Raw genomic sequence first — 288358 nt, 5'->3', positions numbered from 1 at the left:
CAATGGAGAGAATGGAAAAGGCCAATTAATTGGAAAGTGTGGAGGTCAAAATGTGAAAAGGGTTCCAAACCCTAAGTTGGGGACTAAAAACAAAACGTCACCCTCTTGCAGCCAATTTTTTTTAGCTCTCTCCTTCTCCTTCCTTCTATTTTTTAACTCTCTCCTTCTCCTTCCTTTGCACCCTAATGACTGAGAGCTAATTTTTCTCAACTCTCTCTCACACGGACCAGTTGAGTGGCTGAGACTTGTTTTTTTTCTTCTCTCTCTCACGTTGTCCAGCTGAGTGGCTGAGACTTGTTTTTTCTCTTATCTCTCTCACACGGACCAACTGAGTGGCTGAGCCCTTCTGAGAAGGTTGTGAAGCTATTTTCTTCTCTCTTTTAAAAATAAAAAATAAAAAAACCTAGACTCTGTTGCGTTAGCTGAGTGCTTGCTTAAGTTTGTTGAAGAAGCGATTGCTAAAATGCCTCTTGAGACACTTGCTGAAATGCTTGTTGAGACACTTGTTAAAGCATGGGCTGAGCTACACTATAGAAACAACAGGAAAGTGTTGTTTAAAAAATGCCACCTCACCACCAAATTTGAGAACTTCTTGAATACGTATAATTGCTCATCATGCTATATATCATTGGAAAGGTCTCAAAGAGTAGATTCTAAATGACTATACTTCGCTAATTTTTTAGTTAATTTACCAAAATTTTACCATGAGACCATTTTTGTAGAGAGAGAATGTGTACAAATCCTTAAAGGGCCCAATTTGAGTCCGAATTTTCCGTAATGCTAGAGTTTGCTAGTGTACGTTGTGCTGTAGTAGAGATGGCAACGAGCGATGTTTTTTTTTCTTTTATCGTTAGCTGCTCTCTCTGCAAAATGCCAAGGCCCAATAGTAGCACTGCCTGCAAGAGAACGATTAAGCGACATTGCTTTTTGCGTGGCGCAACTAGTGACATGGTGTCTACTCGTAACACAACCGGAGTGATCCATTGCTTGCGCTTGGTGAGACATTGTGCACTCGTTTTGCCAGATGATTTTGTGTACCTCCTAGTGCCAGTGCTGTTCAACAATTATGGTCCTCAGGGAGGAGTTGATGCAACAATAGCTATTGTTATCAACTGGCTAACTTTGAGAGACAAAGTTGCGCTTGTTGTGGTTTCTCTTGTATGTGCACGCAGCACTGTTATGAGCTGTTGGACTCACTACGTTGTAGCCTGAGCTAATAATGCACTGAGCGCACTAATGCTAATAGTGCTAACTGCCATTAATGGTTTTACTTTGTACTATATTAGGATGAGGACGAGGAAGAGACCTATGGTAGAATCTTACATTCAATGCCGCACCATTCATCTACAAGGATGGTTGAGGAGGGAATTTAGACTCTCCCAAAAGCATTTGGGTACTCATGTAGTGGGTGAGTGATGACCCTATGTGTACGTGGCCGGAAATGCCTCAGAGATTGGTTTTCTACTAATTCTTCTACCTCGTGTGTACTTACTTGGAAACATCCCTTGGGTATAGTCTCATGAAGGGGGAGTGTCCACACCAATGTTGTATTACATAGCATCTTTATGTGCTTGCTTGCTGCAAATTGAATTTGAGTGTTGTTTTCATGCTTGCCTAACCAATGTGAATTTCTGAGTAAGAGGATGCCTCTCCATGAAACCGTACATGTGAAACTATTTACTAATATGGTTATGTTGCATGTGGATAGGTTGTAAGTATTGGTCAAATTAGGTTAATTATCTCTTAGGCCTTAATGTTAATTTATAAGGGAGTGTATCACACTTTAGGTGGCTTTCCTAAGGTAATTAGTGTTTTCATAGAATCTCATAACTTCTTGATTTTTTGTTTTCATAGACAATTTGAATGCATAATATTTGCTATATCCTATTTACCATAGCCTATGGTGCCCCTACAAGGACACCCACTTAAACCTCCACATACACAACCCCTTTTTTTGCTTTAGGGTAAGGTGCCTTAGTTAAAGGTTCTTGTTTTTTTAAAAGAAATTTTGAGTACCTAAAAAGTTTTCATATCCTTTATGTCATAGGGTAAGGTGCTCCTAAAAGATATGTTCACAAAAAGATACCCATTTAAACCTCACCAAAAATGACTTTTTTGCTATAGGGTAAGCTACCTTTTGAAAAGAATACTAAGCAATATAATTCACAAATGACTTCCTAAGAGATTGCCTCTCAATTTTCCATTTCTAAAGTGCAATCAATATGGCCCAAATTTTAATTTCAATGAGGTGTCACACAAGGCAAGGGTTGTCCATAAGCTCACACACAACGAGTATAATTACATGCTTTGCAACCATGCAAGACTATTTAGATAGGCTTGAGAAAGAGGTTTTTCCCCTAAACTACAAGAATGACTATCTTAACCGCTTATAAACTTCTTGTTTTAGGGAAACCCTTGGGTTGAGACCCAAGGTTTAGAGAACCTTTGAGCTCACACACAACGAGTATAATTATGTGCTTTGCAACCATGTACGACTATTTGGATAGGCTTGAGAAACAAGTTTTGCCCCTAAACTACAAGAATGACTATCTTAACCACAACTTATAAACTTCTTGTTTTAGTGAAACCCTTGGGTTGAGACCCAAGGTTTAGAGAACCTCAAAATGTACACCCAACAAAGATAAGCTATTATTATGCAAAATAATGTGCATGGGATTCATTACCTTGTTATTAGAGGAAGGGACTAATTAAAAAACTTTCTAAAAGATTGACTCTAATTTTTTCGTTTCTATAGTGCATTTTCTACATGTGATAAATACGGCCCAAATTCATATTTTTAACATGTCTCCTACAAGGCTAGGGACCCAAGAAGTGAAATTGTATACTAAAATTTTCATGTTGAAATCACAATATCGTGCAATCACAATACCGTTCAATCGGCATGTTAAATAACAATATCGTGCCACTAAACTACAAGAATGCATCCTTGAGTAGTATGCTCATGCAACCTAACAATTTATTTATCCATTTTTCTTATACAATCATGCCATTAACTCAAATTGATTAAATCTTAAAAATCTAAAACATCTATTTCAACGAAAGTACTTGAATTTTTGCCTTAAAAATAAAATTGCAAAAAATATTTACCTCTTATGAACATCATTCTTTGAAATAATTTTGTTGATATTATTTTAACACACAACAATTGTTACGAGTATGAAATTTATTATATTTTTGATGCTCAATATTTGAGAAAGATATATGCTCAAGTAATATGTGTGCAAGAATCAACCCCTATGTCGAATGTGCGAGCAAATTATTTAAAGGTTGCACAAGGTGTAAGTGATAAATATGTGCACCAAGAGCACTATAATTTGATTAATTTATTTAAAGGTTATACAAGGTGCAAGTGGTGAGCAATGCAAGTGTGTTGCACATGGAGGATCCTACCTAGTGTCAGCTCAAAATATTATTTCGTATGGTTATTTTATGGCAGTGCACCATGATTTTAATTTAATATTTTATCTGCCCTTGTGTGTATGGGCATGGAAATTTAAATTTTATGTGCACATTAATAAAGTCTATGGTGGAAGGCACATCGGTGTGAATAGGATAAGTGCCTTGTCAATTCTATAAAAGGAAAAGTCCAATCTTATATGTGCACTCTATTTTTGGCTCAAGGAGTAAATTTTGGAATATGATTAAAATACCCATGTGGTGGAGAGAGCCTCACGCATAGGGGGAGCCTTGAACCTAGTGGTTTATCTTGTGTGGTTAAGTATTTTTCTGTTCAAGTGTTTACATTCATATCTTCTATGCTTTATATTATTTTCTCTATTTGATTTAATTAAGTTATTAAGAGTATATGTGGTTAAGTATCAGTTGTGTCTTGCACACTGGCCTTTAGGTTCTCTTTCAGGCTGGGCAAAGCCTTCTAGAGTCTTGGGCAAGAGAGGTGTGAAGATAGAGGGGTGATCAGAACTTTTAGGCTATTGTTCTCAGTCGGTTAAGCTTCTCTGGTGAACTACAGGCTCAGTCGAAGATTCTCTGGCTTCAAGAGTATTCTAGTGGATTTTTTAGAATCACCATCAATCAAAGTGTCAAATGAGCATAGGGAATATGTGAAAGAAATGTTCCTAAACCTCGTCACCCATCAGAACCATGTTCATGAGGAGGGAACAGGCATCTAACATCATGTCGACCCCATGTCACCCCAAAACCACTTCCACTTGTCCAAACACCACCAAACTTGACGGGAGAAATCTCTACCATCTGCACACTAAGTTTCAACTTTAATCTCCTTCAACAAGCCTTCCATCAGCCCTCTGAGATTGTTGCAAGCTAGCAGCTAGAGATGCTTTGGACCAGAAACTAACCCTTCTACTATGCACCTCCTCACTAGACCCATAAAGGATGAAACTTTGCAAATTTTTTCCTTGACTTGTGTAAGACCCACATATGAAGTTTTATGCCCAAATCCAAAGGAGAACCCCCCAACCGCGTGTAAGTCCCTCAAGTCCTTATGCAGAACTAAACTGGAGCAACTATTAGATAGGTACTTTTCATACCTGCAAACACCTTCCTCTTAGTGTCAAAATCTCATGAGATTTGGTATTCTTCAACTACAACATATGGGCATATGCCACACAAAACCTTGTACCCTAGTTCTCTTCCAACATGGAGAAAATAGGGCTGGAAGAGAGAACAAGGCACTTTGACTAGTTTGCATTTTTGAAACAAAGCAACACTGCTAGTCCCAATCTCCTACCTTCCACACTCCCACCAACTGCAAAACTTATACTTGCAAGGATTCCACTCTGCAAACCTTGTCCCCTACTATCTCTCACCTCAAGCTCCCCTCCTATCTACACAACCCTTAGAACTGCCTCTGCTACTGGACTACCTCTGCTACTGGACAGCCTACAACTGACAGCCTACAACTGACAGCCCATAAGAAAACACCAAGAAAGAGATAGGAAGAAGAAACACTAAGATTCAAGCTTGATGCATATAAGAAAAACCCATCATTTCATTTAGATCATCACTCCTCCATAGAGCATAGCCAGCATCAGAATCAAGGCTTACATCAACATTGGAGTATATCTTCATGGGCACAATGGACACAAAGGCACTTATTTGAATGTGTGTGTGTGTGTGTGTGTGTGTGTGTGTGTGTGTGTGTGTGTGTGTGTGTGTGTGTGTGTAAGTGAGAGAGAGAGAGAGAGAGAGAGAGAGAGAGAGATCAAAGTGTGAGCAATAATTTAAGTTATAAGAGTAGTGCAACTTACTGGTCATAGTTTATTATGTGGGAAAATCAATGCTTAATCAAATTAATTAATTTGCACAAGTTTATATTCAATGGCTAGACCTAAAACATTGACAAAGATGTCTTTGCAGAAAGCAATATGTCGTAGATCTTTTTGTGGCACACTAGACTCAAGATGACATCAATAAAGCATAAGAGAAGCTTTCAAAAGCAATCACTGAGTGGAGCCAGAATCGGCTTATCGATTCCACGCAAGAAACCATAGGTCGTAATAAGCTCATCAATTTAGTGCAGTGAGCTCAGCAAAATGTAGTTTAAGATTTAGGTGTAATGGACTTCTCATAATGGAGTTATCATGTACGTTTTCTAAAGTTTAATGGAACTATCGGGTTTATATCCATGATAGCTTTCTCATAATGTTAATGATGTTGTTGTTGCTAGTGGAGTTTAGAGATACATTATGTTGTTATTGTTGCCATTGGTGGCATTTGGAGTCATATTTGAATATGTTATATTTTATTGAGAATGTCACAATGGTAATTGTGTGCATGTGTTATCTTACATATATGTACAAGTGGATTGTTAGTGTATGCTTATAGGTTTAGGATCGATCTCCTTCATGCAAGTGTATAGCCTGTAACCATGGTAGACTTTGGGAAGGAAAGTCTCTTGTAGCCACCATCAAGAGATTATTGTGGACTCTTGGTTTGAGCAGGTCTGAGATAGAGGAGGACATGGCATAGTATTTTGTGTTGAGCAGCGTTGTGAGACGAGCTAAAGGTTATTGTCACTCCACTCTCTTGCTCCTTGTGGCATGTTGTCCCTTGCAAGGGCCCCTCTAAAGGAGGAGGATCTAGAGAAGGAGGGTCAAGAGCAGGAGGGTTAAGGTCAGCATGACATGGTGCTAAAGGATCAGGATCAAGAGTAGGACATGGAGCCAGAGGATCAGGATCAAGAGTAGGACATGGTGCCACACAAAGCCAAATCAATATGTATAATTTCTATAATTTGTCTCTTTTGAGCTATCATTTGTTTAAAAATTGCTATAATAGTTATATTTGGTCAATCATATAGGACAAAGAGGAGAGGTACACAGAGGCCTAGTTATGTCACCTGGGACTCTTAGCAGAGTCATCATCAACAAAGGTATGAAGTATGTTTTTTATGTTATACTAGTTATTTCAACGTCTAATAACTATGTGGTTAATTTCTTTATAGGAGTGATGAGCGGAGTATTCATAGATCCACCCAAGTAGCCAATCCCACCGCCATTGGTGTCACGATCTTGTCTAGGGGACATAGGTGTAGAGTGATCCATGGATGAGACACATTGTGGACCGAGCCAGAGGTAAGGTTTTCCATCATCAGCTTCGAGACATCATGGACCTCTATCTGCGCTTAAGGTCCACAAGCTATGGGGGTAAGAGATCTTTGATTGTAATACAAGATGGTTGTAAATTGTAATTAAATTTATTAATAAACATAGAGTTTTCTTTTAAATGCAGGGACCAAGACAAGGTGAGTAAGAAATTTGTCATCGCACAGTTAGAGCAAGAGTTCGGGGTTGGCTGGAGCCACAAGGGTGTTCTACAAGAGCGTGATACTGCTCATGCACTAGAGAGATGACGCACGATAATAATACGCAACCTAGTTTGAAATACTAAGGGATAAACATATGTGTGATGTTTGAAAGCTTTGAAAGTATGTGACACATTGAAGCTAGGGTAATTATTAGAGAAGTAGGATTATACTATAAGTTTCAAAGGACTAGTCTCGGAAAAAATGTCAATGTAAAAGAGTGGTTCATTATTCCCAAGACTAGTCTCGGAAAAAATGTCAATGTAAAAGGACTAGTCTTGGGAAAAATGTCAATGTAAAAGAGTGGTTCATTATTATCCTTGCTAGCTTCTTTTAGTTCCTCTTTTGTTAGGTCCAGCCTAGGTGGTATAGGTAAAGTTGACGTTAAAGGCTCTCTTACCTGCTCACTGCCAAACTCAAGGAGGTCTTCCTCCCCCTCATCCTTGTCTTCCTCCTCCGTCTCCTCATTCATATTAGATTGTCCTGGTATATCTCCTAAGCAATCACCATCACGCTAAGGTCAGGATGTGTACACTCCTCCTCGGCCCACTGATGTATCTACTATGGAGGCAAGTGTGCTATCAAAAATTCATCGACCTCGAGGATTGACTTACACAATTTGCCACCATGGACTACCATTTAGATTCTTGTAAAATAATACTTGTTCACAGTGTGCATTGGAAGAAGGTTAGGTTCTTTACATTGCTTGCTCATAGAGCAACTTGGAGGAGTCCATAGACCAAAAAAGTATGGACTCTCTTTTCACGGTAGTATCTGTGCCTCTATATTGTATACAAAACCAATGAATCTTCAAAATGACATGTAATAAACATGCTCTTAAGTTAGTACTAAATACACCAACATGTGAGAGACTGAATTAATTTCTAGGTTGATCTATACATGTTTCATAAAACAAATTAACTTCATATATTCTCTCTAGATCTCTAATGTAACCTAGCTCGTCTCATCGACAAGGTTCTTGTCATGCGCACTTACATGAGATTGTTGTTGAAATGATGCAATAATACATGAGTCTTGAGTAAGATGCATATCATCAATCCTTTTGACTCGAAGATGTTGTCCATAGGTCCACATGCTGCTATATGCCCAAACCTAAAATCACAAGTGTAGAGAATGTTAACATCACAAACACATGCACATAAAATAGTGGGCCATACCATGTGTTACCTCCTTGTTGAACCTGAGACTAAGCTCACTCACTTGCGCAACTTCTTCTTGCACCTTTTTTACTTGCTCTTATATCCATGTCATTGACATGGTGGGGGGGTCACCTATTGCCTCTTGGATGTTCTTCGTATATTTTGTTGCCATTCTTTGTCATTCTCTTCCATCCAAATTTGCATACATTCTGAATTACAGATCATGAAAAATACTTATATTAATGTCTCCAATCATTCTTGTACCATGTGCAACATTATAGCTTCACTTTAGACATAGTTACATCCAATGTAAAGTAAAACATTTTTCCAACTTTGTTTCCCTTTGCAACTGTTGGTGGGAGTCATCCCCAACACTTAACAAGGTTTACATATGAAATAAAGATAAAGCATAATACACAGAATAACACCAAGAAATAGCTGTTTAATTTTAGAAATATTTCGTATTACTATAGAATTCTAATCATATTCTCTCATAAAATGAGTGCCTTATACATATACATGTATATATAATGTTTATAATAATAAAGATCCAAATTAACACATGCCTTACTACATCTCCATGATTCATTAATGTGAATCCTTCTATTACTATTAGGGTTTGTTAGCCACCACCGCTAACACTTGGCACACCCGGGGAGGGGGGGGGGCATTCAAATGGACGAATAGAATCAGAGGCAGACTAGTCTTCTATAGAAGAAGAAGTGTAATATGGGTCCTCTCGATTGTCTCATTGTCTACTTCTATATTATCAATACCCTAATGATTCCATAGATTTCAATACTAAATTTCCACCACTTCAGCATTGGGATAAACTTCTTTGTAATCTGCATACAACTTTGTAGAACATGCGCCATGAATAGTCCACAATTATCTATAGGAGCTAGGCATGATAGTGCTCAAAGCCAATATTCATTATCCCAAGTGAAAGATCCATTTACTTCACCATGCCACCCTTTTAGTCATTTGATGGGTTTAAATAGCAAATCTAAATGATGACTTCTTGCCCTCTCTACAGATCTCCTCTCTTGATTGCGCCATGCCCGATCTTCTGTCAGCATTTTTCTTATCACTAGTAGAGCAAGCATATTGCAATAAAAATGCATTGATATCACTCTAGTTTTGAGGTAAGGGGACATAGGCTTTTGATAATGTATGGACCTTTTATGCAGATATTTTACCGCACTAAAACAATCTTCTTTAAAACTTGATAGTATGTCCTCTCTCTATAGCTTTAAGCTCCAATAGTTGCTCTTTCCTTGTCTAGATGCTCCACCAACAACTTCTCGGTTTGGAGTGTTAAATCTTTCCTTGTCCAATTGCTTTGCCAACTACTCAGTTTGCAATGTTAAATCTTCATTTATTTTCTTCATTTGCTACTATATTAACCATGTATGCCCAAAAGAAGCTCATGAGCACTTCTCGGTTTGGAGTGTTAAATCTTTCCTTGTCCAATTGCTTTACCAACTACTCAGTTTGCAATGTTAAATCTTCATTTATTTTCTTCATTTGCTACTATATTAACCATGTATGCCCAAAAGAAGCTCATGAGCACTTGTTGGACTTAATCTTGGTGCTTGGAGAGAAATCACTTGTTGGACTTAATCTTGGTGCTTGGAGAGAAATCACTTCTTTGCTCCTTTCATCATGTCAATTGCTCAAAACTTTTTTGAAACTTGGTTAGTTGGAGCTTTTGTTCCTCCTCATTCTTGATGTTTTACAACTTCCAATGCAACTTTATCTTTTGTGAGCTCCTTGATCTACTTGATATTTTATTTCTTCCAATGTAGCTTTCTCTTTTGTGAGCTCCTTGATCTACTTGATATTTTATTGCTTCTAATGCAGCTTTCTCTTTTGTGAGCTCCTTGCTGTGTTAGTATACACTCAATGCCCGCCTCTCAGCATGTATCTCACTTAGATGTATAATGCATATTTGTTAAACCCCCATTATGAGGAGTAGCCATGGTGCATATGTAGTAGTAACCTCGGCTTAGATGCTAATGGGGTCATTATTGTGACCATTGATAATGGTTAGGAGATGGTCAAGGGTATGAGCATTAGCTGGGGTCTGGGGTACAAGGCGACGGTATGAGGAATATTCCCTCCTCTCGGATACTATCATTAGTGGGCAATGGTCGGTGGTCGGTGGTCTCGGTGGGCCGCGTTCTTGATACGCAGGCAATGACCATGTCTATGCAGTGTAACCACCCTCGTTGTATACGCGTCTACCACACCAGCTATACAGTACTATATATGGACATGGTTGCCATGAGCTAAGGTATCCAATGCTTGTGAGTATCCACCTCCTTCTACACCTTGTACATACTCCCTCGTACATACTCCATCCATAGTCTGTCTAGATCGCCATCTAAGCTCTACTTGAGAGCGCATGGGTGGACAGCACCATCACTTGTACCTCTTTGGTATAATCAAAATTTTAAATTCTCTCCATTGTGTATCTATTGCATTGTCTATTGTGATTTGTCTTGCTATCTCTTTGCGATGTGCCATATTCTTATATGGTATCAAAGCTTAGGTGCTCTTAGCAAGAATAGTGCATAAAGTTTAGTCTTTACTTTGCGTAGAATCCTAGGAGTGATGACTTCTACCTTTGATGCTATTGTGCTGCCTGCTCTACTGCCCCAATCTTGCGCATTCGTCCACCTGCCTTTCTAGACTCTTATGAGCTCCTAGAAACTATTCTGGGAATGGATGAAGAACCAGTGGTGCGAAGTCCCAACCCCAACAACCCTACAAACATGCTTCTGCCAGATGCTACACTTCTTCAGACATGGAGAAGGCACAATGCTGACGCACTTTGTGCCATTGTCACCAGCGTAAGTGATTCTGTTCTCACTCTGATTCAACATACTGCCAAGGCTACAGAGGCTTGGATCATATTGAGAAATCAGTATGAGACTCACAATCAGACCAAGATTTAGAAACTGGAGAATCAACGTGTTGCTGAAAAGTTTGCTGAAGGAGAAGCTGCTGAAGCATTTATCTCGTGGATCAAAAATCTGTGAGATCAAATGGCTGCTGTAGGGATTACACACACTAGTGAGGAGTTGGCCTGGAGGTACATCCGAATTCTTCCACAGAAGTATGACGGCTTGGCTGCATCACTAAACACTCAGGTTAGAGTACCATCTTTATCATTTAAAGAATTTAGTGCTATGCTACTTAAGAAGGAGATGCGGCTGAAGACCCGCAATGGTAGTGATGCTGCATTTTCGCCAATGCTAAAGGCAAAGGCATGACATCTTTTGATGAGAAGAAGAAGAAGTTTCAAGGGAGCTGTTATTACTGTGACAAGAAGGGTCACGCTGTCAAAGACTGTAGAAAGAAGCAGGCTGACAAGAAGAACGGCACCTTGAAGTCTTCATGGAAGGGAAAGGAGTCAGTCTCATCAACAATGTCGAGACCGAGCTTGAACTTTGGGTTGCCATTGAACAGGTATGTTCATCTGCTCAGGCTCTAGTTCATGATTCATGGATTTTAGATAGTGGAGCATCCCGACACATAACCAGTAAGAAGGGCTAGTATAGTTCCTGGAAGCCTCTATAGGAACTAATCAGTGTTGTTGTTGGGAATAATGCTAAATGTCCAGCCGAAGGGTCTGGAACCATAACTTTTGTGGCAGCTAAGGTGAAGAGAAGAAGCTGTCAAATGTGCTCTATGTACCCCAGATAAAGAGAAATCTACTATCAGTTTGCTGCAATGACGGATTGTGGGCTTCAAGTACGCTTCAAGAAAACTGAAGCAGAAACTCTAGATGCTGTTGGCAAGGTAGTCAACAAAGGAGTAAGGTGCAACAATCTCTATGAGCTGAGTGCCTTTAGAGTGTCTGCTCTGCAGATAAGAGCACAAGCAAGCTTTGGCACGAGCGATTTGGTCACATTGGATTTGCCGTGCTAAAAGAGATGCAGAAAAAGTGTATGGTAGCTAATTTCCCTACATTTTTAGAATTGCAGGAACCATGTGAAGCTTGTATGATGGGCAAGCAACAACGCAAGGCATTTCCACAGGAAAGCAACGAACGGGCAAAGACTTCTCTAGAGCTGGTACATGCTAATCTTTGAGGTGAAATGTCTACTACTACATTAGGGGGATCTTCTTACTTTATGCTATTAGTCAACGATTACAGTAGGAAGATGTGGGTTTTATTTCCTTCGGGATATAAGGCTAAAGCTTTTGGCAAGCTTAAACAGTGGCATAAGCTTGTGGAAAATGAGGCATGAAAGAAGGTGAAGAAGTTTCGTACAGATCGAGGAGGAGAATTCCATTCAACAGAATTTGACAACTACTGCAAGGATAATGGCATCAAGCGCCAACTCACCACTGCTCACACACCTCAGCAAAATGGTGTTGTAGAACACCGCAATCAAACAATCATGGAGATGGCTCGGGGCAAAGGGTTTGCCCAATACATTTTGGGCTGAAGCAGTCAACACAGTAGTGTATATCCTCAATCGGAGCTACACAAAGGCACCTAAGGATGTTACACCTCAAAATGCCTACTCTGGTAAGAAACCTTTAGTTTCTCATTTCAAAACATTTGGCTGTGAATGTTGTGTGCATATTCCAGATGCATCCAGGACCAAGCTAGACGCCAAAAGCAATAAGTGTATCTTTCTTGGATATAGTCAAGAGTCGAAGGCATATCGGCTCTATGATACAAAGGCAAAGAAGATTGTGGCCAGCTGAGATGTGGTATTTGCAGAACAGCCACACTCAATGGAGGAAGGAGGTCCATCCACTCTATCATCAGCCAGAGAAATAGTCCACCAACCCACCAGTCAGATTGTGGTATTTGCAGAACAGCCACACTCAATGGAGGAAGGAGGTCCATCCACTCTATCATCAACCGGAGAAATAGTCCACCAACCCACTAGTCAGATTGTGGCCAGCAGCCCGAGATGTCGTATTTGCAGAACAACCACACTCAGTGTAGGAAGGAGGTCCATCCACTCTATCATCAACCAGAGAAATAGTCCACCATGAGCCCAACCCACCAGTCAGATTTCCTCTCAAGGAGGGGGAGTTTTCAGAGGATGAAGACTCTCACACATCACAATAGCCTACTGCTACACCACAAGGAAAGCCACTTCCAAAGTGGGCACAATAGCTCTTTGATGAGCGTAATCCAATACCTGAGAAGTCAGAATCTTTAGCAAATGGACCACGCAAATCAAGGAGAATAGAGAAGCAGAGAAGAGTATCTAATCTCATTGTTGTCAATATGGCCTTGATGGCTGAGATAATGGGAACAGTAAAGGAGCCAGCCACCTTGGATGAAGCCTTAGCAAATCCAAAGTGGAAAGCCGCAATGCAGTCTGAGTATGACAACATCATATAGAACAACACCTGGGAGCTAGTTAACCTACCACCAAACAGAAAGGTAATTGGTACCAAATGGGTTTGGAAAGCTAAGTATAAGGCTCATGGCTCACTTGAAAAATACAAAGTTAGGTTGGTTGCATAGGGATTTACATAGGTAGAGGGTTTTGACTTTGATGAAACCTTTGCTCTCACAGCTCGTATGACAACTATCAGGGCGTTACTTGCCTTGGCTGCTCACAAAAAGTGGCCAGTCTTTCACATGGATGTCAAATCAGCATTTCTAAAAGAACATCTCAAGGAGGAGGTATATGTAGCTCAACCACCAGGTTTTGAGATGCCCAGATCAAAAAACAAAGTTTGCATGTTGAAGAAGGCATTGTACAGGCTGAAACAGGCCCCAAGGGCATGGTATCACATGATAGACCAATTCTTCAAAAAGATTGGGTTTATAAGAAGTGCTTCTTATGCTAACATGTATGTTCTAAAAAGTTATGGCAAGATTGTTTTGGTTATCTTGTATGTAAATAACTTAAACATGTCAGGTGACAATGAAGAGATGATCCAGAAGACAATGGATATGCTAAGCCATAAGTTTGAGATGACAGACTTGGGTCTTATGCATTTATGTTTGGGGATTGAGGTCTGGCAAGAGTCAGGTAAAATCTTCATTTCGCAGCAAAAGTATGCTTGGGAGATTCTCAAAGCATTTGGGATGACAAACTGCAAGCCTGTGTCTACGCTAATGGAAGTGAACATGAAGCTTTCTGCATAGAGGATTCTCCATCACTTGTTAACATCAGGAAGTATAGGAAGTTGGTGGGGAGTTTGATTTTTCTCATCAACACTAGACCAGATATTAGCTTCACAGTTGGTTGTTGAGCAAGTTTTCCAACAAGCCACGAGAGAGTCATTGGAAGGAAGGGATGAGGGTACTTAGGTACATCAGAGGTACTCTTGAGTGTATGGCATCACTTACAGCATGGGTGTGACACTCTAACAGGTTATTGTGACTCGGATTGGGTAGGAGATTGTGATTCTAGGAAATCAGTTTCTGGATATTATTTTTCGCTTGGTTCTAGTGCTTTCTCTTAGACCAATAAAAAGCAACCTACAGTGGCACTTTCTTCCACAAAGGCTGAGTATAAGGTAGCTTGCTTTGCTGCATGTGAGGTAGTATGGCTTAGGAGAATCTTGGTTGACATGGGAGTTCAAATCAAGGAGACTATAGTCTTGAGGTGCGACAATCAAAGTTACATGGCTATCTCCAAGAACCCCGTGTTTCAGGCTCGCACGAAGCACATTGAGATTCAGTATCATTATGTGCGGGAGCTGATAGAGGATGAGATAGTGGAGCTGGAGTATTGCTCTACAGAGAAAAACTACGCTGACATCTTCACCAAGGCTCTTGGGAAGGACCAGCTCACTCGGCATCTTCATCGACTCAGCGTTGGGTCAAAAACCTTGTTCATCTTCGGATGGACATTGACGGATGGACATTGAGGGGGGTGTTAGTATACACTCAATGCCCACCTCTCAGCATGTATCTCACTTAGATGTATAATGCATCATTGTTAGGACCCCATTATGTGAGGAGTAGCCACATGGTGCATATGTCTTTAGTGGGAACCTTGGCTTAGATGCTAATGGGGTCATTATTGTGACCATTGATGATGGTTAGGAGATGGTCAGGGGTATGAGTGTTAGCTAGGGTCCGGGGCATTGCCCCAGCTGGGGGCTCCCAGGGGAGCTAGCAGCCCCCCTGGAGTAGGGGTTTAGGAGCGGGATCCCCCGAGGCGACGGTATGAGGAATATTCCTTAGAATATTCCCTTGAATACTAGGTCCATCATTAGTGGGCGGATGTCGGTGTCGGCCGCGTTCTTGATACGCAGCAGTGACCGTGTCTATGTAGTGTAACCACCCTCGTTGTGTATACACGTCTACCACACCGGCTACAATACTATATATGGACATGGTTGCCACATGCTAAGGTATCCAATGCTTTTGTGAGTATCCACCCCCTTCTACACCTCGTACATACTCCATCCAGAGTCTGTCTAGATCGCCATCTAAGCTCTACTTTTGAGAGCACATGGGTGGACAACACCATCACTTGTACCTCTTTGGTATAATCAGACTTTGAAATTCTCTCCATTGTGTATCTATTGCATTGTCTATTGTGCTTTGTCTTGCTAAAGCTCCAAAATCACTTTTTTGTGAGTTTGCCCACTCTCGACCAAGTTCTTCAGGCTATCTGTCTGTTCTGCCAGAGCTCTTCGATTTCATCGTCATACTTCTTAAGCTATAAAGAAAGACAATCCATCTCATCTTTTTTCATTTGAATTTCCTTCTACAAGGCAAGGAGATGCTCCCATAAGAAACGTGTCTAAAACTACCAAGGGATCATGGATGGCTACAATAAGCATATGGATATCCTTCATACTTGTCTCCTCCTCTATTAGTTATGTTGAAGTTGCAACAACCAGTGGTGGCAAGTTTTAACTCCTTTCTAGTAAAGCCACCTATTTCTATAGCCTTTTTGCAATCCATCAATAAAGGGATTTCGCTATTTGGGGTGTTCTTATGTATCTACATGTTGTGGACCTCTGCAAGCATTTGTTGTGCCTAGATGGATTTTCCTTCACCGCCTTTACCCTTATCACCATTTGGACCGAACTAAAATGGCTAATAAAGCACCATGGCTTTTCAAGTAGGTGACAAATTCTCGAGTGGCTCTAGTAGGGTTTTTCCACATTATCATAAAGTTGTGTTACATCCACTAGCCCCGAAGCTCCCAACTATCCCATTCCTCCTTCATTATACCATTAGAGTCTTAGCATCTTCATCTTCTGCTTTAATAGTGTATGGCTTGGGCATCACATCAAGGTTTATACATGAGTTTTTGTACTTTATCCACATCCAGCAACGCACGGATCTCTTGGAGGGTTTCAACGTGGGTTGTCACTCCCAATTTGACCCAATTCTCATCTTGAGTTCGAGGGTCAAAAGACTTTGTAATTCTTGCTCTGCTTGTGAAAATTACATGTCAATCATGCCATTCATCCACATTTTGACTTTCCTCTTGGATCTCTTAAGCTTAGCATCCTTGTTCTAAAGTTGTTCTTGTAAGTCAAAGATTTGAACAATTTTTTCTTAGCATTTTGCTAGAGTTGACCTAAGACTTTTGGCTATCTTGTCCTTCAGTCCTAGTATGTAACTCCCAGTGCGGCGCTTAGCTTCAATCCATGTGCTTCATGAAGCTACTGCTCAAGGGAAGTTTTTTGGGCCATTGTGTTTGTTAAGGTGAATTTGTAAAGTGGATTCCCTTTTCGACAGACTTTGCAATGCTTGGGATACATTTGCTAAATAATTTAACACTAGTTTGGCAGCTCAACATGACATAAATGTCTTTTCACAAGTTTGCTAATAAATTCATATCTTATGAATGGGAGCAGTATTTTAGCATTTCTCTTCTAAGGCATGTCTTCATAAATAAGGAAACCTTAGAAAATTATTAAAATGATAAAAATAATATTAAATAATTTATAAATCACCATTAGTAGAGGTATATATAACACTATAATCCAAACATGTTATGAATTTACAAAGCAGGTTCCTACATGCAAGAAAAAAATTATCTCAACTCATTATAAATTTATCCTAAACCTTACATAGTATTTAAGGGATGAGAGATAGATTTTTCATGATAAATGTTTTATTGCATTAATAATTAATTCAATTAAATTTACTTCTTAGAACCTCTTTTTAGTTGTTGAGTCTTTAAGACCCAAAATATGACAATAATGTGAGCTTATATGGTGATTTACTTTAGTTATACTAATAAATCAATGTCTCCACTAAAAAAGAATACATATCTAAACGTTTCATTTTAGTTAGAAGACAAGGTGATGGTCTCAACTTTCAAAACTACATTGATAACAAAATAGTGTATATGAACCCTTGCTTATATTTGGGTCATCTAGTGAGAAACTTATGAAAATAGTGTTTATTATTATATAAAATGACTAGATACTCCACTTAAAACCTTATGAGGTGTTTAAAAATGCATGAAGTTGTCTCTTATTCTATAGTAATAAATATAGTTCAAAATTTGTAACCTTTCATCTAAAACAAAGTGCCTAAAAGGATAGATATATGTGATTGGCTCTCACAAAATGTACCAACAAAGCATAACATTGTATAGAGCATGTGTACAAGATTTGGTCCTAGTCATGATTGTTTGATTAGCTATAAAACTCCTCAAATTTAAATTTTTTGAGATAGTTATATACCTTATAATTTTCATTAAGATCATTCTAATTGATTTTTTAGCCTAAGATGGATTGTATTACACCATATATATGTTTGTGAAGCAATGCATATCTAAGAACTTTGGAAAGCAATAAGAAATTGGCTAATTAAAGCCTTTGATTTAAATATAGTCCAAATAGCTCTACATTACTTGGCCTATGGATTCTTATGAAATTGAAAAGCCTAGAGGTAACCAATGTGCTCCCAAAAAATTCCAATTTTCCTTCACTATGTAGCTAATGATATGAAAAATGGAAAACTTTGATTTTTCATTATCCATATGTTCTAATTAATTCCATAAAGTTGGCCAATAAAGAGGACATAAATATGTCTACATACACTTTTTTATCCTATTACCAAACTAGTGTCAAAGACCATTCAACCCCTGGTTATCAAATTATATAAGGAAAATTGGGAGGACCAAGGTAATCATATGAGAACCTCTACTCTACCGACATCCCCTTTGGGTTGATTTGGGCTCTTGATCCTTGACATCCCTAGGGGTTAGAACTATATTTGTGATAGCCACATTCACTAAATCTATCGAGGGCATGCTAATGAGGGTAGGCTAGAGGGTTCAAATTGGGAGGATCGAGATAATCATATAAGAACCTATACTCCACTGACCTCCCCTATGATTTGGGCCCCTCCTTATCTTTGATATCCCTGCAGGTTAGAATTATCTCTGCCCACAACCACATTCACTAAATCTATCAGAGGTGGGCTAGAGGGGCCAATGTCCTAGGTGGAAGTGGGGCTGACCTACTTAGCTTCCACTACCCGCCTACTGCTTTGTTATTGTGATTTTTTGGTAAGGGGCAGTTGACTTCTCCCCTTCAGTAAACTTGACTGTTTTCAACTCTATATGTTTCTCAGCTTCTGAATTTTTTTCTACTTCAGCAGATGTTGCTTTTGCAAAGACATCTCTGCTTTTGCAGGCTTCTCTGCTTCTAAAGGAACCACCATTTACACGTGTAATCTTCCCTTTAGGCATGACTACCACAATTGACAAGCATTATATGTTTGCAGCCCGTCATTTGGCATCCATCCTTGGTGAGTAGAAGATAATAACTCTTATTGGTGGGCATGATAAAATTATAACTAAATTACCAAGTTTCCTACCAAATTAAATAGTACGTCAGTCAAAGTGACTTAATTATCCCACGATGGTGGCAAGTTCTGATGACCCTTTTACTTCCTTAATAGAAGGTGATTTTATTCCTTACACAAGATGATATTGTTATATGATGAGACCACACATTCTCATGATGTCGCATCACACAAATACTTTTTCTTATTCAGCTAGTTGTGATATACATATGTTATACTTTTTCTTATTCAGCTAGTTGTGATATACATATGTTATACTTTTTCTTATTCAGCTAGTTGTGATATACATATGTTATACTTTTTCTTATTCAGCTAGTTGTGATATACATATGTTATACTTTTTCTTATTCAGCTAGTTGTGATATACATATGTTATACTTTTTCTTATTCAGCTAGTTGTGATATACATATGTTATACTTTTTCTTATTCAGCTAGTTGTGATATACATATGTTATACTTTTTCTTATTTAGCTAGTTGTGATATGCATGTGTTACACTAGCTACATGTGCTCTCCCTCTTCAACTAATTCAACTAATGCAACCCTAACAAAAATATATATATAGTTTGGGAGAAACGCTAGTATCCATGCAAAGTTTCTCTAAGAAGAGAGAGCATGCATGTAGGCCCCCTATAATGTTCTATGTCTCTCATGTATACACACACACACACACACACACACACACACACACACATCAAGGAGAAGCAACCAAATTCGATATGAACTCTACCTTTAAAACAAATAAGAAGTGACCAGGCTACACATACACTCTAGTTTTAAAACAAAGTACACACACACATCAAGGAGAAGTGATTAGGCTCCACATGTACTCTACCTTTAAAAGAAATTACAAAGGGGAAATTACCAAGTTCCACATGCACTCTTACCTTTAAAACAAATTACAATATGAACTTAAAATTTTCTTGTTTAAAAAGAGAGGGAGAGAGGGGGGGGCGCTTTTAAGGGGGAAATTGAGAGGGAAGGCAAAAGAGAGGGTGAAAGAGAGAGGGAGAAATGGATGGCATGAGAGAGAGAGAGAGAGAGAGAGAGAGAGAGAGAGAGAGAGAGAGAGAGAGAGAGAGAGAGAGAGAGAGCGAGAGCAAGGAAGAGAGGAAGGCCGAGAGGGAAAAATAGAGAAGTGAGAGGGAGAGATGGAGGGAAATTTTGACAGGGAAAGAGGGAGGGAAAAAGAGAGAGGGAGCAATAGAGGGAGAAAGAGGAAGGCTGGGGGGAGAGAGAGAGAGAGAGAGAGAGAGAGAGAGAGAGAGAGAGAGAGAGAGAGAGAGAGAGAGAGAAGTTTTTTTTTTAAAGGAGAAAATTTTAAATTTACAATTGAAAAAAATCCCACCGCTTCCCTATCCCAAGTGGTAAGCTCACCACTTGGGATGGGTGACGATTGGGGTTTTTTTAATTTTTAATTTAAATTTTTTCCTAAATTTCTTTTTTTAACATAGAGAGTGAAGAGGAACCTATTTCCTTTGAGGAAGCATAAGAAAATGATATTTGGATACATGCCATATAGGATAAGTATGAATCAATTCTCAAAAATGACACTTAATATTTAGCAAATTTGCCATTAGTAAAAAGGCCATTGATACGAAGTGGGTTTATAAGCTTAAGCGTAGAGCTAATGGTAGCATTGCACTACAAGGCAAGGCTTATTGTTTTGCAAAGGGTTATGCTCAAGAGAAGGGCATAGATTATGATAAGACCTTTGTACCCACATCTCTTTTATGACTACAATCATGTGTATTATTGCATTGGCATCACATCATGGTTGGAATGTATGCAATAATTGGATATCAACTTTGCCTTCTTGAATGGTGACTTGCATGAGGAAGTTAATGTATCTTAGCCTCATGGTTTTGTTGGGAAGAAGGGACAAGAATCTAAAGTATGTAGGTTAAGAAAAGCTTTATATGGTCTTAAGCAGACTCCCATAGCATGGTTCGAGAAGATAAACACACATTTGGTTGCAAATGGTTTTTATAAGAGTCCAACTGAGAGATTGTTTTTTGGTTAATGTTTTGTACATTGATGACATGCTACACAAGCCCTAATGAGGAGAAGATTTCAGCCATCAAGGCTAAATTACATGTGTCATTTGTTGAGGTGAAAAATTTGGGCTTGTTGCATTATTATTTGGTCATATAGCCTATGCAATGTGATGATGGTATTATGATGTTGCAGTCAAAGTACATACAAAGGCTACTTACACAGTTTGGTCTTATGAAGACTGTAAGCCTATTGCTACACTAGTAAAGATAGGTGCTAGGCTTGATCTCCAAGATGTAGGTGATGAATCACTTTATCAGTAGGATGTTGGGTATCTCATCTACCTATGTACTAAGAGGCCATACATTCAATTTGGGGCCTCCCAGTTGAGCAAGTCTTTTGGTCAATATTTTATACATTGATGACATGTTGCTCACACACAGGCCCTGATGAGGAGAAGATTTTAGCCTTCAAGGCTGAATTATATGTGTCATTTGAGATAACGAATTTGGGCCCGTTGCATTATTATTTGGGTATATATATTATGCAGCATGATGATGGTATTGTGGTGTTACAAAGTCAAACATATAGAGGTTGCTTAACATGGTTTGGTCTTGTGAAGACTGTAAGCCTGCTAGGATTAGTAGGTAAACCATTTAATGTATCACTTTATCAGTAGGAGGCTACCCTCTCATCTATCTATGTAATACGAGGCCACACATTCAACTTGGGGTCCCCAGTTGAGCAGGTTTATTTATAGTCTCAGAAATAAGCATTGGTAGGTTTCCAAGCAAACATTCAGATACTTACAGGGCACTCAATCCCTTGGTTTTTTCTATGCTAAGGGGAATAATGTTTAGGTGCATGCTTTTAATGTTGAGAAATGTGGTGCCATTGAGAACAAGAAAAAGGTAGGGAGTGAGAATGAGTAGCCAAGCAAGTGCAAAGCCTAGCATGAAGCCACATAAGCAAAAGGAATTATCCCACATTGACGTACAAGCCCAAGGGTATAACTCATATAAAAGGGAGCCATTTCAAGCAATGAAACATGAAGCGAGCTCTTAAGCCTTTGTATGAGTACAAGTCTCAATCTTGTAACCTAATTGTGCTTAAGTCTCTTACTTAATTAGTTTAGCAATTAATCATCATGTTTATGCTTAGGTCTCACCCACCTTAGATTAGCTTAATCACTAGATTAGTGTATGATTAGTACTAATCACTATACCCATGCATATGGTACCCTTGTTTCTCAACATGGTATCAGAGCTCCTTGAGCTTCTCATTAGTATCTCTTTCTAGCTTCATTTTCACTAATCATGTCATTAAGGTACTAATTATAACCTTATCCTCTCATCTCCCTTGTGGCTGAAATTTGTCAAACTAGATTCTCACCGTGCAAGCCACCATTGGCTCTCATATTTTAGGAGCCTCTTACCCACTCCTAGGTGACCCTAGTCCCTGGAGGAATCACCTCGAAATGCTGCTTATAGCCTGAATTCGGTGAAAAACATGCAATTGGTCCTTTAATGCCATTCTCAGCATAGAGTTAAAATTGGCCTAAGCTCTCTTAGGGCAAAGCTTAGACATTGCTTAAGCTACCCAAAACTCAAACTTCAACTCAAACTCGTCAGTGGTGGTTGAGCCACAATCAGCGAATAACCAGTCGTTCGCTGAAAATTTCTTCGTTGCGTTGATTTGAGCCATAATTGAAGTGGCTTGTGAGCCTGGGGACTATCAATCTACCAAGGATAACACGCTTATGCAAAAATCCCCAATTATATTTTCCTCCACAAGCTCAATTGAAGCCTCCAAAATCAGAGCCTACTAATCATTGAAGTGGTTTGTGAGCTTGGAGACTATCAATCTACCACGAACAACAAGCTTATGCAAAAAGCCCCAATTACTTTGCCCTCCATAAGCTCAATTGAAGCCTCCAAAATCAAAGCTTGGTAATCATAATGTATAGCATTAATCTCTATAATTAAGGAGATAATTAACAAAAACTAGGCTAATTGAAGGTCAAATTGGATTCATTGGGGTATATTAGCCTTAGTTGAGCAGCATCAAATCACATCATTTGATATTAATGGAAATCATTTGAAGCTAGTACAAAACTGCTAAGAGTGTCCAAGAGTTAAGAGAATTTTGGATTAAGTATTGTTTCATCTCATTTCAAGCATCGAAATAAAAACTCTTTGCATTTTACATCATCCACACTGCATTAAGCCTGAAATCTGAGTCTATTTGCCAAAATGTATGAGAAGTAGACACTTCCCATTGATACTCAAATGACATCAATAGGTAAGACCTTTCTTAAAATTGCAAACACACACATGGCATTAAGCATTGAGAAGTTCATTAGGGAAGCGACATGCACATGGGCAGAGCACCTCATTAGCATGAATGGGTACACACATGTGCATAAGCAAAGCAAAGATGCACAAAACACTTTCTTAAGCATGCCAAGAGCACAAATGCATGGAGTGACCGCATTACAAAGCATGGCACTCACATATAAAGCATCAAAGCACCAAGCAAAAGCATCAAGTGGCATTAAAGACAAAGTCTATACCAAAGAAACAATGAAGAAGACAACACCAAAAAGTGGACATGAAGACAAGCAAGAACAAGCAGCCAAAGAGCCAAGAGTCAAGCCAAAGAGCAAAGACCAAGAGCCAAGAATCATTGCGAAGAAGGACACGACATCGACATGAAGAATGAAGGAAGCAATAAGGTATCTTCATCAAGTAAAAGCAAGGAGATCTCAAGCCAGCAAAACAGCACTAAGCAACATCGAGCAACCAACCACTACCCTGACCAAAATCATATGTTATAAAAGCCAGTAGGCAAATTGATATACAAATGTAAAACCCTCAACCACCACCCAGAGAGTAGCCCCAAAGTAGCACCCTAGGGGAGTGAAAATTACCCCAACCATCTCTAAGGTAACCTCTGAGCTAGACAGTAACCAAGACAAAGAGCCTCTGAGTTACCCAGCCAAGTTAGAAATGAGAGGGGTGAAAATATGTTGTAAAACTCGTATTTGACCACCTTGCAGTAGCCTAAGAAAATGGCACCAAGGGGGGCTGTTGAGAAATTTGGTGCCATTAAGCACAAGGAAAAGGTAGGGAGTGAGAATGAGTAGCCAAGCAAGTGCAAAACCTAGCATGAAGCCACGAGGAAGCCACATGAGCAAAGGGAGTTATCCCACATTGATGTACAAGCCCAAGGGTGTACCTCCTCATATAAAAGAGGGCCATTTCAAGTAATGAAACATGAAGCAAGCTCTTAAGCCTCTATATGAGTACAAGTCTCAATCTTGTAACCTAATTGTGCTTTAGCAATTAATCATCATGTTTATGCTTAGGCATCACCAACCTTAGATTAGCTTAATCACTAAATTAGTATAAGATTAGTACTAATCACCATCGCGATGCACATGGTACCCTTGTTTCTCAACATGGTTCCAAGTGGGCTGACACATGAGTGTCCACCACTAGTGGCTTGGTGGTTCATGTATATCATGGCTCAACAAGAAGATAGTGGCCATGTTGAGCTATGAAGCTAAGTATAGGGTAGCTTTTACAATGATTTGTTAAAATGTAGCATGGCTAAGGTGGCTCATAACACACGATTAAACTTATAGATATAGATTGGGATGATAAGGAGGCTTGAGATATAATTAAGCACGCTAAGCAAGACTAAAAGGGCTCATAATAACACAAGAAAACACAAATTCTCAAACATAATCAAGCTCCATATACCCATATTTATAGCCTTGGGAAGGGTTCCAATCCATGCTTTGTGTGCACCCTAATGCCAACCATGTGTCCATACACTCTCACACTACATGTGCTCCCTTGCACTTTCCATGTGTTATCTTTTTGACCTTTGGCTTCACCTTTTACAAATGACCATACAAATCAACCTTTGCCAATGTACCCTTAGTCTATTCCTCTTTTCAATGTGCATGCTTCTCCCCTTGCTCTATTCATGTTGCACCCTCACACATTGAATTTCTCAACATGATTGTGGAGTGTGTATGGCTCATACACCTTTTGGCAGATCTTGGTGTTAGACAGTAGTCTCCCACCTCCGTTCTTCACTGACATTTAGAGTGCATTAGCCATTGCTACACGAGGAACCCAATGTTTCATGCTTGCAAAGCATATTGAGGTGCATTATCAATATATTAGGGAGGCTCATTGTAGGAGAGATTAGACTGGCTTATCTACACATGATAATGTTCATGAAGACTCTCTCAAGAGAAGTTTGAAGCTTTTCACGAATCTTTAGGCTTATTGCCATTTGGGGATTGATCACAGCACCACAAGATTCTTATACATGTTCACATCATCACTACAAGGAGGATTTGTAGCCATTTAGATGGTAGTGATGTGTGGACATAGGTGCGAACATTGGGTACTAGTAATGGGAGGTTTTTCTCCCTGAGCGTATGTATGCACTCTTATGAGTCACTTCACTCATTCTCATCGATCTACTTTGAGTGTTATGCTTCCATCTATCTCTCCTTGCTTCACTTCTACTTCACTCAAAGTAGATTGGAGTGTTGGGCTTCCATCTATCTCTCCTTACTAACTACATCTATGTGTGTGTTGCTACATTGATCTCCACTTCAGCACATGAAGTATCATCATTACCAATTTGCCTTCTATGATTAACAAGCTCCACCCTAGATGGTCATGAACTCTTGCACACTACAAAAAGAAATAAAAACTATAAGGTGTTAGTTCCCCAAGGTAACAATGATAATTACTCATTACACTTTAATAGTTACCTTTTGATATACATAGCACACAAAGTCATCATTTTCCCGAGGTAATATATAAAAATAATCAACACTATTAATTATTATTGTTCTTCACAAAAGATTTAAAAAACCAATGTGCACTAATGCATACTGTGAGGTACAAGCTCCTCCAAAAACATAGACAGCTCGGCATCCCCAACTTGACTTCTCAATGTTGAATGGTCCTCTCCCAACTTGTCTTTCATCAAAGATCTCATTGTCAACTCCTTTGCAACAATCATTTGAATCTTCCCTAGTTGGGAATTTCTCTCAAAACTTATATCATTTGCAACAAGCTCCCTTGTTTTGTCTATATTGCTTCTCAAGGTTCTAGGCTAAACCTGATATTTATGGACTCCATATAATCAACCTTGTGAGGTTCTCATCAATGGGCAACAATACAATTCTTTCCATCATCTACAATCAATCCCAAGGCACACTTTCTTTGTATTATAGTTTGACGAAAGTATTGTGGTGTTGTACTATAAATATCCAACATAATAACTCACTCTTACAGTACGTGTAGCTGGTCTGCAAAGTCCATAAATGAAAATCATACTATTGTTTTCAATTCCATCCATGGAAATGTTGACTTTACCCACAATGGGAGGAAACTCATAATTTAGATTTTCATGTTACGAGGTATCTCTATACATCAATTGTCTACTTATATTGGTGAGGTTACACATTTTACATATGTTTCTTTTCTTATGATTCAGAAACAAAAGTTTGACACTTTGTAGCCTAGGATGTTCATTCTCAACATCCATCTAAAACTTTGGAGAACGAGTTACATGCCTAGGATGTTCATTCTTAGCATTGAGCCCTACAATCTACTTCTTTGGACCTAAATTGTTTTATTATAGTTAGTATAATATCGCTCTACGAGTTGGATGCATGACTGATCATTCCGTAGTGGGCACACCAATCTTTTCTTCCTAAAGGCTCTTTTCTTTGGCTGAGCTTTGAGATTTACTTAGTGAGCTCTACAATCTACTTCTTTAGTCCTTCCCTATTGAAGCTATCTTCACTCTCACTCTTCTTAGCTTTGACTTTGAGATTTGCTTTGGAAACTCTACAATCTACTTCAGTCATATCGTTGTTAAAGCTACCTTCACTCTCAATCTTCTTGGCTTTGACACCCCTTTTACTATAGTTCCCCATTTCTAAGGCCCTTTCAACTAACTCCGCAAGTGTCTTGGTCTTAGTGTAGCATTCATACTCCTTCATGTGTTGACTTTTCCAAACATTTACAAACCAAGAGTCCTATGACTTAGAGATGGTGGAGTCATCATTCTACCACATAGCTCTTTGATTTGCTACACAAATTCCATCACCATGCTTTTGCCTTACTTAATCTTGCTCCACTAGTATAGCAATTCTTCGTCGTGCCTTAAAGCTTGAAATCTTTTTATAAAACCCCACTTTATTAGCTTGTCAGTGGGGATTTTCTTGGGCAGGGAGAACCGGCTTATGTGCCTTAGACTTCAAAATAATATGTCAACTCATATTTTTTTTATTTTCTTTAAACTTTGTTATTTTCCCTCCTTTACAATGTTGATCACTGTACGTCGTGAGATTTACAAATTCCTCGTGCCCTTGTGCCTTACTTATGGCCTTGTATGGCTCAAGTTCAAGGCTTTGACCAAATGAAAGCCGAGCTTTTGCAAAAAGCAAGAATGTAGGCATGCATAGCTTTGATCTTCTATGGAATTCCTCAAGAGAAGCTTGTTATCATTGCCAATATCCTCGAAAACGTAGGATTAGGCAGGCAATACATGAGTTCGCCTTGGTTTTATATCGTTATTAAGTCCGGAGTTACTCAACCAATGAGATTTTGCAAGGTGTGCAAAGATGGTGGAGTTGAGGACATTGGTTCACCGTTCAACCATAGCCTCCATTGAAGCCGAGGATAGGATGTACACACACATGGGGGGCATGGGCAGAAGGTACGTGTGAACGGCGATCTGGGCGGCCGATGAGTGTGAATACGTAGGGAATCTTCATGGTGCAAGGTGGAGGAATACGTGGACGTTAATGACTGGCTGAGGGAAGCTTATCAAAAGGAGCCACCCCTGAAGGCTGTGTGCACTACGAGAGGCAGGCCGCCATCATCATCATCATCAAGGTATGCTATGCTCAATGTCTGGCATCGCCAACTTTACTGAATTCTGCATACGGGTTTCTTCTGAGACGAGGGTTTTGCTCTGAATTTCTGCAATGTAGGTTCGTCTGTGCTTAATTGGATTGATTGCAGACATGGCTATGGTGGCAGCTGTGGCGAGCTCTAGCCTGATGGCCCCTTCACCACTCAAGCCCAAATTAGGGTCTGGAATCAAGGGCCTCTCGGCTTCACGGCAGCCCACACAGTTTAGGGTTTACAATTCTCTGCAGGAGAAGCTTTCTTCATCTTCATTTACACGAGAAGAGGTTACCCTAGGGGGCAGTGCATTGGCCGGTGCAGTGTTTGCGGCTATGGCGTCTGCAGACTCAGCGTTGGCAGCACAGCAGGTTATGGAGCTTGCAGCGGCCGACAACCGTGGCGCGGCCATCCTGATCCCACTTGTGCCGGCCATTGGATGGGTCCTTTTCAACATCCTGCAGCCTGCCCTCAACCAGTTCAACAGAATGAAGAGCGCCAAGGGCTTGGCTATTGGCTTAGGGGTCGGTTCCATGGCCTCCCTCATGTGTGCTTCCCAAGCATCGGCTTTGCAGGAGATTGCCCTCATTGCTGACAATGACTCCAGGGGTCTCCTGCTGCTGGTGGTCCTCATCCCTGCTGTAGGCTGGGTTCTCTTCAACATCTTGCAGCCAGCGTTGAACCAGATCAACAAGATGACATCCTCCAAGGCCGTAGTAGGAGGCCTTGGCCTCGGAGCCATGTCCATGCTGCTCTCACCACATGCTGATGCTGCGGACGAAATCGCGACCCTTGCAGCAGACAGTGACTCCAGGGGTCTTTTGCTACTGGTTGTCCTCGTTCCTGCCATTGGATGGGTGCTCTTCAATATCCTCCAGCCGGCATTGAATCAGATTGACAAAATGAGGTCCAAGAAGTGAAGGTACAGACTACTCCAGGTGCATAATTCTTATCTTACGTTTCTTGGAGGCTCGATCGATCATTCGTGAACATTAATTATAACTCTTTGCGCTGGACATCCTTGTCTAGTTGATTTTATTAAAAAAACTGGAAATTGGGATGTCTCTTTTTCAATATAATATATATATGAGTGCTTTTTCATGTGCTGTCTTTGCATTGACTTGCCTTATTTCATAGCATCTCTACTATGTAGTAGCTAAGTCAATCCAATGCAATTATGATGTTTTGTTTTGGGACTCTTAAGCTTGGAAACTTTTAAAATTTTGATTCGTACATTGATACATATTTTGCATTTTCTTCCATGTTATATCTTTACCTGCAAAGAAAAACCCTCTAGAGAGATAGAGCTGCATTTTTGAACATGTGGCTCAGCAAGTGTCGGGTATGGGTGGCTTTACGTGGCATGCAGTCGGTCTATGTTAGGAAAATTGTAGTTGGAAGTGTCTACCTATATCTTGTTTTGCTCATAACATAGACAATCAGGGAAGCATTCATGCATTTGTACACTATTAAGTCAAATTATAGAAGCACCTCAAAATATGGTGATAAGGAAATGTGTGGAATTATCTTTCCATCCTTGAATTGAAAACATGACATCTTTGATTGAAAGCACTCTTGGGATGAGGGCCCTTGCTCTGTCTCAATGTGCACGTGAGGTACTTGCTCTTGAGGAAGGTTGCTACCCCTGAAGGTTGATAAAAGGAAGTTAAGAGGTAAGCCATCTTTGTAGCATATCTCCCTTGTAAGAATGGAGGGGTGTATTATCGGTTCCCATGCAGCTAAGTGCTGCTACAATCATGTGATTCTCTTCCAATTTTGGAAGGTGGTTTCCCCATTTCTCCCTTCCCATATCTCCAGGATTTTGTGAAAGAATTGTGGGAGTGTGTATAGAAGTCATCCAGGACTCCTGCAGGACTTGCTGTAGCAAAGTGTGGGTGGGGATGATCCAGACTACACCTACATGTCTTGCAAGGACTCTAAGTGGAGTCTGCTTCTGGACTAGCCAGTTTGCTTGGCTTTTGCCTGCTGCAAGAATGTCTATAGTTGTGCTTTTGGTTCTTTTATAAGCCTGCAGAAAGGAGGGACTGACATGTGGTTACAATCAATGAAACATAGCATACCAAAGGAAGCTTTCTTTAGTAGTACATTAGAATACAGGTGGTCTATTAAGGATTCTTCTACTTCGGGGAGGTGGCAAAATGGATGCTTCTAGGTTAGTTGGAATATCTGACAGTCGCTCATGTTAGTGGCCTAGTCAGTAAGTCTAGTTGGGCAGGGGTAACTTCTCCAAAGAACAGGATAATGGGCTCTTCTGTCAAATGCACAACGATCACCACCCCTCTTGAAGACATCCTGAAAATCTTCTAGCTGAGAACACCACCTTAAGCGCAAAAATTATTTCTGCTGATGAGGACCTTCGCTTGTCTTGCTGTTAGGCTGCGATCTTGCCAAAAGTCTGTAAAAAACTGCTCCAATATCTACTAGCTAAAGTTTTGGAGTCCACAGAGCTGATAATGCAGGCAATGCGTTTTCATGTTTAAAACATTGCACATAGTGGTCGTGTTGACATTTCAATATCTAATCAATGCATGAAGAGATCACATGAAACACTTCTAAGCTAGTAAATTCACTTTTTGCGGGGATGTGGATGTCGTAGTTACCAGTCCATACTATGCATGATGGAGTTAATGCATGAAGAGATCACATGAAACACTTCTAAGCTAGTAAATTCACTTTTTGCGGGGATGTGGATGTCGTAGTTACCAGTCCATACTATGCATGATGGAGTTAATGGTTTTTTGTCTTGTGGATGACTACCATGAGGTTATAAATTGCACATTCTGATAAGGTGAATTTGGGCATGTTCCTGGATTCATCTAGGTATATCACTTTTATGTAGTTCCGAGCAACATTAACTCTTCATTGAGTCCCATCATTGTACAACCAAGTGCATGTTAAAACAAAACCCTAAAACACAATTACATTCGAGTAACAACGACAAGGATGTGATAGGGTTTGGCTAGCATCTTGCCACCTAAATGTAGACTACACCCAACCCAAGTAAGCCACTCCCAAGGTGGAAACCAAGCAGCCCTATCTAGAACATCACCAACAAAGGCATGTGTGTCATGCCACGTACCCCCCAATCCCGGTAAGATTCTCATTAGGTGAACTTTGCTTGTGGACTATGTCAAGCTAGCTTCATGGGAGGTCCCACTTCATTGTCTTGTCATTCATGACATTTATTGATGCCTCTCCATCAATGTATGTATTAAAAATCAATTGTCCATCAATGATGCGATCAATCTTCGGGACATCATCTCTTACATCAATGTCTACCTTCGGAGCCATAGGTGTCCCTAAAGCCCTCTTCTTCTTCTTCTTTGTTTCCCTTGTGCTAGCCCCTTCCTAAGCTTTGGAGAAAGCATGAGAAGTTCACCAAATGTGATCTCTTTTCTCTCTCTAAAACCCATTAGGACATTATAACTAAGAGATCTATTCACTCATTCTGTACATGTGTTGAAATCCCCACCTCTAGCCTCGGAGTATTTCACTTTATGTATGGTCGTGGACCCAATGATGTAACAAAAGCCAACCATAAGCATTATACATATGGGTAGAGATAGGCAATGGGCATCCATCTTAAGTTGGGTGGCCATGCAAAGCCCACTTGTATATATGCAACTTTTGATACTATGAATGGGAGAATTCAGTCATTTCTGAAATGCAGAGCTATCTTCTTCTCTTGAGATCTTACCTTCTTTCTTGCTTGGTTGTAGGATGCATGCTTGTGTATGTGTTTGGATGGTGTTGAGTCTGCATGCTCACTAACTTGAGTGAGAGAGCAAGAGTGGAGAAGAGAGTGGTTCAAGCTTCTTAACCATTGCCTTTTGGAACACCTTTTGGTCTCCTTTGCCTCTCCAATTCGGACTTCCACGATCGAATACAAGAGGTCTAACCACTAACACTATGGTTCCTCAAGAGCAAGAAGGTTCTTGATATGAACAAAAGGCGTCGCTGCAGGAATCGAATTATTCTTGGATGAGGAAAGGTAGTAGAGCTATTATCTACTAAAAAATCTTCTATTTTTCTCACTCTATCTTGCCCTTGGATGCAAATCCTTGACTAAATGCTAGGGAGACATGTTCCAGAGTGGGATGATTTGAGTTATTTTGAGCGATTGTGTGTGCTATTTGGGTGTTCAGGAGTGGATTTGTGTGATTAGAATAGGCTTTCCTTTTGACCTTACTCTTTTCTCTCTTTTCCATCGATGATCTAAAATTTTAGATAATCTACCAATCATCTATCTTTTAGATCGTTGAATCCATGACCAAATCGTTGACCACAACTTAAAAGTGAATAATGAGGGACTGTCAATGGTAAATGATCCTCATTTTCACACATAATGGGATTGTTTCAAGGTATCAATCAACTATTCTCTTGTAAGAGGGTATAGTACATAGAAGTCAGTGCCAACTACCGTTATTAATACACAGTTGGATCAGCGATCCCAAGTTTTGATGGTCGACCAACTAACATCAGATTTTGATCACCGATCTTAGCTTAAGAGTCTGAATATCAATCCCACTCTAAGATCATCCTAGAATTCAGATCGTTCAGTAATCACATCGCCTTTCTTTTCAGATCATTACCTTTTCAGATCTAGATCGTAGTCTATTTCTAATCGTCGCCTACTACCTTACGATCGTCAATGATCCATATCACTGCAAGTACTCAAATTATTAATCCAATCCTTAGATCGTCAAAACATTAAGATCGTTTGTGACCAAATTGTCCATCAGATATCCAAATCGTTAATTGAAAAATCCAAGATTGTCAATCTAATTGGATTTCTAGAGTTGAAAAACAAGGAAAGATTTTTTTTTAAAATCATACTTGCATTGTCTCTATGCATCTTGCATGTCCTTTCTTTCTCTATGTAAGTTTGTTATTTCTTGTTAAAAAACCGTTGAAAAATACAAAAACATTATAAAAAGATTTTAAAAACCCATTAAAAAACTTGAAAAATCATAAAATCCTCATTAGTTGGATGGGTAAGCCCATGCCCTATGATGGACTGGGCAACTTCCTTACGCACCATGTGGAAGTGATCAGTCTAGGGGAGTGGAAGTTTGAGAGACACCATAACACTTACCCATGTAGAGAATATGTTGATTCTCCCATAGGCACTCCCCACCACATGAGAAACAAAGGTCAGACGTTCACCACTTGTAGAATCTATTGATTCTCCCATAGCCACTCCCCACCACATGAGGAAGGAAGGTCAGGTACTCACCAAAATTCAAGAAAGAGGCCATGTTAGCGCAAAGTTGTCCTCTACATTGCTTGAGGCGCACGCATGCAACTTCACATATTAGAGGCCAAGATCTTATATCCCTTTGCCAAGCTGTAGAGCAGGAGACGTTTCTCTTCCCTCTTTAGCCTATACCAAGATGAAGTAGGGGAGATCAACTTAGGATCCAAAAAGTGATCAAAGGACTAGAAGGAGTACTCAAAGCCACTCCAAGAGTGTTTAGCCATCCTCATTCAGCTCCTAGACAAGAAATGAGATACAACCATAGAGCTCATGAATGACCAATTGGAAGAGAATCAGTGGTGTGGGTATTGCAAGAGATACAAAAATCACAAATCAACCAACTACTTAGTACTACCACACCCACGAATGATGAGAATGACTGGTGTGCCAGCATTTCCAGCACCCCCACAACTATTAACTTTGCCAATGTCACCTCTTAGTGGTGCACATGCAACTTACTCCAGCAGAAACCCAATCATCATTAGAAATCTTTATCATCTGGACATAGAGACTCCACCTCCAATGTTACCTCCTCAACCAACCCTACCAAGAACCACTCCTATAAGGCTAATCGACACTTGTATGCTAGCATTGCAGCACCCCCACAACCATTAGCTTTGCCAATGCCACCTCCCAGTGGTGTAAATGTGGCGTACTCCAGAAGGAACCCAATCATCATTGGGAATCCTTATAGGTACACGAAGACTCCACCTCCAGTGATATTTCCTCAACCCCAACCTTGCCAAGAACCACTCTTGCAAGGCTAATCAAGATTGAGCCAATTATTGATGAACCTCATACCACGTACATGACTTCTATGTTGAATACCTAGACTCAACGACAGGTGAAAGTCCACTAATGGGTGAACACCACATGACCCAACCAGGACATTTGATGCTATAGACGTACCACAGCTAACCACATTAACGTAAATAGCATCAGTAGCTCACCAACCGGATATCAACACACCAAAGTGAGATCCCATAGCCTGCTTCAGATTTCAAGGCCCTCATAGAGTGGCCGACTGTGCAATGAGAGCTAACCCAGAAAGCAAAAACTGCTAACCCACCACCGTTGGGTAGATGGTGTACGAAGTGTGGCATTGATCATTTGATCATTGAGAGTGCCCTCTTAAGCCAATGAATCTAAATCCCCCCATGACTACATCGTCTCCTACTCCACAGGGTTGGGGATAGTCTGTGTATCTTGTCCGAAGTCTTCTTCTGACAACGAAAAATAAGTTTCATTAAAGATCGTGTGACAAGGGCCCAAGCCAATTACACTATCAGATAGCCATGTCTGCGACATCTTCTGCATCAAAACCTCCTAAAAGTAGAAAAGGAAAAAGAAAAAGTAGGGACCGCAATAAAGGGAAGGCACCGACCTTGCCAAATGAACCTATTATAGAACTACTCGAACCTAGGACTTCTCAAAGTTCTAAGGTGGTCAACAAAACCGAGGAAAAAGACCCAAGGGATCTACCAAGTTATTTTGAGATTGAGGATGTTCCAGATTCCTCCTCTCAAATTACGAGGAGCGAAAAATCCCAATGGGCCAATCCTCATAGACAAAGCAGAAGAACTTAGGGAAAGAGCCCAAAAAGCATCACAAGCCCATAGGGATGAGAGACGCAAACAAACCAAGAATCCAAGATACATTGAAATTGAAGATGTTCCAAAACCTCCTCCTCAAATCATGGGAAGCATTGATGGATCAATCATGATGGATAGGACAAATGAACTCTGGGAAATGGCTAAGAAAGCTACGGAAAGATGATACAAACCAAGATCAAAATATGAAGAATCCCTTCTTGAGGAACTACAAGAATACTCTAACTCGAGAGAGGAGATCTTGAGGTTGAGTGAAGCACTAAAAGAGCTTAAAATTAAAGAGGAAATGTGTGACAAGACTTTAGAACCTAAAGACATGCAGGAAACCTAAGAGCGCTACATGACCATATCCTAAGAGAACGGAGATTCTTCACAAGAGGCAGCTTGTGCTCAAAGAATCAATGCGAGTAGAAAACACAAAGGGAAATGAGTTCAAATGGGTGTAACAATAGTCAAAAGGAAACTCATTGTCGACACATCAGCTTAAAGGAAGAGTCAATGACCATAGCCAATAGCGTGCACCTTCAATAAGGCAAATCTCTGGCCAAGTACTTAAAAAAGGAAACCAGAAATCTAGGATGAAGTCCATCGACAATGGATGAAAAGCAACTCAAGCCATTGGGAGACACGAGTGAGATTGACTAGGAAAATGAGGAAAACCGAGTGAAAGTATACAAAGAGGTGCATGTCAACATAATGGATAAATACTTCAAAGGTGATGACATGAATGCCACCATTCCAATCAAGAGAGAGCGTGACCATAAGTGTGATCCTAGATGGAGGAGCAAGAGTGAGCATAGCCACCAAAAACATGTGGTGATGGTGGAGCAAGCCCCTAAAACCTTCCAAAGTTGTTGGTGGAGGAGCAAGCCCCTAGATGGAGGATCATGAGTGAGCATAGCCAAAGACATGTGGTGGGGCAAGCCCCTAAGACCTTCTAAAATTATCCTCAAATTAGCCATGCTCACACACTTGCAGAAATATTGAAAGAAGTGGAAGAAATGTTGTGTGGCCTAGCCTACAAATATATATTTGCTATTGTTGAATTTATAAAAATCATGAAAGAAGTTGAAGTAATGTCGTGTGGCCTAGATTACGAACATATGTTTGCTATTGTTGACTTTAGAAGGCCCACCTATTACAATGTGATTCTTAGACACTCGTTCATGTGCCAAATGATATTAATCCACAACTAGAGAAGAGATGACATCTACTTCTAATAATAAGATAGTATCATCAAGGTGAACCTAAAGAAAAACTCTCACAGAGATGTGACTAAGACACCTATGAGTCAAAGTCTAATATGATAGCACATTCGAAGAGCTTAAACTTATGTCATGTGAACAAGCATAGCTATAAAAGGTGTGAGCATGTTGATGAGGAAACTTATATTGCTCCCCAGTCAGACACTAAAGGAGAGGAAAATTGGATGCATCTATTGGCCATGTGAGCATGATGAGGAAACTTACATTGCGTCTAAGATTGCTTCTAAGTTGGACACTAAGAGGAGGAAAACTGGATGCGTCTATTGGCATAATGGACATGTGTCCTAGAACCATGAGAACTCAGTTATGTGACAAAGTCAGAAATGACTTGTTTCTATTAGAACCATATCTTACATACTCTTAGAACTAAAAGGGGTTGCGCTTGAAAATCACGAAAAAACAACTCCTAGGAAATGCAAAGTCATACCACTTAGAGGCTTTAGTGCAAGCTTCAAGCTAAGGTGTACCAATAAGACAAGGATGAAGAGGTGTACGACTGAGACGATTTAGTGCAATCTTTGAGCCAAGAAGTATCAGTAAGATAAGGATGAAGAGGACGAGGAGGTGTCAGAAGAGCACTAGGCACTCATTAGAGAATTCCTCGAAGTAGAGAATCTTCTTTTAAAAAGCTAATGCATGTTAGAATAAGATACCCACCTAGCGCCAATGAGGTGATAGCTCAAGTGGTGAAGGTGTTTGCCTAGGACCAAGAGGTCCTGGGTTCAAAACCCCCCTTGGTGCTTCCTCGGCGGCATTGCCTATGAGCGGATAAATAAGCGCCTACAAGCAGTGAAAAATTGATAACTATGGGAGGATCTTGGGCCAAAGGCCAGTTGGAAAAAAAAAAAGATACCCACCTAGCCTCAAGGATGAAGAATACTATTTGCGTTATGTCAAGGCCTTGAGAGCTATAGAGGAGTTATGTTCTAATTGGAAGAATCTAATAAAGAAGTCATACCTTTTATTTCTTGAAAATAGATCTTGAAACTGCTAAAACCTTAGCGAAAGATCATCCCATGGATTCAACCTTAGTTGACTCCAAAAAGACATCTGTCTAGATGGAGAAGGCGAAACAAAGTTATACATGAGGGACAAATTAGGGAAGAAGCCCAAGAGGTTCCGAAGAACCAAGAAGAGGATTGGAGACAAGTCCCTTCACATTTCAAGAACTATAAGTTTGAAAATAGGAAGGTGTGAAAGGAAACATGGGTGTCTTATGATGGATTTGAAGATGCCAAACAAATCTGCCTAGCACAACTAGGGGGAAGAGCACAAAAAGATCTTTAGATCTCTACTGACTTGACCCCTAAGGAGGAGATCAAATTGATGGAGTGTTACTCAAGGAATACTGAGATGTGTTATCTTTGAATCTATCAGATTCCACTAGTGGAGATGCAAGGCCAATCAAACAAAAGCGTCACACTTATACAATGAAACATATTCAAGAACCATCAAGTCAGTAGACCTATTTTGGGGCAGGTTTTATATATGAAATTAAGCACACTAATGAGGACCAGTGGTCATAGTACTAGAAGAATGGCAAGATCCTATATACATGAGCTTGAAAAAGGTAGATACAGCTATGGTGAGAGATCAGTACCCATTGCCTTATAATGAACGTGTGCTTGAAAGGGTAGCAGAAAAAGCTGCTTATATTTTCTTAGATGGATTTTCAAGATATAAGTAAGTATCCATAGATCCCAAAGACCAACATAAAATTGCATTTGCTATCTACAAAGGATGGGACATTCCCATACAAAGTCATGTCGTTTGGACTTACAAATGCACTAGCTACACCCCTTATAAGTATTTCTTACATAAATTCTTAGAGGTCTTCATGGATGACCTCTGTGTGAACTCAAAGTTGAGAAGAGAGAGTATCCCTCATCTACAACAAGTACTCAAAAGATGCCAGTACTATATAGGTTGAATCCAAAAACGTGTAAATTCATGGTTAGGTATGGTAGAATCCTAGGGCATGTAGTGTCTAAAAATGGGATCACAAACTAACGAAGGAAAGATCCAATAATTTAGAACTGAAAGCCCAAAGGCTATACAAAGGTTTATGGGGCATGCATGGTATTATAGTAGAAGATTCATATTCATGTCTATAGAATTGATAGACCTCTATATGCCATGTTGGTATGTTTCTTATGGATAGAGAAAACCAAGGAATATTTCCACAAGCTAAAGAAAGCTATGATCTCAACTCCAATTTTGAGAGCACCAAGATGGGATATTGTCTTTCATGTGTACATTAATGCATCAGCTTATACAAGAGGATAACTTAACTAGAAAAAAAGAACATGGATTTCCCAATTTGCTAAGCTAGTGATAGTTGAACGAGCTAGAGAAGAACTATACGACCATAAAGAGAAGGATTGTCAATGGTTTATGTTGTCAAGAAGTTTCACCATTACCTTTTGGCGAACAAGTTTATATTATATGTTGACCACCATCAAATCAAGCCTTACTCTATCTAGTGAACAAACCATGCACCATGAGATAGATCACAAAGTGGCTATTGCTTCTTCTCGAGTTGATTTCATTGTCTCAGTGAGAGGCAGGGGCCAACACATGTAAGAGCTAACCATATGTTGAGAATCTTGAGTGGAGAACCACCAAAACGAGAGTTGAGGATGATCTTTAACATGCTCCTTTATTCTAAATCAGCCTAGTGCCAAGATGGAACTATGAGACTGCTCAATTATTCAGCCCCATAGGAATGGGGTCTAATCGAACAGGTGCATAACGTGAAGCAGAAAGAAGGAGAATCCATATGGGACTATATCAAGTAGGTGAGATATCTTCACTCTTGTAGTAACGATAGGGACAAGTTCTCTAATAAAAGACTAATCGGTTGATTCCTAGAGGGACTTAAAGATGTAGCCCTGCATAACTCCCTATATGCTCTCAAGCATACCTCCTTTGAGTAATATTGTAGAAGTGCCATGGGTTTTGAGGACAATTTCAAGGGAACTCGTTCTTGAGAATTGCATGAGGGAACTTTGAAGCTTCCTTCAAAATCATAAGCACGAAATTGGAGGGAAAGGGAAAAGAATCCTCTTCAAAACAACATGTGGAGCAGTTAGCAGTTGCATTAATGCAACATATGACCCAACAATGGAGAGTAGACTAAAGCCGTGAGTAATATTGTAGAAGTGCCATGGGTTTTGAGGACAATTTCAAGGGAACTCGTTCTTGAGAATTGCATGAGGGAACTTTGAAGCTTCCTTCAAAATCATAAGCACGAAATTGGAGGGAAAGGGAAAAGAATCCTCTTCAAAACAACATGTGGAGCAGTTAGCAGTTGCATTAATGCAACATATGACCCAACAATGGAGAGTAGACTAAAGCCGTGACCAAGTTGAGCAACCTCATCTTTACCCCAAAAGAGAACTAGTGTGGTGCCCGATTTGTTAAGCAAACCACACTAGTATGGAATGTCCACACTAGTATGGAATGTCCACATCTACGACCCAAACCCACTCTCTATTGTGCTTACTGCCAAAGATTAGGCAATCATGAAACCTCAAACTGCTACCATCAAAGAACTACTCAAGCGAGGCCTCTACCGCACGCTTTGCTACCTAACTCGAGGCAGCCGTTGGCCTTGCCAGCCCCAGCACACAACACAATGCACCTCAACCTGGCCATGAAGTGGCCTCGTGCGAGGAATCCTCAAGGTATCCGAAGTACCCCTAATCCTCCCATCATAGCCACCATTACCTCAAGTGACCCCTGTTTACCAATTGACCATGATGGAAATATTTAAAGAAGGTGAGGAGAGAGAAGCCATTAGCAACACCATCTTCGAGCCTCCTAAGCCAAGTAGCCCACCCCCACAAATTCTTAGTCACTATGTGATGGAGGGTGAGCACATGTACCCTGTATACCTAATAGTCATAACACTACGAGGTTGAGACTTGAACAATATGTCTAAAGAACTGCCTATACAATGCTATCATTGTGCTAAGTCTCATCCAATAGCTAAGTGTCCAGTCAAGAAAGGGATGGTTAGTTCTCCTATAATAAGTACTCCCACCTTAACTCCCTTATGCACAGGTTGTGGGATAGACCATATGTACAAGGATTGCCCATTAAGGACAGGTGTAATAGGAAAGAAAAGTGAAGCTAAACCAAGTGCTTGCATTAACTTGAGCGTACGAGATGGTTTCATCCACATAGTGCCTTCAAAAGTAGTCACACGAATGCAAAGCAAGAGGAGAGCCACAACCCATGATGTTGCTGCCTAATGCGTCTCCTTCATAGAAACAAGAAGCCTCAAGACATGAAAGGATCTTGTCTTCGAAGGAGGTTCCTAAACAAGAATAAGCTACGAGGTGCTCTCGAAAGAAAAAGGCCACAAAGATCGGCAACAAGGGAGATAATCGTGTTATCACTCATAAAAAATGGGTCCAACGCATTAGGGGAATTTTGGACTCAACTTTGGGCCCTCTAAGAAGTTCCAACTAAGCTTAGAGAGAGATAATCCAAAAAGCCTAAAAAATAAGGTGAAATTGATTTTGGCATATTTTCTCTTGGCATTTTCATGAGATATAAAAGATATATTTCTGTTCTTAAATGTACATAAAAATGATAGAATATTGCTAGTTCTCGAAGTCTTCAATCCGTTCATGTACTATATTTACTACGTGAACAATGAATTGGTCGATTCTCCAAGTTTAATGACATATCTCAAAATCTCTATGTACAAGCCGAAATAGAATATTTCTTGAAATTTGAACCAAGGATCATCCAAAAATAGTTTGAGTTCCCTCCTTGCAAGAAACTTCACCTCAAATTTCGAAGGTTTTTGAGTTCCCTCCCTGTAAGAAACTTCACCTCAAATTTCGAAGGTTTTACATATCAAAGTTTGCAGGTATTGGTACCTTCAAAATCAAAGTTCTTCTCGCAAATTAGTTCGACTCTTTACTTCTTTTTATTATTTTGGCACCTTTCTCTTTCCATTCAAATTTTTCTACTGATCAAGAGAGCAAGGAGGAACATAGAGAGGATCAAGAGAGCAAGGAGGAACATAGAGAGGATCAAGAGGATGGCAGAGGGATCAAGAGGAAGGAGGAATACAGAGAAAAGAGACATCTACAACCTGCACATCGAGCTTGAACATGAATATGAACCTCTAAGTAAGAGAAATAAACCTAATACTTTGTGTACTGCTTCTAAAGAAATGTTGAGGATGCAAGGGAAGAAAAACATAGATTTATGGATTGATGGGAGGTTATATCCAAAATACCCTTTTACAAACTCCACACCCCCATTTAGGAATATGACATCTCTGCTTAACTTTGTTGGAGATGGCTATAATGGGCTCCTAGGATATACACATCATTAGGAAGCAACAAGCAATGTTCTTAAATTAGAAAGAGATTTTTTTGAGAAGAAGAACATTCATTTGAAGAAAACCATGAAGCATTATGTGCAGAAGTTATTAAGCAATAGATACAATAATATTTTCTACGACTTGGAGGCCTTACAATCATATGCTATTCAATTGTTTGAAGTTACTCCTGAAGAATGTGATAGTGTCCTCAAATTTGTGATAAAGCTTGATGAGTGTCAAATTATAAAGGAGAGAAAAAAAGAAAGGGTTACCATCACACTGATGAATAAGGCACTTGATACATCTATTCTAAAAGATGATCCAAGATAGTTTAGTGTTCAATCTAAAAAATTATATTATCTTTGGGATCGTTTAAGATAAAATTCATTAGACTCGGATATGTTTGTGATTAAAAAATTACATATAAAAAACACTAATGGTGGGTGTTGCATTCCTATGTTTCTTATGTATTGCAGGTAGAATCATAGAATTTTGATATTCTGCATTGGATCTTTCATAAGACATCAATACCCGAGATCATCAGCGAGACGACGACGAGTAGAGAGATGGCAAAATCTTGGATGTGGAAGGCATGGGACAATATAAGGTGGAGTGGCATATGGCGGGTGATCTTAAAACTCTGAAATGTATGCACAATGTGTCAAAGGGTGCCAATTAAAAAAGTCCCCTGTTTATAGTACATGTGCATTGCAAAGGTATTTGATAAAAGTATTGGAAGAAGGCACCGGCACTTAAAAGACCCAAACTTCAAGCCAATTCTCAATATTCCATTATCAAGTGTCCACATTTGTACAATGCATGCTCTTTGCAGAATCATTGAAAAACTCTTGTTTTTATACATATGTTTTGCATGGACTCTACAACCCAATACAGCAAAGGTTACATCCATCAAAGCACTAGAGAAAGTTCTATCAGACATTGGTTTACATGGTGGACATGCAAAAATTGAACAAGATGAAAAAAGGTCTAAGGATGGGAAGAATATACCTAAGAAACCTTCTATTGGGGGTGTTAAAGCAAGAAGGTTTCTATTTGAACCAACACCAGAAGGTCGTAGAAGAAGACGATCAGTGCAAATCGTAAAATACAACAGATGGAAGTTTGTTCACAATGCAGTAGTAGACCATGCAAACAATGGTCAAGAAAGAACACGGAAAGCCAAGGTGTGGAAATCTCTAGACACTATGTTTAAGTTCTGTGTGACAAGAAAGTGTGGACGAAGAAGGACCATGAGATATTTCAAATAGTGCTAGATGAGTTCAAGAGATCAATGATTGATGCGTGGATGGATCAACACATCACCCACTATATGGTATTAGATTGATTATGTACTGTATATTTATGAACTAGTTTTTATACTGTATATTGAAAAATATACTAATTAATGTACTCTTTTATTCTCTTGAAGGATATTATATACCATCATACCCCTTGGTTTGCAAAGAAGTATAGTAGTTTATCAATATGGTCAATCCAGGGAATGGAGAAAACACATTATCAAGCACGCTCCAGGTATTTCAATCATACAAGACATGGTGGAGGAGCAGAAAAAGCTAACAATTTAGAGGAATTACATCACTGGGGTGGACATATAGGAAGCTTGTACACAAAGCCAAAAAGAAGCAGCAGCAAAGCATCCGAAATTAAGCAAGCAGTAAAACTTGTGAATAAAGAAAGAAAACAAGATATATGGAGGAGATCTAATGCAAGTATTAAGCATGCAAAATGGTGAGGAAAAAAACAAAGAAATGGAAAGATTTGGATACCCATAGATCCATGATTAACATTTCAAATTCAGAAATGATCATATGCAAAACTGTCATGACATTACACGAGAGAGAATATTATTACAAGAGATAGGAATATACTACTACTCCTTAACCTACTCACTAACATCCTCGGGTGCATGAAACCTTGCCCTTTTTGAAGATGGCTCTGCAACATCTTGTAACTGTAAAACTAGAGGAACCCTCGGTTTTGTGAATCTAAGAAGCTCCCTTTTGCCATAATCACTTAATATATTGGGATCCTTTTTAATGCCACATGCCAATCCATAAGCAATATAGGCTAAGTAATATTTACTCCTTAGTACATAGACTCCAGGGCCCTACCCAAAGATTCGCAACGCCGCTAAGTACTTCTTCCAAAAGCATGATTTTGTCTGCATTCCACCTGACGGGATATGCCCCAAGGTATCTGGATAATATCTTGATTGCAAACAAAGGAAATTCTACATTTCCTTTCGAGAATTTTTTGTGGAATATAATGAATTGTGGAAACTTCAATCGGTTTATGTACTCTCCCAGTGCTGAGTCCATTCCGAGTCCTCCCACGCGTTTGCCTGCTCTGCGCCCGCCTGAGAAACTCATCCTCAAACACAACCAGCTACAAAACAATATTGTTGATGATGAGCCAACACAACAAATAGAATAAGTTACTCAACATGATAAAAGGTCATTAACAAGTAAACACACCTTCTGATTTTTGTCATTAACAAGTGAATCATATGTCCATATATTGATTGTTGAGTTGGTGTCCTGGACCACCGATGAGGACACCCCTTCCCTTCCCATGTGTGAAATATTAAGTCTTTCCTGAATAGCGTGAAATTCCCCTTCAGTGGGAAGGTTGGATTCATAGCTTTTTGCATCCTTGTACATCATCGATGATGTGTCGACGCGGCAAAATGGAACTCACTGTCCTTGACATTTAAATCCAATAAGAGATACTTATCTAAATCTGGATCGACAAAATCTTCATCTACCTCAAGATTCTGTGCAATGATGGCTAGACAATAGTCTTCCCTTATGTCAAACACAGCTTGAATATCTGTAGTTAACAAATATTCTTTGTCACCAATAGGAAATGTGGGGAGTAGTGGGGTTGGAATGTCCCCTGCTTCCTCTATTATAGACGGTTGCTCGTCACCTATAACCACTAAGGTGTCTTCTCTTCTGAGCACGTCAATATCCAACTGCTCACTTAAGTCCCTCTCAGCAGCCAAGTTCATCTCCTCCGCAATCTCTTGAACTTCATCTTCTGCTCTTGGAGGTTCCTCTGCCTTCACCTCAATTTCTTCATCTGTAACTTTTTCATCCTTCTGATTTTTGTCATTAACAAGTAAATCATATGTCCATATATTGATTGTTGAGTTGGTGTCCTGGACTGTCGATGAGGACGCCCCTTCCCTTCCCATGTGTGAAATATTAAGTCTTTCTTGAATAGCCCCTGAAATTCTCCTTCAGTGGGAAGGTTGGATTCATAGCTTTTTGCATCCTTGTACATCATAGATAATGTGTCGACAGCAAAATGGAACTCACTGTCCTTGACATTTGAATCCAATAAGAGATACTTATCTAAATCTGGATCAACAAAATCTTCATCTACCTCAAGATTCTGTACAATGATGGCCAGACAGTAGTCTTCCCTTATGTCAAACAACACAGCTTGGATATCTGTAGTTAACAAATATTCTTTGTCACCAATAGGAAATGTGGGGAGTAGTGGGTTGGAATGTCCCCTGATTCCTCTATCATAGAGGGTTGCTCGTCACCTGTAACCACTAAGGTGTCTTCTCTTCTTATGAGCGCATCAATATCCAACTGCTCATTTAAGTCCCTCTCCGCAGTCAAGTTTATCTCCTCCGCATTCTCTTGAACTTCATCTTCTGCTCTTGGAGGTTCCTCTGCCTTCACCTCAATTTCTTCATTTGTAACTTTTTCATCCTTCTGATTTTCATCATTAACAAGTAAATCATATGTCCATATATTGATTGTTGAGTTGGTGTCTTGGACCGCCGATGAGGACGCCCCTTTCCCTTCCCATGATGAAATATTAAGTCTTTCTTGAATAGCCTGAAATTTCCCTTCAGTGGGAAGGTTGGATTCATAGCTTTTTGCATCCTTGTACATCATAGATAATGTGTCGGCAGCAAAATGGAACTCACTGTCCTTGACATTTGAATCCAATAAGAGATGCTTATCTAAATCTGGATCGACAAAATCTTCATCTACCTCAAGATTCTGTACAATGATGGCCAGACAGTAGTCTTCCCTTATGTCAAACACAGCTTGAATATCTGTAGTTAACAAATATTCTTTGTCACCAATAGGAAATGTGGGGAGTAGTGGGGTTGGAATGTCCCTTGCTTCCTCTATCATCATACATAAAGGGTTGCTCGTCACCTGTAACCACTAAGGTGTCTTCTCTTCTGAGCGCATCAATATCCAACCGCTCACTTAAGTCCCTCTCCGCAGTCAAGTTTATCTCCTCCGCAATCTCTTGAACTTCATCTTCTGCTCTTGGAGGTTCCTCTGCCTTCACCTCAATTTCTTCATTTGTAACTTTTTCATCCTCAAGCAGCACATGCAGGTAGCAGATAAATCCATAGTGGTACGCAACGAGACGACACTTGCGATTGTGAATGGGACACTTACTGTGCGTCTTCTTCTTATCATCTACTGGCACCTTTAAAAAATCATGTTTAACTTTTGTCTTAGGGTTGTTGAAGGCTCAATATCATTCACGTGCACGTACTAGACAGCATCAAACATGACTGTACCACTTGAAGTGATCTACTGAAACTGCTGCTCTTTCTCCTCAAGATACGAACGAGCAGAAACGATCATGTCTTCAATGGATAAATTGAAATCAAACATGTGTGAGATTTATGCTGTCGAACTTTATAAAGGAAGTTGAACAACTTTTCATCTGGGGTTTCTTGAAGGCCAGCATCAGACTCAACCTCAATCCCGAAAGGTTCCATCTACAAGCCAAGAAATATGTCAGGATGACAAAAGTTCTGTGTAAGATAATAAAGGATTAGGCAAGTTCAGTATAACGCGATAAGCGTTGGAGAACTCTCACCGAGATCTCTAGTCTTGTTGTAGTGATTTGATGAAATATTAGTGAGAAAATAAAACTACAAAGAAAAATGTGCCAAAATCACTACAACGCGATATGTCTGGGAGAATTCCCACCAAGCCCTCTCTTCACGTTGTAGTGATTTGATGCAATATTTCAAAGGCAACAATGATGATTGTAAGAAAAATCACTACAAGAACAATAGTAGGACAAATCACTATAACGCGATATGGGTGGGAGAGTTCTCACTGAGTTCCCTCTTCGCGCTGTAGTAATTTGATCAAATATTTGTAAGAAACAAATCAATTTCTTAAAAATCTAAACGACAAAATCTTTGAAAAAGCAAAAAAAGAACAGCAGTAGGACAAATCACTATAACGCGATATGCTTGAGAGAGTTCGCATCGAGACATATTCTCGCGTTGTAATGATTTCAAGAAATTAATGCAAGCAAATTACGATTGTAAGCAAAATCACTACAATGCGATATGGGTACAGTAATTCTCACCGAGATCTCTCTTCGTGTTGTAGTGATTTGATGAAATATTTGTGAGAAATAAATTAAATTCTTAAAATCTAAAAGTAGAAATCTTTGATGAAATAGTTATAAAATAATTATACAATTTCGACCAAATTGAAACACGAAAATATTTGAAAACATAGCGTGAAATTCTCTAGGAGAGCAAGAAGCAACCAACGAAGTTGACTGTAGGAGAGCAAGAAGCAACGTGAAGGTCACGACTGCGATAAAAATTGCATGAGAGCAAGAAGCAACGAATAATGAATGTGGGTCACCTTTATCCACGGTCTGTACGTGTGAAGAAGAAGAAGAATTTTCAACCTCTCACCTTGTGTGTTCTCTTCTAGGGTTTGTGTGAGTGTGTGTGTGCTTGCAAGAGCTCAAGCTCTCTTCTCCCCTGCATCTTTTAAAAAAAGATTATTGCAAGAACAAGGGTACTACCAAGGAAATACCAAAGCTTGGATTCCCAAGCGCATCCAAAAGTTCCCTAAGGTTGCACAAAAAAAGAAACCTTAGCACCAAAAGGATCAGCCCCAATTTATAATGTTCATCAAAGATGGGTGCCTATGCATGTGCTTTAACAACAAAGGTATTATGATGGTAATCCCATCATATGGTTGCCAAAATCGAACACAGTGAAGACAACCTCACCACTGACTTTAACCCCAATAGCTTCACCTAAAGTTTGACAAGAATGGAGGCCCAAGAAACACCAACCAAACCACGCAATAAATATAGTGTTTTGGACATACTTTCTTGTCCTATACATTGTTCTGTGTCGTGTATGTTATCCATGACTTATTTTCATAACTTACTTTGTGAAATGAAACGCTCTGTGTAAGAAATCACTACAGCGTGAGGAGGGTATGCCGATTAGGTCTGATGTGCCTATATCATGTTGTAGTGATTTGAACCTATTTTATCGTCATAGGTATTGTTAGGTGTATTGTTCATGTGTTATTTTGTCAAATGAAAGGGTCTGTTTGAGAAATCACTACAATGCGAGGAGTTGATGTAGATTTTGTCTAATGTATCCATATTGCGTTGTAGTGATTTGAAGCTATTTCATTATCCAAGTTAACTTTCTCAGTAGCTTTTGTATTATTTTGTGTTTTGAAGCACTAAGCGTGATAAATCACTATAATGCGAGGATTGTGTTGTGATTGTATCTGATATGCCCAAATCGCATTGTAGTGATTTGTTGCTATTTTATTGTCCTATGTATTTATTGAGAAACTTATCATGTAACATTATGACTATTTTCAAATGGCACGTACAAAGAAGACCACAAGGCTCTCATCTACAAATGATCCTAAATTAGGTAAAGAAGCTAGTTCAGGAAAGAAAATGTTTGCACTACCCTCAATGAGAGGAGACGTAGATACGACCACATAGATCCGTCCTTCTTGAACTAAGGAAGATGGAGAAACATATGCATTGCGCGGTTCCAAAGTTGCCATTCCAGTGCGTAGTCTGGTCTACATGATGCAAAGATTTCGGCATTAATATGTGTTGGCAAGCCTCTTCCCTAGGATGTTTGCAAGAGGAGGTTGTGGAAGACTGGCTTGTTGAGTTTTTTCAGGATAGCTTCGTCCTTGTTGCGCATGCACACAGAATCATTGTGATGCCGAAAGACATGAACTCACTTTGTTTGCTCAGGTTCAGATATGACCGTACGCTGAAGCCCATCCTACTTAGTGACAAGAGAATGAAAGGAATTTTGGAAATCCCTCCTTTGACGAAGAAAGTTAAGATCACATAAGTGACAGAGGCTAGTCATTCTCGTGACACAAGGCTCAACGCATAAAGGATTGGAGATCAAGCCAGGATGCAGGAGCTCCAAGAATCGCGGTTGAAGAAAGCGGCTATTTGGGAAATGCATAAGTCAAATGTTAGAGCTTTGAGTTATTTTGTCCCCTCGTTTCACACTAGACTTCCGGTGCGAGGCACCGCACAATTTTTCCCTTTCGATGCGGAGGAGATTGATGTTTTATCCAATGTTTCAAGGGAGGTCAACGATAGAATTATCATAGTAGTTCTAAGGTTTGCTACATCCTTGTCATCATCTTGATTATAAAGAGGTTTGCTAATATAATGTAATTTTCTTGTGTAGCTTGATTATATCAAATCTCCCATTCGATGTTCAAAATAGTGTATATATTGTAGATTCCCTCCTTTCCTTGGTTCTTACTGCACAACATACTTCATTGTGGTTGATGTATGTCCATGGTTTAGTCCGATAAATTTCAATGTAGCTCAAATAATTCTAATGGCATACAATGAAGAGTAAGTGACATGCAATCTCATTTATAGTCTTAGTGTTGTGACCTAAATTTACTATATATTTTTTATGTTACTTCTGATACTCCTAATTGCATGTTGTAGTTCACACTAAAGTTTGATCCTTTACGATATGGAATCCAAGACTTGTTACTTGGCCAATTCAGGTGAAAAATTCCATGGCACCATGAGACAGTAAGTCCACACAATAATTATTTATATATCGTTAAACGAGTTGGAGAGAGAGAGAGAGAGAGAGAGAGAGAGAGAGAGAGAGAGAGAGAGAGAGAGAGAGAGAGAGAGAGAGAAGGAGAAGTAGTTACAGCAGAACTTTCAGTATTGACAACAGTATTGTTTCGTGTAGATTGGTTAGAAAGCTAATAACTGCTCTCGAGGCCATAATCCAAGACACACTACTAGAACACACAAGGACTGTGAGAGATGTAGAGTCCTGACGACAATGGGATGGCCATAGTTGCGGTTGGAGGGTGTGCTACAACGCAAAGTTGCTACTACACTTAGCTCTCTCATTGCCCGCAGAAAATGTAGGCATGCTCCTTTTTTTTAATAATATCTTACTTTCCTTCCTCATTCTTTGACGGCACATGTCTATGTTTTTAGCTTGTATTGCTAAAAAATGTTGACAAAGAACGTTATGAATCAATTGTTGCTACACTTAAAAATGTGCCCAACACTAAACTTCAAGATATAGAATCATTCCTACTTGAACAAGAATCCAAATTCAAAAATAAAGAGTCATACAAATCACATTCAAGTGAGCAAGCACTGTACACAAAGGGTGGGAGATTTCAAAGGACAAATCAATCAACATCTCAACTTCCAAGATGCTATCACTATGGAAAACTTGGTCATACCAAGAATGAATGTTGCAATAAAGATAAACCAAAGCTTATTTGTGAATATTGTGGAAACATTGGTCACCTAGAAGATTTCTATCACAAAAAGAAGTAGAAAAACTACATCGAGGTCAAAGATGCCCCAACTAAAGACGCACTCTTCTAGAGAAAGAACCATTGTACTTTTCACCCCTCTTATTTCTACAAAAAAGTGTGATGTAATCAGCCTCTAAGGCCATATAATGCACTCAAGCTAAAATTCATAGCCAAAGTAGCATAAAGGCCAAAGTAGCTTAGCACAAGGGGAGAGAGAGGAAGAGTGAAAGCCTAAAAATTGTATCCAATCTAGCATCAAGGGGGGGTGTTGAAATGAGTGATGCTAGAGTGCCAAGTCATCTAGCCAAGTTTATCCCACATGAGCTATCATAGCTTTGTTGTACTTTCCTCATATAAAAGGAGGACATTTGAAGCATTGGAATACAAGCACAACTTCTCAAGTATCATAGCTTTGTTGTACTTTCCTCATATAAAAGAAGGACATTTGAAGCATTGGAATACAAGCACAACTTCTCAAGTATTTCTATGAGTACAAGTTTCCATCTTGTAACTAACTGAACTTGAGTCTAAACTTAATTAGCACACACTCATCTTCACCATGAGTATTGCTCATTTTTATCCACCTTAGATTAGTGTTGTCACATTAGTGTAGGATTAGATTAGGATTAGAATCTAATTAGGTAGCTAATTAGGGAGCTTGATCCATGAATTTCATCAGGTTCAAAGTTACGAACTATGAACCAGCGAATGAATTGATCCATCTTGGCTTGCTCAGATAACCCTAAATGTTGGGCTAAAGTTATAACCTTTCCAGAAAACTGAAGCACTGGTGACCCGTTTTGTCTAGGTCCATAGAACTCATTTGCCAGGCTGGTCATATACTAGGGAGGGAGCAATATGGTCTTTAGGTCATGAACAAATGTATCCCAGCTAAAAGTTGTGACACCTGTGGTCTGGTCTCTGTATGAAGACTAGACCAATGCTGCCACCAAGTGACTGCCTCACCCATAAGGTGGGGAGCCACGTGGACTCTATTCTAAGGATCTGTAATCCTAGCTAATGAAAAATGAGCAGTAAATTGATGAATGAACTGATTAATTGCTAAATGATCACACTTATCATCATACTTACTAAAATTAGGTCAGTAGAAGTTGATGTCGCGGGTTGTTGGCTGGTGGCACCTAAGGTTCGGGAAACTGAAGAGAGGTGCTGATATCTCAGATTCATGGCCTCCTTTTCCCTTTGGTGCTCAAGTAACATACATTCTCGATTAAGCTCTTGTTGGTGCTCCTGAGTGGCAAGTTCAATCTGATGCCGGTCTTCTCAATCTTGCGTTAGGCTTCCTCATAGTCCCGTCTATCTGCTTTTTCTTGTTGCTTTCTTGCTTCAACTTTTGCTTTTTCTTCTCTTCGTCGAACCTCGTCTTCTCTTCTTTGTTGTTCCATCTGAAAGAAGAGGGAGATGTAGTTGGGGGTTGCTAGAGGCAGAGGAGGTCATGCTGCTGTTGCCTCCAAGAGTTGGAGACACTCCATGAGAAGCTAGTTCTGAGCTCTGAGTAGAGCTATGGTGTCTGCTGTTGGAAATAAAGGGCAATGTACCTGACCACTGGGCCCGCCCACCCGGCATTATACTCTATGTACTATATATATACCTATCCAAAAAACCAAAAAGAGGTACACTATTGTACCCACACACTATGTCATTGCCTCTCTCTCTCTCTCTCTCTCTCTCTCTCTCTCTCACATGCATAGCATCCACCATTGAAGCTCCGTTCTCTCTTCGATCCGCGCACTTCAAAAAACTAGTATCAGAGCTCAGGATTTAGGAGCAGGAGCTTGCACAGCAGGGGAGTAGCAGTCGGCTTGAAAGCTCACAGATATGGCAGCCATGGCAGCTCTTCATTGAGGTTTGTCTTTATCTCATTTGCTTTGGCATCTATCAGGGCACCTCTGAACCTCATCAGGGCGGCAGAGCTGGGGCATTATTGAGTGTGTCTTGAGCTCTTTTGGAAGAGCACTTCAAGCTGGAAATAGGACAGCCATGTCTCTTTGCTTCTTATGAAGCATAAGCATTACCATTGCCTTTGAGCTTCAAGAGGGAGCTTAAGAGGGTCATTTGGAACCTCCCCAAATTAGCATTGAGTCATTGTAGCCTTCCAACCCTCCCAAACCAGCCAGGCGCCATCACATCAGCAGCCATGAGTCTGTCTCAGTTCATGAGAGATTGACCATAGGTCTCTACTTTGCTCATAACTTGAGCTAGAAAACTCGGATTCAAAAACTTTTTTTATGAAAATGAAGCTCACTTTGAGCTCTACAACTTTGTAGAAGAGTTTGTGAGCTGATTTGAAGTGCAAGTATGTCTAAAATTGAAAACACAGAGGCTGTTTTTTGAGGATAGTGTATACAGATCTTGCAGATCAGCCCACTATCTTGATCATCTCCTTCATCATTGGCAACTCCAGGACCATCATTGGATACTTGAGAGCTCATTCTTGAGCTTGGCATTTGATTCGAGCTTGACATTGGCATTGGGAGTGTCTTACTCAGTTTCTTGGACTGTTCATAATAAAGGGCAGCATTAATAGTTCATGCATATGCTTGAATAGCATTGGTTGTTTGATGCTTATACATGCCCAAATGGATGCCTACTTATCATGGGATGTTATGCCTACCATTTGGTACTAATTTGGAGCTGACTTTGGCACTATCATTACCCATTTTGACAGTGAATTCACTGTTGTAATAGTAGGGGTGGAAAGCAATTTTGTCAGTGAATGACATGCCTATTGGTTGCAGGCACTATCTTAGGTACTCAAAGTGATGTCTAGATGCTTATCTTGGATGTCATATACCTGAGAATAATTTTCAGGATGCTTTGAGCTTGGTTTTGAGCTTGGGACATTTTGGCTTGGTTGGAAAATTACAGTTTGCAAGTACCATAACAGAGAGGGTATTTTGAACAGTTGGATGGTTCCCATTGAGGTCCTTATGTACTAATTTGGTACTGATATTGTTGACATATGCTTGGACATTGGGTGCACATGCTTTATGAATCATTTTTAGGCTGAAACATATCAGTCTATACATGCATTTTGGTGCTGTTTACAGTGAACAGCAGATCTTGCTGGTCAGTTTGTATCTCTTCTTGGTTTTTTTTGACAGATTTGGCTTGTCTTCTTGTCATTTGAGCTGCAATTATGGCTGGCAGCAATGACAGTAGTCATCTTATGCACATCAAGAAGCTTGAAGGGGCATATAACTTTGCAATTTGGCAAAATCAGTGCTACAATGTCTTGGTGCAAAAGAAACAGGTGAAGCCTATCAAGTTGAAAGGAGCATGACCAGCGGACATAGAGCAAGAGGATTGGGATGAGCTGAATGAGCTAGCTTGTTTGACCATTGATCTTTCAGTTTCCGATGCTTTGTTGTTCAACATAGAAGGGCTCGATTCTGCCTATGCCATTTGGAAGCGATTGGAGGAATTGTATGCTCAAAAGAATGCTACAAGTAACGTCTATTGGCTAAAGAAATTGATGGATTTACGTATGAAGGAGGGGACAGCCATGTCTATACACCTCAGTGAGTTTAATTCCCATTTCAGCCAGCTGGTTGCCTTGAAGTTCAATGCTGGGATACTTTCAGGACAGCCATGAGCAACTCGAATGCTATGTTGCTGTACTCTGATGTAGAGAGTTCTCTACTTATGGAAGAGATGAATCGGCAGAACAATGCATCTAACAAGTCGTCCAGTGCTTTGCATACTAGAGGCAGGTCTCAGCAGAGGGGGAAATCTGAAAGCAACGGACGCAGTAAATCTCGTGGGGGGAAAGATGTGGAGTGCCACCATTGTGGCAAGAAAGGACACTTTAAGCGGGAATGCTTTAAGTGGAAGAAAGAGAAAGGAAAGAGTAAGAAGACTAATGATAGCAAGGATGAGAAGAAGGACAGTCAGCCACCAGCTAAGAAGGACAGTCAGCCAGCTAAGAAGAGTAGTGTCAAGATTGAAGAAGTGAATGTAGTCAGCCCCATGAGAGCGACAGTGGTAATGATGTACTCCTTGTCTCTTCTTGCTTTAGTGCACATGCCTTGGTAGCATATACGGATGATGATATGCATACCTGGATCTTGGATTCACGTGCCTCATTTCATGTCACTCCTCATCGTGAGTGGTTCTCTCATACTACACTCGCGGGGTAGACATGGTGTTGTCCACTTGGGGGACAACTATGCATGTGACATTGCAAGCATTGGCAGTGTGTAGCTGTAGTTTTAGCATGGATCTGTCTTTACTCTTCAGAATGTACGGCATGTACCCCAGCTCAAGAAGAGCTTGATCAGTACTACTGGGCAGCTAGATGATGATGGTTTTCATACCACCTTTGTTGGTGATGGGAAATGGAAGATCTGTAAGGGATCTAGGGTTATTGCCAGAGGCTCAAAGAGTGATATTTTGTATCCGCTACATGTATCTAGTGTGCGTGACCATGTTGTTGCCGTGACTAAGCAACCAAGTGTTTCCTTGTGGCATGGTCAGTTGGGACACATGAGTCAGACTGGAATGAAAGAACTTACTCGTTTTGGGTTATTTGCCTTGTCTTCGATATGCTAATTTTGAGCACTGTGATCATTGTGTTTATGGTAAACATGCACAAACTTCACATAAAAAGTCTCTTTCATTGAAATCTTTGCCTTTAGAGTTAGTACATTCAGGTGTATGTAAGATGCCAGGGTTATCTCTAGGGGGAAAGAAATGCTTTGTCACCTTTGTCGATGATGCTACACGGAAAGTCTGGGTGTACCCTATTGGTAGTAAGACTGAGGTTCTTGACAAATTTAAGAAATTCCTGGCATTGGAACATGATTGGTAAGACATTTAAGTGTCTTCGCTCTAACAATGGTGGGGAATACGTGTCCAAAGCCTTTCAAGACTTTTGTGACAGCAAAGGGATAAAGAGGGAGCTCACTGCCCCTCATAATCCACCCCAGAATGGAGTTGCAGAGCGTATGAATCGGACCATTCAGGATAAGGTCCGTACTATGCTGTCTCATGCTGCATTACCCCCCATGGTTTTTGGGCAGAGGCTATTATGATAGCCATTCACTTGATTAATCGGTCACCGAACACGTCTTTGAGGGGGAGAGTCCCTCAGGAAGAATGGTCGGGCAAGCCACCTTCATATTCTCATCTGAGAGTGTTTTGGCTGCTGCGAGGCCTTTGTGCATGTCCGTAAGGAAGAAACGCAGCAAACTTCAGCCAAAGTCCTATAAATGCATTTTCCTAGGATATGGTGACGAGGGTGAAATGGGGTATAGGTTATGGGATCCCGAGAAAAGGAAAAAAGTACGCAGCAATGATGTAATCTTCCGTGAAGATCTCATGCAAGGGTTGTTTTCAGGGAAGATATACCTGTTGGACAATAGATTGTGCCCAATAGACAGTAGCGAATACCTACTATAAATGACCCTGAAAATGCAAGGAATGATGCTGAAAATGGTCGGCAAGGTATTGCCCATGATGCCCCACAGTCTCAGCATGTTGAAATTTTAGGACAGCAAGTTGTAAATGCAGTGCTCAGTATACTGCTGATTATGTCATGGTAACTGACTGTGGTGAGCCGTCATGCTTCAAGGAAGCAATGCCTAGATAGGATAGCAAGAAGTGGTTCAAAGCTATGCTGTCAGAGATGGAATCTCTTGAAAAGAATGGTACTTGGGATTTGGTGCATCTGCCTAAAGCGTAGAAGATTCTTCCATGCAAGTGGGTTTATAAGATGAAAGTCACTTCTGGTTCCTCGCCAAAGTACAAAGCACGGCTGGTTGCAAAGGGGTACAAGCAGGAACATGGGATTGACTTTGATGAGATCTTCTCTCTTGTAGTCAAGATGACTACTTTAAGAACCATCTTGGGCTTGGTTGCAGCCGAGGATATGGAACTCGACTGCATTCTTACATGGTGATTTGCATAAGGACATATATATGCAGCAGCCTGAGGGTTTTTTTGTGGCAAAGGGCAAAGGGCAAAGAGCAGATGGTATGTAAACTCAAGAGGAGTTTGTATGGGCTAAAATAGGCACCTCGAGAATGGTATCACAAGTTTGATACATTCATGCAGTCTCAGGGCTTTCACAGGAGTCAAGTGGATCACTGCTTATATACCAAGAAGATAGTAGATGGCAGCCTGATTATCTTGGTCTCGTATGTGGATGACATGCTGATTGCAGAGGCAAGGATGTTCATGCCTTGGACTCTCTGAAGCAAATTCTACATGATGGCAGCCTTGACATGAAGGATCTTGGTGATGCAAATCATATTCTTGGGATGCGGATACTCAGGGATAGACCAAAGGGGCTTCTCTATCTGTCCCAGCAGGTATCCAAGGTTTTGCAGCGTTTCAATATGGAGGGGGGGAAGCAATTGGGGTTCCATTGGCTCCATATGTGAAACTTAGTGCAGAGGACAGCCCTACATCTGATGATAAGAAGGCTGAAATGGCCAAGATTTCGTATGCTTCAGCTGTTGGTAGTTTGATGTATGCTATGGTTGCTACACATCCTGACATTGCCTTTGCAGTGGGAGTGGTTTAGCAGGTACATGGTAAACCCTGGCAAGAAGCACTGGGAAGCAGTGAAAGGTATTATGAGATACCTCAAAGGCACAAAGGATTGTGCATCTACTGTGTAAGCAGAAGGCATCTGTCGTCGTCGGCTTTACGGATGCAGACTATGCTGGACATGCGAACTGTAGGAAGTCCACCTCAGGGTATGTATTTACCTTCACAGGGGGATCAGTCTCTTGGATATCCAGGTGTTGCAGAAGTGTGTTGCACTATCTACTACAGAGGCAGAGTATGTGGCTACCACCATTGAGGTATGCAAAGAGGCCTTATGGTTGTCACGTTTGACTACTGAGCTTGGTATTACCGAGGTTCCTATCACCACTATGACAGTCAGAGTGCTATCATGTCAGCACGAAACCCTGTCTTTCATGCAAAGACAAAGCACATACAGGAGAAGTATCATTCCAGGGAGGTACTTGACAGCAAGAGCATTGAGCTGGTCAAGGTACACACTGATGATAACCCTGCAGACCTTCTCACACGAAGGGTCTTCCAGCAGAGCGATTTGCCCAACCATTGTCGACAGATGATGGGGATTGGATTATTATAGTCTCTTTCGCTTTGTACATACTTAGACTTAGCTGATTCTTTTTCTTCTACCTTTGGGCACATTGTCTTTAGGGGGAAGGTTGTTGGAAATAAAGGGCAATGTACCTGACCACTGGGCGTGCCCGCCCGGCATCGTACTCTATGTATTATATACCTATCCAGAAAACCAAAAAGAGGTGCACTATTGTACCCACACACTGTGTCATTGTCTCTCTCTCTCTCTCTCACTTGCATAGCATCCACCATTGAAGCTCCATTCTCTCTTCGATCCGCGCACTTCATCTGCGGGGCGGTAGTCAGAAGAGCAAGGTCTCCTTCGGGGGAGACTTCTTCCAGCTGATGTGTACTCTCCTCTGTAGACATGATGCTGAATCGGTGGTTGTGCTAGAACGCAATCTGACCATCCAAGGATGCCCACACGCTAGGATGCGTGTGGACAAGCTGAATCTGATACCAGTGTAACATGCAACACAAGTATTCGTAATCAAGGATCTTGTCACACAAGTCTCACACTGCCTTCTATATCCTGAGTTTCGCAAGTTTAACAATCCACTTTTATGACTTCAAACTTTCAAAGATTGAGAGAGAGAGAGACATAAACCGTACACCATATACTGACCTCCTCACAGAATTTCAGGATTGCTTTGCCTAGAAATATATGGATATGAGGGGTGTAACTCCTGAAGTGGTTAAACACACCATCCCCATGGCCAAAGGGGCAAGGCTAGCAAAGCAAAGAGCATACCCTATGAACCCCAAGTACTCTGTTAAAACCCTGAAGATCTCTCTAGCTAATAACCATGCATAAACATGCATGAACTAGGCATATACTCATCCACCCAACCACCCCCGAGCCCAAGGGTGCACACATAAATACAATGAAGTATCACATATCTTACCTTAGTGTCCCATACCACCAAGAGATATGACTTCACTCCAGTAGCACTTAGCTCTAGCTTGAAATGGCAAGAGAGTAGACACAATGCTCTACACAAGAGAACATCCCTTGAGTGTGCCCCATGTCCCTATTATATAGGAGGGCCCTCAAGTGACTCTTGACTCTCCATTTCCATGTGTGACCCTTGGTTGCCTGACCCTAACCTCAACCCAAGGTAAGACCTAGCTCTGGCCCCACTCGAGCATGTTCCCATGCTTCCATGTTCACATGCCTAGGGTAGGTTAGCCTCCTACTATATGCACATCTAACTTGCACATAATATACTTCCCCTCTCTTAAAACATACTCTTGCAAAATGAAAAGAAGGAAAACTACACTGAACGTTCTCAACTGACTCCCAAGTCGAATCCTCAATTTCCCTGTCTTTCCACTTAATTTTAACCTTAGGGATTAGGCAACTACGAAGTTTTTTTTCCCTGAATTCAAGTACCTTTTCAGGCTCATGTGGAACATAAGACAAATCTTCGACTTCAACGAGTTCTTGAGGAGTAACTATGTTATCCTCGCCTCCCAGCTTCTCTTTCAGTCTATTGACACATGAAAGACTAGATGAACTCTGACATGTGGAGGTAGTTTTAATTCATACGTAACTGTACCAATCCGACGTATAACTTAAAATGGACCACAATATCTAGGAGATAATTTTGAGCACTTTCCAGTTGAGAAAGTTTAAGAATCTTTAGGAACTTTCAAATAAACCAATGATCCTGGCTCAAAAGACCGAGGTGAGCATCCCCTATCAGCTTAAAACCGTGCTCTATCCTGAGCACTCCTGATAGAATCCTGAGCACTCCTGATCGAATCCTGAGCTTGGGTCAGCATTTCCTACATGTCACGCAAGAAATCCCTCGATGCATCAAGCTCAATATCCTTAAGACCGACATCAACAGGTGCCCTGGGTTGATACCCATACATAAGCATGAACGACTATAACCAATAGCTGAATGCTTAGAACTATTAGGCAAATTCCATCATTGGAAGATATTTTTCCCAACTTAATGGTTTTCCAGAGACATATGCACGAAGCATATCCTCTATAATCTGATTCACACGCTCTGTTTTCTCATCAGACTGCGGGTGATCAGAGGAACTCATACTCAAAGTAGTTTCCAATTTCTTGAAAACTTCCTACCAAAAATGAGCCATGAACTTAAAGTCCCGATCGCTCACAATATCAGAAGGTAGACCATACAGTATAAACAATTGCTCAACAAATTGGTAAGCCAATTTCGAACTTTAAATGTTATCTTTGTGGGTAAAAACCTAGCCATCTTTGTCAATCTATCCATGACTACCCAAACGGCATCGTGACCCCTACTGGTACGTGGAAGTCCGGTAATGGAATCCATGGAAATACTTTCCCACTTTTTCGAGATGAAATATCCAAAGGATGTAATAACCCATCAGATTTAAGCCGCTCTACCTTATTAATCTGACACTGCACTGATTACCTTTGACCACATAATTCTGAACAAAATCCTTCATTTTTTGCCAATAAAAAGTCCTAACCAAAGCCAAGGTACATTGTATGTGCATCATGACACTCATATAGGATCATCAGTTTAATTTCCGACACATCCGGTATGAAAACCTTATTATTTCGAAATAAAAGACAACTCTGAATAAAAAATTGGTTGGCTTTTCCTTGATTCACCGGTTTTGATCTACCTCAGATTTGGACCTTGATTTTGCCAAATTCTAATATTTTCCAAAGAAAATATATGTACTGCATTTTCCCCTGAGTGAATCATATAAGTTAGAGGTAATTTTTGTGAAGCTAAGTTGATTAACTTCACCAATTCGACTCAACGCATTAGCAATGCTATTCAAGCTACCTTTTATATATTTAATCATGAAATCAAAGTCCTGCATCAATTCAGCCCATCTGGTCTTTTTACCTTTCAAGTCCAGTTGATTAACTTCACCAATTTGACTCAACGCATTAGCAATGCTATTCAAGCTACCTTTTATATATTTAATCATGAAATCAAAGTCCTGCATCAATTTAGCCCATCTGGCCTTTTTACCTTTCAAGTCCAGTAGATCACAACTGCAAAGACTGATGATCTGTTAAGACCATAAATTGAGACCCATAGAGATACTGTCTCCATGCCTTTAAAGCATAAATAATTGCATACAACTCTTTCTCCTAAAACATGGTACCTAGTCTGTGCATCGTTTAGTTTCTTACTCTCAAAAGACACAGGCTTCCCATCCTAGAACAAAGATGCACCTACCGTAAAATCACTAGCATTAGTCTCTACAATGTAAGGCCTACTAGGATCTGGTAAGGCTAACACAAGAGCATCTCAAACTTTATATTTCAAAGTATCGAAAGTTTCATGTAGCTTCTCATTCAACTCAATCGGAGAATTAGACTTCTTATTTTTACCCTTAAGAAGGTTGGTAAAAGGCACTGTCAACTTCAAATAATCCTTGATAGGTTTTTGAAGAAATACCACAAAACCTAAGAAAGATCTTAACTGCTTAACCATATGCAAAACTGGCCATGCCAAAACCTTTTGGATGCGATCCAAATCTATACTTAAGCCATCTCAAGAGATCTTATGGCCCAAGTATAACAATTCCTTTTTAAAGAAACCACACTTAGATAATTTACAATACAATTTCTCCTTCCTGAGCCTTCCTAAAACTTCTTTAAGATGATTCTAATGCTCAGCCAAAGTTTTATTTTATATTAAAATATCATCTAAGAAAACCACCACACATTTTCCTAACAGATCCCGAAATATATCATTCATTATCTGTTGTTGCTGGTGCATTAGTGAGACCAAAGGGTAACTGGCAAAAATTCATAATGGCATAACGTGTCCTAAAAGCAATTTTAGGAACATCTTCCTCAATACGGATCTAATGATAAACGGTTTGCAAATAAAGCTTTGTGAAATACTTAGCTCCTTGCAATCTATCAATAAGATCGTCTAATCTAGGCAATGGGTATTTGTTTTTAATTGTAACTTTGTTAAGACGTTTGTAATCAATACACATCCGCCAGATACCTTGATCTTTTTTCTTAACCAGGAGAACTGGTGTACCCCAAGGAGACTTACTTGGTCTAATTTGACCCATTCTCAAGTATTCAGCTTGTTGCCTTGCTACCTTGTCTTCCACAGTCTGGCTAAGCCTATATGGAGGAATACTAACAGGTTCTGCACCCGGAACTAGCTCAATTTTATGGTCCACCTCTCATTTAGGAGGTAATCCATGAGGTAACTCATCAGGAAATACATCCTAAAATTTGCTCTTAATGGAATTTAACACTTTACTTTCCCAAACATCCATAGAAACAGTGTTTACATCAAAATGAACACATCCATAGAAACAGTGTTTATATCAAAATGAACACATGAAAACATTGGATCCATAACCAATTGAAAAAGTTCATAGTTAAAAGATTTTCTATTAACTCAAGCTCATTAATTAAAGTTTCCTTGGGTACAATAATGTTTCCCTTAAGAGTAAGAAGGTTTCCATTGTGATGGAAAGATATCAAATGTTTGACCCAATCAATAGAAAAATCCTTATTTTTTTAATGAAACCATTCCATCCCTAGAATTATGTCTACATAACCCAAGCTCATGACATGAAAATCAAGTCTATCTGAGTACAATTAGATGTCTAACGGTAGTTTTGACAAATTAGACTTGTCCTCTAGCCATCCTGACCTTGTCGTCCAGCCATCCTGCCCTTGTACATGTGATCATTCTATGTGGTTTCTAGCTTCATCCTCTGTACCACAATGTTGTCAATAAAATTGTGAGCACTACCAAGATCAAACAAAACATGAACCTAATGTCCATTTAATGATCCATAAATACGAAATAATTCATTTAGACCAAAAACATCTTTAACTAAAAGTATAATCTGAACATTGGCTTCCTTCAAGATGCGTAATATTTACTTCAGAAAATTTACCTTAAAGTTCTGTAATGTGTACATATTTTTTTGGTATAAACTTCTTCGGTGCCGCCTTTTGTCCAAGCGCTGAAGGTGTTGTAGCTCCATTCAAAGGACAGAATTTCTTCATGTGTCCCTTTCCCTTGCATTTGAAACATGTGATATTATCCTTGCTAACAAATTTCTGCTTCTTGTTGGCATTGTCAAAATTTTTGGTTTTGGTGTGAAAACCAACTTTCTTTTTTGTCCGCTATTTGAAAAAGGGAACATGGATTTCTTTTCATTAGACAATGGTTTTGAAGTGTTGGCACCGACCATAGTATTATGAAAAACCTGAGCTGCCTAAATAGCATCCTAAGCCGTTTTGACCTTGCATTTCTTTACCTCGTAACTAATAATCTTGAGATAGACCATTGATGAAAATCCCACACAAGGTATGATCATCAGATTTGGCTTTGGCAACAAATTGTCTAAATTTCTGCACATAATTATCAAAAGACCGATTTCCCATGCTATTTTTAACAAATTGTCTAAATTTCTGTACATAATTGTCAAAAGATCGATTTCCCATGCTATTTTTAACAAGCTGGGCAATAATTTCAAATTCATCCTCTGGTTAGACAAACTCTTTTTTAAAAGCTTCCTCAAAACTTTGCTAAGTGGTAGGAATGGAATCATCTTTGAGATCCTTCCACCAAGTTAATGCCTTTCCTTTCAATAAACCCTGCGCCATCTGTTGCTTTCGCTCATCTGTGAATGGATAAAAGGCAAAATGTGTAGTCCACCTATTGAGCCACCCAGGCATCTACACATTCTTGAGTCTTCTCCTTTTTCTCACCGTCGTATACTTTTTGTGCAAACGACGGAGCAACCGCTTTGGTAGGAGTAGGAGGTCCCACCAAAAGAGCTTTTTGCAAAGTCAAAATCTGCATCTTTAGTGACTCCATGTTGTCATGATATTTGGCAATAGTTGCCTCAAGACGCTTTGTCACTTCCAAAACTTCACTCTTTCCAACAGCCTCCTCTTCTTCAACTTGAAATTTCATATCTTCCCCATCCAAGTTGAGATGATCACTCATCTCATCGACATTATCATTGACTAAGAAGTCAATATGAGCCATGGTAATAAAGTTCTTCAAAAATCACAAAATTCACTCGAATTCAACTTCACTTGCCCTATTTTGACCAAAATGATCTAGCAAATCGATTCTCTAGAACTGACTACACATAAGAAAAAATTCTTTAATTACCATTTGGTGGCTAAACAATGGTAAAAAATCATAAAAACACCGTCTAGAATTAACCAAATGAAAATAACTACAAATACGAGGCACACTCGCATTAATTATGTGTGAATAATCCGCATCTATCTAATGTCAGCATGTAAAAAATGTACTTCAACACTATATAACCCCCAAAAATATTCAATTCTCAATTAAAAAAAGAATTATCATATTTTTTTCTATTTTTTTCTATTTTTCTAGGACCTCAAAATTTACTAATTTTGAAATCCACCAAATTCTATATTATGGCACTCCAAATCTAAATTTTTCTAGAAAATTTTAGTAATAAAATTTACCAAAATACAATTGATATTTCAAAGATACCAATTTTTAAGATTTTTAAAATAATTTCTAGAATTTTTCTAATTTTTTGGTAATTAAAAAAACTACTTTGAGAATCCCATCAAACACAAAATTTTCCAATTCCGCTCGACAATTCTCAAATCCAATTAAAATTTGTAATTTTAATGAATTTACTAAATTTTAGGGCAAATAAAATATTTTTTAAAGGAATTTGAATGGTCACGGGCACCCGAACAGACACACCACATGCCAGTCACCAAACCCAGATATTCCAAAATTTAACCTTTGATTAAAAGCTATTAAAGATTTAAATAAGATTTTTTAAAAGCTTAATAAAAAAAATTTTGAAGAAAAATAGGGGGGCTCTGTGTCCTACCGGCCTTTACCCCCCCCCCCCCCCCCCCCCCTCTGTCATGCGCAAAATCGCCATGGAGAGAGGGGAGGGTTGAGAGCCAAACTCCTCCCCAAATCTTCCTCTTCTCCATCCCCTCCTTCTTCCCATTCCTCTCTCTTTCTCCGTGAGCTTTTTTTCTATTTTATTATTATTATAAATAATAATAATATCCTCATAAGAGGTTGTTCCCACGTAGAAAAGAGAAAAAAGAAGAAAATCTCGACAGAGGAGAGAAAAAGAAGCCCGCACACACAGGAGAGAACCTAATGGTGTGTACATACATTAGAGAAAATTAATTCTCTAATTTCCAACATGAAATTATATTTTCTAGTCCATACGCTTATGGAAGAAACCCGTAAATGTATTAAAAATGCCTAAAATTACCATATAATGCTCAAACAATGTCCTAAAAATTAGGAAGAAATTCCTAAATTTATTTGCAATGTAGGCAAATCCCTTTTTATCAAAATATCCACATTATCATGTGTGGTATTGTGGTTAAAAAATCCATAAATGCATATTTTAACCATAAAAATAAAGAAAAATAGCATTTTCACTCACAGAATTTCCCCACAACATCAATACATCATCCAAATTGAGAAGCACTGCATTCCAACTGCCATATTGACATTCCCAATGTATAGACCACCAAAACAAACCAAAAAATAATATTTTTTTATTTAGTAATGTTAAAATTTACTTTTAAAAATGCTAAAATTTGTGGAATAATGAGATAAAAATAAGAGGAGAAAAACATCAAAAATTAACTAGAGACCGCTGCAATACCATTATTAAAACCCTAAAGATCTCTCTAGCTAAAATAAACCATGCATATACTCATTCACCCAACCACCCATGAGCCCAAGGATGCACACATAAATACAATGAAGTATCACATATCTTACCTTAGTGTCCCATACCACCAAGAGATATGACTTCACTCCAGTAGCACTTAGCTCTAGCTTGAAATGGCAAGAGAGTAGACACAATGCTCTACACAAGAGAACATCCCTTGAGTGTGCCCCATGCCCCTATTATATAGGAGGGCCCTCAAGTGACTCTTGACTCTCCATTTCCATGTGTGACCCTTGGTTGCCTGACCCTAATCTCAACCCAAGGTTAGACCTAACCCTTGCCCCCCACTAGAGCATGTTCCCATGCTCCCATGCCTAGCATGGGTTAGCCTCCTAGTATATGCACATATAATGTGCATATAACATACTCCAAGATGATCCAGGAAGAAATTGATCGACTCATAGATGCCAAATTCATCTACGAGATAGAGCACCCCGAATGGGTCTCACCCATCGTTATAGTACCCAAAAAGAATAAAAAAGTGAGAGTGTGCGTAGACCTCAAAAAGGTCAATGATGCCGCAATGATATGAGATCACAATCTGTTTCCCTTGACTAAATGCGGCACATATGCATATCGTGTCATGCCGTTTGGATTGACCAATGCCCCAGGCACCTTCCAATGCTTGATGCGCATAATCTACAAGGAGTAAAAAAATTCCTTGAAGTCTTTATAGATGATCTTTATGTCAATTCTACATGGAAAGCACATTTGTGGTGTCCAAGAAAAGTGCTAGAGAGATGCCGGCTCTACAAAATCTCTCTTAACCCTTTGAAATGTCAGTTTTAGGTCCGGCATGTAGTAAATCATGGGACATATTGTCTCAGAACACAGTATCTCCACAAATGACAGCAAGATGTGACTCATTCTTAAGCTGCCACCTCCAACCAAATTTAAAGGAGTCCAACAATTTATGGGGCATGTAGGTTATCATCTGCATTTCATCTTTATGTATGCCGACATAGCTCATCCCATTTATGGACTCCTTGTGATTTTTGAATGGACAAAGGAATGCCAACAAGCATATGATACCCTCAAAAAAGCATTGCCAAAAGTGCTCCCATTTTAAGATCCCCTAATTGGGAAATCATATTCCATGTCCACGTAGATGCCTCTACTTTTGATTGGTTGCGTGCTGGCTCAACCTGGAGAACACAATAGGTACTTCCATGTTAGCTTTGAAAGTCGCCAATTAAACAAAGCAAAATAACATTATACCACCACGGAAAGAGAAGGGTTGGCCATGGTCTATACAGTTAAAAAGTTTCATCTCATTACCTTTTAGGGTGACCAAATTTGTTTTCTTTGTAGACCATCCAGATCTTCTTTATCTGGTAAATAAGCCTTGCACCACGAGTAAGATCACCAAATGGCTCTTAATTCTGCTAGAATTTGATTTTACCATCACTGTACGTAAAGGCTCCCAACATGTCTTGGCCGACCATATGTTGTGTATTCCTAATAGAGAGCCACCGATGGGTGTTGATGATGACTTGCCAAATGCCCCCCTATTCCAACTATGCCTAATTCTTGAATGGGGTCCATAGGAAGTTGCACATTTCCTAGCTAATAGCCTACCCATCGTAGCGCTAATCCACAAGGATCAGGCAAGACACCTCATCAAAAAGGCAGCCCCCTATCAATTGATTACAGGAAAACTTTACAAACAAGAGAAAGAATAAATAATGAGACACGGTGTCCATGAGGACGAATGCATCTCTATTTTAGAACAAGCTCACTCCAGAGTACACATTGAAACTCTCAATGGTATCGAGATGGCAGGTTATTTCAATGGTGGCAAATTGTGACGCTACTATGGACCGCTCACGTAGAACACCTTAAAGGAAATTTGCCTCAAAAAGGAGGAGAAACAAAAACAAAACGAGAGGAAAAAAACAACACAATGAGAAGCCAAGGAACAATAAAACTTAGAGGCCACCAAACCACCATAAACATGGCTCAGGTAATAGACCTTGAGGAAGAGGACTGGGAAGTGAAACATGCCCGTTTGTGGTTAGGAATGACCACTCCAACAAGTTTCACACAAATGGTAGCACTGGTTGATATGGGTGATAACCATAATTTAATGTCCTATGACACATTAGACTCTCTATGTAGACCAACCTTACGCCACACACTGGCCACCGTCACTACCATAGCTTCGCATCTATTAACTGCTTAGGTGTTGTTACAATTATATTTCACATTAGAAAATAACCCCTTAGAAGGAATATCATTCCTCCAGGGACGATGCAAGAAGAAATCATTTTGGGAAGAGGATGGATGGGCCACAACCAGTGTCATATTGATTGGGATGCAAGAGCGGAAACACTACAACTAGCCTCCGAGCAAGTTAATGTCCTCATGAAAGATGAAGACTCAGAGTCACAAATCTCGCCTCCACAAGACCAACCACAACTCCCCTGATTACCAAAATAGATAGAACTATGCCACCCAAAAAGAGGTCTCTCCTTTACCAGGATCCCCCACCCAACAAAGCCTTCTCCACGATAAACTGTGTGACATGTCAAACCTCGTCCCACAACAATGCCTACTAACCTTCCTAACACTGCTAACACCACTAACTCGCCCCTGTTCCACCCAAACAACCCATACTTATTGTTGGGTACCCAAGAACATCCTTGTCACACAAGGTTACCATGAGGGTGCTACCACCCTGTGGATCCCCCAAAGATCCAACCTTTCCCCTCAAACCTTGACAACCCCGAAGGTTCCAACACATCGACATACTACTAAAACCTCATGTCGACCTCTACCAAGGCAACCGCAAACTCGCAAGGTCCGAGAGAACATTTCGACGAAGGCCCCCACCAAAGAAAAACCATCAAAATAGCCCACCTCATCCCCACACCACTACTTACAGGTGGGTACCTAAAAATCTTCTCAAAGCCCAAAAGTTCTATGAAGGCAATAGGAAAATATGGCTACCCAAGCTACCTCGCCCAACGTCTTTTCCCACTAGCTCACCATGCTATGACACCTCCCGATTGGTCGCCCATCGTGCAAATTGGGCAAGGAGTAAGTACAAAACCTACAATGGGGTGCTGACCACATAATCCAAAGTACAAAACCTTTTTTAACAGGGTGCCTTTTAAAAAAACTCTAAGGGCAAGCAAACGGTCGTTCACTCATGCAAAGCCATGACCTTTACTCCTGCAAAGCCACGGTCACTCGATCTTGCCAAGCCACGATCGTTCCCTTCCCCGAATCCATGGTGACCGTTCATCTCTCAGGCCATGCCCGTTTCCACGATTCCATGGCGTTCACTCCACAGAGGTACGACCATACCTTCCCTAACCACACGATCATTCCCTCTCGTGAATCCACGGTCATTCCTCTATAAAGCCACCGTCAACTTCCTACCCACCTACCACCCTGCCACTCCCATGACTATGGCCGAGTACTCCGACTCCTCTCTCGAGGTTGTCTCTCACACTTCTCAGAAGAAAAAATAGCATCATGCAGGCCACCGCTTCGAGGAGTATGGCAAAAGCACCCGACCCAAGTCTCCCATTTGGCTGACACCTTGATGAAGTAGGTCGATGACCATGCCATCCACAGCCTAATGAAGAACACACATAAAGTAGAGCGAAAGTTGCTCTACTATAAGGCGAGCCCTGCTACCGAGCCATCATCGACCTAGTTGTCTCATCACCCACCTAGAGCAGATTGTGCTAGGAGACCTGACCTCCTCAACTACCTTTATTTCATTGAGATGTACAGCGCCACCCATGCCACATGGCTGGTACTAGACTCAAAAGGCACTCCCCATACAGTACACCTCAACCTCGACCTAGTCTGGGATGCCCTTCAACTCCCCCGACTGGAGCAACCTTACGTGCACTATGTGCGTGATGCCTTCCAAGGTCCCACAACTAAGATGGTGTGGAATGGCACAATATCACATGCTAGGAATCGGTGACGCCCACTTGTGCCCTCTCCTTCCTCCTCACAGCTCGCCCTGTCACGTTCGATCTTATGGGTGAGCAGTCTTTGGTGGCATCCCTTTCTCCTCATATCCCCTTCTGGACCAACTATAAAGCTTTCCATCAATCCCCCCAATACCCCAAATCGCGATACAATTTTGTTCGCACGTCCTCCCTCTACTACTGTTGAGCTTTCTTCCCAGTTCTAATAAGGACAAACTTGAATTAGGGAGGGGGATATGTTAACCACAATGGCTAACATTATTCTAAGCATGGTTACGCTCCATGTAACTTATTTTTATGTACAACCGTGCACTAAGTGTTTCGTGTAAAAAGATATGGGATGACCGAGTTTACGATATGTGTAACGCCGGCGGCCGTGAGCAACAAGCCTAGATGTATATAGAGGTAGAGAACCAATTTGGGCCACCAATTGTTAAATGGGCGGCCAACCACTGTAAAAAGAGAGCTCATGTATATAAGTAAATTATGTAATATGAAAAGGATACAATCCCATTATCACAACTGAGTCTTCTTCTTTTCCTGTCTTTCTCTCTTGTGGCTATGGTGGTGGGCTTGGATGTTGATGCATGCTTGCTTGCTTGATTGTATGTAGGTGTTGCTCCCCTCCTTCTCCCTTCTTCTTCTTCTTCTTCTTCTTCTTCTTCTTCTTCTTCTTCTTCTCTCTCTCTCTCTCTCTCTCTCTCTCTCTCTCTCTCTCTCTCTCGCACACATGATGGCATTGAGATAGGAGTAGAGCTCTCCATAGCTCCTTCTCTCATTTCTCCCTACACCTAGCTCAAGGAAAGCTCCACTTTGGGTGACATAAGTGGTGGTGGAGTGAGCCCCTAACAACTCCACATCGAGGAGTTGACCCTCTTAGGGTTGGCTAAGTGCATGTTCCCAAACTGACCCTTGCATCTTTCCTCTTCTCTTCTCTTCTTCCTCTCTTATGCAAGGAGAATGCTCATTTAGGTGAACATGGTCTTGCTCTATAACCTCAAGAAAAACAAAAGAAAACTCAAACTAAGAGGATTGGGTTCTTTTAGGATCTATGAAACAACTTCAAGAGGAGCTTTTTTCTTTAAAACATTGGATGGAGTCCAAATGGAAGGATTCCTTAACCTGAGTAAACTAGAATAACTCAAAGCCATCCACTTGGCAGAGGAAACAAGAAAAAGGGAAGTCAAAGGGAAGTCAAAGGGAAGAAACAAGCTCGATGAAAAACAAGGCTCACGACAAGGAAAAAGCTAAACAGACGAGGGGCATTTGGTATGTCCACATGGCTATAATAGACAATGATGATGGAGAAGAAGAAGTAAACCATAAGGCTTTGGTTAGACTTCCCAACAAGTGACCAAATTATAGCCAAACTTGCTCTGGTATATATAGGAGCAAGACAAAACTTAATGTCCTGGATCTCATTAGGTAAACTAATCCTTAAGCCTACCCAACATGACTGCAGCATTGACTCCAGGAGCCATGACCTGCAAATTCAAGCAACGAATCATGAATGTTCTTGTGAAAGGAGAACTAGCACGTCTCCTCAAAGATCCACAACCTTGTCACTTTCATTACAAGCAATTCTGGTCAAGCTGGTAAGTTTGATTGTCCGCAAGATCCAAGCTTCATCAAAACAACCACAACCCTTTCCAACTCTATCATGAGCAGGGGCCCTCAAGCTAAAAGCCAAACCTAAGGTGGTGCAGCCCAAGACAAAATGAAGGAGGAACCACAAGAGAAATAGCACCCAAGGCTCCCTCAAATCCCAAGGATACTACCAACAAGGATAAAGCTTGATTTGGGTGCCAAAAGATAAAGCCAATGCAAGATTGCCACTAATAACAAAGCATGGGAACTAGAGCACACCATGCTAAAATCTAATACACCAATTAACCAAGCCAAAACAAGTATAGGTACCTAAATGGACTAATGGCAAGGCAAAGGTAGAGGGACTATGGACCGAGGTGAAAGATAACAACTCCAAAGACAAATTCAAGACCTCCCTTCAACCTGTAGCTCAAAGAAGACTCCTCATACCCTAACAAAAGTGATCGGTGATAAGCAAACCTTGCCTCTCAGAATGGCCTCAAGGCCCTTAATTCTCTAATCCTTACATGGGCAAAAAACTTGTTCATAAAGAGAATGTTGTCGACTCATAGGACAAAAGAAGTTGTTACCCACCAATAGCGACACAAAGCAAAAAGAAAAGGCTAATGCATAACTCGTTTGGAATGTCAATTTATCAGAGACCAATGCCAAATTCACTCTAAATTAATATTCTACATTCATTTGTTGTGTTGCACTAATTCTCATAGTCATGATTTTTCCAAGAATCACGCTCATGATTCCTCATAATCACGCCAATAAATCTTCATCCATATGGCTCAAGTGCATGGTATTTTTACATTCTCTCCTCATGTCTACACTCTTAAAGTCATCTCCTCTCAAAATATAGGCACATTTATCACTGTGATTCTTCCAAGAATCACGCCCATAATTTTATCTTTGAATAAGCACACTTATTTAATCATATCAAAATACATGTAAACCATGTTTAATAGGTGTCTCCACTCATGGGGTCAATGCATATAAATCATCATTAAGTGCAAGCACATGTTTTCAATCGTCGTCGTGATTCTTTCACAATCATGGCCGTGATTTCTAACACCTGTAAAATCACAGAGGCTAAAACTCATTCAACTGTGCAACCACATAGCCACAGTGTTTTCTCATCATGTTTCTACTCTTAGAAACCATTCCTCTACAATTTCATAGAAGTGTCACCACCGTGATTCTCAGAATCATGCCTTTGGTTCATTTCTTAAGAAGAAAATGTCATGCGGATAAGTCACATGGATGGTTTGAATAGTGGCTCTAGTAGAGCATGATCACTGCCATCCGTTTCAACCACAAAAGGTTTACTTGGATGCACAATTTAGAGTATAGGGGTTGCTAGTAGCCTCATTCTTCAACTCATTGAAAAATTTATCTAACTCGTTTGTCCATTCTATAGGCTTTATACTTATTGTGCTTACCTTTTTCCACCCCCTTTTGAAAGATTCTAAAGTGGTAATTAATTTTTGCATACTTCTACATAAAGATCTAAAAAAAATCACAAACCCCAAAAAGGATTTAACGTCTGTGATGGTTCTAAGAACTGACCACTCACACACCTTTATGGTTTTTTTATAATAAATGTATACACCATTAATAACGTTTCCTAGGTACATTATAGCTCTTGCTTAAAAAAATCATATTTGTTTTCTTTAGCATATAAGACTTTATTTTTGAGAATATATAATATAGTTCTTAGATGATGAGCATGTTCCTCAAGGGTCCTACTATACACAAGGATATCATCTAACAACAACTATCATAGACTTTCCCGGTTATGGATAAAAGATATCAATCATCATCCACTGAAAAGTTGATGGTGTGTTTTGTGAGTATAAATGATAATACCAAGAAGTCATAATGCCTAGTCTTAAAGAAGTCACCCTCAAATATCATAATCTTATGAAAACTTGATGGTGTGTTTATGAGTACAAATAGTAATACCAAGAAGTCATAATGCCCATACCTAGTCTTAAAGACATCACCATAAATATCATAATATTTGATAATAACATGTTCTTGGATCAACCTTTATGAACTATCGTGCTATTGGAGTGGAGATCAAGGTAGAAATACACGTATAGATGCAGCAAGCAAGGAGAGATAGATAGAAGCACAACACTCAAAGTAGATTGATGAGAATGAGTGAAGTATAATGAAGTGACATGATAAGGTCACTTACATACCCGCATAAGACTATGTATATATGCTCGGGGAAAAAATCTTCCAAAGAGGTAAAAAGTGCCGTGGCCCATTATTAGCTCCACACATCACTACCATCATATAAATGGCTACAAATCTCCCTTGAAGTGATGATGTGAACATGTATAGAGATCATGTGGTAGATCAATTCCTGAATGGCAATAAGCAAGAAAAGCTTCAAACTTCTTTCATGAGAGAGCCTCCGTGAATATATCTCAATGTGAGCAAAAGATATTGGCACATAGTGCATGTGAACCCTTGTGATTGATGTATTTTTTATGGTATAAGAGTGTGCTCTGACGATCACTGGCATCTATACATCATGGATAGAAGGATCATAACTGCAGTGCACAATGAATGCCTAATCATTTTGTGCATAGTTCATTGACTCCTCCTTTTTAGCACTTGGGTGCTGATGCACTAGCCATAGCCAAGTCTGACTCTTTGTTCTTCTTCTCCAGCCTTTTTTTACATCATTAATATAATGGCATGACTTTCGATGATAATAGCTACATCCATTCTTCTGAGGCTTATCAACCCCCTTCTTAGCATCCTTTCCAAAAGAATGGGTTGATTCTACCTTTGATTTATAGCTGCCATTGAGAAAAAGCTTTACCTTTATCAGTAGGAAAGTAAGTGTCGACGACCGACTAGCATATATGAAGGTTGAAAGTTGTTGTCCATAACAAAATCACTATAGACAATACCACCAACATCAATGTAATTGTTATACCAGCTTATTGAACAACAAATTAAGGCTTAAGTGAGGTGTGGGCTGAGATGGTACAACAAGTACAAGAAGGTGAGGTGAGGTGTGAGCTTCTGACTATAGCCAATACTTATATTCTTGACATGCTTTACCCATTTCACTATGATAAGGTATAAACCAATTACAAGAAAATATTGCACCAAAAAGCTCAACAACACATTATTAAATCTATTTCAGGTTCTACATATAGCCAATATATATAACTATTCTTGACATGCTGAAACAATTCACTACACTAAAGTATGAATTAAATTCATGCAACAATAATGTGTTATGCATGATCATTCATACGCATCAATGTATATGGAACACTATCAAAACACTTAAGACTATCAATTCTACTTTGGATCACTCACAATTGCCTGGAAGCTTTTGGCAGTCCAATGTCCTGTGTACTAACACCTGTGTTGCATGCAACAAGACCTTTAAGGGTGCAAAGAGGTAGGTATGTTAATGAAGAGTATGCTGATGTAGAAACAAAAGAAAGCGTCCACGTGAGATAAAAGCTTCTACTGCATATATGAACAGACACCTAAATCATTATTGCCTTCCTTGCCTATCATCCTGTAAAGGTAACCCTTCCACCTCAAGAGTCCTGGAATGAAGTTGAAGCATACATAAGAGAGCTTGCATCAAACCTTAAACACCGATTTATTTCTATAAAATCTTCAACTCTTTTACGCATCCGCAAAGCGCAACTGCTCACATTAAATGAGAAATTTCATTGTGTCACCAATGACACCTAGAGTTGCCACCAAGTAGCAAATAGTGTCTACCATCATCCAAAAGTAAAAAGATTTACCTTAATAGGCAAGGTGAAGAAGATCAAATGAATTGATAAGTATATTTCAAAACTCCATAGAAGCTAAATCTCTCTTGGGACAAGTTTCACAATCTTGACACTATTGGAATCCATTTTCCATATCTTCAATGCGTTCCAAAACACAATTCTTAGCAAGACTGGTATTGTTACACAAGTAGAAACTTGATTATTTGTATAATTCAAAGCGCATATATTCACTGCATTGGAATGCAAGATCCCTAGTTCCTCAAATTTGCTATTAAAAGCAATCGAACCATCATTGTTCCTCTCTGTAGAAAATGATCAGCCTTAACAGTATGTTCCATGTGCAGGACCACTTCTTTGCATATACATTCTTCAACTTTGACTAGAAGAGGAGGATAGGTAGCATTAGAGTGTATATGAGATTGTGCAACAATTCAAAAGAATTCAGGTTGCTGATTAGAATTTACACATTTGGTTTGAGTTGGAGATCTTTCTCGAGGACAGAGCTTCCTTTAGAGTTTTTCAGGAGTCTAATGGCTCAAGCTTGTAAATCAGATCATGTCTACATGTCATCTCTTTGAATTTCTCTTTGCAAGAGTTTTTGAAGAGTTCATTGGGTTCATTTGAAGTGTGAGTGTAGATGCTGCTGCTACATATCCTCATGAGCTTTGTTGATCTCCTATGCATCTACTTGATTAGTTCTTTTCATGTGATATTACTTGGGCTTTGCAAGTGGTGAAGAGAGCTTTTGAACCAAAAGAAATTGAGATTACACCAGATCAAAGAGCTAGGAATACCGTTGATTTGTCCCCAAACCCTACCCACATAGAGAGAGAGAGAGAGAGAGAGAGAGAGAGAGAGAGAGAGATGGATGGAAAAGAAAAAGCACTTGCAACACAAATGCAGTTGGCCTCCCATCCCAACTTTTTTTAACACAACATATGTGGAAATTGCAAAGCCTACTTGAGAATCCTCCAAAAAGAAAGAAGAACAATTTAAAAAAACACACAAAGAAAATAAGAAAGTGACATTGCATATTAAGTCTGATTTCTCATCAACAAGCTAGAAACGCTTGGGCATACAAGGCACGGGATCGCTTAAACCAGACAGGTGATAGCTATTTTATTGTACTTACCATCATTCATTAAAACGTAAGTATCCGTATAACTGTTTACAAACTCAGAAGGGTGAATATTTGCAACAAAATCTATTCGAGGGTTGGAGCATGGAGAAAAAGATGGGTCTATGAGTTGCAGTGAGAGAAGACCAACAAAACGATTTGATACTGGAGGTTTCATAAAAAGATTACTTAATCCTTTGATGAGAGATGTAATCAAAACCAGCCTCCACCAAATAAAGAAGCTGTGAAAGGGATGTAAAGAAGGAATTACTTCCTGAAGAGCATTCAATGCTAGTTGTACTCAAAAGCAGCCGCCGCCCAAATAGAAAAAATCTGATAAAGGCATGCAAGCATGGAATCCCTTCATAATATACATTCTGCTGATGCAGTAGCCTTTGCTACACGGTACCTTTTCTCAACATGTCAAAATTGATTGCAGCTGGTTCTTTCCACGTAAGTGACTGTCACAGTGTCCATCCTCCTTTACCCCTGCTCTCATGCGCACGTGACCTAATACCTTGGGCTACCTGTGGCGCCTTTCTTTAGGAAAGTAGCATCACCTACCGCTCGTCTGTCAAGTGAAAGCTTTTTGTCTAAGCCACTTTGTAGCTGACCATTTCTCTCCTTCAACCACTGTGCAGCTTCCGTGAGATGTGGCGGGATCTACACTTCCATCAAGCTTCTGTAGAGGCAATACATGTGTAGCTTGACAATGTTAAAAAGATCACATCCAAAACTCATAGAGTAATGCAAGCATTCTCCACAAATTTGTGTGTTGAAATTTCAAATATAAGTCAATTGTTGCATGCCATAATATCCAGGCAGAGCCAATCATTAATGCACTTAATATGAATGACTCACTTGACTCCAAAAAAGAAGAGCATCTCCCTTTCTCGGTTCCACACAAGTTCCCTTTTTCTCCTCCCCTCCACAGCTGCATGTTCTGTCACCAACCTGGAAGCAAACACAAGAACAAAACCACAACAACACGAGTACAACATTACCCTTAGGTTTTAGCAGCCAAACAACCGATCATGAACTGGTTCTTTCGTTTCCAGCATCATGTCAATAATTCAAATACAAAATGTCTTTAACGGAGCTATCAAGCATCCGTTTCAGCTAGATGCTGGCATGTTACTATACCCAAGGAAAGAAGGTTTCTCCTCCCTGCATGCCCTCAGTGAGATACATCAAAAAAGTTGCAACCCGTTGTCCACCACGTTTGATGTTGAACTGCGAAGGCAAAAACCAGAACTCTCTCTCTCTCTCTCTCTCTCTCTCTCTCTCTCTCTCTCCATGATACAGATACAGTTACTGTGTGAATACATTAACACTTTTAGTCTCATAGGTCATTTGGTCTTTTGCAAATTTTTATAAAACTACTTGAAGGGTTTTAGATCCAAGTGTTCATTGTGCTTTGGCAAGATATCAATACCCACCTGACATCCCAAATATCTGACATACATACTCACGTAAGTGTGTTCACACATACATATAAGGGATGTCCACACAGACATAAACAGGGGTACACATACACGATGGATACACACACACAGGCTCCGAAATACCCCTTCTCCCTTCGGACTTAGGGTGATGTTATGAGGAATAGCCTTCATACTTAAGGTGATTGGGGCTCATTGGCACCATGTGATGCAAAAGATCACAGTGGCCCATAGTTGCACCCGGTTCGTGCACCGCCCCCCAAGTTTGATATGGACGGTTCGGTACGGTTTGAAACTGACGGTGCACTGGCGGTTCGATACGGATCTTAGGCGACCATTTTTTTTATGCCCGTTTTTTGGCCGTTCAGTTTGCCGTTTTTTGACTGTTTGGAGAGCCGTTTGTTGGGCGTTTTTTGGGGCTATTCATTGCTTAGCTTTTGCTTTCTTGCCTTGGAGGCTTGGCCCTTTGGTTGCCAACTTGCCTTTGCTTGAGCCTTGAGCCTCTCCCTATTATCTATATAATAGGCCCTCCCCCAACCCCATCCTCACAAGTGCTCATTGCTCAACAAGTGCTCATTGCTCAGGTCTATCCTCTCCCATGAGTCCCCTCTAGGCTCTCTCCCTCTTCCTCAACTTTCAAGCCTCTCCCTCTTGAGTCTTCCTCAAGCCTCTCCCTCCCTCTCCCTTTCCTTCTCCCGGGACCCTTCTCTCCTCTTTCACCATGAGAGAAAAGCACGAAGCCTTTACTTTGCATGCCATTACCCATGAGAAGAACGAGGGGAAGTCGGGGGCATGGAACTGGACTTGCAAGTATTGTGGCAAGGCCTACACTAGTAGTGCCACTAGGCTTCTTGCACATCTCTCGAAGATTGTGGGTCAAATTGCACCTTGCAAGATGATCCCTTGACATTTCCGATGGCATTGTGAAGAAGTACTCCTTGCTTGGCAAAGCAAGTGATAGTGGAAGAGTCCCCTCCGCTGTTGCCGCCGCTCAAGAGACGAAGTCATCCCGCCGGCAAGGGATACATCCTCCTTACCCTTCTCCGCATCCTTCCCCCCCTTCACCAACTCCAACCCCTCATCAAAGAGAAAAAGTGAGTTTGAGGTTCCACAGAAGAGGCAAGCCACTCTTGGAGGCTCCATTGGAGCAAATGTGGCCTCTCTCTCTCTTGGGTCTGAGCAAAGCAACAAGACGCAAATGTGGAGATTGCATGCACGGTTATTGAGTGCAATCTCGCATTTCATATCCTTAAAACTCCTCAATGGCAAAGGATGGTGAGGGCCATTGCCGAAGTAGGACCATGCCATGGCCCTTGGCATGGTATCACCTACAATGACATGCGCACGAAGGCACTTGAAGAAAAGGAGAGAATCAATAAGACCCTCGAGCCCGTCCGAGCGGGATAGGTGAAGTATGGGTGTTCCATTCTCTCCGACGGATGGACCAACATAAAGAAGAGGGGCATCCTCAACATTCTAGTCATAGTCACATGGGACGGGGAACGGAGACGGGGGGACGGGAACGGCATATGGAATATGCAATTTATTGACTACAAAGCACACTAAATAAAATAACATTTATGTTTTTACACTTTGAACTTTCAAGGCATCCCTTTAAATGTACAATACGTGGCGCAAACACCGAACAGGCGCTAATAAGTACACCGACAAAGTTCAAACCAATATATAAGCATGGAATGATGATCACTATCAAATAACAAAAGACTAGTGTCTACAATGCACATAAAGTGCTGAGTCAAGACTCAAAAGAAAAAACAATGAAACATAGCTAAATGATAAATCATAGAGCCTGCAATGCTCAATCGGAGGGTGAGCGTGAGAAGTACTGGCGTCATGATCATGGTTGCCTACATGACCAGTCTGAAAGGTAGTGGCATCGTCATCTAGGCTCGGTTGTGTCTCTCCTGCTCATTTTTCTCCTCCTGCTCCATCTCCCACTGAGTAAAGGGATCTACCTTTGCAGTCGCACCCTTGCAAAGCATTCGCAAGTTTGCGCTTACAAATACAAGATCATTGGCCTTTTCTACACCAAGGCGGTTCATTTTCTTTGATGCAATATGACTGTAAGAACTCCAAAGCTGCTTCAAACAAGAGGAGCTTACAGCTTTGCTAAGAATGCGGATAGCCAGGTGTTGCAGCTCAGGCCCATCTGAACCATAGTTTTCCCACCACAAAGCAGCCCCAATCTTCAACCTATCCTCCTGTGCATCTACAGGACCAAAAGCACCACGAAAGGACCTGTATGCAACAAGCTGGTCTTTGATTTTGCGCCTAATGTCTCCATGTGGCACTAGACGATCCAAGATGCGCCTCCGACCATCACTGCTCTCTCTGTCACTCTCCTGTCCATTACTCTGAAACTTAGGGTCCACCATATATGCAGCTAGGGAGAGGCATAGGAGGTCCACCTCATCACACATAAGGAACGAATCTCCTCGTATCCGTCCTCACCGGGCTCTAACTCTTGCAACTTCTCTATCATTCTATCCATCGCCTCATACACCTTCTCGATGCATGGCTGCATAGCATCTACAAGCCTCAACAAGTGGACAATAGGCCTCACCATAGCATCAATGCGTTTCACATCCTCCCAAAAGGAAGTGCTCTCTGCATAATATGCCTATGGCCGTTGAAGCCAATGTAGAAGTGGTGAACTCGTCGTTGATGAAGAGCTGCCTCAATGCACCACTGCACTCCCTAAAGCAGGCCAACATCAAGAAGTTGAAGGCAAATCAAGTGTCTGAGTATTTGAGAAGTGAGAGCCTTGATTTCTTGGAGAACTCATGGCAGAGAAACTGGTGGTTCAAGACAAATGTTACCATTTGATTGGCCTCCTGAATGATAAGCTCATTCCATGACATCTTTCCAATATCCTTTAAAAGATTGTGAAGCAATAAAGTACATCTCACCACGGGAATATGCAACGAGACCATGGATGGACCGCTTTCGTGTGTCACTCCATCGATCTGCAATGAGTGACACTCCATTCTTTGCCCATAGCCACTTTGTGTTTCTGCAGCTTGCTCGACAAGGCGCTTCTCCTTGTCGAGCAATGTGGTGTGCAAGGGCTCCGATGATGGGGGTGTAGTTTGGACCATACTCCCCAATCCTCTTCACCATAGCCTTGAAGTACTCGGATCTGATTACAAAAAGAAACAAGTGAACTTTCAAGAATGAAACTTGGAAAAATCATGTCAAGAGGGAAGAGTCAAGGCTTACCTAGCAGTATGGAAAGCAATATGGTCATGGAAGAAGAAACGAGCCACAGCTGTATCAACCTCTTCCTTCTTCTTAGGATCCCAACTTCCCTCAAGTGTACTCTGTCGCCGCGCGGGTGTGGGCATCGTAAAGGAACCTACACCATGTGGCCGTGGTGTAGATGTGGTAGATGCACCTCTTGACCCTGGAACAGACCCCTCGGGTGGTGTCACAAATGCTGCAGGATCCCCAGCCACACATGCTGGCCTTGCAGCCCTCAAAGCCTCATGCCCGGCAATGCGCTCAAGATGCTCCCTTCTCTTCTCCAATGTGATTCCCGTGCAAAATCAAACCTCGTGCCCGGACTCATGCATAAGGTGGGCTCTCACTTTGTCTAACCCACTCGTCCGCCTATAGGGGCAAAGCTTGCAAGACCACGGGCGTGAACCTCCTCCACTTCCAGGGCGGTTGGCATTAACCTCTTCCCACCATGACCAACCGTCGGTTCTTCTAGCAGCACCACAACGTGCGGAGCCGAAGGTTTCTTGTGAAGATGCCAGGAGAGAGGGTGAAAGTTGAGAGAGAGAGAGAGAGAGAGAGAGAGAGAGAGAGAGAGAAAGCTCTTAAGGCTTAAGGCTTAAAAGTTAAGAGGCTAGAGCCTAGAGAGAGCTTGTGGGTTGAGAGAGAGAGAGAGTGAGAGAGTGAGGGAGTGGCAGAAGAAGAAGAAGAAGAAGAAGAAAGCTGTATTAACGTCTACTAGAGGCCGAACTCGACCTATGAGACAAATCAATGTACAACTGTCAATGACTTCTAGATGTCCACAAAAAAAAGGACAAAATGAACATGAAATAAACTATGAAAGTACTGAGCTAGTGGGGGGGTGTGATGGATGGAGCACTACTGCTAGACGCTCAGTATGCAACCTATATGCATAGGGTATACAAGAATGCAATGCAGATCTCTCTAGCTCCAACCAGTACCATAATGGGGGTGTAATATGTGATACATAGGCGATGGCGAGGCAAAAATACCTCGGAGCATGATCTTCGGGTGTGAGCGTAAGTGAGCTAGCCGCTCCTGGATATAGTGCTGATGTCAAGCCCGTATCTCTGTGATCTCCCTCTGATGTAGTCTGGGAGTTTGGTAGCCTAGTGCTCTCAGTCTCCATCTGGCTTGGAGATCCGTAGCGCGCTGAAGTGTAACCCCCTCCTGTGTCAAGGTAGGCACTGGGATAGATCTCTCGAAGAAATCAGTGAGCTGGAGCTGTCGCCCACCTCTCCCTGTGGCATGAGTCCGTATCAGTGTCTCTCTGTGGCGCTGTCTCTAACAAGAACTGGCCAAATCTGCGCTGGTCTGCCGACTCCATGATCTGGCAAAGTGAGGGATGTCCACTGAAGATGGTGGTGTATCTCTCTCTAATGATACTATATGCTATGCATCTGCATACATAATGTTCCTCACTCTCAACCTCCTCCTCGCATAGTCTGCATATCCTCTCTGCTTTGGGGATCCGTGCTGCCCTACCTGCCTCAATCTCAAGTTGGTGTGATGACACTCTAAGCTAGCCAATCGCCACTCGGACACTGTGAGGCATGTACACATCCATGTATCCAGGTCTCTGTATGAATCCATCCACTGAGATACGCATAAACTGATCTCTGTAGTATAGCATCTTTGGCGGTAGAGGCTGACCGGGTGTAATCCAAGTCTCTTGAGTGTATCGCTACCATAAATCCTGCCGAAGGACTCTATTCCTCTCACTGTGGGAGAGCAAGATGTTTGGTGCATGTATATCATACTGGAAAGGTGGCAGGTGATCTATGTCGAAACCATGCTGAGTGAGCCACTGTATCATCTGTGAATACCATGATCTTCTATCTCCACTCTCTGCGAGTTGCCTAGATGCCTCAAAAGCTCTATGTGAGAGTCGATCTGATGGCATATCTCTGATCCTCTGTGTATGAAGCAGATCGTCTGGAAGAGGGCCTCTACTAGCATAGGAGGTGCAGCAAACTCCGTCCGGACAATGTCATGTGGGACGGAGGGTTTGCTGCAGATCATTCGTGAGAGCATGAGAATCTGAGGCCTCTCTATCTGAGACCATGTGGAGGTAGGTGCCCATACTGCTGCTTAAGCTCAAGAGTGGGGAGAGGGAGTGGGGTGGCTGGCCAAGAGTGGGAGAGTGGGAGTGTGGGAGAGTGGGGAGAGGGAGTGGGGTGGCTGGCCGAGAGTGAGAGAGTGTGAGAGAGAGAGAGAGAGAGGAGAGCTCAAGCCTTATAGGTGGCTCCAAGCATGGTGCGGGTCATGGTAGGCCACAGTGCCAACGGGAGAAAACGGGTGCAGCTGCTAGCCACCAACGGGAGAAAACGGGCAAAAGCAACGGCCATAAACGGCGGGAAAAAAAAGCGAAAAAAAAAACAGCAAAAAAACAAACGAAAAAAAAGGGTGAAAAAATAGCCAAAAAATCACACGTCGCGGCCGTCCCATTCCAGACCCGTCCCCGACAAGCTATTCCCGTTCCGCTGTTCCCGAGACGCCGTCCCCTAGTGACGCAGATGCCTGAGGCGTCCCCCCCGTTCCAAATCCGTGTCGGAGCGCCATGTCATTTCGGGACGACGTTTCCGCATCCCGGCCCTCCGTCCCCTCTGTCCCCTGTGACTATGATTCTAGTATCTTACCCTCTTGGCACTTACTTCTTGCGGGCCGTGTATGCGGCGGGGAAGAAAACCTCGTGCGATGTCATCTATCACCACATTTGACAAGCCATAATCGAGGTGAGATACAATTTTAATTTTTGAGTTTGAAGCTTGAAAGTTTAACCTTTGCCTTTTACTCAACTTTCAAGTCTTATTTATTTTCCTTTTTCATGCATCCATCATCCTTGTAGGTTGGCCCCGAAAATGTGGTTCAAGTGGTTACGGACAATACGTCCAATTGCCGCAAGATGGGCCACTTGCTTGAGGAGGAGTTTAAGTCCATAGTATGGACTCCTTGTGCCTCTCACTGCCTTGACTGGCTTATGGAGGACATAGGCAAGTTAGAATGGGTGAAGACTGTGGTGACACAAGCCACTCAAATTGTCACCTTTTTCAGTCAAAAAGTCAAGGCCCTTGTTGCTATCTTCCGCCATCACAGCGACTTAGAGATGAAGAAGCCATCTCGACGCGCTTTGCCTACATGTGGCTTCTTCTAGAGTGCCATTATGATGCCATGCCTAAGCTCCAAGTAACAGTGTTTTCACCGGAGTGGCAGGAATGGATACAAGGTGAGATACCTTCGCGTGTCGATGAGGCACGAGCCATTCAACGACTATGCTTGAGAGAGGAGTTTTGGCACTAGGTCTGCGCCCTAGTCATTGTGGTTACTTCCTTGTATAGGGTTTTACGCATGATAGACATGGAGGGGACTACTATGGGACTCCTCCCTAACTTTATGAGAGAGGCCATTGCCGAGATTACCTGCACCACAGTCCTCGATGAGCTTGATCCAGAGTATATGCTAACAAGGTAAATAAGATTCAAGAATAAGTAATAAACTAAAATAGAATGTTGAATCTAAATACTTGTTCTTTCGTTTTTCTCATATAAGATATTCTTTCTTTATTTTAAAATTCACAGTGATCCCCTTGAGGCTACTCCTCGACGCGATGCTATCTTGGCACTCGTGGAGAAGAGATGGAAGTGGATGAAGAGGCCTATCCATGGCCTTGTTGCTTTGTTGCATCCTGCCTACAAAGCACTCTCACTTTTCACTGACCAAGAGTTACTTTCAGCTAGGGATGCTTTCTTACCGAAAGCATTACCCGATGATGAGAATTGGCAATGTCAGTTCTTACAGAAGCTCATCAACTATAATGATCAGAGGAGCCCCGCATTCGCCAATGCGGTATGTTGGAGGAGGGATTCTATGGTGAAGCCTCTCTTTTGGTGGGAGTCATTTGCTTACCAACAACCTCACCTACAAAGAGTGGCTTTGAGGATTCTAGCGCAGGTAACCACTAACTACTTGGCACCAAGTTACAAAATTATGTGTAGATACTAGAATCCTGAACATCCTTTATTTTTATTGTGGATTAGGATCGCTCTTCGGGTGCATGTGAGAGGAACTGGAGTTCCTACTCACTTAAACACACGAAGTTATGCAATCAATTGAGTACGAGACATTCAGAGCGGCTGGTCTATTGCCGCAATAACTTGCGCATGGTGCATGCAATGCACGATATGAGTCAAGCTAGACAAGTATATTGTTATGTAACATGTTAGACTTACATAACTTTCAATGTTTTTTTTTTTTCCGAGAAAAGATCCTTTCATTAGTTATATAAAAACGCCCGTAGGGCTACAAAAGATCCTCTCTGCTCATAAGAAAACAAAGCAGAGAACAAAGCAAGGCAGCCAGGGAGACTCTCCCTAGGTGCTGAAAAATACAAGAATCAGTACAAAGAACTGAGAGGCTATATCATACAATAGGAGAGGGGAAAAGCCAAACAGGTGGCCTGTAGTGCCAACCGGGGGACCCCACATGTAGGGTATAGAAGGGGCCGCTGCGCCAAGTGGTGTGAAAGGCCTGGCGCCGCAAGATCGGCTCATCCGAGAACCCAGCATATGACCTTGCTCTGTGCGAACCGCTGGGCTCCAGATGAGCGGCTGACTGGCCCGCTCCTCATCACAAGAAGGAGGTCTCTGAGAGAGCCCTGGTCTCAGCAGCTCCCAAGCTCTCAGGATGCTCAAGGCAAATCTGTCCTCCCATCCTCTACTAAGGCCTGTCATCGTATCTCTGGTGCCCAAGTTCCCCCTGCTGGGGGAGCTCGAGCCTGCAGCCGCTGCAAAAGAAGCTCTTTCCAAGGCTTAGCGCCTGGAAGCAGCCCCCGAACAATAAGCTTCCCCAATAAGGCTCTACTCTGATCAACTGGATCTATAATGCCCAAGCCTCCCTGGGCCAACGGAAGTGTAATAACTGCCCAAGCAACCTTTGCCCTGGCTGGCTGACCATCCCGCCCAGACCAAAGAAAGTTCGTGATCAGCCTCTGTGCCTGGCTCTGATACAAGAGCTCGAGAAGATCCAGCAAGACGTAATGTACCACATGGTCGCTAAAAGCACCTGATTTGCCACCACCACCCTCCCAGCCAAGGATAAGCGAGCTGTACTCCAATACAAAAGCTTCTTTCGAATGCTCAGAAGAAGCGGGGCAATCTGCTGCTCAGGTGACAAATCTAGTCCAATCTGGCATCCCAAATATCGCACTGCTGTGCCAGGAGGAATCCATCTAAAACCCAGGTCTGGGCTCCATGCCGGAGTGGGAGCACTACTGATCCAAAAGGCCACAATCTTGCGCCAATTGATCAATGCTCCCGAAGCTGCACTAAAAACCTGGAGCGACTGCTCTGCCTGCTGAAGATTGGCCTCCTGGCCATGCAAAAATAAACCCATGTAATCAGCAGCAAACTCAGCATCAAGCAGGTCCTCCCCCCTGACTAGGAGCTAGAGTCCTCTCAAACCAACCTCCTCTGCCGTCAGATACATGCTCATAGCCTCCGCAAAGAAGAGAAAAAGAAACAAAGCGAGAGGACACCCCTGCGGACTGATCTGGTCAACTCAAAACTCGACCCCCTTCCTCCTGCAATCAGCACCTGGCTACGAGCAGTGGAATATAGAGCCGCCACCCCTCGAATCCAACCTGGCTCAAAGCCCAGGCGAAGCATAGTGCCCTCTAAGAAACCCCAATCGACTCTATCGTATGCCTTCTCAAAATCAAGAAGCATCACGACCAAGTCCTCACCAAGAAATCTAGCTCGGGCCGTCGCCTCCCAGAAGGTGAAAATGTTGTCAAGGATACTACGCTCCTTGACAAATCCTGTCTGGGTAGCATGGATCAACTCCCCCAGGAAGGGTTGGATCCTCAAACTCAAGGCCTTTGCCAAGACCTTGTAGACAGTATTGAGGATCGTAATAGGCCTCCAATGCCGGATATCATCTGAGACTCCCTCCCCCTTGGGGATAAGAAAGATCAAGCCCTCTGTAAAGCTCTGTGGCATCACCCCAGTGTCCAAAACATACTGAAAGCCCCTGCGGAGGCCTGGCCCCAAAAGGTCCCAATAGCGCATAAAAAAGGCAGGCGTCAATCCGTCCTCCCCTGGGCAACTATGGCGCGGAAGGACCCTCAAGGCCTCAGCAAGCTCAACCTTTGAGAGAGGCTCACCCAGAACTGTACGCATACGATCTGTGACCCTCCTCTGCACAGCTACGTCTCAGCCTACGCTCCCTCTCGCGGGCCTCTCCCAGCCGTGTCAAGGCTGCAGCGTGCAAAAAAGAGCTGAGCTCGATGAGTCCCTGGGCACACTGGCCTGCTGCATCCTGGTCAAAGCTCTAACTATCATGCCATATCCTCTCAATGTCCTCAGCGAGACTAGGATCTGTAAGTACCCTCTCTGGCATCCTCAACTGCAAGCTAGTCTCCCGTGTCCTCTCCTCAAGAGTCAAAATAACTGGCGCATGGTATGAAAAAGAGGTGCCAGCGAGAATGCCAACGGAGCCCCCGCGCTCCCCTAACCTGTCGCCCACATAAAAGCAATCAATCCGTGATAGATTAGTCCCTCCCTGCCGACGATCCGACCGAGAGAAACTAAGACTGTCCTGAGAGCGGGAGAAGGCCTCATCCTGCCATGCATCAGTGATCCTCAGTGTCATGCAAAATCGCTCCCAAGCTGCAAGCTCCGTACCATGCACTGTAACATGACTGCCTCCCACCCTATCGGTCGGGTCCTCAAGCATGTTGAAGTCTCCCCCGACACACCAATGTGCGGCCTCTGGCAATGCATCCGTAACCTGGGTCCAGAACTCTGCTCTGGCACTAGCATGGTTGGGCGCATAGACATTGAGCACGCCAAAGAGCTCATCATGCGTCCTCAGAATGACATACTGTGCTCTACCAGGCACAATGATCCCGCGATCCACAATGGCCTGCCGCCATACATCCGCAATGACCATACATACTCCTCCCTGCCCACCCAAAGGGCCAAATCCTGCAGACCAAAAGGTGTCCCATCTACCAGGCATCACCGAACCATATCTCCGGATCCTGCTCTCACCCAAATGGTGCTCCTGCATCAACATAATATCAATATTACCCCCAACCAGGCATCTCTGAAGCTCCTGCCTCAAGCAACCACAATAACGTATATAATGTGCGCCGCCAAGGCCCTGTACATTCCATGAGATGATCCTCATGGATGACCTGCTGAGGTGGATGCTGTCTCAACCGTACGGCGGGCCTTCGCAAGCGGCTTGGATGGAGAATAGTCCCCATCCGAGCGGCTACGAATCTATCCACCTGGTGTACTGCAAGAATCTCGGATCAGGCACCAGTGGCTGTGTCCCATGGTGACTGCCTCCCGCTCAGACAGAGCACCCTCGTGTATACATACATATCCTGGGTCGCGTGCTAAGTCTGCCACAATGCAAACGACCAAATGTCAAATCCCTGAGGCATCCACACTCCCGGGATCAATGAAAAAATGAGCCAACTCCCATAGTCGGCCTATCACATCTGTCACCTCCAGATCGCTCACATGGTGAGAAAACTCAACTGCCTGAGTCTTCAAAGTGCTAAGGGCGAGCTCCAGGGTCCACTCCCGGTCGCAAGGGCCACAGAGAGAGAATGAGAAGGCCACCGCTGAATCAAGTGCCTCCTCCCCGCAGGCCAGAGGTATCACTACATGAACTCGGATGGGTGCTGGCTCATGGGGGCCCTCTGCTCCGAAAAGCCGTGAGAAGGAGTAATCAAAAGCCTCCGAGCGCTGTCTAGTGTCGAGACGACTCAGCCGACTGCGGATAGAGGATATCTGTGAAGCCCGAATCGGCATGGTAAGTCTCCTCTGCGGTGCTCGAGCAAGGTCGGTGCTCAGATCCTCCGGACTGCAGGTGAACGCCAGGGGACTGCCAGGGCCTCCCGAGGAGCTGGGGCGAGCGGGGGGGAGGAGGGGGGGGAGAGGGGGGTGGGGAAGGAGCCGCTGCCGAAACCGGAACGGGGATGGGAGGAGGCGAAGGAGGAAGCGAGGCGGGAGAGGGGGACGGGGGAGGGGGAGGGGGGGTGGGGGGGTGGGAGCGAAGGAGGGGGAGCTGGCATCTCTTGGTCCTCAGTAGGCGCTGGGGTCTCCTCCTGAAGGGGAGCAAAGCTATTCCTCACGGGAACCCAGTGACGCTGAGTCTATGGCTGCTGCTGCATCGGTCTCTGGGCGTGCTGCTCGGGCTGTCTCCCTCGGCGGCGCCCTTGCCCAGGCTGCCACTCCGAGGTCTCTGTGGGCTGTGCAGGTGTCCCAGAAGAAGCCTGCCGAGCCGCATCTGTGGGCGGGCCATCAGGGGCCTGCTGCTGCGGTGCAGGTCGGGGTCTCCTGCGAGAGCAGGCCTTGGCCAGGTGGCCGACCTGTCTGCAAATAAAGCACTGGTTCGGGAGCCCCGAGAACTCCACTCTCTGATCAATCCATCCCCCCCCCCCTATCCTAGGTAGCTGAATGACCTTCGGAAGGGAGGAGATATCAGGAACCAAGACTCTAACCGAAGGTAGCCCAGTTGCTCTAGCCACCACTGAGGCTGCAGTGGGGCCAGTCTCGAGCACCGAGCCCACCAGTGCTCCTAGCCTCGAAAGGAGCGGAAGGTACTCGCGGCAGAGTCCAGGGAAGCAACAGTAACATGGAAAAGGCGCTCTCCCTGCTCGGCCGCTGCGGGGTCAAAGCCATGCTGCCAAGGTCTGAAGAATGCCCGAGCACCCCTGATGTCAAGGGGACTCATGGCAAGGACCTGGGCCACACTCTGGGAAGTCTCGAACTCGATCTGGTAGTGTCCACGACCCAGAAGCTAAACGTCCAGGATCTTGCCCACGTCTACAAGAAGGCGGGCCTGAAGAAGATCCCGGATCTCCCCTCTGCTGGGGCGAGTGCCGACTATACGGCAGATGGTGGAATGTGCCTGGAGGCGTTCCACCTCTGCGGCGAGGCTCACTTCCTCTTCTCGCGAAAGAGAAAGCCTGATGGGGGTATCCTCAGGGGCGGTCGAGGGGGCTGCAGAAGAGTCCCTCTGAGGTGGGGCGGGAGGAGCCTCCATCAGAGTCTGAAGCTGTGGCGAAGGCAGAGCGAATGCAATACCTACAAGAACCGAGCTGCACACGAAGGGCAGAAAGGGCAGGCGGAAGGATAAAAAAAAGAAAAACCCCCAGGGGGCAGAAAAACCAGCAAGAAGGGAAGGGGCGGGGGTTGGGATAATGCGGCAAAGAATAAAAACCCCCTAGGGGGGTGGGAGGGGGGGCGGCGGCAGCACGAAAAGGAGAGGCGGGGGGAGAGAGGGCAGCAGAAAGAGAGCGGGGGGAGAGAGGGCTAGCGGACGGGGGGGGGGACGGGGGGGGGGGGGGGGGGGGACGGGGCGCTGACGAGGGAGGGGGGCGCGATGGCGAGCTGAAGGGGGGCAGGCGCTTCAGCGCGAGAGAGGGCGAGAAGGCGAGATGAAGGGGGGGGGGGGGGGGGGGGCGCGATGGCGAGATGAAGGGGGGGCGCATAAGCGATGGTAGGCGGGGGGGGGGGGGGGGGGGGGGAGGGCGCGAGGGAGGGAAGGCGACGGGCGAGCAGGCAGCGCGAGCGCGAGCAAGGGTGAAGGCGGGAGCTTCAGCGAGCCGAGCAATCCCAGTAGATTACATAACTTTCAATGTTTTATTATTTAGCCCCTAATCAATTATAAGACTTGTAGATAAACGTCGACGAATTCAAGTTGACGGTGGACACTCTTAAAAGTGTCCACAAGGAGCGTAATACAGAGGAGGAGGCCGTATATACAGAGCTCTACAAAGAGCTAGAGGAGATTGATAGACGAGTCTCTCGCACTCGTCGTGGTCGCCGAGCTAGAGATGGAGTACAGGTTCGGCCTATTCTTACTTTGGCTTTTGAGGCTCTGATCGCCGAGTTGCTACCTATCGCCCATTTGCTACCTATGTCAGACATGGCTCCACGAGTCCGAGCTCTACCCCCCGCAACGGTTAGAGTTGAGGATGCTTCCATTGCGGAGTCATCTTCGGCAGTTCATGGTGATATTAGGGAGCCCGAATATGATAATGAAGGCAACATTCTTAGCAATGGGGATTTTGGTGGGAGCTCTAAGGTGTCCTCCTCTAGTGAGGATATTGAAGAGCCTAGCGATAGCTGTAAGTCCTAACATAGATGGTGACAGGCTTTTAGCCTCTATAGTACTCTATGGGCTTTTTGCATTTTTGTACTCCATTTTTATACTTGCTCATGTGGCATGCCAACTTTTGCGGCTTTATATATATTCATGACTCTTTGACATGTCACATGTACATTTGTCTACTTTCATTTTCTATGCAACTTGCAAATTGCAACATTCTAAATTTTTATGTTTTGGGTAAGTTGTAAATTGTAACTTCTCTAAGTTTTGCATTTATATTTATATTTTTAAGTCTTTTTTAATGGACAGTACATCCACCGTATTTTTATTTTCAAAATTTAGCGGTGCGTTCCGAGACCTTATTTGAACGTACCATACCGAATCGAACTTTTCGTACTTGACAACTATGCAGTGGCCATACCTGAAGTGATACAAAAGATCACACTCAAGCCTACAAATGGAGCTTGACCACACATAAGATTCTTTAGCTTCCACCAACTCAAAATAGGGATAACATAGGAATGAAGCTTTTATAGATCAAGGTGATACAAACATATAAAAGAAAAAAACACACATAGGGTTTATTTAACTCACATTTCAGGGGATTCCCTAGGTAGAAAACCCATGACTCACATATAAACAGAAAAAATAAAAATTTGGAAGTTTTAAGGACTTCCCGAGCATTTGTCAATGAGGACCAGTCTCTGCCGGCGACATTTCTAAGGTTCCGACACTTGATCGTCGAGTGTAGAACATGTACTTGCAAGGAGTAGATGCTTCATGATTGTGCTTGCAGTACTTCTAGGTACATTTCTTTTCGGCATGAAAGCTAGGGCAAAGGACCCGAGGGAAAGGTTGAACTCCTCCATGATACTTTATCTCAAAATATTAATGATATGAGCACTAAGTATTGCCATATGATGTTGTTGCAAAGGAGCACCACGAAGACTTTGACCTACTGAGAGACAGCCTGGAACAGGTGGTTGCTTCTACACATAAGGAAGCAAGAGTAGGCTGAGGAGGTGCAGCCAGGTGATACAAGCGGAGAAGATATCATGGCAGAAGGTGCCACTCAGGTGTGTGTAGGGGGAAGGTCAAAGCTCGAAGGACGTGCCAAGAGCAGCACAAAAGCGTAGGTAGAGAGAGGGCTGAGAGGACTGACAGGATGTTGCGAGTAGGAGTGCCCCGCAGCAAGCAACGTCCGCGTCAAAGAGGCCTCAAAAAAAAATCACTGGGAAAGAACTCCCAACGGACTGAAAATTGGTTGTCGCCAGGTAAGCCCCAAGAGCGGGGAGTGCTTCTAGTGGCCAGCCCAATGTCTCTGCCCCCCCTCAGCTCAGCTCATCTCAGCCGGTTAGGCTGGGCGGCTCTATCACAAGCTCCGCCCGAGTGGGGAGGAGCCACCGACCAGGGTAGGCAGCAGCAGAGCTGCGGGCACTAGTGCCACCTGGAGTCTGTGGCACGAACAATAGGCGGAGATGATGACAGTGCGGGCGATCTGGGCAAACAGAAGGGTGACGGGCAGCGCACAGAAGGGCAGCTGCAGGTACAGAACAGCAGCCAGATTGGAGCGTGCACGGTCATGAGCAGTAAGGCGGGGAAGTGCAGTAGTAGGAGGGCGACAGGCTCTGATACCATTTGTAGACTTTAGGGTTAAGTGTTACACAGGTCTAAGCTAAGAAGGATGAAAGATGTCCATGGCTGTGGTGTAGATAGAAAGAGAGGGGTAGAGAGACAACAAAGCTCAAGAGAGACTGTATGGCACGTACAATGTAATGCTTGTATTGATTGATCTATAAAACCTTCGAAGTACAATGCTTTTATAGGCATAAGCCTTATCTTTTGATGCAGACACTCTCACTAGAGCAATGACACATGGTAGCCTGTGGCATCACTGTTATCACATTCACACCTAAAACGGCTATAAGAGGTGGTTCACACACACATACTCCCTTACTCACATGAGTGAGTGTTCACACACAAATATAAGGGATGTTCACACACAAACATAAACAGAGGTACATGTACACGATGGATACACACAAAGAGACTCCGAAATACCCAAAAGATCGCAGATAGTCTTGCTGAGGGCCCTTGTGGGCCATGTCAAAATACGCAACGGAAATGATAACCAAACTTCAGACCACAAGAGCAAGTAGAGTGCAGAAAATAGACAGCACAAGAGAAGGAGAGAGATAGGCGTATAACTCTTCTCTATACACAAGATCCCGAGGAAAACTGAATGAATACAATGTGGGGGCAATGGGGCCTATTTATATGGCCCCATGAGTGCAGTCGGCCAGTAGATGGACAGCCGACTGGACCTGAAATGCCCACGACCTGAAAATACAGCAGTCGGCCATCACTCATGTGCAGTCGGCCAGCCAGCAGGGAGCAACTGGGACTGCCTGTGACCAGTCGGCCAACATCTGGTACAGCCGACAGGTCCTACACTGCCTCCCACACCCTGGAAAAATAGGGAAAAATGGGGAAAAAATAAGAGTAGTGAGGAAAAATGATAAAACACCTATACATGGCGGCAGAGGCCCTGGTGTCTGATAAAGACAGGAGATGACTTCTAACACCCCCTCTGAGCTCCAGGCTGTGAAATCAACCCAAGGGAGCTGGAGTGCCGCCTGAGCGTAGCCTGAGGTAGAGACTTCGTGAAGAGGTCCGCCACATTGTCCTCCGTCGAACAATAAAGTAGCAAGATGTCACCAGCCAAGATCTTCTCACGTACAAAGTGATACTGTATCTCTATGTGCTTGGTCCGGGCATGGAAGACCGGGTTCCGAGCAATAGCTATACAACTCTGGTTATCGCACTGGATGACTGTGGGCTCCTTCTGTGGAAACCCAATCTCGCCTAGCAACCTCCGCAACCACACAACCTCGCAAGCAGCACCACAAGCAGCCCGGTACTCCCTCTGTCGAAGATAGGGCAATAGTTGGTTGCCTCTTACTACTCCAAGAAACTGCTCCTGAGCCGAGGGTAAAACTGTAACCTGAAGTAGATCTCCTCGTGTCTGTATCGCCTCCCCAATCTGAGTCACTCCAACCTTGGAGTCTGACTCCATCCCCTCCTGTGTAAAAGAGTCCTAGATCCTTCGTACTTTGCAGATACTGCATGATCCGCAATCCTGCGTCCCAATGAGACTTCAATGGCGTCTGCATAAAAGAGCTCAACAGCCCCACGTAGAAGCTCAAGTCCAATCTAGAGTTCAGCAACCAGATCAATGAACCAACCAACTTTCGATACTGCGAGGCATCAACTGGCTCACAAGGATCATCAACTGGCTCACAAGGATCATTAATGGTTAACTTTGTGTTTGGGTCCATCGGCGAAGTAATAGGCTTGCAGTTCTACATCCCAAAGGCCTCAAGCAACTCATGAACATACCGCTACTGAGAGACAAAAAAACCCCCTTTGGATCTGCCAGATCTCCAATCCCAAAAAGAAGTGGAGTAAGCCTAAGTCGGTCATCTCAAACTCCTTTGACAAGGCAGCCTTCGTCACGCTAATGTGCTCCACATGACCGCCGGTGAGAATGAGATCATCCACATAAAGGATGATAATCGTAACCATGCCACGTTCCCGAAAGAAATACAGGTTAGGATCTGCAACCGATCTCTGAAATCCAGTCTGAACAAAGAAGGAATCAATCTTCTGATTCCAAGCCCTAGGAGCCTGCTTAAGACCATACAAGGCCTTACGTAACCTATAAACCATCCCTTTTGATCCTAGAACAACAAAACCTGGAGGCTGCTCAACATACACCTCCTCCTGCAGGTCACCATTAAGGAACGCAGATTTTACATCCATTTGATACACGGGCCACCTCTGAGAAGAAGCAAGGGCAAGAACGGTCCGAATCGTGGACATCCATGCTGTCGGTGCAAAGGTATCCTCGTAGTTAGCCTAGCCGCTGAGCATAACCTTTAGCCACAAGTCTGGCTTTGTGTTTGTCCACCGACCCATCTAACGCATATTTCGTCTTAAAGACCCATTTGACACCAATGACTGCCTCGGTACCAACTCCCATGTGTTGTTCTTCTCGATGGCATCAAGTTCCACCTGCATGGCTTTTCTCCAAGTATCCTGTGAGAGGGCTTCCTTGACGGAAGTGGACTCCTTGTCCCGCACAATACGAGACATCAGAGCATAGTTTACCTGAAGAAGCTCCGCTGTATTGCTTTTGTCTCGAACTCTCTGTGATCTTCGAGGGCCGTCCTCTGTGGTCCACTCGGAGGGTAACTCCGTGACACCTCACTCCCGAAGGGTGTCCAACAACCACCTAGGTACTCGAACAGATCGTGGAGCCTCCTGCTGTTGCGGGGGCTCTACTCTAGCTGCGGGTTCAACCTCCTGTGTTTACTGAGGGTGATCAACTGGAGCAATGGTCTGGAAATCATCATCAGACTCTTCTGGATCAAGAAGTGGCGGCTCCTCGAGAGTGGATACTGGAACATGCTCATCAAAGACCACATCCCGGCTGACAACAATCTCATTCCTGTCTGGATCATACAATCTGTATCCCTTGGAAAGAGAATTACACCCCACGAATATAAGCTTGCGGGACTTGGAGTCAAGCTTCCCCCTTTGCTTCTTCGGAATATGTACATACGCATCACTCCCAAAAACACGGACGTGCAAGACATCAAGTTTCCTGCCAAAGTATGCCTCAAACGGAGTCATATTAGGTACTGAAGTCGTTGGAGACCGGTTGAGGGTATGGACAGCCGTTGCCACAGCCTCTTCCCAAAGTGGACAAGGAAGATCACGATGCTCCAGCATGGTCCTCGCCATCTCCACCACAATCCTGTTTTTGCGTTCTACAACTCCATTCTCTGAAGGCGATCCGGTATTGGCCAGTTCCCTCTTGATGCCATGGTCTGCACAAAATCTGAGAAATACAGTCGAGGAGAATTCACCCCCTTTGTCACCCCTGAGAGTCTTTACCTGCAATCCAGACTCTTTCTCCACCATCACGTGCCAATCCTTGAACCGTGCAAAAACTTGGTCCTTCTGTGAAAGAAAGTAGACCCACGTGAATCTGGTACAGTCATCAACAAGCAGCATAAAATAGAGAGATCCTCCCAATGATGGTGTCTGTTGAGGTCCACACAAATTAGTGTGAATCAACTCCAACAGTTTCGAAGCCCGCCTGGAAGCCTGCTTCGGAAAGGATTCCCTGTGCTGCTTACCACGTATGCAAGAACTGCAACGTCCTTGCCTACTGCCAATACCTGGCAAGCCAACCACCATCTAGTCTCGGAAAGCTCGCCACAGTGCATCCACATTTAAGTGGCCAAAACGAAAGTGCCACAGATCTCCGACCTGAGAACCTGTCAACGAGGAGAGTGCAGAGAACTTGTAGATACCATTCTCCACACCGCCTTCCCAAACAACCTGGCCAGTCTCACGGTCCCGTACAGCAACTGAATGCTCCTCAAATTCCACCCGGAAGCCAGTCTTGCATACTTCATGCACTGATAGAAGATGAAAACCCAGAGCAGGGACGTAAAGAACACGGGAGTGCTTGCCCCCCTTGCCGTCGGGAATAATCTTCATCCGGCCCTCACTGTGTATCAGAATAGTGGAGTTGTCACCAATAAAAATGCGACTTGACTGCCGTTTCAGATCCGAAAAGAAGTCACGGGACGGAGTCATGTGCCTGGAAGCACCACTGTCAAGAATCCATTCCTGGGTATCCTTCGCGGTGAAGCCAACTGCCTCCTCGCTCGAAGACGATGAAGCATGCGAGTCCATCTTCTCTAAGTGCACAAATGCAGGAGTCTTTGCAGTTGAGGCTGAAGAATCAGCACTCTTCCCAGTCCGCTTAGGACACTTCCTCCAATAGTGGCATTTCTCGCCACAATCATTGCAGGATTGTTCGGCCTTCAGCTTCTCTCGTTATGTGTCGGGCTTCTTCTCAGAAGACTTCTCCGGTGAAGCCTTCCCTTTGTCCTTGTTGTTATTCCGGCCTTTTGACCGTTGGCCAGTTAAGGCCTCCGAACCTCCGCTGTGAGAGGAGGGTTCGTGAAACGTTCCTCCTGGTCCAAGACCATGGGCACAAGCTCCTCCCAAGTAATGGTGCTGAGCCTACCACTCGTAATCAAAGAGGAGTAGAAAGCGGAATACTCAGCAGGCAAGTGGGACAGCAAAGTAATTGCCATGTCTTCAGATGATATCTCCTTCCCAGCCTGGAGGACTTCCTGCTGAAAAGCAGGCAGGTGGGTGGGTGGGAAAAAAAAACTCTAAACCTGCAAGTGGCTGTCCAGCACTTAAGCCCGCCTTCCTCTTGCAACTTCTCTTCCCGAATAGTCCAAACAATCCACCAATCAGCAACGTAACTATCCCCCTCTTGCTCAAAAAACTCCCAAGATCTATCTATCAAGAGCCTAGGGCTCTGATACCATATCAAAATACGCAGCGGAAATGATAACCAAACTTGAGACCACAAGAGCAAGTAGAGTGCAGAAAATAGACAGCACACGAGAAGGAGAGAATAGGCATATAACTCTTCTCTATACACAAGATCCCGAGGAAAACTGAATGAATACAATGTGGGGGCAATGGGGCCTATTTATATGGCCCCATGAGTGCAGTCGGCTAGTGGATGGACAGCCGACTGGACCTGAAATGCCCACGACCTGAAAATACAGCAGTCGGCCAGCAGCAGGGAGCAACTAGGACCACCTGTGACCAGTCAGCCAGCAGCAGGGACAGCCGACAGGTCCTACACTGCCTCCCACACCCTGGAAAAATAGGGAAAAATGGGGAAAAAATAGGAGGAATGAGGAAAAATGATAAAACACCTATACAGGGCAGGCACACCCACAACAGAGGCCCTGGTGTCTGATAAAGATAGGAGATGACTTCTAACAGGCCACTCATGGTATGGGATGCTAGTGTTGATTGGCATGTATCGTGGAGTGGAACCTGGTGGATCAAAGTACTGTTCCTACGATTGGATGGTGAGCTTACCTATGCCCCTTTTATTTGGTTTCTCTAATCTTGTGTGGACTGTGTTTAGGAGATCTTGGTTAGACAGGCCTGGGAGGCCACTTACATAGAGCGACCTAAACGCGGAGTCTACGAAGGTTTTCATGGTTTATCTCACATCAGGATTCCCAGGTATTTCTCTCAGCACCATGGTTGATTTTGTCTCGTCCGATGTATGCTTTCTAGGGTTGCTGCTAGGTAGATGAATGTGGATTCTGAGCTGTAGGTCTGCGTTTCAGGTACTATGACAACCTTGGCATGTTGAGAGAAACATGTCGGCAAGGGTAGGGGTCGTAGAGGCCTGGGTGTGCATCCAGAAGCTGTAAACAGCATGTGCGCAGAGAAAGAAGAACCTGGGTGGCCAACACAGTAGATGTCAAGGCAGAGGTGGCCAAAAGTGATGAGGATAGCACTTGCTATGCACTGGCAGAGAAGGCCACCAGATGATGCCAAGCGTTGTCAGAGTGCAGGCAGCCAAGGAACCAAAAACGGCAACTGATATATTTTGGGGGTTTCCAGAAAGGGGCGCCTCATTTAAGCAGTAAGTGTTTTTAATTTTAAAAAAAGCTAAGGGGTGCCCACTTTAAGCAATAAGTGTTTTTTATTTTAAAAAAAGGGGCAGCCTATAAAATAAAGCACATAGTACTTATTAAACCATCTAGTGTTGATTCTTCCTTACGTTCGGCGTGGGACAAAACAACCAGGAGCAGACATTGCACGTCTTCTTGTACACAGCTCACGAAGGCTCGGGTAAGTGGTTTATGTGATCATGTCAGATTTTACCTATAGTTTTGTAGTTTTCTTTTCTCACTTTTCTGAGACATTCAGAATCGGCACATGTCAATCCTCAGTTCTTTTTGCAGTAACAGAGATACACCCTTGCTTTTTTCTCTCGTCCATCTCTCATATCCATGGCGACACCCCAGCCCCTCTCCTTTATGGATGATTTATTGGATCATGAGCCGGAACGGGAAGATACAGGGGCAGATGTTGGGGAACCAGGGCATGCTATTGAGATTGGCCACCAAACCATCATAGTTGTGGTGGAGAAGCTTATTTTGACAGCGAAATGCAGAAACTCCAAGCAAAGGTCTCTACGGGTAGTGAGATGGTAATCTCCGAAAGGAGGTTATTATATTGTTGGGAATCAAGGTCTTACCTGTGTGAGCCCACTCCTAGAGTGAGGAAGTATGTGTGTGTGTGTTTGTGTGTGTGAACCACCTCTTAGAGGGGTATCAAATAATATCTAGATATTTGTGTGTGAGTGAGATAAAGTAGTGATGTCACAAGGAAACCTTTGTAACCTATAAAGGTACTCGTACTTTCATTGAAATTAATCAAGCAAGAGTCACTTTACCTCTCTCAAGTCTTGAGCTGTGTTCTCTCTCTAACTCTCTTTTTCTATTACTCCATAGCCATGGCTGCGCTGCCTCTCCCTATGAGCCTCCAGAGCTATGTATTGTGTTCCAACAGATTGGTATCAGAGCCTTCTGAGCAAACCCGCCTATTTTGTTGAATTCCGTACAGCCCTTGTACCTCTTCTGGTCACCATTCCCTGCAGCTACTCACTACTGTGCGCGTTTTTTTCATGGCCGGGCCAATGACCTTCTGTTGTGCGCTACTAGGCCCGTCACCTCACTGCCAACATGGCCTAAAGTGGCTATTAAGGCCTTTTAAGCCTTCAATTAAAGACACCAACTGCAAAAAACCCAATTGCTGACAAAACACACGTCACAAGCCATGAGGATGGAGATTGGCCAAGTCCGAGTCTCATCACGCTTGCTGAGGATAGAGACAGGGAGATATGAGGGCATACAAGAGAAGCATAGGATTTGTCAAATGTTACCAATGGGGAGGTAGAGACATAGGAGCACTATATATGTAGATGCCCAGTATACTATGAGATTCGGGGCTGATATCATTGCCTATTCATGGAGGGATTTGGCCCACTCTCCAGGGTAATGGATTACGAGGATCAACGTTGCCTCGGCTTATTTCTGCTGGAGATGCGTCGCCACGGAGAGAGACTTTTAAGTTTTCAGTGCACAAAGACTAGGACAGGATACATCACAGAGAATCCTCTCACAATTTTTTCCCAGACAACCCCTACGGTGACCAGAAGTCGTATTCGTGAGTAGGAGGAGCCCAAACTCAGGCAAGATGCATCGGGCAACATTTCCCAAGGATGGTTCAGTGAGGGCTGCCCGCAAATTGCAGCTTATACATAGTGATGTATGTGGTCCCATGAGGACATCATCTATTGGAGGTTATCTCTACTTCATTACGTTCATTGATGACCTTTCCACATTCAGTTGGGTCTATGCTATGAAGCAGAAGTGAGAGGTATTTACGTGCTTTAAGCACTTTCAGCTCATGGCTGAAATTGTATCTGGATGTAAGATTCAGACTCTTCATATAGATAGATGGCGCAATACATGTCCAAAGAGTTTAATGCATACTTGTTCGAAAGAGGCATTTAGCATCACTGTACCGTGCCTTATACACAGCAAAATGGTGTTTTTGACAAGAAAAATAGGTCTCTCATGGAGATGGCACGATGTATGGTCAAGGGACAAAATTTGCCTCACAGGCTTTCGATGGAAATTGTTGTGTGTGCAACATATGTGCTTAATTGGTGTCCAACAAAGTCTTTGCAGACCATAACTTCTTACGAGCTTGGCATGATAGGAAGCCATCAGTGGCTCATATGTGTGTCTTTGGATGCTTGGCTTATGCTATTGTGCCTGAGCAACATCGCACGCAGTTTGATTTGATAAGGCAGTGAAATGCATTTCTATGGGCTACAGTCTCTAGAGCAAAGGTGGTTTTTGTGGAGAATTCATCATAGCCCTTGCTTGAGTGCAAAAAACAGCGGATTATGGTTCGCAGAGGTGGTTTTTGTGGAGAATGCATCATAGCCCTTGCTTGAGTGCAAAAAACAGCCACCAACGAACTCTTTGATACTCTTCTTCCTTTGTATGGTACACATTTACCAAGTGTTGGACATTCGGACACTCAGCCCATGGCTGGGAATCAGCCCATACATGCGGGAAATCAGCCCATAACAGCTGAAAATCAGCTGTCGGACATGGTTGATGTTGAGCCCATTGGTCAAGTAGATGTTGATGATGCACTGGTAGAAGAAAGGAGAGCCATGCATGAAGCTAAAGCAGTACATCGTTGGCTGTTGTAAACCTTACAGGACAACCATGTTGAGGCTCCTTTAGCAGGAAGAACGCTTGCTAGCTCTCGCCATGCATCTGAGCACTTTGATGATCATGCTCTCATGAGCACCTTCTGCAATGAAGACGAGCTTGTTTCCTTTGAGGAAGCACAGGAAGATGATCATTGCTATGCAAGACGAGTATGACTCCATACTCAAAAATGACACATGGTATTTGGCAGATTTGCCTTATGGCAAAAAGGCCATTGGTACAAAGTGGGTTTACAAGTTGAAGCGAAAAGCAGATGGTAGCGTTGGCTGTTAAAAGGCAAGGCTTGTTACCAAAGGCTATGCTTAGCAAAAGGGCATTGTTTATGAGGAGAATTTTGCACCCACATCTCATATACCACCATTCGGTCCATCATTGCATTCGTAGCACATCATGATGCATGTACATTAGTGGGAGATTGAAACTGCTTTCTTGAATGGTGACTTGTATGAGGAGATATATGTATCTCAACCTTGTGGTTTTGTACAAAAGGGGCAAGAAAGCAAACTCTGCAGGTTGAAGAAAGCCTTATATGGCCTTAAGCAAGCTCCTGGGGCTTGGTATGACAAGATTCATGCCTTTACAGATTCGGAATAGTCCTATTGAAAGTACTCTCTATGTCAAGAGGACTCAGGATAGTTTCTTGGTCATATTGACATAGAGAGTACTTTCAATAGGACTCTTCCAAAAACCATGTGCAACCAAGTCCTATTGACTCCATGCCTTTACAGATTCGGATTGGGCTAGATGCTACGACACTAGGGTGTCCACTAGTGGCTTTTGCTTATGTCTTGGTGATTCATGTATATCATGGCTTAGCAAGAACCAAAAAACAGTGGCCACTTCGAGCTCTGAAGCCGAGTATAGGACAACAGTTGAGTGTATTTGGCTCACATACCTTATTGCTGATTTGGGCTTTGGACAACCATCCTCCACTACTATTTTCACTGACAGTCAGAGCGCATTGGCACTTGTGAGGAACCCAACGTTTTCATGCTCGCACTAAGCACATTGAGGTGCATTATTAGTATGTCACGAAAAGACTCTCTGCAAATCAACTTGGTATATGTACCTAGACATTGATAACCTGGCGCATTTGTTCATGAAGGCGCTTCCTTGTGAAAAGTTCGAAGCTTTTTGCAAAGCTTTGGGCTTACTACCTTTTGGGGATTGATCCGCCATCTCCCTATACATGTTCACATCATCACTCCAGGGGGGTTTGGAGACATCTATGTCATGGCAGTGATGGGTGAACTCCAGTAGGACTAGCTTGAGTACTTTTTACCCTCCATGAGGGGTTTTTTCCCCCATACACTCTAGGTGTGAACCCACCCTTATTTCATTATAGGGTTCATCTTATATTGTACTTTAGGCACTTGTCACGTAATCTACAACATTTCTTTGTGACTCTACTTCTTTGTGTGTGTGTGTGTGTGTGTGTGAATTTATGTGCTTGGTTGTTGCAGCATCTCCCCAACACAGCTCACCACCATTCTCCACACATCTACCATCACTTCTTTCATCTGCACACAACGGTCTACCACCAAGCTACCTTGCGGTTCCATGCCCCATAATTGTTGGTATGATGATGAATGCCGAGCCACATGCTTCAGTCTTAAGCATGAGGTACCGATTGGGCAAATCATGAAGCACAAAGCGCAACAGATTTCTCAACACCTCAACCAATGCAATAAACAGGAGTTCTACAATCGAAAAGAGGATGAATTATACCAACTCTCCTTAGGACCTATTTGCAAAGAGGCTTGGAGGGAACTCTGAGAACATCGCCCCCCCACACCTATCACTTGCCCGGACACATGGCACTCCTATGCACAATCCCTTTATCATATCCCCCATCAGCCACCTCTGCCCCCACCACCAAGTCCCCGCCCCACCACGTCCACCTAATTCACAAACGACCTGGTCCTTGAGGCCATCGGTAGACCACGTAATGGACAGGCCCAGGATTAAGTGGGATTCACTGCTGCTTAGTACATCTCACATGCTGATGATACCCTCATGCCCCTACTAGCCTACATGTTCAATAGAGCCCTTTGTGACAGATTTCCACCCTCTTGATCCACTAACACCCCCATCCTCCAAGCCGGAAATCTATTTGATCCTAATAATTACACGACGATCATGATTGGCCACATATTGGTCAAACTCTATGAATCGGTGCTAGAAGCGGAGCTCAATTCATTTGTAAATGCCAAAGAGAGGGGGATGCAGAGACTCAGGACAAGTAGGCTTTTGGAGGGCTTACTCTACCCTTGCCACATTTTCACCCTCCATGCCATCATGGAGGAGGGCAGAGCACGACATGAAAGGATTTACTACAAAGCTTTTGGTACTGTACCCGAAGCCCACCTCCTACATCGCCTATACAGGACTCACGAGATAGAAATCCTATCTGACATGGTTTGGAGCATCATTGCCCTCTATAATTCCATCACAGGATGACTGAGAGTCCCAAGAGGTGCATTGTAGGAGATTTCCAGCATTATTGGGGTGAAACAGGGCTGCCCTCTATCACCTACTCTTTTTCGCCTCTACATAGATGAGATCTCAAGCTTCATTGATAGATTAGGCGGGGCTGGTCCCACACTGGCAGGCATATTGATCCCCCTACTAATTTGTGCAGATGAAATTGTCCTCCTTTCAAATTCATGCAAGGGACTTCAGACTCCAGAGACGTTTGGACACCTTACAAGATTTTTGGCACTCAACAAGACCTCCTTGTTAACCTTGGAAAAACCAATGTAACGGTCTTCAATAGCCCTCGCCGCCCCACACACCCCCCCCTCTCTCGTGTTGTATGCCGTGGCCCCATTGAGAGCCCCAGTCCGGGACATGTCAAGCACGATCTACGTAGGTCATTCTCCCAACCTCCTTAGGTGTCATGGTTAGTCCCTTAACCCACTTGGAGAACAAGCATGTAGAAGGTATCTGAGGCTAGGCATGCATAAGTCAGTCCATAGAAGCATACAAAAGCATGTAAAGAGCATCAAGGGCATGGCCCAGCCCATAAGGCATTCCATGCATGGCCTTTTGCCTTGTGTTGGTGCATGGCATCATAGACACCTCATAATCCCACTCGGCAATGAAATTCCAGCATATATAATAGTCCGCCAGCATTTAATGCTAGCAACTGACATTTAATGCTCATTTTTCACAACTCATGGACTGCTGATGACCTGGCCAACAGCAGCATTCTAGCACCGACCAGCAGTAAAATCACCTATATAAGTAGCCCTTAGTTCATTGCATAAATCGTCAATCATTCATCAAGTATTCAGCAAAGCAATTCAAGAATATGTGTGCTTTAGTTCCCTCTGGTTCTTGGAGCATACAAACAGCCTCAAGCACTCCATGCTTCAGTCCAAGGCAGCATAGAAGATCCTCTCATCTTCAGCCAGCATATGTGCATATCCTCAGTAGTTCTAGATTTGCATAAGTGGCTTCATAGAGTCTTCTACACTGCTATTGTTTCAACATACGGTTCAGCTTGCGTTTGGATTCCTCGTCCTTGTGTCTGGCAGTCCACAATCATCATTCTCATCATTGTACAAAGTTCTCCAAAGTAATACAAGCAAAAACTCATGCTTGCGAAGGGGGGGGGGGGGGGGGGGGGAGGGGGTTCAGTGGGTAATTGGCACCCTATCTGGTGTTGACTCTCATCTTCTCTCTCAACTCTTCTCTCTTAAAGTAAAGCGGAATGCATACTCACAGGTTTAAAGAAGGCTTTGTTGCGTGTTATGACCGTTAACCTATTGCATGCTACATTGGTATCAGAGGTGGAGGTTGTGACCCAACTTAGCTACCCAAAATTGAGAGCATCCCATGGATGGTAAAACTCTGGTCAAGAAAAACCACCTAGGCCTCCACAATGTTAGGAGAGACTTCTTTAGAAAGCTACAAAGAAGACATGGAAGGAGATACCAACAAAGAAGATACCATCAAAGAAATGCTTTTGCACTTCAGTGACGACTTCGTCAAAGCAATTTTGGAGAAAAACAAATTGCTCAGTCTCCAAATTGAGGCTAAAGAAGAAGAAGCAAAAAAAGCCAAAGAAAAAGAAAAAGAAAAGCGAAGGAAGCAGTCAAAGATGAAAAGCCAAAAGAACTTTCAAAGCTTGAAAGATTGTTCCCCATCATGGAGCAACAAAGACAAAAAGAAGAAGCCAAAAGGGCTGAAGAACGAAGGGCCAAAGAAGCCCGATATGATGATGAATAAAGGGACGAGAATGCCAAACATAGGGCTGATGAAGACCATCGACGGACATACCAAGCAACCCGAGAACACCAAGAAAGACTGAATGAGATGCTAAACAACTCCAACACCAACAGTTGATAACATCTATGTAGGCAAACATGTTGTCAATTCTCCCCATAGTGGCACAACAAGGCCCGAGTTCCTCTAGGGTCCCAACCACCACTGTCATACCAACTCAACCAAATTTTAGTAAGTATGATGGTAAGTGTGATCATGCCGTAGTTACACAGTTTATTCATCAATTTGTCGCATATTTTTCCTTGCCTAGGCTTCCTCAAGACAAAGTTCACCTGGCAGCACCTCAACTCTCCGGCGAAGCAATTACTTGGTGGTCCAGTCTACATGAAGAACCGACCACAAGGGCTCCTTAGAATGTATGGGACACCTTCGTGTCTGACCTCAAAATATGGTTTCTTCCTTCCCAATACATGACCAACCTTGAGGATGAGTTCTACAGACTCTCCCAAAATGGGTCTCCAGTACTGACATAATCTAATAGAGTAATCTGATTAGCGCAGCAGTTGAGGATATCCAAGGAGGATAAATTGAAATAGTTCATTAGGGGGTTGGATACGAACATTAGGTTCACCGTGCGTAATTTTGAGCCACAGCCATATGATAGGGCTCTCACTCTTGCTCATAATCAAGACAAACAGCCTCAGCACTCCATGCTTCAGTCCAAGGCAGCATAGAAGATCCTCTCATCTTCAACCAGCATATGTGCATATCCTCAGTAGTTCTAGATTTGCATAAGTGGCTTCATAGAGTCTACACTGCTATTGTTTCAACATACGGTTCAGCTTGCGTTCGGATTCCTCGTCCTTGTGTCTGGCAGTCCACAATCATCATTCTCATCATTGTATAAAGTTCTCCAAAATAATACAAGCAAAAACCCATGCTTGCAAGGGGGGGGGGGGGGGTCAGTGGGTAATTGGCACCCAATTTGGTGTTGACTCTCATCTTCTCTCTTAAAGTAAAGTGGAATGCATACTCATAGGTTTAAAGAAGGCTTTGTTGCGTGTTATGACCGTTAACTTATTGCATGCTACATTGCTCTCACTCTCGCTCATAATCAAGACATGATGCTGAACGGAGGTAGTCCCAACCCGATCGACCACCCAATAGTCATCATCCCAATCGGGGAAGGAGACTCATAATAGCAAGGATACAAAGAAACATTCCCAAAGCACTTCAAGAGGCAAGAAAGATGGGGAATTCAAGCCTAAGAAGACACTTAAGGAGAAGGCCAAGGAGGGCATTACTGGTGGATCTCCTACCAGACAAGCAAAAACGGTACAAGGGGAAGAATCAATGTTTCTTCTGCCACACCATGAGGCATGGTAAGAAAGATTGTACGAAGTGGCACACTGCACAAGCCTCCAAGACCTCTGCCTCCATAGTAGCCACCACTACAGCTTCATCCACAACTCCGACATCGGCCACTAATGCCGTCCCAACTCTTACCCGCCTTAAACTCAGTACCAACCATGATATTTGATGATAAGCAAGAGGGTGAGGTTGAGGGACAAAAGAAAGCCCTCATTCATGCTTATGACACAGCGAAGGGACAACAGTTCATTGTCCTCTTCGATATGGGCACCTTTGAGGATGCCATTTCTCCTCAGTGTGTACCCCATCAACTAGACGTAGACGGGTTCTCACTTGGTCTTCACACTCACAACTCCCACAAGCAAGGTTGATGTGTACGTACTGTACGTAATGTACGGTACGTATTTGTACGTTGTTCCGTACAGATAAAATTTTTGTGTACGTAAAAATACGTACCATTGTAAAAAATATCAATCTATATGGCATTTCATATCAAAGTAAACATAAAAAGATCCAAATACATTTTAAATTGTGAGAGAGACCTATAAGACAATCTAATAAGGTCTTTGCTAATACGCATTTGATTAGTAATCACAAAACCCTTGCCGCATGTTGTAAAACTTGTTACTTCAAAAATCAAACATCAGATACCAAAACCATTTTTCAATCAGATGACAGAGATCAATCTTTAATCACCAATCACCACTCTTAGAAGTTAGCTCTATATAAACTGATGAATCAGTGTTCACAGTGCACACAACAAAAGTCTCGACTCTCATCCATGTCAAAAGGCTGCAAATGCATCAAGATTCAAAACAAACTGAATACAATGCACATACTACATAGCAAGCTGCAACACTACATCATAGAAATGTCCTCAAAAGGCCCATAAGGGCTAGTCCAGAGTCTAGACTCCACAATGAAACATGATCTAAGAGTCAAAACTCCTCATCAGATGATGATGATGACGATGCACCAGAAGAGAGCAAGTCCCCATCTGTCAAGACATTGCCCTCGTCGTCATACTCAGGCTCTGCCATCATGGGCACATGTGATGATGTGAAAGATGTATCATGAGATCCATGTGCTACATCATCATCTCCTGGCTCACTCTGAGTATGAATGAGAGTGACAGCCTCATTCGCCCGAGTCCGCTGCGTACGAACAGGCAGCTTCCCCCGACGAATGCTCCTCCGTCTAGCGCTCTCTGAATCTGCAGCCTCCTCACGCACAGGTATCGCCAAAGCCCGTGCGCGTGACCTTGTGACACGACGATCGATGCTCTCCAACTCTCTATGAAGGAGTCGTATAATATCTGCTTGCTCGTCTCTGACACGCTGCTCCACGTCGCCCTCAGTAGAGGTTGGCACCATCTTCACATGGGTCGGATCTGCCTGTGGAAAAGCAAAATCCGACAAGTCAGAACCACAAGAAATGACTTATATTGAAATGTGTCAAAAGACGTACGACAGTTAAAACTTAAATATACCTGCTTGGGTGCCCCCAAAGCATGATAATCTCGCACGAGCTTCATGTTAGCTCGGCAATACACTAATCGCTCCAGCTGAGCGGTACTAAGTCGATTGCGGATCTTCGTGTGAACCAAGGAGTAGGCACTCCAATTGCGCTCACAAGCACCAGCAGAACAATCCTACGATCACGAATCACGATACGATTTCGGAGTCAAGACTCAAAACCCTTAATGAATCAAACTTGAAACTTTAAAGATGGATGCAATTGTGAAAGAGTCAAGAGTACCTGCGAGAGGATTCGGAGAGCAAGATGAGTCAGCTTTGGAAGACCTTGTCTTCCATAGCTCTGCCACCACGTGAGAGGAAATTTCGTCGCCTCCTCTCTCAAAACCACCGCTCTAGCAAAGGATGGTCCTAGATTGTTCATAAAACTCACCATCTCTGCATCAACCTCAAGTTGCTCATCCTCGTCGTACATTATGTTGATGTACTGGTCTTTCTGCGTGAGCAGAGTGCTCTCACTAAACAGCTCTGGCTTCTTGTAGAAGGGATGAAGCAATGCAGCCATCCCATGAATGGGACGGCTCATAAATGTCCATCGCCGCTCTACAATAGCCAGGATGTCACCACGGCTACAAATTGACAAGCCAACATTCCAACAGTCATTATATAATATAACTTTAAACATATTGTTCATTGTTGCAATGTGCATATTATTTAATATTAATATAATCAACCAAGAACAATATCCAAGTGTACACTCACTGAGACTCCGTCAATGTCGTACAGGTGGCAATATGGCGCTTCATCTCCATGAAGAGATGATAGACCAGTCCAAGAGTAGAGCCCTCCATATCTGTGATTCGGAGGAGGACATGGATAGGCTGCAATGCCACTGTCAAGCTCTGTACCTCTGTCCAAAAGGCCTCGTCAAGCACTTTCCGCTGAATGTATCTAGTGGCCTCTGTCTGTGCATGGTGCATAAACCTCCATTTCGGGTCCACCACAGTCTGTAGTAGTGGGTCCCGCAATCTAAAAAGCCTCTGCAAGACCAAGAACATATAAGAAAACCTGGTCTTCGAGGGTCGCACCATATCAAGTGCACTATGGCTCCTGAAGATGGCCAAAGCCTGATGTTTTTTTCGGAAAAATGTAGTAATCTTCATGGCATCTGCAACATTAGGTTGCACCCATGGCAACTTTCCAATATCCTCCATCAGCAGGTCCAAGCAATGTGCAGCACAAGGAGTCCAAGCAATGCGAGGAAACTCTGCCTCGACCAATTCACCCATACGCTTGCAATTTGAAGCATTGTCTGTCACCACTTGGACCACATTCTCTGGCCCAACATCCAAAATTGCCTGTCTGATGTGGTGATAAATAAACTCAGCACTGATGGATTCTCCTGCCTTTCCTGCATCCACAGCCCGCAAGAAGTATGTGCCAAGACATGAGGACACCAAAATATTGATAATGTGTCGTCTACGCATATCACTCCAGCCATCAGATATGATGGTGCACCCAAAAGACTGCCATCCTGCCTTGACAGGTACCAATGCCTTGTCTATCAAGGCTTTCTGCTCTTCAAGCATCGTGGTACGCATTTTGTTATACTCCACCCCGGACCACGAGTCTGTGTGGCCAACCTCTGCTATGGCCCTCACCATTCTCTTCCATTGATCAGTCCTCAGTACATTGAAGGAGATGTTGCACTCCACAAGAGTGCTTGCAATCTCCATCTCAGCCACTTTTTGTCTCTCTTTCACCCACGAAAGAGATGACACACGTGAAGGCAAAGTACTCTGTCTCAGCACATGTGCATCATCATCCTCATCACCCTCCTGCATGACACGGGCCCTCTTTCTGCCCCCTGTAGACTGGCTATCCTGTGTGGAAGAATCACCCATCTCCCCCACAAGCGCATCATGAAGTGCATCTTGAGTGTGCTGGCTGCCCCTTACCTTCTTTGAACCCTTTGCTGTTGATGAATTCTCAGCAATGAGCTTGTCTCTGATATCCTGCGGCACCTGCTTGCACCCACCACAATTGCCGGTGGTGCCAATACCTGTCAAGTGTATCACGACACGAGAAATTGTGCTCGTGAGCTCGAAGTTGCAATACTTGCACTGCCATCTACGCGTGCCAGAACCAGCTTGGGTCGGCGTATTAATAACACGGATGACATTCGTGTGCTCCTGCCAGTAGGGGTTGCATGGCTTCGGCATATTGGATCCTGGAAGCTCTGTGACACAAACAAAGAGAGAGAGAGAGCTTAGAGCAGAGTACATACTCCAAAGGAAGAAAGAGAGAGAGAGAGAGAGAGGGAGAGCGTAGAGCATACTCCAAAGGAGGAAAGAGAGAGAGAGAGAGAGAGAGAGAGAGAGAGAGAGGGAGAGGGACCCCGGACTCGGGAGGGAGTGAGAGAGAGACGAGATTAATCATGTAGACAGTAGTACATTGGCAGAGAGAGAGAGAGAGAGAGAGAGAGAGAGAGAGAGAGTACAGTACGAGATGAATCATGAGGGACCAAGGCCATGAGCGAGAGAGCGTGTGACTTACCTGTGCACAGTGTGCAGAGACGGAGCGAAACAGAGCGCTGGCGGCTGGGCGAAACAGGCGAAAATCCAAAACAAGGCCAAAATCGCACGGCGAAAGGTCCAAAAGGGGTTTTTTTAAAAAAATAAACGTACGGATGGATCCGTACGCGTACGGATCCGTACAGTACGTTCCGTACGGTACGGATCGATCCGTACGTACGTACGGATGCAACCTTGCCCACAAGACTCAGCAGTTTGAATAAAAGGCCAAATTTCAGCAAGACTTCATTGTCTCACCTCTTTTGAGGTGTGATATGATTCTCGGCATTCAGTGGTTTAGGGAGTATGCACCCATTCGAGGCACAACAATTTCACAATTGCTGATGGTGTTCTTGAGCTTATCTCGATTCGTGAGGATAGAAGCATTCCCAACATTCCACTCATCTCCCATATCCAGGCCCAAAGAGCCATCAAAAAAGGAACCAAAAGTGCTTTAATTTATGTCCGTGGCCAGTGGTCTGTTGTTCAACCAGCAACCCCTTTGAAGCAAAGGATGGCTGATCTCCTTGCACTATCAAGATATTATGCTAACAGATGATCTCCCGCCTCACCTCCCGCCCAATCATCTTGAGGATCATCGCACCGTGAGTTGGTCCGCCGGACAGAACCGGCCAGTAAATTTCCCTATCGCCTTTTTAAGGCATTGGAGGGGCAAACTGGAGTAGCAACTTTCCCAATTACTCCGAGCTCGATTTATCCTCATCCCTCTCTTTATTGCACTATTTTATTTGTGCAAAAGAAAGATAAGGTCTGCACGATTATGCATGGACTATAGGGCACTCAATAAGCTCACAGTCAAAAACAGGTTCCCAATGCCCAAGCTTGAGCATATCCTTGAGCAACTCAATAGTGCTAAGTTCCGAAGACAGATCTCAAAAGTGGCTATCATCAGGTTCGGATCTTTGCAACTAACATTCCAAAATAGCCTTTAGGACTGAACATGGCCACTACGAGTTTGTTGTGATGCCCAATAGGTGAAGGTTTCTAATACGAAGCAAGCAAGGTTGCTATAGCCTAGGTGTTGAGATATCGAGCTCATCTAGTGAGGCGGTGGACACTGATGACCCGCCTGGGGGATAGGCCCCACACTTACACCACTGGCATGGTTGGTGAGATCATGGGTGATATGCGGCCAGTGGGATGACAGGCTGTGTGACAGCCATTCTAGAGACTGGCATAGTTATAGTGCCAGCTCATTTAGTTGGGTTCACACTATAGAGAACCCTAGTATATATTTGGTTGAACCCTAGTATGTATTTGGTTGAGTACCTTTTCATATAGTGTGTACTCTTATCTTTGTATATGGTGTGTTGAGTGTTGTGTGAAGAAGAATAAGATTTTCAGCCTCTCACCTTGTGTGTTCTCTTTTAGGGTTTTGTGAGTGTGTGTGTGCTTGGCTCAAGCTCTCTTCTCCCCTGCATCTTTTCATGGTATCAGAGCCTGGTTCATGCTAAGGGCTGAGCTGCAAGCAAGAGAAGCACAGGAAGCGGTACGAGGGTAAGAGCTTCATCTACTCTTCCCTATTTGTGTTGGCGACTACACCCTTGTCAGGAGCTCTACGGGAGGCACCGGCAAACGATCTCTGATTGAGGAGCTTTCTTCGCGAGAATAAAGCTATAGGGCAACTATTTTGTCCTATCGAACAAAATTTTTAGGACCGAAAACGCGTTTCGGGCGCGTTACGACCTCCGTTTTCGGAAAGCAGGCGATTTCGAGCACTGCGAGTAAGTCATCGATTCTATGCAGAACTTTGTTTTAAGAACTGCAGGAAGACAGATTGGTTATGCAAACATTGTGTGTGCTGCAAGGAGGTCAAACAGTTGCCATTGGGTGTATGTATACACATTGAGGTCACTGGTTGTGACATTTGAGTGTAGTACAGTACCGCTGCAGAAAATACAGCAGTTTGTGCAGGACAAACCAGAGTGCTGTTTCTGGTAAATTTGTGTGTCTGGCAAGATGTCAAATGATGGCATAAACCAGATTGTTGTTGAGAAGCTTGACAAGAACAACTTCCATGCTTGGAGGTTCAGGTTGACAAGTTTCCTGATGGGAAAGGGTTACTGGGACTACATAGAAGGTTAGCATTAAGAGGCACCGGAGATACCGGAGATCAATCCGACTGCTGCAGATGTGAAAGAGTTCAAGGATTGCAACCAAGGAGCCAGAAAAGTTATGTATTGGCTCTCTATCAGTATACAGGACACCATGATTGGGCACATACAGGATGCTAAGTCCCCAAGGAGGCGTGGGACACCTTGGTAAAACTCTATGAAACGAATACCAAGGCACGAAAGATACAGTTGAAGAATGAACTTCATACTGTGGAGAAAATCAAGGGTATTGTGGAATCCCTTGCATCTATTGGTGTTTCAATAGATGATGATGATAAGGTGGAAGTCTGTCTACGTGGTCTCAGGCCACAATACAAGGCGTTCAAGACGTCTATTCAAACTCGAGAAAACATTCCCAATTTCACAGATTTGGTGTCTATGTTGATTATATAAGAGAAGAGCTTGGGTGAAGATCAACAGCCTTCACAAAACAAAAACAGTTCAGAGCAACAGGCCTTCTACACAAGTTCAGGAAGAGAACGACGTAGAGGAGGCCGTGGACGCGGCCAAGGAGGTGGCCGAAAAGGTAATCAAAATTATGGCCAACAGCAGCAACAACAACAGTCCCAGAATTCACAACAACAACAACACGCAGGTGGAAGAGGCCAATTCAGAGACAAGGGGAGTCAAAGAGGTCGTGGAAATTGGCAAAGGCAGTATAATGATACACGTGGATGCTTTTATTGTGGTAAGCTTGGACATGTGCAGACAGATTGTTATAAGAAGCAGGCTGACATGCAAAATGGAAAATTGCAGCAAAACAACTATGGATCCTCGAGCAGATACAATGAGGATAATGAGAGGTTGTTTGTTATGCAGCATGTCGTTAATGCCATGTCTGAAAATGATGAAGCAGCACATAAAGATGATGTATCCAGAATGCAAGTCAGCAATCACAGTCTTTGAGTGGACCAGGAGAGTCCTCATCTAGTGGTTCAGTTAATAGACCATGGAGTGGCAGGCTGCGTCATAATACCAGTCCTGCAAATGTGATTAGTACATCACATAAAGGCAAAGAGAAAGTGGTTGAGCCCCTTAGTATGCCTGACATTTCTGCAGGGCATTCTCATGTTGATGGAGAGTCTAGTGGCTCAGAGATGAGCCTTAATGAGGATCTTGGGATACCAGCTATAAGAACACCTGGTGTAAAGAAGGCTATGGAAGCCATGAATGCAAAGCTGCGAAGATCTAGGAGAGTGAAGAATCCTGTGCAGAGATTTACCTATGATGGTTATGTGACACATCACTATGCATACATGGCAAAAGTTGTACAGGTTGTAGAGCCCACATGCATTGATGAGGCTGTTGGAAATGTGTGTTGGGAGAAGGCTATGGATGAGGAGATGGATGCACTATATGGAAATGAGACTTGGGATTTAGTGCAATTGCCTGAAGACAAGAAAGCCATTGGATGCAAGTGGGTGTACAAAGTAAAACATAACAGTGATGGAAGCATAATCAGGTACAAGGCTAGATTGATAGCCAAAGGATATGCGCAGACATATGGCATTGATTATGAGGAAACTTTCAACCCAGTTGCCAAGATGGCAACAGTGAGAGTTGTGATAGCAGTGGCTGCGTCAATGCAATGGTCTTTACATCAAATGGATGTAAAGAATGCATTCTTGCATGGGGATTTGCAGGGAGAGGTGTATATGTTGCAGCCACCTGGTTATGAGGATGTGAGTCACCCTTAGGATATTTGCAGGTTGAAGAAAGCCTTGTATGGCTTAAAACAAGCACCAAGAGCATGGTCTGACAAGATTTCTGAATATCTTGTCACTATTGGCTTTCATGTAGCCAATGCAGATTTCTCGCTGTATGTGAGACACAGTGATAGAGGGGTTGTGCTTGTTGTCATCTATGTAGATGACCTAATCATTACGGGGGACCATGATGCAGAGATCTTTGATGTAAAGATCTTGCTTAGACAGAAGTTTGAGATGAAGGATCTGGAGGAGCTCAGATATTTCTTGGGCATTGAGGTGATTAGGTCACCACATGGTATTGGATTACTGCAGAGACAGTATGGCTTCGACATGTTGTCCAAGTATGGTATGGCATGCTGTAAGCCTATCTCAGTGCCATTGGATCAGAATGGCAAGTTGAGTACAGATTCAGGAGAGATTTTGGAGGATCCTACTGTGTATAGGCGCATAGTAGGAAGCTTGATCTACATGACGATCACCAGGCCAGATTTGAGCTATGCTGTTGGGTTGGTGAGTCAGTTTATGCAGGCTCCTTGGAAGCCGCATTTGGATGCATTGAGACGCATACTGAGGTATGTGAGGTCTACTTTGCATTGTGGACTATTTTATGAAACTGGGACAGAGATATGTGTACATGGGTACACAGATGCTAATTGGGCTAGTAGTATCTTAGATAGAAGATCTACTAGTGGCTTCATGTTCTCACTGGGGAGTGCTGCTGTGACTTGGAGCAGCAAGAAGCAGCCTACGGTTGCTCTATCCAGTACAGAGGCCGAGTACAGAGGTGCTGCTATGGCAGCATGTGAGGTAGCTTGGTTGAGAAAGCTACTTGCAGATTTGGGTCTATCAGTGGATAGACAAGTTGTCATTTTATGTGACAACATTAGCAGTATACAGTTGGCCAGGAACCCAGTTTTTCATGCTCGCACGAAGCATATAGAGGTCCACTACCATTTTGTAAAAGAGAAGGTTTTGGCAGGAGACGTTGACCTTGTTTATGTCAGCACACAGGATCAGGTCGCTAACATCTTCACCAAAGCATTGGGTACAGAGAAGCTCCGCAGATTCAGAGCTTTGCTTGGTGTACATGAGATGGAGTTGAGCTCGAGGGGTAGTGTTGAGATATCGAGCTCATCTAGTGAGGCGGTGGACACTGATGACCCGCCTGGGGGATAGGCCCCACACTTACACCACTGGCATGGTTGGTGAGATCATGGGTGATATGCGGCCAGTGGGATGACAGGCTGTGTGACAGCCATTCTAGAGACTGGCATAGTTATAGCGCCGGCTCATTTAGTTGGGTTCACACTATAGAGAACCCTATTATGTATTTGGTTGAGTACCTTTTCATATAGTGTGTACTCTTATCTTTGTATATGGTGTGTTGAGTGTTGTGTGAAGAAGAATAAGATTTTCAGCCTCTCACCTTGTGTGTTCTCTTTTAGGGTTTTGTGAGTGTGTGTGTGCTTGCAAGAGCTCAAACTCTCTTCTCCCCTGCATCTTTTCACTAGGACCTTTCCAGGATATCAACATGGATTTTGTAGGACCCCTTCCAATAGCATTTGGATCTAGGAACACACAATGCATGATGATTCTTGACCAATTCAATAAGCTTTGCATGCTCATTCCGTGCAAGTAAATGGCCACAACAGAAGATAACGCTCGCTTGTTGGTATCCCATATGTGGTTTGCCAAGGACAATTACATCTGACAGACATCCCAAGTTTACTTCACATTTCTGGAGAGCATTATTTGACAACTTTGGGACCAAGTTTTAGTTGTCCAACGCATTCCATCCTTAGATAGATGGCCAAACATAAATATATAATCAACTAGCATTTGATGTTCTCAAGTCGTATTGCCATGATCAGCAGTCAAAGTGGGAGCACTATCTTCCTTTGATACAAGCAATCCTGAACAATACTCACTCATCCAATATGCTCACTTATGGTAGTGCTATGTGTCAACATTGTATCCCCTCACTGTACTCCACTCACCTCCATAGCGTACCCCCCCTCACTATATTCACACCCTATAAGGGTTTCTGTTTACCTTCCAGTTCCAGTTTCATTTTCTAAGTGCCAGTAGGATCATCTTTATTTTTCGTTTTCTGGTTTTTTATCCAAACATTGTATCAGATCCACCATGATGTAACTTTTTGGTCTCATAGGTCATTATGGCCTTTTGAAGACGTTAACATAACATAACATAACATAACATCTCGTCTCGTCTCGTCTCATCTCTCATTTTCTGTGTGTGAGCTTCTCTATCCTGCACCTAACCCTAATGTGACTCCAACACCAACAATCGGTATCAGAGCTTCAGTCCAAGGCCTGCAAAGCTGACTGTGGAATTCCGTTGTGAAAACTCACATTCCGGCCGTTTCCTAGTTTTCGCCGCCCAGCCAGCCGCCGCCGCTCAGCCCGGCCGGCTTCGTTAGTGGCCAGTTCTCCTCCGCCGCCCAGCCCCGCCGGCGCTCTTGCTGCGCAGAGGGCCGCCACCGCCCAGCCCGGCCGGCTGCGATACTGGGCAGGTCTCCGCCTCCGCCTAGCCCGTCGGCTCTGTGCGCCGCCGCCGCCCCGTCCATCGGCTCTGCGTGCTCCGGTGGCTCCGCCTCCCTGTCCGTCGTCTCTGTGTTGCAGCTCCGACGGCTCCCTGTCACGACATCTTCACCTGCGCCTGACTGCTGGTAGTCAAACGCCTCTGCACGCCTATGCCACTCTTCTCCGCCTCTGTGTGCTCCCCGACTGACGCCTGCAATACACGTACCATCCGTACTGTCCTCGCCTACAGATACTCTTTATACAAATTTTTATTCACATGCACATATAAGTTTTGCAGCCATTTCAGGGCAGGTCAGATTCAAACAAAATTCTAGGGGTTTGCCAAAAGTTACCCTGGTGCCATTCAATTTGTTTGGTTTGGAATTTGGGGGTTTTCAAAATTGAGGTCAAAATCAGCAAATTGAGCCTCTTTCAGTTGCAAAAATTTGGGCCTTTTGTGAAAAATGGCCAATTAAATGCACATTGAAGCGATTGGAGTGCATAAAAATTGGGGCTTTTTAGATTGGAGCATGTAATTGGGCATTACAGCTGTGATTTGTCGCGTATGTATACACATTGTGTGTAATTGGACAATTTGGTGCAGGTTTACACTTGCTTCAGTTTGCAGGCAAACATTTGCACAGGACATTTGGTTGCCTGGTAGTGCACATTGGTGCTTGGTTTGCTTGCAGGTATATTTTGTTGACATGGCTCAAAATGCTACACATGTATTTGGTGTGCTCACCCAGGAGGACAAGTTGGATGGATCTAACTACTCCCTCTGGAGTTTCATGATCCGTAATTTGCTGGTAGCCAAAGGGCTTTGGGGCATCGTGTGGTGATGACACACGCCCACTTACCATACAGCCAGCCACGCCTCAAAGGGGAGGGGTGCTCAAAGAGGTCCTGATGTAGAACCTGCTCCCACACAAGAGCAGAAGAGATGGGACTCTAGAGATGCATAGGCCATGTCATTGATAGCCCTTGCAATGAAAAGGACTATTAGTCCGCACATTCGTTCTTGCAAGACATCGAAGCTTGCATGGGACACATTGGAAGCAATGTATCAGGTACGCAACGAGGCAAGAGTTGCCTACTTGAAGAGGCAATTGGATCTTCTTTCTATGGATGAGGGTGACTCCATGGCAGATCATCTCACCAAAGTGAAAGATTTGCAGGAACAATTGCTCAACATTGATGAGGTTATCCCAGACAGACATATGGTCACCAATACTCTTCATTCTTTACCACCTTCCTACAAGGGCTTTCACACACCTCTCAACCTCTCAATGAGAGGAGGTGGTGATCCCGTCACTTTTGAAGAGCTGGTGGGTTTACTCTTGCAGGAAGAGAAAACAAGAGAAAACTTATCGAGCAACCGTGGTGGAGACAAGGCATTTACAGCCAAGGATAAGGGTAAAGCAAAGAGCTTTAAGCATAGGGGCAACAATCTAGCAAGGCTGGTCATGGACAGCCCTCTTCTGGTGGTTAAAAGTCTCACAAAGGGGATGCAAACAAGCCCAAAAAGAAGGGCAAATGTCACTACTGCCATAAGCCTGGACACTACATCAATGAATGTAGGAAGCGGATTGCAAAAGAGAAAAGGAACGCAGCATGCAATGCAGTAGCAGACTCTTCTGATGACAAAGCACAGCAATCAGCTAATGTAATCCACGAAGAGTACACTTTTTTGGTCACATGCACTAGTGGCAAACCAAGTGCTTCAGACAATGATATGTCTTGCATTGCATCTGACAGACAAAATGTATCGTGGTATTTTGATAGTGGTGCTTCGAGCCACATCACTTCATGCAAAGATGTATTTCAGCACTTGGTTTATGCTTCAAATGGCCGCACTGTATCATGTGCAGATCATACCACATATCCAGTAAAGGAAATTGGCAATGTCATACTTATTGCAGCCAATGGTGCCAATATATGTATGAAAAATGTATTGTATGTTCCAGGGATAAAGAAAAATCTGCTCTCCGTCTCAGCCATAAACGACCAAGGTTTAAAGGTTGAATTTGAAGATGGAAAGTGTTTGGTAAAAGACCCATCAAAGGGTTATGAAATAATAAGCTGGACAGCTATGACAAGCGTACTTATGATGCAAATACAGTGGCTGCCCACACTCCTGCTATGCATGATGCAGAGCTACGGCATGCTCGTTATGGGCGTGTAAATTTTCGGAGTTTGATGCTTATGCAGAAGCATCATATGGTTGATAATATGTCGCCTCTTGAGTCTCCACCAAGACATGTATGTGAGGGGTGTATTTTGGGAAAGATGCAACGAACACCATTCCCCAAAGATGGAGCTGTTAGAGCTGAAAGTAAATTACAGCTCATACATAGTGATGTATGTGGTCCAATTCGGACACCATCCATAGGGCGGCATCTTTACTTCGTCACATTCATTGATGACTACTCCAGGTTTGCTTGGGCTTACCCTTTGAAAGCGAAAGCAGATGTGTTTACATGCTTTCGACACTTTGTAGCAATGGCTGAAAATATGTGAGAATGTAAAGTCCAAACACTCCGCTCAGATAGAGGTGGAGAATACATGTCAAATGCATTCAATAGATCTCTCATGGAGATGGCAAGATGCATGGTGAAAGCACAAAAGTTGCCTCACAAATTTTGGATGGAAGCTATAATGTGTGCAACTCATGTGTTGAACAGGTGTCCAACAAAAGCTTTGAAAACCATAACACCATTTGAGGCTTGGTATAGCCGAAAGCCAACAGTGGATTATATGCGTACATTTGGGTGTTTGGCATATGCACATGTGCCAGAACAACTCTGAACAAAGCTAGATGACAAAGCAATGAAATGCATTTTTGTGGGCTACAACAATGAGAGCAAAGGATGCCGTCTTTATAATCCAACTACACGAAGGATTTTTGTCAGTAGAGATGTGGTATTTGCTGAAAATTCAGAACAGCCCATGTACAGCTTGTATAAAAGTAATGATACAGGCATACAGGACATGTTTGATGGACTATTACCCATTGCAATAAGGGGGGATTCAGATCAGCCAGCCCCTACACAAGAAAATCCTCATGTAGAACATGTGGAACAGCCAGCCATTCAGCCCCCTTCTATGGAAGAAGTGGAAGATCTTGTCAGGGAAGAGCAAACAGCCATAGACACAGCCAAGTCAATGCCAAGATGGTTGCTGAAAACTTTGCAAGAAAGCAAACTTGTAGCTCCACTCACAGGTAGAACAAGGGCTAGTTCCAGCCATGCTTTGAATATACATCGTGGGGAGTCTGCATTAGCAATGGGTGGTCTCTTTGATTCAGAAGAGCCTTCTTCTTATGAAGAAGCACATGAGAATGAGCATTGGGTGCAAGCTATGCAAGCTGAAATCTCTTCTATCATGAAGAACAATACTTGGGATCTTGTGGAATTGCCTAAAGGCAAGCATGTCATTGGAACAAAGTGGGTGTACAAAGTCAAAAGAAAGTCTGATGGTACTATTGACAGGTACAAAGCAAGACTTGTGGCTAAAGGCTACTCCCAGAAAAAGGGAATAGATTATGAAGAGACTTTTGCTCCTACTTCGAGAATGACCACAATAAGATCAGTGATTGCATTGGCTACACATAAAGGATGGAAAGTGCATCAATTGGACATCAAAACTGCATGCTTAAATGGGGATTTACAGGAGAAAGTATATGTAAATCAGCCCATTGGTTTTGTAGTTCCTGGTGAGGAACATAAAGTATGCAGGTTACACAAAGCATTGTACGGGTTAAAGCAAGCTCCAAGAGCTTGGTATGATAGGATACATGCTCATCTAACCAACCAAGGTTATGTGAATAGTCCAGCTGAAAGCACATTGTATATGAAGAAAACCGATGCCGATATTCTCATAGTCATCTTGTATGTAGATGACATGCTCATTACAGGTAATAGCAAAGCACAAATTTCAGATTTCAAAGCTAATTGAAAGCTGAATTTGATATGTCAGATTTGGGGCCTTTACACTACTATCTCGGCATACAGTTTATGCATACAGATGATGGCATTGTTATGCAGCAAACTAAGTACATAAAAAGTTTGCTAAAAAGGTTTCACATGGATGAATGTAAGCCCATTTCTACTCCAGTAGAACCAGGTGTACGGCTTACTATGCATGATATTGGAGAGCCTTTTGAGGCCAGCATTTACAGCCAAGCAGTGGGATGTCTCATTTACTTGTGTAACACAAGGCCAGACATATCTTTTGGGGTGTCTTTGTTGAGCAAATTCATGCACAGCCCAGGCACAAAGCATTGGCAAGCAGTCAAACGCATTTTTCGTTATCTTAAGGGTACCCTGGATCTTGGTTTGTTCTATCCCAAGGGGGGCACCTTGCAGCTTTATGCATACAGTGATTCAGATTGGGCTGGTGATTATAATACCAAGCAATCCACCAGTGGGAATTGTTTTTTTCTTGGCAGTTCATGCATATCTTGGTTGAGTAAAAAGCAACCCACTGTTGCCACATCTACTTGTGAGGCTGAGTACAGGGCAGTCTTCACAGCTACAGTAGATTGTGTATGGTTGAGGAGACTATTGGCTGATCTTCGTGAGTGTCAGCAGACACCCACCACCATTCTCACTAATAGCCAGAGTGCTATGGCCGTGGCACGAAATCCAGTATTTCATGCACGTACCAAGCACATTGAGATTCATTATCACTATGTCAGAGAGAGGCTATATGCAGGGGAGATCAGTTTATCTTACTGCCCTACACAGGATAATGTTGCAGATCTATTCACAAAGGCTTTACCTCGAGAAAAGTTTGAAGCTTTCCGCAAAGCTTTGGGCTTACTCTCATACACAGAGTGATCTGCTACCTTGTACAGGTTCACACTTCCACTACAGGGGAGATTTGTAGGCATATGCTCACTTATGGTAGTGCTACGTGTGAACAGGGCTTAACCAAGGGCACTTTTTCCCATGTGGTTTTTTCCTTTTGGATATCAAGTGTGAAAGGACACTCTACATATAATATTTTGTACTTCTATATTATATGGATGTGGCACGCATGCAAGGGTTGACTTGCATTTTGTGGCTACCACACTTTTGGCTCTCTCTCTCCCTCTCATTTTCTGTGTGTGAGCTTCTCTATCCTGCACCTAACCCTAATGTGCAGGTTTGTGTGTGTGTGTGTGACTCTAACACCAACAATAATGTCTTCCATGTTTCTTGGTTGAAACCCTATGTTGGACCAACATTGCAGGTGCTCTTAGATGAGCAATAGCCTGAGATGGTTCATGAAGCTGAAGTCATCGAGCCCGAGCATATTCTCCTCCACCGATGGAAGCATGGTTCTAGTCACAGACAAAGACAGTTCTACACGAAGTTCGAGGACCAAACCACTCATGAAGCTGTATGGCTAGATGAAGAGTTCTTGTAAGAGTACCCGTAGATATTATCGGACTACTTGGAAGCCATGAACCTACCGCAAAGCTAACGAGGGAATGTCACATGCACCCTGCACTCTGGTGCTATGTGACACATTGGCTCAACATTTCATGTAACATTATACATCAGCATATGGTTCAGCCTACGTTAATTCTTTCTTGTCCTTGTGTTTGGCAATCCACAATCATCAAACTCTTAATTGTACAAAGTTCTCCAAAGTAATACAAGCAAATACTCCTGCTTGTAGGGGGGGAGGAGAGGTGTTGGGCCTTACTGGGTAATTGGGACCCAATCTGGTGTCGACTCTCATCTTCTCTCAACTCTTCTCTCTTAAAGTACAGTGGATTGCATAAACTCACAGCTTTAAGACAACTTTGTTACGCGTTACGGTGGTCAACCTATTGCATGCTACATCCGGTTAGATCTTCGCAACCTCTACACCCACTGCACACAGATCATGCCACACAGAGGTTGAGACACGGGAGCATTACATATGTCGTTGCCCAGTATACTATGTGATCCACCGTCCACGGGAGGTTTCACCGTCTTTCCATGAGAGGTTTGGCCCACTTTCCAGGATCATTGAATTCTCGGACCAGTGCTGCTAAGGGCTCTTCGTGCTTGAGCTATGTAGACACAGGGTGACATTCTTGAGAGAGCTTAGGCCCCAGCCACCCTGCCCCCTCCCTCGCCAGCCAACCATCACTAGCTTCTTCCACACTCAAAGGGAGGAAACCTATACAAAGGATCCCATGGACCAACCTCGGGCTGTTGCGGACCCACCTCGCCCAAGAGGAGTTACCTCGGACTAGGCATGTGCACTCTAGTGTGCCCCCCAAAAAAACAGCCACAATCCACTCATCAATAATTCCAAATCTAGGACATGCTCCACCGCCATCACAACCTTTCCACATGACGTAGCTGATGTAAACGTCCTGCATGCATTGTCTCGTAGGCACAACCTTCAACGAGATCATGATCACTGGCCACCTGCCGGAATGGCTCTCAGAGGGACTCATTCACTCGATTCCCAAGGAGCCTGGTGACCATTTGGAGGTACACCAATGGCGCCCCATCACCCTCCTTGGAAGTGCCTACAAAATCATCGCCAAATCCATTACCCAATGCCTTCAGCCTCACCTCCCAGATTTGATTCATGGATAGGATGATCTTGTCAAAATGCACAGCGGAAAAGGAGACAACTGCCGTGAGAAACAAACACAAAAGTGTAGAGAAATAAGCTGTATAAACTCTACTATATACACGAAGATCCGATACAATAAGAGTGTGGGGGGCAAGGGTGGTATTTATACCACCCTACAATGCTCGTTGGCCAGCCCTAAATCAGCCGACAGCCTGCACATCATGTCCATGACTGGAAATAGCCAGTCGGCAAGCAAAAGACATGGAGGTGGCCAGAACAGAAGGAGTCGGCGAGCACAAGACATCCCCCACGACCCAAAAACAGGGAGAAAAAACATGGGAACAACTCCTGGGCGGGCACACCCACAACAAAGGCCCTCACTGAGTAATATGTCCAGACAGGAGATGACTATTAACACCCCCTCTCAACTCTTGGATGTGGAACCAACCCCAATGAGCTGGAGTGCTACCGGAGCATCCCCTGAGGTAGAGACTTTGTGAAGAGGTCTGCCGCATTGTTCTCTATCAAACAATAAACAATCAAGCTATCACCAGGCAAAATCTTCTCACGAACAAAGTGACCCTGGATGACCGTGGGTTCCGCCAGTGGAAACCCCAATCTCACCAAGTAACCTCTACAACCTCACCACCTCGAAAACAGCACCACAAGCAGCCCGGTACTCTGCCTTTGTAGGAGACAAGGTCATAGTTAGATGCTTCTTGCTGCTCCAAGAAATAGCTCCTGAGCCAAGGGTAAATCCGTAGCCTGATGTAGATCTCCTCGTGCCTGGATCTCCTCCCCAATCTAAGTCACTCCAACCTTGGAGTCTGACTCCATCCATTGTTCCCCCTCTAGTGTCATAGAAGAGTCCAAGATCCTTCGTAGCCTGCAGATACCGCAAGATCCGCAATCCTGCGTCCCAATGAGTCTTCAAAGGCATCTGCATGAATGAGCTCAACAACCCCACTAGAAAGATCACGTCCAATCTAGTGTTTAGCAACCAAATCAATCAACCAACAAGCTTCCAATACAAAGAGACATCAACTTGCTCACAAGGATCAGTAACTGTAACTTTGGTATGCCAAGTCCTGGGAACCTACTGAAGACCATACAAGGCCTTCCGTAACCTGTAAACCACCTCCTTTGACCTCAAAACCTCAAAGCTTGGAGGCTGCTCAACATACACCTCCTCCTGCAAGTCACCATTTGCCATTTGCATGGCTTTCCTGCAAGTTCCCTAGGAAAGAGCTTCCTCAACTGCAGTAGGCTGTTTGTCCCGAATGATACAAGACATCAAAGCATAGATCACCTGTGAAGGCTCCTCTGACTGACGAACGCAAGTACTGGAATGTCCCTACTTGCTGCCTGTTGCCAACATCTGGCAAGCCATCCACCATTTGGTCCCGGAAAGCATGCCGCAGCGTGCTGAGAGTTTGTAGATCCCATTCTCCACTCTGCCTTCCCATACAACCTGGCATGTTCCTTTGTCACGAAGAGCAACAAAATGCTCATCAAACTCCACCCGTACGCCAGTCTTGCAGACCTCATGCACTGGCAAAAGATGAAAACCAAGGGATGGCACATAAAGAACCTGGGAGGAATGCTTCCCCCCTCTGCCATCGGCGGGAACAATCTCTAACCTACCCTCATTGTGAATAGGGATAGTGGACTTGTCACCAATAAGGATGTGACCTGCGTGCCTTCGAAGATCCTGTAATAACTCTCGGGAAGGAGTCACGTGCCTGGAAGCACTACTGTCTAGAATCCAGTCCCGAGAATCCCTAGCGGTGAGTCCAACCGCCTCCCTGCTCGAAGAAGATGAAACTCCGGTGTCCATACTATCCAAGTGCACAAAAGTGAGTCTTCATGATTATTGTTGAGGAATCTGCACCTCTCTCAGTGCTCTGCTGAGGACATTTCCTCTAATAGTGGCCTTTCTTGCCACAATGGTTACAGGTCCGCTCTGCCTTCAAGGTGTCACGATCCGACTCGGGCTCCTGCTCAGAAGACTTCTCTTGTGAAGACTTCCCTTTGTCCTTGTTGCCGCCTTTCGACCGCTAGCCAGTCAAGGCCTCAGAACCTTCGCTGTGTGGAGGGTTCGTAAAATGCTCTTCCTGGTCCAAGACCATAGGCACAAACTCCTCCCATGTGATGGTGTTGAGCCTCCCATTGGTGATCAAAGAGGAGTAGAAAGCTGAATACTGAGAGGTCAGATGAGACAGCAAAGTGATGGCCATGTCCTCTAAAGATATCTCCTTTCCAGCCTGAAGAACCTCCTACTGAAGAGCCTGGAGTTTGTTGATGTGTTCTCGCATCGTCGAAGACTTTGCAGGATTGATCACTCACATCTGCACTTCCAAGGAAATCCGCTTCATGGGTGATACCCTGTTATACAGAGAAGCCAAGTGCTGCCAAATCCCTCTGGCCAGCGTCATGTGTTTGATATGATTAATCACCTGGGGTGTGCAATTAAGGAAGATGAAAGAACACACACGGGCATTGACACGATCCCATAACTGTGCCTGTGCCTCCTGTTCTTTGCGAGTAGAGGGTAAAAGCTCCTCGTCCTCCAACTCTGGCCGTGGAACACCAACCACAATGAAATCAGCCAAGTCATAAGATTCCAAGACAGACTCCATCATTACCTCCAAGATGCCATAGTTGGTCCCGTCCAACTGTCGATCCACCGAGAATGTGGAGAGTGGGGAACTTCACGTGCTTCTCAGCCATCTCAAGCAAATCTGCCATCTCAAGGGTTTACAAGGTCTTGTGAAGGGAGGGTAGGTGGGAAAAAAAATGAAGAAGAGGCTGCAAACACTATGCAAGGTGGCTGTCGAAGGGTGATGGCCGCCTTCTACCTATTCTCCAAGTCCCGAACAGCCCAAGAAATCTCCAATCAGCACCAAAAACACCAAACCCTCAAGCTCCCAGTCTCCAAGCTTCAAGCCACCTAGGGCTCTGATACCATGTCGGAATGCACAGCAGAAAATGAGACAACTGCTGTGAGAAACAAGATGCCGAAGTGTAGAGAGAGAGAAGCTGTATAAACTCTGCTATATACATGAAGATCCGACACAATAAGAGTGTGGGGGACAAGGGTGGTATTTATACCACCCTACAGTGCTGGTCAGCCAGCCCTAAATCAGCCGACAGCCTGCACATCATGTCCAGGACTGGAAATAGCCAGTCGGCCAGCAGAAGGCATGGAGGCGGCCAGAAGAGGAGTCGGCCAGCACAAGACAGCCCCCATGACCCAAAAACAGGGATAAAAAACATGGAAAAAATGGGGAAAAATGGGAACAACTCCTCGGCGGGCACACCCACAACAAAGGCCCTCACTGAGTAATGTACAGACAGGAGATGACTGCTAACAGATCCTGGACAACATCTTCACTTTTTGGGAGGCGATTGTTGCCACGGCCCACTTCCGGCAAGAGGATATGGCGGTGTTGTTCTTGGACTTTGAGAAAGCCTACGACAAAGTGGACTGAGCTTTCCTTGAGGGCATCATGCTTCAGATGGGATTCTTGGCATGATGGATCTGGGGAGTCTCTGCACTTTATTCCGCCCCTCACAGCCAGGTCCTTATTCAGTGGGCCACGGGGACAAATTCCTAATCACAAGTTCAGTTATCCACTACCCCCTCCCTCTTCTTCTTTGTTGCAAAGGCAATGTGCAATTTTCTGTCCGCCCAGGGGACAAGTCTATAGGGTCTTGAAATCCCCATCAGATCACAGGAGGAGCTTCCAAACTCAAAGTTTGTGGATGATACAGCCACCTACCTCTCCGGAGAGGAAGGGAATCGACAAAGATTGTGCAAGCAATCAAGGGGTCCACTCTCCCAAGGACTGAATCGGTCCTGTGCTGAGGGGCCCCCAAGCAATGTGAGAGCGAGTGCCCAAGGGGTTGCCACTCGGCATCCTTAAGAGGGGGTTCCAATCAACGGTTGGCAGTGCCTCTCCTCATCAGAGGCCAGGGAGCAACAAGGTGAGGGCTGGCTTGAGGTGACCCCAAGCTTTGATCAAGCTGGCAGCAAATCAGTCCTTGAAGGAGGAGCTGAGGCCTCAGGCACGGGCCTCCATGAAAATCCACCTCATTCGGTTCTAGGGCCCACCAAGGGACGGGGTGCACAGAGAAAGGCATTCCAAGGCTCACCCCCTGACTAAAGGCCTCGAATGACCAACTTGCCTAGAAGGGCTCTGCTCTGAATAGCTGGATCAATGATGCCAAGGCCACCATGGATAATGGGGCGAGCTATTGCTTTAGCAAGATATCAATCCCCATCTGACATCCCAAATATCTGACCGAGGTGCCGCTGGGTATCCACTGGAAAGACTCAACTAGACGCCAAGCCGGGGTGGTTGAGGATCCAACCCAAAAGCCACATGACTTTTGCGAATCGATTTGGGTGCTTGAGGCCAAGCAGAAGTAGTTTCACTAGGCTCCCCTGAGAGGCGCAGGACAGGATCCGGGGCCAGGAGAAGATCATCCTTGCCATGGAATCAGTCACGCTCCCCCCCCCCCCCTTCCCCGGAGTGGTTAGGTTCCTTCACTCGCCACAATATTCCCCTTGCAGTCCTTGGTTCCACGACGCGGCGCCTGAATTCATCTTTTAAGTAGGCCAACAGGGCCGACTGACCCTCTCCCCCACTGAAGATTTCAGTGAGTGGATCTCTTCAGCTGGTGAGGATTATTGGCTTTCACGATCCCCAGTGGCACATTGGCCCTCCTCTGTCCAAAGTGGCCCATGACAGATCTTGGTGACTCTGGTTCTGGGAAAAACCAACCCCTAATGCATGTCCAGTGGGACCCAGGCGAGTGGAAGTGGCAGGACCCCTTCAGCCCGAAGAGCTTGACCACCCCCATTTTTCATTACTCAGCAAGGATGGGGCCGCAGTAGCCAGAATGCATGAGATTGATGGTACCTCCGCAGTGGCTGTGCCCGGTGGGCTTCCCAAGGCATCTCTTCTCACTTCCTCAGATTTTTGGAAGCGCTTGGACAGTTATCCCGGTGGGCTTCCCAAGGCATCTCTTCTCACTTCCTCAGATTTTTGGAAGCGCTTGGACAGTTATCGACCAAGGAAGATCACACTCTTCCTCTTGCAGTTAGCCCACCGCAGCCTCGCTCTTGACACTTGGTCGGCCATCAGAGGACAGCCGGCACAGTGTGCATTGCAGACATCCCATGGAGTCACAGCAGAACTGCCTTTGGGATCGTCCCAAAACCCAACATGTCTGGCAAAGAATCCTTTGCCTCTACGCAACAGTATGGTCCGAGCGGGGCACCATCACATGGGGGGCAGTAGACTGGGTGACTGAGGCCGGTCCCGCTCTGTCCTACGAGGGGACAGCAGGAGGACAGGCTCTACGGATCTCGTGGTGCACAATCGAGACAACCCAACAGATCCTAAAGTGACATGCTTTAATTTGTAAGAATAACTATAGAGAAAATGGGACACAGCTCCCGTTGGGTCATAGATAAATGGCACTTGCCCAAGCTAATTTCATTACACTATCCTGGCTTCCATCATTTTCTGGCAACAAATGCATCTAGCATCCCATGCATTATTTGTCAAAACACCGGAAAAGTGCAATACAACCAATCATGGAGCCACTTGGGAAGCCATGCCCAGCTTTGCATGACCGCAGTATGACAAATTCAATGTGCAACTATTTTATCACGGCCACTTTTCAAGTAATCCAAGTTATAGGATACATAGGGTCCAGATGTTACACGCATGGAATATATCCACCGGATGTTTGCCATGACAAATTACTAGAAAGCACAACCTTTAATTCAATCCATTTCGAAAAGCAACCATTTTGAAAAGAAAGTACTACTTTGGATTGGATCATCAAGCTAAAATAATAATAATAATAAACAAAAAGTAAGCAAAATTTAGAGACTTTTCAGAGGAAAAACGAGATTTAAAGAGGGTGGACCATGCAGATCTTACTTCATCGGCAAAATAATCATGGTGAGGTCGATAGAATTGGCCTGGTTCATAGCTGCCAAATGATTTGGTATAATGTCAGTACAAGTGTCTATTCATATACTCAGATTTTAACTCTCATGTTTCTTTAAAAATAAGGTCGCAACAAGATGTGTATGATTTGTCCACAGGAGAGCCCTTGCCCAAGTCCACACTGCCCGCCGCAGGGGTAGCGGACGGGGGCTGGGGGTGGTTGGTTGGTTTTTTTTTGTGTGTGTGTGTGGGTGGGGAGGGGCGGGGGGAGACAGCATTCTAACCCCAACATGTAGCTACGTACCTATAGCTCTCCAGTCAAAAGGCAAGATGTGCATCAGCTAGGGATGTTTTTAACAAAAACATAGCATAAAGTAAGAATCACCGCAAAATTTGAAGCAGCTCTCCATTTTCAACAGGGACCATTGAATATACTGAAATCCTTTTTTCAATAGCCTGCAAAATACAGTCACATGAGATTGCAGAGATGTTACATGAAATTAAAAACAGAGTCAATTAGAAATAGGGCACAAGCATACTACTATTGTAACAGATATAGCCCATGGCCCAGAAGCATATGTTCAGAACCCGCTAGCTGATTTTTGGCACTTGCTAGTTTAGAACACATTAAATATATTACTTCTTTGTTAGAATAGCATGTAGGAAATGCTTTAAGCATCTTCGTAATACTGTATAGATAGTACTTTTTTGGTCTCATAGACCATCTTGACCTTCCGCAAACATTGTGTTTGTTCCATGAGGGATTTGGCCCACTTTCCAGGATCATTGACTTCCCAGATCAGCGCTGCCTAGGGGTCTTCCTGCTCGAGCTCCACACACACAGGGACACTTTCTTGAGGGAGCTTCGAAGTTTGGCCCCAACCACCCCCGCCCCTCCCTCGCCAGCCAACCATCACCAGCTTCTTCTGAACCCAGGACGAGGAGGAAACCCATACACTAGATCCCGTGAACCCACCTCACGTGAGAGGAGTTACCTCAGGTTGGGCCTCCGTATTCCAGCAAGCCAAGTGCCCCCCCACCTCCACCCCCCCCCCCCCCCCCCGGTGGCGGTCCCCTCATCCACTCCAGATCCAGGACATGCTCCATCGCCATCATCCAACTACCTTTCCATGTGACGTAGCTAAGGGAGACCTCTCGGCCATACTCATTAGCCCCATGCTTGATATTTTGGAGAGTGGTATACCATCTATTGGGGGCTGATGCTCCTCTCATGTTTCACGTTCCTTGTATTCCATGATGAGATTTCGATGGACAGTTTTGTATCACTCCTCCAGTGAGATAGTATTTTATTTTCAGTTCCATGATGAGATATGCCATGGAAATTATTGTGTCACTTTGGTCTCATAGGCCCATTGGGTCTTTAGTAGACACTTAATATGTCTTTCTTTCTCTCTGATATGCAGATGATCTGATACTCTTGGCTCACTCGGTAGAGGATGCTCAAAAGTTGTTTATTTTAGAGGCTTTTGCATACATAGTGGGTGACCAAAATCATGCTTGCCATAACCATCAAAGGATCTCCTCCCTTAGTATCAGCCTGTGGGAGTAGTGGGCACTTTTAAATACCTTGGTATCAAGATTCGAGGCACCTTAGATGGCAACATAGTTCGTATCATACTCGTATGATTGGTGAAGCAAACGTTTGCTAACGTATGGTAAAACGGCATATGAAACTAGCCTATCATTCTTGCTCTGTTTTAAAATAAATAAGTTAAGACTTCTTTGCTGAAAGTTACACCATGGCTGGTATGTACCCTAAAGGTACTAGGCTCGAGCTGTAAAGAACCTAGGCCTCATGTTGGGCAATGGGCACTATACTATGAAAAATCCCTACATTGTACCAATGTACTACACATACTCATTAGTACATATAGTACATACTATGTACTATGTACATTCAAATTTTCAAGTTCCAACTTTCAACTTTCAAGTATCAATAAGTCCCAGCTCAAACATGCATATATAGCCCCAAATTTAAGGCCATGTATGAAACTCCACCAAGGGCTAAATCATACTTTATCATACCTATCATTCTCCCTAACGTATGGCAGTATGAAACGTATGATATGAACTATGGACGGCAGCAATGTGCACTCCCTCGAATTGAGGCACATACAAGAGTATATCATGCATTTTTGAGAATCTATGCAATGAATCACAAACAAAAACTGGGCTCTTAAGAAGTATCTTTTCGATACTTTGGTCATGCAAGTGCTCCTATATGACGTTGAGGTAAGGGGTGGTAGCATCTTCACATCTACATGAAAAAACATAGGAAGAGTTCAAGAGAAGTTTCTCACAAACTTCTTTAGGGTCAAAGAGAGGGCAGAAGGCATCCCATGAGACAGACGGCTATGCATGCTATGTGGCACGGGGTAGTATGATAGTCTACTATGAGATTTGCCGACACTACCATTGTCTCTTTAAGAAGGGCTTCGGGCCCGTGTCATGGGTGATGCATCACAAAGATCAAAGATGTATGGGACTATACTATTAGAGCTGAGGGAAACAGAGAGACACTTTTCAAGCAGCAGCCCGGGCAGCAAGTTACTGCTCAGACATCTATCGCTGACTTTTTTGGCCCTCACCAACGAGCCCTAGGTGACTCTCAGCCCGCGCACAATCCGTAGGGACAGTTTGACCAGGACAGGGAAAAATGTCCCCACTGAGTGAGCACCCACCAACTCGAGGGGTCCTCCAAGAGTCCTCTAGAGAGCCAGACGTCGTAACTCTCAAGACCCACACTGTCCACCTAACAGCTCCAGATCCGAGACTTGCTTCAACGAAAGGCACTCCCACTAGTAGTGAACATGGAGGCCACATACTCGGTCCATGATGAGGAGGGCACATTAAGAGTTCATACACACGAGGCTCTTTTGCTACCGACTATATTGTACATCAAGGCATACGTAGCAGTACATTACATTGAACCAGTGTTTTGTTTTTCTATGTTCATGTTGTCTTGACATTCAGTTTACTTATTGTCACAACCCAACATGCCTAGAGTTAGGGCTAGGGATGTGGACTAACCCCATGTTAGAGTTAGGGCTTAGTTGGGGCATGGAGGCCTGGAGGGTTCGTACGTGGACTTAGGGCACTAGTAGAATGAGGTCTAGATTGTCTTAAGAGTTTATAACTAATAGCCTATGGCTAATAATGGCTAAAATCTTATAAAATAAAGGAATGGCCATTAGTAGCAAAGTTATTGCTATATAAGTGACCTTGGGGGCAGTTATGAGTTATTGAGAAATCCACGCGGTAGACATGAAGGGCATGCAAAACCTCATGGCCATGGCGCTTCAAGGTGGGTATTGGTACGGGATGCTAGGTTGGGGCCATTGGTACCGAGCAGGCTTGTGACAATGAGACCTCCGAATCGACGGTGAGTCTATGGTTGGGTGGTGAGTCAGTAGCCACTGAAACCAGTCCGGCAAAACTCGGGGCACTAGACAGACACTTCAATACCAGACACAAACTTTGAAACACAACGGAAGAACCACAAACAATACCAAAACACAGCACTCAGCCAAAATGGCGGCCCCCCATAGGAACTTATGTATTCAGAGTAGAAGGCTAAAGCTTTTACAACAAACAAGGTGCGTGTGCAAACTTGCACCGGATTTTCCACAACGCTTCAACAAAAACTCTTGCTCAAGAGCAAGATACAAACAGTACCAAGAAGCTTTCCAAAGGCTGCAGTCAATGCTGTACAGCCAGCACTAGGAGGAGAAAGAAAGAGTGAACAGGCGCTTGCCCTACTATACGGCCAGAGAGAGAACCTGCAGTCAGCTACTGTAGCTCTGTATGGCTAGTGCATAAAGGAGAGAAAGAAAGAAAGATTTTTTTAACGTCTTCTAAAGGCCAAAAAACAGCCTATGAGACAAAACCTGTGTACATCATCATCATATCTCAATGGACATCAAATGGATATAAAAGAAAATAAAAGTCACTTGCACGGTTGTATGGCCAAAGAGAGAAAACCTATCGGTTGCCCTGTTGTACGCTGAGAGAGAGAGAGAGAGAAGAAGTTGGCTGCTACTGCTGTATACGGCCAGCTCTGCAAGAGAGAGTTCAACAATTGTTGCCCGCCTATGCCTCATGGGAATCCTCCTCCAAAGAGACTTCCTCCTCCTGCTTTTCATGGAGTCGACTAGCCTATAGTAGCTGTGCTTTTCCTTTTGTGCTAAAAGTGGCTGTGTTGCCCAAAATATCAACTTTTATGCTTTTCCCAGCTTGTTGGCCAAGTTTCCTCTAGGCGCCTCCTTCTGTCATACGCATGCCCAGAAAGTAATAAATCTGGCCAATCTTTAATGATGTGTGAACCTGTTAACTTATAAACCTTATAAGTCACACCAACAAATAAAATCCCTATTACTCATGCTCTGTAGCCATCTTTCAAGCCAAAATATGTCAGTGAATGCTTCAGCTTTCTTCTGTGGAAAAGCCCCGTTCACACCTTGGCTCCGTGCAGTGTGTGAAACATTGATCAAGATTGGTGAAGGAACCAAATGGTGACATCCCCTCCATCTTATATAGCAGTTGTCCACAACTGTATAAGCCTGCTACCAGCGGAATATTTCTTCTAAGCTGGAAGGAACACCTATCTGCTTTAGTTGTATCAATCAGGAAAAATGTTCAAGGATCCAAAATCCTTCCAAAACCTTCCCAAAACATTAACACAAAGTGTACACCAGGATAGCTAGTCGTGGGAAAAACACACCATGTGAGGCTCCATACGCCATACATGTACTGTCATGTCAGGCTCCATAGGGCACACATGTATTGTCATGTCACGCTCCATAGGTCACACATGTATTGTCATGTCAAGCTACATGTGTCATACATGTACTGTCATGTCAGGCTCCATACGCCATACATGTACTGTCATGTAAGGCTCTCTAGGCCACAAATGTATTGTCATGTCAGGCTCCTTATGCCATACAGGCAGTGTCATGTTAGGCTCCATATGCCATACATGTATAGTATGATGCAAACGCCAGAGGTCATACAGCATGAACCTGACTTCATGCATGTATACATCAAACCTTGATCAAAGCCTTATGGGCAGTCCATACTGCTGTCCACATGACCAGCCAAGATAAAAGACATTCGCCGAGAAAAGTTGACATAAAGACTGTCCAAATAGTCATACTCAAGAGAAATCATAAAATTCCTTTCCATAAAAAGAAAGTATTTCCATCTTGACATAGTTATAGGCAGTGCGGCCATAGTACAAGAAAAGTAGAGATCCATTCCAGAAAAAGTTAAGATGTTGCTATCTACAACAAGAAATCTCTGCTTTCCTCACACACTCAGAAAAACACATTTGCTCCTTGCACTTTCATGTGAGGGTGAGCTTGCATAAAAAGCCAAAAATTCTGAGTATATACATATATTGCTCGAACCAAAAAATACAACTTACAAATAAGGTAGGACTAAACCAAAAAGGAAGCATAATCATCGGAGGATTCCCGAAAAGCATAGCTCGAGCTATGACAAAACTATCCTCATGTAGAAGAATTACTCCCACCAGATCGGAGATCCGCCAGTGGAGACCCATCACTCTTCTTGGGACAGCCTATAGGATCTTGGCCAAGGCCATCAGCAGCAGCAGGAGACTTCAGCCCTTTCTCCCAGACTTGATTCATGACACTCAGACCGGCTTTGTTCAGGATCGGAGCATTCTAGGCAACATTTTCACCTTCTGGGAGGAGACAGCTTCGGTTGGGTTGTGGCAACAGGACCTCATAGTGCTACTCCTAAACTTTGAGAAAGCTTATGATAGGGTGGATTGGAGCTTTCTGGAGGGCACGATGAGCCGGATGGGATTCCCCATGGAGTGGATTCGTGGAGTCTCACGACTTTACTCAGCCTCACACAACCAGGTTCTCATACAAGGAACCCATGGAGACAGACTCCCCCTTTCCAGCTCGGTTCGGCAGGGCTGTCCTTTGGCACCTTACCTCTTCCTATTCGTCGCCAAGGCCATGAGTAGTTTTCTCTCAGCCCAGGAGACCAGGCTTTAGGGATTGTGTCTTCCCCTCCGCATGCAGGAGATGCTTGACTCGGAGTTTGTAGATGACACAACAACTTTCCTTTCTGGAGATGTGGGGAATCTCCAAAGATTCCCGAAGGCAATCAAGATTTTCTCACGCATCAAGAGCACAGATCAATTGGCACAAGTCGTGTGGTTTTTGGGTAGGCTTAGCACCCGCCCCAACTTGGCGCCCAGTTGAGACTTTCCAGTGGATCCCGAGGGGCACTCCAGTTCGTTATCTTGGTTGCCAGGTGGGCATTGATATCTCTCCCAAGCAGCACCTCGCCTCGCTTCTCCTGAGTATTCGGAAGAAGCTTTTATATTGGAGTTCTGTGAGGCAGAGTGGTGGTGGCAAACCAGGTACTTCTTGCCACCATGTGGTACATCACTTCATGCTGGGCTTTCTCTCGAGCATGTATTGGCTAGGTACAGCGATTAATCTGGAACTTCTTATGGGCTGGCAGTGAGACGGGAGACCAGCCAAGGCCAAGGTGGCATGGAGAGTGATCATTCAGCCACGTCACAATGGGGGCTAGGCCTCATTGACCCTGCTATTCAGAGCCGTGCCCTCCTCGACAAGCTGATTGTTAGAGGACTCCTTACCGATGGTGAGCCGTAGAAGGATTTCCTATTGGCCTGGATTTCAGCCGACACCCCGAGTCTTGGGGGCCCTTGGCCACAGAGTACCAGATGGATTTTCACAGAGATGCAGGCCCACGGTTTTAGTCCAGCTTTTGAGGACAAATTTGCAGCCAGCCTACTTCGAGCTTGGGATCATCTCAGGCCGGCCCTTAGACAGATAGCTCCGGCAACCTCAAAGGAGTGGCTTTAGCAGTCTTTGGTCTAGAACCCTCTAATCCGTTTACCCAGTGGCCACATGTTGGGGGCCTGAACACGTGTATCATGGGGCGCCTTGAGCATAGGACCTACCAGGTCTCTTGGAGATTGGATTGCACACAGGCAGGTACCTCGGAGGTGCAGGAGAGAGGCCTGACAAGGGTCCGAGGCAAAGACAGGCTCAACATCCACATCGACTAAGCTATCCCTCAGGAGTGGCTGACTCCTATCCCAGACCCGACCCCCCCCAGTGTGGCTAGGCGTGTTTACCATACACGATATTCTCGTGGTGGTCCACGGAGGAGATGAGGGCAATGATCTGCTCACTTTTTCTATGGATCCCATGCCAGACTAGAGAGATCGGAGCTTCCTTAGAGAATTTCGGTGGCTGCACCTTGCAAAGGGTGAGGGTTATTGGTTTTCGGGCACGGAGGTGGCACATAGACCCAGCACCGGCCAAGGTGGCCAAGGAGAGATTATGGCGGCTATGGATATGGGAGTGCGGACCTTTGACGCGTCTACAGTGGGACTCGGGAGAGTGGACTTGGCATGACCCCGCGGATCAGGAGGAGACTCTGGGTGGCCGCAGTATCCAGATGCCAGAGATAGATGGCACCACGACAGCAACAGCACATTGGCAGTCACAGGGCCTCTCATAGCGCTTGCTTTCAGATTGTTGGAAGAGGCTTTGGGACAGCTTTCGGCCTAGAAAGATCACCCTCTTTCTTTGGTTCATGACACACAGGAGTTTGGCGGTCAGTTCTTGGCTGGCAGGTCGGCCAGCAGCTTGCCCGCGATGCGGCCACTCTTAGGAGTCTCAACAACATTGTCTTTGGGATTGCCCGAAGGCTCAACAGATTTGGCAGCAGATTCTCCACATCTTCACTATGGACAGGGCATCGACCCGGATCATTACATGGGGCACTATCGCTTGGGCCACAGAGACTGGAGTGGTCAGGGATTATGAGGAGGATGGGGGATGGCTAGCCCTTCAGGTCTCTCACGACGTTATTTAAGCAATACCAGTCACAGCCCCACCTATAAACTAATGGCGGCCAGGCTCAGCCATAGATGGGAGATTTACAGTAGCATAGCAACCTGGCACATTTGGTGAGCTAGATGCAGCGAGGCCATCGAGAATACCTACACACAGCGAGCTGAGTCCATCACGAGCATATGGCTTGATATCATTCACACCCTCTACGGTCAGTGGGGGAAGTTACAGGGCGATTCTGACCGCATGTGGAAGCGGCGGGAAGCTTTCTTGAGGCTTTGGAGGCGTGGCCCATTTCTCACAGATAGAGGTGGTGACCCCACTTGGCATTACAGACCACCTGTGTGGTTGTTTCCCTCCCCTCCCCCTGTATGAGATAACCTTCTCCTCATAGAGCGGCCAGCCGAAGGAGAAGTGTCTCTTCCCCTTTTGATCATCTAATTCCCGCCCTTAAATGAGGCGAGTTTGTATTTAGCCCTTTGTGGTTGTATCTAGCCCTTTGTGGCTGTTTTTTCATTAACTAATAGAAGAATGTTCTTCCCCAAAAAAAAAAAAAATACTCCATGAAAAATCCTCCATAATAATAGACGATCTCAGAGCTCCTGAGACTCTCCTTCATAGTCATTTGGTTCAAGGCCAGTGTGCCTTGTTTGAGTTCGTTGCTCAGATTCATCCTCCGAATCACTTAAAATTATCAATTTTGTGCAGTGAAGTGACTCATGGTCACAGAGGCCACAATATCCACAAACAGGGGAAGACAGTAATTGCTCTCAAGTCACCTGTAAACTATGGAGACAAAGAACCTAAGCAAGCTGACCGTCCTCTTCTCCTCTTCCAAGGTATCATGTATGATGGGGGTGGCTGTGGGGTGTTTTCTCACCACTTATGTTAATTCTTTTTCTACTTCTTGTTTAACCACTGCGGCCCACCCTTTCTCCATCTCCTGAACCTTCTTGCAATTTGTTTTTTAGGCTTTCAACCTCCGAGGCAAGGGAGAATTTCATTTCCCTTTCTTCTTTCATCTGTGCTTTGCATACATGTAGCTCCTCCTTGAGGTCTTCAACTTGTGCTTTCCATTTTCCCACTTTGGTCACATGGGCTTCCTTGAGCTCTTTAATTTCCCTATCATGTATATCTTCTTGGCATATCACAATGTCCAGATAACTTTCAGCCCGTCGTTTGCCCATCCGCCTAGGGGGTGCTTCTTTGGCTTCTCCGAGCTTGCGAGCACATGTTTCTCCATCATGTCAATGATTGCATTTAGTTCTGAGTGCAGGGCCTCCCATTTCCGGGATCCCTTCATCTTGGTGCAAGCGAAAGAGAGAAAGAGAGAGAAGATTATGTTGCTGCCTTGGAGGCCTGAGCAAGGGTGGGTGGGATAAGGGAGGCTGAGGGAGCCAAGTGTGCGCAGCGCACAAGTGCGGAAAGGGGGGTGCCGGCGACGGCAGGGCCGAACAGGGCGCAGCCAGGGCAAGCGGTAGTGGGCAGGGCAGAACAGGGTGCAGCTAGGCCGGGGCAAGCAGTGGCGGGCAAAACAAGGTGCAGCCAAGCCAAGGCAGGCAGTGGCAGCAGTGGCGGCGGCGGGGGGCAAGGCAAAACAGGGCAGGCGGACAAGGCGGCAGTAGACGGTGCGCGAGAGAGGGTAGGGCAAAGGCTCATGCCATGCGCAAGAGAGAGAGAGAGAGAGAGAGAGAGAGAGTTATATTAACATCTCTCCAAGGGCCTATGAGGCCAAAAGTAATACAATGGTACCATGGATATACTAAGCCATGGAAAACTAAAAGAAAAAGTAAAATGAAAACATTTGCCTTGGGAGCCTGCGAGACACACACACAGAGAAAGTTATATTTAACGTCTTCAAAAGACCCAGTGGGTCTATGACACTAGAGTGGGGTCTGGCGGGGGGTCGGACACTGCAGAATGTGTGGCTTGATGAGGCTGTGGGTATGTCATCCATGGCTGGTGGGGCGTCCTCTTGTGGTCAGAAGAACTGAGTGATGGTCGCCTAGGGCGGGGTGGACATGGGTCTCGACTCCTTAATCAGTGAGTCTCTCTGGCGATGAAGCTCTAGTAGGAAGAGGCCCATGCACCACTGATCTGGGTAATCCATGATCCTGGATAAGGGTCCAAACCACTCTCAGAAGAGACAGTGGAACCTCCCTCGAATCTCATAATATACAATGCACCTGCATATGAAGTGCTCCTCTAAATTGACCTCCTGCTGGCACATAGTGCATATCCTCTCCTCATGAGGTATCTGCATGGCTCTCCCTGTCTCTATCCTCAAGCGCTGCGATGACACCCGCAACAGGCCCACTGCAATCTGCATGGCATGTGACATGTATATGTCAAGATATCTGGCTCTCAGTATGAAACCATCCCCTGTAAGCCTCATGAAAGTATCCATGTAGTACTGCTGTTTGTGTGAGAGTGGCGCATGTGTTGTGATCCAGGTATCCTGTATGTAGTCCCAATAAATCATTTCGGATAACCCGGTCCCTGCCATCCTGAGAGAGCTTGATGAACGGGGATTCCCGGTCATAATGGAGTGGGGGGAGGCGATCCATCTTGAGTCCCTACCTCGTGAACCAGGTGCATACTCGGCTATACCATGACTAGTGCCCATCTGCTGCTAGCTGTTGGGAGGACTATAGGGCGAGCCTCGGGAGTCTCTAGGGGGCCATGGCACTGATCCTGTGAATGATGTGACTGTCTGGAAGAGTGCCAATGTCTCGTAGGAAAGAACATTGCATAGGCAAGAGCTGAGTATGCAAACACATGCTAATAACAATTTGTATGCATTAGAGTGTACTGATAATGTGTGTGAAGCGAAATGAAAAACTCGTCGACCTTAGAGAACAAGACTGACTCATTTGACATAGCTCAGTCTGGACACTAGAATACATAGCTGCCAATACATAAAAGAATGTTTAACATCTCCCCAGCACAGAAAATACTATATTTAAAATTGAAAGACTACAATCTAGTTCAAATATTTTAAAATAACAAAAGGAATCACTAGTTTTAGAAGGAGAATGAAAAACTCGTCGACCTTAGAGGATAAGACTCACTCACTTGACGTAGCTCGGTCTGGACACTAGAATACATAGCTCCCAATACATAAAAGAACATGTAACATCGCCCCAGCGTAGAAAATACTGTAATAAATTGAGAGACTACAATCTAGTTCAAATACTTTAAAATAACAAAAGGAATCACTAGTTTTAGAAGGAGAAAGAGGTAGGCACACAAAAGAAGACTGAATTTGCACATATGCAAATTAATAGCAGACTATATATGTGGAGAAACATAAACAGTCATTTCCTTCCCTCAAAGAACAGCACAAACCTCAATCATGGGGTACTTCCTTTGATTCGATGTAAGAAACATGCTTGTACTAGTCCGTACCTTGCTCTCAACACCCTGTTTCACATGAACACATTATAGAATATCTTAATAAATAGAATATCTTAATAAATTTCTCTTTTCTTTCGTTTTTCAAAATTTGTGGGGAAAGGAGAGGAGAAAGAAAGAAAGAAAGATATATTGGTATATTAAGCGTCTACTAAAGACCCAATCGGCCTATGAGACCAAAGTGACAATAATGTCCGAGGCATATCTCATCATTGAACAGAAAATAAAATATAGAACAAATCAAAACTCTCTCACTTGAGTGATACAAAACTGTCCATGGAAATCTCATCATGAAATACCAACAACATGAAAGATGAGAGGACCATCAACCCCCAATAGATAGCATACTACTCTCCAATATATCAAGCATGGGGCTAACGAGTTTGACCGAGAGGTCTCCCTCACCTACATCACATGGAAAGGTAGCTCGATGGTGATGGAGCATGTCCTAGATCTGGAGCTGGCGAGGGGATCGTGGCTGACGTCCAGGGGCGAGGGACATTTGGCACGCTAGAATGCGGAAGCCCGGTCCGAGGTAACTCCTCTTGGGCGAGGTGGGTCCACAGCGGTGGGTCCACGGGATCCACTCAATGGGTGCCCTCCTCTTGGGTCCGAAAGAAGCTGGTGATAGCTGGTTGGCGAGGGAGGGGTCCGGGTGGCTGGGGCCGAGAAAGTGTCCTTGTATCTACGAAGCTCCGAGCTGGAAGAGCCCTAGGCAACGCTGATCCGAAAGTCAATGATCCTACAAAGTGGGCCAAATCCATAGTGGAACAAACACCGAAAACTATTGCAGATCTCATAGTATACTGGGCAGTGACGTGTAATGCTCCTCTATCTCAACCTCTGTGTGGGATAATCAGTAGCTCCTCTCATCCCTAGGTCTCCGTATGAGCTCCCCAGCTCTGAAGACGCGCTCAGCTCTCCCTGTCTCCACTCTACCACAATGGGATGAAACCCATATCTCACCAATCACAATCTGCATGACAAGGGACATGTGAACACTAAAAGACCAGCTGATAGATGAATCCATCCTCAGTGAGCCTGAGGAAGCGATCTCTGTAGAAATGCATCTTTGGTGGGAGCTTCTTAGGTGTGCAATGACCATTAAGGCTGAGAAGATCTACCGGATAAACCCATTAGTGTCCTCATGAGAAAGCTAGAGAAAGGGGAATCCGGAAGGTGATTCATGTGGAAGCCATATCCTAAGAACCAAGTGCTGGCTGTCTCGAAGGACTCCAGGGCAAGCCTCAGGTACCTATGGGATCCATGTGACTGATGCGATGGAGGTATGTGACTGCCTAGAAGAGTGCATCCACTACCATCAGGGCTACAGCAAACTCTTGCTCGGTAATCTGGTGAATCATGCGGGAAAACATCATGACTTGCGGCCTCTCAACTCGATGCCAATCGTCATCGGATAAATCTAGCCCCCAAAAGACTACTCCATACATCAAGGCTGATGTGACGAGGGTGTCAAGAGGCCAACCCTTCGTCTTGGGCTCCTAGAAGCACTACTGCTGAGTAAGCTCAAGGCTGCATATCTGCATGTCACTCTGGCATGTGCTGCAGCAGGAACTATGGTTTAAGTGTGGGCCACTGAAAGTGACACCAAAGTAGACATAGAATGAGAAAATCTCCACACGATCCCCTCTGCATGTGAAGCTCTAATCTGGATGTGAAGGGGCGGGAGGTATTGAAGACCATTATCTTAGTTTAACCAAGGTTAACAATAAGGTCCCCTTGAGTGCAAAAATCCTGTAAGGCATCCAAATGTCTGTCAAGCCCCTCGACTGAATCTGAAAGAAAGACGAAGTCACCTACATAAAGTAGTGGGAGGATCAATATGCCTGCCAATGTGAGACCAGCCCCGCATCTATCAATGAAGCTCGCGATCTCATCGGTGTAGAGGCCAAAAAGAGTGGATGATAAGAGGGCAGCCCTATTTCACTCCAATAGTGCCGGAAACCTCCTGCTATGTACCTCATGGGCTCTCACTCGTCTGGTGATGGACTCATAAAGGGCGATGATGCTACAAACCATGTCAGATCGGACTCCTATCTCCTGTAGACATTGTAGGAAGCGAGCTCGGGGTACATTATCAAAACTTTGCGGAAATCCACAAAGCAGCAATAAATCCTCTCCTTTCGTGCTCTACCCTCCTCGATGACGGAAGGTAAGGATGTGGTCAAGGATAGAGTAGCTCCTCTGAAAGCCTCCCTTTCTTGAGGCCTTGCATCATGTCTCCCTGCGAATGAACTGAGCTCCACCTCTAGCAATGATCCATAAAGTTTGGCCAATGTGTGGCCAATCATGATTGTCCCGTAATTATTAGGATCAAGTGGATCTCCGGATTTTATGATAGGAGTGATGGTGTTAGCGGGTGGAAATTCTTCACAAAGGGTTGTATTGAACATGTAGGCTAGTAGGGGTGCTAGGGTATCATTGGCATGTGAGATGTACTTGGAAGTGAGTCCCTCATGATCCTAGGCTTGCCCATTACATTGTCTATAGATGGACTTGAGGACCATGCCCTTTGTGAAGAAGGTGGAGGTGGTGGGGTAGGGATCTAGTGGTGGGGGTAGAGGTGGCTGATGGGGGAGAATGCATAGGAGTGCCATGTCTCCGGGAAGGTGATAGGATTTTTTTAAATTATATATATATATATATATATATATTTATTTATTTATTTATTTATTTATTTATTTATTTATATTTATTATTATTATTATTATTATTATTATTATTAAATTTTATTTTATTTTTGGGTGGGGGGGGGTTCCTATATGCCTCTTTGCAATTCGGCCCTAAGAAGAGTCGATATAGCTCATCTTCTTTCTGAGCGTAGAACTCCCGTTTCTTGTGTTGGGTGAGGCGTTGACAAATGCTTTTCTTATAATGCAAGGGCTTTTCCAATTTCTATTACCAACAAAGAAAAGAATTCTTAACATACTTGACCATGTTAATGGCATCATCAAACCCTCCAGGTAAGTTCTTGGTTTGTATAATCTCATGGAATATTGCTACAGCATGTAACATCTTAAATATCCGCGCTTTGTTAAGAAATCCGTGGTGGTGGTGGCAAGGGGACAGGTGGTGTGCAAGTAAAAGTGAAAGAGAGGTAGGCATAGTCAACTTCAAAGGGGGGTGGTAGTCTGGAGAAGTCGGGGAGAAGGTGTGCCAAATCGGAAGATCCCATACAGTAGTCCACCGTGCTAGTACCTCTTTAGTAAGGGAAGGAGGTGAGGGTGCTGGAGGACCATCGGGACATCCCGTTATAGATAACAAGACCATGTGCAGCTCCCAGCTCTACGAAATGTCTCCCATACACCGTGATCTCCTCACGACCCCTGAAGATCTCTGTAACCCCGTGTTAGTAATGTCCAACTCCTGTAGTTTAATACTGTCGTCCAAATCAAGTAACGGGACCTAGCGTCTCCCTACATTTAAGTCCTCTAGCACAAGGACTTCCCCTAGCAATGAGAACTACATAATATCCCCATATAATGGTGACTGGCCATGCTATGCGGCATAAGGGGAGTGGCTCAGTGCAAAATAACACACAACAATGTGGATGACTCCATCCCCAGTACGCTTTAGCCGCACCCTAAGATACCGTGCATCCTTGTCCTTCCAGACGATGCTAAGAATCTGGCAGAGGTGGAGGCTAGAGTAGACAGCTACACCTCACAAGCCACGTACTACACCTCACAAGCCACGTACTCCTGCTGTGCAGGTATGGCCTCGGAAAGCTAACTCCCACTCAAACCCCGCTATGATGGTAAACCCCTCTTGGGGCGCTAATGACTCTCTGTATAGAAAATGACATCCCTTCCTGTGAGAGTCTCACTCAAGCCTCCTCGCCACTACCAACTGCCATTGCAATTCCATACTGCTAACCTCAAGTGTTAGAGAGAGAGAAAAAGAAAGAAAGAAAGAAAGATATATTAAGCGCGGGCGAGGTAGGTCTGGAGCAGCTCGTGGAGGGTCCACAAGATCCACTATATATGTGTCCTCCACCTCCTAGGTCCAGAAGAAACAGGTGATGGTTGGCTGGCGAGGGAGGGGGCAGGGTGGCTAGGGCTGAAGCTCTCTCAAGAAGATGTCCCTGTGTCTGCGGAGCTAAAGCAGGAAGAGGCCTAGGCAACGTTGGTCCTAGAAGTCAATGATCCTGGAGAGTGGACCAAATCCCTCACAAAATAGACAATGAAACCTCCCGCAGATCTCATAGTATACTGGGCAGTGACATATGTAATGCTCCTCTGTCTCAACCTCTGTGTGGCATAATCGGCAAATCCTCTCCTCTCTAGGTCTCCGTATGAACTTCCCGGCTCTGAAGATGCGCTCAGCTCTACCTATCTCCATTCTGAGGCGGTGGGATGAAACCCGTATCTGGACAATCGCAATCCGCATGGCATGGGACATGTGAACACTCAAGTAGCCTCGCTGCAAGATGAATCCATCCTCACTGAGTGTGAGAAAGTGATCTTTGTAGAAGTGCATCTTTGTGGGGAGCCCCTGCAAGATCTAATCGGATAACCCGGTTGGTATCCTCGTGAGAGAGCCGGAGAAAAGGGGAGCCCAAACTATACTGAAGGGGGGGTAGGCAGTCCATGCGGAGCCCATATACTAAGAACCAAGTGGAAACTAGTGCATACCATACTCCAAAGTGGCCCTCAAGTGCTAGGTGTCTTGAGGACTCCAGGGCAAGCCTCGGGTACCTGTGGGGATCCATGTGACTGATGCGATGGAGGTATGTGACTATCTGGAAGAGTGCATCCACTACCATCTGGGCTGTAGCAAACTCTGCCTCGATAATCTCGTGTGGAACTGATGGTTTGCTGCGAATCATACGGGAGAACATCATGATCTGGGGCCTCTCAACTCGCTGCCAATCCTCATCGGATAAATCTGGCCCCCAAAAGGCTGCTCTATATATCAAGGCTGGTCTGACAAGGGTGTCAAAAAGCCAGCCCTTCATCCCGGGTTCCTGGAAATGTGCCTGGGAGCACTACCGCGCTCAAGTAAGCTCAAGGCTGCATAAACCCGTGTCACTCTGGCATGTGCTACGGGAAGCATGGTGAAGTGTGGGCCACTGAAAGTGACACCAAGGTAGAAATAAGAAGAGAAAATCTCCACAAGATCCCCTCTATATGTGAAGCTTAATCTGGATGTGAAGGGGTGAGAGGTATTGAAGACCATTACCTTGGTTTTACCAAGGTTAACAGAGAGATCCCGCTACGTGCAAAAGCTCTGTAAGGCATTCAACTGTCTCGAGTGGGTGATAGAGGGCAGCCCTGTTTCACCCCAATAGTGCTGAGAATCTCATGTGATGTACCTCCCGGGGCTCTCACTCGTCCGGCGATGGACTCATAGAGGGCGATGATGCTCCAAACCATGTCAGATGGGACTCCTATATCTTGCAGACGGTGTAGGAGGCGGGCTCGGGGTATAGTATCAAAAGCTTTGCGGAAATCCACAAAGCAGCAGTAAATCCTCTGATGTCGTGCTCTACCCTCCTCGATGATGGCACGGAGGGTGAAGATGTGGCCAAGGGCAGAGTAGCTCCTCCGAAAGCCAGCCTGTCCTGAGGCTCTCCATCCCTGGCTCTCTGCAAATGAATTAAGCTCCACCTCTAGCACTGATCCATAGAGTTTGGCCAATGTGTGGCCAATCATGATCGTCCTGTAATTATTAGGATCAAGTGGATCTCCGGCTTTGAGGATGGAGGTGATGATGTTGGTGCACCAAGAGGGTGGAAATCCTTCACAAATGGCTCTATTGAACATGTATGTTAATAGGGGTGCCAAGGTATCATCGGCATGCGAGATGTACTCGACAGTGAGTCCCTCGTCATCCTCGGCTCACTCATTGCGTAGTCTACGAATGGCCATGAGGACCATGCTCTTTGTGAAGAAGGTGGAGGTGGTGGGACGGGGATCTGATGGTGGGGGTAGGGGTGGCTAATGGGGGATATGATAAGAGGGAGCGTGCATAGGAGTGCCATGTGTCCGGGCTAGTGATAGGTGTGGGAGGGCGACGTTCTCGGAGTTTCCTCCATGCCTCTTTGCAGTTCGGCCCTAAGAAAAGTCGGTATAACTCATCCTCTTTCCGAGCGTAGAACTCCCGTTTCTTGCGTTGGGTGAGCCGTTGAGAAATCCGTTGCGCTTGGCGGTTCGTGATTTGCCCACTCCATACCTTATGCTTAAGACGAGAGCGTGTGGCCCGACATTCGTCATCATACCAATAGTTTTGGGGCATGGAACAACAAGGTGGCTTGGCGGTAGACCGTTGTGTCCAGATGAAAGAAGTGGTGGCGGATGTGTGGAGTATGGTGGTGAGCTGTGATGTGAGGGTGGATAGGGGGACAGCAGGTTCCACATCCTGGAGTTGGCGGTAGATGTGGTTGGAGTAAAAAAGGTCAAGCTCGTGATCAAAAAGGACCTGAGTGTAATGTGAGATGGGGGGTGGTCACTGGTGGCGGGGGGACGGGTCGTGTGCAGGTAAGAGTGAAAGAGAGGTAGGCATGGTTAGCCTAAAAGGGGGGTGGTGGGATGGAGAAGTTGTGAAGAAGGTGTGCCAAAGCTAGAGATCCCATAAGGTACTCACTGTGCTAGTACCTCCTAAGTGAGGGAAGGAGATGAGGGCGTTGGAGGAGGGCCATCGAGACATCCCGTTATAGATAACGAGACCATGTGCAGCTCCCAGCTCTAAGAAATATCTCCCATACACTATGACCTCTTCACGGTCCTGTGATGATCTCTATAGCCCTGTGTCAGTGATGTCCAGCTCCCGTAGTTTGATAGGGTCATCCAGATCGAGTAGTGGGACCTGCTGACTCCCGTCCTAGCGTTGAAATCCCCGAGCAAGAGGACTTCCCCCAGCTGTGAGAACTCCATAATATCCCCATATAATGGTAAGTATGATGACTGGCCATGCTGTGCGGCGTAAGGGGAGTGCCGTGGTGCAAAATAACACACAGCAATGTGGATGACACTGTCACTGCTAAGTTGTAGCGACACCCAAAGATACCGTGCATACTGGTCCTTCCAGACGATGCTGAGAATCTGTCGAAGATGGGATCTAAAAAGGACAGCTACCCCTCCAAACCCACGTACTCCTCCTGGTGTGCAGGTCTCACCTCGGAAAGCTGACTCCCACTCATACCCGGCTATGGTAAGCCCCTCTCAGGGCTCTGATGAGTCTCAATGTAAAAAATGGCATCCCTGCCTATGAGAATCTCGCTCAAGCCTCCTGGATTCGACAACAGCATGCCATTGTAGTTCCATACTGCCAACCTCAGGTGTTTAGTGTGTGCACAGCAAGGGTGCCAGAATGACTCACCACAGTCAGCGCTAGAGCAAGGGCGCGCGCAGCGCTTGCGTGCCCAGCAGGGCAGCAGGGGCATAGCGCGACAAAAAACAGCAACAATGGCCACCGGCACGTAGCGCAAACAGAAGAGGGGGGGCAGCGCAGCTTCACACCATGAGAGAGAGAGAGAGATATATATTAACATCTGCGAAAGGCCAACGTGGCCCAAGAGACCAAAACACAGTACAAAGCTGATGGTGTCTCATCAAAAGTAAGACAAAAAGGACTAAAAAAGTCCTAAAACAGTCCTAAACAGCTATGAAAGGAAAATACTCCTACTGAGGTACAACAAAAGTGTATAATATCTACAACTAGCATAAGACGGGTGTAATCTGCTCATCTCAGTATCTCTCTCATGGGGTGCTGTAAGATGGAGAAACTAAAGTGGCGGGGCAGTTGTCTCCTGTGGCGGGTGATGATGGCTCTAATCCACCGGTGATGAAGCGTCCGTGGACAAGGTCCTGGTAAGCGTGGGCGTCTCGCTCGACAAAGTGCTATGGCTCTGTCAAGGGTGACTCCTCCTGAAGGACGTCTATGGGACGTGTGGCTCGCCGAGGGGGTAGTGGAGGTCCTGGTAGTATTTGCCAGGGTGGTCCTGGCCCTGAAAAAATCTATCATGGCTCGCTGGCGGGATGGATCCTGATGTGCTGTCCTGGCTCGTAAGAGAGCGTCTCAATGGCGTCTGAGCTCCAATAAGAAAAGCCCCAAACACCTCTCATCCTCAAACTCCATCACACGTCGTAATGGTCCAAAACCCTCTCGGAAGAGACACCAATATGTCCCTCGGATCTCATAGTACACAATACATCGGCATGTGTAGTGCTCCTCTGACTCCACTTCCTGGTGACATAGCTAACAAATGCGGTGGTCTTCTAGCTTCATCCCCTCGTATCTGCCAATCTCTACCCTCAATTGATGTGATGAAGTGCGGATCTGTCCAATGGCACTGCGAATGCCATGTGAGAGATGGGTATGTAGACCGTGTCACAAAGCCATCTGGGGAGAGGTAGAAAATGGTCCCGATAGTGGGCCATCTTTGTGCGTAGTGGTAGGGGGGGGGGGGGGGGGGGGGGGGGGGGGCTGGACCATGTCCTTTCTGCATCTAGCCTCACGATGTCCATCCTGATCACCCTATTTTGCTCAGAGCGACTAGGTGTACCAACATCGTGTATCACCGTCTACTGCTAAGGAAGAGATAAGTGCTAGGTGTGGGTTACTCTGTCTAGGGAGTTCCCATATCCTCTGCAAAAATGTCACTGACTGGAACAAGGCTTCGGTAACCACTTGTGTGGCTCCTATCTCTGCTCTGACAATCTCATGAGGTATCGATGGTTTGCTCTGAATCATGCGTGCGATCATAGTCACCAGTGGTTTCTCTAGTGCCTGCCATCCATCATAGAAATCTTTCTCTGGTCCTGACTTGGTCGACAAGCGGCTCCATCGTCGTGTGGTAGAGGCTGGGTCCCCATATGGGTGAGCCATATAAGAGTGTAGGTGTGACCAATGTGTCAAACAACCAGAGTTTGGTGCACGGCTCCTGAAACTGAATGTAGGCACATTGTCTCTCTAGTGCCCCTAGGGCTGCATATCCACGTGCCAATCTAGCCTTTGCTACCTACCTCATAGAGAATTGTAGTCCGCTGAATGTGACTCCTAGGTACACATATGTCCACTCATTCACCTCTAAGAGTGAACTGATGGTCGGATCTAGTCACCCAGGCCTGTGCGGTATTGAAGACCATTATCTTAGTCTTCCCAAGGTTCACTATGAGGTCCCTATCTGCACAAAACAACTGCAAAGCATCCAAATGTTGTTGCAAACCCTCAGGGGAGTTTGCAATAAGTACAATGTCATCGGCATATAGCAGTATGGGTATCCAAACCCCTGCCAGACTGGCCCCCTGCCCCCCAATCCTGTCAATGTAGTCGGATATCTCATCAATGTAAAGTCCAAAAAGGGTGGGTGACAGTGGGCATCCCTGCTTCACCTCAATGGTGCTAGTCACTATATCCGACATGCCTCTGGGAGTCCGTACTCTGCCTATCACCGCCTCATATAATGCATAAATGCCCCACTGCATCTCCTCGGGAACACCAATGTCATGCAATCTCCTCATGAGTCTGCCACGTGGCACCGTGTCAAAGGCTTTGCAGAAGTCCACAAAGCAGCAATATATACTCTTCCCCTGTGCTTGTCCCTCCTCAATGAGAGCCTCGAGGGTAAATATGTGATCCAAAGTCATGAAACCTTGTCTGAAACCTGCCTGCCCAGGTGCTCTGAGTCCATGTGTCTCAGCCCATCTACTTAGCTCTCGATCCAAAATAGATCCGAATATCTTGGCCAAGCAATGGCCAATCATGATGGTCCTGTAGTTCCCTGGTATCATGGGGTCACCACTCTTAAATAGAAGTACAATAGTATGTGCCGACCAACTGTCTAAGAAACCTTCGCAAATGGCCCTGTTAAACTTGTGTACTAGCAATGGTGCCAATACATCTCTGGCATGTGAAAAATGTTCTGCTACCAGACCATCCTGGTCTTGGGCTCTTCCATTATGTAGTCTGTCAATAGCATCCAAAACCATCCGAATGGTGACAAAAGTACTATGATCTGGGCGAGTCGCTGATGGATGAGGGATGGGGGGCTGCCCTGGTACTTCATATAAAGTTCTTGCATATTCATGCCATGCCTCACGTGCTGTGATAGGTGTGGGTGCATGTCGCTCATGGAACATCTTCCACGCCCTCTTGCTGTCTTGCCCCAAAAATAGTTGGTATATCTCCATCTCAAGCTTGGCCAGGTAATCCCGCTTCTTCTTCTGCACAAGGCGTTTGAAGAGCGTTCTAGCCTGTCTATGTGTGTGGATGCCAAGGGTGATCTCCCACTGCAGGCGGTCACGAGTCTCGCGACATTTCATCATCGTACCAACCATTCTGTGGGGCCATATGGCGAGGAGGGGTAGAAAGAGGGGGGGTATACGGGAAAGCATATGCTGTTGAACCATGTAATACATATGCCAACTCTTTCATAAGCTCATCAAGTGGACTGATCGGGTCAAGAGCGAACAGACCATCATATACTGCACTGCCATATACCCTAGAGGTCTCTCGAGTAAAGTGATATCTTGGGTATCTGGTATGACTAGAGGGTGGTGTGCCTCTAACATATCCACAAGTCACAGAAAATGTCAAATATGCATGGTCTGCTGCTATCCCAACAATGGGTCTGCCCGAAATGGAGAGATCTTGTATATCATGTATCAAGGTAGGTGAGCCCATCAGGTAATCCACTGTACTAGCTCCTCCCTTTTTGTTCCAGCATGTGAGAGCATCTGAACCTAGCCAACGGGATAGGCCATTATAGATAACTAGCCCATGTGCACTCCCCAAAGCTAGGTGTCTCCCATATTCTGTCACCTCTCCTGTGTCCTCCGCAAATCTCTGCATCCCTATCTCATCCGCTGCTAGCTCGCGGTACATGGGCTCATCCGTAGCATAGAGAGCTGATTCCCGGCCTGTATGTGCATTAAAGTCCCTCGTTAGTAGTACATCTCCCAAGCTTGCAAATCTCATGATGTCCTCGTACAGCGGCATATATGGTAAGTCTCCCGGCGTAGCATATCGGGAATGTGCCAACGGGAAGTAGCATACTGCAATGTAAATGTCCCGAGGTCTATTTGTGCTCACTTTGATCCACATGTAGCGTGCGTCTGCACCTCTATGCATCACATGTACTGCCTCCCATAAGTCCTCCCTTAACAGTACTGCTACCCCCCCACTTCCTCTAGTCCCCCCTGCTATGCGTGGTTGGGGTCGACATATTGATTCCCATCTATACCCACGAACCTCCAATAATTTACTCCCTGCACATTGGTGTGTCTCTATATACATGGCACTATCCCGGCCTTTGAAAGTGTCCTCGAAGTACCCTGCATCTACCCATAGGGCTCCATTGCAATTCCACACCGATAACCTCAAGGTCCCATAGGCCGCGCCCTGTCAGGATGACCAGCGCTCCCGGATGAGTACTTGCCCATCTCTATATACAGCCCACTTCCCCTCCTTACGTGCTTTGAACACTCGAGGCATGTTTTCCTTCCGGGTGCTACCTGGGCCGGCGTAAGATTCTCATCTAGATAAATTTTCTCTCCCTTAAGCATGGCCCTCTTAGCGAGAAAGGCCGCCTTCTTATCCATATCTGCAAATTTCAAAAGCAATGCTCGTGCTCTGGTGGCCTCCTTTCCCACTCTTCAGGCCTCTGCTATAGGAATCTCTGTGGCTCCTATCTTTGTACTCAGTGTCTTAGCATCTTCTTGAGTACCTTTCTCCCCCCACCTTGTAACCCGTACATGTAGGGCTCTGGCTCGCTGTTTAGCCTCTGCTTCGAGGGTTGCATTCATCACCTCCACTTTATTGTCAGGCATTTCCTTGTGCTTTTTTACCACATCAGTCCACTTAGCATTTTCTTCCACCTCTGCCTTGGTGTGCTGTGCAACCTCGGCAAAGGTTTTTATCTCCTTCTCCACCTGTATTTTTGGTTCTTTTATTTCCTCCTGCATTTGAGGTGTTGCAGCCATGCCTTGTCCCTCATTTTGATGGTCTAACTTTTCCTTGCATGCATTCAGCTCTGCCCTTAATTCCAAGATCATATTGTCTTTCTCTACAATCATTGCATGCATTTCCTCTTGCAATTCTTTTCTGATTTCAGCCTGCATGAGAGTTTGTACAACCTGCAGCTCCGCCCGTACTTGGGCTTGCATCTCGCCCTTCATCTTTGCATACATGTCTGCATACGTTTCAGCCAAACAGGCATGTGTTTCTTGCTGCATTTCTTGCTTAACTTCCTCACGTAGGAGGCGTATCTCTGTCCTGACCAATCTGTGTATCTCATCATACACTGCTTCATTGATTCTCTTGGATGTCTTCCCCAGTCGCTTTGACCCCAGGGAGAGTGTCCATTCCCTACCTTTTCTCACATAAAATTTATTAACAGAAGGGGACTTTACCGGTGTGTGAAATACAGCATCGACGGCTCCTCCGAGTTCGGTCCTCTCTGTCCATGTTGTTGGACTGAAGGGGTCCCTGTTACAACCCTGTGTTTTTTTCCCTCTGGACAACAAGCAGGTGGGCACGAGCACAAGATGGACAATGTGAACAAGCATCAGTTGGTTATAAAAAGGAAACCCATATATGGTGGCCAGCCCAAGTGTGAAAGGGGACAAAAGGGATTTTTAAAGTTATAAGGTTTTTAAACCTTTGATGATTAAAAATAATTATTATATTATTTTGGGCATGTGCTTTTGCTATTGTTTCTTGCTTTTAGTTTTTGGAGAAAAGCAGGCTGAGGCGCATCTTTATAAAAAGGTGGAGGGTGGCATATGGAGCATGGTGCATCCCCTTGAGCAGGTCGCCGTGTGGATCATCATCATATGGCACGTGGTATACACGGGTGTTGCTGTGCGTATGTGTGGTACAGGCGGCTATACGTGAGGAAGTTCAGGCGGCTGCGCGTACGTGTGCTACCAGGTAGCTGCGCGTATGTGGGCTACAGGCTGCTGCGCGCATGGTCTATAGGGCGGCTGCTGCGCGCATGGGCTACAGGGCGCTGCTGCGCGCATGGGCTACAGGCTGCTGCGCACATGGGCTACAGCCTGGCGGGCTACAGTCAGCTACGGGCGCCAGGTGGGCTGTAGCCAGTCAGGGCAGCCAGGCGGGTATCAGGGGGGAGGCTCTATATGCCAAGTGGTTGCACGTATGGACACGTATGGGCTTTAGCTAGCAACGAGCGCAAGGCGGGAGACTCTCTACAGCCAGGAGGATTGAAGGCGGCCATAGAGGCGCAAGGGCTGAACAGCACGCTTGACCCTATCTCTCTCTTGGAAGGAGGTGAGCTGAAGGAGGCACCGAGGAGCTAACAGCCAAGGGGTTTCTCTCTCTCTTCACAAGCAGGTTTTGTTTACGAGATTGGGATGCAGAGGATCAAGCTCATAGTCACAAGGGACGGGGACGGGGACGGAGACAGGGACGGGGGACGGCCATAAGTAGGGAACGGGGACGAGGGAGGAAACAGCACTCAAAAAATACTTTTTTTTTTAAATGTTTCTACTCTACACTTATTCTACTTTGGAAGTACATCAAAATGAGCACAAATTTACACTAAAATGGTAAGCTTTTGAGTCATATTAACAAAATACGCCAATCAAAGAGTGAAGGCGTTCACGCGGTAGATTATATTAATAATTAAGTAGATACAAAATGAGTCATGACTCAAGAGTCAGGACTAAGCCTTAAGGAGGCAGAATACATGGACGGGGACTCAAATGAGTCAATGACAAAAAAGTGCTAAAGACTAGAGGCTAGAGGCCAGAGGCCAGAGGCTAGAGCTAAGTAGTAAGGCCCATGAATCATGATCCATGAATGATCATCCACGTGAAGTGCTCGCCTCATGGTCATGGGTAGCTTGTGCCAAAGAAGCATCAAGCTCATCCTCAGTCTCATCCTCACTGGCATGTTGCTCCTGCACCTCATCCTCTTGTTGCTCTTCTTGTTGACTCATCTCCCACTCGGTGAAGGAATCTGCCTTCTTGGTCACGCTCTTGCAAAGCATTCGCAAGTTCGCGGTGATGAAGACAAGGTCATTAGCACGCTCTATCCCGAGTCGGTTCCTCTTCCTAGAGGCAATGTGACTGTAGATACTCCAAAGTTGCTCCAAGCAAGAGGAGCTGACGGCCTAGCTAAGTATGAAGATGGCAAGCTGCTGCAGCTCCGGTCCATCCGAACCAAAGTCCTCCCACCATAGAGCAGCACCAACTTTGGAGCGGTCAACCTGTGCATCATGACAGCCACATAGGAGCCATGAAATGACCTGTACATCGAAAGCTGGTCCCTGATCTTGCGCCTAACCGATGCATCAGGCACAAGACGATCCAAGATGATCCTCCATTCAGCGCTCACCTCCTGGTCGCTCTCCTGCTTGTTGCCTTGGAATTCTGGGTCCACCACATAAGCTGCTACATGCAATGGAGAGTAGTAGGAATTCCACCTTCCTAGACACAAGGCATGGATCTCCTCGTATCTGTCTTCGTCAGGCACGAAGTCTTTCAACTTCTCTATCATGCGATCCATGGCCTCGTAGACCTTGCCTATGCATGGTTGCATAGCATCTACAATTCTCAATAGGTGGACTATGGGCCTCACCATAGCATGTGGTCTTCACACGCTCCCACCAAGAGGCGTCATCCGCCCATAGCCTACACTCTTGGCCAGTGTTTGTACGGGACTCTTGCATGGTGACAAACTCGTTGCTAAGGAAAAGCCCCCTCAAAGCACCACCACAATCCTTCAACCGGCCCAACATGAGAAAGTTGTAGGCAAACCGGGTGTCGGAATATTTGAGGAGAAAGAGACAAGACCTCTTGTTGAACTCATGCTGAAGTCTTTGGTGGTTGAGGACAAAGGAGACCATGGTTTTGGCCTCCTCAATGAGCGGACTGATCCATGGTAATGCCCCGATGTCCTTGAGGAGGTTGTTTAGGCAATGAGCCATACAAAAGGAAACCGTGACATGTCCATACATACCTTGGAGAATAGCTCCCGCCGCCCTATTGGAAGACTCCCCATCCGCAACAAAGCCCACTACATGCTTGGGGCCAACGATCTCCATGGTGGTAGCCCACTCCGCCGCAAGCACATCCGCGCTCTTGCCGGTGCCGGATGCATCATGAGATGAGATGAAGTACATCTCTCTGCGGGAATATGCAACCACGCCGTGAATACTCCTCTTGCGGGTGTCACTCCATCCATTCACAATGAGGGAGACTCCCTTCCTCTCCCATTGCCGCTTTGTGTTGTCGGCCGCTTGCTCTACAATGCGCTTCTCCTTCTCGAGCAATGTAGTGCGCAAGCTCACGGATGAGGGGGGGCGTATAGGTTGAGCCATACTCCCCAATCTTCTTAACCATGACCTTGAAGTATTCCGACCTATTCAAGAAAGTAATTTACTAATGAGAAGGGGACTAGGATGATGAAAACATGAATGATGAATTGGCAATGGTCGATTGCACTTACCTAGCCGCTTGAAAGGCAATGTGGTCCTGGAAGAAGAAGCGGGCCACCGCCATATCCACCTCCTCCTTCAACTTGGGGTTCCAATTCTCCCCAAGTGTAGATTGTTGTCGTGGGCCACGTAATGGTTGAGAGGCCGTGGAGATGGAGGATGCCGGCGTCGTGGATGGAGTAACATTCCGACTTGATGGTAAAGGTGATGGTGTGCATGATCCCGATCCACCACATGACTCCATTGTAGAGGCTTGAGTTCCTCTCCCCATCGTCGCAGGATCCACGGCCACTCGTGGTGTCCTTGTCGCTTCAACTGCCTCGTAGACGCTAAGCTTATCAAGAAGTTCCCGTCTCTTCTCGGGCGTGACATTCGTGCAAAACCTCACCTCATGCCCACTCTCATGCAAGAGGTGGGCTCGCACCTTGTCGGCGTCACCCGTTCGCCGCTACGGGCAAAGCTTGCATACCCATGGCCAAGAACCGCCTCCATGAGCAGATGGAGTGTAGTTAACCTCCTCCCACCATGTCCATCCCGTTGTCCTTCTACGGGAAGCCCCCGCACGTGAGGAGGATGCCATGGTTGAAGTTGGCTTGACTCTTGAGCCTTGAGGAATGAGAGAGAGAGAGAGGCCTAGAGCCTAGAGGCTTGGAAGTTGGAAGACTCGAGAGGCTTGAGGGAGAGAGAGAGAGAGAGAGAGAGAGAGAGAGAGAGAGAGAGTCTAGATAGTAGGGCGGCGGCCCACGGGCCTTGTGTGAGGCTTGGAACTTGGAAGTTGGAAGCTAGAAGAAGCTTGAAAGCTTGAAAGTTGTGTGTGCTTGTAGCCTTGTAGAGGCTTGTTCTTATATAGATAGGCAAGAGAAAGAGGCAAGCCTCAAGGGCAAGAGAGAGAGAGAGAGAGGGCCAAGCCTTAAGGCTCAAGAGCCAAGGCCAAGCCATAAACGGCTAGAACGGCAAACGCAACGGCTAGAAACGGGCAGAAAATCGCACAACGGCTCCCTGCCGTCCCCCACCGGCGTCCCCGTTCCTGAAGGCGTCCCCGTCCCCGTCCCCTGTGAGTGACGATTCTAGGGGACGTCCGTCCATCCCCTGTCGTCCCCGTCGCCGGTCCATCCCATTTTGCCGTCCCTCCGTTCCAAGCACTCATCCCTTCCGTCCCCTGTGACTATGATCAAGCTACATATGCACAGGATGATGTTCTTGGAAGAGATGTGTTGTTGCTCTTCATCTTGGACTTAAGTGTATTCAGGGATTGCTTGACATGTCCTCTATCTTTCTCTCTCTATGTTTTAGAGACCGTGATTTGATGGTATATCTGTCATGGAAACATGACATTGGTCTTTCGAGAGGAAACAGGACTTTGGTATTGAGGAAACAAGCCTATGGTTATGGGATACAGGTCTATGGTTTATCGGATACAGGTCTTTGGTTTCATATGGAAAGCATGTCTCTGGATTCATGTGAACAGGTTGTAGTTTTCTCAAGCTTACATGCAAGCTGTGACAATAGGAAGGACATATGGTTTGGTACAGCCCTACTGCTGTTTGGGAAAGGGTTTGTGGGATCCATGGTGGAGATGGAGAAGACCTTTTCCAGCAGGGAGATGTCGTACAGGTGTGCCTTCTCTATAGAATGCTTTGTTGTAATAACGAGAGTTCTTATTTGGAAGTCCTGGGTGAAAAGCATCGAGGGATCCTATTGGTAGAGGATTCCTCGAGTTGTAATATGTTCTCAAATTTTGTTCAAGTAAAGAAATACCACAAGGGGCGCCACTGCGTTTTGGGGCTAATCGGTGTCCTTGTACTATTTGCAAGAGCACTCTTAGCTCCCCCTGTTTGTTTCCTTTTCCAGGTGCCCATGGGTGATGAAGTGTTTTGTGCGAGTGTTTGTTTCACCGCCCGTCAAATTTCTGATGGCCGGTTTCATGGTTCCATCGCCGGGATGTCATCGACTTTCTCAACGAGGCGAGCCTGTGGTTGTCACATCAAAAGCTTCAACATGTGGAAAGGGGAAAGGAAGTACTGGAGAGACAGTACAAGATTGTGTGTCTTTGCCTATATGAGGTGAAGAGGAAAAGCTAAAGATGAAGCTCAGGAGAAAAGACACCAAGGACAGGAAGTAGTCAGCCAGGAACAAGAAGCAGCTGAAGTGTTATGGTGCAAGAGATGGGTTGAAGGCTACGGCTTTCGACATTTTGTCACCATTTGTATCTTCACGGAAGCTTCATGGGGTTCGGAAGGCAGCTTCTTTCTATGTTTAGCAGTGGTGATCTACTATGCTTCATTGGGACTTGTGCTTACCACTTGGGTGGAGTGCAAGCAGGTTTTGGGTGCCTATGGATGTATCAGATGAGGCTCAGATGGACGTGAGGAACTTGATGAGGTTCTTATTTCCGAGCAGATACTGGCACATAAGGAAAGAAAGGTACAAGGTAAAGTTTCCCGTTGCTATCTTGTGAAGTTCAAGGAACTGTTCACTGATGGATGTGAAGTGGATGGAGGAGGGTGACTTAGCAGATTCACCTAAGGTATTGCAGCTTTATCTTGATGCCTTTGAGTTGGAGCCGACTCTTGTTACGGCTCATTCAGGTTCAGCAGAGCATAGGTCTGGAGCATTGCCTGATGCTCAAGAGGGGGGTAGCACCTTCGCTCCCATGTTATAGACAGGCTCGGTTTTTCATCTAGGAGTCGCTTGGTGACATCTTTGTATTCACCCGAGGTACTGAGGCTGACAGTACATCTGCTTATGGGACTTCTATGATATTGTGTACTAGTCACATGAGATGATGCTATTTGTGGAGTTGGAATGGCATGGTTTGGTTTAGCTCAAAGTCTGCAACAACCTGAGTTAACACTTCGAGACTCTATGAAGGGCATAAGTCTTGCGAGCAGAGAGTTGGTTTGGTTCATATATGGATTGAACTCTATCTGTGCATGTATTTAAACACTTTCTGAGGTATTATTATATTCTCTTGCCATTGGATCTTGGTACCCTTGAGAATACATTGGGTAATCCTCTGGATGTGTCAAGATGAGATGCATGTATGTTGGTGTGATACATCAAGTACTATATTATGTTCATGGAAGCATCACTGAGTGTGACTCCTGCGGGATAGCCATGGGACATATGTGGGAAGTACTTAGTGGATGTATAGTTTAGATACATTGAGTGCTTTCATATGCTCATGTTGTACCAACAGTCGTGGGTCCTACGGAATATACATGGGTGTAAGGCTTGCGAGCAACCCTGACACTGTATTGTGGAGTGCGTAGAGCATCTTTAGGAGCATATTGTTTGCGAATGCATATATGTGTCATGCATATGTTTTTCATATGTAGAATGATGCATGGTTTTGTTTTTGGCTAACACAAGTTACGTGTTTCCACTTGGTTTTGCTCCAGGTTCTGAAGGAACAAGCAAGAGTTGTTTGTCACTTTGATGTGACAGTATGGCCTTATTGTTCAGGATGATTGTTTCATCACCCAGATGCACTGGAGGGGCATTGCTTTGGTCATGTGGGGAATCTTTTGGATGCTTACTGTGTTATTGAGTGCAATCGAGGACGCTTGCTATTTTTCAAGAGGGGGGGTATGTTACGACCCTTTGTTCTTTTCCCTCTGGACAACAAGCAGGTGGGCACGGGCACAGGATGGACAGTGTGAACAAGCATCAATTGGTTATAAAAAGGAAACCCATATATGGTGGCCAGCCCAAGTGTGAAAGGGGACAAAAGGGATTTTTAAAGTTATAAGGTTTTTAAACCTTTGATGATTAAAAATAATTATTATATTATTTTGGGCATGTGCTTTTGCTATTGTTTCTTGCTTTTAGTTTTTGGAGAAAAGCAGGCTGAGGCGCATCTTTATAAAAAGGTGGAGGGTGGCGCATGGAGCATGGCGCATCCCCTTCGGCAGGTTGCCGTGTGGATCATCATCATATGGCACGTGGTATACACGGGTGTTGCTGCGCATATGTGTGGTACAGGCGGCTGTACGTGAGGAAGTTCAGGCGGCTGTGCGTACGTGTGCTACCAGGCGGCTGCATGTGTGGAAGGCCAGGCGGCTGCTGTGCGCATGGGCTACAGGGCGGCTGCTGCGCACATGGGCTACAGGGCGCTGCTGCGCGCATGGGTTACAGGCTGCTGTGCACATGGGCTACAGCCTGGCAGGCTACAGTCAGCTACGGGCGCTAGGTGCACTGCAGCCAGTCAGGGCAGCCAGGCGGGTATCAGGTGGGAGGCTCTCTACGCCACGTGGTTGCACGTATGGACACGTATGGGCTTCAGCCAGCAACGGGCGCAAGGCGGGAGACTCTCTACAGCCAGTCGGGCAGCCAGGAGAACTCAAGGCGGCCATAGAGGCGCAAGGGCTGAACGGCACGCTTGACCCTATCTCTCTCTTGGAAGGAGGCGAGCTGAAGGAGGCACCAAGGGGCTAACAGCCAACGGGTTTCTCTCTCACTCTCTCTCTTCACAAGCAGGTTTTGTTTACGAGATTAGGATGCACAGGATGATGTTCTTGGAAGAGATGTGTTGTTGCTCTTCATCTTGGACTTAAGTGTATTCAAGGATTGCTTGACACGTCCTCTATCTTTCTCTCTCTAGGTTTTGGCAACCGTGATTTGATGGTATATCTGTCATGGAAACAGGACATTGGTCTTTCGAGAGGAAACAGGACTTTGGTATCGAGGAAACAGGCCTATGGTTATGGGATACAGGTCTATGGTTTATCGGATAGAGGTCTTTGGTTTCATATGGAAAGCATGTCTCTGGATTCATGTGAACAGGTTGTAGTTTTCTCAAGGTTACATGCAAGCTATGACTATAGGAAGGACATATGGTTTGGTACATCCCTACTGTTGTTTGGGAAAGGGTTTGTGGGATCCATGGTGGAGATCGAGAAGACCTTTTCAAGCACGGAGATGTCGTACAGGTGTGCCTTCTCTATAGAATGCTTTGCTGTAATAACGAGAGTTCTTATTTGCAAGTCCTAGGTGAAAAGCTTCGAGGGATCCTATTGGTAGAGGATTCTAGGAGTTGTAATATGTTCTCAAATTTTGTTCAAGTAAAGAAATACTGCAAGGGGCGCCACTGCGTTTTGGGGCCAATTGGTGTCCTTGTACTATTTGCAGGAGCACTCTAGCTCCCCCTGTTTGTTTCCTTTTCCAGGTGCCCATGGGTGATGAAGTGTTTTGTGTGCAAGAAATACCGCAAGGGGCGCCACTGCGTTTTGGGGCCAATTGGTGTCCTTGTACTATTTGCCGGACCACTCTAGCTCCCCCTGTTTGTTTCCTTTTCCAGGTGCCCATGGGTGATGAAGTGTTTTGTGTGCGAGTGTTTGTTTCACCGCCTGTCAGATTTCTGATGGCCGGTTTCAGTCCCCGTTCTAGTGCTGCTTCTGGTCCTCAGCTGGTGGCCCCCATAGGTGGCCAGCTGCAATTGGGGAGGCAAGTACAAGCGACAGCAAGAGGAGAGAGGAGGCGCAGGTTCGAAGAGAGAGAGAGAGAGAGAGATTTCATTAACGTCTACTACGTGAACCCATCTGTACACACCAAACTCATGTGTATCCAAAACAAGAAAGGTAATCAAACATCATCCTCATCACAAACAGAATACATAGCATCCACATACATTGACTATGTCAGTGTAACTCTATATTGCTAAAGTATGTCTAATATATGGTGGGTGATGATATGAGGGTCGGGGTCTAAGTAGGCATGAGGGGCACCATGCTCTTCAGAGCTCTTGTTACTCCTCCGATGCACTAAGTAAAACATCAGCGAGATGAAAGGCAGCCCCATGAGAGGATCCAATGCATCGTCCATAGTCTACCTATCCCCTCTCCCATTGTTGTGACTCATCATCTATCACAGTCACATGAAGTGAGCCAAAGAAGTCTGTGATGGAGCAACTTTGATCTTTTCTTTCCCACCAAGAAAAGATCCTTCCAACTCCAACCACTGGTCAACATACAAGATCATTCACACAAGCTGGCAGTTGGGCGTCCCCACCATGTCAATTTAAGGCATGGCAACACAAGCAATCACAAGATCTACACCACCTCTCCTCTCCAAGCTATTTCGAGGAGTAAAGTGCCATCCTTGAGAGGCAATCTCTATCTAATGTATACACGTGATGTAGGTGACTCTCTAGGAAGAGGGCATCTACAACCAATGGGGGAGGGCCAAACTCAGCCAACATCATCTCTCGTGGCACTAATGAAGACTTACTCTACGTCATATGTGCAAAAACCATCACCTGCAGTCTCTCAAGAGGGTCTAGGCAGCCGGCCTCATAGTAAAAAGAGAACCAATGACCCTAGGTAAACATATTGAAAATCATGACCTTGTTTTAATAAGGTTCATTGTAAGATCCATCCCTTCCCTTCCCCCTTGAGCCTAGCCTGCACCCTGCCCCTGCCCCTGCCCCTGCCATCGCTTTTCACAAGGAAGTGCCTTTGTGAACAAATGTGCCAAGTTATCATGTGTAGGCACATATACCAAGCTGATCTCTCCTCGAGTGAGTCTTTACCTGACATAGTGACAATGCACCTCAACATGCTTAGTGCGAGCATGAAACACGAGTTTCCTCACGACTACCAATGCGCTCTAACTGTCAATAAAGATAATAGTGGAGAACGGTTGTCCCACATCCAAATCATCCATAAGGCGTCTGAGCCAAACACACTCTAACTGTTGCTGTAAAATTGCCATGTACTAAGCTTCACAACCGGAAGTGGCCATCATTGGCTGCTTCTTGCTAAGCTAAGCCATGATATACATGATACACGGTCCACCAAGATAAAAGCAAAAGCCACTAGTGGACACTCCAGTGTGATAACAATCAGTCCAATCCGAATCACAAAGGCATGCAACTGTGAATCACCCTCCCGGGGATAGAATAAGCCAAGAGACTGAGATTCCTTTAAGTAGCGGAAAACCCGCTTAACAGCCTACCAATGCTTGAAACCTGGGCTGAGCATAAACCTGCTCAACTATGAGACCCCGAATTGAATGTCTGGTCTGGTATTGCACAAATAAATCAAGCATCCACTAGCCATCTGATACAATACGGCATCAAAAGAATCTCCAGGTTCTTGAAGACTAAGCATGGCAGTGTGGCACCTGTCTCAAGTAGTGTACACATAGGCTTATAGTCTTCAAGTTGAAACCTTGTTAGCAGCTTCTATATATACTTAGCCTGGAACAAAATAATGCCCTCATCACACTAGATAAACTGAATGCCCAAATAATAATACCTAGATTTGACATCTCAAATGTACCATGTAACTCAACCTTAAAGGCTGAAATCTGAGCCACGGCTTGTGAGCAGCATGTCATCAACATACAAGACAACAAGACTCCTCTTTACATAGAGAGTACTCTCAGTTAGATTGTTGCAGAATCAATATGCAGCCAAGTATAAATGTATCTTCTTGTACCATGCCCTGGGAGCCTCCATACAAGGCTTTCTTAAGCTTCCATACTTTGCTTGCTTGCCCCTTCATCACAAAACCATGAGGTTGAGATACATAGACCAAATCACCATGTAAAAAGACAGTTTTAATGTCCAACTAATGTACAATCCATCCATGATGTGTAGCCAAAGCAATAATACACCTAATGGTAATCATACCAGATGTGCGAGCAAAGGTCTCATCAAAATCAATCCCCTTCTGTTCAGATAAATGCTCGAAACGGTTCTCTAACGAAACTGTATCCTCCTGTGCCCTACCAACTTGGCACGCTCGGCAGTGCCACTTAGCTCTAGAAGTCTACTGGCGGCTCCGTCTCAAGCCAATGGTCTGCCACTCCTTTGCATTAGTGGCAACCGTGGTCGGATCCTAGTGCGCTGCTGCCTACGAGCAACTTCCCTCCCACCCCCTGAAGAAGATCTGAGCTAGACCACAGGCGGGTGGGGGGGGTGGGGGGGTCTCTTGGACTAACGGTGAGGACAAGCTCTAGCGAGATGTCCCATCTGCCTGCATATGAAGCATTGGCCTCAGAGGCCAAAACACCCCACTCTCTCTAGAATAGGGGCTCCCCGAAGGCAAGAAAGAGATATGGCATGTGGCATTGGCTCTGGAGAGGCTACGCAGATACAAAGGGATGGAATCCTAGCCGCCCGAGCAAGAACCGAAGCGGTGGTGGAGGGAGATTCCATGACTCTCCCAACAGCATCACCTATCACTAAGAGGAGAGGAAGGTACTCCTTCCTAAGACCTAGGAAGCAGACTGTCACACGAAGCCTGATACACCAACCAGATGATCAGATGTTGGGTTGAAGCCATGCTGCCACCTCGCAAAGAAGGCCTGGGCCGTACATAGTGTGACGGGACTCAAACTTGTCTTAAGCTGCTCCTCGTGAGTCAAACTCAACCTGGTAGTAGCCACACCCTAAAGGATGAATATCAGTGATCTTTCCAAGCACGCAAAGGAGGCTATCCTATAAAACAAATCCCTGAGTTGTTCGCACAGGAGACGGCTACCCACAATCTTGCATACCAAGGTGGAGGCCTCTAAGGATGCGACTGTCAAAGGGAGAAACTGGAGGTCCGCATCTAAAAAAGAGAGGCAAGGGACAACGGCCTCTGTCGGGGATGACGGAGCAGCTTCCATGGAGTCCTCTTGGGGGTTCAAGACCAAAAGAGGCCAAAACATGCCGAGAGGAAAACTACCCAAAGCTAAAAACTTGCCTTGAAGAAACGCTCAAGGGGGGAAGCGAGGAGGGGGCACGAGGAGCAGAAGGCAAGGGGAGTCTCGAATGAAGGAAAAGGAGCAAAGGAGAAGCAGCCAGCAAGAGGCACGAAGAGGCGAGGGAGCACAGGCAAAAAGAAAAAGAGGGGGTGGGGGTGGGGGTGGGGGTGGGGGTGGCGGGGGGGGACGAGGGAGGAAAAAGGGTGGGTAGGAGGCAGGAATAAGGAAATGATATGCGAATGGGGATTGGAGGGCGGACAAGAGGCGAAAAGGGGGCAACGCGGAGGCGAGAAGGATGGAAAGTATCACTGTTTGACCACCCAATTGGTCCACCCATGCTTTCTCATTATGTATGTACATGGACCGACGTCCATGGCAGTTGCATACACTGGGGATTGATGCCACTCATGTGATACCGTGGACTTGGCTTTTCGCTGGGACTTGTGCCTAGAGGATTGGTGTTCCATTGGGTCTGGTACCTCATGTACTTGCCTAGAGCACGTCTATTTTGGTGTGGTCTCATGAACAGGGATTGTCCATACCAATGTTGCATTGCATAGAATCTTTATGTGCTTGCTTGAAATTGCATGCTGTTTCATGCTTGCCTGACCAATGTGTAGTTCCGGGTAAGGGGAAGCCCGCCCATGAACCATGCGTGTGAAACTGTCTGCTGACATGGTTATGTGGCATGTGACAGGTGGTAAGTATTGGTCAAAAACCTAGCCTTAGGAATTAGCATTAATTTATAAGTGAGTGTTTACACACTTCATTAAGTTTTGGGCGACCAAAACTCACTTCTAAATTATGACTAGCCCTGTGTCTAGAAGTAGGCGCCCCTCTTCATGAGGCCTTTTGGCTGTATTTTCTGCACTTTCTCCTTCCCAACTCCATATCCAAGCTCGCTAGTGTATTTTCCAAGCTTCCAAGAGTGTTTCTAGGTGGTGTTCACTCTCCCACACACTCCCAATGACTGAAATTCAGCAAAACACCTCTTATATTTGCTGTAATTTCTGGTCTTTTTGCTGAAAACCCCAATTTCAGCCTTCCTTTCTCAAGTTGAACCGTAGGGGAAGCTTTCCCACGGTTCCCTTTATCCTCTTGAAGAGTTTTGTCGCAAAGGATCGCGTCAAATTGAAGATTTCAACACTCCAAATGCTTCCATCGAGAAGACTTCCACTGTCATCGACTGTACTTGCAATTGGTAAGCTTTGATGCTTAAATATGGAAGCAAGTAGCAAGAGGGAGGAGCAAGACTCCATGTTCACATACCCTGTGTAGTGTTCTCTTGTCCTACACGCTCTCTTGCAGATTGTTGCTACCATGTGTTGGTGGAACAATAGAGAGCAGATGGTAGGGAACATGGGAACTTGAGAGGGTAGTGTGAGTTGCAAGTCTACATGGACGACTACATTGTTTGCAATACTGTATTTATACACATCGGTATGGAAATCGTAGGGGAAGCTTTCCTACGGTTCCCTTCATCCCCTTGAAGAGTTTTGTCGCAAACGATCGCGTCAAATTGAAGATTTCAACACTCCAAATGCTTCCATCGTGAAGACTTCCACTGTCATCGACTGTACTTGCAATCGGTAAGCTTTGATGCTTAAATATGGAAGCAAGTAGCAAGAGGGAGGAGCAAGACTCCATGTTCACATACCCTGTGTAGTGTTCTCTTGTCCTACATGCTCTCTTGCAGATTGTTGCTACCATGTGTTGGTGGAACAATAGAGAGCAGATGGTAGGGAACATGGGCACTTGAGAGGGTAGTGTGAGTTGCAAGTCTACATGGACGACTACATTGTTTGCAATACTGTATTCATACGCATTGGTATGGAAATCTAGTCAAAAATGCCCATGACACTATGTACTTGATTCTTGGATTCTTCCAAGATCAATATACTTTATTTGAGGGAGGGGCCGGCCGTTCCAGCTCATTGTGCATCTCTTGTCAATTCTGCAAATTACTTCTTGTATTGAGAATGTTGTTCATTAATTCTTGGTGTATTTAAGTGTATTGATTAGCATTGTGTTCAACCAAGTCACAGAGAAGGCGACGACGGGCAGAGGGCGGGAGAGGTGCAGCGTGCAAAAGGCAGGGCGTAAGTACGAGGGGCTCATAGCTCCACCTCACAAATCTTAATAGAGATGTCTTTGACTATAGAATCACTGTCTTATTGTCAGTACATGTAATGAAGAGGAACTTTCGGTCTGGATGAGTAACAACGACACTATATTTGGGACTGCCCGAAGGCTTAGTAGGTATGGCGGCACATTCCTCTTCACCTTTGACCCCGCCAATGCCCGCACCGTCACCTAGGCACAGTAGTCTAGTAGCGGAGACTGGCCCAGACTATTCTATGAGGATGATGGACACGGCATAGCCCGCTTGCTCTTGCAGGTGGCTACAACCCCCGTCCAACATTGGACCCCAGAGACCAGCACTTACCAGTGTTGGGAGCTCATCTGCAGCTTGGCCACCTGGCACATCTGGCAAGCACGCTACAGTGAGACCGTTGGACCCCCCCCCCACCCCGCGTAGAGTATCCACGCCATTTGGCTTGATCTCATCCACACCCTGCGAGGACGCTTGGAGCGGCGACATGGGACTCCGAGAAAGTGCAAATATGGTGGGCAAAGGCAATGACGATGTGACTCCTATGGGTGGACGTCCACACCTAGAGCAGAGGGCAGGCCGACCTCCAGTTGCCAGCCAGGTGCCCATCTGAGCTATCTGCGAAAGGAAAAGAGTAATCTTCAGTGGCCAGAAGCTGTCCCACAGCCATTTCCAAAAATCACAGAGGAAACGCACCCGGATGTCCTGAGTCTACTTGTGTACTGCTGCTGTTGGCGTACTATCAACCTCTGGCATCTGAATCATGCAGCCCAGATGGAATGTGTACTCAAAGAAAAAGACATCAGGGGCATCCTCACAAGAAAAAGGGATCGTGCCACTGCCACTCACCTAGATCTCATTGCAGTGGCATTAGTGGTCGGCCCTCACATGCCACAATCTCTCTCTGGCCACTTTGGCCAAGGAAGGGTCATGGACGGCCTTTCAAGGATTAAACCGAGATTTATCCCTCAATTAAAATTCAGTTATGGTGTTTGGAGGGAACCTTCAAGATAATCATTCAAATACTAGTCTTACGAAAGATTTTAGCATAGTGGATACATCCACATCCGTGCTACCGTGTTCACTCATATCCATATCTGACAAACGCTAGATAGCCTAACGATAAAAAGATCACGCACACAAAAAAGTCTGAGCATGTGTTGGCAGTTTGGATCCCAAATTCTTCTGCATTCCCAACATTTGTCGGCCAAGCAACTTTCCATTTTGTATTGAAATGTTTAAAATCTCTCTTCTCTTGCATTAACATCTGATAAAACTTGGCAGTTGATTCCTGACCAAGGGGAAGTCCATCTGTCCCACCCCAATCTTGGGGCTCTTCCGTTAGGCTGTAAGCTGATGATTAGAAATATGGCCTCAAGGATATGCTCAAGATGCAAAACAGCCATCGAGGATTTCAAGCATGCCTTTTGGGATTGCCCGGCATTAAGATCCTTTTGGTCACAGCTCTCTAAATGGGGGGGGAACATTTTTGGGCTGCAATGTACATGGTCCCATTGGGTTTTGGGTAACAAGATTGGTCCAGTAGAGGAGAGTAATAGCCTTTTTGGATTTGCAAGATTTACATGCCTGTGGGAGATATGGTCTATGAGGAACACTCTGGTCTTTGTTAATGATGGCATGCAAAGTGTAGATCAAGGTTGCATCCGTACGTACGTACGGATCGATCCGTACCGTACGGAACGTACTGTACGGATCCGTACGCGTACGGATCCATCCGTACGTTTATTTTTTAAAAAAACCCCCTTTTTGACCTTTCGCCGTGCGATTTTGGCCTTGTTTTGGATTTTCGCCTGTTTCGCCCAGCCGCCAGCGCTCTGTTTCGCTCCGTCTCTGCACACTGTGCACAGGTAAGTCACACGCTCTCTCGCTCATGGCCTTGGTCCCTCGTGATTCATCTCGTACTGTACTCTCTCTCTCTCTCTCTCTCTCTCTCTCTCTCTCTCTCTCTCTCTCTCTCTCTCTCTCTCTCTCTCTCTCTCTCTCTCTCTCTCTCTCTCTCTCTCTCTCTCTCTCTGCCAATGTACTACTGTCTACATGATTAATCTCGTCTCTCTCTCACTCCCTCCCGAGTCCGGGGTCCCTCTCCCTCTCTCTCTCTCTCTCTCTCTCTCTCTCTCTCTTTCCTCCTTTGGAGTATGCTCTACGCTCTCCCTCTCTCTCTCTCTCTCTCTTTCTTCCTTTGGAGTATGTACTCTGCTCTAAGCTCTCTCTCTCTCTTTGTTTGTGTCACAGAGCTTCCAGGATCCAATATGCCGAAGCCATGCAACCCCTACTGGCAGGAGCACACGAATGTCATCCGTGTTATTAATACGCCGACCCAAGCTGGTTCTGGCACGCGTAGATGGCAGTGCAAGTATTGCAACTTCGAGCTCACGAGCACAATTTCTCGTGTCGTGATACACTTGACAGGTATTGGCACCACCGGCAATTGTGGTGGGTGCAAGCAGGTGCCGCAGGATATCAGAGACAAGCTCATTGCTGAGAATTCATCAACAGCAAAGGGTTCAAAGAAGGTAAGGGGCAGCCAGCACACTCAAGATGCACTTCATGATGCGCTTGTGGGGGAGATGGGTGATTCTTCCACACAGGATAGCCAGTCTACAGGGGGCAGAAAGAGGGCCCGTGTCATGCAGGAGGGTGATGAGGATGATGATGCACATGTGCTGAGACAGAGTACTTTGCCTTCACGTGTGTCATCTCTTTCGTGGGTGAAAGAGAGACAAAAAGTGGCTGAGATGGAGATTGCAAGCACTCTTGTGGAGTGCAACATCTCCTTCAATGTACTGAGGACTGATCAATGGAAGAGAATGGTGAGGGCCATAGCAGAGGTTGGCCACACAGACTCGTGGTCCGGGGTGGAGTATAACAAAATGCGTACCACGATGCTTGAAGAGCAGAAAGCCTTGATAGACAAGGCATTGGTACCTGTCAAGGCAGGATGGCAGTCTTTTGGGTGCACCATCATATCTGATGGCTGGAGTGATATGCGTAGACGACACATTATCAATATTTTGGTGTCCTCATGTCTTGGCACATACTTCTTGCGGGCTGTGGATGCAGGAAAGGCAGGAGAATCCATCAGTGCTGAGTTTATTTATCACCACATCAGACAGGCAATTTTGGATGTTGGGCCAGAGAATGTGGTCCAAGTGGTGACAGACAATGCTTCAAATTGCAAGCGTATGGGTGAATTGGTCGAGGCAGAGTTTCCTCGCATTGCTTGGACTCCTTGTGCTGCACATTGCTTGGACCTGCTGATGGAGGATATTGGAAAGTTGCCATGGGTGCAACCTAATGTTGCAGATGCCATGAAGATTACTACATTTTTCCGAAAAAAACATCAGGCTTTGGCCATCTTCAGGAGCCATAGTGCACTTGATATGGTGCGACCCTCGAAGACCAGGTTTTCTTATATGTTCTTGGTCTTGCAGAGGCTTTTTAGATTGCGGGACCCACTACTACAGACTGTGGTGGACCCGAAATGGAGGTTTATGCACCATGCACAGACAGAGGCCACTAGATACATTCAGCGGAAAGTGCTTGACGAGGCCTTTTGGACAGAGGTACAGAGCTTGACAGTGGCATTGCAGCCTATCCATGTCCTCCTCCGAATCACAGATATGGAGGGCTCTACTCTTGGACTGGTCTATCATCTCTTCATGGAGATGAAGCGCCATATTGCCACCTGTACGACATTGACGGAGTCTCAGTGAGTGTACACTTGGATATTGTTCTTGGTTGATTATATTAATATTAAATAATATGCACATTGCAACAATGAACAATATGTTTAAAGTTATATTATATAATGACTGTTGGAATGTTGGCTTGTCAATTTGTAGCCGTGGTGACATCCTGGCTATTGTAGAGCGGCGATGGACATTTATGAGCCGTCCCATTCATGGGATGGCTGCATTGCTTCATCCCTTCTACAAGAAGCCAGAGCTGTTTAGTGAGAGCACTCTGCTCACGCAGAAAGACCAGTACATCAACATAATGTACGACGAGGATGAGCAACTTGAGGTTGATGCAGAGATGGTGAGTTTTATGAACAATCTAGGACCATCCTTTGCTAGAGCGGTGGTTTTGAGAGAGGAGGCGACGAAATTTCCTCTCACGTGGTGGCAGAGCTATGGAAGACAAGGTCTTCCAAAGCTGACTCATCTTGCTCTCCGAATCCTCTCGCAGGTACTCTTGACTCTTTCACAATTGCATCCATCTTTAAAGTTTCAAGTTTGATTCATTAAGGGTTTTGAGTCTTGACTCCGAAATCGTATCGTGATTCGTGATCGTAGGATTGTTCTGCTGGTGCTTGTGAGCGCAATTGGAGTGCCTACTCCTTGGTTCACACGAAGATCCGCAATCGACTTAGTACCGCTCAGCTGGAGCGATTAGTGTATTGCCGAGCTAACATGAAGCTCGTGCGAGATTATCATGCTTTGGGGGCACCCAAGCAGGTATATTTAAGTTTTAACTGTCGTACGTCTTTTGACACATTTCAATATAAGTCATTTCTTGTGGTTCTGACTTGTCGGATTTTGCTTTTCCACAGGCAGATCCGACCCATGTGAAGATGGTGCCAACCTCTACTGAGGGCGACGTGGAGCAGCGTGTCAGAGACGAGCAAGCAGATATTATACGACTCCTTCATAGAGAGTTGGAGAGCATCGATCGTCGTGTCACAAGGTCACGCGCACGGGCTTTGGCGATACCTGTGCGTGAGGAGGCTGCAGATTCAGAGAGCGCTAGACGGAGGAGCATTCGTCGGGGGAAGCTGCCTGTTCGTACGCAGCGGACTCGGGCGAATGAGGCTGTCACTCTCATTCATACTCAGAGTGAGCCAGGAGATGATGATGTAGCACATGGATCTCATGATACATCTTTCACATCATCACATGTGCCCATGATGGCAGAGCCTGAGTATGACGACGAGGGCAATGTCTTGACAGATGGGGACTTGCTCTCTTCTGGTGCATCGTCATCATCATCATCTGATGAGGAGTTTTGACTCTTAGATCATGTTTCATTGTGGAGTCTAGACTCTGGACTAGCCCTTATGGGCCTTTTGAGGACATTTCTATGATGTAGTGTTGCAGCTTGCTATGTAGTATGTGCATTGTATTCAGTTTGTTTTGAATCTTGATGCATTTGCAGCCTTTTGACATGGATGAGAGTCGAGACTTTTGTTGTGTGCACTGTGAACACTGATTCATCAGTTTATATAGAGCTAACTTCTAAGAGTGGTGATTGGTGATTAAAGATTGATCTCTGTCATCTGATTGAAAAATGGTTTTGGTATCTGATGTTTGATTTTTGAAGTAACAAGTTTTACAACATGCGGCAAGGGTTTTGTGATTACTAATCAAATGCGTATTAGCAAAGACCTTATTAGATTGTCTTATAGGTCTCTCTCACAATTTAAAATGTATTTGGATCTTTTTATGTTTACTTTGATATGAAATGCCATATAGATTGATATTTTTTACAATGGTACGTATTTTTACGTACACAAAAATTTTATCTGTACGGAACAACGTACAAATACGTACCGTACATTACGTACAGTACGTACACATCAACCTTGGTGTAGATCTTAAGAAAGTTATTTGTTTAGTGAAGGCTAACATTGCTAGTCTGGTGAGTATAAACAGACCGGAGTCAGATGCAATGAAACTACTCACTAAGAGGATTTTGGATTGAGCAGTTTCTGTGGGTAGTTCTTCTCTTGATTGTTTGAGAAGACTATCCCACAATTTATATGTACTCTTTTCTTATTATAAATAAAAATACATCTTCACTATAATAATAAAAAAAGAACATGCACACGTGGGTTCTACATAGAGTTTTTGCACAAATGTGTTAGAAGACACATTCTAAATTTGGAAGTCAAAGAGTTCATCAAAAACACCAAATTCGTCTACACCTTGGACAACTCGTGGTTTCAGGTCCTTTTCACTAGGTCAAGATTTTCCCTTTGAGGAAACTTACCACCTACTGGATCTTCCAAGTATCAGATAATGGACGGAACACAAAGTACATTGTCCCACCTAGTCCCACCATTACCCGCTTACCTTTGAAAGGACAACACATACCCATCACCCCACCTACCATACACCCCTACAATCTGTTATGTGCCTGGAGCTAAACCTCGGATTAGCGGGCCTAATCCAGCAAGGTTAGGGGACCCTGGGATTAGGAGATAGCAAGCATATACACAGGGCTAAGGCTCATAATTAATAAAACTAGGCTACTGGCTATCTGTAGCACGTTAGCTATTTATAGAGCGACAATTATCACTATATAGTGATGCCTTCGGCTATTATTGAGTAGTGAGTCGTGTGGTGCACTTTTGATGGGTCTGTGCCTGGGCTAGAGTTTCTACTCTGGCTGTGGACATGGCAGATCACAGATAGTCTTGCCAAGGGCCCCTATGGACAGGTGCAAGTGGTATGGGATGCCAACGTTGACTGGCATATATATGTGGAGTGGAACTTGAGCCCCTGGTGGATCGAAGTCCTGATCCTACAATTGGGTGGTGAGCTTGCCTACACCCCTTTTGTTTGGTTTCTCTAATCTTGTTTGGACTGTGTTTAGGAGATCTTGGTTAGACAAGCCTCGGAGGCCTCTTACACTTGGTATCAGAGAAACCTAAACGTGGAGTCTACAAAGGTTTGCATGTCTCTTATAATTTATATATGTTATGGACTTGGAGCTAATCCTCAAATTAGCGAGCCTAATCCAACAAGGTTAGGGGACCCTGGGATTAGGAGATAGCATCCAGATACAAAGGGTGAAGGTTAAGTATTAATAAAACTAGGCTACTAGCTATATATAGCAGGTAAGCTATTTATAGCCGCAATTATCACTATATAGTGATGCCTTGGGTTATTACTGAGTAGTAAGTCGAGTAGTGCACTTCTGATGGGTTTGTGCCCACACCAAGGTTTCTACTCCTACCGTGGACATTGTTGGGGTAAAGGCATTATGCCCACCCTTATAGTGTGTACTAGTCCATAAGTTATAGTACATAGTACACTTAGTACTTTTAATGTACTAAGTGCACTATGTGCACTAGTGCAATATACATGTGTGATAGGGGAGTCACACACTCATCTCTCATGAGTTGACTTATCCCCACAACTCTCTATCTCTCTCTCTCCTTCTTCTCTGTGTATGTCTCCCACATGAAAACCTAACCCTAATTCTCTCTCCCATTCAACGGGTATCAGAGCCTTGGCAAACAGAACTGCAGAGACCTGCTGAGCTCTCGCCTCTCGCTTCTTCACTCTTCGCCGCCTTCTCCACCTGCGCCTTCCTGCTATCTGGCTTCTTCGTGGAGCTTTGCCATTAGCCCACCAATAGGTGATATGCAGGCTGGACAGCAACCTGCAAATGATGGTCATTGGGTACGGAGGTCCACAAGACCCTCCAGAGCCCCTGACAGGTTTGTTCCAGGGGTTGACTACTTGATGCTCACTGACTGTGGGGAGCCCTCATGTTACAAGGAGGCTTTATAGAGGGCAGACAAGGCTCTTTGGGAGCATGCCATGAAGTCAGAGATGGATTCTCTGCACAAAAATGAAACATGGAAGTTGGTGCATTTGCCTGCAGGCAAGAAGGTTTTGCCATGCAAGTGGGTTTACAGACTCAAAGTTGCACCTGATGCAAAGCCAAGATACAAAGCCAGGTTAGTGGCTAAGGGCTTCAAGCAGGAATATGGTGTGGACTTTGATGAGATCTTCTCTCCAGTGGTCAAAATAACCACACTTAGAGCTGTATTAGCTTTGGTTGCACATGATGATCTGGATTTGATTCGGATGGATGTGAAGACTGCTTTTCTTCACGGTGATCTCCATGAGGAGATATATATGCAACAGCCAGAAGGTTATGCAGTGAATGGAAAGGAGAAGCTTGCAGGCACCAAGGGAATGGTATCATAAATTTGATACATTCATGAAATCACAGGATTTCAGGAGAAGTGACATAGATCACTGCTTATACACCAAGAAAGCTTTGGATGGCAGTCTATTGATCCTCATCTTGTATGTTGATGATATGTTGATTGCCGGGAAATCTCGTAAAGAGATGGATGCCTTGAAGAAGAGGCTACATCAGACCTTTGATATGAAGTGCACTATGTGTACTAGTGCAATATACATGTGTGATAGGGAAGTCACACACTCATCTCTCATGAGTTGACTTATCCCCACAGCTCTCTATCTCTCTCTCTCCTTCTTCTCTGTGTATGTCTCCCACATGAAAACCTAACCCTAATTCTCTCTCCCATTCAGACATAGCAGATCCCAAATAGACTTGCTGAGGGCCCTTGTGGGCAAGTACTCATGGTATGGGATGCTAGTGCTAACGGGCATGTATCTGTGGAGTGGAACCTTAGCCCCTAGCTCAAGGGTGGATCAAAGTATTGATCCTACGGTTGGGTAGTGAGCTTGCTTGCACCTCTTTTATTTGGCTTCTCGAATCTTGTTTGGATTGTGTTTAGGAGATCTTTGGTTAGATAGGCCAGGGAGGCCTCTTACACAATCACCTTTGAAGATACACAACGCATACCCATTTTTACCCTTGAAAAAGAGGTTACCTTTGAAAGAACACAACACACACCCATCACCCCACCGACCATACACCCCAACAGTTACCTTTGAAGATACACAACACACGCGCATTTTCAACCTACGCACACAACCCATCCATAAGCCCTACAATCACCCTTGAAGATACACAACACAAGCGCATTTTCGCCCTACATACCATATCCTAGTATCCCCACACACACGGAAAAAAAAAACCACACACACACACACATCCCAATTAGGGTAGACTAGTGTAGACTTCACCTTTGATGACGAAATTTCATAATCTAAGATACATTTTCTCATTGTTCTCCTCCTTTTGATCCCCCACACACATACATACAAAATAATAATAATAATAATAATTCTTTGACCGACTCGAAGGAGATCAACGGCTCGCTGAAGCTCCCGCCCACCTCTCCCTGCTCGCGCTGTTGCACTGCGCCCTCCACCTTCCCGGCCTGCTCGCCCCTCGTTTCCTCCTCGCTTCCTCCTTCTCCGCCTTCCCTGCATTGCCCGCCGCCAGCATTGTCCCCCGCCTTCTTTGACCCCCGCCGCCTGTCGTTTAGCCCCCCCGTCTACATCCGCTGCTGCGCCCCCCCATTCCGCCTGCCTTCGCTGCTGCCCATAGCTTTGCTCGCCGCCCTCCTCTCCCTTACGCCTCCCCCCCCTTGTCTTCGCGCCCTCCTCCTCTCTGCAGCGGCTTATTCCCCCCCCTTCGCCAGTTGTTTTTTTTTCCGCCAGTTGGTTTTTTTCCGCCCATCCCTCTTGCGCGCAGCCCCCTGCCCTCCCCCCCCCCTTTTTTTTAGGTTTTATCTCTTTCGCCCTTTCCCCCCCCCCTCCCTCCTTTTCTTGCTTCCGCCCCCTGGGGGTTTTGATTTCTTTTTTCGCTCCGTATTCCGCCTCTCTGTGTGCAACTCGTTTCCAGCAGGTTCCCGCCTTCGCCGCAGCTTCAGACTCTGATGGAGGCTCCTCCCGCCCCGCCTCAGAGGGACTCATCAGCAGCCCCCTCGCCTGCCCCTGAGGTCACCCCCATCAGGCTTTCTCTTTCGCCGGAAGAGGAAGCGAGCCTCACCGCAGAGGTGGAACGCCTCCAGGCTCATTCCACCATCTGCCATATAGTCGGCACTCGCCCCAGCAGAGGGGAGATCAGGGATCTTCTTCAGGCTCGCCTTCTTGCAGATGTGGGCAAGATCCTGGATGTACAGCTCCTGGGCCGGGGCCATTATCAGATCGAGTTCGAGGCCGCCCAGAGCGTTGCCAAGGTCCTTGCCATGAGTCCTCTAGACATCAGGGGTGCTCGGGCTTTCTTCAGACCTTGGCAGCATGGATTTGACCCAGCACCGGCGGAGCAGGGAGAGCGCCTCTTCCATATTACAGTTTGTTTCCCTGGTCTCCGCCGGGAGTATCTTCCGCTCCTCTCCAGGCTCGGAGCATTGGTGGGCTCGGTACTAGAGACGGGCCCCTCAGCAGCTTCAGTGGTGGCCAGAGCAGCTGGGCTACCTTCGGTCAGAGTGTTGGTGTCTGACATCTCCTCCCTTCCTAAGGTCATTCAGCTACCTAGGATAGGGGGGGGGTGGATAGATCAGAGAGTGGAGTTCTCGGGGCTCCCGAACCAGTGCTTCATTTGCAGGCAGGTCGGTCATCTGGCCAAGGCCTGCCCTCGCAGGAGACCTCGACCCTCACCACAGCAGCAGGCTACTGATGGCCCGCCCACAGATTCGGCTCGGCAGGCTGCCTCACGGACACCTGCTCACGCCACAGAGACCTCGGAGTGGCAGCCTGGACAGGGGCGCCGCCGAGGGAGACAGCCACAGCAGCACGCCCAGAGACCGCTGCAGCAGCAGCCACAGTCTCAGCCTCACTGGGTTCCCGTGAGGAACAACTTTGCTCCCCTTCAGGAGGAGACCCCTGCAGCGACCGAGGACCAGGAGATGCCAGCTCCCCCTCCTTCACCCCCCTCACCCCCGTCCCCTCCCACCGCCTCGCTTCCACCTTCGCCTCCTCCCGCCCCCGCTCCGGTTTCGGCAGCGGCTCCCTCTCCACCTCCTTCGCCTCCCCCTCCTCCCCCTCCGCCCGCCTCACCTTCCCGGGAGACCCTGGCAGTTCCCTGGCGCTCACCTGCAGTCCGGAGAGCGCTGAGCAGCACTGACCTCGCTCGAGCATCACAGAGGAGACCTATGCCGATTAGGGCCTCACGGATTTCATCTATCCGCAGTCGGCTGAGTCGCCTTGGCATTAGACAACGCTCGGAGGCCTTTGATTATTCCTTTACACGGCTTTTTGGAGCAGAGGGCCCCCATGAGCCAGCGCCCATTCGAGTCCATGTAGTGATACCTCCGGCCCGCGGGGAGGAGGCACTAGACTCAGCGGTGGCCTTCTCGTTCCCTCTGTGGACCTTGTGATCGGGAGTGGACTCTAGAGCTCGCTCTCAGCACTTTGAAGACTCAGGCAGTTGAGTTTTCTCACCACATGAGCGATCTGGAGGTGACAGATGTGATAGGCCGACTTTGGGAGTTGGCTCATTTTTTCTTGGATCCCGGGAGTGTGGATACCTCAGGGATTCGGCATTTGGTCGTGCGCATAGTGGCAGACTTGGCACGCGACCCTGGATACGTGAGTATACACGAGGTTTCTCTGTCAGAGCAGGAGGCAGTCGTCATGGGCCACAGCCACTGGCGCCTAATCCGGGATTCTTGCATTACACCGGGTGGGCAGATTCGCAGCCGTTCGGATGGGGACTACTCTCCATCCAAGCCGCTTGCGAAGGCCCGCCGCACGGCTGAGACAGCATCCACCTCAGCAGGGCATCCATGAGGATCATCTCATGGAATGTACAGGGCCTTGGCGGAGCACACTTTATACGCTATCGAGGTTGCTTGAGGCAGGAGCTTCAGACATGCTTGGTTGGTGGCAGCATTGACATTTTGATGTTGCAGGAGCACCACTTGGGTGAGAGCAGGATCCGGAGATATGGTTCGGTGATGCCTGGTAGATGGGACACTTTTTGGTCTGCAGGGTTTGGTCCTTTGGGTGGACAGGGAGGAGTATGCATGGTTATTGCAGATGTATGGCGGCAGGCCATTGTGGATCGAGGGATCATTGTGCCTGGTAGAGCACAGTATGTCATTCTGAGGATGCATGATGAGCTATTGGGTGTGCTCAACATCTATGCGCCCAATCATGCTAGTGCCAGAGCAGAGTTCTGGACTCAGGTTACAGATGCATTGCCAGAGGCCGCACATTGGTGTGTTGGGGGAGACTTCAACATGCTTGAGGACCCGGCAGATAGGGTGGGAGGCAGTCATGTTACAGTGCACGGCACGGAGCTTGCAGCTTGGGACCGGTTTTGCATGTCACTGAGGATCATTGATGCATGGCAGCATGGGGCTTTCTCCCGGTCTCAGGACAGTCTTAGTTTCTCTCGGTCGGATCGCCGGCAAGAAGGGACTAATCTATCACGGATTGATCGCTTTTATGTGGGCGATTGGTTAGGGGAGCGAGGGGGCTCCGTCGGCATTCTCGCTGGCACCTCATTTTCAGATCATGCGCCAGTTATATTGACATTGGAGGAGGGGACACGGGAGCCCAGCTTGCAGTTGAGGATCCCAGAGAGGGTACTTGCAGATCCCAGTCTCGCTGAGGATATTGAGAGGATCTGGCATGATAGTCAGTGCTCTGACCAGGATGCAGCGGGCCAGTGTGCCCAGGGACTCACTGATCTTAGCTCTTTTCTGCACGCTGCAGCTTTGACACGACTGGGAGAGATTCGCGAGCGGGAGCAACGGCTGAGACGCAGCCTTGCTTCGCTACAACGCCTTCAGGAGCAGCAGCCTGCATGTGAGTGGGTGGCGTCCCAGTTAAGCCAGGCACGCCAGGAGGTTAGAGAGGTAGAGGAGCAGAGACATGAGTTTTACTATCGTCGTCAGGCCTCTCAGTGGACGCAGCTTGGTGATAGAGTGACTGGGGAGTTTTTTGAGATCACTGGACCCCGGCATGCGCGAGCAGGAGTCCGCCAGCTTGGTAGACCGGATGGATCGGTAGCTACTGAGCTCGGGGAGATCAGAGCCATTGCCACTGCTTTTTATAGTGACCTGCTTTCAGCGGAGCCAGCCACTGAGGATCGAGATGTTTACAGCAGACTGTGTGGGCCCATGTGCAAAGGAGGGTCACAGACCATATGCGTACAGTTCTAGGTGCGCCTCTGTCAGAGATTGAGCTTGCCGAGGCCTTGAGGGTCCTGCCGCGACATAGTTGCCCAGGGGAGGACGGACTGACGCCGGCCTTTTTTATGCGCTATTGGGACCTTTTGGGGCCAGGCCTCCGCAGTGGCTTTCAGCATGTTTTGGACACTGGGGTGATGCCGCAGAGCTTTTCAGAGGGCTTGATCTATCTTATCCCCAAGGGGGAGGGAGTATCAGATGACATTCGGCATTGGAGGCCTATTACGATCCTCAATACTGTCTACAAGGTCTTAGCAAAGGCCTTGAGTTTGAGGATCCAGCCCTTCCTGGGGGAGTTGATTCATGCTACTCAGACAGGATTTGTCAAGGAGCGCAGTATCCTTGACAACATCTTTACTTTCTGGGAGGCGACGGCCCGAGCTAGATTTCTTGGCGAGGACTTGGTCGTGATGCTTCTCGATTTTGAGAAGGCATACGATAGAGTTGATTGGGGATTCTTAGAGGGCACTATGCTTCGCCTGGGCTTTGAGCCAGGATGGATCAGAGGGGTGGCAGCTTTGTATTCCACAGCTCGCAGCCAGGTGCTGATTGCAGGAGGACGGGGGCTGAGTTTTGAGCTGACCAGATCAGTCCGTCAGGGGTGTCCTCTCGCCCCTTTCCTTTTTCTCTTCTTTGCGGAGGCTATGAGTATGTATTTGACAGCAGAGGAGGTTGGTTTGAGAGGACTTCAGCTCCCAGTCCGAGGGGAGGATTTGCTTGATGCTGAGTTTGCAGACGACACGGGCTTATTTTTGCATGGCCAAGAGGCCAATCTTATTCGGGCTGAGCAGTCGCTCCAGGTTTTTAGTGCAGCTTCGGGAGCATTGATCAATTGGCGCAAGACAGTGGCCTTTTGGATCAGTAGTGCTCCCACTCCGGCATGGAGCCCGGACCCCGGTTTTAGATGGATTCCTCCAGGCACAACAGTGCGGTATTTGGGATGCCAGATTGGCCTCGATTTGTCACCTGAGCAGCAGATTGCCCCGCTTCTTCTGAGCATTCGGAAGAAGCTATTGTATTGGAGTACAGCTCGACTATCCTTGGCTGGGAGGGTGGTGGTGGCAAATCAGGTGCTGTTAGCGACCATGTGGTACATTACGTCTTGCTGGATTTTCTCAAGCTCTTGCATCAGCCAGGTACAGAGGCTGATCAGGAACTTTCTGTGGTCTGGGCGGGACGGTCAGCCAGCTCGGGCAAAGGTTGCATGGGCAGTTATTTCACTTCCGCTGGCTCAGGGCGGTTTGGGCATTATAGATCCAGTCGATCAGAGTAGAGCCTTATTGGGGAAGCTTATTGTTCGGGGGTTACTTCCAGGCGCTGAGCCTTGGAAAGAGCCCCTCTTGCAGCGACTGCAGGCTCGGGCGCCCCCTGCAGGGGGTACTTGGGCACCAGAGATTCGCTGGATCTTCATAGAGATGAGGAGGACAGGCCTCAGTAGAGGATGGGAGGACAGATTTGCTTTGAGTATCCTGAGAGCTTGGGAGCTGCTGAGACCGGGGCTCTCTCAGCGGCCTCCTTCTTGTGTTGAGGAGCGGGCCAGGCAGCCGCTCATCTGGAGCCCAGCGGTTCGTACGGAGCAGGGTCATATGCTGGGTTCTCGGCCTCGTCTAGCCTGGGGACCTTTAGCGGCAGGCCCAGCTCGTAGTTTTGGAGACTGGCAGGCTTTCTGCAGTCTACCAGAGGAGATCCAGGTGGAGAGGCTGAGTCACTTCAGAGGGGGGTTGATTATGAGGGATGATATTCAGGAGGCACTTACAGAGGAGTGGTTCACACCTCTCGAGCCAGTGGCCCCACGGTGGATGGGAGCCTTTACGCAGTTGGAGATCCTGATTGCTGTCAGAGCTAGCACTGAGGATGGCAGATGCCTCTACTATGAGATTCAGGATGAGGGCAGACTCCAGAGAGTGGAGGTGGAGTCGCCTTTGGTTGTAGAGTGCACCTTCCAAAGGATTCGGGTAGTGGCTGCCGCTTCTCGGAAGTAGCATATTGACCCCGACCCTGCTGATGTGCTCCCGGATTGGCGCATATGGGCATATGCAGCGCGCCCCTTGGCCCGGCTACAGTGGGACCCCGGGGAGTACGAGTGGCATGATCCTTATGCATCCCTTGAGGCCACAGAGATCACCTTTTTCCAGTATACTGTTCGGCTGGGACGGCATATTTTGACGGCGAGGAGGACGGTTTCTCCAGCGGCAGCGGGGCATTGGCGATTGCAGGGACTCTCACAGGAGTTCCTGGAGGATTTCTGGGCTCGGCTCTGGGCTAGTCGGTAGGCCCGCAGGATCTCGGCTTTTCAGTGGCTGGTCGCCCACAGGGGCTCAGCAGTTGGCACTTGGCTTGTTTACAGCGGTCTTCCGGCGGCCTGCGTCCGATGTGGCCACCCTATGGAGACACAGAGACATTGCCTTTGGGACTGCCCTCAGGCACAGCAGATTTGGCTGCGGATACTGCGTATTCTGGCCCCCCTCTCTCCAGAGGTTATGTTTACGTGGGGTGCCGCTGCTTGGTCGACTTCATCAGGGCCTGCTATGGGCTATGAGATGGAGCAGGGCAGTCAGGCCATCAGATTTATTAGGGGCCAGCCTCGCTTGGTTCCGGCACCGGATTTCTCGTCCGCCAGCTGGACACAGGAGAGGGATTTACGATGGGAGCTCCTCAGCAGCCTCACCATCTGGTTCACCTGGAGGGCCCGGTGCTTTACGGCCTTTGAGGGGAGATTAGAGCCACCAGCAGAGACTGTTCGGGGGATCTGGCAGGAGTTGATCCACACCCTGCGAGGACAGTACGACCGCATCCGGGGAGACTCGGGATGAGGCGATCTTACGGCGCCAGGCCTTTCACACCACTTGGCGCAGTGGCCCGTTCTACACCTTACACACGGGATCCCCCCGTTGGCACTACAGGCCACCTCTTTGGCTCTTCCCCCCCCCCTATTGTATGATTTAGCCGCTCAGTTTTTCTATACTGATGCTTGTATTTTGCAGCACCTAGGGAGAGTCTCCCGGGCTGCCATGATGTATTCACTGCTATTCTCTCTCTTAGGAGCAGGAGAGATCTTTTGTAGCCCTTCGGGCGTTTTTTTATAACTAATGAAAGGATCTTTTCTCGGAAAAAAAAAATAATAATAATAATAATAATCCCAGATCAACCCCAAACCACCACACTCCCCCCCTCTTCCTCTTCCTCTTCTCCTCTCTCTCTCCCTCTCTCTCTCTCTCAATCAAAAACGGGTGGGCCACCTCAAATCTATCTCTGTTTGGCCTTCAAGCAAAGCCTTTTTAAAAATAACTTGTTATGTAACATATCATCTAAAAAATCAAAAGGGAGAATGTTAATAAGTATCCCTTCGCTTAGTAGATGCATCATACTTAAAATGGTATATATGTTATTGAAAAGAAAGAAAAGAAAGAAAGCAAGAAAGAACAGCACAAAAACCAAGACACGGACCGAAGGAAGGATTAAAGCAAGACGAAAGGAGACTAAGACAGAGAAGAAGAGAGAAGAGGAAAGAAAAAGCACGAAAGCATAAACAAAGCAAAAAAGAAGAGCAACGGAGGAAACGATGAACCGGCAAAGAAGAAACATGAGAAGAGAGAGAGAGAGAGAGAGAGAGAGAGAGAGAGACTATTAAGCTTCTACTAAAGACCCAATGGGCCCTTGAGACCAAAGTGATACAATAATGTCCATGGCATATCTCATCATGAAACAAAATAGAACAAACCAAAACTATCTCACTGGAGTGATACAAAACTGTCCATAGAAATCTCATCATGGAATACAATGAGCATGAAACATGAGAGGAGCATCAACCCCCAATAGATGGTATACCACTCTCCAAAATATCAAGCATGGGGCTAATGAGAGGTCTCCCTCAACTACATCACGTGGAAAGGTAGCTCGCTCTGATGGAGCATGTCCTAGATTTGGAGCTGATGAGGGGATTGTGGCCAACGCCGAGGGGAGCCAAGCATGCTGGAATGCCCCCGAGGTGGGTCCACGAGATCCATTATATGAGTGTCGTCTTCTTCCTCGATCTGGGAGAAGTTGGTAATGGTTGGCTAGCAAGGGAGGGGTTGGGGTGACTTGGGCCAAAGATCTCTGAAGAAAGTGTCCCTCTGTCTGCAGAGCTCAAGCACGAAGAGCCCTAGGCAGCGTTGGTCCAGGAAGTAAACGACCTTGGAAAGTGCCCAAGGATCTCATAGTATAATGGGCAGCAACATATGTAATGCTCCTCTGTGTGGCATAATCGGCAGATCCTCTCCTCCCCACCGTATGAGCTCCCCAGCTCCAAAGAGGTGCTCAGCTCTCCCTCTCTCCACTCTGTAGCGTTGGGATGAAACCCGAACCTGGCCAATTGCAATCTATCTAGCATGAGACTTGTGAACACTCAAGTAGCCCAACTGTTGGATGAATCCATCTTCAATGAGCCTGAGGAAGTGATCTATGCAGAAGTGCATCTTCGGTGGGAGCTCCAAAGGTGTGATCCATGTGCAGTGGGTGTAGACGTTGAGAAGATCTAACCAGATAACCCAGTTGGCAAACTATACTGAAGGGGTGGGAGGCGGTCCATGCGAAGTGGCCCTCAAGTGCTAGATGTCTGGAGGACTCCAGAGCACGCTTCGGCTATATGTGGGGATCCATGTGACTGATGCAATAAGGGTATTTGACTGTTTGAAAGAGTGCATCCACTGCCATTGGGGCAGTAGCAAACTTTGCCTGGATAATCGGGTGTGGGACTGATGGTTTGTTGCGGATCATACGGGAGGACATCATGACCTGGGGCCTCTAAACTCGTTGCCAATACTCATCAGATAAATCTGGCCCGCAGAATGCTGCTCCATACATCAAGGCTTGTGTGACGAGGGTGTCAAAAAGCCAACCCTTTGTCCTGGGCTCTTGGAAATGTGCCCAGAAGCACTGCCACTCAAGTAAGCTCAAGGCTGCATATCCCTGTATCACTCTGGCATGTGCTGTGGGAACCATGGTGAACCATGGGCCTCTTAAAGTGACACCAAGGTAGACATAGGATGAGACAATCTCCACAGGATCCCCACTGTATGTGAAGCTCAATCTGGATGTGACGGGGCGGGAGGTGTTGAAGACCATGACCTTGATTTTACCAAGGTTAATAGTGAGGTTCCGTTGAGTGCAAAAATCCTACAAGGCATCCAAATGTCTCTGAAGCCCCTTGGCTGAATCCGAAAGGAGGACGATGTCATCTACATAAAGAAGTAGGGGGATCAATATGCCTGCCAGTGTGGGACCAACCCCGCCTAATCTGTGAAAAAAGAAGAAAGAAGACAAAGCAAAAGGACAAACGAAAAAGGAAGTGGGGCTGAGAACAAATGGTGCCAACAGAAAGCAAGGAAGGTAAACGAAGACTTTGGTCTCAAGAGAAGGGAAAGCGTCTGAAAAGCAAGTTTGCTTATCACTTTATTTTCTATTTTTAGCCATAAAAATAGCCAAAAATATCACTTTGGCGGAACACACCTATGCTTTCATGCACGCAAAAGCTAATAGTAACACTCATCCTATGCATTAGTTATCCACCACGCTTTTTCTAAAAGCACACTTTTTCTCTAGATAGAGGAAAATCAGTGTTTTTGCTTTTTTCCACGCTGTATGCTTTTTTGTAAATGTGAAAAGAAAACAACTACACGTGTCCAAGTCATGCTTTTCACATATGCCCTTAAAGAGAGAAGGCCTAAATTTTTTACATATGTTTTTTTTTCAAAAAAGTGTTAAAAAATCACTTATCATGCTTTTTTTTACCAGTCGCCTTGTTTTTTATTTTTTTAAAAACTTCTTTTTCACACTTTTAACATGTGTGTGGGTTAGTTGCCGTACTGATCTATTTGCCTGCATGTACCTGCTGTTGTACGCCCTTGTGCACATTGTACTGCTGTACGGATGCCACATGTCACACGAATGCCAACCTGTGCAGGCTGTAAAACCTGTGCGCTTCGTCCCTACCCACGTCTGCCACAGCTATACAACCAGCATTACCCACGCAATACAACAAGGGTTCCATGCAACCTGTACCGCCTTCTGCCGTATGCCTGACAGCATTTCGATTGCTGTACAGCCAGCCTAATCAGCCCGTGCGCAGCATCTATTATCAATACACTTAAATACACTAAGAATTGATGGACACTTGCTCAAATACAAGAAGTAATTTGCTGAATTGACAAGAGACACACAATGAGCTGGAACGGCCGACCCCTCCCTTAAATAAAGTATATTGATCTTGGGAGAATCAAGTACATAGTGTCATGGGCATTTCTGACCAGATTTCCATACCAATGCATATGAATACAGTATTGCAAACAAGTGGTTGTCGATGTAGGAGCTTCTCTCATGGTTCCCTTTTTGGCTTGAGAGGGAGTGTGAGAAAATAGTATTTTTCCCAGCCTTAAAAAGGGTTTTTTTTTGGTATTTTATGATTTATTTGGGGTTTTTTTGTCTTGGCTGCTGGCCTACAATCCAGTTCCTCCCTCCTGTTGTTTGCTTCCATATTTAAGCATAAGGGCTTACCAATTGCAAGTAGAGTCGATGACAGCGGAAGTCTTCGCGATGGAAGTCCTTGGAGTGATGAGATCTTCGATTTGTCGCATTTCTTCGCGACAAAAGTCTTCAAGAGGATGAAGGGAACCTTGGGAAAGCTTCCCCTATGGTTCAACTTGAGAAAGGAGGGCTGAAATTAGGGTTTTCAACAAAACGACCAAAAATTACAGCAATAAAGAGAGCTGTTTTGCTGAATTTCAGTCATTGGGAGTATATAGGATAGTGATTAGCATCCGGAAACACTCTTGGAAGCTTGAGAAACACCTTAGCAAGCCTGGAAATGGAGTTGGGGAGGAGAAAGTGCAGAAAATGCAGCCCAACAGCCCTCATGAAGGAGCCGCCAATCTCTAGAGAGAGGAGGAGTGAGGTGGTGAGTTGTCCAGTGTAGGTGGCAAGCAGGTGCTTTGTGGTGCAAGCTAGAGTGGACACATGGCTGGTTACTCCCTTTGTACAAAGGGGATAAGGTCTGGGCGGTGGACATTGGGCTATGTCCACCTTAAGACATCAGTGTGTGTGAACATCGGGCTGGTCATAATTTATAAGTGAGTTTTGGTTGCCCAAAACTTAATGAAGTGTGTATACACTCACTTATAAATTAGCGCTAACTCCCAAGGCTAGGTTTATGACCAATACTTACCACCTGTCACATGCCACATAACCATGTCAGCAGACAATTTCACACGCAGACAATTTCACACGCACGGTTCGTGGCGCATGGTTCGTGGGCGGGCGTCCCCTTACCCGGAACTACACATTGATCAAGCAAGCATGAAAACAGCATGCAATTTAAAGATGCTATGCAATGCAGCATTGGTATGGACAATCCCCATTCATGAGACTATACCAAAATGACGTGCTCCAGGCAAGTACACAAGGTACCAGACCCAATGGAACACCAATCCACCAAGCATTTCCGAGCATGTACACAGAGGCACAAGTCCCAACGGAAAGCCAAGTCCACAGTATCACATGAGTGGCATCAATCCCCGGCATATACAACTGCCATGGACACTAGTCCAATGTACATACGTGATGAGAAAGCTTGGGTGGCAAAATGGTGACATTCCCCCCGGCTTCTAAACAGTTGTCCGCAACTGAAAAGCATCCAAATATGTCTGAAGCACATGCGGGCAATCTCTAAAAAACTCTTCATCTACCCATTTAGCATCAATGGGAAGACAGTTCTTAAACTTCACAAGGTAACGCCTGACAACTTTGCCTGCAGCAAGCTTGTGTTCCTTGTGATACACAATCTACTCTGGCTGCAAGATCTCCTCGAGCTCATCCGCTTCTAGTGGATCCTCAATGACCGTTTCACTGGGCTCCGGCCCTACATACTTGCGAAGGAGACTCACATGAAAAGCATTGTGTATGTACCAATGACTAGGTAATGCCAATCTGAAAGCCACTTCATTGATTTTCTCGATCACTCGAAAAGCCCCATAGTACCTGGTTGCAAGCTTAGGATATGCATCCTCTTTGCCAAGCCTCTTTGCAAGTCTTGCTTTCTCAAATTTCAGCAATACCCAATCATTCTCTTTAACATCCAATTGTCTTCTATGCTTGTCGCGGCAACCTTTTTATGCTTGTCTTGTGACCTTGCAATGGCTGTCCGCACCTGAGCAAAAGCAATATCCAAGTCTCTTACATACTCATCAGCTGCAAATATCTCATCCTTTGTGCGAAGGATGGGTGGTAAAACCACCTTACCATAAACAATCTCAAACGGGGCCTTTCCCGTAGATGCATGCACCATGTTGTTGTATGCAAATTCCACAAGCGGTAAGTACTTCTCCCAAGAAGACTTCTAATCATTTGACGAGATCCAATACGGCTGAATTTGCAGCCTCACTTTGCCCATCTGTTTGAGGGTGATAAGCTGATGAGAAGTCAAATTTGGTGCCCATGCTATCAAATAAGGCCCGCCAAAAGAGACTTGTAGTCCTGGGATCTCTATCCCCCACAATGGACTTCGGCATTCCATGATGCTTGAACACTTATGCAAGATATATTTTAACCATATGCTCAGCTTTGATGGTCTTTTTGACCAGCAAGCAATAAGCTTGCTTGCTAAACCTGTCCACAATTGTCCAAATTGCATCATTACTCTATTGGGTCCGTGGCAAGTCCATAATGAAATCCATTGTAATACTTTCCCATGGCTGCATGGGAATAGGCAATGACTGAAGTAAACCTGGTGCCTTTTGCCTATCAAATTTCACCTTTTGACAGGTGATACATGCACGTACCTGTGCCTCTATGTCCTTCCGCATACCTGGCCAAAAGAAATACTGCTCAATCATGTGCGTAGTAGGCATTATGCCTCTATGACCAACATATGGAGGAGCATGGCACTCATCCAAAACCTTTTGCCTCATGTCAAACACCACACATAGGCAATTATCTTTCATGAGATAACCGTCTTTGATCACATATGAGGCATGTGCATGACTAGCCATCAAATTCAGTCCAAATAGTGGCAAAATCAGCATCCGTATGATACAAATCATGCATGGCAGACAAGTCCCCATGAGAGGCAACCGAGATAGCTACTACATATACGGCTTTCGTGACAATGCATCTGCCACTACATTCTTCTTTCTTGGGGTGTGCAAGATCTGAAAATGAAACATAGAGAGGAAATTGGCCATCCTCATATGCTTCTCTCTGACAACTTAGTTTGGGTAAGAAAATACCTCAAACTCTGGTGATCTGTCTTCACAGTGAAATCGGCCCTAAGAAGATAATGTTTCCATATAGTACATGCATGAATTACAACCAAAAGCTCTCTCATAAATGCCAAGAGATAGCTCTGCATCATGCAATCTACGGCTCTCATAAGCCACAGCATGTCCCTCTTGATTAAGAATAGCTCCTATGCAATTTCCAGATACATCACATTCCACACTAAAAGGCTTTTGCAAATCCAGAATGATCAACACTGGACCATGAGTAGTTGCATCTTTCAATTTGAGAAATGCATCTATCTCTACATTAGTCCATTTGAATGTGGCCTTCTTCTTTGTCAAATCATACAAAGGAGAAGCAATCCATGCAAAATGCCGAATGAACCTGCGGTAGTAAGAGCATAATCCAAGAAAACTACGGATCTCATGCACCGAACTCAATTCGGGCCAATTCCGAATTGCATCAATCTTTGCAAGATCCATTCGCACTCCATCTTTGGACACAATATGCCCAAGATAATGTATCTCTGACAAGAAGAACTCGCTCTTCTTTGCATTTATGAAGAGTTTATGCTTACGGAGTTCTTCAAAAACAATGGCCAAATGAGCTCTATGCTCTTCTTCGGTCTTCGAGAAGACTAGAATGTCATCAAAGAAGACACCTGTAAATTTTCTGTACCCACGGAATATGCGATCCATCATTCTATTGAATGTAGCCGGGGCATTTGTAAGACCAAAAGACATAACAAGATACTCATAAAGCCCAAATGATGTCCTGAAAGCAGTTTTGTGTACATCCTCAAGCACTACACGCACTTGATGATACCCACTCTTGAGATCAATTCAGCTAAAGCATGCCGATCTATCCAACTTGTCAAGGATGTCATCTATGCATGGAATTGGAAACCGATTCTTGATGGTAAGCTTATTCAAAGCTCTATAATCCACACACATACGAAAGGATCCATACTTCTTTTGAACCAAGAGGACGGGTGAACAATATGGGAAAGAGCTTGGTTGAAACCGTCATTCACCTGCTTCATGATCTCCTCTTTTTGGGATGTACTTACACGATAGGCTGGCCTATTAGGTGGTGAGCTACCCGGCACAAGATCAATGCGATGATCTTCCGGTCGTACGGGTGGCAACTCATTTGGTAACTCATCAGCAAAACAATCATTGTGCTCTTGCAAGAATTTCAGCCTATCATTACTAAGAGTGTTTACATGTACATTATTTTCCTCAACATGATCTCGTACAAAAAACAAGTACACAAAAACACTCTTTTTCATTACTTTCTTAATTTGTACATGAGATACAAGGGGAATAGTATCACCCTCTTCACCAGCAACAATTACATGCTCTCGCCCTTTATGCATGAAGGTGATCCTGTTGGTCTTGTAAGCCTTGCACGGATCAATACGTGTGTGCCAAGGCTTTCCAAGCAATACATCACAGCCATTCAAAGACGCCACAAGAAAATCCTCATGATCCACATAGCCTTGAATGTGTATGCGCAACTTGCCAAAAATAGGCATGACCTGCACTTCTCTACCAACAAAGGCAGCCCCTACTTCAATTTGAGGACCCATGTCCTCCACTTCAATACCCAAAGCAACTGCCATTTGTGTAGATATGAAGTTCTTAGATGCACAATCATCAAACATGAACAAAGCGGGCTAATCCTTGAGCTGTCCCCAAGCTTTACATACAACCCTGTCTTTGCTATCATGTGAAGTGTTGCCCTGCACATCCCGAACCATATGCACATTAGGCTTTGATGCATTTGCATTATCACGCTTCTTCTTGTTTGGACATGCAATATGCTCACTGTTACCACAAGTAAAGCATTTCCCAACGCTCATATATTGCTTTTTCTACTCCGGAGTCCGGAGTGAGACCATAGTCTCTCAATTTGAAGGGGCGCTTCTTGGTAGTGTTATTTTCAGTCTTTGGACCATTTTTATCTTGGTTTTGGTCCTTTTCAGGTGGCTGTCCATTATTTTGCAGGTTTTGGACAGCCCTCTCTTTGCCTTGAAATGAGGGTTTAGCCTTATTGGATCGACTCAATTTGAGTTCCAATTGCTTGGTGGCAATGGCGGCTGCGATTAGTTGGTGTAAGGTATGACCAGTATACATTTGTAGTCCTGCTTTGTACACGGGTTGCAATCCCAATTGAAACCTTCTCTTCCTTTCCGCCTTGGTGACATGCATAAATGGAGACACCTCCAAAAGCACTTTCTAAAACTTTTGTACATATGCATTCATTGATTCTCCTTCATTTTGCTTCACCCAATCCCACTTCATTGTTATCTCATTCAATGCATTCGGAGGCAAGAATTGAGCATAGAACCTCTCCTTGAACTCTTCCCATGATCTAACAGGATTCGGTGAGAGCTTCTCCGTGAGCCACCAATGGGCAACAGTGCCTTTCATAAACATGCTTACATGCCGGATCATGGATTTCTGAGTGAAATCCTCATCACTGAAAGCAATATCAAACTGGGCAATAAAAGCAAGTACCTTTGATGCATCATATTCCCCATGATATATGTCAAACTTCACAGATTTGTCCCCGGCTTTGAAGTCACGAGACTTTGATGCAAGGTATGACCAGGATACATTTGTAGTCTCGCTTTGTACACGAGTTGCAATCCCGATTGAAACCTTCTCTTCCTTTCTGCCTCGGTGACATGCATAAATGGAGACCCCTCCAAAAGCACTTTCCAAAACTTTTGTACATATGCATTCACTGATTCCCCCTCATTTTGCTTCACCCAATTCCACTTCATTGTTATCTCATTCAATGCATTGGGAGGCAAGAATTAAGCATAGAACCTCTCCTTGAACTCTTTCCATGATCTAACAGGATCCGTTGAGAGCTTCTCCGTGAGCCACCAATGGGCAGCAGTGCCTTTCATAAACATGCTTACATGCCGGATCATGGATTTCTAAGTGAAATCCTCATCACTGAAAGCAATATCAAACTGGGCAATAAAAGCAAGTGCCTTTGATACATCATATTCCCCATGATATACGTCAAACTTCACAGATTTATCCCCAGCTTTGAAGTCACGAGACTTTGATGCATGTGCTTGCATCTCAACATGTTTTCCCCCATGTTTGTCCATTGGGACAGTCCCTGTGACTGGCATCATTTTAGGACCAAAAGGTGATACATAAGGCATAGATACATGTGCCCTGTGAGCACGAGGCATGGCTGGTCCCTCAACATGCATTGATACATTTTCAGCCATAGCTTCTCCCTCACGAGCACACTCAAAGGCATGAGTGGCATGAGAGATACGCGGAATACCTGCACCAACAAAAAATTACAGCCCATGTTGCATGTGTTATACATGCACATTTTCAGCCAGCAATGGCATTTGACATACATTTTGACCACTACCATAAACATTGCATCCTTCACGGGCTACAAAAGGTATTCCTGCATGGCGTGAAGTCATTGATTGTTCCTCTCCCTTAGCATGGAGATTCATCCTCTGAGACATAAGTTCTTGTTCAGGCACCTGTGGGGATTCCAAGACGTGGGATGGTTGCCTTTTTTGCATAGACATCCTCGGTACGAGCCAAGTATGCACGTGTTGCATCCCTCGGTTGCATGTGCAACTCTTGAGCAATCATTGCCATTGCATGATCCATATAAGATTCAGCTTTCTTGGCCTTCAAACGGTCATGTACCAATGGATCCTCGCGGTGGTAGAGATTTAATTCTTCTTGCTGTGCATGGAGAAGAGCCTGCATACAAGTAAGTTCAACCCTCAAGACTATGGACTCTTCTTCTTGCATCTTCTCTTTTCCACGGGACGGCTGTACTATATATTCATGTTTCCTATCGTGCACCACATGAGTTTGCTCATCCTGTAAAACATTGGAGGCATGCATTTCATTGTCCCTGCCTCTTGTGTTAGCATCTCTAACAGTCACTCTATGGCTGTCCATAATGTTCTAAGTGTAGATATAGCTAGTGTTCACAGTGATCGTCTCTCACAATAGAAGTGAAAGAGAACCGTATGCTCTGATACCAATGTAACTTGGTTGAACACAATGCTAATCAATACACTTAAATACACTAAGATTTGATGGACACTTGCTCAAATACAAGAAGTAATTTGCTGAATTGACAAGAGACACACAATGAGCCGGAACGGCCGACCCCTCCCTCAAATAAAGTATATTGATCTTGGGAGAATCAAGTACAGTGTCATGGGCATTTCTGACCAGATTTCCATACCAATGCATATAAATACAGTATCGCAAACAAGTGGTTGTCGATGCAGACTTGCAACTCACATTACCCTCTCAAGTGCCCATGTTCCTTACCATCTGCTCTCTATTGTTCCACCAACACATGGTAGCAACAATCTGCAAGAGAGCACGTAGAACAAGAGAACACTACACAGGGTATGTGATCTTGTAATCCGGTTCCTCCCTCCTGGTACTTGCTTCCATATTTAAGCATAAAAGCTTACCAATTGCAAGTAGAGTCGATGACACTAGAAGTCTTCGCGATGGAAGTCCTTGGAGTGATGAGATCTTCGATTTGTCGCATTTCTTCACGACAAAAGTCTTCAAGAGGATGAAGGGAACCTCGGGAAAGCTTCCCCTATGGTTCAACTTGAGAAAGGAGGGCTGAAATTAGGGTTTTCAGCAAAACGACCAGAAATTACAGCAATAAAGAGAGCTGTTTTGCTGAATTTCAGTCATTGGGAGTATGTAGGAGAGTGATTAGCATCCGGAAACACTCTTGGAAGCTTGAGAAACACCTTAGAAAGCCTGGAAATGGAGTTGGGAAGCAGAAAGTGCAAAAAATGCAGCCCAACAGCCCTCATGAAGCAGGCGCCAATCTCTAGAGAGAGGAGTAGTGAGGTGGTGAGTTGTCCAGTGTAGGTGGTAGGCAGGTGCTTTGTGGAGCAAGCTAGAGTGGACACATGGCTGGTTACTTCCTTTGTACAAAGGGGATAAGGTCTCGGCGGTGGACAGTCGGTTATGTCTACCTCAGGACATCAGTGTGTGTGAACACTGGGCTGGTCATAATTTATAAGTGAGTTTTGGTTGCCCAAAACTTAATGAAGTGTGTATATACTCACTTATGAATTAGTGCTAACTCCTAAGGCTAGGTTTATGACCAATACTTACCACCTGTCACATGCCACATAACCATGTCAGCAGACAATTTCACACGCACGGTTCGTGGGTGGGCGTCCCCTTACCCGGAACTACACATTGGTCAAGCAAGCATGAAAACAACATGCAATTTCAATTGCAAGCAAGCACATAAAGATGCTATGCAATGCAGCATTGATATGGACAATCCCCGTTCATGAGACTATACCAAAATAGACGTGCTCCAGGTAAGTACACAAGGTACCAGACCCAATGGAACACCAATCCACCAAGCATTTCCGGGCATGTACACAGAGGCACAAGTCCCAACGGAAAGCCAAGTCCACAATATCACATGAGTGGCATCAATCCCCGGCATATACAACTGCCCCCAGTCCAATGTACATACATGATGAGAAAGCACGGGTGGACCAATTGGGTGGCCAAATGGTGACACAAACACGCACTCTTCTTCCTGTACAAACAGATTCCATACAAGCATACATGGAATCACAAGCTCACATATATCCATCACCGAACTTCTCTTCACCTCTCCTCTATGCTCATGAACCCTCTCTTCTCCTCTAAGGCAACTTCGAAAAGCAAAAGTGAGTATGTCATGCCTTCAAATCTGAGCATGCATCAAATCCAGGATTGCTGGTCACCCAGCCTCCTACAGCCCGTGCGGCGTGTGGTGATCTCCTAGAGACCGCCTTTGGGGTTGCCTCAAGGCACAGCAGATTTGATAGCAAACTCTGCACCTCTTCACTTTGGCTTCTCCCAGCATCATCAAGGCCATCACTTGGGAGACCATCACATGGACTATAGAGGCCGGTCCAGCACTCCTCTATGAGAAGACAAGCGAGGGCCCCGCACTTCAACTCACCCATTTCACTACCACCATTGTCACCGCAATCCCAACACCACCACCTTGAACCCAGAGACTCAAAACGTGGAAGCTCATCAACAGCATCGCAGCCTGGCACATTTGGCGGCCACAGTGTAAAGAGGTCATCGAGGGCACCCTCACCTACCAGCAGAGACCATCCACTTTATCTACCGGAACGCTCCGGGGTGGCGTGGCAGGCAACTCAAAGCAGATGCAGCAGCATAGGGCCACCTTCCTATGCACATGCAGCCCAGGTTCCTTCCTCATGCAAGGGGATGTCGGAGTTGTTTGGCACTACAACAGATCCCCCCCCAAAACTGTAGCCTCCCTCTAAGAGCAGCCAGCCATGGACCCCTCTTTTTTGCTACGATACTTTACCTCTAAAGGAGTTCTAGTATGCCGTGTGTGTGGACATCCTTTTTTCTACTAATTGAAGGAGAATTTCGAGATATCTATTATTGCCAGGAAGCAATTCGAAGAAGAAAACTTGCCAGTAAAACTGCAAGACAACTTCAGGTCAAGAATGTCATCTCTGCATGCAGGGGAGAGAAAGCCTCAGGTAAAACTGCAAGACAACTTGAGCTTTTTTACTTTTCTTCGAGCTTTAATCATGGCCAATTCAATTCCCATGATAGAGGTAAGCTAAACAAAAGCATTAGTAAATAAAAATTTTGACTGTTTGACCATACAGACATAGGGCCAAAAAAGTCGGCCAAAAACTACCACAATCTCTAGCTTTGCAAGGCATACAAAAGAAAGTACAGAGTAGAAATAGTATACATGCCTTGCCTGTATTTACATCAACCACTGTTGACTTGCCCAATCTGGGCCGAGCAATTGCAATCAGGTAATCACACTCCTGCAACAAATCGGCAGAAAATCAGATGAGCAGTAGATTTTAGAAGATATGATGAAACTGTATTGCTTCATAAGATCTCTATATGGATAAGAAAGCTTCAAAACTAAGCTGTGGGCAATAGTGGAAGCTGCACAAATTGTGAGATTGAGCCACTACCTCCGGGCTTAAGAAGTTTCGGAAAAGAATGATTCTTGGTGACCAGCTAATCACTTCCTGTTTCACCTTCAAAAGGGAAAAAAAACACTATACGTCATGTTTTGACCCAATAAAGCCCACTAATATGAACATTTGGCCAACCCAGCCACAAAGCCCATTCCCATAAAGCAGACCATATCAGGGTGCTTTTAAGAAGAAAGGGAGGGTGGATGTTATGGATGCCAAAACAAAAAAAGCCTATAAAAGACTGCATTATGCTTCATCCTTCGAAGTAGATCCCAACACCCAAAATTGCATTTCTCTTTATGCCTTTCTGTCACATACACCCTATTGGTTACCACACCTTCACCCCTTTGCTGCATACCTGTCTTGCCTTGTGGCCGCCCCCCTCTTGGTTACTTACCTCACCTGGCTTGTATCCGTCACCTTGGCCCCTTTGCTGCATAACTTTTCTCTCCATGTGGTTGCCCTCAGTTATCCATCTTATTGGTTAATAAGCGTATGCTGCCCGCTTGCTACTGCAAAGCCTGATTTCTGTTCACCATGGCTCAAACTTAAGCATGTGTAACCTCTACAATGAGAGGCCTATTTCAAATTTCAAAAATCTTGCAGGCAGTCAATCTGGGTTGGAGGGGCATGTGGCTTCTCTTTTCATCACTACCCCCAATCGATGGTTAGCTTTTTCAATTCTCTTTCTTTGATAGTGCTAACAAGGTGACTGATGCCTTGGTAATACATAGAAATATGTGAAGTTTTTGTGCGGCTTCTATGAGGATGACAAAGGAGGACTAGCTCTCGTGCTCTTGCACCACAGCATCTTAGTGGCAAGTTGCAACAGCCACAGCCCTCATCCGACATTGGACTCCAAAGACTGGCACATGCCAGCACTGAGAGCTCATCTGCAGCCTTGGCACCTGGCATATTTGGTGAGCGCGCTGCAACAAGACTTGCAGGCAAGTCCACTCCCCCAACAAAGACCAATCCAGCTATATGGATCTCATTCACACCTTGCAGGGATGCCTGAAGTGCCTGGCAGAGGACTCACTGCACATGCAGAGGCAGTGGATAGCATTCTTATGCACCCAGGACCCTTCTTCATCAGGAAGGACACCGTCATCTAGCATTACAGGCCACCTGTTTGGCTCCCCCTTCCCATCTGATGTAGTTTCCCTCTGAGAGCGGCCACACCAGCCGTGGAGGGAGCCCCCACTTCTATTTTTTCCAATTCTCTTACTGTCATGGACAGGGTTGTATTACACCTCTTGGCGGATTTTGTTTTAGCTAATAGAAGGATCTATCCTTTGGAAGAAAAAAAACATGATACAAGGCTGAACTTGGATCTAGACTCAAATCCTCACTCCTATCCTGTGTGCATTAACGCAACATCTGGAAAAGGTGACTGTTCCCGCTGTTCCTCAGGCTGGGTCTTGCTCCTGGGGGAACGCCCTTAAGGTGATCCTACTCTGCTAAGATCCGAGATGTGACATGAAAAATACACAGTTCTTATCTAAGAGAGTAAAGACTGCACATAGCCGGTCTGCAAAAAGCTATTATTACTGTATCATTCAAAATTAAAAATAAAATTGAGCATTAGCGCACTAGGGTTCAAGACTCAAGTGCTGCCTTTAATCTGAATCTGTACTCTTTATCTGGTGCTACATCCAAATGAGAACAAAGGCTCTTAAGTGATGCTCATGTGCTTTCATGGAAAAATGTATGTTGTGCCTCTTTTCACAAAAAGGTGACTCGCAGCCTGCCTTACCCTTCCGACTTTGAGGACAACGGAATGGAGCAAAGGAGAGGTAGAAAAGGGGCCGCAAGCTGTGTGCGTGCACGCACGTGTATGTTTTGGGGGAGTAACCCAATATACTGAACGTCATATTTGCATTACCACCTCATAAGTATATCACACATTGATTGTTTTATCATGAAGTCAACCATTGTACATCTGATTTACACCAGTTGACAAAGATATAAAATACACAGCCCGTCTCGTGCATTCCCTTTGTTCTTCATTTGTTCGATTTCAACACATGAAAGTGCAGTGCAGTTTCCAAGTCTAAATTTGCATCTTTGATTTGTCTAACAAGCAATACAAGTCTAAATTTGCATCTTTGATTTATCTACCAAGCAATAATAGAAAACTTACAAGCCCTAGCCGCAATATTCGAGCATCTGCATCATTTTCCCAGGAGAATACACCTGGTGTTACCCCAGAAAGTCGTCATTTTTAAAGATCAAGATATCTTATAAGGCCTGAAACTTGAAAACCTACTCCTCTTTTTATAAGATCAAGATATCTTATAAGGCCTGAAACTGAAAACCTACTCCTCTTTATGCACTCATCACTATAGTTACAAGCATGATGATGACAACAATCACACGCATATTTATCGCGCGCACGCATCCTTCATATAAACAAGATGGTGAAGTACCCTCACATAGCCAATATAAATGGAGAAGAGCAACCAATGAGGTGTTAGCTCAAGTGGTGAAGGTGTTTGCCTAGGACCAAGAGGTCCTAGGTTCAAAACCCCCCTTGGTGCTTCCTCGGCGGCATTGCCTATGGGCAGATAATTAAGCGCCTTCAGGTGGTGAAAATTCAGTAAATATGGGAGGATCTTGGGCTTAAGGCCAGTAGGGGAAAAAAAAAAATGGAGAAGAGCAATATGGGCCAAGAAGCTGATACTTTCATCATGTTCAACCCCGACATATGGATGAAAATGATGCAACTATATGCAAAATACCCTGTATGTTGAAAATGTTCTTGTGAACAAAAAACATCATGATAGACTGACAGACAGCTTACAAGAAAGTTGATCGCAAGGAGACACCACGAACTATGCATACATAACTCTCCATAGAGCATGAACTCCTAAACAAACTCTACAAAAACATATCACATGTCTCACAAGGCATCAGAGGATCCACTAAAAAATATGTAAAGATAGCACATGGATTCAACATGAGGGGGTTTATAGGTATATTTTCAGATATAAATATACAGAAAATATAGTTACCGAGGTGGTTTTTCAATGTGATTTTGGAGGAAAAAAGGGGGATTTATAGATACATTTTCAGATATAAATATACAGAAAATATAGTTACAGAATTGATTTTTCAATGTGTGTGTGTGTGTGTGTGTGTGTGTGTGTGTGTGTGTGTGTACATACATACATATATAGGGTCAGTTTATAAGGACAAGAATCACCGTTTCAAAAAATTTATTCAACACGTGATATTTAGGGTTTTTAAAAAGTTAAAACCCCCAATCAAGCAGCAAGCATGATATCTCGCAATTTATCCAGATTTATTGCATGTGAGTTCAAAAGTGAGATATCAAGTGTGCAAGTTTGTGACACATATGAATGTGATGAGGGTGTTACCATTTGTACCTTCCAGTCGTCTGAAGAGAATGAATTGAAGGACAGCCCCTGCAATACAGTTTCCATGATTTTAGATGACAATTAGTGTTACTTTCATGGAAGATTACCCCACCACAGTAACACACTTAACCGACCAACATGCACGCAAGGAGTATTGAGATTCAAACCCCAGGCAGATGCACTACCTCCATTATGCTGCATGTCCATTCAGAGGCAGTATGTCAGAGAGTCTTGCAAAAGTGATTTATTTTACACAATAACTACGCAGTGAATCAAATAGACAGCATACAGATGAGCACTCATCCACACTTGACCACCGCGTTGGGTCCCAAACAGCCGAGACAGCCTCCCCCTTGCAAAGTATTTGTTTTACTAATATAAGAATGAAGAAATACAAGCAAACTTAGCTGACAACTTTAAACACCTCACTCTGCTCTTTGTGCATAGAGCGACCGGGAAGCCAAGCAGCTTACTGCACCTTCTCTGTGAACTCCAACACTTGTATTTTGCTGGGCTTGTTGGTTTCCTGAAGGGATTTGTTACTGCTGCGGGCTGAATCTGGATGCTGACTGGCACTTCTGACGCTGTGTTTCTCCTGAGGGGCTGCAGTGGAGAATGATACAATGAGGGACTAAGGGGGCTGTTTACAGGCAATCCCACCCTTTCCTCTGGTCAGCCAGTCAACCGCTGAAAATGGGGAAATTAGCCACTTTGGCCCCTTTCGGGGTATATGCACATGGAAGCCCCTGGCAAGAGCCTTGTAGGGCTGCTCCAATGCTGCCTACAACCTCCTCAAAGCTGTCCAACCCAACCCCATACTCATCCTTGCTGATTTTTCCTTGATGATTGTGGTATCTTTAGGGTTGGCAAGAGGAGAGCTATGGAGGATGATGAACCTCCATGGTGTATGTGCAGAAAAGAGAGGGAGTGTGATGTAACCATAGTGGCACCCGGTTCGTGCACCGCCCAGGAGGTACAATTCGGTACGATCGATACGTACGGTACAGTTCCATACGGTGGCGGTACATCGGCTAGGATTCAACCGTTTTATGCCCTTTTTTGGGGGCTGTTTTTTGACCATTTTGGGCGCCGTTTTTGACCGTTTGGAGAGCCGTCTCTTGGGCGTTTTTGGGACTGTTTTAGGCTTTAGCCTTTGCTTAAGCCTCACTCTATTATCTATATAATATCCCCTCCCCTAACCCCATCCTCACAAGTGCTCATTGCTCAACCCTCCCCTCACAAGTGCTCATTGCTCAAGTCTATCCTCTCCCTTGAGCTCTCCTTCAAGGCTCAAGCCTCTCTCCCCTCTAGACTCTCTCAATCATCTCCCTCTTCCTCCACCGTATTTTTTTATTTCTAAGTATTTTTTAAATGGACCGTACCCCCACCGTATTTTTATTTTCAAAATTCCCTCCAGGGGTTGAGACATGTTTTCCCTACTAGTTGCTGCCTTGGGGGCCTGAGCAAGGGTGGGTGGGAAAAGGGAGCAGAACTGAGAACTGGCTTCGCACAGAGTACAGCAAAGAGGCGTGCAGGTGGGTGCGCATAGAGCAGGCGCACAGGTCAAGTCCGCCAACCTTCTCACACCAAAAAGTGCGCATAGAGCAGGCGCACAGGTCAAGTCCGCCAACCTTCTCACACCAAAAAGTCTTACCACGTGCAGTCCAGACTTGTCGCCAAAGACAGAGAGAGAAGATCGTTTCTGTCCTGTGTGCCCAGCCGACCAGCTTTTTCAAAGAAAAACCACCCACGTATGTTGCAGCCCGACTGTGTGCTCAAGGAGAGGATCAGCCAGTCGCCTGTGTGCCTTTGTATCTCCTGCTGCACCCTTCACAAGAGCGTGAGAGAGAATTCAATGTGGAGAGAGAGAGAGAGTTCTACCCGACTGCACCTCCTACGCCTGACTGTTTGCAAGGGGGAGAGAGAGAGAAAGAGATTAAACTGGTCGGGTGTCTCTGTTCAGCAACGCCCCCCTTGTTTCTCCTATAATCTGCCACCTTCCACGAGAGAGAGAGAGAGAGAGAGAGAGAGAGAGAGAGAGAGAGATGAAGCAACTATGCTGAATATACTGCAATGAAAGCAATCCCAAGAAAGAGACATAAAGGTCTCATAAGTGAGGGATACAAAAGATGACCAAGCTATGACAAAAGTGAAGAGGCTAGCCCACCTATATATAGGTCATGAAGGGCTGGCCGACTAGAGCACAAGACTTGGCCAACTGGACCAATAATATGGCTGAGTGAAAAAATACCCAACAAATGGGAAAAAATAGGGGTGGCCAACCCACAACCAAGGGCCATAAAAGGGATCAAATATGGACACAATACATGGGGATGAATATGCTAACACCCCCTCTTAGCACCAGATGCTGAACAAACTCCAAAAAGCCGAAGAAGTCGTCCTTTGTCAAAGACAAAAGAATGCAGCAACAACAGGTACCAGGAAAGCTCCACAAGCAATCTCCACAGCAACTCAGCTATGAAAGTAACACAAGCAGCTGGCAGGAACACTGCGCCTCTAGAAGAAAACAACCATGTAGACTGCGTCATACTGCTCCAAATATCGGTGTCAAACCCAAATGTAAACACAGTGCCACAGAAATCCCTAGAAGCCTGTAGGCTGCGTCGTACTGCTCCAAATATCGGTGCCAAACGCAAATGTAAACACATTGCCACAGAAATCCCTAGAAGCCTATAGCTCCAAGAAGATAATACCCTCAAAAGAAATAGAGTCCATCTGTCCCAACTCTGTACCAAGAGTAGCCCAATGCTGTACAATAGCACCCTCCTTGAAGGTCGGCATCGCCAGATGTAAGAACTTAACTGCCCCCTCTGAAAACTAATGTCGGGACTCCACAAGCCCAACCAAATCCAAATCCAAATCCCAATCCTTCAAGCCTTGGAAGTACCACTGTGCCCCATGCACGGTCACGGACACACCTGACAACAATCTAGAATCCTCACACAGAGTAAGGGAAATAGGAACATTCACAATAGTGGTAACTAAAGTAGTAGTAGCCTCCTCAATAGCATCACACAGCATAGAAGCAGACTCCTCCATAGAAGGCAAAGGAACCAGCAACACATCCTGGTCACTGGTTGTCGAAGAAAGAGTCGGAGGCGAAGCAATAGGAGACAAATCCCTCAGAAGCTGTGAGCAAAGATAGCCCACTATCTTCTTCAAAAACATTACCAAAGATATCATCCTGGCAAGGAGAAGGATGCACAGAAACTGAAGACAAGGCAACAGGAGAAACAAACTCCTCAAATGCAGTGAGCAAAACTAGCCCACTATCCTTCCCTGCAAGAACATCTCCAAAAAGTATCCACAAGATCACTGGGTGCATAGAAGCAAAAACCATATGCCGATCAATGGCATCACCATACAGGTCACAAAGCAACTGCCACACATAGAAAGTAGAAGCATCATCAAGAGCATAGATGAAGTGTCGAAGAACCGAATCCTGACAATTCAAGAGGAGAAAGGCATAGATCTGTCCATCAGTCTTCCTCCACCGACACACATCCTGCGCAGAGGCAAGGTCCGGCAAGCACCGATTCTTGTACGAGAGAAACTCCATCAAACCATACTCCCTGAGAATAGAAGTAACCTGCAACTTCCATGACTGAAAGTTACCACCATCCAGCTTGTCTGCCTCATCTAGGAAATAACAAGAAAGTGGTACGGGAGCCAAATCTGAAGTTGTCATCATTGATCCAACCAATAGGACCAAACCTCATAAGATAAAAAACTATCCAAATCAGAAAATGCTGATGTAGGTCCCTTCCTCCCACCAAAACGCAGCCCTAAGAGGCTGGACAGCACCCGAAAATCCTCGGGTAGTAAAAAACACAGAAGCTTCTATCAACCGTATCTCCAACCTTCAGGCCACCAGAAGAGGGAAAGAGTGCATAGAGCGGAAGCAAGATGAGCACTAGAGTGTGCTGATCTGAGAAGTGCAAGAGAGAGAGAGAGAGATGAAGCAACTATGCTGAATATACTGCAATGAAAGCAATCCCAAGCAAGAGACATAAAGGTCTCATAAGTGAGGGATACAAAAGATGACCAAGCTATGACAAAAGTGAAGAGGCTAGCCCACCTATATATAGGTCATGAAGGGCTGGCCAACTGGAGCACAAGACTTGGCCGTCTGGACAAATAATATGGCCGACTGGAAAAATACCACAAACATGGGAAAAAATAGGGGTGGCCAATCCACAACCAAGGGCCATAAAAGGGATCAAATATGGACACAATACATGGGCAGAATATGGGGATGAATATGCTAACAGGTACATAGTTGTTTCTCGTACCAGTACGAACCCATTTGTACCGTACGGTTCATACGGTACGGTACCGTACGATATCGTGCGGTTTCATATATGGTACGATTTTTGTTTTTATTTATTTTTCCCCACCTTGAGAAAAAAATTCCAAATGCTAAAAAAAATATAGAAATCCTGCTTAACAAAGATCCCAAATGCCCGCAATACTTCACAACTTTCGTGTCCACTCAGTATTCCATATAGGGTTGTTGAGAGACCTAAAAAATCTGGCAAGGTAGACTGGAAGTGTACACTTGATTGGTAGGATGAGAGAATCTTGCTACATCACTTGGAGATCCCTGGTATAGGTAGGCTAGACAGTCAGATCCTCAAGTTATGTACGAGGGAGAAGATTTGGACATGGCCATTTTGATCTAGAGAGGAGTCCCTAAACCTATGCACTGCTCGTATTTGTGCAAGGACAGTCCCTTAGTCATAAACGCTACACTAGGAGACGTTTGGTATTGCATTACCCATGCAGGTTCTTTTTTGGAGACAATTGGGAGATCCAACTGGGAGAGACACATCTCCATGTTCTCGTTCCTCAAGCACTCTAGACTCCTCCCCCCACCAACCTTCCCTCACATTCAAGCTTGAAGCTCCATAGTTTGTAAGTGTTTTTCAAAAAAAAACGTATTTTATCGTACGGTATCCGAAAATTTCATATCGTACCAAAAATTCCCGTCCGGTATCATATTTTCGTACCGTGACAACTATGAGAGGGTATTTGGAACCCAATATTGTGTCCTCTTCTCCCTCTCTCTCTCTCTCTATTTTATGCACATCTACTTCCATTTTGTGCGTTATATTGATCGTGAAAGGTTGCTGAAGAGCTTTGAAGTTACCGATTCAAACACAAAGCTTCCACATGTTACAGGACAATCCCAAATACACGTGCTCCAGGAAAGTACATGAGGTACCAGACCCAATGGAACACTAATCCTCCAGGCATTTCCAGGCATGTACACACAAGCACAAGTCCCAATGGAAAGCCAAGTCCACAGTATCACATGAGTGGCATCAATCCCCGACATATGTAACTGCGATGGACGCCAGTCCAATGTACATACATAATGAGAAAGCACGGGTGGACCAATTGGGTGGCCAAATGGTGACAAAAGACAACATACATCAGCACAACATAGCAAAGAACGCGAAGCCTTTTATAAAAATAAGGCTTACAAAAACCAAATGTACGATTATTTATCATATTTTGGGAAATATTCCGAGCAGAGAACCCTTTGATTCATACAAAGTAGGGAATCTAAAAAACCCAATCATAATCTTCCTCTTTAAAAGAAAGATTGTCCATCACAGCTGCATGTTCCAGTGTTGTGGATGCCTTTGCTTCCTCTTCTTCTTCTACCACTAAGTTTGCATGTACCTTTTCTTGTTCCTTAGCCATCTTTTTAAGCATCAGTCTTCTATGTGTCCGAGCTTCTTCCAAAAGTTACATTTGACAGCCCTTCTGCCTTTTCCTTTCATGAACATGGCTTTGCCAATGTCAAATGCTCTATCTTGCTGTGCTTTGAGACGATGATCAAAGCTGCAATCGTGTCATCAAAAGAAGTCTGTCTATTCACTCTAAGATAAGTTCGGATGTCATCATATTTTGTCAAATCTTCAATGTTGGATAAGAGGACAGCTTTCTTGTTGTCTTCATCTCGCTCAGCATTTATGCTAGTTAATTGTTGAATGAGAGAGCCCAAATTGTTTATATGTTCTCCCAGATTAATAGATTCACTCATTTTTGAGCCAAAGAACATTTGCTTGAGAAAAACCTTGGAATTGTTAATTTTATTGCCAAACAAGTTTTCAAGCTTGTCCCATATCTCTTTTGCAGTTTTATGGAAGTCTACATGATGAATTAGACTATCTACAAGACCAAGGTCAATCTATGCCCGTGCCTTGTCGTTTTTGTATTGCCAAATTGCACCTTCTTCGGTGTTGTTGACCACGTTTCAAACACCATTCACACATAAGAAGTAGACGAATCTCTGCCAAGAAGGAAGTTAGGTCTGTAGAACTTTTGAAAAACAACATTGCTTCCGTTAGGATTCATGATAGAGGCCAAGAAGGAAAGTAAGTGATGGGCATTGAAGTCCAGTTGAGGAGGAAGCGTCCAAGATGCAATGAGAAGGCTGCGAAGAGGGCCAGTAGGAGACAACTCAACTCAAAGCATTGGCAGTGGTAGCAGCAGAGCAGTAGCAGTAGCAGCGGCATCAATATCCAGCATAGCAAGATGCTCGATACTCCACCTCTGTAGAGGAAAGCGCCATAGTAGGCTACTTTTTACTACTCCATGAAATGGCTCCCGAGCTAAGTGAGAAAACACCACCAATGGTCGAACGCTAAGTATCCGGATCGCCATCCAATCTGAATCAGTCCATCCAAGAAGAGTGCACCCCTGGCCATAAAAGATGCCAAAGTCCAAAGTAACACTCAAGTACCAAAGCACCCTGAGAGCACACCGCCAATGTTGCGGGCTTGGATGTGAAAGAACTCAATAAGCTGACTGTGAAATAAATGTCCAATCGGGAGTAGGTCAACCATACCAAACAAAAGATGAGAACCCGATACTATCCCAAGTCAATCCTTGGAGAAGCATCAAGAAGACAAAGCTTCTCACTAGTATCCATAGGAGAAGATATTGGTCTACATCCAGTCATTTGAAACCTGCCAAGAATCTCCAGTGTGTACTTCTACTAAGAAAAGAAAATTCCCTGAGGGGTCTGCCAAATCTCAAAGCCAAGAAAGTACTACAGAAGGTCAAGATCTCCCATCTCAAACTCTTTCTCCAAAGCATCCATGACTAAATGGATCCTCAAAGAATAAAAACACCATAATGATAACAGCTAGCGCCCTCTCAAGGAGGATTTAAGGTTCGAATCTGCATGAGAACGGTGTAGGCCAAGCTTCCGAAAGAACTCATCAATCCGCTAGTACTAAGCCTGCGGAGCCTACTTCAAACCATACAAGGCTTTTTTCAACCTCTCTTCTGGAATACGGGCCATCTACAATATCCTGCAAGAGCAAGAACAATGCAAATGGTAGTCATCCATGCCGTCAGAGCGACGGTCTCATCGAAGTCGACCCCACGGCCTTGAGCATAGCCCTTGGCAACCAACCTCGCCTTCTGCTTATCCAAGATGCCGTCAGCATTTTACTCCATTTTGAAGATCCACCGCACACCAATCACCTTATGCTGCTATGGCCTAGGCACCAAAATCCAAGTGCCATTCCGTTCTATAGTATCCATCTCTCCCTGCATAGCACGAAGCCGAGGGTCATGTAAAAGAGCCCCGTCCACAAAAGTGAGATAAGAAAGACCATGAATAATAGAGGACATAAGAGCATAGTTAACAAAAACGTTGCCCTCATGAATTTGTTTCCCTGTAACTCTGGAAGATCGCTTGAGAGCACCAGGCGAAGGCGCAGAAGGAAGCTCTCTCAACCTAGAATCACGAACTATCTCAAAATACCATCCAGGCACCGGTCTGCTCGAGCTCGCTGGAGGAGGAGTAGAGTCATCATCATCATCATCATCATCTGAATGAGAATCCACGCCTAGAGGTGTAACAGAAGCAGGGGGAGGAGGCGGAGGCGGAGGCGGAGGAGGCAGAGAAGGAGGCAGAGGAGGAAGAAGAAGCTTACCACCCCCCTTTGAAGATGCAGGAGTCTCGTCGAACACCACATCATGGCTCACAACTACTTTGTCAGCCTGCTATTCATAAAGACAATATGCCTTGAACATAGAACTATATCCAAGAAAAGTCATACGCCGAAACTTCAAATCCAACTTAGAGCCATGCTCCTTGGACACATGTACATATGTCGAACAACTAAATGCCCGCAAATGAACAACAGAGGGCTTCTCACAATGGAAAGCCTCATATGGAGTTTTATCTAGAAGAGCAACTGTAGGAGACTTGTTCTGAATATAGACAGTAGTAGAAGCCGCCTCAGCCCAAAAACGCCGAGGTAAAGAGGAGTCCTCAAGCATAGCAAGGGACATCTCCAGCCACATGCACTCTACACTCAGTGCATGGTGACAAGATGGCTCATCATCAGTAGTGCAGCAGTTGTACAGTTTTAGAACCCAATAGGATGATATTTGTCGTACGCCGTGACCCCATTGTACATCCTCAGTCTAGGATAAGTCAGGCACGAGCTACGTAGGTCATTCCTCAGCCTTAGTGGGTCAGTCAGTCAGTCAAGTCCCTTAACCCACTTGGAGAGAATCATTCATGCATGTAGAGTCAGTAGAAGCCTTAGGGTTTGCATCAGAAAGCACTCTGCATCTTGCATAATATGCATACATATGCCTGTGCATCATTTAGAACATCCCCAAAGCCTTAGGGAATTTACTGGGATTTATCTGGTATTTTTTCCATATTTATTAGTATTTATTTATCATTATTTGCATTATTGGGCATTTATAAATATTAACTTTATTAAATGACCAAACTCCAGTTAGTATAAATAGGCTAGCATAGAGCCTCTTTTCCTCATTTTATCATATTTGATTTTTATGCATAAAAGTATGCATAAAAGATTATTTTTTATTATAAAAGTGTTACTTTTATCATATTTGATTTTCATGCATAGAAGTATGCATAAAAGATTATTATTTTTTATTATAAAAGTGTTACTTTTCTTCATTGTGCTAAGAGCTCTCCTCTCTCTTGCTTTCAGCCCAAGACTAATCCAACCCTAGAGCCCATAAGCTTGCTTCTCCAGCCCTTGAGAAACCCTAGCTTCATTCAGCCCTAGGTGCTTGCATTCAGCCCTGAATTCAGCACTCAGTTCAGGCCCAGATTCAGCATACCCTTCACCTTCAGTTCAACGCCAGTTTGCAGCCTGTATTCACCTGCGTTTTCTGATCCAGCAGCAGCAGTGCTGCGTTTCTGTCCCAGCCGTACAGCAGCAGCTCCTGCAGTCCCAGATTCACATGCGTTTCAGTCCACAGCATCCTCCACAGCTCAGCGGTTCTGTCCACAGCAGATTCCAGCCCTGAAGGAACAGTCTACAGCAGTTTCCAGCCCTGAAACAGTTGTCTGCATCAGTGTCCAGCATTCTGTGCATCATCCACACATTCAGCAGTCATCTGGTGAAGGTAACACAGCATTCATATGTGTTTTCAGCATTCTAACAGTGTGTAGAACAGTCCACCTTCTTCTTCTTTGAGCCTCAGGTGTGCAGCCCTTCCTCATGCCCTTGGGAGGAGTGCATAGGCTCGAGATCAAGTCATTGAGGTGTTTCTACAGCAGTGTACAGATCAGCCGCTCTCCGATCCTCCGAGATCTTGCGTTTGGCTTATCTTCTCTAAAGTAATAAAGCAAATACTATCTCATTATCGGGATAGGGGGCCCTTCAGTGGGTAATTCGGGACCCAATCTGGTGTACAATTCTCATCTCTCTCTCTCTCATCTCTTTAAAGTTTGAAGTAAATGAAATGGATTGCTAAACTCACGAAACTCAGGATACGGAAGACGGTGTGAGCATATTGTGTGGCAGGATCAACCAATACAAAGACTTCCGCTGCATATCACATTGGTATCAGATTCAGATAGTCCACACACACCGTATCCTAGCGTGGGAGCATCCTCGGATGGTTAGATTGCGTTCCGGCACGACCACCGACTTCAGCATCATGTCTACATGAGAGAGTACTCATCAGCCGGAAGACGTCTCCCCCGAAGGAGACCTTGTTCTTCCGGCTACAGCAGACACCATAGCTCTTCTTAGAGCTCAGAACCAGCTACTCATGGAGCGTCTCCAACTCTTGGAGGCAGCAGCAGCACGTCCTTCTACACCTCCAGCAGCACCCGACTACATCTCCCTCTTCTTTCAGATGGAACAACAAAGGAGAGAGGACGAGGCCCGAAGGAGAAGAGAAAAAGAAGAAAGACGGGACTATGAGGAAGCCCAACGCAGGATCGACGAAGACCGGCGTCAGGCTGACCTCGCCGCTCGGGAACACCAACGTGAGCTTGATCGAGAACGTATGTTACTCGAACACCAACGGGAAAAGGAGGCCATACACTTGAGGTATCAGCAGCTCTCCTCAGTCTCCCCAGTCATAGGTGTCACCAACCAGCATCTCGCAGCAGCATCAACCACCATCATTCGCAGTCAACCAAATTTTAGTAAGTATGATGGTAAGTGTGATCATTCATCAGTTAATCAATTTATTCATCAGTTTAATGCTCATTTTCCATTAGCTAGGATCACAGACCCACAAGACAAAGTCCACTTAGCGGCTCCCCATCTCACTGGTGAGGCAGTCACTTGGTGGCAGCATTGGTCTAGTATTCATACAGACCAGGCCACAGGTGTCACAGCCTTTGACTGGGACATCTTTGTCCATGACCTGAAGACCAGATTTCTCCCGCCCCATTACATGACCGGTCTGAAAGACGAGTTCTATGGACTCAAACAGAACGGTTCCCCAGTGCTTCAGTTTTCCGGTAAGGTTATTACTTTAGCACAGCAGTTAGGGTTATCTGAGCAGGCCAAGATGGAGCAATTCATTCGTGGATTGGACTCCAACATTCGGTTCACAGTTCGTAACTTTGAACCAAGTACATATGACAGGGCTCTGACGCTCGCTCAGAATGAAGAAATGAAGCTCAACGGGAGCAAGCCCAAGCAGACATCTCAGTCCAGTACCAAACCCCAGCAGCAACAATCAGCTGCACAGACAGGGAAAGGTAACGCATCTTCTAAAGATGCTAAGAAGGACAGCAGTAATAGCTCCAGTTCAGGGGGTAAGAAGGATAAAGAACCTAAGAAAACCCCTGATGAAAAGGCTAAAGCAGGCATTATTGGAGGTTATCTTCCTCCAGAGGAGCAAAAGAAGTACCAGTCAAAAAATAGATGTTTTTTCTGTCATATTATAGGGCATGGTAAGAAGGATTGCCACAAATGGCGAGCGGCACAAGCTGCCAAAGCTCCTTCTGCCACAGTTACCACAGCCTCCCCAGCTCCTCCAGCCCCGCCTACTACCTCAAATGCAGTTCAACTTTTACCTTCCATGCATCCTATGCCATCCGTGGTATTTGATGCTAAGCAGGAGGGTGAGAGCGATGCTGCTCAGAAGAGCCTTATCCGAGCTTATGGCTCTGCCCAGGGCCGACAGTTTGTAGTCCTTTTCGATATGGGCAGTTTTGAAGACGCCATCTCTCCCCAGTTGGCTAATAAATTGAACTGCACTTTAGTCCCATATCATCTGGATGTGGACGGGTTTACACCTGGTCTTCGCACCCACATTTTCCAGAAGGCACAACAGTTTGCCTTTGAAGTTCAGAAGGCCTCATTTCAACGAGATTTCATCGTCTCCCCTCTGTTAGCGTGTGACATGATCTTAGGAATCCAGTGGTTTCGTCAGTATGAACCTATTCCCAATTGGGGGCAGGACACCTTTAAAGGTTTTCCTGAGCCTGTCATGATTCGGGGGGATAGGAGCATTCTTGGCGTTTCTATGATTTCTCATCTCCAGGCCCGACGAGCTATGTGCAAGGGAGCAGAAGGAGCATTAATTTATGCTCAGACAGCTTCTATCTCATCAATAACCACTGTCTCATTATCTTCAGTCCCTCAGTTAGCAGATCTCCTTTCTCATTCAGACATTTTTAAGGATGATCTCCTACCCAGTATCCCACAGTTAGTAGAACCTCCTAGCAAGTTTCCCTCTTGTCTTTCCAAGACTTTCAAGGGCAAGCTAAAACAGCAGTCAGTTCTCAAACATTTGAAACATGGTCCTTATGGACACATTTTCACAATCACCACAGACCACCAAGCACTTCAGTGGCTCCCGACGATGCCAAGTGCCCAGTGGAGTGCTCAGCACACTAGACAGGGTCAGCTCTTCCAACAAGTTGGAGGAATGATCAAGTACATCCCTGGTCAACATAACCCAGTAGCAGATGTTCGTAGTAGAAAGACCAGCATCCTGACCAGTCAGGAGTCTACCATTCTCAACATCTCTGGAAAAGACTTAGAAGATCAGTATGTCGATTCCGCAGAGTTTGGTATTCAACCCAGTTTGGCCCTCAATTTTCAGCCTGGCCATCATTCAGTTCACAGACAGGCATGTAAGTTTAGACGAGATATCCACTTCAAGGAAGGGGATTGGGTCTCTCAGTGCATCATGAAACAAAGATTGAAACAAGTGGGCAAACGTTGTCCCAAGCTTTCATTCCGTAGTTTTGGCCCTTTTCCAATAGTTAAGAACATAAGTGATGTCTCAATGAAGTTAAAGTTGCCTGCCAGTTGGACAATGCATGATGTTTTCCATGTCTCTTGGCTAAAACCATATGTTGGTCCAGAAGTGTTTGATGTTTCACATGAACAGCAGCCAGACGTAGTAGACGAGGCAGAAGTTATTGAGCCTGAGCAGATCCTTCTTCATCGATGGAAGCATGGTTCTGGTCGACGGATTCGTCAGTTCTATACGAAGTTCCGAGATCGAGGTACCCACGAAGCCGTATGGCTCGACGAGGAGTTCTTCCAGGAGTACCCCCAGTTATTGGCAGACTACTTGGAAGCCATGAACCTGCCGCCAAGCTAATCAGGAGGGAATGTCACATGCACTCTGCACTCAGTGCATGGTGACAAGATGGCTCATCATCAGTAGTGCAGCAGTTGTACAGTTTTAGAACCTAATAGGATGATATTTGTCGTACGCCGTGACCCCATTGTACATCCTCAGTCTAGGATAAGTCAGGCACGAGCTACGTAGGTCATTCCTCAGCCTTAGTGGGTCAGTCAGTCAGTCAAGTCCCTTAACTGAAACCGATCCCGTCAAGTGGGAAAGACTCAATTGGACACCTACACGTTTAATAGCACAACTTTAAAACCACAAATATGAAATGGACAACTTAAAACAACTTGAAAATTAAATGAACAGAAATGGAAAGATGGACACCAGCACTGGGGCCGGAACGGGCCGACCCCCCCCTCAATATATGATATATTTATTGGGAGTATTTAAAGAATACAATGCTCCATGGATTCTGAGAACCAGATCATGTCCATGTACATATGAAAACAGTACTAAACAAATAACTCGAATTTCGATGTAGAAGCTCGAAGCAGATTGACCACTAGTGTGGTCCAATCGCTACGGTCCTGTGCTTTCACTGGACTCCGCGGAGAGCACCACACTGGTGTTCCGAGACCACGCACAGACAGGCGCTCTCGTACTAACGCCTGGCTCTCCCAATCTCAGCACCTTTGGACCGAGGTTCGCCCATATAGCTTGGACAACCCGGCACCGAACGGGTGTAGGCCGAGCAGGACGAATCTTTTACCAGATTTAAACATATAAATGCTTTACTCAAATCTGAAAATCACTTACTTGTAGATGGTTGATAGGAAACCAATACTTGTGGTTTGCTGAGGATGAAACCACCCTTGTTGAAGAAAGAGTAGCCTCGTAAAGACTCACCAAGACAAGTACCACTGATGAAGATTCAGCCGCCTGAGAGTATGAGAGAAACAGCCACTAGAAAGCGCCTGGTTGCAAAGAGCCGGCTGGCTGTAGGATTAGAGGCGTAGCCCTCAAAAGGTGGCAACTTCTGTGCAGGGTAGTCAGCCGCCCGTTGGAGAGGGAAAAGAGAGCAGTTTGCAGCCTGCAGATTACTCCAGCGCACAGTAGAGGGCAGCGCAGCCGGTAGGTAACTCCAGCGCACAGAGGGCAGCGCAGCCTGTAGGTAACTCCAGCGCACAGAGGGCAGCGCAGCCTGTAGGTAATTCAACGCCAGCAGAAGAGATGGGAAGAGTCGCCTGTAGAGGGGCAGTTGCAGCCAGCCTATGGAGGGGCAGCCGCCTCTTGTGTAGCTGTAGTATCCTGAAGCAGCAACAAGGTGAACTCCAGCCGCCAGGAAGCCAACGAAGGTGACTCCAGGTTGATGATCATGCGCCAAATAGAAAAACGATGCCTCCACACTTGAGAGAGAGGGATTTCTTTAATAAAATTTAAGTGAAGGTTTCACTAAAGTTTTCCCACGCATGCATGAAGGGGACTAGTGGGGGTTGGTGACCATGCCCACCCCCACACTCACTTAAAAGTGAGGCTCCCCACCTTGGCCCCAAAGTGGGTGCCCAAAGGGGGTGCCCACTTTTAAATAAGTGTGGACCCCTAACCTTATAAATCAAAGGGTTAGTATTTAAAACATTAAAACAAACATGTGCGATATACTTACCACCTGTTCACATGCACTGAAACTTGTCAGAATACAGGGCACACTTCACGACTCACTGGCAGGCGTCCCCGCTCAGTAAGTAACACGTCAGGCAGGCAAACACACGAATACATGTCATGCAAAAACAGTTTCAAGCATGCAAAATATGTGTGCATGTGCAAAAGTAACATGGACATATCTCCCGTTCATGGAACATGTACAAAATATTTGTCGGCACAAAACTGGCACGACATTTATTACATAAAAACCTGGTCTTCCTATGGAGTGACAGTCCCATAGGTAAGACACAGTTCCAGGCACGAGTTTCCCTAGGTGTGACAGTCCCATAGGTAAAACACGGCACGAATACTGGCTCTTCCATGGCGTGACAGTCCCATGGATCGAACACAGTCCAGGTCATACACGGGTGGCACTGATCTGGCTCCCGTCCATACGACACCATCCTGCTAACACACGGGTGGCACCAGTCTGGCTCCCGTCCATGTCAGCAAAATACTGGCCTCTTTCACATGAGACACCGGCCTGGCCTCAAGTGAACGAGACGCAAAAAGTAGGAATGGACCAATTGGTCGGCCAATTGGTGACATCCCCCGGGCTTCTAAAGAGTTGACCTCAACTTAAAAGCCTCAAGATATGCCTGCAACAATTGCGGATAATCTGCAAAATAATCCTCATTTACCCACTTGGCATCAATAGGCAAATAATTCTTAAAGTTCACAAGGTATCTCCTGGAAAGCTTTCCTGCAGGTAGCTTTCTCTCCTTGTGAAAAACAATCTGTTCTGGCTGGAGGATCATGCGAGTAGTAGGCATAATACCTCTATGACCAGCATAAGGTGGAGCATGAGATTCGTCCATAACCTTTGGACGCAAATCCTTCACCACACATAGGCAATTATCCTTCATGAGATAACCCTCATTGATAACATAAGAGGCATGTGAATGACCAGCCATCAAATCAGTCCATATATGGCAAAAATCAGCATCCAAATGATACAAATCTCTCATAGCAGATAGATCTCCATGAGAGGCCACTGAGACTGCAGCAATATAAGGCCTCCTAGATAGTGCATCGGCCACTACATTTTTCTTTCCTGGAGTATGCACAATCTGAAAATGAAACATGGAAAGAAAATTCGCCATTCTCATTTGCTTCTCTGAAAGCTTGGTTTGAGATAGAAAGTATCTCAAGCTTTGATGATCTTTCTTGACCACAAATTCAGCCCCAAGAAGGTAGTGTTTCCAAATCTTTAAGGCGTGAATTACAGCCAAGAGCTCTTTCTCATAGATATCCATATGAAGCTCAGCATCATGCAAACGACGACTCTCGTATGCAACTGCATGCCCTTCTTGATTTAGGACAGCTCCTATGCAATCACCACAAGCATCACATTCAACCACGAATGACTTGTGCAAGTCAGGAACAATCAATACTGGACCACATATGATCGCATGCTTGAGCTGCAAGAAAGCGTCCTGTTCCTTTGAAGTCCATTTGAAAACAGTTTTCTTCTTCGTGAGATCATGTAGAGGAGTTGCAATCATAGCAAAATGCCTTATGAAACGCCTGTAGTACGAACATAATCCCAGAAAACTTCGTACTTGATGTACGTTTTGCAGTTCGGGCCAATTCCGAATAGTCTCTATCTTTGCAGGATCCATTGTAACTCCATTCTTGGATACAATATGTCCTAGATAATGAATCTCTGAAAGGAAAAACTCACTTTTCTTGGCATTGACGAAAAGTTTATGCTTTCGCAACTCTTCAAACACTGTGACCAAATGAGTTCTGTGTTCCTGCTCATTCTTGGAGAAAACCAAGATATCATCAAAGAAGACTCCTGTAAACTTGCGATGGGATCGGAATATCCTATCCATCATACGATTAAAAGTAGCAGGAGCATTGGTGAGACCAAAAGGCATTACCAAGAATTCATATAATCCGAAGGCTGTCCTGAATGCAGTCTTATGGACATCTTGTGGCACCACACGTATCTGGTGATAACCACTCTTCAAATCAAGTCTGCTAAAGCAAGCTGAGCCATCAAGCTTATCCAAGATATCATCAATACGTGGAATTGGGAATCTGTTCTTGATGGTAAGCTTGTTCAAAGCCCTATAGTCCACACACATACGGAATGATCCGTCCTTCTTTTGAACTAGAAGCACAGGAGAGCAGTAAGGTGAGGAACTGGGCTGAACCAAACCTTTCTCTAAAAGCTCGTTTACCTGCTTCATAATTTCTTCTTGTTGTGCGGCACTCACTCGGTATGCGGGTTTGTTAGGTGGAGAACTACCTGGCACAAGATCTATGCAATGATCTTCGGGCCTTTGGGGAGGTAGTTCACCTGGCAATGAGTCAGCAAAACAGTCTTTGAATGCATTAAGAAAATTCAGCCTATCATTAGACATAGCATCCACATTTTGTTGATTTGGCACAAGACTATCACGCACAAAAATCAAGTACGCAGAAAGACTCTTTTTCATTGCTTTATTAATTTGGATGTGTGATACAACTGGGATAGAATCCCCTTCTTTGCCAGCATCAATAAAGTGCATGCGGCCTTTATGCATAAAAGAAATCATATTGGACTTGTAGTCTTTGCGGGGTTCAAGCCTATGATGCCACGGCTTGCCCAACAATGCATCACATCCATTCAAAGGAGCAACTAAGAAATGCTCATTGTCAAGGTAGCCCTGTATATGAATACGCAACTTCCCAATCAAAGGGGTAACCTGCACCTCTTTACCAATGAATGCAGCTTCGGCTTCAATCTGAGGTCCCATGCTTTCAACCTCAATTCCCAATGCAGCTGCCATTTGCATAGAGATGAAATTGTCAGTTGCACAGTCATCAAACATGAAGAGTGCGGGCTGATCCTTAACTTGCCCCCATGCCTTGCAAACCATTCTCTCTTTAGCATCATGACCTGTATTACCTTGCACATCAGGAACTGCATGAACATTTGCTTTGGTATGCTTGTCCTCGTGCTTTGGTTTGCGATCTGGGCATTGCCGAAACATGTGGTCTTTGCTACCACAAGAAAAGCATTTTCCATCCTTAGCATATTGCTCTCTTTGCTCCGGGGTTAAGCCAAATTTGTTCTTTCTTGGGCCCTGTTCTTTATTTTCAGCTTTACCACCCTTGTAAGGCTCCCGGAAGTTCTTTTTAGGTGGCTGTCCGCCCTTTTGCTGATTTGGGACAGCCTTGTCCTTCGCCTTGGAACCTCCTTGATCTTGCTTGATCTTGAGCACCAATTGCTCTGTGGCAAGAGCAGAAGCTGTGAGTTGCTGCAACGTATGTTTTGGGTGCAATTCAATACCCGATCTATAAGCAGGTTGCAATCCAGAACGAAACTTCCTCTTTCTTTCCTCCTCAGAGATTAGCATGAAGGGAGTCACTTCCAGCAACACTTTCCAAAATTTGTTCACATACTGTTGCACACTCTCATTATCTTTTTGTTCCAGCCTGTCCCACTTTTGAGTGAGAGTTTGCTCTGCATTGGGTGGCAAGAACTGAGCATAAAATCTGTCTTTGAATTCCTTCCAAGTAGAGATGGGATCCTTGGTGATCTTTTCGGTGATCCACCAATGGGCAGCAGTGCCTTTCAGAAACATACTAGCATGGCGCACCTTCGACTTTTCTGTAAAGTCTTCATCGCTAAAAGCAATGTCGAACTGTGCCACAAACGCTAGCACCTTAGAAGCATCATGTTCACCATGAAAGACATCAAATTTGACAGATTTATCACCTGCTTTGAACTCCTTGAGCTTCCTGGCATGAGGCTCATGGTCCTCTCTTTTTCTTTTCCCCTTATCCAACGGGGTAGCCCTGTCTGCATGGGCTCCATGGGTCGTCATAGAAGCTTCATGGGGCACGGTGGCATGTGCTCCACGAACTCGAAGCTCAGATGCATGTGACTTACCTGCATATGGCATGGTCTCTCCATGAGACAACTCAGAAGGCAAAATTTTTCTGGAAGCAGACCTGTCACCATGAGATACATATCTTGCATGCATGTGACTTTCGTGACCTCCATGAGCACTGGCATACATATTTCTGTCAGGCTTAGTGCCTTGGGGAGAGGATGCATGACGAGAGGTGACAGTCACCTCTTCCTTTTGCATATAAGATTTCAGCCTCTGGGATGCAGGATCTCCATGCTTTAAACGAGGTGGATTTCTGAATTTTAGCTCTCCGTCATCCCCCTCTTTGATATCACCTTTGCGAAGGAGATATGCAAGTGCAAACTCCCTTGGTTTCTTGCCCACTTCACGAGCCATTGATTCAAAGGTTACATCAACCATAGCATCAGCCTTCCTGGCTTCAATAGCACTTTGCAGATGAGGATCTTCATGCAAAAACTTCAATTCTTGCTCTTGAGCCTGCAAAAGTTTTCTCATATGTTCCATTTCAGCCCTCATAGCATCAGGGTCTTGTTCAAGCATAACTGTCTTTCCTGGAGACAGTTGACCTTTGGATTCACTATCCAGAACCCTTTCAAGAGGCTTGTGTCTACCTCGCAGGGCATCAGACCCACGAGAAGCACTAGAGAGACCCCTCGAATTTGGTACTTCCAAAGGGTTGCCTTGGCTGTCCATTGTGTTCAAAGTTTGCTAAAAGCCGGATGTCCAATACACAGGTTCGTTTCCCCACTAGGAAGAGGGAAACAACCGTGCTCTGATACCAATGAAACCGATCCCGTCAAGTGGGAAAGACTCAATTGGACACCTACACGTTTAATAGCACAACTTTAAAACCACAAATATGAAATGGACAACTTAAAACAACTTGAAAATTAAATGAACAGAAATGGAAAGATGGACACCAGCACTGGGGCCGGAACGGGCCGACCCCCCCCTCAATATATGATATATTTATTGGGAGTATTTAAAGAATACAATGCTCCATGGGTTCTGAGAACCAGATCATGTCCATGTACATATGAAAACAGTACTAAACAAATAACTCGAATTTCGATGTAGAAGCTCGAAGCAGATTGACCACTAGTGTGGTCCAATCGCTACGGTCCTGTGCTTTCACTGGACTCCGCGGAGAGCACCACACTGGTGTTCCGAGACCACGCACAGACAGGCGCTCTCGTACTAACGCCTGGCTCTCCCGATCTCAGCACCTTTGGACCGAGGTTCGCCCATATAGCTTGGACAACCCGGCACCGAACGGGTGTAGGCCGAGCAGGACGAATCTTTTACCAGATTTAAACATATAAATGCTTTACTCAAATCTGAAAATCACTTACTTGTAGATGGTTGATAGGAAACCAATACTTGTGGTTTGCTGAGGATGAAACCACCCTTGTTGAAGAAAGAGTAGCCTCGTAAAGACTCACCAAGACAAGTACCACTGATGAAGATTCAGCCGCCTGAGAGTATGAGAGAAACAGCCACTAGAAAGCGCCTGGTTGCAAAGAGCCGGCTGGCTGTAGGATTAGAGGCGTAGCCCTCAAAAGGTGGCAACTTCTATGCAGGGTAGTCAGCCGCCCGTTGGAGAGGGAAAAGAGAGCAGTTTGCAGCCTGCAGATTACTCCAGCGCACAGTAGAGGGCAGCGCAGGTAATTCAACGCCAGCAGAAGAGATGGGAAGAGTCGCCTGTAGAGGGGCAGTTGCAGCCAGCCTATGGAGGGGCAGCCGCCTCTTGTGTAGCTGTAGTATCCTGAAGCAGCAACAAGGTGAACTCCAGCCGCCAGGAAGCCAACGAAGGTGACTCCAGGTTGATGATCATGCGCCAAATAGAAAAACGATGCCTCCACACTTGAGAGAGAGGGATTTCTTTAATAAAATTTAAGTGAAGGTTTCACTAAAGTTTTCCCACGCATGCATGAAGGGGACTAGTGGGGGTTGGTGACCATGCCCACCCCCACACTCACTTAAAAGTGAGGCTCCCCACCTTGGCCCCAAAGTGGGTGCCCAAAGGGGGTGCCCACTTTTAAATAAGTGTGGACCCCTAACCTTATAAATCAAAGGGTTAGTATTTAAAACATTAAAACAAACATGTGCGATATACTTACCACCTGTTCACATGCACTGAAACTTGTCAGAATACAGGGCACACTTCACGACTCACTGGCAGGCGTCCCCGCTCAGTAAGTAACACGTCAGGCAGGCAAACACACGAATACATGTCATGCAAAAACAGTTTCAAGCATGCAAAATATGTGTGCATGTGCAAAAGTAACATGGACATATCTCCCGTTCATGGAACATGTACAAAATATTTGTCGGCACAAAACTGGCACGACATTTATTACATAAAAACCTGGTCTTCCTATGGAGTGACAGTCCCATAGGTAAGACACAGTTCCAGGCACGAGTTTCCCTAGGTGTGACAGTCCCATAGGTAAAACACGGCACGAATACTGGCTCTTCCATGGCGTGACAGTCCCATGGATCGAACACAGTCCAGGTCATACACGGGTGGCACTGATCTGGCTCCCGTCCATACGACACCATCCTGCTAACACACGGGTGGCACCAGTCTGGCTCCCGTCCATGTCAGCAAAATACTGGCCTCTTTCACATGAGACACCGGCCTGGCCTCAAGTGAACGAGACGCAAAAAGTAGGAATGGACCAATTGGTCGGCCAATTGGTGACATTAACCCACTTGGAGAGAATCATTCATGCATGTAGAGTCAGTAGAAGCCTTAGGGTTTGCATCAGAAAGCACTCTGCATCTTGCATAATATGCATACATATGCCTGTGCATCATTTAGAACATCTCCAAAGCCTTAGGGAATTTACTGGGATTTATCTGGTATTTTTTCCATATTTATTAGTATTTATTTATCATTATTTGCATTATTGGGCATTTATAAATATTAACTTTATTAAATGACCAACCTCCAGTTAGTATAAATAGGCTAGCATAGAGCCTCTTTTCCTCATTCAGTCTTCATTGTGCTAAGAGCTCTCCTCTCTCTTGCTTTCAGCCCAAGACTAATCCAACCCTAGAGCCCATAAGCTTGCTTCTCCAGCCCTTGAGAAACCCTAGCTTCATTCAGCCCTAGGTGCTTGCATTCAGCCCTGAATTCAGCACTCAGTTCAGGCCCAGATTCAGCATACCCTTCACCTTCAGTTCAACGCCAGTTTGCAGCCTGTATTCACCTGCGTTTTCTGATCCAGCAGCAGCAGTGCTGCGTTTCTGTCCCAGCCGTACAGCAGCAGCTCCTGCAGTCCCAGATTCACATGCGTTTCAGTCCACAGCATCCTCCACAGCTCAGCGGTTCTGTCCACAGCAGATTCCAGCCCTGAAGCAACAGTCTACAGCAGTTTCCAGCCCTGAAACAGTTGTTTGCATCAGTGTCCAGCATTCTGTGCATCATCCACACATTCAGCAATCATCTGGTGAAGGTAACAGAATAAAAATATGTGTTTTCAGCATTCTAACAGTGTGTAGAACAGTCCACCTTCTTCTTCTTTGAGCCTCAAGTGTGCAGCCCTTCCTCATGCCCTTGGGAGGAGTGCATAGGCTCGAGATCAAGTCATTGAGGTGTTTCTATAGCAGTGTACAGATCAGCCGCTCCCCGATCCTCCGAGATCTTGCGTTTGGCTTATCTACAGTCCAAAGTCATTCTCTCTAAACTTTAAAGTAATAAAGCAAATACTATCTCGTTATCGGGATAGGGGGCCCTTCAGTGGGTAATTCGGGACCCAATCTGGTGTACAGTTCTCATATCTCTCTCTCTCATCTCTTTAAAGTTTGAAGTAAATGAAATGGATTGCTAAACTCACAAAACTCAGGATACAGAAGACGGTGTGAGCATATTGTGTGACAGGATCAACCAATACAAAGACTTCCGCTGCATATCACACACGAGGAACTTGACATCAGGCTACAGTTTTTCCCTTGGCTTAGGAGCTGTTTGTGGTGCTGCTTGCGAGGTGGTGAGGCTACAGAGGTTACTTGGCGGGATTGGGTTTCCACTGGTGGAACCCGTGGTCATCAAGAGGCATTTTGTTCGTAAAAAGATTGTTGCTCATGACATCTTGCTAGAGTTCTGTTCGACGAAGGACAGTGCGGTGGACCTCTTCACGAAGTCTCGATCTCAGGCTATGCTCCGGTGGCACTCCAGCTCACTGGGGTTGGTTCCACATCCAGGAGCTGAGAGGGGGTGTTAGCAGTCATCTCCTATCTGTATATTTACACCAGGGCCTCTGTTGTGGGTGTGCCCGCCCAATTTAGGTGTTTTCTCATTTTTCCCCACTCTCCATATATTTCCCTATTTTTTCCCTTGGTGTGGAGGGCTATATGACTGCTCTGCTGCCCCCAGGCTCTCTTCTGTATGCTAGCCGACTGACCAGTGCTGGCCGACAGGTGCTACTGCGGGCCGACTGGAGGGAGCAGGTCGTGGTGGGCAATCTGTGAGAGCTATCGGCTGTTTTTTAGCAGGCCGATTGGCTGCCTGGGGCCATATAAAATGGCCCCTTGCCCCCACACTTTTCATCTTGTATTCCAGGATTTCTCTTGTGTATATAGCAGAGTTATATGCTTCTCTCTCTCTCTCTCATTTCTGTGTTTTTCTGTTGTGCACTTGCTCTAGGTGTTTTCAGATCTCGTCTTCATCTCCGCTGCATATTCTGCCAAGATTTGCTGGAATTTTTTTTTCAGCCCCTTTCTTAAGAGAAGGTTTCTTGTCAAAGGACATGGCTTCAAGAGATTTCTCCCCTACTGCTCCTATAGTTTCTTCTCCAGTGCGTGGATCTCCCACCCACCCTTTCTTCTAGTCTTTCTTGAGGAGGTTTGGATTCTTGGTGGTGATGGCTTCTGGAAACCCTCCCCTTACTTCTACCAACTATCAGATTTGGTCATACTGGACTCAATTAACTTTGGAGCCTTCTTGTCTTTGGGCTGTTGTTGCTTCTCCTCAGTTATTGGATCCTATTTATCAAGGAGTTTATGATGCTTCCACCAAGATGGTTATCATCCAATCTTTGTCACCTTCCATACAAGTGGAATTTTTATCTCCTTCTTATGATGGCTATCACCATTTGGTCCATCTCCATTTCTGGAGCCACTTCTATGGGACTGTCACTCCATAGAGCGGCCAGATTTGTACCATGTTCACATGTGGCCAGGCCAGTGCCCCATGTGAAAGGGTCAGTCATTTGGTGTCATATGGACGGGAGCCTATTTGCTGCCACCCGTGTATAACCAAGATTGTGTCTTATCCATGGGACTGTCACTCCATGGTAGGACTGATATTTGTGCTAACCTTGTCTATGGGATTGCCACTCCATAAGAAGGCTCGTGCAAGGACTTGTGTTTTGTCTATGGGACTGTTACTCCATAGGAAAACCAAAGACTGAACATTTTTGTCGCGTCGGTTTTGTGCTCGACAAGAAATCCTTGTACAAGTTTCATGAAAGGGGGATTTCGTCCATTACATGTGCACATGCATTTATGTTTGCATGCATAAACTTGTTTTCGCATGACTTGCTTTCGTGTGTTTGCCTGCTATGCCGTGCCAATACACCGGACGGGGACGCCCCTAGTGTACCGGGAGTGTGTTGTCTACTGACGAGTTGGTGTGGCGTGTAAACAGGTGGTAAGTATTACTCTTTTTGGCCTTTTCAAATGTAAAATCCCTTAAGTAATGTTAACCTTAATATTTATAAGGTTAGATGTTCACACACATTTAAACATTGGCTGGACATTTGCTCTAATGTGGGTGCCCAACATTATTAATAATATATATAATTAGTATTGCATGAAGAAATTCTTCTTCCCCCACACGTAGATGGTTGGTGGGAGGGTGGTAGATGGAATGTACCCGCCTCTGTCCTGCAGTTTGCACCCAGTTGTTCTGTTGTCCAGTACCCGACTGTACTTGCAGCTTGTACACACCTCTGTCCTACAGTTTGTACCCGACTGTACCTGCTATTCCAGCACCAGATTGTACCAGCTGCTGCCCAGCATCTGTTGTTGCCAGTACCCGTCTACAGAACTGTATTAGTTGTTGCCCTGTACCCGACTGTACTACCTGCAACCCTTGGACTGCCTACAATTTGGGATTGCATTAAAAAGGGGATGAGCTTCTCTCCTGAGGATTGAATTGAAATATTTGTCAGATATTTTTCTCTGTATTTTCAGATTCAGTAATTATTAAAATTAAATGTTGTTTACACAAGTCTTGTCAGGAAAAATTATCACATCCCGTTGCCTTCATTAAGTAAGGCCACCGGGACGGTGACTTTTTCCCATGATTACCTTGACCGCGCCCTCACCTTTTAAGGAGCCAGTGAAGGTCATTTGGGGTATGAGAAAAACTGGGAGCAAAGCTTGATTCGGAAGCACCAAGTATTGCCCCCTCCGCGGTGTTTCACCTTGCCAAGCGTTAGTACAGGCATACCTATTGATGCACGGTCGGGAAGCCCAGTGAGGGGAGGTGTTCACCCAGTGAAGGTGGGAGATTACCTGTGACTTGGTCTACTCCGACAACTGATTCTTTACCGACAAAATCTTATTGTTTACCAGTTGTACTCACTCCTTGTCATGGAGAAATCTGGCCTAGGGCCCGTGAACACTTGTACATATAAATACTCCAAGAAATACAACTGTATTGAGAGGGGAGGGGGAGGGGGAGCGGCTTTTCGGCCCCAGTGATGGTATCAAGTGTTCTTAATCATTTTCAGTTTTAATGTTGCAAGTATTATCCATTGTTTGAATTAGTTAAGTGATCTAAAATATGTGTATTTTATCGTCTGATTTGTCAAGCCTTCGGTAGGGAGCGGTTACATTGGTATCAGAGCCCGATCGTCTCTCTTTCTCAAGAGGAGACACGGTGTTTTGAGATCGGAAACAAACACACACACTTGACTCAATGGACAGCCAAGGCAACCCTTTGGAAGTGCCAAATTCAATAGGCCAATCTAGTGCTTCTCGAGATTCCGATGCATTGCATGGAAGACACAAGCCTCTTGAGAGAGTTTAAGACAATGCATTCATGGGACAGCCATCCCGTGGAAAAGAGCCTCTACATGAGGATGAGCCCAATGCATTGAGGGCTGAATTGGAGCACATGAACAAGCTTTTGCAGGCAAAGGAGCAAGAGCTAAAATTCTTCCATGAAGATCTCCATGTACAAAGTGTCATTGAAGCAAGGAAAGCTGATGCTATGGTGGATATGACCTTTGAGTCTATGGCTCGTGAGGTGGGCAAGAAGCCAAGGGAGTTGGCACCCTCCTATCTCATCCGAAAGGGTGATCTCAAAGAGGGAGAGGATGAGAAGTTAGTATTCAAGAATCCGCCTCGTTTGAGGCAAGGAGACCCAGCATCTCAACGGTTGAGGTCTTTTATACACAAGGAAGAGGTATCAGTCACTTCTCGCCACGCATCTACTTCTCATGGAACATGAGGAAACAAGTATGTGCATGTTGGAGCTAGTGGGCGACATGATGGCCTTGTGGATTCAAAGGATGTTTATCATGTAGAGAGTGGTCGGCATGCAAGCCAAAAGACTTTGCCCATTGAGTTGTCTCGTGGTGAGACATTGCATCATTTAGGGATGTCACATGCATCTGGGCCACAGATTCATAATGCACATGCCACCGTGCCTCGTGAAACCTCTTTGGTTGCCCATGAAGGCCATGCAGAGAGGGCTACCCCGTTGGATAAGGGGAAGAGAAAGAGAGAAGAACATGAATCACATCCCAAAGAGCTCAAGGAGTTCAAGGCAGGGGACAAGTCCGTGAAATTTGATGCCTTTCATGGAGAGTATGATGCCTCCAAGGTGCTTGCTTTCGTGGCACAGTTTGATATTGCTTTTAGTGATGAAGACTTCACTGAGAAGTCTAAAATTCGTCATGCAAGCATGTTTTTGAAGGGGACAGCTGCCCATTGGTGGATTACTGAAAAGACCACCAAAGATCCCATTTACACTTGGAAAGAATTCAAGGACAGATTTTATGCACAATTTTTGCCTCCAAATGCGGAGCAAACTCTCATACAAAAGTGGAATAGACTTGAGCAAAAAGATAATGAGATTGTGCAGCAACATGTCAACAAATTTTGGAAAGTCTTGCTTGCGGTAACTCCCTTTATGCGACTCTCCGAAGATTAAAGGAAGAGGAAGTTTCGCTCCAGATTGCAACCAGCTTACCGTTCGGGCATTGAATTGCACCCGAAACGCACCCTTCAACAGCTCATAGCATCTACTCTTGCTACGGAGCAATTGGTGCTTAAAATTAAGCAAGATCAGGGAGGTTCTAAGAGCAAAGAGAAGGTTGTCCCAAAGGTGGACAGCCACCTAAAAAGAGCTTTCAGGAAGCCCAAAAGGGAGGTAAAGCTGAAAGTACCCCATCCAAGGACATTGCACCTAAGAAGAATAAGTTTGGCTTGACCCCCGAGCAAAGGGAGCACTATGCCAAAGAGGGTAAATGTTTTTCTTGTGGTAGCAAAGAGCACATGTTTAGGCAATGCCCTACCCGCAAGCAAAAGTGTGAGGACAAGCCACCCAAGGCAAATATGCATGCCATTCTCGATGTGCAAGGTAACACTAAGCATGATGGCAAAGAGAGTGGTATGCAAAGCTTGGGAACAAATCAAGGATCAACCTGCCTTATTCATGTTTGATGATTGTGCAACAGATAACTTCATCTCTACACAAATGGCAGCCGCCTTGGACATAGAGATTGAGGACATGGGACCCCAAATTGAAACAGAGGCTCCTTTTGTTGGCAAAGAGGTGCAGGTCACTCCTCTTATTGGCAAGTTGCGCATACATATATAGGGTTATTTGGATCATGAGCATTTTTTGATTGCCCCTCTTAATGGATGTGATGTATTGATGGGCAAGCCTTGGCTTCATAGGCTTGAGCCCCACAAAGAATATAAAACCAATAGGATCACCTTTATGCATAAAGGCCGCATGCATGTCATTGATGCTGGCAAAGAAGGGGATTCCATCCCAGTTGTATCTCACATCCAAATTAATAAGACAATGAAAAAGAGTCTTTCCGCGTACTTGGTTTTTGTTTGTGACAAAATTGAACAAAGTAATGTGTATGTGGATGTATTGACTCAAGATAGGCTGAATTTTCTTAATGCATATAAAGATTGTTTTGCCGATGCATTACCAGGAGAGCTACCTCCTAAGAGACCCGAGGATCATTGCATAGATCTTGTGCCAGGTAGTTACCCACCTAACAAACCTGCATATCGTGTGAGTGCCGCACAACGAGAGGAGATCATGAAGCAAGTTAATGAGCTTTTAGAGAAGGGTTTGGTTCAGCCAAGCTCCTCACCCTTTTGTTCTCTTGTGCTTCTTGTACAAAAGAAGGATGGATCTTTCCGCATGTGTGTGGATTATCGAGCTCTAAACGAGCTCACCATCAAGAACAGGTTTCCAATCCCACGCATAGATGACATCTTGGATAAGCTTGATGGCTCGGCTTGTTTCAGCCATATAGATTTGAAGAGTGGCTATCACCAGATTCATGTGGTACCCCAGGATGTCCATAAAACCGCATTCAGGACAGCTTTTGGATTGTACGAGTTTTTGGTGATGCCTTTTGGCCTTACCAATGCCCCGGCCACATTCAACCGTATGATGGACAGGATATTTCAACCCCATCGTAAGTTCACAGGTGTATTCTTTGATGATATCTTGATTTTCTCCAAGAATGAGGAGGAGCATAAGACTCATTTGGTTACAGTGTTTGAAGAGTTACGAAAGCATAAACTTTTCATAAATGCTAAGAAAAGTGAGTTCGTCCTCACAAAGATACACTATTTGGGACACATTGTATCCAAAGAGGGTGTAAGAATGGACCCTGCTAAGATTGAAACCATTCGGAATTGGCCAAAATTGCAAAATGTACATCAAGTGCGTAGCTTTCTTGGATTATGTTCATACTATAGGCGATTCATAAGGCATTTCGCTAAGATTGCCTCGCCTTTGCATGATCTTACAAAGAAGAAAGCCACCTTCCAATGGACTTCAAATGAGCAAGATGCCTTCTTGCAACTCAAAAATGCTATCATTTGTGGGCCCGTTTTGATTGTTCCCGTCTTGCAAAAGCCATTCATGGTGGAATGTGATGCATGTGGGAATTGTATAGGAGCTGTCCCTAAATCAAGAAGATCATGCAGTTGCTTATGAGAGCCGTCGATTGCATGATGCCGAGACCCATATGGACATTTATGAAAAAGAGCTCTTGGCTGTAATTCATGCCTTAAAAATATGGAACCATTATCTTCTTGGGGCTGAATTTGTAGTCAAGACAAATCATCAAAGCTTGAGGTACTTTCTATCTCAAACCAAGCTCTCAGAGAAGCAAATGAGAATGGCAAACTTTCTTTCCATGTTCCATTTTCAGATTGTACATACTCCAGGAAAGAAGAATCTAGTGACAGATGCTTTATCCAGGAAGCCTTATATTGCTGCAGTTTCGGTGGCCTCTCATGTAGCCTTGTCTCTCATGCGTGATTTGTGTTGCCCCCAAGGCATCCCCTATGCAAAAAATTGGGGGTTTGGGTGGGGCATTAATATCATACGGCGTCCAATGGTGGTGAAACTACTATATAAGTGAGACTTGGGTTATTATTGTTTGCAGGGAGTTATTCACTCTGTGATCTGTGATGGACTAGGATTACCATCGGGAACGTGACTAGATTCAACAGATCACAGGCGGTCATGCCGAAGGCATCAGCAAGCACGCGTTGGTGGTATACCAATGCTGACTGGCATGATTCGTGGGATTGGAGCCTTAGCCTCTGGCTTAGGGGAGGTTTGGGGGCGCGAACCTACGATTGGGTGGTGAGCTAGCTTGCACCCCTCTTAGGGGGTTTGCAATAATCACTCGTGTTTTGCATTTAGGAGATCCATGGGGTTGTAACACATAGGGAGTGTTCACACACTAAAACTCCAAATATCCAACAATGCTAAGTGTCCAGCAGCTTCCAACAGTGTGTCCAGCAACTTCCAACAACTGTGTGTCCAACACCAATCTTCTATTGCTCTTTGGTTCCCACACTGCTCATTCTCATAGGCCTCCTGTCAACAGTGTGGCCAACACCAATCTTCTATTGCTCTTTGGTTCCCACACTACTCATTCTCATAGGCCTTTTGTCTTTAGTCTCTAGTGAATCCTTCAAAGGCGTGTGCACCTACATTGACCCTAATCCTTGTTGCCACTCAATGACCTTGTCCCTTTATCAACAAGGCAAACTACATGACCTCAATGGTCATGACAGATGCATACAAGGCCTGATGCATGTGATGTAGTAATTGTTTAAATTAATAAGATATAACATTTTGTTAAAAAAACAGAAACTGCTGAAATACGGAGGAAGATAATCTTTGTGTGTGTTTTTATATGAAAAAACTGCTAAAGACTATGAAAAAGTAGGATGTGATAAACTGAATATGTATTTTATGGGAAACAAAACTGCTAAATAAGACTTGAATAAGTAGATAAAGCAGAGGTTGCACTTGGTAAGAAAAACATTTTCTTTTTGAAGGTATTTTTCAGAAAAAAAAAGACCTGATGTAAAAGTATTCAAAGACAACTTGTGCATTTCTTCAGTTAGCGCTTACAAACCAAGAAAGAAGTGGGCAGTGAAAGTTTGCTTAGGTCTCAGAAATGTGTTTTCTGCATCAAAAAAGTGAGCAAGAAGTCTTAAGTGTATGATGACAACCACACAAAAACTGATTTTGTATCTATTTGGTTACTTGTGTGCTTGTGTGTGCATGCGACCTTAGCTTTTCATCGGATCATGGAAGCAGCTGTCTGATGATGTACTATGAGAGAAATAGCCAAGAGCTTGGACCAAAGTTCATCTACTGAGCTACCGGATGCTTATCAAAGAAAGAAAAACGTTTGTATGCATGCGTGTGCGTGTATGCATGATGTGTGTATGTCTATATATATGTATGTCTATGTCTGTATCTGTACATGCCAACGGTTGTCTGTCTGTACATATCCATGGGTTTGGCAGAAACAATGTTCAAAAGGCACTTATTTGAAGAAAAAATAAAAAGATTTCAGTTACATTTTCAAGATTATGTGAATATGTACAGAAATTTACACCGAAAATGGCAACATGATGGACCCAAATCATGCCATACCATGTGAGGCCAAATCGTCTTTGTTGAGACAACCCTTTTTTTAAAGGATGATTTATTTAGAAGGAAAAAAAACACAAGTTGTGAGATGAACGATTAAGCAGAGCAAAAGAAAAACACACACACTGTGTTGAAATGATGAAGAGAAGGGAGACAAAGGCGCACCTATGGTCATGCCCATCATGACAAGGGAGAGGAGAGCGTATAGCACCCTCGATTTCGCCATGCCTACTTGCACACAGAGCACTCCTCCTCCTCCTCCTCCTCCTCTTCTTCCTGCTTCTTCTTCCTGTGTGCGTTTGATAGGATTCAATCTTACTTAATTATCGTAATGTAGAGAATTGTCGCCGAATCGATCTGTGGAATCCGCTTCATTTTACTTCATATATAAGGCTTCAGTCGTGTGACAGACCCCTGCTCTCAAGCCTGTATTCTTCATATGACTTTTTTTTCTCTCTTGGACTTGATTAGTGCTTAATTAGACCCTAAGCAAGTCGCCCTAGTCCAACAATTAGATTTCCAATTTTTCTTAGACCCTTGGTTCCTCCAAACCTTCTTTTTCATTCAACTGTGCAAGAAATTCTATACACTTTTTTTTTGCAATCGTTGTTTTCGAAAATTATTAGATTTCTTGTATATATATTTTTTTGATTAGCATTTACTCTGCTTATTTAAGTGTAAATATTGTGCACAACAAGAAGTAATCATCACGCAAAGCAAGGGTGGAGGTTTATAGGGCAATAATTGTTTTTGAAAATCCTGTAGATATGGTTTGATTAGTATTTATTGCTTGTGTAAGTTTACATTAAAAAGAAAATAAGCATTTACAACTTGTTGAAATGGTTGAAATAGTACAAAAATTATCAAAAAAAAATAGTACAAAAATTTACAACTTTTTGGTATGTGTTCGTTGGAAAACTTTTTGGAACATGGACCCTTCTCACCATCTGTTTGCAAAGAAAATAATGATTTTGAACAAGACTTTTCTTCATCCTTTCATCCATTAACAACTAATTTTTTGAAAACTTATTTTTAATTCATACTTTCATCGAATTACGACTATTTTTTTCAAAAAGTTCAAGGAGGCTTTTTTCCTCTCTCCTCTCAACCTAGAGCACCTTTTTCAAAAGTTGAACCAACTCTAGAATGAAGCACACCCATCTTTTTCCCGAACCTTGTTTCAGCTTTATGATATGTCTCTCTCTAGCCTTTTCATTTTTCTAGGTGCATTGTGGTTTTATAATTACCCTTTTTAGGGGAGTCACTCTAGAAAGTATAGATGTATGGTTGTCATATGGTATAACAAAATTAATTACACACAAATTAGATGCTCTCAATGACGACTAAATGCTTATGTGATACATATGGCATTACACAAATGAGGCATGGAGGCCATGTTATTTTCCATGGACACCCAACATTACAAGGCCATAAGGACCAATCAAACAAACCTAAAAGCTCACAAGAAGTCTACCTCAATACTTTGTGACTAAAATGGGAAAATCCTTGGTTGATCATCAAATCTCCATGCATTAGCAATGGAATTTTAATATTGTTGTTCATGCACCTTTACATACGGCCTTCTATTTTTGAAACGTGTTTCATTTTAAAAAATGCACCTTTACATACATCCTTCTATTTTTGAAACGCATTTCATCTCTTTTTAAATGCTTTGGAGAAAAAGCTAAAAATTCATTGTGCGTGGTAATTCCAAACATAAATAGCAATAAGCTACAAAAGAAGTCCAAGATTGGGGGAGCTAGTTGGTTGTTATGATTAGACCTTAAAGGAAATCTAAAAATCAAAAAGCATGAGAGGCAATGAGGAGACAAATATAAAAAGAACTCAATGATGTATCAAGCATGCTAAAAACTAAAAGGCCTTTTACCCTTGAAATAACACTAGGTCTTGCCACCAAGATGATGGGGAATGGTGCCAGAAGCTTCAAAAAGAACAACACCACATGGAGCAAAGTTAAGTACACTCCTTCTCCTTGTGTTTTGAGTTGATGACTTTGAATATTTAAGTGGTTACATTGACCTCCATGCACATTGTGAATCTTTGGGTTTTCAAACGTAGAATTTAGCCAACTTAATAACAACCAACAACCTTTTGTTAACAATATGGGGTTCTAATGATAAAACGTGATTAAAAGGTTTACAACATTATATATTACTATGAATTAATTTTTACCTAAGTGATGTAATATACTATCAACTTTGATACCTTAGTCTTTGTTAGTTAATGAAATAGTGTCCACCATAGCATTCAACGCTAAGGTTTTTCCAACAACAAACTACTTGGCCAATCTTACTCTTTTATGCCACTATTATGCTTCTCTATATTTAATACCACTATTATGCTTCTCTATATTTAATACCACTATTATGCTTCTCTATATTTAATACCACTAAAAGAGGAGGAGGTATCCAGCTTATCTTATAAGCAAAGTGCCAATAGTTTCTTGTTCAAAGACCTTCTTTGAAGGAACCCTCTAAGAAACTTGGATTTGTTTATCTCTCAAACCAACTCTGTAAGCCTACATCCCTTAATTTAGTAGTTCTCTTCATGCATGCCCTCCACTAACAAGAAGGAGTGCATGAGTAACAACTATGCAAGCTTTCATCCCTCAATTTAGTAGTTGTCTCTTCTAATAAGCCCTCCATTGCACAAGAAAAGGAGTGCACGAGTAATAACTTTATAAGCCTACATCCTTTAATTTAGCAATTGTCTCTTCCAACAAGCCCTCCACTACAAACAGTGATGAGTCATGAAAAATGTTCACGAGTCGTGATTTGTTGTTTGCAATAGGCTATCTTGATTTTTCGCTAGTCCTAAATATTGATCAATTTTACAATCTTTTGGAGACATTAAAGAGAACTATTTTTATAACTTTTACAAAATAAGCATAGTTTTAAACTTCTTTTAAAAAATGTACATATTGCTAATTTAAAGGTGAAAAAAATCCACTTTTCATGTCAAATAACAAAATGGAGAAAACAAGGTCAATACAAGATCTAATATTCTTTAAAACTACTAATAATTCACGCATGTCTATGTAATGTATAATAAATTCTTTACTTAGAATTATAAAAATGTACCTATTCTTTTCCAAAAATTTAACTAACTTCATCCCAATCATTGCACTTCATCCTAATCATTGAATTAAAGCATATATTTAATGTTAAGATAAGTAGGTATATGGAGTCCATGGCCATAGAACAGGCTTATTGAAAGAAACGATTTCTCTAGATTTAGATAGAAAACCAACGATCCAAACGGTCAAATTTTAGACAGTAGTGAGTACTACAATTTATCAGTTTATTTTATTTTGATCTAACAGTTTAATTTAGAGCTATAGTCTTTGCAAAAACACAGTTTTTCGTTTATAACAGTAGCCATGAAAAAGACAATAGCTGTTGTTTTGAAAAATTGATGAAACTTTGGATTCTAGAATCCACTTCGTTAACAAAGTGGATTTTGGAATCCGAAATTTCAAACACACTGACGTTTCTATCGAATAGTGAAATTTTCGTCCAAAAAAAGAGAAATTTTGGTCAATAATAAACAAAAATTTCACTTTTATTGGACGAAAAAATTAATCCATCGATGAAAAAAATTCGTTGAAAACTTCCATCGACAAAAAAATTTCCGTCGATGAGAATTTGGATTCCAGAATCCACTTGGATTGTTAAATGCAAAATTTTGTCAATGGATTGAAATTTTCATCGATGAATTAAAATTTTTGTTGATGAATTTTTTTCGTCAATGGGACTTTTTTTTCATCAAATGATTTTTTTCTATCAACGAACTAAATTTTTCATCGAATAAAAGTGAAATTTTTGTTCACTATGGACCAAAATTTCTCTTTTTTTAGATGGAAATTTCGATGTCACGATAGAAACATCAGTCTCAACAGAAGAATCCACTTTGTTAACAAAGTGGATTCTTGAATCCAAATTTCCATCAATTTCTCAAAACGACAACTGTTGTCATTTTCATGGCTCAAAATCTAACTATTAAACTGAAAACTGTGTTTTTACAAAGACTATAACTCTAAATCGAACTGTTAGATCAAAATAAAGTAAATTAATAAATTATAGTACTCACTACCGTCTAAAATTTGACCGTTTGGATCATTGGATTTCTATCTAAATCTAGAGACATCTTTGCTTTCAATAAACCTCTTCTATCGCCATGGACTCCATATACGTACCTATCTTAATAAATTATAGTACTCACTACCGTCTAAAATTTGACCGTTTGGATCATTGGATTTCTATCTAAATCTAGAGACATCTTTGCTTTCAATAAACCTCTTCTATCGCCATGGACTCCATATACGTACCTGTCTTAATAAATTATAGTACTCACTACCGTCTAAATATCAAAATGTGCTTAAATTCAACCATTGGATGAACTTTGTATACAAAGAAATTTTATTATAGTACTCACTACCGTCTAAAATTTGACCGTTTGGATCATTGGATTTCTATCTAAATCTAGAGACATCTTTGCTTTCAATAAACCTCTTCTATCGCCATGGACTCCATATACGTACATGTCTTAATATCAAAATGTGCTTAAATTCAACCATTGGATGAACTTTGTATACAAAGAAATTTTATTTTCTTGGATTGTGGAATGCAAATTTCTGTCGATGGATTGAAATTTTCATTGACGAATTAAAATTTTTGTTGATGAATTTTTTTTCGTCGATGGGACTTTTTTTCGTCAAATGATTTTTTTGTGTCAATGAACTAAATTTTTCGTTCAATAAAAGTGAAATTTTCGTTCACTATGGACCAAAATTTCTCTTTTTTTAGACGGAAATTTCGATGCCACGGATAGAAACGTCAGTCTTTTGGATTCCAGAATCCACTTTGTTAACAAAGTGGATTCTTAAATCCAAATTTTCATCAATTTCTCAAAACGACAACTGTTGTCATTTTCATGGCTCAAAATCTAACTGTTATAAACTGAAAACTGTGTTTTTACAAAGACTATAACTCTAAATCGAACTATTAGATCAAAATAAAGCAAATTAATAAATTATAGTACTCACTACCGTCTAAAATTTGACCGTTTGGATCGTTGGATTTCTATCTAAATCTAGAGACATCTTTGCTTTCAATAAACCTCTTCTATCGCCATGGACTCCATATATATACCTGTCATAATATCAAAATGTGCTTAAATTCAACCATTGGATCAACTTTGTATACAAAGAAATTTATTTTCTTAGACAATGCACTAGCCCCATGTAAGAGAGTTTCATCAAATTATATTGGGTCTAAAAGTAACGCCAATTTTATCGCCTATCAGTTTGTTGATAACATGCTACATACAACACGTAGTGTAGAAATGTGTAATGGTACAAAACTTATCCATGTGCTCAAGAAAAAGTATGATCTAGAGATGCTTAAACAAAGCAAAAAAAGAAAGAAAAGTGGAGAGTTTCATCAAATTATATTGGGTCTAAAAGTAATGCCAATTTTATCGCCTAGTTTGTTGATAACATGCTACGTACAACATGTAGTGTAGAAATGTGTAATGGTACATAACTTATCCATGTGCTAAAGAAAAAGTATGATCTAGAGATGCTTAAACAAAGCAAAAAAAGAAAGAAAAGTGGAATTCGTCGACGTGTGGACATGCTTAATTTGCATGATATAGAAATTCTTGTGTATGGATTTGAGTTAAAAAACTTCTGGACACTTGCGCCAAAAAATAATTGATATTTTTAAGCAAAAGGTCCAATGCCTCTCCTAGTTGATTGGAAGAGTTTCTTCTCCTTTGTAATTATTTTTTCAATTGGACATTTTTGGGTTTAGAGTAAAATGTAAGTAATGTTTTATGCATTCTTTTTTCACAAAAGTAGGACGTTTTTGGGAAAATGTAAGTAATGTTTTATGCATTCTTTTTTCACAAAAGTAGTGTTTTTCTTTTAAATGCTTGACATGAAAGTGTGTTGCTGGTTCTCCATTTGGAACTCTGGATAGGTGGTCGGCCAACACATGTTGTGTTCCCTTCCTTATTGTGATAGTAAAGTCAAATTCCAACAGCAATAACAGCCACCAACGGGTGATTCTTCCCGTAGTGCAAGGTTTATTCACTAGATATAGCAAGGCTTGATGGTCTACAAAAAATATGAATTTGTTGGCCAAGAGATAATGTTGATATTTCTTGACTGCTGTCTCCATAAATTTGAAAAAAAAGGTACATTTTTGGGTTTTTTTTTTCAAAAATGGAGTTGAGTTGTCATTTCCATGATTTTGTTATCGTTTTTCATGACTCGTTGTATACACAAGAAGGAGTGCATGAGTAACAACTCTATAAGCCAGTAAACCTTAATTTAGCAATTGTCTCTTCCAACAAGCCCTCCACAACATAAGGAGTGCATGTTAACAACTCTGTAAGCCTACATCCCTTAATTTAGCAGTTGTTTCTTCCAACAAGCCTTCCATTGCACAAGAAGGAGTGCATGAGTAATAACTCTATAAGCCTACATCCCTTAATTTAGCACCCAAATTTGATAGACCTAGTGAAGCATTTCTCTTTAAAGCAATTTAACACATCACTGAATATCCCTCTGACCATGGCAACAAAACATGATTGCCAATTTATAATTTTATCCTCAAAGAAGGCCACAAAAAGGCATCTTTAATAGGACACAAATAGTTTAACTGGAGCTAGACATGTCATCAGCAATGTGTTCCTTCCTTCTAGGTAATAATACTGGGATGGCACTATGAGGAAGAATCCTTATCCACCACAACCCAAAACTCTATGATCTTAAATGCCCTACACATCTTGCATTCTAAATTGCCAAACCCTATAGCATGTATTTGTTCCCCTATCAAAACATCTTTATGGGAAATAAAATATTCATTTTTTCACTAATACCTACCCATATTCTAGTAAACATGGAATTCCATGACCAGGTCTTTCAATCTCCACCTTTTGTTTGGTCTACAAAAAAGATCATTGTTGATAGGGATATTGGGAATACCTGTCATGTTCATTTTTCCTTTACAACAAAAGGCTCTCAAAGAAAAAGGCACAGACACAAGAGAAGATCAGTACAATCTTGCTCAAAACTAAATTGGACAATTCGAAAGAGGAGATTGGCACATACCTAGCCCACATCTCTAGCCAATCACATGATGGCGGAAGGAGTATACCACAGATCTCTCCACTATTTTAGACCTCTTTTTGAAAGTTTCTAAGATGGACATCCCATTGGTTATGAAGTCATAAGCTTAAACCAACAGAATTATAGTACATATGCTATGTGTATGCTATATGAACAATAAAAACTTCTCTACAAACAATCAAAACAACAAATCAAATAAAAAATTAAGCTACTAAGCATTCTTTTATGCATAAAAGAAACCAAAAAATCTCCAAAAATCACACACAATCCTAGCCCACATCTCTAGCCAATCACATGATGGCGGAAGGAGTATACCACAGATCTCTCCACTATTTTAGACCTCTTTTTGAAAGTTTCTAAGATGGACATCCCATTGGTTATGAAGTCATAAGCTTAAACCAACAGAATTATAGTACATATGCTATGTGTATGCTATATGAACAATAAAAACTTCTCTACAAACAATCAAAACAACAAATCAAATAAAAAATTAAGCTACTAAGCATTCTTTTATGCATAAAAGAAACCAAAAAATCTCCAAAAATCACACACAATCCATTATTTTTATGGAAATCCACTACTTAAGAGAATGGGAAATGGTTTATGCATAGACTTGAAGAATAAATAACAAAAAAAGCTAAAGAACTTCTTCTTGGCAGCGATGCCAAAAAATTTATTGTCCACGTCTACCTCTCCTAGAAATACATCAATGGGGCTGAGCTCAAGCACACCACTTCAAGAGCTCCACACCTCCTTGAGTAGCACTTTTTGGTGCCATTTCCTGTGAGCATTGTCACACTGTCACTTTGGACTATGGGTCCTTGTCCCTCCTCTCATCTCAAATCACTCATACACATTGACTATCATGCACTAGAGAGGTAAGTAGCAAGAGGGTTAGCAATAAGAGTAAGACTAAATTACACAATGGGAGAGTATATTGCATTATGAGAAAAAAATGACTCATATGCAAGGCCAGAATTTTTCATTCACATGGAGATTGTGGTCACTATCATACAATAATGAAGGTAATTAGCAAGAGGGTTAGTAAGAGCAAGACTCAATTGCACAATGGGAAAGTATATTGTATTATGAGGAAAAATGACTTATATACAAGGGTCATACGTATCCACCCACACTTAAATTGTGGCTGGCCTATTGTTTATATAATGCTTAATCTTATAATATATGCGTGAAGGACATTCACAAGGAATCCATTCTAGCTTGTTGTTGCCACATGCTTTTGGAGTGGGATTCCATTTTTGCATGCCCATCTAAGTTGTAAATTTGGACACTGTTTTTTCGTCGTTTGATCATATATGATTGTGGTATCTCTATCTTTGCTATTAGATGTAGAATTATAGTGACAACTCTTGTTAATCCCAAAATGGGTTAACAGCTCCCACTATGATGTGGTTCTATGATTTGGGTTTTGCGAGACCTCACCTCCTTGTGGCTTCTTACTTTCTACAGTTGTGGTGGCTCCTCAAAAGCATCAACATTAAGATTTGGGAAGTTCATCTCTTGGGGATTGTCTCCCTTATCTGTTTTGGCTCTTTGAAAATATTTGGCACCTTTTTGTTGTTTTTCGGTGACAGTGCTAGAGGATGGCTCTGTGTCACCTTCCTCTCTCTATCTTTGCTTATATCTTCAGCATCCTTGCTAGATCCTTTGAGGCTTGGACCTCCTAACTTATGGTGCTTGTTAAATGAATCTTGCCTGTCTAGCTCATCTATGAATTCTATGAAGTCTATGAAGTCTAAGGCTTTATCCCCTTTCATCTCATTAAATGTTGGATAAGCCACTTGCATTGTAGTAAAAGAGAAAGATTAGCTACTTTTTGCTATTTGATTTAGACCACCATGCTTTGTATGTTGCTCTCATGAGGGCAAGGCCTTCCCCATTCACCCAGCTCTCAATATGATCCATCATTTCATTTACCATTGCAATAGACTCAACAAATTGATCGGCATTCAGTATGATTGGCTCTGCATTGGCCTCTTTGCATGGGTTATTCAGTATAGATCATCTTGCTTAGTAGGTAGAAATAATAGGATGTACCCTTTGAGTATAAATATATGTGCATTACTCCAGGTAGATGTCCCCTTTTAAGAAATGAGCATATTAACCAAGTGCATGTATTCTACTGGCACCTTTTAAGAAATGAGCATATTAACCAAGTGCATGTATTCTACTGGCACCTTTCAGCATATTTCTGTGAATATATGGAGGTTGAGGGGGGCTGATCCAAGGCGTATCCTTGATATATAAACATTAGTGATGTCTCACGTGGAGGGCTAAATGGAGGTGTTGGGCATGGTAATGTGATGTAGCGCTAGATTTGGCAAGTGTACCACCAACTCAAGGATTAATTGGTTCTTCAACATTAGCATCGATTGACTCAACTGAGACTAGACTTGTGGGCTCTTGAGCACTCTCTTTCCAAGCTCCTACAGGTCTCTGGCTAAAAATTGCATCTTAAAGTTTCTTTTTGATCTCTACTACATGCAATGCATTAGTGTCATGGCATTTGGCCATAAGGCGCAGATGTGATCCTATCTACCTCTGCTGCATGTTGCCAACTAGGCATGTTCTTTCCATATCCTTATAGTTGCTAGTAAAGCATCCTTGGACCTCAAAATGTCATGGATATAACCTCTGCTACATGTTGCCAACTAGGCATGTTCTTTCCATATCCCTTATAGTTGCTAGTAAAGCATCCTTGGACCTCAAAATGTCATGGATATAACCTTCCCAGAATCTGATCTATTCTTGCAAGATGGGGATTTGGTGAGCATTTTTTGTAGCTTTTTGTACTTGAATGATGTGTAACTATGAGAGTTATGTAGCAAAATGTTAGATCAACTTAATATATCCGGCTTGGATGTTAGGTTGTGTTTGGTTGTCCACCCAATGGGTAGTTAGGCATTGGCTCTTTGAGATATTCCTGCTAGCACTTAAATCTCTTGTCGTCCACTTGGAAATTCACATAAGGGGACAACAATCCCATCAATTGTGGTACTAGAGGCATCCTTTTTGACTCACTTGCACTATGCTCCCCTACAGAGCCTCTTGTCCTATGGTAGTGGTCACATTAGTGCTAACTATGATTGATTGGCCTTCAATATCTTTGCCCTTACCCTTTTCTTGTGGCTACAGAGAGGGTTTTCTCTCCAAGTTTGTGTCTAACTTGGAGGTCATTTTACCAAGTCAATGCTTCTCAACTTTAGCTTTTTCCTAGAGCCTTTGGCTTTCTCAGTAGTGATTTGTACATGTTCCTCGACTCTAGGCTTCTTTACAAGTGGGGTAGTTGTGGAATCTATTCCTTTTTGTTGTATAGGGTATGAGTAGAAGTCTATTCTTCTATGGGTTTGTCCTTTGGTTCTGGCAGGCTACTAGAGGGATTCTAGTCTAGAATAGATAATTCTTGTGAGTAAAAGACCTCTATTTGTTACACTTTTAATGCTCACCTCATAGCATGTATCTCACATCTATGTTTGGTGCACATTTATAAAGGCCCCATTATGAGAGGAGAAGTCATCGGTGCCTTGGCTTAGATGCCAATGGGGTTGTTATTGTGACCATGATGGTTAGGAGGTGGTTAGGGGTGCAAGAGTTAGTTGGGGTGCAGGACAGTGCATTGGGTCTCAGCAGGGGGGCTAGCGGTCGCTTAGTGGGGGTTTAGGGGCAGAAGCCCTCAGCTTGACAGTATTGATTTATTATTAGTGGGTGGTGGGTCATATTTTCAGGCCAGTGAGATCGTGTCTATGTTGCATAACCGCTCGTGTTATATACACACCTGCCACACCACTTGCAGCACTATATATGGACATAGTTATCACAAGGTAAGGTATCCAATGCTTGTGAGTATCCACAACCTCTATACTTAGTACTTCCTCTATCTAGAGTCTATTTAGATCGCCATTTAAGCTCTACTTGAGAGTGCATGGGCATGGACAACACCATCACATTGTACCTATCTCAGAATTTTTAATGTTCTCCATTTCCTATCTACTCCATTGTCTATCTACTGACTTGTCTATTGCACTTTGTTTTTGCTATCTATCTTTCTGCTATGCTATATTATTCTTATAAGCATTGTCTATCTACTGACTTGTCTATTGCACTTTGTTTTTGCTATCTATCTTTCTGCTATGCTATATTATTCTTATAACCTCCACCTAAGTATTGTCCTCCCAATGTTAGCATTTTTTCCAATTCTCTGTAGATAAGCTCTGCAAAATTTTGGATGGATTTGCCTTAACATCTTGCTCTGTATAAGGCCTATATAGCTTCAGAAGCACTCATGTGTCCACTTCAGTGAATTGGTTTGGTTTGTAGAAAGAAAAAGAGGTACATATGGCTTTGCTTGATATTACAAGATATGAAAGTCTGACATTTGTTGGGCCAAACATAGTTGTTTGCTCTAACTCGGTTACATTGTTCTTAACCCGTGCATGGCCTACTCTTGGCAATATGAAAGAGTTTTGCATAGCGTCCATGGTTAACCTTAGAATAACTCTCTGCTCTACTTGGCCTTAGATGGGATCTACTTTTGGAAGGCTTTGGTGGTGCATTAATAAGAGCTCATGGCTTGGAAACACCTCAAGTAGTCCATGACTCATGGTGGTAGTCTAAAGAAGTTGAGGAGGCCTAGGAGTGGTTGGGCATTTGCATCTTCCAAAATAAGTCTATTGTAATTGATTGATGGGACCATGGAATAATAATCCTTATCGATGTGCTCGTCTTTTGATGAGAAATTTGAGCATGCATTCATTAGCCCTTTCCTCACTGCGTAAATAGCCCTTTGCCACCTCTCACTTGGTATTAGAGGTAAGGAGGAACAATATCCTTGGGTGGTGTTGCCTTTGTCTTTGTGGCCTTGCAAGACTTGATTGTGTTACCCATGGCAATCATCTTTATGCACCCTGCATTCCTTGTAATGTACTTTCTTGCCTTGGGCAATCATTGCACATAATGCAATAGCCCTTTGCCACCTCTCACTTGGTATTAGAGGTAAGGAGGAACAATATCCTTGGGTGGTGTTGCCTTTGTCTTTGTGGCCTTGCAAGACTTGATTGTGTTACCCATGGCAATCATCTTTATGCACCCTGCATTCCTTGTAATGTACTTTCTTGCCTTGGGCAATCATTGCACATAATGCAAGAGGCAAATCTTGCCTTTGGCCTATAAGCCTTCTACCTAAAATTTGATAGAGTTTTAGTTTGTGGGGCTAACCTCATTTCACCTTGCAAATAGGTAATCGAGCCTGCATAAGACCCTAATGCTTCTGGCACACTCTCTAATCATGTTAGTCATAGGAGCTACACCAATGTATAAATCTATAAAAGTGACAAGTATCAAATACAACTGCAATCAACTACTGCTTTCGGCACACTCTCCAATCACACTAGTTGTATGAGCTATGCCAATGTATAAATCTATAAAAGTGACAAGTATCAAATGCCTCTGCACGGATGGCAATGCAAATCGATGGTAGTGGGGCTGGATGTAGTGTGTCGATTGTGGATTATGACCATTGTTAAAGATGCACCTAAGCATTGTGTATTTATTTTGATGGCAGCCAAAAAAATTTCGATAGAGTTTGGGCTCCTTATGAATTTGAATCATTAAAAAAATGAAAAATCTTAGGTCTTTCTACATTATATAGTTATCTTAGTCGGATCATCCAAGTGGCAATTGGGTCGGATTGGTCATTCGAATTTCTAAACAATCTGGATGTTAGATGATCTAAAATAGGATGATTAAAAAACGAGGTGATTTAAAAATCCAATAATCCAAAAGACCTGATGATCCGAGGTGTGGGATCGGGAGATCTGATGTCATGTGACGATCTAAGATTTTGGGATCAGCGATTCAAGTGGTAAAGTTTGGGATCGACTGGATGATGGTGATCTGAAAAGAAATGATTTAATGTTAGGATCAACCAATGTTAAGATCGACACGATCAAAGCTATAGATTTTGAGATCGACAATAATGATTTAGAAGTTTGGTGGTGATCTAGAATCTGGGATCGCCTACCTAGTATAGATCCGGATTGACGATCCAAAATTTGGTAGTAGTGATTATGGTGATGATCCAAAATCTGGGATCACCTGCTTAGTATGGATTTGGATCGACGATCCAAAACTTGGTAGTAGTGATTTTCCCTTTTTAGGGTTTCTTCAGCCCTAGTAGTGGGGATGTAATTGGATGCATAAAGCATGCAATGCAAAAACACTCAGTGATGCTCCATGTGTTCTTCTCATCGATGGCGAGGTTTTTACCTTAGAAACTTTACTATGGTGGAAGAAAGGATTTAATCAAGGAATTCTCAAGCGATGGGTTATACACTAGGCCAAGTAGTGAAAGGTTTCCCTTGCATTTTCTTGCTAGTGCCCTCCCATCTAGGAATGTAACTAAGTGGCTATTGGTGTCAAGGTTTTACTTAAGTGTCATCTATGATTAGTTCATAAGTAGGATTTACTTCTTCACTCCTTCAAGCTTGAGCCTTGGACTTGACCTTTATGCCTACCACATCCCTCATGGTGGGTGACTCAGCAATTATGCTTGCCTCTCTCGAACAAGGTGACTTGTTTATGAAGACATTGTGAATGACTTATCGTGCTCTACTTAGGATTTACATTTGGGGCACTTTTTGGCCTTTCGCAACCTGAATCTTGACTCTTGTGCCCTTAGCACATTAGCCTTTATCATGATTTGAGTGCATTTAGACGTCCTTGTGTTGCAACCTTGATTTTGTAGGTGAAGCAATCATGGGGCGTGATTGTTAAAGAATCACGATGATTGAAAACTTAATGACATATAATGATATTGACTTTTTTGTGATCTGGAGATCATTGTGAGACATCTTGCACTCCACCCTTGACCAATGAATGCTTTTGACGTGATGTGATTTTTGGAATCACGAGCGTGAATTTTAGGAAAATCATGGCAAATAGTGTTGTGTATTTCTTTATTTTGATGATGTGGTGAGCATGAACAACATCTAGAGGGTTGTAAATAATCAGTTTTGATGATTTCCTAGGGCATGATTAAGGATCACGGTCGTGATTAGCATGACTACAGAATCACAGTTATGGATTTGTTGATGTAGAGGTTTAGACATACTCCTTGATGCTTATATCAATGTTCATACCATTCCTTGGCTTTCTTTTGATCTTTGGCAAGTGTGATTGTGGAATCACGGGGGTGATGCTTGAGGTAATCACGATGAAAAAACCTTTGTAGAATCGATCTTATGCAACTTCTTTGTGCATGATGCTAAGGTGGACCCATTAGTAGCCACCACTTTACTTTTCTATACAATGAGTTTTGGTTGACGTGACCTTTGGAGAATCACGGTGATGAAAACTCTTAGAGTCATGGTTTGTCCTTTCTCATTTAACCCTTAAAGTATTTGATGGCTAGGAGTTAGACACCCATGAGTCCAATTTGACCCTTTATGCTGATCTTTCTTCTTGGTAGCATCCATTATTTGGCTATTGATGAAGTCTTTAGTCTCAAAACAAGCTTGCTCACTTCTAACCCCGGCTCGAAAAATAAAAACAAAAAGATGAAGTCTTTGACCTTTGCACTCTTGTTAACCTATGGCGGACATTGAGACGTATTACTTTTTACGTCATATAATTATTTTACGTATTCTGAGTCAAGGGCCAGGCTTGTCGGCACCACATGTAAAGGGTAAGGGGATTGGGTGTCCGCCGATGAGAGGTGCACCTCGAATTTCATCAGGATAAGGGTTAGGATCGGCCAGCCATGTGTGGGCGCCCATGTGTGAACAGCCAGGTCACATATAAAAGTCAAATGTAACCTAAAACCTCTCATTCTCTGAGTGTTGAATACAAGGAGTGCTCTTGTTTCATCTTCTCCATCTCCTTCCCCAGTGTGTGTGAGAGAGAGAGAGAGAGAGAGAGTGTAGCGATCGAGCATTGCATGGCGGCACGGCAGTCGACGAGGTGGTAGAGCCGCGACAACGGCTCCTTCTTCATCTCGCGGCATGAGAATCCTTCATGACGGCGGTCTGAGCGATGAGTGACACACCATTGCTCCTTTTTTAAGCTTGCTGGTTTCATGGTTGTGTGCTTGCAGCCATTCGTGGCTCGCACACGGTGCTTGGAAAGTCCCTAGCTCCGACACATGCGGCAAGAGTGCACATTTTTGGCGCCGCTGCCGGGGAATTGCCCTGCACCAAGCTCCAGATGCAGCTCGGGCTGCTGTTTGAAGTCTATTTTATCCTGCGCAGGAAAGGCAAAGAGAGGCGTGTTTGTGTGTGCTGTTGTTCTTCAATCATTTTTCAGTTCTGTTATCTTCATTTTCTACACATTTCAATTCAGTGTGTTAGCTATAAGTGTGTGCATGCGCGCGTGTAGACAGAGAGGGTAGAAGAGCTGCTGCATGCTGTGCTGCTGTGTTGGCAGCCCACAGAGGGTGCCGCAGCAGCAAGCGGCCAGCCCCTAGGTGCACATGAGCTAAAACATTATCCTTAAGATTTTTTATTTTTTTCTAAAAATATTTTTAACTAAATAAATAAATAAAATAAAATAAAATAATTAAATCAACCCAACCCGCGTGGAAAGAAATTTTTTATTGAAAAAAAATTAAAAAAGAAAAAATCCCCAATCGACCCCGCCGACCTTGGCCTCGATCTTTATATATATATATATATATATATATATATATATAGGAGAGTGAGCCTCCATAGCTTTCTCTCAAGTGAAAGCTTAAGGGGAGTGAAGCTCTATATATAGTCTACCCCCCCAAGGAGTGGAGTGGTGGGCATGTGGGACAAAGCCTTCACCTTTCCCCCCACAGGCACCCTTGGACTTTCTAATTTAAGCCTCACACCTAAGCAGCACAAATAGAGTGTTCTCTGAGGGCCACGGGAGCTCTGGATAGGCGAACACAGTGCTGTAAAGCATGCTAGGACCCCTTGAACGATACGCTCGTCTTGAGCTATCATACGCCTTAGTCCAGTTTCGACCATAAGTAAGGGGGTAAAAATGGGGTGCGAAACACTTGAGAAACCACTTGTGTGGGCTTCAAGGGTAGTTACCAACGCTCGTAGGATACCCATGTCACATGCATCTACGCTCTGGTCAGGTACTAGAGTCTGAGCAACTAGAAAGCGTTTCAGTTTACGCAGGCTCACACCATCCCTCCACGTTAACATCTTGGCCTTCAGTTGGAACCCAAGGAAGTGCAACCCAAGATCCACGAATAGCGGCTAGTGACTCGTCCTCTGACTCTGAAGTCATAGAAGGGCATCCTACCCAGAACTCTGAGGAAGCAAGCCAAAACGTGCCAGTTTGGGCCCCACAACCCAGATCTAGCATGTTTAGTCATCTAATAGAGACTTTTAGTAGAGCTACGCGCTCTGAACCTACGACAAGTGAAGTAAACGAAGGAGGTGGGGAAGTAGATTTGCCATTCACATCTCATGTAGACCCTGCCCTCCCAAAGAGTTTCCATGTGGATATTCTACCCACTTCATTTAATGAAGGCCCTACTGAGCTACCACCTTTTGACGCTCGTCCTAAAGTAGAGGCCCCTAGAAGTCAAACCACAAGAACTGACATTACGTCCACTTCGAGAGAACCTTTTGGCACGTCAAGTTTAGATGGGATATTTCTCAATGAAAATTGGGAATATGACCTACACACGGAGACTCTGACTGACCTATACACGGGTTACACATACCATGTAGGTTGGTTAGATATCATACGATCTACATCTAGTGCCACCAATCTAGATGAACAACAACAAATGATATGTGAAGTTTTCCATAGAATTATCCAATTCGAGAGGCAAAATAGGGGAGTGAACCTAGTTTCAACTGGCCCTATGAGATTTTTGGATACGGGCAAGGCTAAACAACCAACCCTGTCGTCGCAATTAGAGACTCCCTCGGTGAGTCCCATAGATCCTTCGTATGTTGTTTCGCCTGGAGTCTCAATGCAAGTTGAGCCCACGAGCAGTAGCTTTAGCTTTCCAATTTTGGCTCAACTTTCCATTAGGGAATCCACAATTCCTACTCTGATGATGAGCATGATGGAAAGTGCACCCGTTTACCACTATAGTTAATACAACACTGCTACCTAGTGGTACAGTACCTACTACAAACAGTGCATACCAGTGCATATCGACCATATGTACCTATCGCTACTCATGCTCATGTAGCTCCTACGCCTCCTGTTATGCCAATGGTGTATGCTCCACAAATGCCTTATTAGAACCCTTATCCAAGAGGAGCTATGCCTAGTCACATATCATATCCTGCATCAGCTGCATACATACCAAGACCAATGCCAACTCCTATCAACCAGGCCATTCCAGAAGTGCCTCCACCATGCCTGCTCACTTAGGTGATCTAGAAGCGTTTGCTCAAATGATCGAACGATCTATTGTGGAAAACATGTGTGGCATACTTGAGAGAGAGCCTAGAAGCAAGGCGGTACAAGTTGCCAAGCTCACTCAGAACTTCGGTGGTAACGAAGATGTTAGGAAGCACATTGAAGTTTTTGAACACGTGTGTGATTCCTTGGAAGAGCACAATGAGCTACATAAATGTAAAGCCTTAGGCTTAACCTTGAGTGGAAAAGCCGAAGATTGGTATTGAACTTTAAGGGTTGAGGAGCGTACTCACTATCCCACTCTCAAGAGATTGTTCTTGAAAGAGTACATACGTGAGGGTGTGCTTTGGGGTGTAGCATCTCAACTCCAAAAAGCTGAACGCGAGGAAGAAGAGTCAGTGAGAGACTTTATTAGTCGACTAAAGCATCTAAATTCTTGCTTACTCCCGATGAGCGTTTCAATAACAACCAACTTCTTGATAGATTCATCCGAGGATTGCGCCACGAGGACATATACAATGGCCTAGTCATTAGAGGTCTTATGACGTGGGAAGCAGTCTGCCAATGCAATCCAGTTAGAAGACAGCTTGATGATTGCATGTAAAAAGGTGTCTTCGGAGACAAAGTCTGTTAGTTCGCAAGTATCTGGGCACGAGCCAATGACTGTAAAACCTATTGCCAAGGAGCCCAAGATATCCGAAATGTCTATAGCTGACCTTACTAAGGCTCTCAAGAATACTTTAAGGGTGATCGAGCTCCTCAAAATAACCATATGTACCAAAGAAGAGAGCAACAATGGTGTTCAGTTTGCTTAGGACCACATAGCACGAGTGAATGTCCCACATTGAGAGTTAAATTCAGTGGGACTTGCAATACATGTGGTAAGTATGGCCATCAATCTAAGGATTGCCTAGTACTTAAGCGTATGTTAGCAAATCAGGCACCACTAGCCTGGTCAAACACACCTCAAGTACCCACACTGATGCCTGCACCACCCCATCACAACACATAGTTCCAAGGAACCCAAATTTAGTCTAGTTTGTGCCATTACCACCACCAGTGCTAGGACCACAACCTCCGCATCCGAGGGTTACCCCTATAAACCAGATGAGTTGTGAGTCACATAGTGCATGTGGGGATTATGAAGAGGATATAGACCCCACTGTTCCATATGGGATTGATACGTTTGAAATGACTACCCAGTATTACATGGAGGATCATTTCGGGCAAGTCAAGCCTGTATATCAAGCGGCTGCTCTCGCCCCCACAAGAGGACAAAACCTTAATACCTTTGCCACGAGACCACCTCTTCAATGCTACGATTGTGATGGACCGCATCGTGTAGCGGAGTGTCCTAATAGGCTACAGAAGATCACTATTCAAATGCAACCAAATCAAGGGAGCATCGTGTAGCGGAGTGTCCTAATAGGCTACAGAAGATCACTATTCAAATGCAACCAAATCAAGGGAGCACGTCGGGAATGTCGGTACTTACATGTAATCGTTGTGGCAGAGATCATTTGATTGTTGCTCAATGTCCACATAATCCAAGTGCACCCAAGATCACGCCATTGAATTTGGTTGAGGTCACCAATGAGGCACTAGGAACCACACCTGTTGTACCTGCAAATGTAGTCACACGGTCAATGCTTCAAAATCAAAACTACATTCTTGAAGAGAGGGATACTGTATCAATTGCTCGAGCAAAGAAAAAGAAAACACGACGGAAGAGATCGCTTAATGCCACAAGCTCCAAACCTAGTTCAAAGACTAATATAGGGACAGGAGACGACCCTGTGTATCTGAATGATCCTGAAGATGATTCTGATTCAATAAAAACCATGGAGACCAAAGCCACTACTTTAAGGGAGGAACCCACTTGGGAGGAGCGCAACGAAGGAGAATCAAGCAAAGACATAAATCGGGGGAAACAAAAGGAAACTCCTCCTGCCCCACAACCAAGTCAGCTAATGCCCTCTCGGCTACCCAGTCAAGCCACGTGGGCCAAAAACCCTCAAGAAAAAGATTGGGACTTACCCAAACCCAGTAGAGGAGATTGAACGAGTGCAACACTTAAGGGGTTTGGTGGAAGAAACACGAAGAGAACTGGAGCCAGAACCTAGAAAAATCAAGATCCCAGACATAGTGTTTCCTACACAAGTTCAGCCTCACAGGAGCCATAAACCGTTAGCTATACCTAGTATCATTCGGGAAGAAAGTGAGGATGGGACATCAGGAAGTGGGCAAACACCCTTCTTGCTTGAAAGAATGTTTAGTGAGGGAATGCCTGACCCCATCGAAGAGGAAGTGATTCCATCTTCATCAGTCCCAAGGGCCGATATCTCAAAAAGTACCGTTGAATGTGAACTAATGGATTTCATGTCCTCTGAAATCAGAACCACGATCATATCCAAGTTATATGGAGATCTTGAGCTATTCTTAGCTCTTCGGGCATTTCTCAATGGAGAACTGAAGATGGGGTTACCACAATTTGCAAATATGGATAGACTCGACATGCTTCAAGATGTGGAGGAACATTTGGATCTACAGTCCAACCTAGATGAAGACTCGGTCATTGAAATACCTGTTAACAAGTTGGGACAGTACTTTGAGGTGACGAATCTAATGCAATCCTCCCCATTACTACCAAGGGATTAACTCTAAAGGGAATACTTGATGGTGGTGCTGGAGTGAGCATTGTGACTAAAAACTGCTAGGAATCTATGGGAAGACCTCACCTAGAAGTCACAAACATAGTGGTTAAGATGGCAAACGGAACTATAGCTAAGCCTATTGGAATGCTAAGGGACCTTAAGATCAAGGTTCTGGGATACAAGGTAAGACATACCTTCATTGTAATGGATTTCTCTAAGCATCCTATGTCATATCAAATGATCTTAGGACGTCCTTTCATGAGGGAAGCACAAATGGTGTCGAAAAACCATGTCTACTTACAATTCCAAGACTCTGTCATTCGAGTTGATCTTGAGAATGGTAAGCATACCTTCATTGTAATGGATTTCTCTAAGCATCCTATGTCATATCAAATGATCTTAGGATGTCCTTTCATGAGGGAAGCACAAATGGTGCATGACTGGTCAAAAAACCATGTCTACTTACAATTCCAGGACTCTGTCATTCGAGTTGATCTTGAGAATGGTCGCACGCATCCTTTAGGAAGCAAGGTTATCATTGATAAAATCGATCGGATACCACTATTCACTCAGTCCCATTAAAGTATTGCTATACATACAAAAAAGAGACGGATGATGGGGAAGATTCTCCTTATATGGATGTCCTACCGGGCATGACTGAGTCAGATAACGAAGATTGGGTACACCTAGCGGCAACCGTAGACACCTGGGGAAATAGAGGCACAAGTTGGGTAACACCTGCTGAGGGGCAAGATATGCCACTAGTAGTGCCAGTAAACATGATAGGTGTTATGCACTACTTGACTTCTGATGGCAAGAAAGTGGCAAACTCCCTTGACACTGAAAGTAGCGAAGGCTCTGACCAATGCGACTCCGAGTTTGAATCTCAAGAAGAAACTGACTCTGAGCCTGATAGGGGGTATGAATTGAATATTCACCCAAGTGTGGAAGCCACGTGCTCAAGGCCGAGAACAGTAACCTCTTGCAGTTCATCCGAGAGAGTGAGGGGGACACAAGTGAAGATCGATCAAGTGAGTCTGAATCTGATATAAACAAAAATCAAAAACTAGGTAAGAAGAAGATGAGACATAAGCGACAACGCTATCGAGAGCTAATGTATGAGCTAGAATAAACAAAGAGAGATCCACTACAGAATGGCTTAGTTATGTAGGAGCATATGACACTCATCGGGTGGATAATTGGGGAGAATACCTCCAAAGTGTCATGTGGTGTAGTCCGCAACCTCATGACATCGCCCAATTAGAAATTGAAGAGAAGTCGAAACTAAGTCGTACTATGAGAAGGCGTCAAAACCGAGAGTTAGCTCAGCAACAACAAAAGGAAGCAGAATTTAAAGAAAAAAGCATGGCACAACAAGAACCGGTAGACTTACACCCCGCACCCGAGCATTTCAAATCTTTTACCCCCACGGCGGGGGAACGTAAAGTCGTCTAACGTAAAGTCGTCTACACAAAAGTCCAATAACTGCCTACCAATGGGAGTAGTGGTGTCTACGATGGCCCGGGGTAGTTAAGGAGATAGGACTAGCAGATCCAGGTGAGGAGTCTAAACCAATTTTTATTGCTCAAGACCTCACCAAGACGAAAGAAGCTACACTTAAGATGCTTCTTAAAGAATTCAAGGACATATTTTCTTGGACATACCATGATATGAAGGGTGTTCCACCCAATGTGGTGCAACACACAATTCCAATGATTAGCACTGCTAAACCAGTCTAGCAACGTCCCTACCCAATGAATCCTAAGTATGCAAAGATTGTACAAGAGAAAATTGAAAAGCTTATAAAATGTGGATTCATATACCCTATTGAGCACTCAGAATGGGTTTCTTCGATAGTCATTGTACCAAAGAAGAATGGGAAACTCAGAGTGTGCGTTGATCTCAAAAAGGTTAATGCAGCCACCAGAAGAGATCATTACCCCTTGCCGTATTCGAAACATGTGCTTGAAAGAGTTGCAGGGCAAAGAGGCTTATAGCTTTTTAGACGGGTACTCTGGTTATAATCAGATCACAATTGCAGTAGAGGACCAAGCTAAAACAGCTTTTATAACGGAGTTTGGAGTGTTTGCCTTTCGCGTCATGGCCTTTGGCTTAACCAATGCACCTGCAACATTCCAACGATTGATAAACACAGCCTTTAAGGAATATCTAAGGGACTTTTGTGAAGCCTTCTTAGATGATCTTTGTGTTCATTCATCTTGGGAGGACGAGCACTTGATGTGTTTACGAAAAGTATTTGAAAGGTGTAGATTATATCGCATCTCATTGAATCCTTTCAAATGCCAATTCTGGGTTAAACACAAAGTTATTCTAGGGCATATAATGCCCAAAAATGGGATTTCCACTGACGAAAGTAAAATCAAGGTCACCAACTATAAGGGAGTCCAACGCTTTATGGGCCATGTTAGTTATTATTATCGAAGGTTTATTTTATTCTTTGCGCGACTGAGATGGCTTGACCATTGTACAAGCTTCTCATCGAGTTTATTTGGACCGAAGATTGTGACCGTGCATATATGAGTTATTAAAGAAGGCCCTGTTGGGGCGAGTGCTCCAATCTTGCGAATGCCCAACTGGGATTTAATCTTCCATGTGCATATTGATGCATCAAACTTTGCTATTGGGTGTGTACTAACTCAACCTGGAGAACATAAACTAGACTACCCCATTAGCTTTGCCAGTCGCCAGTTGAACAATGTTGAAATGAACTACACCACTACGGAGCAAGAAGGATTGGCAATGATATATATAGTAAAAAAAATTCGTTAACCTTCTTGCCACCAAGTTTGTTTTCTATGTGGATCATCAAGCATTGTTGTATCTGGTGAACAAACCATGCTCCACAAGAAGAATCACACGATGGTTGTTGATTCTTCTTGAGTTTGATTTCACTGTTGTTGTGAGACCTGGCAAAAAACATGTCATGGCTGATCATTTGTCTCGCATACCTAATGGTGAAGCTCCTACGGGAATTGATGACTTACCTGACACTTCCTTGTTCATGGTGGAGACAATGCCTGAATGGAGTGAGAAGATTGTTAACTTCCACCCAAAGAGCTTCGTAAAGATCTAGCTCAAAAGCTGATCAAGGAATGCGAACCCTATTGCCTAATGGCCGGGACTCTTTATAAAAGAGAAAAGGATGATGTTCTTAGGCGTTATGCCCGAGAGGATGAGTATCTATATATTTTGCAAGAGGCACATATGGGCGTAGCCGGTGGTGACTTTTCAGGAGACTTAACTACGCGAAAGATATTGCAATCAGGGTATTGGTGGCCCACTATGTTCCAAGATGCATCACTTTTTGTGAAGGGTTGTGATGATGAATGCCAAGGCTACAAGAAACCCCAGTGGAAAGATCAGATGCCCCTACATCCAATTAAAGTAAACCAACCGTTTGAAAAGTGGGGTTTAGACTTTGTAGGTCCAATCAGCCCAGCGGCCCGTAACACACAATCTCGCTATATTATTGTGGCCACTGACTATGTGACCAAATGGGCTGAAGCAAAAGTGACACGTAAGGCAGATGCGAGGACAACATCCAAGTTCCTCTTTGAAAATATAATCACATGCTTTGGTTGTCCTTTTGAACTTGTGAGCGATAATGGTACGCATTTTATAAATGAAGTAATTAAGGAGCTCACAACAAATTTCATGATATCCCATTATAAATCTACTTCTTATTATCCGCAAAAGCAAATGGCCAAGTCGAGAGTACCAACAAGACCTTAATCTCTATTCTGACAAAGACAGTTGAGGCTCATCACACAAATTGGGATCTAAAGCTTATGTTAGCTTTATGGGCCTATCGTACTGCGTACAAAGTGGCTATATTGCACACCATTCAAGATGGTATATTGCCAAGAAGCAGTCATGCCCTGGGAATTTGTCATTCTTAGTCTTCGTGTTGCTACTCAAGAGGGCTGGGATGGTAATCCCTTAGTAGAGCGTTTGTATATCCTTGAGCGGTTAGACGACGAAGAAAGACAATTGGTGGTGTGCAATGCCCTTGTAGAGAAGGATAGGAGGAAGAAATGGTTTGATCGCCACCAGAAAAACAAGGACATCAAAGTTGGGGATAAAGTCCTGATGTATGGAGTGCGTAACGAAAAGAAGAAGCTAAAATTTACTGGTAAGGGACTGTACAGAGTATGTGAAATTACCCCGCAAGGTACCATCCGAGTGGAGACTCTCGATGGAGTTGAAACCGTTGGATTCCTCAATGGGAGTAAATTCAAAAGATACTATGACCCTCTAAGCCAAGAGAAATTACATGCAATCCATCAGAAGAAGGCAACTAAAGAACAGGCTGAGCTTAAGATACAAGCGAGAGTTAAAGCTAAAGAACATCAGCAGCGTGTTAGGCACCAACGAGAGGCCAACTTGGGGATTACGCAAGCATTTTTCAAGGAGGCAAAGGAGGATTCACTAGAATATGACCCGCCTCTACGATACCCAATTGAGCTACAGAGTCCTTATAGAAAAGTGCTATAAAATGCATTATTGGATACGGGAAAGTGCTATATAATGCATTATTGGATACAAGAGCTCAACACAATTTACTGTCATATGGAGTGTGGTGTCAACTTGGAAAACCACCCTTATCCAAGAGTACCATCCAAGTTAAGGGTATCAATAAGAAGAAAACCACTATCTCGGGAATTCTGCACACTCCTGTTGCCTATGACAAAAGGGGACTGTGGTTCAAAGCTTTTTGGTTATGCCTGCTGGTACCATGGAGGGAACTGTAAACTTAGGGTGCAAATGGATGTTAGCCACCAAGTGCAATATTGATTGGGCAACCAGGTGAGTTACAACGCAAGAACCAGCTCTCAGCCTACTGACCACTCAGGGTCTCGCACCTAAGCCATCAACTCTAGACAAAACGCTAGATAAGGAAAAATCACAAAGTCAAGTGGCTACACCACCCCTCTAACACTTCAACGCGAAGAGTGAAGACAGGCAGTGTGGTCCCAAGGCTCCGCTTACTTTACCGAAGAGTACATACAAATGGGTCCCAAAAGCTTCATTAACAGCTACCTCTACTACTCAATCTCGTTCAGACAAGAAGCTTCGTAGTAGGAAAGCAGCTACCTCTACTACTCAATCTCGTTCAGACAAGAAGCTTCGTAGTAGGAAAGCAGCTACCCGCCCTAGAAAAGGCAAGGTAACATCACGTTGGATTCCTAAACATCGCCTGTAAAATCTTGTGAGCCAAATGTTACCACCCCAATGACAATTCAAGACCGTGGTAAGGGAAAGGTAATGGAGTACTCCACGCCACTTCTTCCAAAGCTAGTTTGGATTCCCAAACGATATCGATCGATACCACCTAGCTCAGGAAAGGGGGAAGAAACCAATGAGTCTACGTCTCCCCTTGTAAATGTATTGTCGGAAGCCATATCCTTCGTTCGTTTATGAGAGCGTACACTACCATCTCTGCAACTTGATGTGGCCACAAGGGTCATAAAAAGCTATTTGCCCACATCACCACCTATAACCCACTGGACAAATTGGTTCCAAGGGGCTACAACATCATTGCAAAAAAAATGATCTACCCAAGGAAGGGGGGAGCATGTACTTACGTTCGACATTCTATTGCTTCCTCCCTAACCTTCTCCCTTGACCATGTAACTTCCAAATTCGAGGGAATGTATATATATAGCTTCATACACAAAAAAGAAAAGAAAAGAAAAAAAATATAGTAAAAAGAGCAAGAGCACATTAAGAGGAGAGTTATCCGCACACAATTAGAAACAAGATTAACCTGTCGTCATGAACCTACTGATGCTATATCTGTGTTTGTAGATATGGCAAATGCACGAGCATCCCACACTTCATCCACTCCCACCTTTTGGTGAGAGGTATCATCTGTACCTTTCTCAGATATTTCACGTGCTATCCTATAATTAAAACCGAATTGGGTCATATATATGTACTAGCCAGCGAGGAAAATGTTGAGGAATTAGAATGGCTAATTTGCCTATTGACCATGACTGACCCCTACTCCGTATAGAGGACATATCCCCGATAGCCTAAGTCTTTACTTTTCCATAGGATGACTATCCTCGCATAGTTACATTCTTGACGAGTCTATGTGGATGGGAGGACGAAGAAGATATATTTGATGATGAATGGACGGATGAGACTCATGGCACTACCGAGGCTGATTTTATTTATTTGGATGATGCGGATAGAGGCTTAGCCTTAGGGCTACAGCCAGAACTCTACAACATCCTCTTACCTTGATCCTCAGTATTAGTGTGGTGACTGGTAGGTAGGTTAGTGTTTTCAAGTTGTTTCTAGTTTTGTGTCCTTAAACGAGTCCTTATTTTTTTCCACTAATGTGCCTCTCGAAGTATAGTGCTTGTTAGTTAATTGTACAGGTTGAAAAGTTTGAGGTGGGTTCGCTTTCATAGTCCTGGGACTATGAAAAGTTTGAGGTGGGTTCGCTTTCATAGTCCTGGGACTACCGTGCAATGTTCATACATGGATATCTACATCAAATTGCGGGCATTTCTCATCGAATTAAGGAGATCTCCAAAATACAGGTGTAATTCTTCCATGCCCACTCTCTTTCATTTTTACTGTAATTTGTCAAGCACTACTTAGTTTTTGAAGTTGCCTAAGGTGTTAGTGTAAATCATTAATTGAGTTTAACCTTATTTTAGAAATTCTTGGGAATGCATGATGTCTTTAGTTAACCTTGGAATATGGTTGTCTTAGGGATAATTTGGGAGCAAAAATCCAAAGAAATTAAAAAAAAAAGGCCTACAGAAAATAGCAATGTATGCCTGTTATGTGCTTTCATACTGGCCTATCGCCACACTTGGTAGGCGGCGAGGAGTATTCCACTCCAGACTGATGCCCTAGGTTGGTAGGGGGTAGCCTTGCCTAAGGTGAGCTAGTAGATTCCTGGAGAAGGCCTTCTGGTAAACATGGCACCAGGGTCGCGCTGCTAGTTTTGCTTTAGGGAGGTTGCCATTGTTTGTAAAAATTATCACAGCATAAAAGAAATAAAGGCAAAAGACTCCTATGACTCTGATATTTCTTGTGTCCTTAGGCTCTTGGGATTAGCTTGTTCTTAGAATAGACACATTGTGGTCATCTGTTTATTTATAAGCTTGGTAATTTTCCTTGACTTAGGGGCCAGTTGTAGACCTTGATTAACCTTCGACACCTTGCTAACTCTTGAATTACTTTTAATAATTTTAAACTACTGTTAATTTGCTACGCTAGCTCCTTAATGTGACCTCTTAAACTAGGTTCTCATGGTATACTTCCATTGTAGTCTAACATGCTTGATTTTATTTTTGATACACTCTATATCTTTTGTAGACCAAGCATGCTTTCACTCTACTTCCCTATTTTGTAGATACACTCTACCACAACAAACCCTGTCGAGCTTACCATACCATAGCTTCCGAGAGGACGAAATCTACATCAAGAAGGGGGGCATGTTAACCTATGGCGGACATTGAGACGTATTACTTTTTACGTCATATAATTATTTTACGTATTCTAAGTCATGGGACGGGCTTGTCGGCACCACATGTAAAGGGTAAGGGGATTGGGTGATCGTCGATGAGAGGCGCACCTCGAATTTCATCAGGATAAGGGTTAGGATCCGCCAGCCATGTGTGGGCGCCCATGTGTGAATGGCCAGGTCACATATAAAAGTCAAATGTAACCTAAAACCTCTCATTCTCTAAGTGTTGAATACAAGGAGTGCTCTTGCTTCATCTTCTCCATCTCCTTCCCCTGTGTGTGTGTGTGTGTGTGTGAGAGAGAGAGAGAGAGAGAGAGAGAGAGAGAGAGAGAGAGAGAGAGTGTGTGTAGCGATCGAGCATTGCGTGGCGGCACGGCGGTAGCGAGACGGCGGTGGCTCCTTCATGCGGCACGAGAATCCTTCATGTGACGGGCGGTCTGAGCGATGAGTGACACACCATTGCTCCTTGTTTTGAGCTTGCTGGTTTCCTAGTTGTGTGCTTGCAGCCATTCATGGCTCACACACGGTGCTTGGCAAGTCCCTAGCTCCGATACATGTAGCAAGAATGCACAACTCCTTCCGATGATGATTCACTAGATTGTGTTTGTGGGAGGTTCTTGTGGCATTCTACCTTTGTAGGTAGTGGTTCTTGTGGCTCACTAGCATTTGTCTTACTATTATATAAGCAACAAGTTCTTGTGTCTACCTCCATTTTTAGGGGAGTAGGTTCTTATGTCGACCTCCATTTTTAGGGGAGTAGGTTCTTATGTCGACCTCCATTTTTAGGAGAGTAGTTTCTTGTGTCTGCTACCACAACATCAACTGCTACTAGTTCAAATAGTGGGTTCATGTAGATGATCCATGGATACATCTCCAATTGTATCCCTTTATTGGATGAAGTGATAATAAGTAGTTCCTCTTGGGGTAAGCAAGCAGAGTTTTCCATGTATTTTTTCTTTGGTCCTCTAGACGATATAACTATTTTGGGCTCATTAAGTTGAAATTGATGACGAAACCTAATTAATCTTGATAGCTTTAGGCACCTATATGATGGTATTGCCCTCATAGTATCCTTGATCCTAAAGTAGGCTTGTGGGTACCCATCTTTGATGAATTCTTGGGTATCGAGCATGGTACCTTGGTTGCTAGATTCTCCGTTTTGGTGCAGACTTCTTCCTAGGTGCATACCTCTTATTTTGGGGAGCATTGTTTTCCTTTTTGGGATTTAAACTTGGGTGGCACTAGCATGGTAGCCTTGGGCTTGCAATAATACTCTTGAAATCTATATTTCCTTTACAAGAATTCTCTTGTGTAATTTCTTTGAATGCCATGTTTGAGGTTACTTTATTTTCTTTTTCTTGTCCAGGACTTTAAATCTGTCTTTGTGAATGTAGCTTAGTTTGACTAGGTAGCCAAACAGGATTGCTACCCTCATAGAACCCTTTTGCTTGAAGAAATTTCTTTTCCACCCACCTTTTACTGCTTTAGAAACATTTGGATGGTCTTCTTGGTGGTGCGGAAAGAATAAGCTTTCCTTGTTGGAATTGAAGCTTTTGTACGTGTTTTGATAGTTATGGGTTGTGGCAACATTGATGTGGCGAGATTGGGGTTGTCTCACTGAGGTAGAGGCTATGTGTTGAATTTTACCAAATCCAATTGTGGATTTGATATCATTTGCTATTGTAGATTCAAGGACTTTGGCAAGAGGGGTTATTATGTGGATGAGGTCGTGATGGTAGCTTTTCCCTTCTCTTCTTCAATTATAGGCTTATTTGTTATGGTTAAAGGTTGTGGGGTTGGCGCAAGAGGGAGCATCAATGTTGAGGATCTATTGGTATGTCTTATCTCTTTTTGATGGTTTCTGAAGACTCTCTGTGATCTTTGTTAGCAGTAGGTTTGAGCATTTATGCCATCATTTGTGATTGGGAATTATCATAGATGAGGCACCGTGGGCTAAGATCTTACTAATTCCTTGGTGTGTGAGAGACATGGAAGAGAATCTTGAGATATAGTGGTTGTATCTTGGGTGACTCTTCCTTCAAAGTATGTGGCTCTAACTTCTAGTTTTGGTGAAATGAACTAGTCATATTTATACCAAGATTTGCAATTTGAGAATTGTAGGTTTTTGAATCCAAGGTTGCTGCTTCTTTCAAGAATACTGTTAGTTTAGAGTTCATCACAAATGATTTTTTATGGAGAGGGTGGGTGTTCATCAAGAGTGGTTTTTGATGTAGAGGCTAGTCGTCTCTTTCAAATGTCAAGGTCATAAAGAGCATTGAGTGTTATTTCTTCCTTGTCACATAATGGCACCACCACTTCTTTGTTGGAAATCTTCATGGCACACATCCAAATAATGAAGTTCGATATAGCTTCCACCAAGGTAGCCCAATCCCTTCCTAGGATAAGTTTTACTTCCAACACAAAGTCTAGCACACAGTTAGACTCCACATAAACTATGCATTCAAAATATCCTAGATATGGCATGCCTTAGTATCAGACCATGGAATCTATTCATGAGCTTTTAAGGTTGGCTTTCCTATATAACACTATAGCTCATATGTTATGAGATTGTTTTGCCTGTTAAGGATAGATTTGAGATTGGATTCTTTTAACTCCTAAGCTCATTATTTCAAAGCCAATTTCTATTCTAGAAATTCATTGTAATGGTCTAGGTTCTAGAGTCTTAGATTCTGAAGCATCAAGTTATTGAGTTTTTAGTTATTTTGGCTTTGGCAAGATGTGTTCAAACTCTATAGTCTCACTTTCAGGCAAGGGTTCCTCTGGTTATAAGAGCAATGTGATGGATGTTTCAAGGGTTTCCAAGGATTCCTCTAGTGGTAAGAGCAATGTGAAGGATGTTTCAGGGGTTTCCAAGGGTCCCTTTGGTCATAAGGACAATGTGAAGGATGTTTCAAGGGTTTCCAAGAAGTTGGTTTGTGTTGTTCCATCAATAGAATACTAGGTGTTGACTAACCAACAATCACCACTAAGGAAAACCTCTTCTAGCTCATCAAGGGTAACACATTTGATGTTATCATCCTCAATGAGAATTATATATGTGACATTGCTCTAGCCTCCAGCATCTAGCACATTCATTTACCTAGGACTGTGTGTGGATTGGCCTAAAGAGACCCAAATTCTTCCTAAAATAGTATTGTGAGCAGCATTGAGAAGACTAATCAGTGCTTGTTTTCGTTGAATGTTTTTTCCCACTAAGAAATTCAATGTTGATTGGATCCTCAAGAGGTAGCATAGATGTTTTGGTAAATGATTCCCACTCACTTTTAGATTCATTCATTTGATCTTGAGCTCTTACCTTAAATTCATATGGGGCATTTTCAAGTCTACATTTATGCATCAAAGGTTGATCAAGAGTTTGAAGGTCATTTCCATGGTCCACATCATTAAATGTGTACAAAGATGTATTAAGTTGTTTACCCCTTTCCCATTGGTTATGTTGACATTTGTGTTTCATTCGCATGGACACTTTCACTTTCACTTTCACTTTCTTCTATCTTATCATTGATAATAAGCCAATGACATCGTTCTACCTCCATATAGCACATTGAGTTCTGTCTAGTTAGCTTGTCTCTCAGAGGTTGAGTTTCATTTGGAAAATCTGGCTCATTTTGAAAGAGAAACTGATAATCCTCGGATTGGTCTTGTTTCTCGTACATGAACATTTGGGAAGTCTATGGGGAGGAGTTAACAGGTGACTCGATCCACCATTCAACCATTACAGAGACAGTTCTTTACTAGAATTTCTCGAAACTATTGAAAATACCTTGCAGTGACCCGAACAGAGATCGAGACGTTCCCGAAACATGATTCTGGCTGTAAACCATGTTGTCCCATGTTTTACCCCATCATTATCAATTGGAATCCATTCTTCTTTATTTGGTTGGAAGGGTGCATGTGCTTCTAATCTCGTGTTTTCCCATGTGGTGGCATATGACAAAGTTTTGTTTTGGGTTTTTGTTTGTGTCCCTCCATGTAGCACTTGCATCCTAGTCTCTTTGTCTACTAGCAAAAAAGGAAACTTTTTTTTTCTATCAACATCAATAGTTTCACATGCAAGTTTTAATGTTTCTTCTTCTTGTGTAGCAAGAATGTTCTCACATCAAGAGTTGACTTGAGTCCCTTTGGTGAGACTATTTTGATTTTCCTATCCTCATTTGAGCTTATTTTGACCTCCACCTTTTTCTTATCCTTGGTTTTGTTTGGTTTTTGAGGTTCTAGATCTCTTTTCTTTGGTTAAGCATTTGGTTGGTTTGAGGCTTATTTATCTCTTTTTAGTTTTTTGTTCGATTTTCAAGAATCATCCTTTAACTTTGGATCCTCATTGGTCTCATGTGTTATAATGTTTTCATCAATTGATTTTTTAAGTTTCAGCATTAGCAGATTTTATTTTGGTTCGCACCTTAGCTTGAACCATTTTAGCACATTCAATGGTACAGTGGTTGAACTGTCAATTATGCACACTAACAATGTTGAGTGGTGTAAATTCTGTTGTGTTTAGCATTGCAATGTTTAGTTTCAGATAGTCTTTGAACAAGTGGGGTAACACACATTGCTCACATAGGGATTTCAAAGTGGGGAGATGGGGTGTTTTATATTAGACAATCTACTATTTTGTGTGGTCCACGGATAATAAAGCACTGGAGTAATGGTCTTGTCATGTCCTTAACAAATTTTTCCCCCTTTTTTGGTCTCATTCTGGGTCAAGGACACCAAACTTTCTAAGATGAGTTCTTGGATTTGTTAGGGTTTGAGGGTTTTATGTCTCGTGCTGACATAATATTTCACTCATTCATTTGTATAGTATTTCACTAAGTTAAAGATGAAGTACTTGTATTTTTTATTGATTTAGTTTGATTGCATAAGATTTAGGATAAAATGTGGTTTCATGTCATTGTTTGCAATGATTACAATATAAAATCATTGGCTTTATGCCCCCAAGTGGAAGAGGTTTCAGTTATTGATGTTTAGCTCCTTTTTCATCCTAGATTTCTCTCCCCATCAAAGAGGTGTAAAGTTGTTGAGTGGTGAGCTCTGAAATCAATTTGTTTACAATCCCTTATTTTGTTGATGGATTCCCCACTTAGGTCATCATCCAAAATGTTATCATTCAATCAGATAGCCTCTTTGCAACATTAGTCAAAGGTCTCAAGATTTGATGTAAGGATCAAATTATGCAAGCCATTTTTCTTTAGCCCCATTATAACACATCGTTTCAAATTCAAGTTTTCCCATGGTTCACACTGTGAATATAGAGTTTTATCTAGAGGATAAAATCTCATATGGTTTCATCCGTTTTTGCCACTTAGTTGAGTAAAGTTCACATGCGAGGCACACCACCAATGAACTTGTTTACTACAATAAATAAAAATATATGCTTAGTTAGTAAACCTTTACTCACCCACCACTGGTGGAAACCTTAATTGACGTCTTCCAGGTACATCTCTGGATGGGGGGACCTAACCCATGGTACCACACCCATCACCTGGAATTCCTTAGGTGGCACCGTTTTCCATGATGTGTGCAAAAAAGTTCCTTGTGCATAATTAAGTAAGCCCTTAGGTTTGGGTAAGTGTGTAGTCGTCGTTATGTGGTGAGTGCATGTTTGGGAGGTGTTTGGACTTTTTGGGATAATACAAGTAGGTATAGAAGCTCTACCCTCTGTGGGGAGCACTCTACCCACTCAGTGGTGGGGGAAGTCAAAATAAGTAGGATGAAGTGGTTACTTGCACTACTGATTTTCAGGAAGATGCGAGCATTGGCATTGTGTTGATTGTCACTTGCTTGGAATACCGATAGCGGCCAAATGACGGAGTTTTCTCGTCTCGGTAGTTTCATGTTGATGACAGCAGTAGGGTGGCCTTGTTTTCAACATCGTTCTTAGGGTGGTGGTGGCCCAGTTGTCTCATCGGGTGGCTTGTAGCTTTACCATTAAAGAGACGAGGGTTTTTGTCTCATCAGGTGAAGAGATCAGGGTTTATGTTGGCGAATAGGATGGGGGGGGAGATCAGTCTCTTATAGCCCTGAAAAAGCATGAGCTTTGGCTTACTTTATAACAACATTTTTGTGAAGAGTATTATATTAATGGCTCAAAAGATAGCTACAATAAGGTAGCTACAATGTAGAGCATGCATAAAGTCTCTTCGTCCCACACTTTTTCAATCCCTCTTGTCTTCATCACAAGCTTCCCCCTTATCTAATCAATGTCTCTCTTACACACAATTCAAGGCGCTAGGAAGGTGTTTACCAAGTTGATGACCAAGGAGAGTACATGAGTAGCCCCACTAAACAAGGTCTATTTGTAAACAATCCCTTGAAAAATTGCACAACACCATCATCGCAACATACTAGAGAATAAAGTCAATATTGCGTGAGCATGAGAAAACATTATTCATGAAAAAATGAAAAATATCATGCGATTGTGATACACGGACACACTCTTTCTTCTTGATGTTCATAAAAGAAGATCCACCTATAAACCACATGGGATGTCATTTACAATTTAACACATTAGAAGGAAATAGATGTTCAGCTCTCTTTGTCACACCCTTCCTTTTCGCTGTCACAAGTGCATGCACTCTTGACATTCCCACTTGCACATACATACACATATACACATGCATGAACATAAAAGGAGATAAGCATGTAAACCACATGAGAGATGGCAATTAATGGGGTAAAGAATTAGAAGAAAAAGATCTTGCTGGCATTTAGCCCTTCCCTCCCTTACACACACAAGATCTCGCTCCTCTCTCAACCCAACACTTTCATTTTTTACGTCGCCGCTCTCGTGGCTCTCTCTCTCTCTCTCACACACACATGGATTGTGGGTGTGTGTGTGTGTGTGAGTGTATGTATATATAAAGGGAAAAAAGAGGATTAGGGGAGGGAAATTCTTTTTAAAGTTAAATAGTAAAGGGAAAAAATAAAGACTACACGATTTTTTACATAAAATAAAAATAAAAATAAGGAATAGAAAATAGAAAAGGGAAGGGGCAAAAGTTAGTGGGGGAGAGGGGGGGAGTTTTTGAGAGAGGGGGGACATTGTCCACGCAAGCATAGTGTGTGCACATGTAATATGCATGCATATTCATGTATGTGAGTGTAAGGTGCCTTTACTTGCATATTCATGTATGTGAGTGTGAGGTGCCTTTACATGCATATGTGAGTGTGAGGTGCCTTTACATGCATATGTGCATGTACAAGCATGTCTACATGTATGTGAGTGTGATGTGCCTATACATGCATGTGTGTACATATGACGTGCAAGGTGTACATGCATGTGAAAATGTGTGTGCATGAGAGTGGGGGAATTTATGGTCATACATGTGTTAATGCTAAAGTGCTTGTGCACATGTGGGTGTGTGATTACAGATACATGTGCAAGCAGGCTAAGTGTATGGGGTGCATGTGTAGGTGTGTATGTATGTGTGTGCAAACGTATGAAGGTGGGGTGCATGTGCGAGTGCAAATGTAAAGGGGTGGTTGCACATGCGTGCAAAAAGATGGGTGCAAGTGAATGTGCACGCGTGAGATACCCATGGGTGCATATGCAAGTGTGCGTGTGAGTGAATGTGTGCATGCGGGCAAGTGTGCATATGCAAAAAAGAATTTGGGGAAGGGTTGGTGCACGTGCAAATGCGCGGTACATTGTCACGGGATCTAAATTTTTAGGGAGATAGAAATCAAATAAATTGCAAGAAATTGATTTAAATTCAACAATTCATCAAACATCACATGACCATGATTAAAAAATTAAAAAATAAATGAAAATACTGAGCTCGCAAAGATTCGGCTCCAAGATTGGGTGCAATCATCCCCCCTCATGTGTGTTTGTCCTATTTTCCCCCACACATGAGTATTTACGAGATATTGTTTTCCAAATTAGGCCATAGCCTCCAAAAATACAAAAAGGGGTGCTTTTCTTGCACAACACTCTCTTATCGTCAAAAATAGAGTGCCCATAAATTAAGACTTGGGTTTAAAGCATATCACGCTTTACCAAATATCAAAGATCAAGTCTATGCTTGATAAACTATAGCTTTTACAAAATAAATCAAAATGTGCACAAGCTAGCACATGTATTTACAAAGCTTGTTTACAAAAATGGTGAGCCACAAGTAATAAATTGGTGCGACTTCTCCTCAATCCTCGGAATCCTCTTCACCTATAAAATAACTAACAATAAATTGGTGAAATAAATATTCCATAAGCATTACAAACCATCATCACACACATGTTTGCCAGGCATAAGTAACCTGGGAATCACCCCTACATACGAACCAACTGAAACAAACATTGGAGACCCTAAGCATACGTCAATATCCACTAAATATATTAATATTTATAATGGTATCACCCATGATATTAACATAATTTGGCATGACGCAAAGATAATCCAAGCGTCCCTAAATTATCTAAGAGGGTAGAATAATATTTTTAAGAGGGCTTAAAATATATTCCCATTACATACATACAAATGGGTGTGGGCATGCAGTTGTAAATGAATGAGATGTGTGAATAACATACACATACAAAGGTGAATATGTACGTATGTGTGAATGTGCATGTATCATGTGCAAAGGCATGGGGTGCAGATGGGTGTGAATGTGCACACGCCGGTGCGAGTGTAGGCACGTGCACATGCAAGTGCATGTGCGTGGGTTGAGGTGTGAATATGTATGCACGTGCAAGTGCATGTGCGTGGGTTGAGGTGTGAATATGTATGCACGTGCGTGTCTATGCAAGGTGAGAGTGTATGCATGTGCACCCTATACAAATAGAGGGTGCATGTGAATGCCTATGCAAGGTGAGAGTGTATGCATAAGCACCCTATGTAAATAGGGTGCACATGAGTGCTTATGTAAGCTGCGAGTGTATGCACGTGCACCCTATGTAAATAGGGTCCACGTGAGTGTCCATGCAAGGTGAGAATGTATTCATATGCCAATGTGCATGGAAGTGAATGAGAAATTATGTTAGGGTGTGTGTATATCCAATTAAGACTGTGAGTGAAAGTGAATGGGTAATTGTGTTAGGGTGTGTGCACATACGATTGGGACTGTGAGTGAAAGTGCATGTGCACGTGTAAGTGAAGGGCCAGGTGTAGTGGTGCACATGTAGGCATGAATGAATGGGGTGTAAGTGTATATATACATGAGTTAATGCATGTGTGTATGTATGCATGACTCAATGCATGTGTACACAAGAGTGTGGGTGTGAGTGGGAGTGAATGGGATGGTGTATGCCTGTGTGTTGACCGCTCATCATTTTTTTATGTTTTTCTAATTTTGCCTTTAAATTTTCTTCATTGATCATTATTGCTTACTGCATGTGTGCCTACATCTTAAAAGTGACCGCTCATGATTTTTTTATGTTTTCTAATTTTGCCTTTAAATTTTCTTCATCGATCATTGTTGTTGCTTATTGCATGTGTGCCTACATCTTCATTGCCTTTACTTGTTCGAAGAGCTTCTTTACTTTGGGAAGAATTATAGTCTTTGGGATAGTGCACTTTAGTTGGGATTCTCCTAGTTTGCACCTTAAAAATCTTGATGTAGCACATCATAAAGAAACTATGCAATAGGATCCTCATGCCTTGGCTTCTTGGAATCACTGCCATAACAGGTTTCTCATGTCTTCTTTCATAGTGGATTACTTGTTCCTACAATCTCATGGTGTCAAGAGACAAACCAACTGCATCCATAAATGTAGAATTGAGTAGCAGTGCGCACTAAGTAACCTTGGAAGCAAAACCCTAAAAGGCAGAAAGATCAGAGAGAAAGAAAGGAAAAGAGCGGGTGAAAGGAAAGGGATGGCTAGAGAAAGCAGAGCTTGCAAAATGTTGCTTGCATTTGAAAACTCCCTCTCTCTCTCTCTCTCTCTCTCTCTCTCTCTCTCTCTCTCTCTCTCTCTCTCTCTCTCTCTCTCTCTCTCTCTCTCTCTCTTACACACACAAGCCTAGAAGCAGAGCAGGAGGCTATGAACAAGAACTGGCGATACAAGTAGGTGAAAATATAATAGCTATAGAAGAAGAAGCCAGAAAAGGCACTAACAAGAAGAAAACTACGCCCAGTAGGTAGATATAACAGTCCTAGAACACACTCACACACACACACACAACTGCATATACACACACACACACACAACTGCATACACACACACACACACACACACACACACACAACTGCATATATACACACACATGAATTTTATAGCCTGCAGACTATAGGAATAGGGGAAGTGAAGGACAATCTGTGTTGTGCTACTCACATACCACACACTTTTTTTTGTGAAACCACTGTCAAATCTATTTTTACTTAAGAACCCTTAAAGCGAGAGCCTCTCATTAAAGTACATATAAAAACAGTGGAAAAACACTTCATAGTTGTGTTAATTAATCTGTTGCAACTCAAAACAGTCATGTAATGACTGACATAATGATTAATGGAAGTATACATACTTATGAGATACTTGTCAATCCGAGGTTGTGAAAACATCTCATAATTACGACCCAACCATATTGTCTATATAGCCCAACATCTCACCCATGCAAAAACGAAAAAGGCATGTTCTTGCAGTTTGGAAGCATTAGGCAAAATTTTGACTCAGAAAGGGACCCTCTAAGAAATTTCATGTTAGCTTTTTCTTTAAAAAAACGGGCCAACTGTTAAATTTTTGCAAATCAATTCAAAATTTATCAAAGATTATAGATTACGAATATACTCTTTGAAATCTTTCCAATGATATATACCATGATGGCCAATTTTGCATATTCAAGTTCCCAAATCGGTGATGACACAAACCCTCAACCATGCTTTTACGGCATGCTCTTCCTTTCTTCCTAAACTTCTTTGAATGTATTCCCATCCCCAAGGTGCTTTAGCCTCCTACATAAGATGCCCCTACCTCTTTCACAAAGTCAAGCCTATTACTAGTTCACCATGTATATGAAGCAAATCATTCCACACCACAAAAAAGTTGACCACATGGGCTTTAGTACCACAGGTGACTGAACAACCACCCTACTAGACCGACCCGCTGTAATAATCCCATAAACCTGTGGTGAAGGTATAGTAACTTGATGGAATGTCATCACCAATTTGGAAACTTCTTGAATATGCAAATTTGTCCATCATGTTATATATCATTGGAAAGATATCGAAGAGTATATTCCCAATCTACAATCTCTGATAAATTTTGATTTAAATTGAAACATTTAACCATCGGCTTGTTTTTTATAAAAATTTAACATCGCAACTCTTAGAGGGTCCCTTTTGTCGTCCAACTATTGCTTAGTGGATATCTTCCAAAGATCCAAAACATTTTCCCAAATGTCACCCCAAGGAATCTGATTCATATATGAGAAAAAAATGATTTAAAAAAGCCCTTGTATCAGTGCATGCCCATAGCAAATGATAAATACTCTCCATCTGATGATGACATCGCAAACAATTTGGAGCTGCAATTTCCCACTTTACCAAATACTCTCCCACGAGGAGCATTCCCATGATGCATCTCCATAGAAAAACCTTTTGTTTTAAAGGCAATTTGCTTTGCCATATCTTTCCCAAATTATCTTTCCACCAGACTAAGTTCTTGTTCATATGCCACACCCAATCCACATGTCCCTTTATCCATGGTTGTGGAAATAGTAATCTATATGCCCTTGTTATTGTCAGTCTACAAAGAGGAAACTTCGTAATATAGCCCGGTTGGCTACTCTTTAGTAGCCAATCATTCTGTCATTACCCAAATGATATATATGACATATCCCCATGTCCTACTAGCTGAGCAACAACAAGTCTCCACATAGGGTGGTAATGGACTCCCAATTGTCACCAATGTCATGCTTGTATAAATAATAATGGTCTACCTTCAGTCGATATGACATCTCCCACTGTGCAAATTCCTTTTTGTGCTTGTAGAAATAATAATGGTTTGCCTCAATCGATATGACATCTCCCACTATGCAAATTCTTTTTGTGCTAAAAAATAAGCTTTTCTTAGCTCAGCAGCCAATGGCGTATGAAATGCTCTGCTCCAATGCACATTTTTAGCTATGAGTGTGTTTCTAGGAGGCACTGGCCTATGTTCCCAATGCAAATGTGAGCATAGTCTTTCAGTCTTGTAGCAATCTGGGGGGAGAATAGGGGTAGCCTAGGATTTTTCTTTGTACCTGACTTACCAAGATATCCTAGTAGGAAAGATTCCAATGCCCAAAAGAATCAACCTTGTATCGTGCACAGATTGCAGCCAGCATCCATGCCCATGGATGTCCTTGTTCCATAAAATTTATTATCATGGTACCTTTTCAAGCCAAAACATGGTAATGCACATTCAAGATATTTATCCCACTATGCATTTTAGGGCTGCATACATGATCCATTTTCAATAGCGTTAATTCCTATCAAAGCTTGTTTTCCATAACAATTCCATTGCTGAGGACATGAATGTGTCAAGCAATTTTTTGTCCCAAATTAGCAATGGCAAGAAGAACTAGATGTAAGACATTATGATGGATTGTACTATTTACACACTAACATGCAAAGGCCATGTAGACAAGTGCCAATAATCAACCTTTTGTTTGGATTTTTTTGCACCCATGAAATTGCTTCTTTTTTGAAAGATATGTTCTAACCCAAGGGATATCCCAAATGCCTAGTGATTTGGCCTAGGGGTAGCATATCTCCTAGCTAGAGTATACTATGCCAATCCACATGTTTTAGAGATAGCAAATTCAACTTTCTAAATTTAATTTTCAGCCCCCCTACTATCTCAAACAATTGCAGAACATCGATAATCGTTGTCAAATACCTTAGAGTATCTACCAAGAAGATAAAAGATTCATTAGCATATGCATGTTTAATGATTGATGGCCCATCTTGCTATATTGGTCCATGTAATTATCCTTCCTGAGCAAGAATATCCATATACCTTAGCAGAGGATGAGTGGCAATTGCGTACAACATGGAGCTCAGTGGTGGGCAACCTTGCCTAACCGATCTTCCCAAAGTCAAAGGTGATGATTATCCTTTTCCAATGATGCATCTAGTTGTGCTACCTACATATTTCTTGTAGTAGATGACTTCTGTCATTTTCGGATAGAACTCTAGATGTTTCATGGTGGCATCAATAAAATACCAATGCATAGTATCAAATGCTTTGGCAATGTCTATCTATAGTAGGCAACACCTCCTAACCATTATATTTAGCATACTCCATTCCCACATAAGCGTTACATATATTGTCTATTATTTGTTGTCTAAGAATAAACCCATATTGGGTAGGATGCAACCCTTTATTAAGCACATTGGCTACTCTATTGGAGATCATCTTTATCACCAATTCATATAGCACTGGCATTAAAGTGATAGGTCTCTAATAAGCTAAATTATCCTTTTTTGGAGCCAATTTCACAAGTCCCTCTTGCAAGGAAGCAAAGATCACTCCTTGTAACCATGCAACATTTATCATTACCAATAGAATGTCTTCCGATTCTTCTCAAAAATGTTGAAAAAAATCCACACCCAATCCATCCCATCCCGATGACTTCCACCTAGTTTAGTAAGAGAATTTTGCAATTCCATTTTTGTGAAAGGAAATTCCATTTGTGCAGCTTCTTGTTGATTAAGAATTGGTGTCACATTTATATGGAAATGTGCCACACATTCTCTTTTGAGTTCATTTACATCATTGGTCCACAGGCCATCAAACTTGTGCACATGATGTAGCCTTAACTTTTGTCTCTTAGCATGTAAGCTTTTGAAAATTTGTCTTAAGGAGTAGCCTTTATCTAGTAAAGCCTTTATCTAGTAAAGGCTTTTGCCTCGCTCATATTTGCCATTGTTTCAATTTATTTCGATTATTACAATCTATCATATGTCATGCATTTGATAGCTTTTCTTCCTCCTTTTGATTCAGTTCCTTTGTTTGTGCAACCTCATGCAATGCCTACACATCCACTTTGCATCAATTTATTTGCTCTCATTTGCTGCCCCATATACCATCTACTATATTCTACAATGATAGATTGCATCCTTCTTGCAAAGTTTCTCCAAGTCTAGGTCATAGAGCAGATGTCTTCTCTAAGTAATGCAATGATTCTATACACCTTTTCTCAATACATGTCATGTGATAGGTAGGAGCTATTGATTATGCACAGTCGTTTACATGGCAACCTTGCATTGTCCATAGGTATTTCAAAATGCATCCCCACCCATAACAGATAATAATCCAACAAATGTGATGCATAATCCACCCTTACATTCGTAAGACTCAGATCCCCATTGTGCACATTTAACATATAGCATCCATCAAGTCTCACTTAATACTCTGATCTAGCATTATGCTGAAATGTGAATCATCTTTAGTCTAGACAATTCACATTCCACATATGCATTGCTACAGTATCTCTAATAAATGTTTGTTGGGATACTTTTCCTACTAAAATCATGTGTGAATTCCCAGATGTGTTATCTTGCATTGATGGAGAGTTATTCAAGTCTCCTAGCACAAATGCATTTGTCAACTATGGATAAATAGCCAGTCTTCTCTAGAGTTCTACCCTTATAGCTAATGTTGACGATGCTGCATATACACTCGTAAATGCATGCATTTTCTTATTTAGCATACATTGAAACATGATGTATCTACCAAGGGGATCATTTTAGGCAATCACTGGCCTCAAAGCTTCTCATATCATTATGCATGTGCTTGAGTAATCAGTAGTTCCCACTAAAACCTCTTAAAAAAAGCCTATTTTTCTAGCAAAAGCATGTTGATTATGTTCATGCAAGAAAACCACATCTAGATTTGCTGAAGCGACATAATCCCATAGCAACCTCCATTTATTTGGATCAAAAAAGCCCTGTAGATTATATGTTACATATTTAAATGGTGTCATGCTCCATCATGCAACTTGCATATAGTCATTTGCTAATACCAAATCTTAGTGTATCTCTCCATGCATTTGTTTGCAAGTATCACATCCCTCCCTTCACTACATTCAACCAATTCATGGATGTACATGTGGCTAATTCACCAAGGTGGAGGCCATAGATGTTTTATCCCAGTGCCTCGCAATGGCTTATTTTTCAAGGCCATTATTTTTGGAGCATTTGGTGTTGTCCAACCATCTCCTTTTTTTGGATGATTTGTATGTTTTTCACATTGCTTTTATTTTGTGTTTCCTACACTGCTTTCCATTTATTTTTGTCAAACTTTGTTTCGCATTTGCATTTACCATTGGTATTTGTTCTTAAAGCTTTGGTTATTCCCGCATCAGGGGGGAGGAATTGAGTCCTGAGGGGGTTGTGATTTCACTGTCAGGCATTCTGATGCAAAATGCCCAAACTTGTGAAATTTAAGACACAACCCTGCAAAAGGAGACCAATTTAATTCATATGGCTTTTCCCCTTGAACATCAGAAATCTTGATTTCAATGCTTTCGGGTGTTGGCACATCTGTATCCCACAACACACAAAATTTGTTTCTATTGCCCATGATTCTACTTGCACACATTACTTTTCCCAATGTTTAAGCTATCTACGACACTGCATCCTATAGATCAATTGGAAAATCCACTACCTAAACCCATACCAGGCATTGATGTTTTAGCAATCCTTGATAGTCAGCAGTAGGCACCCATGCCAATCTCAAATAACTCTTGCTTTGCCTACACCAAGCTAAGCAAGATTTTTGAGAATCCTCTCACTGCATAATAAACTACATCCACACATTCTTTAGCCAAGAGATTGTTGATCCAGTGTGACAAATATCCCTCAGTCTTGAGGGTGTTGAAATATACAAGTGAATAGGGTGTGTGCGGGAACAAGCCCTTGGCAAGAGGCTATAAAAGAGAATTTGTAAATGTGAGAGAACCTGTGAAAAGTTGAGAAGTATCTACTAGGAGAGAATAAAGGGTAGCATGAGGAGATTTAGGAGGTGTGGAGATATTCTGGGAGAGGTGGAGAGAATCAAGCAAAAGAGGTGGAGTGAGTCAAGGAGAAATCAGTGGGATTGAATGCTTGGATGTAAATCCTATAAATTGAGGCATTGGCCTAATGAGAATTTGCTGGTTTTTTATTATCCATGCCTACATTAAGCTATCAGTTAATCACTAATCACATCTTAATTATTATTTAATCTCTTTAATGATGTTGATTCTAGCATTTGATCCACCATAGCTCATCACATTGCTGCAAATTTAACATGGTATCAGAGCCTAGCCTAGAATCCATCAAGTTTATGAGCCCATTATCTTGCTAATCACTTGGCTAATTAGGATTAGTAGATAATTAGATTTTTTACCTCTTTTTCAAGTAGTCTCTGTACCCCCAGCCAGTGGAGGGGCTTGATCTCCCTCCAGGAGAAACATTAGGGCAAAAGCTCTTAGCCACACATAGCCATACCCATTCAAGAAATTCATCAAACCGCCGACGCAAGCAGGAGAAAATCGTGATTTTTTCGGTGCAAAAGCAAGAGAAAATCGTGATTTTTCTAGCGTATCTTTTTCTGAAGAAATTTGAGATCTTGTCTTCAACAGATGCAATGGCTCTAATTCCTCTTGGTCCTAGGGGTTTTCAAGGGTGCTCTACAAGCTGGTGAAGACAGTTTTTGATTTGATCAAGTCTACAGTGAGATCCAAGCTCTTCATCAAATCTGTAGGTGACTTTGGTAAAACAGAGATTAAGCATTCAATGTTTGGTCAAATCTTGTGTTTCTTGGCTTAATCCTCTACTAGACTAATTGCTATTGATGGCCTTGAAAGGATTTGAGCTAATTTGAACTCTAAGGCCTCAGATATGGACTCCCCGCATACTCTGTTTTTTGCACACAAAATAGAGGATTAATTTGCTAATCAGTGATTAATCAGTACTACTAATCATTGTATTTTGGTGCAATTGAGGATTCAAATTAACCATTAGGTATCTGATACAGATCCCTATAACTTCAGATTGCAATTTGGAGATGGCTTGATACTCCAACCATTTCATACAAATTTGTTATCCTTGGTTTAATGTAATTTTTAGTAAATTTATGCTGATAAATCTATTGTAATCATCACCTAAACACCAGATTGAGTTGTAAAAGGGTAGACACTGCCCTTGAATCTTGAAATTGGATCAAGAGGTAAGACCCCCTTCACATCATCATGAGTACGGCACAAGAGATAGCCAAATTTAATGGGGAGCAGTTTTACACATGGTAGACAAAAACCATGTATCTGCTCATAAGGAAAAATCTGTGAGGGAAGAGATGAAGGCCAAGAGGTGAGAGGGGAAAATGAGTGGAAGAGCAGGAATGAAAAAGCATTGGGACTTATCGCACTCAGTTTAAATGATGAAATCATTCATCACATCACAGGGATACAGTGGGCAAAAGATGCATGGGATGAACTCAATAAATTATTTGGCACACAAGCTAAAAATTCAAAGATAAATCTGTTAATGCAATTCTACAAATTGGATATGAAGGAAAGTGAACCTTTAATCACACACTTGAGCAGATATAAAAGCATTAAGCAACAACTGGCAGCTATTGGCAAAAAGGTAGAAGATGATGAGGCACTAGCAGTGCTTCTGAAGAGTGTGGACAAAGGTGAATATCAAAACATTGTAGCAACACTAAAGAATGTACCTGAATTGAAGCTACACGAGATAGAAGGAGCTCTACTAGAGCAAGAGACCAGAGCTAAAGAGAAGAAATGGCTGGACTCAACAGCAAGAGAACAAAAAGCATTCTTCACCCGAGGAGGATTCTCTTGAGGATGAGGACGAGAAAGAGGCAAAGTAGGAGGAAGAACCTTCACTTGCCACAACTGTGGAAAGCCAGGACACATGGCAAGAGACTGCCAGCAAACCCAGTGGAGAAGGAACGACATCGGCAAACTTCATGTGGAGGCTCCTAAGGAAGTGGAGTCAAATCATCTTTTCTGAGAGAGAGAGAGAGAGAGAGAGAGAGAGAGAGAGAGAGAGAGAGAGAGAGAAAACCCACAACCCAATGTTACCTGCCCCAACAGAGTAAAACCACCTTTGAGCCACCGATGATGTAGGCCATGTGGTCGATGTATGTGTGAGCACTTTAGTCAAGGTCACGGGCACTTGTAGTAGCCTTGGACACATAGAGAGAGAGTGTGTGTCAAGGACTATGAGTTTAGGGACTTAAGGCACTGGTCGTGGACTATCAAGTAAGAGGGAAACTTGGTATAGGGTCCAGGTGTGCTTGAGGGGAGGTGTTGAAATATACAAGTGAATAGGGTGTGTGCAGGAACAAGCCCTTGGCAAGAGGCTATAAAAGAGAATCTGTAAATGTGAGAGAACCTGTGAAAAGGTGAGAAGTATCTACTGGGAGAGAATAAAGGGTAGCATGAGGAGATTTAGGAGGTGTGGAGATATTCTGGGAGAGATGGAGAGAATCAAGCAAAAGAGGTGGAGTGAATCAAGGAGAAATCAGTGGGATTGGATGCTTGGATGTAAACCCTATAAATTGAGGCATTGGCCTAATGAGAATTTGCTAGTTTTTTATTATCCATGCCTACATTAAGCTATCAGTTAATTGCTCACTAATCATGTCTTAATTATCGTTTAATCTCTTTGTTAATGATGTTGATTCTAGCATTTGATCCACCATAGCTCATCACATTGCTGCAAATTTAACAGAGGGCCTAGCCTTGGTTTCCTAATCTTGGCCTCCTGGATTCTTTGTAGGAAAAAACCATCTTCAAAAAAATTTCTTTCCACCTCCCTAGGTAGCTTCATTCCATTTATAATGCAAATTGCCTCCTAGGGATTCAAAATAGTTTATCTCAAAGGATAATCGCGTCCTAAAAATCAACATATATTCACGCATTAAAAACCCAAGATGACTACATAGACATTAAAAACTCTCGTTTTCACGGTGAACTTTTTTCAAATGTTAAATTCTAATTCACAACCAATGAAGTTTCACAACCTATTTACACCAGTTAATTACCTTAGAAGTTCAAAAATATGAAGTATTTTTAGCGTGAATTTCTTAAGAAATTCACGATCGTGAAAAATTCAGCTCATAAGGACAACTGACTATCCTCAATTAATGAAAATATTTTGACATGAATTTCTCAAGAAATTCGTGGCTTGATTTTTTGGGTGTTTTTCACGTGTGAAAACTTAGATTTTCACGGTCGTGAAAAAATAGGTTTTTCTATGTCAAAATCTTTTTGGGATAAGAAGATAAGATTTTTCCTTTTTTAGACAAGCAATCCTGCAATTTATGATGTGATTTTTTGAAACTTTTTATCAATGTGAAAATCTTTGATTTTTCACGATCGTGAAAATCTTGATGGCATGAAAATTCAAGAAATTACTTAGATCTCTGATTTTGATTGTTTCTCTAATTTTCCTACTTAAAAGGTGCGGTTTGAGCATTCCCATTATGGCAAAGACAATCAAGCTTTTGGAATATCTCAAACAACAATATGCTTTTTGTTTTTTATCATTTAAAAAAAAGGAATAAAATTTCACACCTTGGTTTTTCACATAAAAAAGTAGTGTGTGAAAAAACCCAAAAAAAAATCAAGGTAATGGGTATGTCTTTCTCCAAGTTACCCAAGTACTCATACACCACTTCTTTCACCAAAAACAACACAAAATCCTAACTTCAACACACATTCCAATACTTTGTAAAAATCTTATCCATACATGACCCTTCACAAAACTTTAACAGAACTAAAAATAATGGTTGTTAAGCATGCAATAAGGAGGAGCAATGAACTCATAGAAGTTGGAAGAAGGAAGACAACTATCCCCGATAACAGTGCCAAAAAAATTATCGCTCTTTCACAACCTCTCCAAAACTCTACCATTCTAGTAAAAGTGGAATAAATAACAACCATCTTATAGGACTTACCTTGCTTCCAGCTCAAGATTCATAGCCTCTAAGCTCCACCTATGGTTGCTACCTCTAAGATCATGTGCTTTCCTCCTTATTGTCACCACCAAGAAGATACTCCACCTCCTTTGCAAGGACTCACCTCTCTCACTCTCACATAATGAGCAAGAGGCACATGTACCAAGAATCTCTCTCTCTCTCTCTCTCTCTCTCTCTCTCTCTCACACACACACACACACACAAAGAGCAAGATACTCCACCTCCTTTGCAAGGACTCACCTCCTTTGCAAGGACTCACCTCTCTCACTCTCACATAATGAGCAAGAGGCACATGTACCAAGAATCTCTCTCTCTCTCTCTCTCTCTCTCTCTCTCTCTCTCTCTCTCTCTCTCTCTCTCTCTCAGATAGAGCAAGTAGACATGCAAAACTCAATTGGCACAAAGGAGGATTGTGTTTTTTCAGTATGAGAAATTAACTTATATACAATTGTACACTTACGTGCCCAAAATTAACCCTAATCTACTAAGCTTGGTCATTTGCAATCTTTTCTCATAATATACATAGCTTTTTGAGTTTTAACACTTATAAGGCTACTCTTGTGTGTAGTAGTAGGGAGCACCTTTGGATGTATTACATGTGCATGTTCTTGATGTTCTAAAGGCAAAGAAATGCATCTTCATTGGGTATACTTTGGAGTAGAAAGACTATAGATGCTATAACCCTACCACCACAGGATGTTATCTTTAATGAGACGACGAGTATCTGGTATACACCTGGTATGAAGGTGACTGAAGATGTAAATGTAAGAAGTAATGATAATGTCCCACATGTAGAGCAACAAATACAGGTGCTTAGTGGACGTAGAGAGTCCTCTAGTAGTGAATCTAGTGTTAATCTATGGTCAGATAGGTTGAGGATACATGCAAGGAATGTAGATGTGTTATCTCGTGGTAATACAAGTGTTGGTGCACGTGTATTATCATGTAAAGGCAAAGGGAAGGAAAAAGGAGATTTTTTTGTGCCTTATCTATCATCAAATCACTCTTATGTGAATGGTGACTCTAGTGGCTCCTCTCGCAAAGCCTTGACAAGAATCTTGGCATTCCTTTACTCCTATTGCATGGAGAACTAGGGTTATTTTGAAGATACCCCATAGTGATATACTCGGGTTAGATACCCAATCAACAAGTTAAGATATGATGGATATACATCCCATCACTATGCTTACATGGTTAAAGTAAAACAAGAGATAGAGCCCACTTGTTTTGAGTAACACTTGGAAATCAAAAATGGGAAGATGCCATGGATGAGAAGATGGTAGTGTTGGATACAAATGTGACATGGAATTAGTGCCTTGACTAGGATAAGAAGGAAATCAGATGTAAGTGGGTGTACAAGGTCAAGCATAACTCAGATGGATTCGTATAATAAGGTAATATTGGTTGCTAAGGGTTATGTGCAATAGATAGCATTGATTATGAGGAGGCATTTAGCCCGATTACAAGAATGGAAACCATGAGAACTATCATGGCTATGGCTATAGCTTTACATCAGATGGATGTAAAGAATGTATTCTTACATGGTGGTTTGCAAGAATAATTTTATATGATTTAGCCACTAGGTTATGAAGCAATACACATCAAAAATTTATGTGCAATTTACGCAAAGCCTTGTATGATTTGAAGCAGACACCTAAAGCATAGCGAAACAATATCAGGATGTATCTTACGATTGGATTTTAGATATCCAATGCAGATATTTCACTTTATGTGAAAAAACACATAGAGAGATCATGTTGTTAGTCATTTATGTGAATGACTTAATTATCTCACCAGTGATAGTAGTGATGTTAATATACATAATGCTAGGCTACTCTTAAAGCATAAGTTCCAGATGAAATATTTGTGTAAGTTGCAATATTTTCTTGGTATATAGGTTGTGAAAACACCTAATGACATTTTGATGTTACAGAAGGTAGTATAGCTTGGACATATTATCCAAGTGTGATATAACAAGCTGAAAGTCTATTTCAGTGCCATTGGAGCAGAACACTAAGCTTTTCGCAAATTTAGGTAGGCTTTTGGACCACTCCACTGTGTATAAGCACAAAGTGGGTAGCTTGATCTACATGACCATTACTAGACCAGATTTGAGCTATGTTGTTGGACTTGTGATTCAGTTTATGCAAGCCCCCAAGAAGCAATGCTTGGATGTGGCCAGACATATTCTTAGATACATAAAGTCCACTATTGATTATAGATCTTACTATGAGGCTAGCAGAGAGATATAGCTAGATGGGTATATAGATGTTGATTGGATTAGTAGTGTCTCAAATAAGATGTGTGTATTCTTGCAAGAGGAGATCAAGGTCTTTCTCTCCCCCACATTCTTCTCATTCTAAAGCTCTGTTCCAAAAGTGGAAAATCAAATACTTTCCACCCATGTGAGTTACCTTCACGTACATATACATCTCTAACATTTCAAAATTTAACTATACAAATACCATTGAACCATAGATATTTCATTCAACCCACGTTAATTCTAAATCTTAGAAAAATCTACACACAAATACCTTGTTTATCCACAACTTTTTTGTCATGCTCCAAATCAAATTCTACCTATCCATCTTTTTCTCCATGAACTCAATCATAATTTTGACTCTCATTTTTAACAGATAGATTTGGGCTTATTGCATTATTATTTGGGTATACAATTAATGATGGTAATGTGATGTTGAGTCAAAGTACATACAAAGACTTCTTACATGGTTTGGTCTTCAAGACTATAAGCATGTTGCTACACTAGTAGAGACAAGTGCTAGGCATCGTTTAATACATTGATGACATGATGCTCATAGGCCCTAATGAGGATAAACTTTCAGCCTTCAAGAATGAATTACATGGGTCATTTGAGATGATAGATTTGGGATTATTGCATTATTATTTGGGCATACAATTAATGATGGTAATGTGATTGTGCAGTCAAAGTACATACAAAGACTTCTTACATGGTTTGGTCTTCAAGACTATAAACATGTTGCTACACTAGTAGAGACAAGTGCTAGGCTTAGTCTCGAGGATGTAGGTGAGCCATTTGATGCTACTAGTAGGTGCCTCATCTATCCATGTAATACGCCAGATATTCAGTTTGGGGTCTCTTAGTTGGGTAGGTTTATGCACAACCCCAGAAGAAAGCATTGGTGGGTTACCAAATCAAGTATTTTGATACTTAAAGGGCACTCAATCTCTTGGCCTATTCTATGAGATAAGGAGGGTGATATTCAGCAGCATGTTTTCAATAATTTTTTTATTGGGCTGGATGTTATGTCACGTGTCCACTAGTGGCTTTTTCTTTCATCTTAGTGATTCATGTATATCATGGCTCAACAAGAAGAAACCATTAACGATGACAATGGTCACTTCAAGCTAAGTATAGGGTAGCTTTTACTAGTGAGCTTTTCTTTCATCTCAGTGATTCATGTATATCATGGCTCAGCTAAGAAGTAATCAATAGTGGCCACTTCTTCAAGCTGTGAAGCTGAGTATAGGGCATGAAACACTAGGCTCCTTGCAATGGCAAATTACTCTAGCTATCAATGAAGATGGATGTGGGGAGGATTGATGTACCAAGATCTGTCAAGAGGCATCTGAGCCATACACACTCCATAGTCATTGTAGAAGCAGCCATGTACTTATCTTCATAGTTTGAAGTGTCCACTGTGGGGCTACTTCTTTCTAAGCCATAATCACCAAGATGAGAGAAAAAGCCACTAAAAGTCACTCGTGTGTCATAGCCTCTAGCCCAATTGGAATTAATGAAAGCATGGAGTTGAATATCACTCCCCTTAACATACAATAGGCCATTACATTGTCAGTATCAGAATAATCTTGTGGCAACCTAGCAACCTATTTAATGCTCACTTCTGGGATTGTGCATAAACCTACTCGACTGGGAGACCCCAAATCGAACTATCCTCTTATTATATAGATAGAAAAGGCACCCAATAGGTTGCTCATAAAGTGATACATTGAATGGTTCACCTACATCATGGACAATGAGCCCAACACCTATCTCTACTAGTGTAGCAATAGACCTATAGTCTTCAAGACCAAACTGTGTATAAAGTCTCTGTATGTACTTTGGTTGCGACATCCCAATGCCACCATCATGCTACATAAATTGTATGCCCAAATAATAACGCAACGAGTCCAAATCTATCATCTCAAATAACATGTGTAATAATTCAACCTTAAAGGCTAAAACATTCTCCTCATTAGGGCCCATGTAACTAACATGTCATCAACATATAAAATGTTGACAAAAAATTAATCTTTACTCTTCTTTACATAGAGGATACTTTCAATTATTGGACTGTTGCAATAAATTATGCATTTATCATCTTATACCATACTCTAAGAGCGTGTTTATGGCCATTTAAAAAAAAGCTTTTCTTAAATGTGCATACTTTAGGCTGTCATCCCTTCTCAACAAAATCACGTTGTAAGATACATAAACCTTCTCGTGCAAATCACCATTCAAAAAGACAGTCTTGATATGTAACTGATGTAAATTCCAACCATGGTGCACTGCCATGCAATAATACACTTGATTGTAATCATGCGAGACGTCGTTCAAACATCTCACCATAATCTATGCCCTTTCCTTGAGCATAACCCTTTGTAAACAAGCCTTGCCTTGTAGTGGTCAATGTTGCCATCTTCTTTACGTTGAATCTTCTAAATCCACTTAGTACCATGGCCTTTTTACCATAAGGTAAATCTACTAAATACTAAGTGTCATTTTTTTGGATTAAGTCGTATTCATCATCTTGTATTGGATTGCATCCAATGATCATTTTCTTATTCTTCCTTGAAGGAAATAGGTTCCACCTCATTGCATATACGGGCAATGAGAGCATGATCCACATAAGAATAAGATGCATGATATGAACCTAAATGTGTCCTGCTAGACAAAGGAGTAGCTAATTTGCTATCCCACAAGTATGTGTCAGCCATTTTAGCATACTCTTGGATGCCTATATGGATACCCTCTCCTCATCTATTGTATCATCCACAATTATCCCATTGACCTATTTCACTATTTTTTACATAAAAGCATGGGTTGAACTGTGTTCTCAACAAAGATAACATTTGTACTCACCAAATTCTACCTTATGGCTAGATAATAGAGTCTATACCCTTTACTTTATGATTTGTATACCACAAAAATGTGTTTTATTGTCTTATCATCTAGCTTATACATTATTTACTCATGCACAAGTGCGTAAGCAATACAGCCAAAAACACATAAATGAGCCATAGAGGGCTTCTTGCCATTCCAAGCTTTAGAAGGTGTAATTGTCTACAAGGCCTTGGTGGGGCATCTATTTAACATATAAGCGGTACACACAACTACCTCCAACCAAAAAACATGAGGCAAATCTGTTGAAATATACAAGTGAATAGGGTGTGTGTGGGAACAAGCTCTTGGATAGAGGCTGTAAAAGAAGAGATGTAATTGTGAAAGAACCTGTGAAAAGGTTAGAAGAATCTACTAGGAGAGAATAATGGGTAGCATGAGGGAATTTAGGAGTGTGGAGTTATTCTGGGAGATAATCAGGGAAAAGAGAAGAGGTGGAGAGAATCAGGCAAGAGGTGGAGATATTCAGGGAGTAAATCATGGAGAAATCAAGGGGATTTGATCCTTGATGTAAACTCTATAAATTGAGGCATAGCCCTAATGAGAATTTTGCTGGTTTTTGAGTATCCATGCCTACATTAATTTATCTGATAATTTTTCACTAATTACGTCTTAATCACTTGCTAATCACTTTGTTAATTATGTTGATTCTAGTGTTTGATCCACCATAGCTCATCATTCAGCTCAAATTTCAACATGGTATCAGAGCCATGCCTAGAATCAACCAGATTTATGAGCTCATTAGTGAATTAATCAGGATTAGTAGAAAATTAGCAAAATAATCAATTTTTAGTGAGTTTTTTCATTTCCCCTTCACCCCCAGCCAGTGGAGGACTCCATTCCTCTTGCACAGTCAACATTAGGTCATGAGCTTCTAACCATAGCTAGCTAACTCACTTGGGCTCCAGCCAAGCCAGACAGAAGCGTAAACCGCCGGCGCATGAGGGAGAAATCACGTTTTTAGTCAGCGCTGTTTTTTCTGAGCAATTTGCAGATCTTCACTTCATCAAATCAAATTGAGCTAATTCCTTCTAGCCCAAGGGGTAATCAAGCATGCTCTACAAGCTGGTGAAGACAGAAATCAATTTCATCAAGTCTACAGAGAGATCAAAGCTCTTCATCAAATCTGCAGGTGACTTTGGTAAAACAGAGATTAAGCTTTCATTATTTGGTCAAATCTTGTGTTTCTTGGCTTAATCCTCTACTAGACTCATTGCTATTGATGCCTTTCAAAGCATTTGAGCTCATTTGAAGTGGAAGGCACCAGATCTGGACTCCCCGCATACTCTGTTTTCTGCACACAAAACAGAGCATTAATTTGCTAATCAGTGATTAATCAGTGCTAATCAGTGTACTTTGGTGCAATTGAGGGTTCAAATTAACCATTAGGTATCTGATACAGATCCCTATAACTTCAGATTTCAAATCGGAGTTGGTTTGATACTCCAACCATCCCGTACAAATTGGTTACCCTTAATTCAGTGTAATTTCTGGTAAAATTGTGCTGATAAAATTGTGAAAATCATCATTTTGCATTTAACCCTTGGTTAATGCCTGTAAATCTCACTCAAATTCAAGATTATTCACAGCCAGAATTGCATTTGGAATGTACATGAGAATGAATGCTATACGCATTATGTATTGGGCACATTTTATCAGTGTAAAAATGGGAACAGACACTGCCCTTGTCCAGATTAAGGCAAGAGGTAAGACCTCCCGCATAAATTTGGGTTTGCATTGCATAATGATACAAAATAAACATAAAAAGCCCAAAGGAACTGTCAGCAAAACATTAAAACATGTTGCTCACATGGAGCAAAATGACCTGACGGACGAGCTCATGGCCCCAGCCATGAAAGAAGAAGAATATCTCTTCCCAAGAAGAGGATCCACACCGAGAAGAAGACCTGAAGGAAGACATGGACACGAGAAGAGAAGCTGCCACAAGAAGAGAAGCTGCCCCGAGAAGACTGAAAGAAGAGACGGACGCGTGGAGAGATGCTGCCACGAGAAGAAGACTGAAGAGAAGAGAAGATGTGAGGCTCCAAAGAGTGAGGAGCCATGTAAAAATCTCTGAGAGAGAGAGAGAGAGAGAGAGCCCACAACCCAATGTAACCTGCCCCAATAAAGTAAAACCACCTCTGAGCCACCGATGATGTAGGCCACGTGGTAGATGTACGTGTGAGCACTTTAGTCAAGGTCGCGGGCACTTATAGTAGCCTTGGACACATAGAGAGAGAGAGTGTCAAGGACTATGGAGTTTAGGGACTTGAGGCACTGGTCGCGGACTGTCAAGTAAGAAAGAAACTTGATACAGGGTCCAGGTGTGCTGAGATAACTTGAGGGGAGGAGTAGACACTGGTCGCGGACTTCCAAGTAAAGGGTGGCAAACTTGGTATAGGGTCTAGGTGTACTAGGATTATTCACTTGAGGGGAGGTGTTGAAATATACAAGTGAATAGGGTGTGTGTGGGAACAAGCTCTTGGATAGAGGCTGTAAAAGAAGAGATGTAATTGTGAAAGAACCTGTGAAAAGGTTAGAAGAATCTACTAGGAGAGAATAATGGGTAGCATGAGGGAATTTAGGAGTGTGGAGTTATTCTGGGAGATAATCAGGGAAAAGAGAAGAGGTGGAGAGAATCAGGCAAGAGGTGGAGATATTCAGGGAGTAAATCATGGAGAAATCAAGGGGATTTGATGCTTGATGTAAACTCTATAAATTGAGGCATAGCCCTAATGAGAATTTTGCTGGTTTTTGAGTATCCATGCCTACATTAATCTATGTGCTAATTTTTCACTAATTACGTCTTAATCACTTGCTAATCACTTTGTTAATTATGTTGATTCTAGTGTTTGATCCACCATAGCTCATCATTCAGCTCAAATTTCAACAAAATCATGGCCTTTAGCCATGCAACATGCCATCTCCATGAGAGATCTCTTCTTCCTCTCAACTGCACTATTTTTATGAGGTATGTAAGGCACCGTGCATTGATGTTTTATGCCTCTTTTAGCCATATATGCATGAGATTACTTTTACATATACTCCCTCACATACATGTTTGATAGGGGCCCTCAAGCTTTAGCAACTCTGACACTAGCTATTACCATTTAAGGTGTAATAAACAAATATCACTATGTGTAGCTGTAATTTTTGAATAGCCATGATCCATCTATTGGGAATATGCATGTTGCATCTTGTCCAAAATACACCCCTCACATACATGATTGATAGGGGCCCTCAAGCTTTGGCAACTCTAACACTAGCTATTACCATTTAAGGTGTAATAAACTACCAAAATTCAAGTGACCAAAGTGGGCATGCCATAGCTTGCATCACTCATAGCACGTGTGGTAGTAAAATGAATAAGCATTATGTGTCAATCTCTCATACATGTCCAACCTATAAAGCCCATGGCTTAAAGTACCCGATAGCATAGTGATATCTCTGTCACTTTGATCATGAATTGTACACCTATCATCAACAAACTTGACCATTAGGCTTGTCCCATAGTAATGGTAGAGGCTACCAATAAGTTCTTTTTAATGCCTTATAAAAATAAGACTTCTGAGAGAGTGATTGCCCCACCATTTGCAGTAGTGAGAATAACCTTACCAACTCTTTTCACTTGATATAAGGAGTTATTTGCACATGTGACTATGCCTCCTTGAGGAACACACTTGAGGGGAGGAAAACAAATCATGCTGAGAAGTAATGTGCTTGCCAACACCACTATCAAAATACCAAACATGTTGATATGCCACTAACATGCATATATCATAAATATAATGGTAACTACAATACATAATAAATGCCCAATCATCCTCCTATGCATAGTTTGTTGGCTCCTTCTTTTCAGCACTTGCTGTTGGTGCTGATAAATTAGCCCACAACCATGACTAACGCTTTCTCTTCCCCTTCTCCTCCAGTCTTTTTCTGCATTCATTGATATAATGGCCTAGCTTCCGTCTCTATAGTTGCACTTGCCTTTTATCTTAGGCTTATTACCCCCATTCTCGCCATTCTTGCCAGAAGACTGGGTTGATCCCACCTTTGGCTTATAGTCGCCTTGGGAAAAGGCTTTACCTTTACCGCATCCAAAATGCCCTGAAACATGCAAAAGTGAGCACACTATGTGAACAGATGCAAGGGGGAAGATAGCTTGAGCTCTTGCAAAGCACACACACACACACTCACACAAATCCTAGAAGAGAACACATAAGATGAGAACACATAAGATGAGAGGCTAAAAATTTATTCTTCTTCTTCTCAACAAAAGAGGTCTATCCAAGAGACAAGGAAAATACAACATAAGTAAAGTATTATGTACATGCAGTCCATAATCACGCTAAGTAAGTGAGCTGGCAAGATAAGTATACCATAACTCAGTGGTGGACTAGTAGATGGTATAGTCCAACTGTAGAATCCCTGGCAAAGATCTGTCATGTTAGCAACCTACCAAACACGCCACTGATGTAAGTGGCAGAAACGATCACCCATGTATATCATAAGTGTTAGCTCGTGTTGAGCTTGATATCTCAACACTCCCCCTCAAGCTCAACTCCATCTCTAGGACTCCAAGCATAGTCCGAAATCTACAAAGCTTCTCTGCTCCTAGGGATTTTGTGAAAATGTTAGCTACTTGCTCCTCTATACTAACATACATGAGATTAATGTCTCCTGCTAGAACCTTTCTTTGATGAAGTGATCGTAGACCTCTATGTGTTTGGTCTACACATGAAAAATTGGGTTCCTCGCCAATTGTATACTGTTAAGGTTATCACAATAGATGACAACCTACCTATCAATCTACAACCCCAAATCACCAAGTAGCTTGCGCAACCAAGCTACCTCACATGCTACCATTGTGGCACCCCTATACTTTGTCTCCGTACTTGACAAGGTAACTGTTGGCTGCTTCTTGCTACTCCTTGTCATAGCACCACTCCCAAAGGAGAATATAAATCCGCTGGTAGATCTCATATCTATGATACTACCAGCCCAATCTACATCGATGTATCCAAACACCTGCAACTTCGTACTAGCCTCATAAAAGAGACTATTGTCTAATGTGGACTTCACATAGCACAATGTGCACCTCACACCATCAAATATGGCTTTCCAGGAACTTGCATAAATTGACTCTCCAATCCAACTGTATAGTTCAAATCTGGCCTAGTGATTGTCATGTAGATCAAGCTACCCACTATCTTCCTGTACATAGTGGGGTTCTCCGAGATCTCACCTACAACCGCACTCAACTTGCCATATAATGGCATAGAAACCAGCTTACAACCAGCCATACCATATTTGGACAGCATGTCCAAATGCATATTGCCTCTAATAGCTATATGCCCTTGTCAAGAAAGTATCTTAACTCACCCAAATCCTCCATGTTAAATTTATGCTTGAGGAGACATTTCACACTCTCAACTTCATCTCCGATGTCACCCCTAACAATCAAGTCATCTACATAGATTGTGATGACCAACAAGGCCCTTATCACTCTTCCACACATAGAGTGAATGATCAGTATCTGCCACATGAAAGCCAATGGTGATGACCAACAAGGCCCTTATCACTCTTCCACACATAGAGTGAATGATCAGTATCTGCCACATGAAAGCCAATGGTGATAAGATATTGTGCTATCTTATCATGCCATGCTCTCTGTGCTTGTTTCAAGCCATATAAGGCCTTGTGATGACCACAAGGCCCTTATCACTCTTCCACACAGAGTGAATGATCAGCTATCTGCCACATGAAAGCCAATGGTGATAAGAGATTGTGATATCTTATCATGCCATGCTCTCGGTGCTTGTTTTCAAGCCATATAAGGCTTCACGTAACTTGCATACAAAATCAGGGTGACCCACATCTTCATAACTTGGTGGCTGATCCACATACCCTTCTTCTAGCAAATCACCATGTAAGAACGCATTCTTAACATCCATTTGATGTAAAACCCATCTTTTTGATGCAGCCACCGCAATAACACCTCTGACAGTTGCCATCTTGGCAACAGGGCTGAAAGTATCCTCATAATTAATGCCAGAAGTTTGAGCATAACCTTTGGCCAACCAATCTTGCTTTATACTTGCTAATACTTCCATCTGAGTTGTGTTTTATTTTGTACACCCACTTGCATCTAATAGCCTTCTTCTCCTCAAGCAATGGCACCAAGTCCCAAGGCTTATTTGCACCAATGTAA

The 288358-nt window shown here is 43.7% G+C and overlaps 5 protein-coding genes across 8 annotated transcripts; 3 read left to right on the top strand and 2 right to left on the bottom strand.

Annotated features, from left to right (window-relative positions):
- Nucleotides 1-27540: 27540 nt before the first annotated feature.
- PSBY (photosystem II BY) lies at nucleotides 27541-28791 on the top strand. The gene is made up of 2 exons (XM_086792749.1): nucleotides 27541-27678; nucleotides 27777-28791. The coding sequence occupies exon 2, from the start codon at nucleotides 27810-27812 to the stop codon at nucleotides 28608-28610; it is 801 nt and encodes a 266-aa protein (XP_086648875.1). The 5' UTR covers nucleotides 27541-27678; nucleotides 27777-27809; the 3' UTR covers nucleotides 28611-28791.
- Nucleotides 28792-74995: 46204 nt separating this feature from the next.
- LOC147605877 (prolyl 4-hydroxylase 1) lies at nucleotides 74996-229927 on the bottom strand. 4 transcript variants are annotated; one of them, XM_086792706.1, is made up of 11 exons: nucleotides 229532-229921; nucleotides 198752-198799; nucleotides 197515-197567; nucleotides 195366-195431; nucleotides 195135-195209; nucleotides 139955-140029; nucleotides 129103-129173; nucleotides 128709-128760; nucleotides 76247-76336; nucleotides 75965-76057; nucleotides 74996-75785 (listed from the first exon to the last, which is right to left on the bottom strand). In XM_086792706.1, exons 1-11 carry the CDS (start codon nucleotides 229590-229592, stop codon nucleotides 75678-75680), a joined length of 792 nt encoding a protein of 263 aa, XP_086648832.1. In that variant the 5' UTR covers nucleotides 229593-229921; the 3' UTR covers nucleotides 74996-75677. The 4 variants fall into 4 exon arrangements, with proteins under 4 accessions (XP_086648832.1, XP_086648834.1, XP_086648833.1 ...); XM_086792708.1 differs by lacking the exon at nucleotides 195366-195431 and having other exon boundaries at nucleotides 229532-229927; XM_086792707.1 differs by lacking the exon at nucleotides 198752-198799 and having other exon boundaries at nucleotides 229532-229923.
- On the bottom strand, nucleotides 106535-109683 carry LOC147605879 (uncharacterized). Its single transcript, XM_086792654.1, has 4 exons — nucleotides 107990-109683; nucleotides 107511-107856; nucleotides 107242-107403; nucleotides 106535-107146 (listed from the first exon to the last, which is right to left on the bottom strand). Exons 1-4 carry the CDS (start codon nucleotides 109561-109563, stop codon nucleotides 106691-106693), a joined length of 2538 nt encoding a protein of 845 aa, XP_086648780.1. The 5' UTR covers nucleotides 109564-109683; the 3' UTR covers nucleotides 106535-106690.
- Nucleotides 168290-171436, top strand: LOC147605878 (uncharacterized). Its single transcript, XM_086792649.1, has 4 exons — nucleotides 168290-169981; nucleotides 170115-170460; nucleotides 170568-170729; nucleotides 170825-171436. Exons 1-4 carry the CDS (start codon nucleotides 168408-168410, stop codon nucleotides 171278-171280), a joined length of 2538 nt encoding a protein of 845 aa, XP_086648775.1. The 5' UTR covers nucleotides 168290-168407; the 3' UTR covers nucleotides 171281-171436.
- A 23490-nt stretch (nucleotides 229928-253417) lies between the features above and the next one.
- On the top strand, nucleotides 253418-254062 carry LOC147605876 (uncharacterized). Its single transcript, XM_086792559.1, has one exon. It carries the CDS (start codon nucleotides 253418-253420, stop codon nucleotides 254060-254062), a length of 645 nt encoding a protein of 214 aa, XP_086648685.1.
- Nucleotides 254063-288358: the final 34296 nt, after the last annotated feature.

The sequence above is a fragment of the Cibotium barometz genome, chromosome 58, assembly GCF_041138505.1.
Source record: "Cibotium barometz isolate CiBa-2024 chromosome 58, ASM4113850v1, whole genome shotgun sequence".
Classification (NCBI taxonomy): domain Eukaryota; kingdom Viridiplantae; phylum Streptophyta; class Polypodiopsida; order Cyatheales; family Cibotiaceae; genus Cibotium; species Cibotium barometz.
The sequence above is the reverse complement of the archived record's forward strand: the minus strand, read 5'-3'. Positions and strand labels throughout refer to the sequence as shown.

What these genes read in the sequence shown, in the direction of transcription:
- PSBY (XM_086792749.1), top strand. Translation starts at nt 27,810, where the DNA reads ATGGCTATGGTGGCAGCTGTGGCGAGCTCTAGCCTGATGGCCCCTTCA.
- LOC147605879 (XM_086792654.1), bottom strand. Translation starts at nt 109,563, where the DNA reads ATGCTCTACGCTCTCCCTCTCTCTCTCTCTCTCTCTTTCTTCCTTTGG. An exon ending in ACGACATTGACGGAGTCTCA is followed by an intron (nt 107,857 to 107,989) that starts GTGAGTGTACAC and finishes GTCAATTTGTAG; the next exon opens with CCGTGGTGACATCCTGGCTA. An exon ending in CTTTGGGGGCACCCAAGCAG is followed by an intron (nt 107,147 to 107,241) that starts GTATATTTAAGT and finishes GCTTTTCCACAG; the next exon opens with GCAGATCCGACCCATGTGAA.
- LOC147605878 (XM_086792649.1), top strand. Translation starts at nt 168,408, where the DNA reads ATGCTCTACGCTCTCCCTCTCTCTCTCTCTCTCTCTTTCTTCCTTTGG. An exon ending in CTCTCCGAATCCTCTCGCAG is followed by an intron (nt 170,461 to 170,567) that starts GTACTCTTGACT and finishes TCGTGATCGTAG; the next exon opens with GATTGTTCTGCTGGTGCTTG. An exon ending in CTTTGGGGGCACCCAAGCAG is followed by an intron (nt 170,730 to 170,824) that starts GTATATTTAAGT and finishes GCTTTTCCACAG; the next exon opens with GCAGATCCGACCCATGTGAA.
- LOC147605877 (XM_086792706.1), bottom strand. Translation starts at nt 229,592, where the DNA reads ATGGCGAAATCGAGGGTGCTATACGCTCTCCTCTCCCTTGTCATGATG. An exon ending in GAATATTGCGGCTAGGGCTT is followed by an intron (nt 195,432 to 197,514) that starts GTAAGTTTTCTA and finishes TCCCTTTTGAAG; the next exon opens with GTGAAACAGGAAGTGATTAG. An exon ending in GAGAAACCTTCTTTCCTTGG is followed by an intron (nt 76,058 to 76,246) that starts GTATAGTAACAT and finishes GTTTGCTTCCAG; the next exon opens with GTTGGTGACAGAACATGCAG.
- LOC147605876 (XM_086792559.1), top strand. Translation starts at nt 253,418, where the DNA reads ATGGTATATTGCCAAGAAGCAGTCATGCCCTGGGAATTTGTCATTCTT.